The 236280-nt window shown below is 49.5% G+C and overlaps 77 protein-coding genes across 77 annotated transcripts; 43 read left to right on the top strand and 34 right to left on the bottom strand.

The window, feature by feature from the left end:
- Positions 1 to 4978: 4978 nt before the first annotated feature.
- Positions 4979 to 6884, bottom strand: HO133_006511 (uncharacterized protein; the record flags this gene model as incomplete). Its single annotated transcript, XM_037297409.1, has 3 exons — positions 4979 to 5392; positions 5451 to 6641; positions 6705 to 6884. The coding sequence occupies 3 exons, from the start codon at positions 6882 to 6884 to the stop codon at positions 4979 to 4981; spliced, it is 1785 nt and encodes a 594-aa protein (XP_037147119.1).
- Positions 6885 to 8423: 1539 nt separating this feature from the next.
- HO133_006512 (uncharacterized protein) lies at positions 8424 to 8837 on the bottom strand (the record flags this gene model as incomplete). Its single annotated transcript, XM_037297410.1, has 2 exons — positions 8424 to 8733; positions 8809 to 8837. The coding sequence occupies 2 exons, from the start codon at positions 8835 to 8837 to the stop codon at positions 8424 to 8426; spliced, it is 339 nt and encodes a 112-aa protein (XP_037147120.1).
- Positions 8838 to 9745: 908 nt separating this feature from the next.
- On the top strand, positions 9746 to 10399 carry HO133_006513 (uncharacterized protein; the record flags this gene model as incomplete). The annotated part of the gene is made up of 2 exons (XM_037297411.1): positions 9746 to 9824; positions 9993 to 10399. The coding sequence occupies 2 exons, from the start codon at positions 9746 to 9748 to the stop codon at positions 10397 to 10399; spliced, it is 486 nt and encodes a 161-aa protein (XP_037147121.1).
- Positions 10400 to 12019: 1620 nt separating this feature from the next.
- HO133_006514 (uncharacterized protein) lies at positions 12020 to 14852 on the bottom strand (the record flags this gene model as incomplete). Its single annotated transcript, XM_037297412.1, has 4 exons — positions 12020 to 12889; positions 12955 to 13808; positions 14032 to 14043; positions 14807 to 14852. 4 exons carry the CDS (start codon positions 14850 to 14852, stop codon positions 12020 to 12022), a joined length of 1782 nt encoding a protein of 593 aa, XP_037147122.1.
- A 3827-nt stretch (positions 14853 to 18679) lies between these two features.
- Positions 18680 to 19873, bottom strand: HO133_006515 (uncharacterized protein; the record flags this gene model as incomplete). The annotated part of the gene is made up of 2 exons (XM_037297413.1): positions 18680 to 19283; positions 19350 to 19873. 2 exons carry the CDS (start codon positions 19871 to 19873, stop codon positions 18680 to 18682), a joined length of 1128 nt encoding a protein of 375 aa, XP_037147123.1.
- A 3649-nt stretch (positions 19874 to 23522) lies between these two features.
- HO133_006516 (uncharacterized protein) lies at positions 23523 to 24311 on the top strand (the record flags this gene model as incomplete). The annotated part of the gene is made up of 1 exon (XM_037297414.1): positions 23523 to 24311. The coding sequence occupies one exon, from the start codon at positions 23523 to 23525 to the stop codon at positions 24309 to 24311; it is 789 nt and encodes a 262-aa protein (XP_037147124.1).
- A 1224-nt stretch (positions 24312 to 25535) lies between these two features.
- On the top strand, positions 25536 to 25913 carry HO133_006517 (uncharacterized protein; the record flags this gene model as incomplete). The annotated part of the gene is made up of 1 exon (XM_037297415.1): positions 25536 to 25913. One exon carries the CDS (start codon positions 25536 to 25538, stop codon positions 25911 to 25913), a length of 378 nt encoding a protein of 125 aa, XP_037147125.1.
- A 745-nt stretch (positions 25914 to 26658) lies between these two features.
- Positions 26659 to 27788, bottom strand: HO133_006518 (uncharacterized protein; the record flags this gene model as incomplete). Its single annotated transcript, XM_037297416.1, has 3 exons — positions 26659 to 27204; positions 27262 to 27394; positions 27463 to 27788. The coding sequence occupies 3 exons, from the start codon at positions 27786 to 27788 to the stop codon at positions 26659 to 26661; spliced, it is 1005 nt and encodes a 334-aa protein (XP_037147126.1).
- Positions 27789 to 28707: 919 nt separating this feature from the next.
- Positions 28708 to 29520, bottom strand: HO133_006519 (uncharacterized protein; the record flags this gene model as incomplete). Its single annotated transcript, XM_037297417.1, has 2 exons — positions 28708 to 29306; positions 29367 to 29520. The coding sequence occupies 2 exons, from the start codon at positions 29518 to 29520 to the stop codon at positions 28708 to 28710; spliced, it is 753 nt and encodes a 250-aa protein (XP_037147127.1).
- An 858-nt stretch (positions 29521 to 30378) lies between these two features.
- On the bottom strand, positions 30379 to 31909 carry HO133_006520 (uncharacterized protein; the record flags this gene model as incomplete). Its single annotated transcript, XM_037297418.1, has 3 exons — positions 30379 to 30564; positions 31076 to 31246; positions 31580 to 31909. 3 exons carry the CDS (start codon positions 31907 to 31909, stop codon positions 30379 to 30381), a joined length of 687 nt encoding a protein of 228 aa, XP_037147128.1.
- Positions 31910 to 32001: 92 nt separating this feature from the next.
- Positions 32002 to 32866, bottom strand: HO133_006521 (uncharacterized protein; the record flags this gene model as incomplete). Its single annotated transcript, XM_037297419.1, has 3 exons — positions 32002 to 32418; positions 32485 to 32609; positions 32665 to 32866. 3 exons carry the CDS (start codon positions 32864 to 32866, stop codon positions 32002 to 32004), a joined length of 744 nt encoding a protein of 247 aa, XP_037147129.1.
- A 2564-nt stretch (positions 32867 to 35430) lies between these two features.
- On the top strand, positions 35431 to 37286 carry HO133_006522 (uncharacterized protein; the record flags this gene model as incomplete). The annotated part of the gene is made up of 5 exons (XM_037297420.1): positions 35431 to 35641; positions 35693 to 35945; positions 35996 to 36025; positions 36084 to 36310; positions 36370 to 37286. 5 exons carry the CDS (start codon positions 35431 to 35433, stop codon positions 37284 to 37286), a joined length of 1638 nt encoding a protein of 545 aa, XP_037147130.1.
- Positions 37287 to 38923: 1637 nt separating this feature from the next.
- On the bottom strand, positions 38924 to 41092 carry HO133_006523 (uncharacterized protein; the record flags this gene model as incomplete). Its single annotated transcript, XM_037297421.1, has 3 exons — positions 38924 to 39911; positions 39997 to 40869; positions 40959 to 41092. 3 exons carry the CDS (start codon positions 41090 to 41092, stop codon positions 38924 to 38926), a joined length of 1995 nt encoding a protein of 664 aa, XP_037147131.1.
- A 3097-nt stretch (positions 41093 to 44189) lies between these two features.
- On the bottom strand, positions 44190 to 46496 carry HO133_006524 (uncharacterized protein; the record flags this gene model as incomplete). Its single annotated transcript, XM_037297422.1, has 1 exon — positions 44190 to 46496. The coding sequence occupies one exon, from the start codon at positions 46494 to 46496 to the stop codon at positions 44190 to 44192; it is 2307 nt and encodes a 768-aa protein (XP_037147132.1).
- Positions 46497 to 47840: 1344 nt separating this feature from the next.
- On the top strand, positions 47841 to 49105 carry HO133_006525 (uncharacterized protein; the record flags this gene model as incomplete). Its single annotated transcript, XM_037297423.1, has 4 exons — positions 47841 to 48055; positions 48106 to 48257; positions 48335 to 48676; positions 48735 to 49105. 4 exons carry the CDS (start codon positions 47841 to 47843, stop codon positions 49103 to 49105), a joined length of 1080 nt encoding a protein of 359 aa, XP_037147133.1.
- A 1558-nt stretch (positions 49106 to 50663) lies between these two features.
- Positions 50664 to 51464, bottom strand: HO133_006526 (uncharacterized protein; the record flags this gene model as incomplete). The annotated part of the gene is made up of 1 exon (XM_037297424.1): positions 50664 to 51464. One exon carries the CDS (start codon positions 51462 to 51464, stop codon positions 50664 to 50666), a length of 801 nt encoding a protein of 266 aa, XP_037147134.1.
- A 529-nt stretch (positions 51465 to 51993) lies between these two features.
- HO133_006527 (uncharacterized protein) lies at positions 51994 to 52986 on the bottom strand (the record flags this gene model as incomplete). The annotated part of the gene is made up of 1 exon (XM_037297425.1): positions 51994 to 52986. The coding sequence occupies one exon, from the start codon at positions 52984 to 52986 to the stop codon at positions 51994 to 51996; it is 993 nt and encodes a 330-aa protein (XP_037147135.1).
- A 1396-nt stretch (positions 52987 to 54382) lies between these two features.
- On the top strand, positions 54383 to 55054 carry HO133_006528 (uncharacterized protein; the record flags this gene model as incomplete). Its single annotated transcript, XM_037297426.1, has 2 exons — positions 54383 to 54513; positions 54601 to 55054. 2 exons carry the CDS (start codon positions 54383 to 54385, stop codon positions 55052 to 55054), a joined length of 585 nt encoding a protein of 194 aa, XP_037147136.1.
- An 827-nt stretch (positions 55055 to 55881) lies between these two features.
- HO133_006529 (uncharacterized protein) lies at positions 55882 to 56866 on the top strand (the record flags this gene model as incomplete). The annotated part of the gene is made up of 2 exons (XM_037297427.1): positions 55882 to 56067; positions 56231 to 56866. 2 exons carry the CDS (start codon positions 55882 to 55884, stop codon positions 56864 to 56866), a joined length of 822 nt encoding a protein of 273 aa, XP_037147137.1.
- Positions 56867 to 57450: 584 nt separating this feature from the next.
- On the top strand, positions 57451 to 58977 carry HO133_006530 (uncharacterized protein; the record flags this gene model as incomplete). Its single annotated transcript, XM_037297428.1, has 3 exons — positions 57451 to 57822; positions 57970 to 58699; positions 58760 to 58977. The coding sequence occupies 3 exons, from the start codon at positions 57451 to 57453 to the stop codon at positions 58975 to 58977; spliced, it is 1320 nt and encodes a 439-aa protein (XP_037147138.1).
- A 275-nt stretch (positions 58978 to 59252) lies between these two features.
- Positions 59253 to 59873, top strand: HO133_006531 (uncharacterized protein; the record flags this gene model as incomplete). Its single annotated transcript, XM_037297429.1, has 2 exons — positions 59253 to 59468; positions 59526 to 59873. 2 exons carry the CDS (start codon positions 59253 to 59255, stop codon positions 59871 to 59873), a joined length of 564 nt encoding a protein of 187 aa, XP_037147139.1.
- A 1448-nt stretch (positions 59874 to 61321) lies between these two features.
- Positions 61322 to 62664, top strand: HO133_006532 (uncharacterized protein; the record flags this gene model as incomplete). The annotated part of the gene is made up of 3 exons (XM_037297430.1): positions 61322 to 61422; positions 61517 to 62117; positions 62275 to 62664. 3 exons carry the CDS (start codon positions 61322 to 61324, stop codon positions 62662 to 62664), a joined length of 1092 nt encoding a protein of 363 aa, XP_037147140.1.
- A 1491-nt stretch (positions 62665 to 64155) lies between these two features.
- On the bottom strand, positions 64156 to 64584 carry HO133_006533 (uncharacterized protein; the record flags this gene model as incomplete). The annotated part of the gene is made up of 2 exons (XM_037297431.1): positions 64156 to 64352; positions 64500 to 64584. 2 exons carry the CDS (start codon positions 64582 to 64584, stop codon positions 64156 to 64158), a joined length of 282 nt encoding a protein of 93 aa, XP_037147141.1.
- A 1710-nt stretch (positions 64585 to 66294) lies between these two features.
- HO133_006534 (uncharacterized protein) lies at positions 66295 to 67638 on the top strand (the record flags this gene model as incomplete). The annotated part of the gene is made up of 5 exons (XM_037297432.1): positions 66295 to 66475; positions 66525 to 66676; positions 66728 to 67409; positions 67464 to 67542; positions 67593 to 67638. The coding sequence occupies 5 exons, from the start codon at positions 66295 to 66297 to the stop codon at positions 67636 to 67638; spliced, it is 1140 nt and encodes a 379-aa protein (XP_037147142.1).
- Positions 67639 to 68181: 543 nt separating this feature from the next.
- HO133_006535 (uncharacterized protein) lies at positions 68182 to 68597 on the bottom strand (the record flags this gene model as incomplete). The annotated part of the gene is made up of 2 exons (XM_037297433.1): positions 68182 to 68375; positions 68435 to 68597. 2 exons carry the CDS (start codon positions 68595 to 68597, stop codon positions 68182 to 68184), a joined length of 357 nt encoding a protein of 118 aa, XP_037147143.1.
- A 1533-nt stretch (positions 68598 to 70130) lies between these two features.
- HO133_006536 (uncharacterized protein) lies at positions 70131 to 70535 on the bottom strand (the record flags this gene model as incomplete). Its single annotated transcript, XM_037297434.1, has 2 exons — positions 70131 to 70318; positions 70379 to 70535. The coding sequence occupies 2 exons, from the start codon at positions 70533 to 70535 to the stop codon at positions 70131 to 70133; spliced, it is 345 nt and encodes a 114-aa protein (XP_037147144.1).
- A 1362-nt stretch (positions 70536 to 71897) lies between these two features.
- On the top strand, positions 71898 to 72701 carry HO133_006537 (uncharacterized protein; the record flags this gene model as incomplete). The annotated part of the gene is made up of 1 exon (XM_037297435.1): positions 71898 to 72701. The coding sequence occupies one exon, from the start codon at positions 71898 to 71900 to the stop codon at positions 72699 to 72701; it is 804 nt and encodes a 267-aa protein (XP_037147145.1).
- A 3220-nt stretch (positions 72702 to 75921) lies between these two features.
- On the top strand, positions 75922 to 77578 carry HO133_006538 (uncharacterized protein; the record flags this gene model as incomplete). The annotated part of the gene is made up of 2 exons (XM_037297436.1): positions 75922 to 77041; positions 77097 to 77578. The coding sequence occupies 2 exons, from the start codon at positions 75922 to 75924 to the stop codon at positions 77576 to 77578; spliced, it is 1602 nt and encodes a 533-aa protein (XP_037147146.1).
- Positions 77579 to 78288: 710 nt separating this feature from the next.
- HO133_006539 (uncharacterized protein) lies at positions 78289 to 79330 on the bottom strand (the record flags this gene model as incomplete). The annotated part of the gene is made up of 2 exons (XM_037297437.1): positions 78289 to 79059; positions 79220 to 79330. The coding sequence occupies 2 exons, from the start codon at positions 79328 to 79330 to the stop codon at positions 78289 to 78291; spliced, it is 882 nt and encodes a 293-aa protein (XP_037147147.1).
- A 290-nt stretch (positions 79331 to 79620) lies between these two features.
- Positions 79621 to 80681, top strand: HO133_006540 (uncharacterized protein; the record flags this gene model as incomplete). Its single annotated transcript, XM_037297438.1, has 2 exons — positions 79621 to 80147; positions 80198 to 80681. The coding sequence occupies 2 exons, from the start codon at positions 79621 to 79623 to the stop codon at positions 80679 to 80681; spliced, it is 1011 nt and encodes a 336-aa protein (XP_037147148.1).
- Positions 80682 to 81745: 1064 nt separating this feature from the next.
- On the bottom strand, positions 81746 to 82294 carry HO133_006541 (uncharacterized protein; the record flags this gene model as incomplete). The annotated part of the gene is made up of 2 exons (XM_037297439.1): positions 81746 to 81861; positions 81922 to 82294. 2 exons carry the CDS (start codon positions 82292 to 82294, stop codon positions 81746 to 81748), a joined length of 489 nt encoding a protein of 162 aa, XP_037147149.1.
- A 562-nt stretch (positions 82295 to 82856) lies between these two features.
- Positions 82857 to 83357, top strand: HO133_006542 (uncharacterized protein; the record flags this gene model as incomplete). The annotated part of the gene is made up of 2 exons (XM_037297440.1): positions 82857 to 82986; positions 83161 to 83357. 2 exons carry the CDS (start codon positions 82857 to 82859, stop codon positions 83355 to 83357), a joined length of 327 nt encoding a protein of 108 aa, XP_037147150.1.
- A 1444-nt stretch (positions 83358 to 84801) lies between these two features.
- Positions 84802 to 86202, top strand: HO133_006543 (uncharacterized protein; the record flags this gene model as incomplete). Its single annotated transcript, XM_037297441.1, has 1 exon — positions 84802 to 86202. The coding sequence occupies one exon, from the start codon at positions 84802 to 84804 to the stop codon at positions 86200 to 86202; it is 1401 nt and encodes a 466-aa protein (XP_037147151.1).
- A 545-nt stretch (positions 86203 to 86747) lies between these two features.
- HO133_006544 (uncharacterized protein) lies at positions 86748 to 87850 on the top strand (the record flags this gene model as incomplete). Its single annotated transcript, XM_037297442.1, has 3 exons — positions 86748 to 87337; positions 87400 to 87666; positions 87739 to 87850. The coding sequence occupies 3 exons, from the start codon at positions 86748 to 86750 to the stop codon at positions 87848 to 87850; spliced, it is 969 nt and encodes a 322-aa protein (XP_037147152.1).
- A 4154-nt stretch (positions 87851 to 92004) lies between these two features.
- Positions 92005 to 93006, top strand: HO133_006545 (uncharacterized protein; the record flags this gene model as incomplete). Its single annotated transcript, XM_037297443.1, has 1 exon — positions 92005 to 93006. The coding sequence occupies one exon, from the start codon at positions 92005 to 92007 to the stop codon at positions 93004 to 93006; it is 1002 nt and encodes a 333-aa protein (XP_037147153.1).
- A 717-nt stretch (positions 93007 to 93723) lies between these two features.
- HO133_006546 (uncharacterized protein) lies at positions 93724 to 94284 on the bottom strand (the record flags this gene model as incomplete). The annotated part of the gene is made up of 1 exon (XM_037297444.1): positions 93724 to 94284. The coding sequence occupies one exon, from the start codon at positions 94282 to 94284 to the stop codon at positions 93724 to 93726; it is 561 nt and encodes a 186-aa protein (XP_037147154.1).
- An 877-nt stretch (positions 94285 to 95161) lies between these two features.
- Positions 95162 to 97759, top strand: HO133_006547 (uncharacterized protein; the record flags this gene model as incomplete). Its single annotated transcript, XM_037297445.1, has 2 exons — positions 95162 to 96536; positions 97266 to 97759. 2 exons carry the CDS (start codon positions 95162 to 95164, stop codon positions 97757 to 97759), a joined length of 1869 nt encoding a protein of 622 aa, XP_037147155.1.
- A 1467-nt stretch (positions 97760 to 99226) lies between these two features.
- On the bottom strand, positions 99227 to 102909 carry HO133_006548 (uncharacterized protein; the record flags this gene model as incomplete). Its single annotated transcript, XM_037297446.1, has 6 exons — positions 99227 to 101408; positions 101457 to 101914; positions 101969 to 102319; positions 102488 to 102719; positions 102748 to 102845; positions 102904 to 102909. 6 exons carry the CDS (start codon positions 102907 to 102909, stop codon positions 99227 to 99229), a joined length of 3327 nt encoding a protein of 1108 aa, XP_037147156.1.
- Positions 102910 to 110996: 8087 nt separating this feature from the next.
- On the top strand, positions 110997 to 111344 carry HO133_006549 (uncharacterized protein; the record flags this gene model as incomplete). The annotated part of the gene is made up of 1 exon (XM_037297447.1): positions 110997 to 111344. One exon carries the CDS (start codon positions 110997 to 110999, stop codon positions 111342 to 111344), a length of 348 nt encoding a protein of 115 aa, XP_037147157.1.
- A 597-nt stretch (positions 111345 to 111941) lies between these two features.
- On the top strand, positions 111942 to 112497 carry HO133_006550 (uncharacterized protein; the record flags this gene model as incomplete). Its single annotated transcript, XM_037297448.1, has 2 exons — positions 111942 to 112182; positions 112406 to 112497. 2 exons carry the CDS (start codon positions 111942 to 111944, stop codon positions 112495 to 112497), a joined length of 333 nt encoding a protein of 110 aa, XP_037147158.1.
- A 213-nt stretch (positions 112498 to 112710) lies between these two features.
- On the bottom strand, positions 112711 to 113304 carry HO133_006551 (uncharacterized protein; the record flags this gene model as incomplete). Its single annotated transcript, XM_037297449.1, has 1 exon — positions 112711 to 113304. One exon carries the CDS (start codon positions 113302 to 113304, stop codon positions 112711 to 112713), a length of 594 nt encoding a protein of 197 aa, XP_037147159.1.
- Positions 113305 to 115027: 1723 nt separating this feature from the next.
- Positions 115028 to 116562, bottom strand: HO133_006552 (uncharacterized protein; the record flags this gene model as incomplete). Its single annotated transcript, XM_037297450.1, has 4 exons — positions 115028 to 115411; positions 115597 to 115784; positions 115991 to 116198; positions 116374 to 116562. 4 exons carry the CDS (start codon positions 116560 to 116562, stop codon positions 115028 to 115030), a joined length of 969 nt encoding a protein of 322 aa, XP_037147160.1.
- A 617-nt stretch (positions 116563 to 117179) lies between these two features.
- On the top strand, positions 117180 to 118299 carry HO133_006553 (uncharacterized protein; the record flags this gene model as incomplete). Its single annotated transcript, XM_037297451.1, has 3 exons — positions 117180 to 117296; positions 117405 to 118109; positions 118165 to 118299. 3 exons carry the CDS (start codon positions 117180 to 117182, stop codon positions 118297 to 118299), a joined length of 957 nt encoding a protein of 318 aa, XP_037147161.1.
- A 189-nt stretch (positions 118300 to 118488) lies between these two features.
- HO133_006554 (uncharacterized protein) lies at positions 118489 to 119592 on the top strand (the record flags this gene model as incomplete). Its single annotated transcript, XM_037297452.1, has 3 exons — positions 118489 to 118759; positions 118803 to 119333; positions 119531 to 119592. 3 exons carry the CDS (start codon positions 118489 to 118491, stop codon positions 119590 to 119592), a joined length of 864 nt encoding a protein of 287 aa, XP_037147162.1.
- Positions 119593 to 121026: 1434 nt separating this feature from the next.
- HO133_006555 (uncharacterized protein) lies at positions 121027 to 122357 on the top strand (the record flags this gene model as incomplete). Its single annotated transcript, XM_037297453.1, has 2 exons — positions 121027 to 121145; positions 121373 to 122357. 2 exons carry the CDS (start codon positions 121027 to 121029, stop codon positions 122355 to 122357), a joined length of 1104 nt encoding a protein of 367 aa, XP_037147163.1.
- A 1328-nt stretch (positions 122358 to 123685) lies between these two features.
- On the top strand, positions 123686 to 125105 carry HO133_006556 (uncharacterized protein; the record flags this gene model as incomplete). Its single annotated transcript, XM_037297454.1, has 2 exons — positions 123686 to 124939; positions 125040 to 125105. The coding sequence occupies 2 exons, from the start codon at positions 123686 to 123688 to the stop codon at positions 125103 to 125105; spliced, it is 1320 nt and encodes a 439-aa protein (XP_037147164.1).
- A 420-nt stretch (positions 125106 to 125525) lies between these two features.
- On the top strand, positions 125526 to 126925 carry HO133_006557 (uncharacterized protein; the record flags this gene model as incomplete). Its single annotated transcript, XM_037297455.1, has 2 exons — positions 125526 to 125708; positions 125798 to 126925. The coding sequence occupies 2 exons, from the start codon at positions 125526 to 125528 to the stop codon at positions 126923 to 126925; spliced, it is 1311 nt and encodes a 436-aa protein (XP_037147165.1).
- Positions 126926 to 131601: 4676 nt separating this feature from the next.
- Positions 131602 to 132258, bottom strand: HO133_006558 (uncharacterized protein; the record flags this gene model as incomplete). Its single annotated transcript, XM_037297456.1, has 1 exon — positions 131602 to 132258. One exon carries the CDS (start codon positions 132256 to 132258, stop codon positions 131602 to 131604), a length of 657 nt encoding a protein of 218 aa, XP_037147166.1.
- A 3808-nt stretch (positions 132259 to 136066) lies between these two features.
- HO133_006559 (uncharacterized protein) lies at positions 136067 to 136834 on the top strand (the record flags this gene model as incomplete). Its single annotated transcript, XM_037297457.1, has 3 exons — positions 136067 to 136242; positions 136303 to 136350; positions 136396 to 136834. The coding sequence occupies 3 exons, from the start codon at positions 136067 to 136069 to the stop codon at positions 136832 to 136834; spliced, it is 663 nt and encodes a 220-aa protein (XP_037147167.1).
- Positions 136835 to 137607: 773 nt separating this feature from the next.
- HO133_006560 (uncharacterized protein) lies at positions 137608 to 138399 on the top strand (the record flags this gene model as incomplete). Its single annotated transcript, XM_037297458.1, has 2 exons — positions 137608 to 137954; positions 137988 to 138399. 2 exons carry the CDS (start codon positions 137608 to 137610, stop codon positions 138397 to 138399), a joined length of 759 nt encoding a protein of 252 aa, XP_037147168.1.
- A 1972-nt stretch (positions 138400 to 140371) lies between these two features.
- On the top strand, positions 140372 to 141230 carry HO133_006561 (uncharacterized protein; the record flags this gene model as incomplete). Its single annotated transcript, XM_037297459.1, has 6 exons — positions 140372 to 140413; positions 140484 to 140511; positions 140569 to 140603; positions 140648 to 140787; positions 140858 to 140976; positions 141085 to 141230. The coding sequence occupies 6 exons, from the start codon at positions 140372 to 140374 to the stop codon at positions 141228 to 141230; spliced, it is 510 nt and encodes a 169-aa protein (XP_037147169.1).
- A 1022-nt stretch (positions 141231 to 142252) lies between these two features.
- Positions 142253 to 142532, bottom strand: HO133_006562 (uncharacterized protein; the record flags this gene model as incomplete). The annotated part of the gene is made up of 2 exons (XM_037297460.1): positions 142253 to 142437; positions 142490 to 142532. The coding sequence occupies 2 exons, from the start codon at positions 142530 to 142532 to the stop codon at positions 142253 to 142255; spliced, it is 228 nt and encodes a 75-aa protein (XP_037147170.1).
- Positions 142533 to 143231: 699 nt separating this feature from the next.
- On the top strand, positions 143232 to 144128 carry HO133_006563 (uncharacterized protein; the record flags this gene model as incomplete). Its single annotated transcript, XM_037297461.1, has 2 exons — positions 143232 to 143745; positions 143923 to 144128. 2 exons carry the CDS (start codon positions 143232 to 143234, stop codon positions 144126 to 144128), a joined length of 720 nt encoding a protein of 239 aa, XP_037147171.1.
- A 5059-nt stretch (positions 144129 to 149187) lies between these two features.
- Positions 149188 to 150606, top strand: HO133_006564 (uncharacterized protein; the record flags this gene model as incomplete). The annotated part of the gene is made up of 2 exons (XM_037297462.1): positions 149188 to 149425; positions 149579 to 150606. The coding sequence occupies 2 exons, from the start codon at positions 149188 to 149190 to the stop codon at positions 150604 to 150606; spliced, it is 1266 nt and encodes a 421-aa protein (XP_037147172.1).
- Positions 150607 to 151221: 615 nt separating this feature from the next.
- HO133_006565 (uncharacterized protein) lies at positions 151222 to 153412 on the bottom strand (the record flags this gene model as incomplete). Its single annotated transcript, XM_037297463.1, has 2 exons — positions 151222 to 153176; positions 153247 to 153412. 2 exons carry the CDS (start codon positions 153410 to 153412, stop codon positions 151222 to 151224), a joined length of 2121 nt encoding a protein of 706 aa, XP_037147173.1.
- A 1906-nt stretch (positions 153413 to 155318) lies between these two features.
- HO133_006566 (uncharacterized protein) lies at positions 155319 to 156715 on the top strand (the record flags this gene model as incomplete). Its single annotated transcript, XM_037297464.1, has 4 exons — positions 155319 to 155497; positions 155555 to 155798; positions 155849 to 156291; positions 156361 to 156715. The coding sequence occupies 4 exons, from the start codon at positions 155319 to 155321 to the stop codon at positions 156713 to 156715; spliced, it is 1221 nt and encodes a 406-aa protein (XP_037147174.1).
- A 1531-nt stretch (positions 156716 to 158246) lies between these two features.
- Positions 158247 to 161713, bottom strand: HO133_006567 (uncharacterized protein; the record flags this gene model as incomplete). Its single annotated transcript, XM_037297465.1, has 19 exons — positions 158247 to 158369; positions 158460 to 158522; positions 158577 to 158682; positions 158850 to 158898; positions 158969 to 159014; positions 159075 to 159284; positions 159368 to 159638; positions 159719 to 159898; positions 159946 to 159981; positions 160029 to 160368; positions 160423 to 160561; positions 160641 to 160668; positions 160743 to 160774; positions 160929 to 161055; positions 161132 to 161224; positions 161275 to 161325; positions 161375 to 161448; positions 161510 to 161639; positions 161691 to 161713. The coding sequence occupies 19 exons, from the start codon at positions 161711 to 161713 to the stop codon at positions 158247 to 158249; spliced, it is 2121 nt and encodes a 706-aa protein (XP_037147175.1).
- A 1419-nt stretch (positions 161714 to 163132) lies between these two features.
- HO133_006568 (uncharacterized protein) lies at positions 163133 to 164914 on the top strand (the record flags this gene model as incomplete). Its single annotated transcript, XM_037297466.1, has 3 exons — positions 163133 to 163211; positions 163309 to 163585; positions 163606 to 164914. 3 exons carry the CDS (start codon positions 163133 to 163135, stop codon positions 164912 to 164914), a joined length of 1665 nt encoding a protein of 554 aa, XP_037147176.1.
- A 3381-nt stretch (positions 164915 to 168295) lies between these two features.
- Positions 168296 to 169056, bottom strand: HO133_006569 (uncharacterized protein; the record flags this gene model as incomplete). The annotated part of the gene is made up of 2 exons (XM_037297467.1): positions 168296 to 168642; positions 168762 to 169056. 2 exons carry the CDS (start codon positions 169054 to 169056, stop codon positions 168296 to 168298), a joined length of 642 nt encoding a protein of 213 aa, XP_037147177.1.
- A 699-nt stretch (positions 169057 to 169755) lies between these two features.
- Positions 169756 to 170841, bottom strand: HO133_006570 (uncharacterized protein; the record flags this gene model as incomplete). The annotated part of the gene is made up of 3 exons (XM_037297468.1): positions 169756 to 170034; positions 170132 to 170703; positions 170808 to 170841. 3 exons carry the CDS (start codon positions 170839 to 170841, stop codon positions 169756 to 169758), a joined length of 885 nt encoding a protein of 294 aa, XP_037147178.1.
- Positions 170842 to 175368: 4527 nt separating this feature from the next.
- Positions 175369 to 178032, bottom strand: HO133_006571 (uncharacterized protein; the record flags this gene model as incomplete). Its single annotated transcript, XM_037297469.1, has 6 exons — positions 175369 to 176348; positions 176419 to 176579; positions 176634 to 176719; positions 176799 to 176815; positions 176864 to 177441; positions 177608 to 178032. 6 exons carry the CDS (start codon positions 178030 to 178032, stop codon positions 175369 to 175371), a joined length of 2247 nt encoding a protein of 748 aa, XP_037147179.1.
- A 1631-nt stretch (positions 178033 to 179663) lies between these two features.
- On the top strand, positions 179664 to 180250 carry HO133_006572 (uncharacterized protein; the record flags this gene model as incomplete). The annotated part of the gene is made up of 3 exons (XM_037297470.1): positions 179664 to 179699; positions 179761 to 180151; positions 180198 to 180250. The coding sequence occupies 3 exons, from the start codon at positions 179664 to 179666 to the stop codon at positions 180248 to 180250; spliced, it is 480 nt and encodes a 159-aa protein (XP_037147180.1).
- Positions 180251 to 181560: 1310 nt separating this feature from the next.
- HO133_006573 (uncharacterized protein) lies at positions 181561 to 183972 on the bottom strand (the record flags this gene model as incomplete). The annotated part of the gene is made up of 1 exon (XM_037297471.1): positions 181561 to 183972. The coding sequence occupies one exon, from the start codon at positions 183970 to 183972 to the stop codon at positions 181561 to 181563; it is 2412 nt and encodes an 803-aa protein (XP_037147181.1).
- Positions 183973 to 185994: 2022 nt separating this feature from the next.
- Positions 185995 to 190492, top strand: HO133_006574 (uncharacterized protein; the record flags this gene model as incomplete). The annotated part of the gene is given in 6 exon segments (XM_037297472.1): positions 185995 to 186786; positions 186848 to 187254; positions 187311 to 187547; positions 187596 to 188502; positions 189375 to 189884; positions 189899 to 190492. The coding sequence occupies 6 exon segments, from the start codon at positions 185995 to 185997 to the stop codon at positions 190490 to 190492; spliced, it is 3447 nt and encodes a 1148-aa protein (XP_037147182.1).
- Positions 190493 to 190803: 311 nt separating this feature from the next.
- On the bottom strand, positions 190804 to 191337 carry HO133_006575 (uncharacterized protein; the record flags this gene model as incomplete). Its single annotated transcript, XM_037297473.1, has 2 exons — positions 190804 to 190809; positions 191101 to 191337. 2 exons carry the CDS (start codon positions 191335 to 191337, stop codon positions 190804 to 190806), a joined length of 243 nt encoding a protein of 80 aa, XP_037147183.1.
- Positions 191338 to 196930: 5593 nt separating this feature from the next.
- Positions 196931 to 197282, top strand: HO133_006576 (uncharacterized protein; the record flags this gene model as incomplete). The annotated part of the gene is made up of 2 exons (XM_037297474.1): positions 196931 to 196954; positions 196983 to 197282. The coding sequence occupies 2 exons, from the start codon at positions 196931 to 196933 to the stop codon at positions 197280 to 197282; spliced, it is 324 nt and encodes a 107-aa protein (XP_037147184.1).
- Positions 197283 to 199061: 1779 nt separating this feature from the next.
- HO133_006577 (uncharacterized protein) lies at positions 199062 to 200453 on the top strand (the record flags this gene model as incomplete). The annotated part of the gene is made up of 2 exons (XM_037297475.1): positions 199062 to 199742; positions 199863 to 200453. The coding sequence occupies 2 exons, from the start codon at positions 199062 to 199064 to the stop codon at positions 200451 to 200453; spliced, it is 1272 nt and encodes a 423-aa protein (XP_037147185.1).
- Positions 200454 to 201192: 739 nt separating this feature from the next.
- On the top strand, positions 201193 to 202503 carry HO133_006578 (uncharacterized protein; the record flags this gene model as incomplete). Its single annotated transcript, XM_037297476.1, has 1 exon — positions 201193 to 202503. The coding sequence occupies one exon, from the start codon at positions 201193 to 201195 to the stop codon at positions 202501 to 202503; it is 1311 nt and encodes a 436-aa protein (XP_037147186.1).
- A 1085-nt stretch (positions 202504 to 203588) lies between these two features.
- On the top strand, positions 203589 to 205047 carry HO133_006579 (uncharacterized protein; the record flags this gene model as incomplete). Its single annotated transcript, XM_037297477.1, has 2 exons — positions 203589 to 204320; positions 204538 to 205047. The coding sequence occupies 2 exons, from the start codon at positions 203589 to 203591 to the stop codon at positions 205045 to 205047; spliced, it is 1242 nt and encodes a 413-aa protein (XP_037147187.1).
- A 5588-nt stretch (positions 205048 to 210635) lies between these two features.
- HO133_006580 (uncharacterized protein) lies at positions 210636 to 212444 on the top strand (the record flags this gene model as incomplete). The annotated part of the gene is made up of 4 exons (XM_037297478.1): positions 210636 to 210865; positions 210923 to 211084; positions 211246 to 211624; positions 211674 to 212444. 4 exons carry the CDS (start codon positions 210636 to 210638, stop codon positions 212442 to 212444), a joined length of 1542 nt encoding a protein of 513 aa, XP_037147188.1.
- Positions 212445 to 214359: 1915 nt separating this feature from the next.
- On the bottom strand, positions 214360 to 215460 carry HO133_006581 (uncharacterized protein; the record flags this gene model as incomplete). The annotated part of the gene is made up of 1 exon (XM_037297479.1): positions 214360 to 215460. One exon carries the CDS (start codon positions 215458 to 215460, stop codon positions 214360 to 214362), a length of 1101 nt encoding a protein of 366 aa, XP_037147189.1.
- A 3582-nt stretch (positions 215461 to 219042) lies between these two features.
- HO133_006582 (uncharacterized protein) lies at positions 219043 to 220089 on the top strand (the record flags this gene model as incomplete). The annotated part of the gene is made up of 1 exon (XM_037297480.1): positions 219043 to 220089. One exon carries the CDS (start codon positions 219043 to 219045, stop codon positions 220087 to 220089), a length of 1047 nt encoding a protein of 348 aa, XP_037147190.1.
- A 3850-nt stretch (positions 220090 to 223939) lies between these two features.
- On the top strand, positions 223940 to 225281 carry HO133_006583 (uncharacterized protein; the record flags this gene model as incomplete). The annotated part of the gene is made up of 2 exons (XM_037297481.1): positions 223940 to 224339; positions 224395 to 225281. The coding sequence occupies 2 exons, from the start codon at positions 223940 to 223942 to the stop codon at positions 225279 to 225281; spliced, it is 1287 nt and encodes a 428-aa protein (XP_037147191.1).
- A 118-nt stretch (positions 225282 to 225399) lies between these two features.
- HO133_006584 (uncharacterized protein) lies at positions 225400 to 226166 on the bottom strand (the record flags this gene model as incomplete). Its single annotated transcript, XM_037297482.1, has 2 exons — positions 225400 to 225528; positions 225666 to 226166. The coding sequence occupies 2 exons, from the start codon at positions 226164 to 226166 to the stop codon at positions 225400 to 225402; spliced, it is 630 nt and encodes a 209-aa protein (XP_037147192.1).
- Positions 226167 to 227916: 1750 nt separating this feature from the next.
- HO133_006585 (uncharacterized protein) lies at positions 227917 to 228234 on the bottom strand (the record flags this gene model as incomplete). Its single annotated transcript, XM_037297483.1, has 1 exon — positions 227917 to 228234. The coding sequence occupies one exon, from the start codon at positions 228232 to 228234 to the stop codon at positions 227917 to 227919; it is 318 nt and encodes a 105-aa protein (XP_037147193.1).
- Positions 228235 to 229099: 865 nt separating this feature from the next.
- On the top strand, positions 229100 to 229960 carry HO133_006586 (uncharacterized protein; the record flags this gene model as incomplete). Its single annotated transcript, XM_037297484.1, has 1 exon — positions 229100 to 229960. The coding sequence occupies one exon, from the start codon at positions 229100 to 229102 to the stop codon at positions 229958 to 229960; it is 861 nt and encodes a 286-aa protein (XP_037147194.1).
- A 1293-nt stretch (positions 229961 to 231253) lies between these two features.
- On the bottom strand, positions 231254 to 232512 carry HO133_006587 (uncharacterized protein; the record flags this gene model as incomplete). The annotated part of the gene is made up of 3 exons (XM_037297485.1): positions 231254 to 231817; positions 231879 to 232199; positions 232261 to 232512. 3 exons carry the CDS (start codon positions 232510 to 232512, stop codon positions 231254 to 231256), a joined length of 1137 nt encoding a protein of 378 aa, XP_037147195.1.
- Positions 232513 to 236280: the final 3768 nt, after the last annotated feature.

Genomic DNA, 236280 nt, shown 5'->3' on the forward strand with positions numbered 1-236280 from the left:
ATTATTACTATACTTATAATAATAATCTTATATATTCTATATTTTAATTAACTTAAATTTTTTAATAACTAATTATTTTTTAATATTAAGCTTTAAAAATTAATAACGTTAAATTTAAATTAAGTTTATAAGATAAGAATCTTTATTTATAAATAGAGAGTTATTAGATATAACGCTTCGATAATTATTATTTCTATTAATAATATTATTAGAATTTTTATCGATATTAAAATTAATATTATAATCGCTTAATTATATAATAGATATATTTTAATAAAAGTTATTTACTAAGTTAGAGATATCGCTAATTAATCGTAATAAGACGTTTTTATTTTATAAATTAATAGAATTAATTTTATAAATTAATAGAATTAATTTACGAGTTATTTATTATAATTAAATTAAATAACTTTATATAAATGAAATTATTAGAATTATAAAATAATAAGATTTCTTTTAATAAAATTATATAATAGTTATATAATTCTAAGATTTAAATATATAATTAATAGAATAAATAGATTAATTATTAAATAAACTAATAATTAAAAAAGAAAGAAAGAAAAAGAAAACTTATAAGTATTTAAGACTTTATTAAATATATTAGATACTCGCTTTAGCTATATAGCTTATAGTCTAATAAATAATATAAGCGAGTCTATTAATTCGCTTCGAGTACTTTTACTCTTATAAAAGATAATATATTATTAATACGCTTTTTATTAATAAAATTAAAATTAGAAATTAATAAATTTTTAATATAAACGCTATAAATAAAAAATAAAAATAAAAATTATATATATTAAGATTTTTAATTCTTAATAATTAAATAATAACGAAAAAAATAAATAAGATATTAAAAATTATTAAAAAAATTTAAATTTAAATTTAAATTTAAATAGTAGATATTAATCGAAAAGATATAGTATAATATATAATATTAATCTACTATATTATACTCTAATATAATATAAAATATTAATATTTATATAATCTTATATCTAATATAATTATTAAGAATAATCTTTAATAAGATCTCGATAAGTATATATTCTATTAATATATATAATAAAGATATAGAATATAATATAGTCTATTAATAGATATATACGTAGTATTAAATTATTAATATCTTAATAAGAAATTTATAATAATATCTATTAAGAAGAAGAAAAAGTAATATTCTCGCTATATTTATTAGAGATAATAAAGATATATTATATATAATAGTTTTATTTCTTTAACTCTTTCTCTACTATAATAGAATCGAAAGTATATTTAATATATTAATTAATAGATATATATTATACGATATAACTAATATAATATAACTATTAAATAAAATTATAAATAGACGTATTCTATAATAATAGTTATTAGAGATTATAGAATATAACGTAATTAATAGAGCTATATTTAATATACGATAGATATAATAGTAGCTAATAATCGATAGAAAGTCGTAGCTTTATAAAAGCTACTATATCGATAACTTAGTAAAGAGATTAAGGCTCGACGTAGTTTATAGAACTATAGTTATAAAGTTTATATAGATACTAGACTAAAACGAGATAAGTATCTAAAAGAGATTAAAGATACTATACTTAATAGAAGTAATATTCTCTATAGATTTCTTCGATAATAGATATTAGTACTATAATATATATAAAGAAAGATATTAATAAAGTTCGTATAGGTGCTAGATAAAGGCGAGATAAGCGAATATAATAAGAAGACTACCCTGATTAAAACTAGAATATTACTATTATTATTAAGAACGATCTTTAACGAGATCTCGATAAGTATATATTCTATTAATATATATAATAAAGATATAGAATATAATATAATCTACTAGTAGATATATACGTAGTATTAAGTTACTAGTATCTTAATAAGAAATTCGTAATAATAATATAAGATCTTAATAAAATATATTACGATATAATATATCTATAATATTATACTATAAAATAATATATATATGAGATATCTCGTTAAGATTTCTATATTTAGAAGTATAAGTAGCTATTCTAGTTATTATTCTAATTAATTATAGCTAATACTATTATAACTAATACTATTATAACTAATACTATTATAGCTAATACTATTATAATTAATACTATTATAACTAATACTATTATAGCTAATATTATTATAATTAATATTATTATAACTAATACTATTATAACTAATACTATTATAACTAGTATTATTATAGCTAATACTATTATAGCTAATATTATTATAACTAATATTATTATAACTAATACTATTATAGCTAATACTATTATAGCTAATACTACTATAGCTAATACTATTATAACTAATACTATTATAACTATTATTATTATAACTATTACTATTATAACTATTACTATTATAGCTATTATATAATAATAGATTATTTAAATAATAAATAGTAATAGTTATAGTAGTAATAGCTATTAAAATATTAGATATATAATATATAGAACGAACGAATTAATTCTTTAAAATCTCTTCGAGATTAGATTTTAAATATAGTATAAAATTAAATAACTAAAGAATACGATAACTAAAATACGCGAGAGCTATATTTCGATAGTAGCTATAGTAGTAATAGTTATAATAATAAGTAATAGTTATAATAATAATAGCTATAATAGTAGTAGTTATAGTAGTATTAGCTATAATAGTAATAGTTATAATAGTAATAGCTATAATAGTAATAGTTATAATAGTAATAGTTATAATAGTATATCGAATAAGAATAGATACGATTAGTCGTTAACTAGAATAATAATTAGAATAGCTACTTTATACTTCTAAATATAGAAATCTTAACGAGATATCTTATATATATACTATTTTATAATATAATATTATAGATATATTATATCGTAATATATCTCGCTAAGATTTCGAATTTATATTAGAAAAATGAAATAATATTTAACTCTATTTATATTATATTCGAATACGATATAATATTACTTAATATAAAATATTTTATAAGATATATTATATCTTTTCGACTAGTAATAGTAGATAAGAATATAATTAAATAAAATAAGAAAGTAAAATAAAATAATAATATAAAAAATAAATCTTTAAAATAACGATCTTTAAGAACTAATAACGAAGATTTTTTTTATAAATATATTTATTTAAATCTAATAAGTAATATAAATATAGCTTATTTATATTTAATAGTAATTATAATAATTATAAAAAATAAAAAAAAAAAAAAAAAAAAAATTCTTATATAGTTTTTAAAAGTTATTTTATTATTAAGAATATTTTAGAATATATTTATATTAATATTAATAAGAAAGATAATTAAAATTAAAGAGTTATAAGAAAAATAATTAAAATCTTTTATTTATTATAAATATACGCTAAATAAATATTTTATAGTAAATTTCTATATAAAAGTTATTCTTTAATATTAAATTATAATTATAAAATTAATAATATAATAAAATATATCTTAAAATCTCGCTTTAAATTAAGGCGAGATCGAGATTTCGAGAAAACTTAAAATTTTAATTCGAAACCCTATCTCGATCTTAACTCTCTTTAAAATCTTATTAAGATTTCTCGCTTTATTACGTAGCGTAAGTAAGATAGTTTTAAATTTTATTAAAATTATTATTACTCGACTATCTAAGCTTATATAAAATAATATTTTTAATAGAGTAAATAAGTTTTTAATAAGCGATATTTAAATTCTCTATCTTTAAGTATTTATAGAATTAAATTTAATAATTCTTTTTTTATTTAAAAGTCTATATTACGTTTACTTTATAATTTAAAAAAAGAATTAAAAAAATCTAATAGAAAATAAAAATATTATTTTAAAATTAAATAATATATACTTATTTTTTAATTAGAGTTATCGAGTAAACTTTAATAAGCGATATTTAATAAGCGATATTTAAGATTCTTATTCTTTAATAATTATGAGATTAAATTTTAGAAATTTTTACGTTATTAAAGAGCGTAATCTTCGCTCTATAATATAAAAAAATAATCTTAAAATTTTAATAGAAAATAGTAAAGTTATTAAAGGATTAAAAGTAGAGTAAGAGATTTTAATAATTACGAACGCTAATTTATTTACTCGTAATAAATTAATCGATCTAATTAAAAAGCTTAGTAACTTTAAATTTATAATTAATTATATCTATAAATTTAAGAATTTCTAACTTAGCTCTATTTTATTCTTTTATATATATTAATATATTAATATTAAAAATTAAGATTTTTATTTTTATTTAAATTATTAGATTTACGAGAAGAGTTTCTTTAATAAAAGCTTTCGAAAAGCTTTTAAAAAATTCTCGAAGGGTTAAAGAGATTTTAGAAAGTCTTTCTCTAAGTATATTAACTATTTTTCTTAATTCTTAGAGTTAAATTTTTTTAAAAAAAAAAATTTTAAATTCTTTAAAGCTTTTTAAAAATCTTTTAAAAGTTTCTATCGAAGAGATTATTAAATTAAAATTAAAATTAATTAGATATTATTAAAATAATTAAACTTTAAATTTACTTTAATGGTTTTTTTGATATAAACTTCTAAAGAGCTTTTAAAGAGCTTTCGAAGAATTCGAGGGGTTTTAGAGGGTCTCTCCAAGAATCATTTAGTTAAAAACCAATACTCGGCAAGCTTTTCACTACTGGGAAGCCCGCGCCCCAGCACCTATTAGTTTGATGGGGGACTCTCGGAGAGGGACTATCCGAACATAAGTTGATAGCGGTCGGGGATACCAAATTTTCTTCAGGCAATACGGATAGTCAATGCCCAGATTTTCATTTAACGTTGGAGAATAGGTCTCCTTATACCCCGAGACATAGTCGATACTACTAGAACAGCCGGAACATGACGGAAAACCTGTCAGAAGAAAACTTTGAGTTACAGTAGACCGCAGCGATGTTGTAGTAGTCTCTTCGGGAGTTGGACTGAGTTCCCAGCGGCCCTATCAGCCTAGATCTCTCACAGCGCACATTGCGTCCCATTTTGGGTACAGTAAACCATCTGCACTGGGCCGGCCCCAACTCCTCTCAGCACCATCCTCTCCCTCATCTCGCCCAACCTGGGGCTGGCCTCAACCTGGCTCCTATTCATGCCTTGCGCATCTTTGGCTCCACTCCACAGAACCTCTCCTGCCGCACATGCTCTCGGCCAGATCATGCTGTCCAGGATGACAGGGTCGGTTTGTTCACTCCACATGTGAATCTCACCGCCCAAAACGAGATGGGTAGAATTCGGCGGAATGTTGTAGAGAGGGTCATAGGAGTATATGAGGCGCCAATTCTTGGTTGGCGAGCAGTAATCCGTGAAAGGGTAGTATTCTTGGAAAGATGCGGGGTAGAAATCGAGGAATTGGCCTTTGCCGCAGTCGAGGTACTAAGATAAATCCAGCAGTGAGACTTGAGCTTGACTGTATGGAAGTAGATAGGGGTACCCAGTAATTGTAGTTTCCAAACAATGCTTTATGTCCCATGGCTACTGTGCGTGCGAGAGAATCATCGCTCATCCAAGTCTGAACCACGACATCAGATCCGAGCGTCAAATTCCACTGAAGAAGTTGCTCTTCCCAAACCATCGGTGTCAAAGCTGCAGCTCGTACATGTTCATGATTGAAATCGATGAGTTTCTGCAATAAAGGCTGAATTACGGATGATTTGTTCGACCGCACGCCCTCGTCAAGCAAATACACGTTCGCGTTGACCTCGTCGCCGCCGGTGTGATGATATGCAGTGTATGGAGACAACCGAGGCAGTAGATCAGACCATAAGGTGCCAAGGAACTCGTATACCGCGGAGGAGTTGAGCTTCAGTTGCCCTGTAGGCGGTTCCGCAGAGTAGGTCGCCCAGTCGGGCTGCACATTGAAAGCTGCAATAAGGTCGGGGTACGCTAATGCGATGGACGACGTGTGTCCTGGCATATCTGTCTCGATTGATACTTGTATCCCACGGTACGCACCGTACTCTTGTATCCCAGCCAAAACGGCCGGGCTGTAGGAAAGACCGTTCATATATGCACTATCCTTCGCCAGCTCAGGCAGGGCCGGTATCTCAAGAGGCCACGATTGGGAGTCGCTGGCGTGTAGATGAAGACGGTTGAATTTATTCCACGCTAGAGCGTCAATAGTCCGCATAATGTCAGAGGGAGCGTAGTAAGCTCGAGAAACATCCAAGTTAAGGCCTCGGTGGGCGAACCTGGGAGCATCCGTAATGCTTACTGGCGCATTTGGGATATAGATTCCTCCGCTGCTAGATTGATAGAATAGCTGGGTTAGGGTCTCGAGCGCGTGGAGGATTCCCAAACTTGTCAAGGAAGTGATAGTGATTTGGCCATCTTGAGTGATGGCCATATTGTAGGATTCGTCCAGTTCCCCATCTAAAGCCTTGAAGACATTGGTCGGATCTGATGCATTCTGCACCAAAGCTATTTCGCTTATGTATGACTTAAGGGCATTCGCGGGGGGTTCGAAGTTAGAGTTGCGCGGGTGGAATTTCCAAGGTATGAATTTATCGTTGAATAGGCGATATTTGGTGCGGGCAATGGCAGCATCAACAACCAACTTGGTGCTCAATGCGGAGGCGGGCTGACTCTCATTTGTAGTCTGACTACCGTAGGTGATATTTTTCGTCTGGGTAGGGAGGAGTCATCAGCATTGAAAGCCTGGAGATTAACAAGTTGAGTGAACCATTACTGTGTTGTTGATTGTCTCATATGTGAATTGCACGTTTTCTGCAATCCATAGCGGCTGGGTGCCAGATGAGTACTGAGAGGGTAAAGGCCACACGGATATGCCTATTGTGGCAGTGGCGTAAAGAGACCCAACCAGCAAAAGGAACATGGGCGGGCCTGTCTTTTTGAAGTAACTTTGCATAGCTATGTAGTGATTGCGCAAGCCAATAGATGGACAAACGAGGAACAGTGTTGGGAATGGCGGCGCCTATGAATGACCTTTTTCTGCAAGCGAAGATATTGCGTAAGAAGCAAAGACTGCTCTCGGAGAATGCCTGATTATCAGAGAATGTAGACTCATGAGTTTGGAGGCCCTGGAGTAGTCGTGCGACCTTGTATTAATCTTCGTGGCAGAACACTTACAAAAAGGACACCAATCGATAAGCGTCGATCGTGACCAATATCACATGGGTACCCTGTGGATCAGTGGGGCTATTCGTGCCGGCTTGCCGAGAAGACAGACGTTTGGGTCCAATGAGCCCAGTATGTATGTATCTTTATGTTCACGTTAAGCCTCAGATTATTGATATCTTTTCGCCAGTCTTTCATAGTTTGATCTTAAGTTTTCGTGCAAGAGGTGTTTCACTTCCCTCGAAGCTAGCGGCAACCTTGTAGCGCAACATACAATGATATTTTCTGTACAAAGGTATGTGAGTGGTAGAAGGAGTGACATCCATAAGTTCCATAGCGCCAAGACGCTAGTATCCTTCCCCAACAGCTTCAGAGCTATGAGCCGATCGCGAACATCTGGTTTTTTTGACAATGAAGCTCATAAAGAAGCCCAAAGATTTCCACCATGCCATATTTACGAACACACTTGCCTATTTTGATCGCTCTGCGGAACTCATCCCGGCACTTTTCATGAGCAGAAGATGCTAGGTCCTGGGAGGTACTTTCGATTTTGTTGAATCCGACTGCGAGTTAGAAGCGCTAGCAGCGGCATCTCCAGCCGAATCTGTGATCCTACCGAGGCTCAGAGGACAAGCTCTGGTTACATGCCTCATATTATGAGCTATCATCATTCACACTCTTTTCAACCTACAGATCATTCACTCCCTTTAGCAAAATTGCATCCACCTTTGTACAGATACTTCCCAACTCTTACGAAATACCATGAAGCTAGGCGGACTCCCTTCGATACCTTCTCTCCTCCTGCCACCAATGATGGTCAACGGTCTGTGGCCGAGCCAGCCATTCAACAAGAGTTGCTGCTCATGAATGGACTATCTTGGTCACCAGCATCCAAAGCCTACAAGATCCGAGGAGATAGCTGCATATCGGACGCAGATGAAGTCAATCATCTCCCAACATTCATGCCATCGTATGTATTCCTGCTGGCTTTCTGTATCATCATATCGGCTATTACGACCAATTGAAACTTTCTGGATCGATCAATTATAACGGGTGAACCTGGGAGCATAGACAAAGATTGCGGAAGCGTAAGACAGCTCATTGGGGAACTTACGGTGCTGACGGACAAGCTGCCAGAGCCCTCTATTGGGTGCGCTGCTAGACGGTAGACTTAATGTCTTGTGTGAATTGGAGAAAACGAATCGACATGAGGTGAGGGCGGAGAAACAATATTTCACTTCCACCCCGAAAACCATTGCTGATCATGTTTGAATTTCCCGTGCACGACGCATCGAATCTTTGGTTTTGGAAACCTTGGTACAATCTACTCTCATGATGTATACATTGCGTGCGCCAGAGAATCTGCAGTCAACCTCACCGATCCTTCCGCAAATGGCCAATTGTTGTCTTCGTAGAACAGCCTGAACGTACACATCCTAACTTGGTCATTTTTGGATCCCGAATCCCAGACTGTTGTGTACTTCATCAATCCCAGAAGCGCGATCTCGACTTCTTCGTATGTTAAAGCCTCATTATCGGTGCCTACAAACTCGAACTTGAGCATCTTCTCAGGCTGAAGTGCGTGCCCAGGAGCCCGCGAATTCGAAGCGACTGTCAGGGAGAGGATCTTCTGGATCAGCCTGAACCATCACTTTCAGCGCTTGAACATTCTGGGTTGCGACATTGACTGCAGCTCGCCAATTTCTTGTGCTCACGCCTGGGTTGTTGTGACTGGCACGACCATATATATATATGACTTTGTAGGGGACGTCTCTGTATTGGAACAACGTAGGTATGCTGAATAGAGCGTTAATATAGAAGCCTACAGTTGTGGAAGCTGATACCTGAATTGAAGTGTACCTTAAGAGGGTCCTGTTATGGGCTGCTAAATGGGGAAGGTCCGGGATTTCAGCGGTAGGAAACCATGAGGCACTTGAAGGCGCCAAGCAACGTGTCGCATGAAGAGCTGTCAGAGCGTAGGAAAGGTAGATCATGGTCAATGTCGCGAGCGATAAAAGTGTCCTAGTGGACAGCTCAGGGAGTATCTCAACAAGTACGACGTAAGCTGATAGCCTAGTGCCGCAAGAAGTTTGCGCAGACTACGGACAAGTCTTGAACACTAACAGTAGTCAAGTAATCTATACTGACATGATAGAACCACGGCCGTCGCTTGCAGGCGTTGTGACAAGATATGCGATGAAGCGACATGCGAACAGCCCCATAAGCGCGTGTTCCAACATAAGGCATCTTAGGATTGAGCAAGAGTCTTCGAACACTCGCCTAGTAAATCTCAGACTACCTATTACACCCGGCAGCAAAATGAAGCAGTTGAGTGCTATGATGATGTTGTTGTTAGGCATTGTAATGGATCCACCACTGTCTTGACCGCTGCCTTTGCTTTTTAGCTGCAGAATAGAAAAGCGGAGGAAATATGACCGCATTTAAGCAAAAGCGCAGATTACAAGCCGTCACAGAGAGAGTCTAATCGTAGTGGATGGTACCCTTCCTCTTTAGATCAACAAGTCGCCTGCTAGAGCAAGTATCTTACAGGCGCGGAACGGTCAAAGAGCTAGGTGCGAGTAAAGAACGTAGAGAGCCGCAGCAGTATAATAAGGACCTTTTGGAACGGGGCCTGCTCACGATCACGCGAAGATGACAGCACGAGTTACATCCTACCTCGCTATAGGATTATTCTTCCACATATCTGCCACAGCCGCAGCACCAGCACTTAGTCCGTCATTCTTGGCTGCGCCCATTATTCCAAGCTTGAGCCTGACCAGTCCTCTCTCAAGCAGCATAAATGTCACGAAGCAAGTCACATTGCCTGATAGACTCACATCTTAAGTGAAGCCCCAACATGCAATAACGTTCTACTAATACCTTCTTAGATTTCCACCAGGACCCCCTCCCAATCCCTTCTATTATGCCATCCCAGACTCAGACGCGACCCTCGAGCTGTCTCCGTTAGGCCTGATACGCGGTCGGGACGAAAACGTGGTAGAACAGGTCCTAAACAAAGCCACCCAAGCCAGCTTAGATCCATATCGACCTCTGGTAGCAATGTCCGAGGACGGGTACCAATTGCAGGATGAAGGCTTTCTTTTAGGAGTGACGCCATCCGCAGAGATACCTGGAGAAGAGCATTTAACGTGGGGTAGATGGACTGATGCGCTTGCGGGTATACATGGCTATGTAGAGGCGTATCCTGGGTACGACCTCACTTTTGATATCTGGGTGACGCCAGAAGTTGGACAGAGCAAGGGGTACGTGGTTGGTACTGGTTTTGCCATAACACGAAGACGATGAGAGAAAGAAAGATAAGGAAAGTAGAAATGAGATGTACGGTATCTTCGTACATAGTATGGACAGCAAAGTAGATAGCCTCGTCCCAATTCGCGTACCTCTTAGTTCTTTGGGCTTACATCCTTTAACCATTTCACTCAACTGGACCGGCCGGATCAATAGACTCGAATTCTAGCAGCCTAAAGGTCGGTGGCCCAGCGATATGAAAGCGAAGTTCGGCTTTGAGGACCGTAATCATGTACCTTTCGGTTTGAGGCCCTTTTGGACTTGGTTTTGGCTGCATATATGGTCAGAAGGTTCCTCATTGGCTAAAAGTGCGAATGGGCCCAGGTGGCTACTCAGAAGCGTCATTGATAGCAATGCATGCAGCAAATCTTGAACGATTACAGATTATGATTGGACCATTGCCGGTAGGAACAGACCTTGATTTCATAGCTTCCAAACATTTTGCTAAATTCAACGGCAACTACTTGAAGAACAGCGCTATCCATCTGGAGGGCTTGCAATACTGTAGTCGACGGCGCTTGGAGCGCTACTTTTGCCAAGTTGCTCGCAAGTTCGGCCATGATGGTGACATAGAGCCTCGGTGTGGAGTGCCCAAGAATATGACTCCGTGGGTCATTTGATAGATCCGCTGTTGCTCCGGCCGAAATTTTGCTCCAGGGATAGACGCTGTGCCTGGATTTTCAAGTACTGATCTCAGTCACTTCCACGAGTACGAAACACCCCTGCGTTGTGACCCATCTCTTTTACAAAAATCCCGCCAGAGCTATATTCCATACGAAAACGGTGGGCCTAGATGAGTCCTGGACATGTATGCCATGAGAACACCAACGAAAATGTACTAGCGATAGGTTCTGAGCATGCAGCATAATGTTGTTCTGGCTAACGGCATGAAAAGTAGCAAGCACATCGGAGGAATACGCGAAGGTGAGGAGTCTGGCATGCCGCATATCAGCAGCCAATAGGTCTTTAGGCAAGCAAACGCTTTCCATTGACCGGTGCCTTATCACGTTTAGAGATTGCAAATCCGACACTCGACTTGGAACTCAGCGATGAGCTGAGAGACTGAATACAGACAGGGGAGGGTCGACAAGGCACTGTCTCGGTGCTGAACTGGCTTGCTTTCCAGCCGGGCAAGAAGGAGCAGTACCTGAAGTATAGCAAGACATTCGCACAGTCGGCATGGCGAAGCTCGTAGGCAAATTGGTACCAAACAGCTGCTCTGACGGATGTAGCGAGTGGGAAGAGGTGTGTATGCTAAGCTTTCAAGTCGTCGTGAGCAATAGGCTGACTAAATCCACTCGTACAGCTTGCTCAGGCTCACTACCCTAGTCGTGACCACTTTGCAGACATGATCGCCAGCGAGGATTATCAACAAGCGAACAAGACGTCGAGGCTACCAAATCTCATGAACACTTGCATCTTATACACAGGTGAACTAGATTTCGGAAGCATAGAGGGTAAGTCGAGGCTCTGACAGCTATAGTCTAGTCTTCAGTATCCAGCGCAGAATGCTGCATAAACGTAGTCGGGGAACCGCGCGGCGCTTACATTGTGCATATCTTTTGTCTCAAAATCTTCGAAGCGATACTCTCGAACAAACGCCAACCAAGCCACTTCTCAAGCAATCCTGCCTTCATCACGATAATCATCGATTCTTCTAAAAATCTCCTCAATATCTTCCCAGATCCTCTCTCGATTCTGTAATCCTTTCAGAGCTTCCCAGTTCACCTTGACCTCATAGAATACCCGGCACCAATTCGTCCCATCTTTCGGCAATACCATCGCCTCCTTCAATCCCTCATTCCCACACACCGCATATGACATACCTGTTTCTCTCGGGTTCTCAATTGCCCAAGTCTCCACGAGTTCAGGCATCTCCTGTTGAATGACACTACGAGCGGCAAGCCACTGCCTCTCCAATTCTTCTTTTCTCTTTGTCTCAGCAGAGAGCGCTGAAACAGTAGATGTTGCCCAGAAGGACGGCAAAGTGGTGTCCCAGACTTCCCACAGCCAAGGCATGTGCTCTTTCAACAGCGGATACCAACTCTCAATAGATAGGAACCTTGCGCAACCTGCAAGGCGCAATGCAGCGACTTCTACAGGACTCAACAGCTCTAGTATGGCATCTGCGATCTCGCGAGGGAACCTAGAGAATGGATCTTCCGAGCCTGGCCTTCCTTTCGCATGGTCTGTGGCAAATGCACTGCTTTCCTTCACAGCTAAGCGTAATACACCCGCCAGCCCCGGCACGACGACCGGATTTGCAGCAAGCCATTCATCCCCCGGCCGATGATGCCACTCTTCCTGGCCACATTCTTTCACAGTTTGGTGATGAGGAAAGGAGGCGTTGGTTTCGTATCCGGATTCCAGTTTGCGCCAACCTATAAGACCGACAACATCGATGCTAGCTGTGCGGGTGCGGGATACGCGTGTAAATATTTCAAAGCAGGTTGGGTGGAATGGCATGGCTGTATCAGACTCGTCGGCCTGTGGAGATTGGTGGCCCCGGGTCAGTTTGGGCGCGCATCGGCTTCGGTGAAGAAAGAACTTACCTCGTCATTGTTCCATTCTAACTTCCAGAACACCACATCCGCGTATAGATCTTTGGCACCATGACGCGGAGGTGTCATTGTGGGCCCGCCAATGTCGCGAGACGGCATTTGGCCGCAGAGACCTGACAGGAAGTATTTGCCATTCAACTCAAACTCCTGATCATCGGGCTCCGAAGTCCATTCTGGGGTCTTCACCACAAGACATTGCAGCGTAGTACAACCTCGCATCTCTTCAGCGTTGATGCTGAAGCCACAGTAGCCGCTGGAGTGTTTACAGCGTGGTCCAGCCAGATGTTCGAGCTTCTGGCAATCATTCCAATCTGTCCAATCTGTTGATTCGAAACTACTGCTATCAGAAGTGCTATCGATTTCGGCCACCGGAGACGGGAGATGAGAGCCATCAAAATTTAGCATGCTCTGCTGATGCTCCGTGCCACTCTTAGACTCATCATCCATCTCATTTGTGAGAGAAGAATCGCCCTTTTGGTGCTTTTTCGCGCACTTCTCAGATGCGGTACTGAGCTGGGTTGTAAAGGGTTCTGGCGATTCACTCGCGGAGGCGTCTGCTTCTCCCGCATCCAGCTCTTCCAGAGAGGAGACCTCCGAGGTGTATTCCAGAGGTTCGTTATCTTCTTCGGACTCGTACATGTAATCGTCGTCATCATCTTCATATTTTAGACGAAATTCGTCGCTGGCTCTTCTATCCTTGGGATTTGACACGACCTCTCTGTCGGAGTCTTGACACCCTGTAGACGGATCACACCGTCGGCCCTTGAAATAGTCTTTCCTGACGAAGTTCTCCTCAACTCGGCTCCCGTTCCAGTCCGCAGGAAGCGCCGCTGGTTCCCCACAACCTGGACTCCACCCAGCGTGGTAGGGTTCGTCTGGCCGTCGGACCCGGCCAATGTTAAAACTAACACCGCATAACTTGCATGGTACCTAATCCGACGCATTTAGCATCGTGCAATTCCTTGGGTACAAATAGCGGCCGATTAGGCTGACCTCTGAGTAACCTGGGGTGGCACATTACCATGCTGTAAAAGTGACATTAAGGATGCGTGGGATGACGTGACTTACCCATCTCGACAACTGTTCAGACTTAAGCAGTATCAAACTCAACGTCAATAAGCAAGACTATTGGTGCTCATTCACTATTATTTTCAGTGTTTCGTGCCGAAGAAACCATCATCGCCTTGGCCGAAATCCGGGAAATGAAAGGGTCAAAAAGATGAAATTCCCAGCTTGTACAGGAACTTGCTGAGTCAGCAAATCGGTCAAACGTTTTCCCGGGTCAGATATCGCGCTGCAAGCCCTGGAGGCCTTTGTTACCACTATCAATCTGTACGCTGTATTTCCGGATTCAAATGTGAATAGTTACAGAAAGAACTCTGTTTTGATTCGGAAACAAGGACCGATTTTAGAGTTGGTCGTGAGGCTTGTGTATGTTAGGCCTGTATATTTGTCCCCTGAGGTTCCGTAAGCCTAGGAGCAAATTGCGTCAATCAGATTGTCGCTTGCAAGATAAAAAGTGGAGGAGCAGAAGGTGTAGGATGCTGGTGACTTTATCCCACCGTGGCACCTGAGTAATGACCATTATGGAAGCGGATTGATGCAGGGTCGCAGGCGTGAAGAGTATCATGGCGAATGGCATGCACTGTCGTACCGCTGGTATAGAGTGGGTATCTTGCGAAACGAGAGCAGCATGGGAGCGCTGTATTTTTGATCCTGGACACCAGCGGCTACTTAGCTGCCGGAGTAGACATCCACCAGGCTGGCAAGGAGATATCAATTGTCAAACAAAGTGGCATTTAGGAAGGCTGTGAGTTCAAATCCACGAAGGTGGCGAAAACACGCCTCTTCTTGTCTGCAACCGTCGCAGCATACTCGATGGTATTCATAATGTGCGGATGGGCGAAATAGAGGAAGATGAATGATACGAATAGTCTTAGGAGTTGGGTTTGGATAGGATGCGGGGGCATGGGAGAAAGGTGGGCATTCACCTACTTACAAGGCCTGCCGACATCGATCTTCTCACCGATGCTAGCGGTCTAATTATGGTGATTTTTTAGGAAGGTAATAGTACACCAACACTCTCACATGCATTAGCGAACTTTGGTGTATACGGCTAATGTTACGGCTTAGCAATGGTTACATGCGACGCGGGCCCTTATTCTACTACTATTGCACTACCTCCGACCCATTTATGACGTACCCTAAGCACCACGTCGTCGCTCTGAAGGATCACTTCAAAATCAATGAAGTGGGAGGAATTCATCTGAACTTGAAGTCTCTCACAATCGGATGAACAGGGCTGGCGCAACCCCTCACCAAAATTAGGTGGGGCCGAAAGCTTAACGTGTAGATCGTGCGCGGGAGGCTTTTTTAGTTTGACGGGGGACTATCGGAGGGGGACTGTCCGAAGATAAGTTGTCTCGACTTCACGTCAAACTTGGGTATCAACCCGCAACAATGTGTGGTCGTAACTCGTCTGGTACAAAAAAAGCGTGGAACAGCGCAAAAATCCCATCGCTGATGATGCTTCGGTCGGAATGTTGCGGATCTGAGCCTTTGAATGCTACTATTACTGGCATCTACCTTGAGGCATCTGCCTTAAATTTCCCGCACCATCAAAACTTTTGGACTTCATCCCAGCATATCAGGGCGGAAACAGTTGAAGCCCAGTCTCCTTTTTCACCTGCGCCAGGCCGAAGGCTACACTTGTTCACTTTCTCCAGGTATCCCTCTTGCATCGGCGTCAAGATGTCGCCCGCTGCTCCGACATAGAATTGTGCTCCAAGACCCCGCTGTCCAAACCAAGACGCTTTAGGTCCGCCCTCGACTTCGAATGATTTGATAACGGTGTAGATGTGGTAAATGTAATCATAATCGCTCGAGTCCGCTGGAGTGTCGAGGCTGTTTGGGGGCAACGCGTGCTGTGAGTAGGGCGCATCTGCTGCATAGATGTATGTGCGTCCAGAAAATTACGTTAGCTGAACAAAAGATCCGAGTTAAGGCTCTGTCATACCATACTAGCTCCCAAAACAATCCACCTCGGTCCCATTCAGCAGTTTCATGTTTCCCAAGATTGGTTGACCAGCATCGTTGAGCTGGAATCCTTTCTGTGGTGGGTACACGTAGTCTCCATCTTCGCCAGTCCAGGGCCTGAGAAAGTCTCCTAGAGTCTGACCGCTAAAGCGGTCATAGTCGGACACGGAACTGAGTTATGGCAAATGTATGAAACTCCCGAACTCCCAATGTCGTTCGTGCCTGTGCAGTTACAAGTGTAGAATGCATTCCAGAGAGATAGCTGGGGAGAGCCGAGCTCGTTATTCAAAATCGAGGTTAAAAGAGCGGCATTGAGGACCTTATCTCTTACTTAAAAAGCCCCACAGTGTTAGTACTTACGATACTTACACAAATGGGATACTGCGGGCGCATTCTGAGGAGTTTTCCGTGTCACAAGATTTGGATAACACAAGCTAGGAGAATTGATTGCACCGCTATCCGCGAAAATCGGCTCGTTCCTCTTCTCCGCGGGGAAAGACGCTTACCATGCAGCGCTGTGTCGGGAGGTTCATAAGAGTCCACCCGAGACGATATATTCCGTACTACACCTGGTGCGAGGAAACGGAATGGGTTGGTATCAACTCCGAGGGGTAAGAGCAAGCTCCGCTCAACAATTGCCCGTTCCGTCCGATATCTTTCCTAATGCAGCATCACTGGAGCATCTGCATTTTTGACCCTATGAGCAAAATAGCCATGGCTTCGCTCTAGTGGACCAGTGGTGTATGAATGCCTATCGCGTCAATACTTCTGAAACGCCTATTTTATGTATCACTCGAGTTGATACGCTAATCTATTAGGTCTCGGTGAGTGGATTATCCAGATTCAAAGGTAGGATGCGGATCATGCGGCTTTCAAGGTTGTCGGGCCGCACGTACGCATGAATCATGTGGTTCGTTTGGCTGTCTTATATCTTGCAGCTGCCCCTCCTGAAGCGTGCACAAACATCATTAACTCAGCCGGGGCGGCCGCAACCACGTTCTGACGTCCCATAATCAAAGGAATTGGAATTGCAGCTTTCGCGTGACTAAAACTTATCATTCCGCGCAGAAGCGCGGCAGGTAAATCTGACTCCACTCAATGAAGTTACCTGTCTCCGCTCTCACGTCCCGATCCTTCAACGCCTGAACCCTCTTCATACGATCGCGCATTCGACAGCCGGCATGTGTCTCCCAAGATCCGCGGTCCATGTCCCTGCCCGCGCCGCTGTTAATTTCAGAGGCAGACTTCGTTTTGTCGGAGCATGGAACCTAGTAAAGCTCTTGTTCAAGTCTGGGGGTGAAGGTTCCATCCCGCGTCGACGATCGAGCATCCCACGAGAGCCAAGCTGAGCTGGGGGAGGTTAGATGTGCTTGAGACAATGTGACAGCGCCAGGCGAGTCGACAGTCATGACTTTGCCCTGGCTGTTTGGTGACGACCTCTGAAAAAGGTTCGAGCGTATGCAGATATGTGATGTGAGGTGTGAAGGAATCCATACGTTTGATAGGAGACTAGGCTGAGAAGTGCTGGAGATGATCCGCCTACAAAATGTTCCTTTTGTCTCAGCATCTTAAAGATCTACGAGCGTCAGACGATTGGGAACATCTATTCGTTTATCAGGAAGCACAGCGCTGTGTCTCGTGACGAGAAAGAGCTATCGCACTTGCAACCAAGTGCCGCCGGGCTTACTTGTTCAAGATGACCAACTTTGCTGGGGACACGAGAAGCTCATTCTGGTTCTGCGACTCACAGAGCCCATCCTCTACGTAACAATCGTTCTGATAGACTTACTCTCTTTCGTCGGGAACGGAACACACAAGTCAAATGCGATGTCCACATCTCGCTCTCTAGTCGTCTCGAAGAGAGCTATATTTGCCCTCTCCTGCTTGGCCGCTCTATTGGAGAGATCATGTTCTACAGATGCCTGCAGAATGACGGGTGCGCAAATCCCACGACTGCAAGCCCCGCTCCACGGGACTGAGCGTCGAGCAGGAAGAGGCGCTGTTCTTGGAGATTGAGAGACGAGGAGCTTTTGACCGGGTTTGTTGCTTCTATTGGGCATATCTGCAGGGCAACAATCGTGAGAGGTGGTAGCTGCATCGCGAGAGGCATGGTCAGGTTTGGAACCCTAGTGAAAAGGACAAGGTCTAGCTTTCCTGGTAAAACGTGAGTACTACGACTGCAGAGTCCGGTCGTAGAGGGATTTAATGCGTGTTTGTCTGCTGCTATGTTCAATCCTTCCTGAATGTTTTTGCTTGCGTTTCGACCAGAAATCATAGTACAGCCAGCGAGGATGTTCAACGTGCATACTACCATCAACCTGGCACAACTTACCCATCGAGATATGTAAAGCACTGTGACTTTCTCGCACTCGGATAACAGACATGCAGCGAATGAAAATACTCGACACATCTTCGATCTGATAACGTCAATATATCACTTATCTGACAGTCATCGGAGAGGATTAGTACGCTCAGTTGGCGGTGGTGTTCTTGATATCGATGGCGCTATCGAGGACTTATATCTTAACGTTATGGGAATTACAGAGCAGGGATTCAGATTGCAATTTCATCTTTTGGGTATCATTATTAGCTGGTGACGAGAATTCTGCTACTCTCCAGCCGCATATCACCATCTGGATGTTCTTTCGCAAAAATGAAAGCTAAGCCGCAACCGGAGGCCTTAATATTCGCCACGATGTTGCTCCGCCCACACAACATTCATAGTCTCATCTCTGACACGACTACCATGTTCCGTTCGCTTACTCCAATTCCGAGCGTTCTGATCCTTGATACTGTCATTGAAATCCACAGGATCATTTCCCTGACTAGGTGGATTAACACCTGTGTTGCTAGGTGTGCCCGGCTCGCCAAAGTCCCATTTTCCAGAAGTGGTAATATCGGTCGCTATTCTGACTTCCCTGCGATCTGCGTCTGGTTTCGATAGAAGCGGTTGGGTATGACTTGTTTGGGCTCTTGGCGGAGGGGGAGATGTTGGGGGACTTGGAGATCTCGGTACGCCGAGCCGTGGAGAAGAGCCACTTGATGATGCAGATGAGTTGGTCGAGGAGCCAGGGCGTGTTACTGGTTGTCCGTCTCGCTCTTGATAGGATTGCCTAGCATGCTCTTCAAGCTGCTCTGTAGCGAGGATACAGGCCTTAGTGGCCACTCTCGCGTTGACAGAGCTTTGTTCTCGTCCTTGGATATGATATGCAATGTTGCTGGATGCTATGATGGCGCCTTTTACGGTACTTCTCTCGTTGCGAAGCTGAGATTTGAGCAATTTCCTACAGATCCTGTTAATAGTGTCCCTTTTCACCTCTCGAACTCCAAAAGAGTACATTTCTGCTTACACTTGGTGTCGAAGCTCACTAATATGTGCCTTGTCCTTCTTCTGTATCTTTGCCGCCGCGAGTTGTTCAATTTCGATCCTCAAATGAATCATAGTGATATACAAAGTAATAGTCGATTTTGACGATTCCAGCTTTGACCTCAACAGCAAGAGGTCCGTCCTCTGGAACAACCATCTCAACCGCGCAACCGCCTTTGCAATCAGATTGGCATTTCCTGGGTCGCGAAGTGGTCCGATATCTTCTAGAAACTTTTCGAATTCCCTCACATTCTCGTCCGCCTGACGGACGAGGTCCTTACAAATCTTCAAGACATCGAGTACTTCAGACACTAAAGGTATCAAACGTTGAATTGTAGCCCAGAGAGAACGCAGGAGTGTCGAAAACATGCTCATCTCCTTCGCAACGGCATTGACCTCCCTTCCCGCATGCGCTAGCGTTCTGGCGCAACACCTGAGCTTGTGACTGACTGTGTAAAGCGCGCCTGCAACTGCGATGATAGACGCTGCAACGGAGAGCGGATCCATTTTATTTTCATACCGTTCCTAAGTGACCGAAATTATGATGATGCTCAATCGCAGCGTTACGTCCCTCCTCAGGTCAGAAGGTGGGGCAACAAGGCTGAGATGTTCACAGCTCGCTCGTTCCTGGTTCGCCAATGCAGGTCGACGTTCTTGTCACGTCAGGGTCTATAAGGTTGTGCGATTGAATGATACCCAGAGCATCAATGAGCATGCAATTGTTCGATTTCAGCGTCAGATATTCGAACTAGCTCTCGTGCATTGCCTACCCTCTTGAACAGTCATCATCTATATCAAACAAACTTTTTCGCCTCACAGCATGTCCTGAAACCTTTTCGGTCAATACATCTTGAACCCTGGACCCCCAAGATTTTTTGAGATCCTGGGAATCTGACCTTCAGAGCAGGCCCAAAAAACTTCCGATAGCGTTTAGCGCGATGAAGCTCCAGCACCGTGCCCCGAGCCGTGAGCCATTGACAGATAAAGACCGAAAAGCAGGTTTGTTTCGGCTTGACGGACATGTACTCGAACTCTTTCAAGTTGTGAACAAGACTGTAGATCCACCATGCCTTGCTAGGCAACCGGTTTTCGACTCTCTGAAGGCCTGTTTTTCGCGCGCTCGCCCAACCAGTGCAATGTGCGAAGCGATTCCTCATCTGCACCGCAAGGAAACGGTAACATGCGCTTGTCCGCAGCTGCGTAGCTGCTTCTTGAGTACTTCACCCATGCCTTCGATTGAGCTCTAGAACTAGAAATCTCCACCAGCGATTGGAATTCATGTCGTTATTCGATTTTGGAGGATGAGTGTGTCTCTCTCACACAGACAGTCAATAGTCTTTGCTTTCATACCCACAGCAGATTCGTCACGAATTCCTGGGAACGGACGGACTATACTCCACAAGAGCGAAAACTGCCGACTCTATCAATTCAACCGCTTTCCACCTCCAACATCATTAGCTTCTGTGACAACAATCATACCGTCGTCGAAATCACGCCTGGCAATTCTATCCTAATCCTCTGCAACTCCTTTCTATATGGCGGCGAAGTGACCCCCTCGGGCTCTGTCAGTGCGCTATACTACAATTTTACAGGCAATGTGCAAAAGGGATGGGGTGCCCAAGCAGACTTCCTCCTGTGGGCGCCATCTACGTTGCGATTCCGATTGATCTTTTTGGCAGCCGGTATTCTCCGTCTGTCAATCCCTCGCATAAGAGTACCTTACATTCACGCCACTTTCGTTGCATATGCTTCTTTGCTGCACATGCTGTTCTCGTACGCGAAATGACGGCCGACTCGATCACGTAGAAGACGCAATCTGTGCCATCATACCCTACGTGAGAAGCACGAATTCCATGGAGGTCGCTCATGAGAGTGCGCAGAATGTGTTAGATGCCGCTGGCGCTGTCATGCAAATATGTATAAAACGAAACCGCCATGGGGAGGTAGATAGTTTGGGTATACCTTCTGGCACTGTCAGGTAGTAGGAAGCTGACGCAATGCTAGGTAGGGATAATATGCTAAAAGAGACGTGTTCCGGGCGCGAAATGGTGTGGTGGTGGTGTGGTGCACTACGAGTATGCCCGCTAGTGTTCCACAGAGTGTGATGTAGTACGAGGTCGGTATCACAGCACGTGGTGTAGTGTCCCCTCGAGGAGGGTAACATTCAAAGCTCAAGGCTGATCAATGGACCGCAAACGAGGACTAGTTTTTGTACTCTCGTCTCATAGCAACGAGTGCTTGAAAATTTGCTTCATAGACATCTGGGCCATGGAAAATCCGAAAGGTGATACTCGACACTGGAGGAGAAGCCTCTGAGAAACCTTTACCCAATTGACGGCAAGTTGCGCTGGCGGTGTTTACTCCATTCATGTAAAATTGTGTGACTGAGTTGACGCTCTTCCTTCTCGTTGCATCATTGTACCGACATTGTTTCAAGCCACTCGGCCGGACCTTGATGAAATTCAATGATGAAATCCTTGAAAACTTGTAGATTCATGAAACGAACACATAGAAACTTATGGCAGTGTCTCAGACTGTAGGAAACAGAATACTAGGTCGCCCTTTCGAGTCGTGAGGGCTTCAATAGACACCATGATTTGTTTGGTACCACATTCAGGGGAAGGGGGCTAGGCTTGGCATTGCTCGGGTGATCTTTTATGATGACTAAGTACAATTGCGTACGCGCGTCGCCGATCTTCATTTCCGACCATCCGCCACTCATCAGGCTAAAGACTTTATCCTTATCCTATGACTGCTATCAGATACTTCTCATTTTGCATCATTTTGCATCATCTTTATTACCTATTCATAAGACTTCATACATGTTATACTACTGTAGATGTTTTCCTCGCCTGACATCCTGCATCCGAAGCATGCCTCTATCTACCTTAGCCAGATAAAGGCTCAATGCCACACAGCTGCCGAACACGTCAGCCTCCCACGTTCCGGCCCGATGGTGGGGCCCCTTTTATGCATCTCCTCCACGACTAGGATTCTTAGGAGTTAGGATGGTGCTAAAAGGGAAATTAATCATTGTTTAGTACAGTACTACAGTACTACTACTACTACAGTACTACTACCAATGGCGGTACTCGCATAGTCTAGTCAAGCTATTTTACAGCCCGCGGGAGATCCGAGCGAGAAAAGAAAATCAGGAAGCGTGAACCGGGGATTCAAGAAGCACGCGGCCATGCCCATCCAACCAAACGAACTGCAACACACCGCTTTCAAACATTTACGTCGGCTGAGTCCTACGCTGTGCACAGCGTGAAAATACCAATCAATCCCTTTTTGGGGGGGATGTCATCCGGGACAGCTTTTTGCCCAAAACTTCGGCCCCCATCGCTCAACGAAATCCCGGGTGGAGAGGCGGACAAACGCAATGGTCATCGTGCAAGTATGCATCCGTGAAAGAACCCAATTTCGTCATGTTGTGTCAACACAAAATATATTTACTCAACAAGGATCCGTCTCCAGTGGTTCTCACGGCTAGGATGAAGCGTGAGACGAGAAGTACTCGAGAAAGGCTCAGCTGAGACTCTCTTGCCCCTCCAGAGGAGGTAGGAAGACCAGCCCGAAGACACTCGATACACTGCCTCAAGATATGTTTCACGTCGCGAGTCTTTATGCGCACACGCCACACCACTTCGGTTGATGGAACAAAGAAATCGTCCCGTTTGCTTTCCCACCATCGCATCGAGATGATGCTGACAAGAGCTGTGAGGCGGTGATGATGTGGACCCATTCTTCAAAAATGACTCGCCGCATCCCGTTGGTGGAAATTTGGGAAGTTGGGAAGCGGTAAAAGGAACAAAGTCTATCCTCTCGCCGAACTCGCGCTAGGTCAACCAACATACGGTAATAATAATCCCAAATCTTACATTCCTTAGTACTAAAAAGATCAACATGCCCACCTCTCCCGCGCTCTTTTTTTCCCCTCTGCTTCTTCTTCGAATCTTCTTCCTCCCTCTTGCATTGTTGAATTGCAAACCCACATTCATTGTTACCGACTTACCAACATTCACTCCTTTACAATTGCAATCAACTCGTGAGGCTAGCCCTCCGCTTAGCTCATTTCCGAATTCAGCTCCCAGCCACCGCTTTCAGCAAATCCATCAGAATCAGCAAATCCGTCAAAGCCAACAAACAAATCAAAATGCGATCCGTATACTCGACCCTCCTTTTCCTCGCGGCCGCCACCCCATTGCTCGCCAACGAAAAGTCCGACTGCCTGGCTCAAGCATCCCCCACCAATGGAGTCATCTACTGGACCGGCCTTGAAGTACCTCTCGACAAGGCCGATAGCTACGGCAACATAATGCCCGGCAGCAACAGCACCACCAAAGGCTGCATGCAGATAGGACAATGGGACGGACAGATTCGCATAGGCAAGCAACCCCACCCGGTAAAAGACACCAGAACCATTCTCGAAACGAACCCCGTCGGCCAATGGGCCAGCTACGACGTCAGCTACATCCCCGGCTTCTCCTACGCCCTCGCCTGCCTAGACACTGTTCAACAGACGCTCACCGGCGACAACACGGACCTCTTCGACGTGGCGGGCGCCTCGTGCGAAGACAAGAACGGATACACTTGCGTCGGCCCCGTGGGTGCATGGGGAGTTCGCGCTAGCGAAATGAGCGAAACCTCCTGCTGGAACTGCAACCCGCCCAACGCATTCTTCGCGCCTGTAGCAGGCGCAGCATATGTCTTCCCCGACGACAACGGGTCCGTCATCGCCGCCAGCTCTAATGCCATCCACTGCTGCGTCGGTAAGCATTGCCCATGGAAGAACCCCAAGGCCGGCACGACCAAACAGGGTACCTGCAGCTGCAACTCCGGCGCCGACAAGCGTGATGCGACGCCCGAGACCAAGCCCAACACCAAGCGACATCTCCACAGCCATGGCAAACACAAGGTTCGAGGCCTCGGTGAGATTGTCTAAGCAAATCTTGCGGCGCGATTGCTGGCCGTCTGCCGCTGTCGCCTTTCCATTCTGTATAATTGCATTTTAAGAATCTCGAGAGGACCCATCCCATCTTCAAAGATGTGGATTCATCATGGATTGGATATCTGGGCAAGGGTGTAGAGGCATCACGTGTCTCTTGGTGCATGAGCGAGGCTGACTACCAACGCCCAATGTAAAAAATCGGCCACATCAACACTCATCGCCTACGGTCGCTAACATTGTGGATATTTCAAATCATACCAATCAATCAATCTAGATGAGCAATTTCCTAGTGTACGAAATCAAACCTATCTCTATCAGACACCAACATCGTCCACGAACGTCCCCGCGCTCTCTAATTTGCCAACCTCGTATCCGTGCCCCCCATCACCCCCCCATGCCATCGCACCTCATCAAACTCGTAACCTCCACCACCTCCTTCCCCCCCTCACACCTTCACAAAAACCCCTTCCCACCGCGCGCATCCAACCATCGCTCTCCCAACGCAACCACGGCTGCAGTCCACACAAAGTTGTTTCGTTCCATCTAGCTCCCACCCCACCCCGACAACAAAAATCGAGCAAAACAACGCGAGCCTCCTGAAACCGGGTCTCCTGATCTTGGCACCGTTTGGCGCGCCGAGATCCAACTTACTGGAGTAACAATCAATCAATCTGCGCCATTGCTGGCGGCTATCCGTTACGACTGTTGTCTATTGTTGTTGTTGAAGGGTATGAATGGAAGGAAAGACGGTGCCTTGCGTCGTGCGTACGGAGATCAGTTACGAGGGGTAGAGAGCCTGCGATGCTTTCCGGGTCGACGGCCCAGGATACGATAGCGGCGTGTCTAAGAAGCCCGAGACCGAGTGCAGGCGGCCTTTACTCGTATTGGAGTAGAGAGAGAGAAAGGCAAAGGAGTAGTCTGCCATCCCACACATATGTACATTTTATTTTTCCACCTGTGCCATGTCAAGCAAGGAATCGCATCAGGCGTATCAGAGATTCAAATGGTTCGTTTATCATCACGGCGTGAGTCAAGCACAGTACTCTACAGTGTGGCAAAGCCTTTTCCTGCCCACAATTTCCTTTGAACTCTTCGCCGAAATCTCCCCCCCCCACCCAACCCTCATACGATCCTCAACCCGACATAAATCCCCAACGACCCCGCCACATCCCACCACCCCTGATCATAAACCCCCGCGTAGCCCCTCCTCGAAACCCTATGCATGAGCGCCGCGAAGTCGCGCACGAATTCCCAACTGATGGCCTCGGTCGCGCCGTCGTGAACGACGAAGCTGAGCTGGAAGGGGCCCCAGCGGACGACGAGGTCGGGCTGCGGGGGCGGGAGGTTGGGCATCCAGGAGGTGATGCAGCGGACGTGGATGTCGGCGTAGAAGTCGGACAGGAGGGCGGCGGCGGTGGCGGTGGGGATGAGCATGGTGAGGTGGGCGGTGCGTTCGAGGTAGAGGCCGTGGAGGGAGAAGGGGGGGCGGCGCTTTTGGAGGGCTGGGTCGGTGGTGGTGAGGGCGGAGGTGGTGGAGATTGGGGTGGCGGTGCATGGGGTGAGGAGGCTGGAGAGGAGGAGGATCAGGGTGGTTAGCCCGTGCAGTGGACATAGGATGCGCATCGTTGCGGATGATTTGGAGACGCCGGCTTCGATGGCTGTTCTCTATCGTTTATTTCAAAATATACAAACGGTCGTCATCCTCCGGCTCTCCGAAATGCTTTTCCCTTTGCGCTCAGCCCTGCAGACTGTTTCCAGAAGACGGATAAGCAGTGCTCTTCTATGCCTGGCCAAAAGTGCGCAGAAGGCTCGGGCATTGTTGCTTCTCGATCTGATCGCAGAGCAGGTGTCAACCTCCTTCCGCGCTTGCAAGAATCGCTCGTGCGTGTGCTAATTAAGGATTAAAACCACTTTTGCCATTTGCGCTCGTGCGTCCCCGCAGCATTTGTATGCAGGTGCGCACGGGGACTAGCTATTTGCCGCATTTCAGTCTCCATACACGAAACTGTTGAGGTAGTATGATGAAGAAGTCATCTCTTCCGAGGGGCAGCATAGTGATCGTGTTACAATGTCTTGCGTAAAGGAGTGACGAGCTTTGAGTTGACGTGGCGCTTTAAAGAAGAGAATGATCATTGTAAGAAGCGACATCGATCTGAGGGGCTCTGAAGAAGCGATTGATGCAGCACTGTCAGGTTTTGTCCCAGGGTGCTAAAGCGTTTGCAACAGTACTGACGATGGGGACGAATCATGGATGGGACTCATCCAAGCCAAAACACAGAGCAACTTTTGTAGCTAAGTCATTCTCAAATCGGTCCGTTACTTCGTGAATGTTTCACACCTTTCAAGCATCCTCCAGACCCTGATAAAGAGGCACGCCCCATCCACCACTGGGATTGTTGAACCTCTTCTGGTACTTCTTCCCTAGCCTCTCAATCGTAGTATAATCCTCCTCTTCCAGCTTGCACTTCGCCGACCCAAAGTTTTCCTTGATTCTGTCCGCATGCTGGCTCTTGGGTATGACACTACAGCCCCTGTCCATGCCCCAAGCCAAAGCCACCTGTGCATTTGTACATCCACGCTCTTTGGCAATCTCCGTGATGTCCTCATTCACCAGCAGCGATGGCGGCGTATCCTTGCTTTCACCGGGTGAGCCGTATATAGGGTTTAAGTTTGCGAGGGGGGAGTAGGCGGTGACGTCGATGCCGTTATCTTTGTGCCATTGTACGAAGTCAACTTGCTGGAGATACGGATGGAGCTCGAATTGGTGGACGGCGGGCTTAATGGTCGTTTGTTCGAGGAGCTGGTGCAGTTGGTGGGGAGAGAAGTTGGAGACTCCGATGTGTCGGACTTTGCGGGTGTCAAGAAGCTTTTCCATGGCCATCCAGGTCTGCATGAGTTAGTCTCAGCACTGTGTGTGGAGGCTTGCGAGGGCGCTGGGACCCACGTCAACGTAGTCAATGTAGTTCTTTCCGTCAGAAGACGCCACAGGCCAGTGCATTAGGTAGAGGTCGAGATATTCCAGGCCCAAGTCGCTCAGCGTATTGTCGAGGCCTTGCTCAACCTGATCAGTCTGGTGGCTACACCAGTACAACGCGTCAGAGTCGGTGTATGCTAGGAAGCCACGCAGTAGACTTTGGGAGCGTACTGATCATTCCACAACTTGGATGTAATCCAGACACTGGATCGATCCAGCCCCATCGTTTCCAATCCATCTTTGATACCATTGCCCACCTCTTTCTCGTTGCCGTAAATTGCTGCACAGTCCAAATGTCTGTATCCAGTCTGAAGTGCAATAGAGACTGCCTCTGAGGCATTGGATTTGTCGAGGTTCCATGTTCCGAAGCCCAGTAAGGGGATGGAAGCGATAGAGGGAGGATTGCTGGGGCTGAATGGAATTTGCTCCTGGGCACGGGACAGCCCGAACAGCGCCAGCGCAAGAGAGGAGAGCTTCGCAATGGATACCATTGCCATGATCATTTGTTCAAGGTCCGTCAACTGAAAAAGAGTTGATGGAGCTGTATTCGTAGATGCTGGACTCCATTATAGCAATGAGATTGATACATCTCCGCATTTTGGTGATGTCATCTTCATGCGGGTCTAGGTACAGCGCCGGCCATCCGCAACGGAGGACTTGCACAATATTATCTCGTAGTCCTCAAGCCGGCTACATTTGTAAACGGCTGTCAGGAATCAAATGGTTGCAAAGCTCGAATAAGTGGATGATGAATTAAGAGGACTTGGCCAAGGAGCACCCCAGGCAACGCCGAACGCCTACCACCAGCCCTTAATCCCCTCCAAGTCTCAGGCTTTCTCTCGGCCTCTCTCACCGTACCTGAGGGTACTGTCAGCGAAAGCTCCATGACAAGTATCAAGCGTGTTGGGTTCTATCGTGGATGGCGTCATTTTCGCTACACCAGATCGTAGCAAGGATGCACGCCCTTTCAGCGCTATGTACCGAAGGCCTACAAAGTGCAGGATAAGCAAAAGAAGCGAATGTCTGTCAGAAAGTTGAAATATGCAGGATGGCACATACAGCCGATGGAGCTACACTCGCCTCACCGGATTGCACGGAGGATGTATGTTCGTGCAAGGCTACACGCAATGGGCGCCCAAGATCACGAGGCGCAATGCAAGAGCTGGCACCTGGGACCCTCGCAATGAGAATACATACTCAATGACCGCCTGACCAGGTCAAGCTATTTCTCCGAGGATACTCCCGCTCAAATACGGCACGATCAATGGACCTTCCCCTCTTTCCGCTCTCCAGAAATTCGAGCAACGAATCGTCTCATTATCTACCAACCACGCCCAGTTGGTCACGAATGCCTGCGATATCTCCCACGCTGCACAACACAACATCAGCTATGCCGCGATTAGAGGGAAAGAAATACTACATACCGAGTGCATTCCACGGCTGAGAGCCCCAAATCGTGAAGGAGCCACGATGCATCTCATAGCAGAGCCGATCCTCCTGCTCATCGGTCATGACAGAAAGAAGGACATTATCCCTCAGCGATGGAGGAGTAATCATATCGAGGTATGGATGATGCGGCGTCGACAATTGCAGTGGCGTTGGGCTAAGATCATCCGGCGCAAATCCTGGATACGGATTCGATGTTGTCCATGGCGAGAGGGCATAGTCATCTGCGAGGAGAACTGGGTCTATGGCCAGCAAATTTGCATTCTGGAAGAAAGCTCGAAGCACAGAGTATTCCATGAGGCTGATGTAACGATGCTCGGCAAGCCCGGGGGTTGCGAAAATCCCTTGAATCGTCTTGTCAACATCATCTTGAAAAGGTGGAGAGTTGCTGGACGATGCGACCCAGCGTTCTTTCAGGACTTGGCTTGGCGTATCTGTCGTATCTCTCCAAAGGCTTTCGCTCTCGCTCCTGGTAGCCGCCTCCTCCGAGATTGCCGCTATTTCACATGTCTCTTTTGAGTGTTTAGGCCCATGCCTTTTCTTTGTCTTGTCCTTGGGTCCATGCGTTCCTGATTGGAGAGTCAACTACAAACTGGGGGAAAAACAAAACGTCATGCGACGAAACATACGGCTCTTCCTCTTCGCTAGCCTGTCCTGTATCCTCTTCCTAAGTGCCTTGTCTTCTACTTTAGTCCAATCATCTTTCTCGCTTTTGCTGTACTTTAGTCTGACCTGCAGATCCGTCGTTCCATTTGCGTCTCCATTTCCCGGAATGGTGGTCATAGTCGCTATGGCTTTTGCAAGAAGAATTACGGTAAGTGGGCAAGCCACAATGCTCTTAGAGATGTCAGAGATGTCAGAAATTAGCGTCCACCCCTGCCAAGACTCCCAGACCGAGTCCAAACAAAGCACCAGACATACGTACATACGTTCTCGTGTTGGCAGATGCTATGACTTTCTGACATTGGTATCTACTTTGATACGTCCGACTCTGATTTTTTGATAATAGCCTTGCTCATAGTGGGGGGTTTCGAGATTTCTGCCGCCTATTGGTAGAATATATAGCCTCTACATTACCCTGGGATGCTCACATTACCTTGTCATCAATTTCCACCGTGCCAGCATCTGAAATCTATCAAGATTGGTTGTACTTCATTCCTTACGCTTCCTTATATCAACATGTCTTCTGAGAAGTCCAGTTCATACCATGCTCGAGACTTTCCCAATCTATGCGGCTACGTTGCTATTGTCACGGGAGTTGCGCCGTTCTTTTAGGAGCCCTCAAGCATAGTCCCTAACGACAAGTGCTCACCCTTAAAACTGCAGGTAATTCAGGGATCGGATACAAAACCGCACTCCAGCTCGCTCTCCATGGCGCCCGAGTCTACATAGCCGGCCGCTCGCCCGACAGAGTTGAAAAGGCCATAGACCAGATGAAAGCATCCAGCGCGAAGCCACTCGACCTTCATATGCTCGAGATGGATCTGCAAAGCCAGGGGAGCGTGAGGGCAGGGGCAGAAGCTTTCAGAAGCAAGAGACGCGACTGGATCTTTTGATCAATAATGCTGGCGTACGCAAACTTTGACTCCTGTCAAGGCCTTCCTCGGGTCACAAGATGTCCGAGCCTGCTGACAACCTCGCCTAATGCAGATTATGGCAGTCCCCTTCCAACTCACGACCGACGGCTTCGAAAGACAATGGCAAACCAATCACCTTGCCCCCTTCTTGCTTACCAAAACACTGCTCCCGATCCTCGGGTCCACGGCCGCCTCTAGCAGTCCCAAGAACCGTGTCCGCATCATCAACGTCGCATGTGACGCAGCGCTGCTACCACCTGCTCCCAAGCTACTGGACCTGGCACGTCCAAACCTGGAATAGGATTCCCGTGCGATGAACGGATGGTACGTCACGCATCTCTCTCAACACCCAAAAATCAGGAAGAAATCAAGTGCCCAGACCATGCCATCACCCCTCTAACTCTTCACCAGGAAACGTTACGGCCACTCCAAAATCGCCTCCATCACCCACGCGCGCGCCCTACACGACCGCCTTGCCGGCAAGGGCATATCGGTCCACCCCGGCATCGTGGCGACGAACTTGCAGAGCGCGGACCCCAACCTCTTCGGCAATTTCGTGCGGCATATGGTACGCTGGTACGTAAACCCTTGCCTGCCTTTCCTTTCCCGACTCGTTTCCTACACCACAGCCGCCAGAAGCTCTGGGGGGAACAAACCATTCTCTCCGTCATCGTTATCATCAACCTTTATGTCTCTTCCTAGACCCAACCCATCTCATATCTCGGCGTGAATAAAGAAAAGAAGAACGGAAGAAAGCTGACTCGGGAACCCGCGTCTAGGGGTCTCATGCCGGGCACGCTCTCCGTAGCCGACGGGGCGACGTCGACGCTGTTCTGCGCTACCGGTGAGGAGGTGGGGGATATGTTGCGCCGTTCGGGAAGCTGGACAAGAGGGCCGATCGGTGGAATCAGGATGAGGGGCTTGTGGAGGAGCTGTGGGTGGAGAGCGAGAGGATGATCAAGGGGGCTGGGTTCTGATAGTGTGTGAAGTATTATAGTAAGCGGCATGCATCGTTTGAGGAATAGCGAGATTGTTTCAAGTGCCTCGTTGTTGTACCATTACATTAAACAGACCCAACACTACCTACGACATACACTAACCACATGCGATCCAAAACGCATAATATCCCCTCCCTCCATCCCCGCCCCCCTAATCCTCCCTCACCACCTAACCCATCGACGACCCCCTCTTCACCTCCTCCACCCACTCCACTGCAAATGCTCCTCCACCTTCTCCCTCGCCCCCTCATCGCTACAATGACTAACCAGCTGCCTCATCCCCACCTCCCCCTCCCCATCACTCCCACTCCTCAACAGATAACTCTCGTTCCACGCCCTGGGCGCTCTCCAACTGCTCCTCGGCAGCGGGGCCCGCGGCGCACCCCCGGCCCGGGGCGTGCCGTCCGGCGACGGGCGCAGGTAGAGGCTCCACGTGCGGGCCAGCTTGGGCGAGACGTGGTTGACGAAGGCGGCGGTGGCGGGCATGCAGCCGCAGAGGATGGCGGAGGCGAGTTCGCCGGCGGACCAGAGGGCCGGGGGTTGGAGGTAGTACGTCTTGTCCGGGTTGCCGGTGTGGAAGGAGACGACGAAGCGCATGATGGAGGCGATGCAGGTGCTGGTGCGCGGGCGAATTCATGTTAGCTGGCTGGCTGGCTGGCTGCATGTGCTCGCGACGTGTTCCTACAGGATCAGGACGTGGGGTGGGAGAGGAGGGGTGCGTACAATAAGCCGACGGCAAAGATGGCCAAGACGCCGATTTTGCGCCTGGTTGGGAGTTTGAGTTTTGAGATGCGGTAGAGTGGGAGGAGGAGGATTGAGAAGTCGGAGACGACGTTGATCGCGGAAGCGGCGATGAAGGCGGCTTGCAGGTTGACACAGCCGCCTTTGAGGGTGGGATTCCAGATGCGAGCGCGGGGTACGCATTGGAAGATGCTGGCGAAGAGGTAGGGGAAGTAGAAAGCGAGGTTGGCCCAGATGAGGATGTGGATGAGATGGTGGGTTTTGCCGGTGCCGGCTGTGTCGAAGAGGCGGCGATACATGAGGAGGATGGAAAGTTTGGCGAGGAAGATGGCAGGGCTGTAGAGGATTTCGGTTGTGTTTGCTAGCTAAAGTGGCTCTTGAGTACGGCTTCGCAGCATGTAATGTGCATCACGAGAGTGGCGAAAATTTACCTTTGCGAATTCTAAAACACGACCCAATGGTACATCCCATTGATGGACTCCGCCGCCATACTCGGCGGTGAAGTACATAGATGTACAGTACCCCACCAGGAATGCCCACGCCGTCGCGGAGGCATCTATGAAGGGTAAGCTACTCGCATAATTGATTTGCCATTCTAGATCTGTACGTACAGTCCGCCCATCCATGCGACTTGAGAATGAAGAACACTGTGCACAGTCTTATCCAGACGAATGGTGTGCTCACAGCCAAACAAATTGGCAATGTGATGTACACCCAGCGAACTTGGGAGGGTGGATCCGTGAGGTTGGGGATCACTCCGGGTGGAGGTTGCAAGCCTGGCCCTTGGAGCAGAGCCTCTGCTGCCGCTGCCATTGCTTGCGCTGTAGCATTGGAACTTTGCGCCATGGTGATTCCGCGCACGATATTGCAGCGCCTGTAGGTGACAGGCGGGTCGGTAAGTGACCGTGGTTGGGCCAGTCATTCTTATAAGCGATTTGAAGGGCCAAGCCGGTCTCGTGCGGCGTATTCAGATCTCAGACGGTAGAGGACCTGCATGGCGTGTTGTGGAGAACGGTTAGTCCCCGATGCAGACATGTGTTAAAAAAAACACCATCCAATGAAAAGCATTCGACGCTGGCCTGTGCGCTGCATATGTGGAGCAAGCGTTCAAGCATTTCCAGTCGAAATACCAAGCCTCGAAAATGCATGAGGCTCATGGACTCCTAAGAGCTTGGATGTGTCTTCTGACTTGCATCCTGCATGCGAGATGCAAGCTATGGAACTAGGGCGATCGTTTTAGAAGTTAGATGAGGCGTAGAACATCGCGATAGGTCGAACGGGCTTGAGCTTCTGTCAAGAAACGGCCAAGCGTTCTTGACCCGGGGTGCTTCAGTCTCTGCGTGCATCCGTGGCCAGGTTACCGGTGTCATGATGCCGAGCTGTAGACGGCTGACATGCAAGGGCCCTGTTCATGCCGTCCGTCTTGTTTCAAGGACACGGCCGAATAAGACCGTACCACCGTCGACTCAGCGGGTAAGGTGTACGTCATGAAATGACAGATTCGAACGTCTTTGGCGCAGATGTAGGCGCTCCAATCACCTGCACTCATTGCGTATGGATGGCTTAGCGGTGCTTCTTCTAGAATCGAAAGATTAGTGCAACCTCGAAGATTCTTGTCAGAAAGGAACGCACGTAAAAAAGCAGAGTCGATCACTCGGTAACGAGTCAGTCTGACAATAGGAGCATGCAAGTCAATGCCACGGAACGACTGGAAAAGGATTGCTTCGACAGTGATGATGAGCACATGCGAATAAAAGCTGTGCTCTTGTATGATTCGGTCTTCTGGAAATACGAGTCAGATGCGCAGCTGTTGACATTAATCTGTTCGCAGAATATTTGATTCATCGTGTTCAACAAGAGACTTGCTGAACCGATCTATTTCTCCAGTGACTCCGCCAGAACACACAGCCAGCTTGTACCTTTGCACATGTCGCGATAGACCACATCGTACGCTCTCTTATACACATCGAGAGAATCACCTTCAGAGGTCGAGCGCAAACGATAGTACCAAAGAGAGGATATTTTACCAAAGCCAGAAAATGTGGAAAATACGCGAAGCACGACGGACTGCGTGCTTCCTCTTTCCTCTTCTCCAGGGCGAAAGTAGACGCAGGCAGGCGCCTCAGCGCTATTTCCCAATCAGATTCAGCGGATGGATACGATGAAGACTATTGATCACCAAGCTTATACGAGCATGAATGAAGGTGGAAAGGTGAGGACGGGAAGAGCAAGCATCTCCGAAGAAGGCCTTGCCAGCTACCGTACTCTACCTCTACGTATGTAACAATCTTTTTCAGATCTAAGATGGAAAGAAAAGCCGAGAGATCATCCGCTAATAGTGCCAAGCCTCACTAGTCGCCCGGCTAGATCAGCCTCCAAGATACCTTTAAGGTACATACGGTAAGTACCTAAGGTAGCCTGGAGGACATTTACCCCGCAATCGAATTTTTCCTTTTTTTTCTCCTTTGAAACCGGAAGCCTCGGTCATTTATTATTATTATTGTTTCCATTTTGTTATTATTTCCAAGGAATTGGAGCAAGGATCAAAACCAGATTTCTATACGGGATACTTGGATGGCTGGGAAATCAATATTGTGTCTCCCAGCTCAATCCTGGTTGCTGTATCTCCCATTTCCCAATGTTCATGCTTCCCAGTAAAATATTCCAACCGCTTTGACGCTTATATCCACCAGTCCTAGAACCCGGTAGCACCATCACCGTTAGAGGAATCCTGCTTCCCCCTTACTATGACATTATTATTGAACCATTTAGGAAGGTGTGAGGCCTTTGTGATCTACTCTGCAGCCATATTCTGCACGCATCTGCAACTCCCCGAATTTCTTTCTCTTCGGCCGTTGGTAGCGAGCGTTATCGGACGTTTTTTGTCATCGTCTACAGGCCTTACACCAATACAAGCCTTATCTCAGCACCTACTCCATGACTAACCCATCAAGTCATCTTTTTCAACCTTGCCATGCAGCTAAAGCCCACCCACTGAGACTCGAATGCTTCAACCGGATTTCTACCTGCTCCTTTAGTAATTGGCATCGGCGACAACATGTGAACGGTCCGGATTGCTCGTCCAGAACCGAGAAACCAGGATGAAACCAGGATGATTCTGGAAGGTATCTATGCATCTCCCCTCACACCGCTGCAAATCCCTCGTGGTAAGGCTGCCTTGATGGAGACCTGCATGAGAATATGTGAGGGGCAATGCACCTCTCAATGCACACCTACGTCTGGGGAGCTTTAAAGAGCTCACAGTCTCTCCGAGTCTCCTCCTTTTCTTCCCTCACAAGTCTGCTTCTCTCTAGGCTCTGTTCTTACACACAGCTCTTTCCTCAAACCTTGGACAGCTATTCAAGCAGTCAGCCAAGATGCGGGGACTCTTTTCAGCTCTCGCAGTGTGCGCCCTGATCCTCGACGTCTCTGCCGCCGTAAAGCACTCACATCTTCGCGACGTATCGCGCAGAGGCCAAGAAAAGGCCAAGAAGGCGGTGCGTGAGGCTACATATGAGAAATTGAGCGCACGTCAAACAAACACTTCCACGCCTGCCACTTCTCAATTCCTCACCAGCACTACAGCCAGTCAGTCCATGTCCTTTCGTCACAACTGACACATGACTCACAATTTCGCAGAGTACAAGGTCGACTCGCTGCCCGATGTCAACTTTGACATTGGTGAGATGTACTCCGGATTGATCCCAATCGATGAGAAGAACGCCTCTAGAGCGCTGTTCTTCATGTTCAATCCAACCATTGGAAAACCCGTCGACGAAATTACCATTTGGTTGAATGGTGGACCCGGTTGCAGTTCCCTGGAGGGCTTTTTCCAAGAAAACGGCAGGTTCTTGTGGCAGCCGGGAACATTTGCGCCTGTGGAGAACCCATAGTATGATGTGTTCATCCTTTACACTCACGGATGGGACTAACATGGTCTAGCTCATGGGTGAACTTGACAAACATGCTATGGTATGTCTTACCGTCGCTTGAACCGATGTATTAGCGCAATGACTAACGTGGGATTTAGGGTTGAGCAACCCGTCGGCACAGGCTTTTCAATTGGCGAAGTCACCGCCACGACCGAGGAGGAGATTGCCCAAGACTTTATCAAGTTCTTCAAGAACTGGGAGAAGACCTTTGGGATCAAGAACTACAAGATATACGTGACTGGCGAAAGCTATGCGGGCCGCTACGTTCCATACATTTCTGCAGCGATGTTGGACCAGAAGGACAAGGAGTACTATGACCTCTCGGGTGAGTCGCCCTCCGCGGCCCATAGCAGTCTCCTACTTTGATCTCACGCGCGTCTACAGGAGCTCTAGTCTACGACCCTTGCATCGGCCAATTCGACTACACACAGGAGGAGGTCGCTGCCGTACCCTTCGTCATGGAGAACCAAGCCCTCTTTCAGTTCAATGCCTCGTTCCTCGCCCAACTCGAAAGTCTCGACAAGTCCTGCGGATACGCCGACCTCCGAGAAAAGTACCTCACATTCCCACCTCCCGGAAACCAGCCACCCGTATTCTTCAACACCACCAGCGAAGCCAACTGCGATGTTTTCGACATGATCGATGATGCCGCCTTGACAAACAACCCCTGCTTCGACATCTACGAAGTCAACCAGCAATGCCCCCTCCTCTGGGACGTCCTCTCCTTCCCCACCCAACTCGTCTACACCCCCGAAGGCGCTTCCACCTACTTCAATCGCTCGGACGTCAAAGCCGCCATCCACGCGCCCGCGTACGTTGACTGGGCCGAATGCGCCGTCAACCCCGTCATCGTTGGTGGTGCCGAAGTCAACGGCTACTACACCGGCGGTCCCGAAAGCGAAGGCGACCTCTCGGCCGATCCAATCCAGCACGTCCTCCCCCAGGTGATCGAAGCCACGAATCGCGTGCTCGTCGCGAATGGAGACTTCGACATGATCATCATCACGAACGGCACCCTCATGTCCATTCAGAACATGACCTGGAATGGCAAGCTGGGCTTCCAAAGCCAGCCAGCTACACCAATCGTCATCACGGAGCCGGATTTGCAATACGAGGCTGTGTTCGCGGCAAATGGGGCCGCGGGCCTTGATGGGCCACAGGGAACAATGGGTGTGCAGCATTACGAGCGTGGGTTGATGTGGGCGGAGACCTTTTTGAGTGGGCATATGCAGCCAGAGTTCCAGCCGAGAGTGACGTATCGGCATCTGGAATGGGTGTTGGGAAGGATAAATGCGCTTTGAGACTTGTTTCGGTGGCCGATGTAGATACATCCGAATATGAAGATAAAAGCCAACTGCTGTAGATAGAAATACCTTCTCACCTGAAGTCAGATGATTCCTCTTGACTTTGTGTTTTTCGACCTCTTTTTCTGTCTTACAACATCCCCAATCTACCTGTGAACAACCCTCCCAAAAAAAATCAAAAGAGTGCACGGAGAGACGATGACCTCATAAGGCAACCAACCCGACTTCTATCCGCTACTGCAACCAAACACCCTACAAAAAAGCCCCCAAGCCTTCCCCTCCCAAGTCTCCAACAAAGCACCCTCCGCCAAACTCAGACCTAATAACCAGACACAATACTCCCATTTCGTCTGCAGAAGGAGTACATAACGCACCACTGAAAAAATATTACTCCCCAACACACGAGCAAGGAAAATCCACACCCAACCTACCATCCGAACGGCCGACGCGACGCACCCATCGACCTAAAGCCCGCTCTGGAGTGGGCAGTCGATGAATCCATACCTGGCACCGACGTGGCCGGGTTTCGATCCCTGCTTGAGCGCATCAGCTACAGATTCATACGCTCACGCCTTCCCATCCGATCCTCTATTTTCAATGCGGGGCTCCTCACCACTGGCAGCGCTTTCCACCGTAGAGCCCAGAAATGCCGAACGGCCGCACCGACGACCGGATCTCCGTTACGCGGCGCCGTCCCGTTTCCTCAGGAAGAAAGCATCCAAGTCGGCCGTAGGGTCGAGTGACGGATTGCGGATGTTGGTCAAGGGTGAGAGACACATCAATCGCCTGGGTTCCAATAGTAGGCGCCGCAAACACTATGTATTCCCATCGTACCCAGCGCCGCAGCTGGCGATGTTCCAATTCGGGTCGGATGCGTTCGTCATGACGGCATCGATGTGGGTATCGATGGCACGGGCAATGACCTGTTCATTAGCCTGCAGACACATACGTGTTGAGCGCCGGCAGGAAGTGATCCGACTAGGCCAGAGCTGTCGGCAACGGGGTGACGGAGAAGTAGCCCGAGGCCGTGAAGGCCAGGAAGGTCGTCGGAGATCGCCGAGGTCACGTTGTTTGTTTTGCAAATAGGTGGTGACGGTGCCCATGACGTTTGAGATCTGATCGAGATGTGTGATTTTGGGAGTCGGGAGTGCCCGAGGGGGAAGAGAGATTTGCCGACGGCGATGGCCTGCTGGGCGCCGTTGAGCACGGTGTCGATGTGCTGGGGAAGCGATCGGGTCTGGAGAGCTTGGTGAAAGATTCACTCCCACTCCCACTGAGATTGCAAGAACCACTGAGCATTTGTGCGATTCCGGTGCTGAAATCAATGCGTCCGACAGCATTGGGGAGACTCCCCAACATACTGCCGCTGGACGTGGAGACTTGGTTGTTATGAAAATCCTATGCGATTGGGGTGCAAATCTTGAATTTGCCATAGAAGAATATAACCTTCTTGATATGGGTGCCCCTTTACCACCGGTAGAGTCTAATACTTTTGCTCACTAGGCCCAAGATTCACGTTGCACAGACTCGGCGATCTGGAGCTGTCAAAATACGTCAATACTCTTTTTGTCCAGATTTCGCCGATAGGAAGCACCTGCTAACAGACATCACGGACATGCCAAGCACGCCAAGCTTCACGCAAGCAATTCATCAGTACTATCCATCAACGGATCCCTCAGACCCTGAGAAGGCTGACGAGGATTCGTCCACACTCTATTGATCGGCGCTTCCCATGTCCAAAGAGACCCCCTATAGTTTTCTGCCACCATTGTCTCGGGGATTCCATCCATCTGAGAAGCTCCCGAGGTATCTCCAGCAGTCGTTGCGAACTCGAACGTCTCTTCAGGCCAACTCAGCTCAGTCTCCTCGGGGTTAGCGGTCACATCTTTCCTCTCAGGTGGCCAGTTTGTTTCCGCCGGGAAGGGGAAACTGGCGCGTTTGATGCTCAGGGAGAGCCCAACTACTGATGGCGGGTTTTGAGTAGGCTGATCAAGGCGTATGGCAGTCCAGGCAGTGAGACCGCGTGGTGCATGAAGGCAGCTATTTGGGATATCGTGTTGTTGGGCTGCAAGGTCGAATGTCATTGACCACGCATCTGTTCCGAGTGGAATAGTAGCACTACTACATTTGTGAAAGTCTGGGTTCTGGATTACCCACTGCGCGGCACCGATAGTAATGATGACGCTACTACCGGCATCTGGCTTTCCGAAAGCCTTGGTCTTGCCTGCAAACTTGATAGTGAGGACGCAGGCATCATATTCGCTGAGTAGGACATTGAGCGGTGTCAAGAATATTGCGCTACGATCCACCCTTCCGGTAGCATTCCTCAAGTAAACATCTTTCGAGTCGAAATGGTGACGACTAAATACAGCTTGATATCTCCCACCAGTTCGTAATTCTTTATTCGTCCCAAGATCGCCAGGACATAAGTTCGTGGCATCCTTGATCAGTGGGCTGTCTCTTGGCTTTCCCGTCAGCGTACGCAGGAATTTTGGATGAATCCTATAGAAATTGTTGTTGGGTTCTTGTTTCTCTAGGAGGGCGTTGACTTCAGCAGCGATAATGTAATTCCTAGAGTGTTTGGCAAACTCATCCGCCCAACATTCTACGGCAAATGCATCACTTTCAAAAACAGCGTCTTGAGTCGAAGAGGTATGGCCAACGACTAAGCCAGTGTTGGCATGGAAAACTGGACCACCTGAATTACCTTCGGAGACAGATCAGTAGGAACTCAGAGAAAGATTTTATAGACTTGCCTTCGAATTGATCCATGTCCGTTGTATATGTTCCATAGCCAGCAATGACGTGCGAGAAAGGATCGCCATCGTTGCCCACAAGCGAATGCCGCAGCACGTGGCCCCTTCCAGAGACTTTTAACTGCGTGCCCAAAGGGCTGCCGATGTTGTAGACTGGACTGCCAAAGCTCGGAGGTTTCGTTGATAGCCTTGCTTTCTTTAGGAGAGATAGCTGATTTGGTGTCCCTCTCAACTTAAGAACTGCAGAGTCCCATCTTCGCGCCCAACGAGCAGTCTCGACCGGGTCTGTTGGGGCGGGGGCAGGTCCGTGTGTGTCACAGAGTACAACTCTTTCGATATTAAAGACCTGTGAGTCTGTAAATGTCTTCTTACTCACGACATCGCCAAGCCAATTGAAAACCACTCTCAGCTCGTCCAATTGACTGTCAAGTAAGGCCTTGTCCAAGCAATGCCCCGCCGTTCCCACATACCCATGACCAAGATGATAAGCTGAGCAGAATCTTGGACCGATGATGTACTGACCGGCTGGTGCAAAGCGGCTGACGAACTCAGTCGTACCGCTCGGCCACTCTAAAGCATCTATTTTGCCGGATAGAGCTTCGGCTTCAGACCCGACATAGGCTGTAGCTGGATTTGTAGCACTATTACAGAAACAGTGCCTCAAAAACTCCTTGTCGTATTGCACGCAATCTGCGAGGTTGTTTCGCCATATCGAGTTCAAGTCGGTTTGTTTGCGAGAAGGGTCGTACACCCAAGAGTGCCCCACTTGAGTCCAGCCAAATTCGGGCTTCAGGACCGTAATGATACAGGTAGCTTTCACGTTGCTGAATCAAGTCAGTCGTGGAGTAAATGGGAATACAGTCTTCAGGCTGATTTCTGCTTAGAAGAGGCAGGATAAGCAATGAGGACTCACTTCTCAACATTAGCAAGCCCGGTTCCAGAGATCGCCGCGTCAGCCTCAATCCTGTGATCAAACTCAAGCGTGTGTGGGTCATCGAAAGACCTATCGGTGACGTCCCAATCATTGTAGCGCTCAACCAGAGGCATGAGGAGAGCAAGTAGCCCCTATTAAAGTATATTTAAGCCAATAGCAGACACTTCGGTCTCTGCGATGTTCGTTTTGGGAGAAAGGAAGACGCTGTAGCGCAGAGCTGATGATTTAGTCAACCAATCTATGGTCGCTGCACCGTTCCCTCTCGGAACCTGATACGCCGTGAAGGTGGTTACAACGATTGTGGGAAGCAAGGTGAACAGATGCACCGATGAAAAGGTATCATGCCGCATTATCACCACGTAGTTCGCACGCAAAATCCTGGGCGCCAAGACTCCTGGCCCAAGATCTCGAATAGCGACCTGCCTGAAGGGCTGCCTGGACAATACATGAGATCTGCTTCGGAAGTCCGCTTAACCTGAGCTCACTCTCGGGTCCATTGTCACTATCAGGCGCGACTGAGGTAAATTTCTGAAAATACATCTATGCGCTCCTAGAAAATAGTTTTAGGGTCCTCGGTTACAGGTACTAGTACAGGGTCGCCTTCCGACGGTAGGGTTAGGGCTGCTACTAGCGCTGTCCGATTCTGCCACGTGCCTTTTGTTAACAAACTCCCTCGTGGATTAATCATTCACTCTCAATCTATCCATCATCCATTTGCGGGTATTGTATCGCTCCACAGCACCGTGGGCTCTACGCAACATAACAAGGGTTGTGCTTGATACGCGTTCTTTACTCGTCTTGAGCACGCCGGGCCTCACCCGTTTCATCGACTAACAGGACCTTAAGGCGCTCCAAGGTTCGCCATGGCCTCTCGTGCAACAGATCGAGTAACTACTCCGCCGATGCCTGCCGAGTTCCTCCAGCAGCTCTGTAGGAACCTCGATCAGCCTAATCTCAAGAGATGTCGCCTTGTCTGCAAAAACTTCAGCTACGCTGCTGAGAATTCCCTGTTTCGCCAGGTTCTGTTGAAGCGCAAACTTGTGAAGGCCATGTGTTATAGCGGGATAATGCTCTGGAATGACCATCTCTGCATGGACTTCAAGAGTTGGTCCAAGTATTTCGTTGGGCAAGGTTTTCACTTACGTGATAAGACCACGATAAGTAAATTTGCGAAGAGTCTCACATCGGGAGAAGTTGAGATGCACTTTCAAAAAATTTGCGCTCACCATCACAGCGAACAGCTTATGCGGAAATTTGACATCGAGACTCAAGATGTGACTAGCGATCTCGCCAAGCTACCACAACTTGAAGAGGTTCGCTTCGCCCGCGGCGAAGATTTGCTTCACTGAGTGATGGGCTAGTCTATGATCAACTGAGCTCCATCGCGCGAGAGACTTTGGTAGAGCCCAGTCGGTTGGTGGATGTGAATTCCACGCAGGACAATTCACTGCCCTATTGACAGCCGCTCATACAGTCCAGAAACCGTTAAAAACGGTCAAAGCGCTTGGTATCCCTTGGAGTGTTTTACAGCAGTCCAAAGAAGTGGCAGATGTCATGGCTACAGCCACAAAAGCTTTTCAGTATCTTGCAGTCGAGATAAAATCTAACCAAGACAAGGAGAATGAAGGAGCAAATCTCGCAAAAATGATTTCGAGCTCTCCATCCCTCCATACATTCGAGATATCCTTTAACTTCCTACCATTCCAAGATATAGAATAAACCATGAAACTGTCCGAGCGTTTTGAAGCTGGAGGTCACTGGCCGAGTCTTAAGCAGCTCAAGCTCCGGGCCTTGCAGGCAACGGATATCAGCCTGATAAAGTTATTGACGACTCATGCCACGACTTTACGATCTCTGGAGCTTGCTCATATCGGCCTCGAACACTATCAACTGGACGGAAAGGAATGTCATGGCTCCTGGGTCGAGATTATTTTAATCCTGCAAAGTCACCTGTGTCTCCAAACCGTTCGTCTAGACGGTAACCTAAGCAACGGATGGAATGAAGCATGGTCAGCAGTCGACCCCAATAAATCAGACGATTGGCGTCTTGTGGGCGAGCGTCCGGAAGAAGTTCCATGTCTCAAGCATCGTGTTGAACGATATGTTGTGGAGGGCGGCACCTGTCCACTTCCTCTGCCACATCATGCTGAAGAATCAGGCGGCTGGGAATGCATAGATTCTGGTGAAGATTCGTCTTGGAGGTTTTGTTCGTAGCTCTTGCGATGAGCAGTGACCACGCCAGAGAGATATTGTAATCCCATGGATTGGCGCCTTCCGTGCAAAGTGGCTTGACAGAACTTCAAAAATGGTATACTTTGCAACGTATTGACTTTTGAACAACGCCGTTACAATAAACTCTGGCTGCAAACGGTTAAGAATGCCCAAGAAGAGCAAACGCGATACTAAACAATATTTGTAGGTGTTTCCGCTGTTGAGTTGCGGTGGATTGCAAACAGAGACTTTTTGATGTTCGGTTGGAACGCCTGAATTTTACACCCTGCCGATCTATGTAAGAGCAATCATCATGCCAGAGATATGGCACAACCAGTGCATCCGTCACTCTGCTGGTAAGGTATGCATGCCTTGTAACAGTATTTCGACAGAAGGCCCACCGTCGTCGGCTGCGTCTGTACACGGAGAATGCAAAATGGTGAAATTTCTTTTCCATTCATACAGTCTTGAGCCGCATTTCTCTACACAACCATCAATACTACGGTAGTGAAGGTGTCTGTTTTTTCGAAACGTACAAATATTGTGAGTCTCCTTTCACTTCCGCGTTCAGGTTTTCGACCAAACTCAGGCTTGTTTCTGTCTTTTGAAAGTATCCATCTCTGTAATCCGATGACTTTTCCTCCTAAGGTAATCGCTCTTTGAGACTCAAGCTCCCACCGCCAATAATTGTCAACAATAACAGCCTAAGCAGCGAAATGGCCACCTTCCTCTTTTCTAACCCAACATTTCCGAAACTCACAAATCCCGTTCTCCATTCACCAAGCCCCCTTTCATCAAACACCTCGCCAAACCTCACTCCATCCCTGCATCACCATCATCTCCTGCTTCGACGAGCTCGCCGAACTACGAAAGTTCTTTTTGTTCAGACAAGGGATGCTTTGACAATCAGCGATGCCGGTACTTGTTCGGGGAGTCTCTACCCGTGTACCGCAGTTGATCGCGGACAAGGCGCCCAAAAATCCCGAATAGACGTCTGGATTAGTCCAGGTTTCCTCCATGTAAACTGGACGGACCATCGAGCGCATCAATTGTTAATGGAGGTGACCTGCGACGGACACGCGCGGCTCCCTGCCGTAAGAGTGGGAGTAGGGTGGCTTCCATCATTACAGTTGCACGTGCTGGTAGCCTGCTCGCCATCTTTTCCCATTTCGATGTGGTTGACACTGTACATGATTGAATCATTAGCTCATGGTTCTTCTTCAATTGAATTGTCCCTCCGTTCTTGATAGGAAAGAATTTGGAGACATACATCAGAATACATATATAGATAGGCCCAAGACTTATGGGTCTCGGGGGAGCTGTGGGAGCCGGATCAGTTGAAGGAGGCCGTGTAGAGGACGGTGGTGTGGGTGATGAGTACCCTGCGGTAACGATAGGAGTCCAGCCCGAGGACGGCATTGTGGTGTAGCTGCAGTCGCTCACTATGGTGCCGCTAACAGTATTGACAAGCATAGGCGCCTTGATGCCGTCGCAAAAGCAATAGTTCTCTGTGCCGGGCGCATAACCCTGTTCATCGGACAGATACTCAGCGCATGGTGAGAGGCCACCTTGCCCAGGAATCACGACGGGAGCGCTACTGGAGACCATTGCTGAGGTGCTGTTGGCTAGTGTAGAGGTCGTGAAGCCTGATACTCCGCCACCGAGGACTGACAGGAGAATGTCGCCCACAAAGCCCAGCACGACTTCGGCAGCGCCATTGTCAATGCTGTATCCGGACGGTAGGGCCTGTGGTATATTGGTGTCGCATGGAGGGTCCGTCATAATCCCTGATGACACTGCACTTGACGAAACGCTTGATGAAACGCTCGACAAAATGGCTGATGAGCTGAGTATAGAACTTTCTACCGAAATACTTGGCGTTCTTGAGCTCTGCTGCGTCTTTTGTGCTTGTGATTCACTCTGAGTCGTTTCCTCCTCTTCCTCTTCCTCTTCCTCTTCTTCCTCTTGGGCCATTTCAGCGACATTAGCTATGACTTCTTCTATATCAGTCAACGCTGGGCCTGGATTGGTTTTATCGATACCCTCGATGCCAAGCTTGATCTTATCCAAACCGCTGCTTATACATCCCACCAATTCAAGCAGGCCCGTAAGGCCGCCTCCTGTGCAAGCCGAGTCGTAGGAGGGTGGGTTGTCGCCACCTATCTGTCTGAGAAAATTGTCCCACTTTGATTCTACTGCTTGAATTTTGAGGACATATGACGAGCTAGAGGCCGAGTTGGTTACAATGTTTGACAAGGTCTGGGCTTCTTGCGAAATACCGAGTATCAGTCCTCCCAGGGAAATTCCAGCCGCACTTGCGACCGAACCAGTCGGTTCGACCGTTATGATCGGCATGGAGATGGTTGGGCCTGATGTAATAGAAGCGGGCATCAATGATGCTATACTTGAAGAAGCAACAGTCATTGGAGAAACCGTTTTTGATAATCCAAGGGCTGTGATTGCTGTGGCTAAACTTGAACTCAACAATCGAGTCGATGGAGAGCCAAGGACAAATAATGTACCGTTCGAGGACAGAGAAGTTACTCCAGTTGCAGATGCAGCTAGTCCAGTGCTTTTGTTGCTTTGGACGAAGGTATCTGAGCCTGTGGGTGACACATTGGTTCCTGCACGTGAACCGGAGCCTGCGACTGAAGCGACTCTGGATGACTGCAATGCTGAACTGGCGGTCACATTTTCATTCGGTGCGATGGATGATGCCGAGCTTGCCGTGTTATTATGCAAGGTTAAACCTGTGGAGACTAGCCAATGAATAACAGAATTGCTATGATTCGAGCCTGTAGGAGTGGACGTTGCTGGCACAGAGATCTTGCTATGTTGGCTCAAAATTGTAGGGAACGAACCCAGCGCTGACGAAGCAGACATTGACCCCGATCCAATGCTGGTTAATTGAGACCCTGGGCTGCCTGAGCCACTGCTGCTGCCGTTCACGCCGCTCATGACAGAATTAGAAAATGCAGTAGTGTTGGCGGAAGCGACAATACTGGTAAAACTTGCAGTCGCATATCCGGTCAGAACCTCGACGCCATGAATGAAAAGATCTTTGGCGGGATCTGCTGAGACAGTTTGCCCATCAATGAAGACTGCAGCAGAGCCAGGAGCTATTGTGGTGCTATCGAGAATGTATTCTGCCGGATTGACGATAAATTGTGCAGATGCGATGGTGATGGTCACGTCTTGGGCGAGGACTACCTTGGCCATGGACATTACGATGAGGGCCAATTTCACCAATGAACGAAAACTTGAAGCATCCTCAAGAATGAAATGGGCTGACTTCGAAAGAGGCATGACGGATGAAAGTAGAAAAGATGAAGCAAGACGGTGGTGTGCTTTAATCGATAGCTATGAAAGAAAGGCCTAACCATTAGTAACAAACTCACGTCCAACGAAGATCATGTCGCCTTGTATTTCCGACATCTGCCATCGCTATTCATCTCACTTCAAGGCCAGGTGAAGGAACTCGCATATCAGACGGGCAAATCTTACCACATTGATTGTTTAAAATTAGTCTAGGTTTCAGAACGCGGGCCATTGGCGGTCGTTCAACCAAAATCTACCTTTCCTTGCTATCGTTGTTGTTTCATAGGTCAGAGGGGCAGTCGTAATATGAAACCCTGGAACCTGGACCAGTCTGCTTGTTCAAAACCCTTCTTTACATAATAATAGGGAGTTTCAGACCACTTTTTTTAAGCGTGGATTTTTCAGGTCGTGGGAATTTCAGCGATTTGCCACCAATGTTGGTGGCAAATCGCTCATTTTCCTATGACCTAAAAAATCCACGCCATCCATCAATGCTACCCTGAGGTAGCATTGGTGAAGAAAATCGGCCTCTTTGATAGATTTCTCGTATCGATATTCTCTATCTCTTAGCAAATCTATCCAATTAGAAGACCTTTCTTCTTACTACTACTACTATTACCTCTTATTGCTATTACCTTCTATATATGTTTATCTTTCCTACCATCCTTTCTACAGTCCTTTCTATTACGCCGTTGTAGACCTCTTTGCCTCCCTCTTAACATAAGGAAGAGATTGAATAGCTTACGTCTATGTACTTTCTTTTCCGATAAACGAGGTATAATCGTATAAGAAATTAGGGTAGGAAGGATTAGGTACGAGGAAGATTATACGGTTTTCTCGGAGTGGGGGTGTTTAGACCAATCCATTTTGTCATAGCTGAAAGTCTGAATATTCCACGATTCCACAGCAAAAAAAAAAGTGGTCTGAAACTCCCTAATCGTATGGGATACACGCTACACTTAAGCGTGTATCCCATACGATATTTTGTCTGATGTGATAGATTCGCTCGTCTAGTAGTGTTCAGTTCGTTCGGCACAACAATCCACGGCCAAGAGGCCACTCTTGAATGATGGCTTCCTGGACCGACGTCATATTCACTGTATCTCTATTTTATTTCACTTCCCTTCTCCAGTTACAAGATCTCACTCACGTCTTTCAATGAAAGTCTTTCCCTCAGTAATAGGCCAGGTGCCGTTGCGATTTCTCGTTGTCCTGACACTTCTCTCTTCCATATCGGCTCAAATCACTTGGACCCAGTTTTCCAAAAGCTTCCGCCTCTACCCTGCGACTGGCCGAGGGGGTTGCGACAGGAACGCCCCTAATGGAGTAGACATGAAGGATTATGTGCTCACCTCCCTCAATGACGCTTGGACAGCTTCGAACACGGTCTCAGAGGATCTCCCAACATCTTCTTTTTCATTCAAGAGAGATATCAGAGGACTGCTTTTCCTGCTTTTTGGGATTACCTGGACCACCCACTACGAACCCAATCCCGATGATGGCTCAGACACGAAGTACAACTCTATTCTGGGTAGATTTGGAAAGCCGTATGATGTCCGTTTCTCGTGTCGCTGATGATTGCAGATACTTTTACTAGCATCAACAAACTAAAGACCGATCCCGACATTTATGGATTAGCGCGATTCAGATGTCTAGAAGACTACGCTACCTACTATCAACATATGCCCGGTAACGACGGGCTAGAAAATAAAACAGCTGCGTTAGCTGCTGAGCACTACAATGTCAGAAGTATGTACCTTAAATTCCTACCGAATCAGTTTGGAAGATAGTTTAACGAACCCAGTACTGACAGCAACACTCACCAGTGTCCAACGGAAACTACTTCCCTGGTCTGATGTACATTAACAACGAGGCGATAACATCATTCCAAGATTCATCCCAAGCCTTCTACCCCACTGGGGAAGGAAACCCTCCCGACGGCGGGTGTGGCATGGTGGGTCGATACCCGGCGATGGCCTTCACCCTCGCTGGCGGCGCCATGAAAGCCACCTATGGGATTACACTCTGTCCCAGCTATTTCACCACGCCCACCACATCAAGTCTCGGCTCGCCCGCCGCCAATGGAGGAACAGCGGAGATCGATAGATTCAAGGAGACGGGAGGAATGATCGCACTGCACGAATTCGTGCACTTGGTTACACTCAACGGTAAGGAGCCTCGGTCAGTGCCCTCTGAAGGCACACTCTACTGATTTCAGCCACATAGACGTCGGAGATCAACTTGCCGCCTACCCACCCGACGGCGTGACCTGGACGAACCGGAACTGGGCAAGTTGGGTCTTGAACACGGCAGTATCGTCGTATGGGTACACACCTGCCGCCTATCTTGGCCTCGCTATGCCCGCTTTGGCAATGAAAAATGCAGATAATTACGCGATACTCGCGACGTGCATGCAATATGACGATCTAGACTGTCTGGGGACGTTTCAAAATGACATTATCTCGAAACGAGAACTACCGTTTCAAGTGTCTTCACGCACGGTGGAGAAAATCAGATCTGGGGAATTGGATCTTAAAAAGGATGATATACCCACTGATGTGTCTGAAGCTTCGAAGATCTCTACCAGAGTGAAGTAGGGGGGGCTGGCAGCTTGGAACCGCCGCATTCGGTTGGACAGAGCGGGAAGCGCCCTAGTCGCTTTCAGTTGTTCTGAAACGTCTTGTGGTTTTCAGTATTCTTGTATACATATTCACACCTTTCGATCTCTCATTAGAGTAGGATCAGGAATGGAAGCGACTTGTGCTTCTGTCGAGGCGGCTGCTGCGAGCCTTGGCAGCACGAGACTGGGCGCTGGAATTGTACAAGCGCTTTTGCCGGTTTCCACTTTCCAATTCCCATCAACCAACATGCTGTTTCTTGAGACAATGCCATATGGCAACAATGGCGGTGCTGGATCATGCTCACGAATTCAGAAGACTCTTGGTAGCCTTTCGGTTCCTGTCTGAGAAGCCAAAGCCGTCGCAGTTGGCGGGCGTCTTTGGCCAGGACGGCTTAGAGAGTTCTTTACCGAACACAGTGCCTTCACAGCCTTCCAAGACCACAAAGATGTAACAACCAATACCTCTCATAGCTCTGTCTGCCGAGCCTCTACATCTCAATTGTAAGCATATGCTTTGGTCACGTCTCAACGTCATGCGACGTGTTTAGAGAGATCACAACAGCGCTGCCGAACCACATCTATTTCCCGAGATCCTTCTAGTTCGTAGCTGGGTAAGTGATTGCAGAATCCGACAGAACTTTGAGCACCCCAGATTAAGCAAGCAAGTCAGGGCAATATCGTACAGTGGAAAAATGTGCGGACCGCTAGAGCAGTGCATAGAGTATGAATATTGGCGTGAGCATGGCATCGGACACGATTTGGGGCCCAGGACAAGAAATTTGTGAAGACTATCAAAAGGCAAAATCGGAAACGGCTACGACTCTGTCACTAACGATTCTGTGACCACCTGCGCGCTAAAACTTTCCTGCAAAAGAATGGCATCGAAGGCCCAGATCCCATAAGCGCTTGCAAGAAACTACCCTCAAAATGATCGATCGCCAAGCCTACTGGCCAAACCAAACCTCAAGCATCTGAAATTGAAAGATCTCACTGCCGGCCAAGCCGAGATTGAAGAGCTATTCTCAGCTCATTCATCTTCGTTACGCTCTAATGGATGGTTCCATTGGCTAATATCTGCAATAGGCGATATTGGAGAGGAAATTCTTCCATGATTTGACACCAACAGCATACCCGAACTTTGCTTGCCCATTTCAATTTATCAATTTATCAAATCAGTGCTTTCCAGTTTGCAATCTTGCCACGGTGGCAGGATGACAAGCCCTTGCCGTTTCTCCCTTCCGACACCGTCTCGCCTCTTCACCCTCATACATCCTATTCTTTCGCCCGTGCCGCGGATTTGTGCACCACTTGGCGCTTCATGATCTCTTCCGATCCATTTCTGAGTGACCGACCCCTTTCACTCATCATCGCCGCAGCTGAGCAGATGATTTTGCCTTCCTGGTTCTGGCTTAGGCCAAGAACCAGAAGTCAATGCAAGCCTTCGGTCCAGTAGCGTTGAACAACGAGCGTTAAGGATGATCCCGCGCAAATAGCTGCCGAGCGTAAAGAGCTGACGATTGGTACATGGCACGGGCTCATACACCGCACTGAGCCAGCCAGATTGGGTCATCTGGCGTCTCCACCGCGCCCAAATACCTCCTTGTCTTCACGCGGCACGTCTCATCATTCCCCTCACTCCTCGCAAGAATCGTAATCTCGGTATCGCAACAATCACACCCAGTCAAAATCTCCCGTCCCAACGACCTTTTGACGAAGCCATAGATGGCATTGACAATATCAGAATCATTGATCCGTTTATGCGGACAAAGCCAGATGCCATCCGCATTCAAGAACTGCTGAAGCTCTGCTGCAGTTTCCACCTGGGCCCTGACACCATCGAGCCATCCCAGATCCCATTGGAAGGAAAGCATGATACCCGGAGCGCGTGCAGGTTCCTTGCCAACATGGGAGGCATAAGTGCCGAAGCCTCGTAATGAGCTAGGAGATGATACGCAGACGTGTTTGGGATCCACAGCGGCAAGGTCGAATTGGCTACGGGGCTCATGACAACCCAGTGTTAACGCGTCAATGATCTCGCCGTTGTTCTTAATCGCGGTAGAACTGATTGTGTTCTTCAGATCCTCAAACGATAGCGCCTCGTGTGGACAGATTTGGAGGCAAGGGCCTGCAAATGGTGGAGGAAGGATATCTTTTTCGTCCTGAAAGTGGGTCTTTGCCTCTGGCGAATCAGTGTATGGAGGTGGCACGTCTTCAACGGCGGATGTTGCCCAGTCGCCGAAGACGCCGTTGATCGTATGAAACGAGTTTGCCTTTTCTTGCTCTGTCGATTGCTGGTAGAAGAGAGAGCGCATCTTTTTGAAGAATTGAGAAGCCATGTTGGATGAGTTTGGAATAGGGAGGCAACTGGAGGACATTTGCAGTGGGAGTACGGACTGAGCAACTTTTACACGACCAGAAATTAATCCCCAGCAGAGAGATATACGAAGACAAACTACTCGTTCTGTGTACGCGTAAAAACGATCACCAACAAGGGACGGGACACATCTCTGGGACAGAGGGGCTCAAGTGCAATATTGCGCAAATTGCGTATCCATACTTTTCAGCGAGGCACGACATGAGGCAAGATAATTGATGATATAAGGCATGCGCTCTTAACCCGTGATACCAACATGATGCAGCTGAAGCCAATCATTCATTGACCAGGCAGAAAGAGAGAGATTGCAGCTCAACTTCAACAGTTGACCCAGAGGGTCGAGGCCGCGAATACTTTCCTCCAAGCTCGCCAAGGCTGACAGATGACTAAGCCATCCAATCGGATCTGGCATCAAATCTCATTCCCCCGTTTTCTCCGCTTTCTCCAACAATCTCGAACCAACCAACGCAACCACAGCCTCAAAGTCAAGCTTATGCCTGCAACTCATTCAACAAGCTTCCAGCCAACCAGCTCTCATCTTGACCAAGTGCCCGTTTCATCAGCTCGCACCCGACCTTCACAATCTCCTTTGTCTCCGTCTCCGTCCCCCAGCTGACCCGCGTGGGCCAGAACGCAAGGTGAACGCCCATGTGAATGGCGACACGCTTGAGGAACCTATTGTCCAGTTCTCCAGTCCACCGATACCCTTCTAGAAACGTCGTGCGCAATCCCTTGCCTCCTCGAAAACGATCCAGCAAATGCGCTTCCGCTGCGAACTGTCCCACGTCCGTGGCTCCGCACCCTCTGCGCACCATCTCCCAATCTACAATACTCAACCTCCCTTGATCGTTGATGAGGACATTGCCGGGCCAGAAGTCTCCGTGGCATACACACTCGTCGTCAGTCTGGAGGAGAGAGCCATACTGGGCATCGATCTGCTCAGCAAGAGAAGGGTCTTGATCATACTTTTGCAGGGCGACGGCAAGATGGGTATACGCGAAACGATACATGGACTTGGCTGCCTGGTTGTCGCCGATCGCCGTATGTTTGGTCCGTTGATGTAATCCTGCGAGCCATCGACCCAGCGCTTTGCCGAAGGTGGGGGTGTCAAGCGTGGGGTCTGCATAGGCTTCCTTCAACGTGCGCGCACCGCCATCTTCGATCATGAGGACATGGCTAAGGGAGTCGTATTGGTATACCTCTGGCACAGCGACCACAGAGCTCGGACTGAGCAGCGGCGGCACAGACGTCATAGCCCTGTGCTCGAAGTCCATGCGATCGACTGAGAAGGACAGACCTGGCGCTGTCTTGAGGTACGGTTCTGCATGCTTGATAATGATTCTTTTCCCAGATCTCTCAAGCAAGCGCCACACGAAATTCGCGGTGCCACCTGCGAGCAGCTGCAAAGATGTCAAATCGATCTTGGCATTGCCAAGCTTGCCTAGGTAAGCCTTCAGCTGCTCTGTGTTCGTGATTTCTGTCATTGGGTCTGCTGTTTAGCAATTCTCTTTGTTTTAACCAAGATCTCGATTCTTTTACTGGGAAATGCATCAAGTTCCAGCGTCCGTCTGCGCGTTCTTGTACATGGAGGATGTTTCCTTCTGCTGCACCTGTGAGTCACAATGCCAAGACCTTCGTGGATGTAACCTTTTAGCTCACACTCCTGTTTGCGAAGGTACCAATCTTCTCCATGTAGCAAGATGGGTAAGAGATGTAAATCACACCGCCCGCGAAGCCCTGACAGGATTGACTCATCGTTCATTGATGCCTCCAAATGCATCTTCATCTCAGCGTTATTAAGTGTCATGTTCATACGTCTTACTCGTAGTTTATCCAAGTCACCGCGTGGACATACATTTGGATGTCCGTATTGCCTACTGGTGACTTTCGACAATCTAACCAATTTGACCTGAATTTATGACTCGTCGTTAAGACTTCGAGGCTAGCGACGGTTTGCGTACACTTTCATCCATCTTATCCCATTCGTGACAGTCACAAAGTAACATCACGGGCCAAGAATTCGACGGCCAATAATCGACAGGTCTCGTGCTGCGTCGAGCCTATGCCGGTCTCCTTATCAAAGTCGCTTAAAGCGCAAGGAGGGAAGCCTTGATAAGCGCCAGCAACGGCTCATTGTTTGGTTGGTTCCATCTTCTGCGAGATAAGCTCGCAGGTGGATGTCGGCAAACCCCAAAGTGTAATGAGTCTAAGCTCTGGGCCGCCGCGCAAGGCCATCTGGCTTCGGAGCTTAACCCAGCTTCATTGATTGAGCGATCGTTCCTGCGTCCTTGGTCGCACGCCCTAGCTTTGGTCGGCCCCGGCCAGCGGATAAGATACGATGTTCCTTGGAGCGTCTCGTCATCAGAAACGCTTGCGCAATCAAAACTTTGCCTTATCTTCAACGGCTGACATTCAATGCTGAGGCCAACGATCCATCACGTCTCATCCGGTATCACCTGATCTTTACCGGTTGTGTGTATATGCACGAGGGAAGGGAAGTCTCCTAAGACCTTTGGTTTCTCACTCGAGCAATGACCAAATGTAGTATGGTCAGTAAGCTGCATCGTCTCATCTTGCGCATGATGGCGGCTGAGAGTCTAGGCGTTGCGCTCAGACCTCTTTTACCCCGGACTCTCCAGCGTCTGTATGCGCAATGACTTCAAGTCGCGTGCTTAATTCTCCCCAGATATAGCAGAAACCATATCAATTGTACTTTGAGGGTTTTGATAAGAGACGATCATCGTCTTGAAACCCGTTGACGCCCGCGTCTCCTTCGCGATGCCAAAGCTGCGCATATGTGTAGCACTCAAAAGGTAAAGAACTCGCGTGCCATCTTTGCATTCTCATTTGTTAAGTTTCTACTGAATGTTGTTCCTGAAGATGCGGCTTTTGCCTGCGTTTTGCTTCGTCGAGTTCATCTTTCTCTACAGCCTCGCGGACGCGCTAGCTTTGCCTCTCCTCAATGCTACGACCACGGCACCACCTCCTTCTACCAAGGTCAACATCACAGTGTTCGTATAGCCCAATCTTAGATTCTTCACATTCAGCAGTACTTTCACATATATTAACACAGAAATACTCGCTAATGTTGTCTCTAGTGACGAAGGACACCACTACCCAATCCCTGGCACGCCGCTGACCCTCCACCTTACACTTTTTCCTACCAGAATCCCCCTCCCCGCCGAGAATACCCTTCACTGCCTCCACAACTTTGCCAAAGTCCTCGCATCGGAGCCTCAGTCAGACTTCCTAGACCGCAGGCGCGAACAGACGGCATACAATGTGGAAGCTATCATAGCACCCGTGAACTGTCCAGGATGTGGACTCACCTATGGAGAATCGACCAAGGTATTGGCCGGGCTGTGGTATTATACCAGCAGGGAGAAGCTTTTGTACGTGCAGCGCTACGGAGTTTTTGAGAGCAGGACTGGGAGGATGGTGGCGTGGGGAAAGTTGCTGACGGCGCCACCAGCGCCTGGGCCTGGGCCTGGGATGTTAGGGGGGATGGAGATGATTTCGACGTTACCTTCGGGGTTGGCAGAGACGAGTTGAGTGGGCGGATGCTCGGCTCCGAATCTATGGGCTTGATGGTGAATGTTGAAGGTCTGACACGCCCAACCGCTTACTTCGACAACAGCAAGATATAGCAGACGGTGAGCGCCGATGCCGATGTTGTTTACGCAAGCGCTAGGATATGCGATATTTCGGTGCTTGAGAATACAAATTTCTCGGGCATGCCGACCCAAAGACGCATCGAACCTTCGCTTACGTGACCGTATATTAACAGGCTTAGCAACCTCTTTTCGTTTACATCTAGGCAATCACTTTCCCTGACCTGTCGAGATGTGCCGGCTCGCCACTTTCCGCTGAAAAAGACGTCGCGCGAGATTTGGAAATCCAGGTGGTTTTGAGGCTGGGAGGCGTCTTCGTTCGAAGTTCAACATCAATTTGTCTGAGAAGGCACTCAAGAAAATTCTCTCGAGTGCCGAAAGGATGCTCGGAATTTCAATTACTGCAGTACCGGATCCATGATCTGTTGGCCACTGTGCCGCGTACTGGTCTCCCGAGGATCTGAACCCTGCACAAGCAACGTGCTCGGCGTTGTGAGGCTTTACCACCGTTGGCGTGACGCGCCGAATCATGAATATATCCTCGCAGTCAAACGCTATCAAGCTCCTGCATCGCCAGGGATCTAAGCCGCAGGCTGAAGATATTTGGTCGAGCGACACCCTTTCAACGATATTGCCTCGCGCTGTTGTCGTCTCGAACATTGTTTCTCTTTCTTCACGACATTCTTCGCTTTACCGCTTTGTTTCTTGACAGATTTCGGTAGTTTTGTCATTTGTTCCAGAGTTGGTTTTTTTTCAGATACTTCAAACATGCTTCATCTGCTCTCATTATGCCTCCTCGCCTGGCTCGCACACACTTCCCCAGCGCCGCCTGCCATCACGCCTTCGCCCAAGTCCTTGCCTGAGCTTCTCAAACAGGCAAATAACGTCTGCGGATCGTGGATTGATATCAGCTCTACCAGTATGCTTCCTATCCCTCGTACATACGCTCGGAACGTATACTAACCTAAACAAACACACGACATCAACTGCAATACGACCGTACAATGTATGATCGCGATGACCCTGACACCGCAAAACATGTACTGCTCCAATTTTGGATCGCCAGTAACGACTGCATTCGATTACGACGATTGGCCAGTCGATGGCTGCGGCGTAGGTCAATTATGCTGGTAGCTATCCCCCAACCTTCGGCCCCGCCAGCATTCATAGGATCGAGAGACAATCGCTGATCGTGCTCAGTCCCTCTACCGCGCCCTATAAAACGCGATACGACTACGACGAAACAAACGTATCCGCAGTCCAGATAGTCTGCGGCGTCGGAACCGCAACCCTCATCAACGCCTACGACGCGCTCTTCACCTTAGAGCAAACCGAAGCCCAGACCTTCGGCGGTGTCAACACGGCCGCAGTATCGGATCTTCAACCCGCAATCACTGTATCGGCGGTCACAGTGACACAGCCCGCCTCGTCCGGATTGACCACCACACCTCCCCCATCAAGCACCAGCAGCGGCTCCGGCTCAGCACCTGCGGCCACGACCAGTGACGCGGCAAGTGATGGTGGAGGGTTAGCGGTAGGTGCGGAGATAGGGTCGATTGTTGGGGCGATATGCGGGGCGATTGCATCGGGGGTGTCGATATTCTTCGGACGGAGAGGACTGGAGAAACGGCACGAGAATACGGAAAAGAAGCTGGCGGCGAAGGAGGAGGAGGAGGCGGAGAAGGCAGCGCAGGAACAGCCTATGATATCGTCACCTAGCCATTGGATTCGACCGGGACGTTCACTCATTTGATTGGCTTTGCTGATCATTAAATTGCTACTGGCGTATTCAGGTCGCTAGTGGGGTATATGTTGCGGAATACTCGGCTAGGTACGAGCATTGTTCCATGAGATGAGTGATACGACACTATGAATGACCGTACTGCCCACGGCTAAACATATCTATGAATGAGATGCAACATGTCAGGCGGGCTATCAGAATAAGTGGCAGTTCCGCCAAGAAGGGCAACGAGAACATTAAAGCCTAAGTCAATAATGAAAGGATTTGTAAACTTACCTCTGCTTTGTAGGAATATAGGTAATACTAATCGTAGCAACTTTGTAATTGAAATAATCTTCTTGAAACCTCTTCTTGTCCAAGACTGCCACTTATTCTGATGGTCGCCTGCATGTGTGGCGCAGAGACCTGCTTAGTCACTCATTTCTTGGCATGGCTTGGCAGTCCGCAGCTTCGCCTGAATTTTGGCGGGGCGGAGGGCGCAGAGCAATCTTCAACCATCTCTGCTTATCCATCCAGTAAAATATCTATGCATACAGGATCAACAGAATTTGCGATGAATTGAATTTTGCCAATTGACTTCCCCACAAGGTGCCATCATGGATCCAATTTCAGCGGCCGCCTCTATTATTGGCCTGCTTGGGGCTGCAGCCAAAGTCTCCGACGTCCTCCTCAAATTCATCGGAAGTGTGAAAGGAGCACCCAAACTAGCACAAAATGTTCTGATGGAGATTTCCGATGTCAGTGCTTGTCTAAACCAATTGCAAAGATATCTGCAGGGGGCTCTCTCAACTTCCAATTCGCAAGAGCAGCTTCTTATGGTAGAGCAACTGGTCGTTACTTTGTCCAATTGCGTCTTGATCTTTTCGGAACTTGAGGAGGCGGTAGACTCTTTGAAGCCAGCAGAACCCATGCAATCTTGGAGACTGGCTCAATGGCTTTTCAAGGAACAGGCTATATGTGCACTCATGGTCCGAATGCAGCAGTCTAAGCTATCTTTGAGCCTGATGCTGACAACTCTGACGTGGTAAGAACACATGATATGAAGCGATGCATGGCGATGCTGACCTTTCGACGTCAGCACCTCTATTGGGCAAGCTCAATCATCTGCGGGTCAGCTTACGACTCTGATCCAGCAGGTCTTAGAGAGCAACCTCGAGATGTCTCAACGGATGGCAAATCTAGAGATGCGGACTTTTGGACTTTCTCGAAGCGCGGCTCCAACCTTGGCAGCCCTGAATACAAGCAGGGACGATGACAGCATCAAAACCATGAGAGCCGCAAACGACGTCCAAGAAAAGGTACTCGGCGAACATTTCGAGACTATTGAAGAGACCAATCAAAAGGCCGACAAAGAGTCAACCAATGATCAAGGGCCCACTTTTAGCTTCACTTTTGATCAAGACCTGAACAGTTCTCGTCCTTACACGCGAGCTATGAAGAGGAACTCCGTGTGGTCCACAGCTCCATCTACGGTCCATACAATGAGCTGGTCCTGCCTGTCCGGCTTGAGCCTCGCGGACGTGTCCGAAATCTCAGTCATAGGCTTACCGATATCACCACAAGAGTTGTGGAATGGTCATCATTATATCCTCGCAAATTCTGACATGAATGACGTTCCAGAAAAGCCTTTAGCACCAAACAGAGACGACCTAGCTTACAGACCAGATGAAAGCTTTTATGAGGACGAGTCAGAACCTCTGGAGACTCGCAAAGGACTCTTTCCCTACGATAACGCGCAGTCAGTGGGCGGCAGCTTGGATTTGCGTTCAGTTGATGGACAGGGCAGGAAGATTCCTATTGCTGCTGGTGGAAGGCTTCTGGAACCTAAAAAGATTATCCTACTAGGTGCGGTTCCAATCAGCTTACGTTGGACCTAGAATAGGACTGACAGGAGATTTGTCCCAGGAGCAACGATGGCTGGAAAGACTACAACATATCACCGTCTACAAATGACACATGGCAATGACTTCACTGACTCAGACCGTCGAAGAGCGCGAGAGTCCGTTATACATGGCCTTGTTGACGTCTTCAAGAAAGCAAGGGGGCAGTACCAAGATCCAATATCGATTGAAGACATTGAGGTCTGTTCTCGGATGAATATCCCCATCATCTGCAAAGCTTAGAAGAGTTGCATTGACACAACCAGCAATTCGAGACTTTGGCATACGCTACACGAGACCAGACACTCAACGGGATCTGGACTCTTAGATGCTATCATGCTCTGATAGCTCTCTGGTCGAAACCGGAAATCCGAAGAACGATAGAGAACGGGAGAGACGCAGCATTGAATGAGACTGTCCCATAGTAAGGCTCTGGTCCTGAAAGTCTATATATGGAAGAAGTTGCTGAATTTACTAGCCTAATGGAGAATATCGATTTTCTGTTCTATGAAAGAACCATGCCGGACGAACTCTTACTGAGAGGCTGCTACAGGACTACAGGCATTCACGATACCAAACTCGACATCGAAGGTCGCTCATGTCACCTCTACGACGTCGATGGTAGGAGATCAGAGCGCAAGAAGTGGCTAAATTACTTTCAAGATGTCGACACTATTATCTTCGTAGTTTCTCTAACCGGCTACTGCCAGGCTCTCCCGGAGAACGTGAACGCGGTAAGCGTTGACCGCAAATGTTTTGGTCCTTTTGAGAGACTGACCGCTTTATTGCAGAATCAAATGCTGGAGTCTCTAGCGCTGTTTGAATCTATAATCAAGCTCGAGGGTTTTGGGACTGTTCCAATAATTCTCATGCTCAACAAGTTCGACCTTCTAGAGCACCGGATGAGGAATAACCCGATAGTGGACTACTATCCTGAATACTCTGGAGACTCGAATCCTTTGCATGCTTGCCGGTTCATTGCGACTAAGTTCTCACAGCTCGACCACCGCCCACACGGAAGCCTAAGGATGATGGTGACCAGTGTGGTAGAAGACGATGATTTCAAATCTACCATTGATGAGCTGTGGCCCGATCTGTTTCGACAGGGATTGGCGATTATCCCTGAGGCACCCAAGTAGTCAGCGTCGATGGAATATCCTCCTTCGGCCCTGGCTAAATTCAGTAGCGAGAGAGGGGCTTTCAATGCACCCTAGGCTAACCTGATGAGACTACAAACTCCGTAGCAAATGTGGCCGACGCACAGTGGCAGATGCATGAAGGACATCGTCGTTAGCTGCGGTTATATCGCCAACTTCTATGATCTGAAGCATGTATCTCACGCGAATTTCAAGCCAAGTCGTTGCTGCTGGTAGTCGCCTGACGCGCTACGGACGCGGCGTTGACGGTATCGCACCAATATATCGGCTCTACAGCCACACGCTGGGGAAGCTTATAACAAACAGTCTGTGCGCAGCGCAAGACTTCATGTCTACAGCAAATCTATGGTAAAATGCTCGAATCTCAGTACCCTCATCAGTAGCAGCTGTCTGCTGAACGACCCTGACTCTTGGAGTAGCTTTGCTATGTTGTATTTACTGGAGTGTTCGGAAGCTCGTTGGACCTCCGCTTTGGTTCCACTTTTGGCGGCTACTAATGGGGCCGCTCGACCTTCCTCTTCCGGAGCTGCGTATCCATGATTGAACGCCAGAGACTAGCATCGGAAGAAGGCACTGGGGCGTTTGTGAACTTGCAAGATTGCTCGTGACCGAAGTCACTGGCTTTGTTCATGGAAATCAATCTACACTAAGCGAGATAAATCGCGGTGTTTCTACAGATTGAGATAGCTTATTCTTTACGAGGAACCAACTCGATCTGCGCTTCTGCACATATGCAAATATTACTCTCTTAATGTCTTGTTGCGAAGGAGAGAAAGGATACAAAACTTCAAGTTTCGCCACTCCTCGGTCAGACTAGACTCCACCGTTGGCCTTGCCACAACAGGGACTGTCTACTTGCCGCTTACGATAACGGCCAACATCGTGGCTTGACTAAAGTACCAGCTATATGCATGCTATTGGCAACTCCCACTCCAACAAACCATCGCTCCGAATTAGCTAAGCCTGGCAGATATCCAGCATCTTTGTCATGGGCCACTTTTACTGTGCTAGTCGCCTGCTTTGTTCGACTCGCGGCGTCAGATTGTATTCAAAGAACAAGCCGCGTGCACAATTGCGAGCCAACAAGGAACAAAGGCGAAGAAAGCAGCCTACAATGTTGAAAGGAACCAGAGTACAATGGAATGGAATTCGACTTGTGGCGTTGAATGTTACTCGAAGAACAATCCGCGACTTGCGATTTCACGAGTAACAAAGGTGGAGAAAGCAGCCCACAATGTCGAAAGATACCATACAATGAAATGACAAAGCTTTTCTGCTGATCATCTACTCATTTATATAAACTGCCAAGTCAAATAATTTTCTTTTTCTCTTCACGCAACTTTTCGAGTACTTACAACCTTTCGTTCAACAAGCACATCACAATTCGAATATTTCGCCGACCGCATTGAGAGGCCGTCAGACCGCTTCCAATGGCAGAGCAATTCCTCCACCAGCTTCTCCGCAAGGAGAATAGCGTGCAATCAGACGAGAGTCAGCAATGTCATATTTGTCTGTCGGAATTTGGCACATTGTAAGTCATCGTCCCTCGTTTTTTACCCCTCATACACATGTCCCAAGGCGCATCTCATCCCAATGGGAAGAAAGCTGACTCTACCATCGTTTAGATCCTCGGACACTGGTGTCATCGAGTGCCAAATTCGTCTCCCTTGCAACCATACACTTGGCTCTGCATGCATCGCAACATGGTTAAAATCCAACAACACTTGCCCTGTCTGCCGACATGTCTTGTTTCCGCGGCCAGCAGATGACGATGATGATGACGTTGACGATGACGACGACGAGAGCCAGATTGTACGATCGGGTAGAACTTCACCTGTCTATATTGACACGGACGATGAGGAATATGATGAACACCTGAGCACTCGGGTGGCTAGAGCTGCCCGTATCTCAGAACTTACCTTTAGCTACTCCGCCGCCCTCCACCTCAATGCATCGATCACTATATGTTCCCACGGCATTGCGGAGAAATGTGGCAGCCTTAACTCACTTCCTGGTCGCTCCGAAGCTTCTATTGCGGCAGCCTCCGTTTACATGGCCTCTCACATTGGGCTTCAACCCAAAACTCTGAGAGAGATTTCTCAGCTGGCGGACAACACTGAAGGCACTATCCAGACGGTCTATCGACGCATCTACGCCTACTTTCACACTATGCCTGAAGGAACGTGGACACAGATCTGTCGCGGTCTACCTTGGCATTCTGACGACGTAAGTAGTATTTCTGCATTAATCTTGCAATTTCCCTACCCCATTCTTGAGCCGCTAGACATTTCAGGGGGTACAAGGAGAAGTCGAACTACCCAAAAATATCCTAGCACTCAGCGCTGTGTCTAAGAGAAGAAACGCTGACTTTGAATTCATGTAGTGGCCTCCTCTTGAGCACGAATTCGTGGACGGTGAAACCGGTGAGGATGAAGAATACATGGAAGACATCTGGTCCCATTTCTCCACTGAGCTTCATCTCCAGCCCACCGTCGTCACAATAGCAAAACGAATGGCGATCAAATTGGAAGCTTGGCCTGCACTCGCATCTTACGAACCGATATCTCTCGCGGCCATATGCATCTATATCGCTTCATACATGGCCGGGTCCCCCGAATCTCACGTCGAGGTGGCCAGAGTGGCAGGAGATAGTTTGTCCTTCCTGCTATCAGCATACGAGCAGGTATACGCAGATCGCGAACAACTTCTCGACAGCACCATGACTACCGTTGATCTGCCTTGCCCTCCTAGCAACGGGAATCCTCCATTTTGATAGCACCGTTGATGGCGGAGAGTAGTCTGCCTCGGGACAGTTCCCCTCCTACAGCAGCCCTTCAGCCTCCGATCTTTACCAATCTTGCGGCAGTAATGATTGAGATTTTTTGTGCGGCATTGAATATGTTCCCGATAAATAGACTACTATTTTGTATCGCGAAAATATAATTACTGAACTTCTTGTTGAATCCTTGCAGTGTTTTCCGTACATGTGACGCAAATCATTACACAAAAGTGTGCGAGTCCCTTGGCCAGTAATGCTTACTTCACCCTCATCATATATGCATTGAAATACCAATCATTTTTCAAGAAACCTTTCGATAGAAAATTATAAATCCTACTGAGGATTCATAAACATGTCTCGAGATGTTCGATTGAGGCCCTTTCGTCTCAGCTCTCCCTGTACCATCACGATCACTCTCACCAATCTCTTTGCAGCCTTTGATCGAGCGAAACATCAAACCGAAAGATCGACAAGTCCGAGCACAAACCCGCCAGCAGCATCGAAAAAACAAGAGAAAATCCAGTGGCTCCAACTGCAGAATGGTGCGCCGACTGCTTCGACCCCGCATAACTAGCTACATCTTTACACCGCACGAATTATCCACCACTGTGCAGGAAATGCCAGTTAATACCCATACCCCGAGCTTTCAAACACACCAAAGACAGAACCCAGCTCGCGAGCGCTACGGGGACAGGAAGGGATGTGAACCATCCATGCGCCCCTCGTATGCTCGATTAAACAGCCCAACATGTCAACCCTCCAAAAGCCGACGCACCGCAACTTACCAAGAAATTTATTATATAGATCCCTCAACGCTTCCCAAACCCATACAGATCCAACAACAAGAACCGACAGCAGAGCTCAGCATGGCCACCCCGTATCCAGCTCCTGTGAGATACAGATACGAGTGCCCTTGTAGGCACTTCGTTGCTCGGCGTTATATCGTAAATGCAATGGTTGTGATAATCCGCCCCTGGCTCCGTCGATGCCGTAGCGCTATGATGCAACATGTGCCAGTCTCGTTATCGAGAGACCACAGCCAGGGAGTCTACTCGCGGTTCAAGAGGAAGTTGCCAACCAATGAGGGATGGCTGAGAAGCCACGGAGTACGGAGTGGGGGGGGGTTTAGATCAGGCTTGCGGCTCGGATGGACGGGGGGCGGTGGGGGCTATGCTACACGGACGTAAGCAATGCTATAAGGGGGGGTGTTCTGTCGCCTGCGTTACCAGAGTACCGTTCGAGAGGGCTATTTGCTGGCTTACGGGCTGCTGGGTAGGTCTCGGGTCTCTGTTGACATGTTGAGGCGAGTAGATGGAGATGGGTGGGTAGACATAGGGGGGTTGAGAGCTGGATGCATAGGAGGAGATGAGGTCACATGAGGTGGCATGTTATGAGCGAGGAGGCTCCGGAGAGTGTGTTTGTGAGGATGGAGATTCTTGTTAAGGTGTCTTATGCTTCAGAGATGCAGACATTCATTTATTTCCCTTACTCAGATAGCTTCAAACGTTTCAACGATTCTTCTGCCATAGGATCTCCCTCGTTGGCCTTCTTCTCCGCTTCCTCCTTCTCCGCTGCCTCCTTCTCCGCTGCCTCCTTCTCCGCTGCCTCCTTCTCCGCTGCCTCCTTCTCCGCTGCCTCCTTCTCCGCTGCCTTCTTCTGCTGACTCATGGCCTCACATACATCTAAAACGAAATGAGTGACTCATCGATCTTTGAGATTGGTTTGGAGGAACACACTGCAATTGAATCTATTGTTCTGCTTGCGACTGCAGATTGCTAGTGTTAGTCCTCAGACCCCACCAAAGAAGCCTGGGAGGCTCGGTGGCTTACCGGGTATTAGGATTTGAGCAATCCTGGCCTCTGGAAAACACTCAGCACGCGAATTAAGCTGGAGAGACACAAACACATACTGCATGACAGGGATACACGGATCGCGGGATCCTGGAGCGGTGCAGCCGCAATCCCACTCAGTCTCTTGGTGTAGATTCAGACACATCTTGTACTGAGAGCATGTCAATCCTAGGGCAACGAGGTGTATGTAACAGTGTACTCTACCTTGCGAGCTGGAAGGTGTGCGTGTTTGTGTGAATCGGTCTTTGCGTCCTGAATTGCTTGGTGCGTTGGAGGGCGTGAAGGTTAAGTGATAGAGGCCTATGATGTATGTGATTGTAAAATAGTGTGTGTGATCGTGTTGAAGAGACTGAGGTCCTGGGGAATGTGGCGGTTGATCTGATATACTGATGCCAGGGGTAGAGATGCTCTTTACATAGACTGCGCACTTGCTGCCTGCTCCGATGTCATGCTATTCTTCGTTTGAGATGTGAATCATCTGGTTTCCAGCGGGCGGCGACATTGTTTCAGCAGCGCCACACATTTTACGCAAAGTGCCAAACGACCGGATGATACATTCGCTCGCTTCTTGACAGCCGGCCCTGATGTTTGGGAATTGTGGGTACGACATGGCTATTGGTGTTCTTGCCACGAACGTCTCGGTTTCTTACTTGCTGAAAGGCTGCCTGGGGGGCTAGCAAGTACCAAGCACGGTTTTAACAACGGATGCAGGAACACTGATACCAACGTCATACACAACTTGGGCTGTTGAGCTTCAGAAAGGCGTCGCTGAAGGGTACGGCGCTTAAGAGCCGAGTCTTCCGGACTTCTCCCTGTATCAGAATTCGCGCGCTTTCAGTTTCAGTTGAGGAGAGATGTCAAAGCGACGTCCCGAGAGAATCAACAATATGCTCAGCCTCAGTCTTGGCTTTGCGTTTCAGTCTTTAGGGTCGGGCGAAGATGGTCATACTGAGACCAAGTTTTGGAGTTCGCGCGCATCCAGGCAGGTGGTCAAGGGCAGGGAGTCAGGTCATTCAGTTGGTCGAACCCTTTGCTGCATGGGAGTTGCTACATGGGATCCTTCAAACGTTGTTACCCAAACTTGTGCGATACCTGAATCATCAGGACCACTCATGCAAGTGGTTGAGGTAGGGCAAGCCAGATTTTCTTGGTTGCGGGAGTCCACAAGTGACGCCTCTCATACTCTCACTGAAACCATATCTGGAGCCTGTAGACCACGGAAACAGGGTGTCAAGGGCTGAGCAGCCAGGACAAGGAGTCATCTGAGAGTCTGTCTCGCATCTGTTCCATGCATCGACATCCGTATTGATGCCAAACTCACCGTAAATGGGGAGAAAAAGGTGGGAGAAGAGACGGCAAAGGTATGAAACGCCAGGATGCCGCCCCCTCAGCTCCTCGACTTGATATGGTCGGTTAATGCGGAAGCCAAGAGAAAGCTGACTAAGCGGCGGGGATCTTCGGAAGTCCACGTCGAATGTCTTTTCCTCCCTTCACCCGAAGAGGCAAGATCAACAACATTACGGTAAACCATTCCTTGACCAGCATGTACCTCCTCGTCCAAAGATGGCAGCAGACGTTCATGCGGGGACCCCATCTCCGGCATCACGGCAATCTCGAGTCTAGACCTCCCTAAATGACCCCACGTACCCTAACCATGGGCCCCTCATCTTCATCCAACCACAGATACATCTTCTACCCTTCCGACCATCCTTTCAAACTTCCCTTGTTTCCCTGGCAGCATTAAGCAAGAAGCCGCCCAGCTCAACGTTACAGTATGGACATTTCAAACAAAGGCGAAGACCAGGCCGCCATGGCCAACAGGAAGTACATTCATTGGCAGGACGAGGGCGTTGAGAAGATTCCCCCGAACGAAGCAGAGGATATCCAAGCAGTGGCGGACCAGATCAATGCCATGCAGAAGGCACAATACAATAGCCATCGCCATTGTTACACAGGCGAGTGAGGTCCACTGTTACCAACGGGCTTTGCTGACAGGGCGTGCAGGAACACATGCTAGGACCCAAGGCATCGTCAAAGGCATGCTCATCGTCAAAGATGACCTGCCAAAGCATCTGAAGCAAAGCATGTTTGAGCATGGAGGGCAACATGCAGTAGTATGCCGCTACAGTAGCGAGCCCGGAGACCCAGGTTTGGATGTACGCCCGCGCCCCTACCTCTTCTCAAGGACACGTGCTAAAACATGCTAGGATCGCATCCCCCAACCCCGCGGCTTCGCCATGAAAGTTTTTAATGTTCCTGGCGAGAAGTTCGATCCTACAAAGACCGCCCAAGACATCGAGTTCAACTCCACTCCCGCCCTCGACCTCGCAGATGCCAAGACCACCAGAGAGATCATAGATCTGCGCATCAAATACGGCGGCGACAAGCCTGAGTTATATAAGAAGCTGGAAGCACGCCCAGACACCGATCTACAAAAGTTCCGCGACTCCGTGCGCAACACACACTTGGAGTCCACGCGCCAATACTCGCAGACTGCGTACCGCTTCGGTGACTATGTGGCGAAGTACTGCCTGGTCCCTTCCAGCGAGACGCAAAAGAAGCTGTACGAAGAAACGGTCAAGCCCGATGAACACGAGCCAGACATTCTCAGCCAGTGGCTCCAGAACTTCCACGAAGCGCATGACGCCGAATACCTGCTACAGTTCCAGCTGTGCGAGAACCTCGAAGACCAGCCTGTCGAATATGCAGGTAAGGTGTGGGACCCGGAGAAATACCCTTGGCAGACGGTGGCTACACTAGTGATACCAAAGCAGGACTCATTCAACTACGAGTTGAAGTCTTTCTGGGAGGATCACATGAGGATTGATCCTTGGCTAGGGTTGAAGAGTCTGCAACCATTGGGATCGCCGAATAGGCTAAGGCGTGTTGGTGCGTTAGATCTAGACTTTTCAAAGTGATCTGAATGCTAACAGAATGGTGCAGTCTACCCTGCGAGTAGCAAGCTGCGGCGAATGATGAATGGTAAGAAGGAAGTTCATGTCCACGAAATGGACCAGATTCCGTAGGCCCGCATCCGATCACATCCTCTTGATTTAGCTGACTTGTTTACAGTGGCCCTTCGCCTGCTGTGGGCGGCAACTTCTTGAAGGTCAATTAAGCAGGATATTGCCTGACCCGGTTAGGCCTTGGTGGTATGATGTTTCCATTCATTCATTCACTCAGCTTCTTGATATTCCTCGTGTATTTGAGCTTGCTTTTGTTTTAGTATGACCTTGTGGGCTAAAATTTTACACAGCTTCCCAGAACGTACCATTTAGGTGCACGATCCGGATCGCCCCGGGGAGGGGTGCATACTAGCCCATGAGGCGATACACTGCATTGCGGATATTGCACCCGTTTTTCCAAAGTAATTTCATTGATCATTGATCGAGCAAGCATTGTCTACAGTGGTCGCTTCATCGTCTCCCGTCTTATACATGCTATCGCTTACAGTCACACAGAAGGGTCCTCCAGTCCTTTATCCCGTCCCATTTCCTTTGCTCCGTCCTAGTCCCAAGTCATGAAGGTATCCGGTCAGAGATTCTCACCCTGCCTAATGACAGCATTTATGTCCAGCCAATCCTCCAGATTCTGCTCCAGTCCCTCTTTTGCTCCATCCTCAAACGCAACCCATGACAGGATCCTTCTGACAATCCATTCGTCAATCCAACTGACGAGGCGAGACTGGGCGTCGCGGCGACCTTGGTTGCGGGCTATATATTGGCGGCGGCAAAGTGATCTCAAGCGTCTCGTTGATGCCACCCACAGGCTCTGAACTGAGCGCCGCTGCATCCCCTAGCGCTCCCAGGGCGAGAGCCTCGACGTCAATCCCAATCGCGTCCTCTGCTCCAGCCTCTGAATGCGCTTAGTCAAGATGTCCTTCCAACAGCAATGTGCCGGCGCGCGAGACTTACCAGCAGCACCCGCGTTAGCACCGGCTGATCTCATTCTCTGAAAAAGCTGACAGACACTTCTGATGAGAAAGGTCAATCCGAGGGCCATGAGGACGCGTGTTGTGCTGACGACATAGATGTTGTTGTCCCAGTTGTCCTGCTGGGGAGCGTTGACTGTGTTCATTGCTGCTGCTAGTTATGAGGGGAGATATAGGGTAAGGCTGCGTTTGGAGGAGTGGGTTGGGATTGAAGGAAGAAAAACGGGGGGGACGTCGAGATGGACATATAATGGGCGGAGCCTGAGCAGAGGGAAATAGGTGGGGGGTTTAAATGACATAGTAGAGTCGCAGACCTACATCAAATGCAGGCGTAGAGTGAGGATCGTGAGGTAGTGAGGCCAAAACGGCTGATGCATTCATTGATCATTGATGGATCCCAAGCCGTTTGGACGCGTATATCGCATAACAGTATTGAGACTAACGATAAAATACACAGTTGGCACCGCCAAGAAAAGGCTTTGGCCGTTGCTGGGCATCGGCCAAAGTACACTTAGACCGTAGCCGTTATATTTCCCTCTACGTAAGGTAGAAGACCTGGAGTCTAAGTATAAGAAAACGCTAAAAAACAAGGCGCGAGTGGGTGGGAAAAGACCAAAAACCTCTTCTTGCGACGAGAGGAACAAGAATGAAGAGCAAGAAAGGGGGGGACACCGCCTATTCAAGGCTCTTCCAACATGGCAATCTCGGCTATCCTGCCATAAGTGTGTGCTGTGCCTCTCCCTCACTAGCCCCCAGTCAAGCTGTGGCGAGATGACGAATGGAAACCCGTCTTGAATAAACCTTCGTTAGGCACGTCTCGACACCATCCGACTGGCTGACAAGTGATTGTGTGCGTCAGCAATCAGGGTCAATCCACCACACCGCCGATGGCTGTACTGCTGTGTTTCGCCCCTCGTCGTCTGCCAGCTCATGATCACTCAGGCGTACTCAGCTTGACACGCTTTTGCTCCTCGAAAGAAAAAAGCGCAGGACTCTCGTGCATTAGCGCCCGCGACCTCTTCCACTCATCGACGTTCGCTTCAAAGTGGCGTCCGCGGCCCTCCTTCCTCCTTCCCATCCCCGCCCCTCATTATCTACCCTGGGATTTGTGGCTTGAAAACTTCAGCGTGCACGTTTTGTTCACCGGTTGGTACAAGGGAGGCAGAGACAGAGACAAGAAAAGCCTCTGGGCGGCTTGTGTACCGCCTGTCTGGTCTGCAGGACCTTGGAGGTCTTGGGACCCATCTTCCGGTTCTTATCGCCACAAAAGAAAGCATTCTGCTCACATGGATGGACCGCATGTACCGAGATCGGGGGAGAGAAATTGCACCCGGAGCCTTAAGGCTGCGGCGAGGACAAGATTAGTGGCAGCATTTTTCGCGAGAGCGTTGAGCTATGAGATCCTCTATTCCCCGATCTAAAGAAAGAGCCCGCTAAGATTGTGTGATAGATTTCCCTCCTGTCGATACATTATATCTCTGAGCGACGCTTTTCCATGCACTTTTCCTTCTTATTATAGTATCTTACCTGAATCCTAACTTAGCATCCTCCTTCTCTGACCTTTATTTGTACCTCTCTTCGCTTTCACAATAATTTTCCTTATGACTTCAACCATAGCCTCGCTGCCAAGTCCATGCTATTTCACTCGAGAAGCCATCAAATACGTCCTAAAATCCAGACTACTCATCAGGTAGGCCGGGCGACCCTGGTCGGCGAACGTCAGGCCTGTATATAGGCTGCGGTAGGTGGACCTCGACTACCTCGTCGACGCTAGTCATGGCTTCTAGACTAGACTCGGCTAGGTCTTGAGAGAAGAGACCTTCGAGGTTGAGCTCGAGGCCCACGGTCCCTTCCTCTGCTTCGATCACTGGGTTTGGTCAGCAATTGGTTATTCCTCATAACGAAAACACGACGAATGAAGACACACTCCTTTCTAGAACGTCTAGACTGCCAATGAATGTCCCAAGTCTCTGGTAGAGCTTGTAGGAGCTTTTGATCAGGTATGCCAGTCCAAACACAACAAGAATTCGTGTCGTGGTGAGGACATAGAGATTGTTCTCCCAATGAAAGTGTTGAGAAGTCATTATCAGAAAGCTTTTCAGAATGTCAGAGGATCAGACTGAGTCGCATTTGAAAGTGCAGAGGAAGAGAATGGGGGATACTGAGATCAACGATCAACCACTCGTTCAGCGCGCCGAGTATCGCTAGAAAGTGCTCACACGCTAAAACCAACCAGCATCACTTCAAAAGTCTGCAAGGACCCACCCTCCTTTGCATCGTGGGGCCAGCTTCTGCGGACGGTTAGCGTCTCTGCCTAGTCCTCCTCATTAGCAGAGACCGACGGAAACAGAGCGGCGAGGAACGCAAAAGTCATCAAGACTGGAGCAGCGACAGGAACATACTGCTCCCATTAAACTATCGTGCAACTGTAGCCCGACATTGAAAAAAAGTGATAGGCCGATGCGACCTGCGGGAAGCCTAAAACAAGCTGGTCGCGGCTGTGCATGACAAGCACCTGTCAGTCCCTATGCAGCCCGCCATCTCCGTTCAGCCTAGCTTCCTTTCCTCACCAGCGATTCGCTCATTCTTCCAATCTTTGAGCGTGTACATCCACGAGTGACACGCACCATCGCATCTGATTTAGCGGTGTATACGCATGGCTTCTCTGCGTGGATTGCAGCAGCGGCGATCTGCGAAAGACTAAGAAACAACAGTTACGGGCTCTGGTTGCCGGGGGCCTTACTCCGCAGTATGGAGGTTGCAAAGTCACGTGATGTGGAAGTATCAGGGTTCACATTTGATGCGATCTCCTCATTTATTAGACCCTCGAGATACTTGATCGATGCACTCTCACGTTCAGCCCCGCAATGAAGTTCTGTTTCTGGACATTGTCAGGGGGAGACCCTCCTGGAACCCCTTTCCTTGTAAAGTGCTCTTCTTTCGAACATTTCTCCAAGGAGAAGAGACATGGATCCTTAGCGTCAATATCCTCGAGATCGTAGGATTCACATTTCCACACTACTTCATGCTTTTGAGTATCTCAACTCTTGGGCAGTGAGAAAGTAACCCTTTCAACAAGGACAATAGAACAATCATCTTTACCCCGGGATGGTAATTTCTCCTTACTCAAACCCACCTTCCCACGCTGCCTCTTCTTCAAACGTGCCCATTGTAGAGACAGCCAAACAAAAATCCCTTGGATCCTTGGACAAGCTTGTGATGGTAAAAATGCGCAAGACAAGATGAGAAATCGGAGCGAAGGAGAAAAAAACCCCCCCATTCGGAACCAATCAGATCTACAGCATTTCCAGCAACACCCTCAGCGCCCCGGCATCGAAAGTCGTCGACTTTCAAACAATGACCCCGCCCCAGCGTCCCACGCACCACGGTCCTGTCCCGAGCCTATACATGCGGATCGTATGGGCAGAAGAACGCGATTCCCAAAGATGGGTGAATCGAGCAAATATCACCGTAGGCTGATTGTCCAAGAGAATCGACAAGACCCGGCACGAACCGAGCCTCGGAGAGTGCAAGCGCTAGAAAGAAGAGGGCCGCGGGGACACGCATCAGGCAGGGAGGGGCGAACGAAGGGGGTGCATTTGGTGGCTTGGGAGGGATTGCCAGTCTGGGCCAGTCTGGGGTTCGAGGCGCTGGAACGGAGATCGAGAGGGAGAAGAGGTGGGGTGAGAGGACGGTGGAGGAGAAGGGGAAGGGGAAGGGGGAATGGGGCATCGGCGGGTGATGTGGCGGAGACATCTGTTAATCAGGGGGGAAAATGGGTCGAGGCTGAGGATGCGGGTCTAGAAGACGACGACGGCGACGACGTTGCGGGCGCTAGGGGCAGTGGGACCATCGGCGAAGAGGACGATAGCGCTTTCGGGACCTGGAGGGCGAATGCAAAAAGAAAGAGGGCAAGAAGCCGAAGAAAGAGAGAACGCCGCGAGCAATTCCCAGAGCCGACACCTCGACTCGCAGGATCCGTGTACGGGCACGTTGGAACGGGGAGATGGCCTCGAAGTGGCCAAAAGGGGCCGGAAAAATCGGCGGGTCTACGGGCAACGGTCGAGCGTGGGGCGGACAAAGTGTGCGGATCCCGCGGGGCTAAAGGCAAGGGGGGTCTCCGTCTTCGCAATTGGAAGTGTCGAGCAAGGGAGCATGATCATGTGCGAGGAAGGATTGCGCCAACCGCCAAAGGACGCATCTCTAGAGGGTTCATGCGGCGACCGGACATTATACATGGAGCCGGGTGATGGGGTGACTTTAGGTCGGCAAGCGGCGTGGAAGAACGCAATCGACACAACGATCCGCACGGTCGGCGCGCGTTAATGGTGCTGGGATCTTTACAGCTCGGGACTGTTCAAAATCCTCGCGATGCGGCAGATTAAGGGGTTCAAGGTTGGTGGAGGTGGCGATGCGGTCTTCCGGGGTATTTCGCGGATCATTCGTTCCTGCTTCCTAATGCGCATCTCCATTGGAATGAGATATTGGGGAGAATGGTGGTACATGTGACGAGGGATGTTGTGGCAGGCGAGGAGATTATAGCAAAGTATCTTAATGATGTCGAGGCGTGCTTGGACCGTGAAGCGTGGAGTCAGAAGTCTGAAAATGGGTGAACATAACGGCGTTCAGTATTGCGAGCGAGAGAAGAAGGGTCGATGCAGCTCGCCCCGTGGAGAAGTTTCAGAATATGCAAGAGCAGGTGGAGGCGATGGAGAATGCATTATGAAAAATGAATAATCCAGATACCGCGGTGGTCTCAGGTGGTATCCAGCATAGAGGAGAAAGATTGGATCAGAAGCGGCTAAATATGTTCGATGTTGTGCGGGGGCCGGCGGGTTTGCTTGAAGAGCAAGGGCTGCTGAGTAGTGAACTTGTTCGGAAGTCTGTTACCCCAGTCTTCTTTCGGAAACCTTCACTTCAATCTGATAGAGCTGACGGCGATACACGCAGTTACCGGGAAATCGCAACGCTAGCTGCTGAGACTGGAAATCTTGGGGAAGCACGTGAATGGATTGAGTCAGCTGCTCCGTTGGCGTTGATATGTGGACAGATGGATTATGAGATATTTCCAATTAGCGAACAGGAGTTCCAGTGGTACACGAACTGTGAGTGGCCGAGAAACTTGTGCGGCAGGAAGCGGAAGACGCCAAGATGTGTGGGCGTATGGAAAAGAAAGGGGTTCTTCCCCAAACTCACTCGTGAGTACCCTTCGTCCCACCACGGAAGAGGAGCTGGCCAAGAAGAAGGAGAAGAGGCTTGCCAAAGAGAAGGAAGAGAGACTCGCCAATGACACGGAAGGGCAAGAGATGGCGCAAGATGATGGCCGGCAAAGTGGACCTTGGGCATTTGTTGGTAAGAGTGAATCTTGGGCATTCGCTGGCATTTCCATGCAATCTCAGAGCGGAGGGTGGACTCACGTACCCCAAGCCGTAAGCTGCTGGTATGGTAAAAGTGGCTATCGTAGCTCAGGACTAGTCTCGACACTCGATAATCACCCGGTCCGTCTGCACACTCAACGCTCGTGGCCTTTTCCTCCTCATTATGTCAATAACATTGATTGACGAGCGCAATCGGAGAGGAGGACAACGTGGGCTTGTAGCCAGGTATTTCGAGATGGCATATTCACCAACGTGGCTTCTCGTGGGTAGTGCAAGACCTTTCAAAGCTCCCCGTCAATATACACCGAAATAGAGGCCGGAGCTTTCTCCACTATCCCAAGAACGCCGCGCCACTTCACCTGCCTCTGCAGAACACATGATGTTGGAGCCCCAAGATATTGCCTTTGTACTGAATATTTATTTCTTCCACGAATCATTCCTGACAGTCTGTCGCCCGGTCATGTGCAGCGCACGGAGAGTAGTGGCCTATCTGTGGGCGGCACTCCCATCCCTTCCGGGATTTCCCCTTCTGAAGTAGGAGAATGATTCAGTATGGATTGTTGAACAGGCCAAGATCTGGTCGCAGATGTGCAAGGTGTAGTTCCTTCCGCTCCTTTGTTTGTCCACTGTCAGGATGATTACTCTCTCGTAGCGGTTTTCCAGGTGGAGATTCTAGGTAATGGCGTCCAATCTTTCATACCCGTCGACGCACTCTGGGCTATGGACTTGGCAGCGTCCATGTCATCATCACTCCACGCTATGAAGCTCATAAGGGACAAAGAGAATTCCAAATCATTGACTATTATAATCAATCATAATAATAACATTGATAATACGAAGAGAAGATATTGGAGAAGAGACCGAGTAATAATAGACCTCAAGGCTGAGACCATACTAGTCTCAAAGAGGGAACGCCCAACATCACCGACCGAAGCTTGCCTTATCTTTGTCCGCTCCTTATCAGTTGGCTGCGCCGCGTCTTCCCTGTTTCCTTTTTCCTTTTCCTTATTTTCTATTTACCCCCTGCCACCCTTCACCTTGTATGGCCATCTTCTCAATCCTTTAGGCTTCACGCTTCCTTCATATCTCATCTCACAGTAATTCCAGCTGGAATACTCCAACACAAGTCTGACACGAGACGGACATCTCGCCCTTCGACCCGGCACAGATGCGGTACCGTATGAGATCCAGCAAAGCTAGAGGCTAAACTTTCCCCAGATCTCCCTATCAGCCTTTCTTCATCTTCCCACTGTATCTTACTTTATATACTTTCGACTATGCCCGGTCTCCCCCGCAGAAATCTAGACCAATCCATTTCGTCATGAGAAGCGAGACATGCATGCGGCGTTTAACGCTTATCATCTCACGCTGATTGGACGCCCCCCCCCCAACCCGCTGAGACCGTTCTCGCCGTTGATCCCAGGCCACACACTCATGTTACTGCGTAATATATAACCATGATATAAACCCTGATAAGACACCAAGATCCTATTGGCCCATTTAATCACTTGCACAAGACCAATTACCCCGAACAATGACACCAAGAGGAATACGATAAATGATTCATCCCGTATCATTATTGACCCGTCGAGAATGCCATAGCATGATATCGGTCCTTTGTCATTGAGCCATGTGGTCATGTATTTCCCCGGGATTGATCCTCCTCCCTTCCTACCATTGATTTTGATGCCGGCCATGGGACTGCGCTAAAAGGCTGCTTATCTGTAAGGTACAGTCAAAGGTGTGATGCATGCCTTGAGCCCACCTTATCAAGCTCTCCCCCCCACCGGCCCCAAATCTGCATGATGCATCTCCGTGAAGCTCTATCCAGCTAAGCTAATCTAGACCAAAGCTCGTACCACCGAAGTGCAGCCTCACGCCAGCTGCTTAGTCTATTTACCTACATGACTGACATTACTTTTCGCGTCGAGATCCGCGGTGACATGGAGCTCAGATCAATATATAGATCTGCTCCCCCCGGTCTCGGAGTCTTCCTTCTCTCATCTCTCCATTCCACCTTTGCTTCACCCATTATTGGCCTTCCTGGCCAAGGATTCCTCGCCTTCTCCCATTCTCACCGCCCACCGCCAAGATGACGTCCACCTCCGCCTCGGTAGTAGCTGGGGCAGCCATCAAAACCGCTCAGGCAACTGCCGCAATCGCGAGCGCATCATCCTCGAGCAATCCAGTAGCACCACCATGGCTGGATCCAGGTCACAATGCTTGGCAAATCACCGCGGGCACTTTGGTCGCGCTTCAATCAATTCCCGGTCTCGTCGTCCTCTACGCGGGATGGGTCAAGCACAAATGGTCCATTAACTCCGCCTTTATGGCTTTCTACGCCTTCGCCGCCGTTCTCATTTGCTGGGTCATTTGGGGGTATCAGATGTCTTTTGGCACTCAAATGTTACCACTGGTTGGTTATCCAGCAATATCGGTGGACCTGGGCTTCGAACTCGAGGATTCCAATCTGCCCACGGCCGATCTGACCCAGCAATTCCCCCAAGCGTCCATGGTGTACTTCCAATTTGTCTTCGCGGCCATTACACTCGTGCTGATTGCGGGATCATATCTTTGCCGGATGAATTTCGTGGCATGGATGATCTTCGTCCCGCTGTGGCTGACATTCTCCTACACTATCGGCGCTTTCAGCATTTGGGGCGGAGGATTCCTCTTCAAATACGGCGTTATCGACTACTCCGGTGGATATGTCATCCACTTATCATCCGGAACGGCTGGCTTTGTAGGAGCCTGGTGGATAGGACCTCGTTTAGCTTCGGACCGTGTGGACGCCAAGCCCAGCAACGTCACACTCATGTTGGTCGGAGCAGGTATTCTATGGACGGGATGGAACGGCTTCAACGGAGGAGATCCGTATGCCGCCAGCCCCGACGCTGGTGTTGCCGTGCTCAATACCAACATCTGTACCGCGATGAGCCTTCTGACTTGGGTTATTATGGATATCATTTTCTTCAAGAAGCCGTCCGTAATAGGCGCTGTGCAAGGCATGATTACAGGCTTGGTCGCCATCACTCCTGCAGCTGGTGTGGTCGCTGGATGGGGTGCTATACTTCTTGGCCTGGGCTCAGGAACCGTTCCCTGGATTTCCATGAACATTCTCGGCAGAACGAAGATCATGCGCAAAGTCGATGATACCCTAGAGGTCTTCCACACGCATTTCGTAGGCGCCATTGTCGGCGGCGTCGGCACCGGTAAGTCAATCTCCGGCATCCCTCACCACTCCTCGTACTGACCCTCATCGTCCAGGACTCTGGGCAACCAAGAAAGGCTGCGCCGCCTTCGGACTCACGAACCCCGGCGGGGCCGTCGCCGGCAACGGCCGCCAAATCGGCCTGCAAATCGTCGGCGCCCTCTTCATCATCGGCTGGAACATCGTCTGGACCTCGCTCATCATGTGCTTCATCAAATACGTCTGCCGCGTCCCCCTCCGCATGACGGACGAGATGTGCGAAATCGGCGACTACGCCATCCACGGCGAGGAACCCTACACCTTTGAATACTACAACCGGAACTACCGGCGGCTCGCCGGCTTCGAGCACCAGGGGCCCACGGACGCGGAGAAGGCGATCCGGGAGGTGCGGAAGAGTCACGACATCGAGCGGCAGCACGATTTCGGCATGGGCAATGGTGCGGGGGACGGCGTCGTCATCAAGGGGACGGATCCGGATGCCTCGAGGAACAGTACGAGCGAGGAGATTACGCCGACGAAGGAGAGCAAGCAGGAGTGAGGCGGGGAGAATGTGTGTGTGTTGCGGGTGCGAAGTGTGATTTAGGTAGCTTGGGTTGGCGAGCCGATCCGATCTTGGGGAATCCGGTCGCTAAAGCTGTTTGCATAGAGTGCTGTGATATCCCGTGGGTTGTATGTTTACCGACTCATGGGTCGAGTGATGGTTCGTGTACAATGTCAAGATTTATTACCGTCACGTTTTCGGCCCGCCGTCCATTCCCGAATCCAGGACCAATTTCTCAGCCTATCCCATTCGCCATGGCGCTTTCATTGATCCACGACATATCCGGTGTATGCGAACCTAATCCTCTTCTTGCGGGACAAATATTCATATTCCAAGAGGTATCGACATCTGAAGACCGTTTGATCCCTCTCATCCATCTGCCTTATTTAAATCCCATCGTCGACCTTATTTCTGTTCATCTCATACCCAATCAACACCCTCCACAGTTCAGTCCAGAGCAAACCAAAGCAAACCAGACCAGACCAAACCAGACCAAACCGGACCGGACCAAACCAGACCAGACCAGACCAGACCAGACCAGACCAGACCAGACCAGACCAGACCAGACCAAACCAAACCAAACCAAACCAAACCAAACCAAATCAGACCAGACCAACCCAACCCAATCCAATCCAATCCAAACCAAACCACACCAAACCAAACCAAACCCCCCTCCCCTCCCCTCCCCTCCCCTCCCCAACCCCCATCTACGCCTTCCCCGTACTCCCCAACATATCCATACACTCCTCAATCGCCTCCTGCATAACCCTCGTCCCCCTCTCCATCGTCTCACTGACCCCCAACCCCCCCTCCCGCTGCACCTCCAAATAGCGCCGATTCAACACGCCATTGATATTCACCTTCGTGATCCCCGCCTCGACGCACTCCCTGTAGATCCCGCCATCGAACCCGTCCGTACCATGCAGCACCAACCTGACCTCCCCCCCCACCGCCTCCCTCACCGCCCGCAAGCGTTCATACTCGAGCCGGATCCCCCTACGGCCGTAACTCCCATGCACGTTCCCAAACGCCGGCGCGAGCCAATCGATACCCGTGTCGACGAACCGCCTCGCCTCGGCCGCACTCGTCATGACGGCCTCCAGATCGACCGTGTCCGCCACCCCGTCCTCGCCGCCCATGATGCGGCCCGGTTCGGCCTCGCACGCGATGCCCCTGGCGTGGCAGTACCGCACCAGCTCCGCCGTCCGGGCCAGGTTCTCCGCTTTGTCGTAGTGGCTCATGTCGAGCATGATGGAGTCGTAGCAGGCGGTGTCGGCGGCGGCGTGGACGGCGGCGGGGGACTGCGCGTGGTCCAGGTGCAGGGTGATGGGGACCGGGGCGGCGCGGGCGGCGGCGGCGGCGGCTTGGGCGAGGAGGGCGCCCGAGTAGGTTTGCGCCCAGGGGAAGAGGAGGAGCATGGCCGGGGAGCGTTTGGCGGTGGCGGCGCGGACGGTGGCGAGGATGCCTTCGAGGTTGTACTGGGGGGGTTTGGTTGGTCAGTTGTTCGCTGAGGGAGGGTGTTGGAGGCTCCGTGGGGTGATGGGGATGAGCAATGGCTGCAGAGGGCTGGGTTGGAGGTGGTATGTAGGTATGGAAGGAAGGCTCATGGGCAGGAATGCGAAGGAGATACAAACTCACGACGCAGACGCCAGCGATGCCGTATTTGCCCTCGGCGGCCTTTCGCAGCATGACATTGGCTTTGTTGTGGGACAGGTCGAGTTTGGGCTTCTCGGCTTCTGGTTCTGCCATTGCGGAGTCCGGAGTCGGAGATGCTGATACTGCGTGAAGGGATGGCAATGCTGGTATCAGTGATTTGGCGAGGCTTCAATCAGATCAATGTCGACATGTACTATGTAGCGAGTTCTTGATTACGGAAGAGTGTGTCGCTGTACGCATCTTGTTTGTTGCGGAGATAATGACGATGGCTTGGCATTCCATTTGCCGAAGTGGTGCCGAGATTTTCTGATCGGCGGCCTCAGCACCTCCCGTTTACCCTTTCTCTGCCGGCCTTACTTTCGAAAATCGAGATACAACTCGCAATGGATCAGGCTGTCTCATTCGACAATGGAGCCATCACACTCGAGCATCTCAAGGATTGTGACCTAAAACATCTACCTTTCGAGACCCCAGCGGAAATAGAGCGGTACTGGACCCTTGCTGCGGAATGCATCAAGTCGGACTTCGTTATTGAGGGCGGAACACCTCGTGTGGATATTGACATGGAAGATAATCCGACCTGCAAACTCCCAGCGGAGATTATCCAGATGGAACAGGCAAGTTGCGCGGGAGACGTCGCAGCCGCTGAAGATGTCTACCACGAATGGCTTGCCAAGCCACAGGACAGCGAACGAGCTCACATCAACCATTTCGCAAGCTCCTTTGCGATTGCCATGGCACACGGCCATGTATCCATTGCTTCATACCTCTTAAGAGTCGGAGTACCCATGAATTACCGGCACTTCGAACTAGCGATAGAACACAAGTCTTATGCATTCCTACAACTGTACTTAGACTACGGCTATAACATCAACGAATCACCCGACTGGGCCACTCCACCGCCGCTCTTGTAAGTAGTCAATTGTCTGCCAAAGCTTATTTGTACTAAGTCTCTCTCAGCCAAGCCTTCCAAGATGATGCACTTACGCGATGGCTACTTGACCATGACGCAGATCCAAATGCCCAATGTGTCTTGGATCTGACTCCACTTTCCATAGCGATGTGTTACGCACCATTCCCAACCATCGAAATGCTCTTCCGTTACGGCGGATCTATCGAGCATGGGCAGCTTCTACATCATGCCGTGCGGCGGGTTCTTGCCGATCGCGTCAAGGTAGTCAATTATATCCTCGATATGGGTCCCCCAATCAACGATATCATGTACCAAAACCAGCCGTATAATTACAGCCTACAAGAAGATTTCGGTATTGGGACTGCATTACACGGAGCCGCTGAGCACGGCTACTTGGACGTAGTCGAGCTGTTGTTAGCCAGAGGCGCAGACCCCTTGGCTAAAGATGCAAAAGGAAAACTCCCGATTGAAAGGGCTCGGCGCGAAGGTCGGAAAGAGATTGTAAATTTTCTCCTTCCTCTCTCTTCTTAGTTGTTGTTTGCCTCTCTGGGTTCCGGACAAGCGGTGCACCGCTAGGTCTTGGAATACTTGCGCGGATCGGCCTTTTTACTGTAAGTCCCAGGTGGAGCAGGCTTCAATTACACATTCTATCTACGATCATTCCCCACACTCGGTCCTCGACAGCATCGTCGTGCGCACCCACCGTTACAGCGGCAGTGCACCATCTCGGCTGGCAAAGCGGCGCAGGTACGGCGTAAAAACGTCAAGCTGTCGAGCTACTATAAGATCCTCCGCCGAGAGCTTGCGGCGAAAGGGCGGATTTCTCCAACGCAGACTGATAACGTCAAGGGAACCGCAACATCATTCCTCAAGAAGTCGAATACGTCAGTCACACGTTTCCTGGCCCTCCACAATTGCCCAAGAGGCTCATGAGATACAATCAGAGCTTGGTCTGAGTTTTACGAATCGCCCATCCCAGTACACTATTGCGAAGTATCCGTCATCATTACCGTGGCTGTGTCATGTGGCTGGGTATCCTGGAATTTGATAAAGATGGTCCGTACCTGTTCACTGCCTACCATGAGTATCTGGTGCTGCGGCAGAATTGTAGGAGCATCGCCTCCGTCGCTCTCAAAGAGCGTGCCAGAGCAGAACTGAGAGTGCTGACAAACAAATGCCTACATTGAACCTCGTACGTATTGGCAGACTAAAGCGTATATTCGATAGGGTACCACGTGCAAATGCCTTCGTATCGGACTCGACTAGAACATAGAATTCATGTCAAAGACATCGGTAAGGAGTTTCTCATGTATTATGAGCGTCAACCTCCATATCCATAGCACTGAGGATCCAGCTGAACACACAGAGGGAGCCTTGGACCGTTTATAGCGCAGTACGGAACCGCAATCATATGACCAGTCCCTCCACATGATACCGTAACCACGAATGGTTGTGTCATTTTCACATAGCTTAGTTTACAACGCGCCTTGTTTTCAAAGACTCTTACCTCTCTCTCTCTCTCTTCCTTTTTTCAAAGTTTCAAAAACGAAAACAAAACAGAAGATCAGATCCAACTAGCAGTATACTGGGTTACTTCAATATTTCCTCGGAGTAGGAGGACTACCGCCCACACCGGCAACCTTGTTCGGGAAGAACCCAATTCTCAGGCAAAGAGTATCTGAGTAGCCTCCGATGCCATGATTACCAGTACCTAAATAGACATCAGCCAACGATACCTAGACATCGGTTCAAGCGACAATAAACGACTCACAGTCGTTATAGGTCTGCCATAGGATATCCCTTGTTGCAATGGACTGATCGCTCGCGATAGGATTAGCGGGGTCTTGTGAGTTTACCGCAACACATCCGGGAATCCAGCCAATATTCATAAAGTAATTCAACCCCTTCACCGTCACGACCTCAGTGCTATTCGGAGTCAGCGGCGTCATTGGCCCATTCGGAAGTTGGGTTCCAATCATCGCATCGGCGGTCGAATTGACTGTATTGGGGTCGATGGCGGTCCAGCAGTGGCTATAGCTGGTCTGGTATGTGTTGCAGATCATCGGTCCAACGGTAGCCGACGCGGCTGCTGTAGTGCTAGTTGTGAAAGTCGGACTTGCCTGTCCTAGGCTGTATTCCGCCATCGAGCTTCACTGTCCATAACATCTATGCTGGGGGCTGAGCTCCAGTACTAGCATCATCATTGTAAACCAAATTGTCTTTTCATCTATTCAAGAGTTTCGAGTTTTCTCTAGTCTTGTTTTCAATTATTGCGAGAAAAGAGGGAGGCTCGGAAAAGGCAGCAAGCATGCATAGATCGTCACCAAGACAAAATATTATACCAAGTATTTAGAAATGATATTTTCTCCATCGCTATTAGCAAAAGCACCCGGCGTGCAAGAACTTCGCATCCATATTACCTTCCCACTCCAGTACGATCGTTTTCTCCCTAAACTTATCGACGCCTGTCTAGCTGTTCTCTTCTCCGAGTGTAGCAATCAAAATGCTAAACAGCTTCTCCAGCAATCCTGCTTCTTCTCTCTTCCTTTTGTCCCTCTGCATCTTCCAATGCAACACTTTTCTAATCCACACGCTATCTGCCCAGTGTAAGCCCTCTAGACTCGTCCACGAGTGCTGAGTATCGAGGCTGACCTTCTGCTAGCATATATGACCCGCCTGCAAGATGCGTTGACTGCAACCAAAGACATGGCCGAGATAGGCGCCACCGGATCCTCCTCAGTCGATGGCCCAAGCCCGATCGTCTTGCCCTCCCAGTACCTCACAAATGTGCAGGACTGGATGTTTGGCGTCTCCGATACCACCAACAATGTCAAACGTGTGTCCCTGCCTTGGCTTTTCCTTCCACGTCGGTTCCTCATTCCTTTTTCCAAATTGCGAATGCGACGCACCTCTGTTGTGTCATACATGAGCCGGAGTCTCCTCAAGAATGCTGATCCCTAGATTCTGATTATAGAGGGACTGCATGGCTTAGTAGACAATGTAAACTGAGCGATGGATACCGACCCTGAGAGTCAAGACCTTATCATGATTACCATCGGAGCGGACTACTTGCAGCAAAAAGTGGGTCACGATGGCGTACTGCGCTGGTACGATCCTTGGTACGACATATACGAAAGCGCGGCCGACGACACCGAACATCCACTCTTCAAAAGCGTCTCAAAGTGGATCGTCGCTGTCAATAGATGAGCCGCCAGCCTCGCCACCAGCCTGACGGGAAAGCCCGTCTCTCCATATCTTCCCTGGTAAGAGACGCTCCGGTCCTCGGGACGATTGTCTCCAAACCGGCGCCCGGGGAGCGAATGTGGCTACGCTTGCACCGCAGAGGCTTTTCGGGACCTGCAAATCTGTCGATACTGCCGCTCTTCATGGAAGTTGTATCTAGGATCTCCTGAAAGAACGCTCTTTCGAGGCGGCTTTTCCGGATATCGCGCTGGGGACGAGGTTTGCGGAGGCGGTACGCGTCGTTGCTTTATTCAGCCTTGGCAATGCGACGTTCGAGCTCAACGCATTTCTTGCGGTAGGCCTCTTCTACCGCCGGACGTAGAGCAAGCGAAAACTGTCCCGGTTAATCCTCATCTGTGTACGACACTACTCTCCCAAAGACCTCCCCAAGACCGCTGGGAAAGATGATAAAGGTGGTGAAGTAGTAGTAAATCGAAAGTCCTGAGACGCTTGACCTCGTACAAGTAAGAAAGCACAGCTATGAACGAAAACGCAATGTTGACGTGTCGGCTGTCAGGTCAAATGATCTTTAACATCGCTGCGTCTGAAGAAGGCAACTCAGAGTAAGGCTACAAGGCTGACTGCAGGAGCGCGAACTGTTCCCCCAGCCAAGCCTTGGCGCCAACACTCCTCACGTGACTAGATGATATGAAGTCCTTTTTCAAAGAGGACGGTGCCAAAATTCCATTTTCTCGTGGCTGCAGAGAGAGCTCGGGCCGTTCTACTATAGGTCAAGTCATCGAGACGCTGCGGCGGATTATCACCTCATGAAGGTGTACCGCACGGTGCAAAGGGATCAAGGACTGCAGGCAAAGAGACTAGCGGGAGGTCAGAACCACTTGACTATCCGAGAGCAAAGAGTGACGCTCACCTTAGGCCTGATACCCCTGGCATGGTCACCAAGAAATGTACGGAACATGGTTCTTGTGGGTAGAAGGGATGATTAGTCTATGGAGAAGCCTGCTGCAAGATCTTATCTATCCCACCAAGCCACCATACTACATATGGCCTAGCTGTAGGAGACTGGCCACTGATACTTTGAAGTATTCCTTCCGTCTTGGCGGTTCTTTTGCCGAAGAGGTGCCGAGTAATCTACCGAGCTCTGTCCACTTTCACGCATGAACTCTCATGCATCTAATATGCACGAGTCGAAGATCCTCATTATACTCTGAAGCAGTAGCTTCCTGCTATTATATCTTAGCGATCTCTTTATAAAGATTCATCTGGAGGCTGATGAGCTTAGAGAGGTCCGCTTAAATGGTCATCCTGATCCTAAGACACAGCCCTCTGCAGCAGCGTTTCTGACAATCCCAGTCTGTTAAGTCCAGAAAATGTATCATCCACTTCACTCATCTGAGGCGTAGGTCAGTTGAATGTCTGGTTGACGTCTGATCAAGTAACCCTCATGATGTCTTGGTCACTTCAAATCGATATACCACAGCCTAGATACAAAGCCGGCGACACCGTGTCTGGGTCCGTTTATCTCGTCAGCCAGCTTACTAAGGGTCAATATGTAGATGTTGGGTCTGTCACGATTGAACTTACAGGCAGTAGCACGACTGCGAAGCTGTGGCCTCGCATTCCCAATCCTATACGACTGTTCACCTTTAAAAAGACCCTGTTCACTGGCCCAAAAAGGCTTTATGCTCCATACGGCCAAACAGGAAATAATGACCGAAACAAATGGCCTATCAGCTTTACCCTCCCGCTCGATTGCAGCGCGTCTCAGGGGGAACCGTTTACTTCATCGACATACTTCAACACTGATCCCAACCAACCTCTTCCCATCTCTTTTGTGGATGACAACGTCCAAGGTGGATCTTGTTCGGTTGTTTATGAGCTACAAGCCACACTCATGTCGCCGCCCAAGGACGGCTACTACACGAACGAAGGCTGCGTCAAAAAAGTAGAGATATCCGTCTACAGGCCCAGGAGCGTAGAGCAGCCGAACTTCAATTTCAACACTAAGAGCATAAGATTCACACACCGAAGCTTACTCCTTCTACCCATAGAGGAACGCAAGCTCGCCCACCGCCCTCTTACCCTGAAGGAAAAATTGAAGCTGAAACCACCATCAACCGAGCACTTGCCCAGAGCGGTCTTCGAGATAAGGGTGCAAACACCATCAACTGCTGTTATTGGCCAAGCATTACCGCTAATGCTTCACGTTGATTACGATTCGGACGCTTCTACGGTGCCACCACCCATCTTCCATCTGAAGAAAGTGACCATCCATCTGAAGAAAGTGACCATCCATCTTTGCGAAGAAACATCCATCTGGGGCTCCAAACGCGCTGGTGGACATGAGTCCACGCGATGGACCAAGGAAATCACACTTCAGGAAAAGGAATTCGATACCAGGAAACCTCGAGTGGAGGAGCATCTAGATTTGAAGAAAGTGATGAACACCGTTGTCCATAATGACTTGACACCTACTTTCAAAACTTTTAACATTGCGCGCACCTATTCATTGAAGGTATTTGTCAGGCTGGAATGCGCCGGAAAGGAGCATTTTGTCTTTGGCGATTACAAGCGTTGCACACTGTTGGCGGAACAGTATGACCCACAAACGGTAGCATACAACGAGCCAGCGCCTGTCATGGATGGCGAAGATACTGACCCTCCACCTCCGTACCATTTCGCCACACAGGAAGCGGTGCCGGAGTATTCGACTCAGGCTCATTGTACGGGGCACCATGGACAAAGTCATGCTGGACAGAACGGAGCCGCAGTGTTAGATATAGCTGAATCCTCCACGGCTGCCGCCTTAAACTCTGCGGCCCCGGCATCCTCTGCTGCCACTCCTTAGCTCAAATAGCGGCAGTGGAACTGGAGGTGGTGGTGATTGCCAAAGTCGATCTCTCGATGCACCACCGCATTCGGCCCAATATCTTGCTGTTCTGTCAACCTGGAGCCTGGACAGCCAACCGTGCCACGCACTTAGCTCGTTCCTTGCAAATGATCGCCGTCAACTGACCCGAGACGTGGTCGATATGAATTCCTATGCTCGTTAGTTCATCGAGGTACAATCTTCGGTAAATTCCGAAGCGGACGGCTTTATCCTTAATGTCCGAGCGGCAAAGGGGTTAAGGTAACTGCGGGATAAAATGACATCATGAAAATCCTACTTTACTGTTCCCCAACAAGCGAGCAAGTCGGACATGGATAATTATTATTGTTATCATTGATGCCGGCACATTGCTGCACTTTCCTTCATCCACCTTTCATTCTTCCAATTCTTATATAATCCAGCTCCCCGAGGTTGTAAATATACGGAGGCAGATCCATCCACCAAAAGACATTTACCCTCACAAGCAAACTTTTCATTCTATCGCTAAGACCACCACCGCAACCATGGCCGGTCTCTTGAACTTCTTCTACACGCAACTTTTCGTGAAGCTGCCATATCCTACCCACTCCTTCTCTGGCCAAACCATAATCGTCACCGGGTCCAACACGGGTCTCGGCCTCGAAGCAGCGCGACATTTCACGCGCCTCGGTGCCGCCAAAGTGATCCTCGCAGTCCGCTCCCTCTCCAAAGGCGAGGCTGCCAAAGAGTCAATCGAAAATTCCACCGACCGAAAGGGCGTTGTGGAGGTATGGCACCTCGATCTCGGAAACTACGAGTCTGTGAAGGAGTTTGCGAAGAAAGCGGAGGGCCTAGCTAGGTTAGATATTCTGGTTGAGAATGCCGGGATTGCGCGAGAGGTGTGGTCTGTTTTGGAGGACAACGAGGCGACCATCACGACCAATGTGGTCAGCACCTTCCTGCTGGGCCTGCTGCTGCTGCCGAAGCTGCGGGAGAGTGGGCAGAAGTTCGATGTCACGCCTCGTGTGGTTGTTACCTGCTCCGAGGTTCATGCTTGGTCATCTTTCACCGAGAGAAAAAGCGAGAATATATTCGACGCTCTGAACGACAAAGAGAGTGCGAACATGGCCGATAGGTAATTTTGCTTGCCCGTTTTCCATCGGATTCCAACGGAGAAATCCAGCTAATTAGCCGCAGATATCAGGTTTCGAAACTTCTCCAGGTCTACCCTTGCCGCGAACTCGCCACTCGCGCCAGAAAAAGCGGCAAGTCCGACGTCATTATCAACTACCTCAACCCTGGCCTCTGCCATTCTGAGCTAGCTCGGGATTCCGGCTTCGGGCTTGCCGTTTTGAAGTTCTTGTTTGCAAGAAGCACGGAGCATGGGAGTCGCAGTCTGGTCAATGCGGCGGAGGCGGGCGAGGAGACGAATGGGGAGTATTTGAGTGATTGTCACATCGCGCAGTACGTTTGATCATTCCAATCGTCTTGTGCGACGAATCTGCAGGGTTGAGATGGCTGATTGTGCTGCTACAGGCCAGGGCCGTTGGTGACGAGCGAGGAGGGACCCGAGATTCAGAAGAAAGTGTGGGATGAGCTTTCGGCGAAATTGGAGAAGATACAGCCTGGGATTATGGGTAATGTGTGATTATGTTCAGCGAATACCCATGGTTCCGACGTCTGGGGAAAGAAGTCTTCCGCGTACGCTCACTCATGAGTGTAAAACGGAGAAAGGCGGGCTTATTCTGCACGAGGAATAGCGCTCACTAGGGCCGAAGGAATCACAGCCGAGTCAGGAATGAAATAATGATTCCTGCGCAAACCGAGATAAGGTAGATACAACGCTGTAATGGAATCAAATTCTCACCTCCCTCTTCCAACTAGCACGCACCTCATCCCTCCCATGCCCATCAAGTCCTAAACTCAACAGAACCCATCTCCTCATCCAAACATTCCCAACTCTGAATCGCCAATGAACAGCATGCCGTAAACCCTTAACCGCCAACACCCCAACAACCGCACCGATCTCCAGTCCCAACCCAATCCAACCCAACCCAACCCAACCCCTTCCACTCCAATCCAACCATTCCCACCCAACGACCCGGTAGCGCCAACCCCAAACCCCCCTTCGACCCCAGCGAGGCGGATCGAACCCCAAAGACCCAACCGAACAGAGGCGTACAACAACTGACAGCCGACGCGCGCAGCACAGCAGCGCATGGCCCCTTGGCCGACCGAGTGACGAAAGCGCGGGTCCGACAGCGATTCGTACGGCTACTAACAAGTGCAGAGACGGACAAAGCGCGCAGGCAGGTGCGGGATGCGGAGGATGGAAAGGAAGGTGGCGCCGGGGCTGGTCACGAAATCAGTGCCAATGATGAATACGTCATCAGATGCAGCTCAGGCGTCAAAAGACGACGGCGTGCCGTAGCTGGTCTTCACGAGATCCGGTCCAGCTTGGTCGGCAAATTCGGTGGTTGGGTGCCTGATCGTGCGGTGCGGGTGCCGCTGCTTGGGGGGTGTTGTGGTGGTTATGATGGAAGGTGGAGGTAATGGGACATGTGGAGTCTATGGGAGATGTAGTTTGATCAAGTCGCATTCATTTGAGAGATGATTATGGTGAAGGTTTGAAGGGGCGTAGAAGGTGAATTCCTCGCAGGGTTCATCTTGTCATAAAGGGGGAGAAGAAGTTTGCGAGGACGCGGTCTTCTGGTGGACTCGGGAGTCGAAGAGCTAATGAGGTCCTCAAAGGACGCAAATACCATCCAGGTTATACAAACCCCGGTGCTAAATCTACATGTCCTGGTCCTAGGAGAGGCTTGTCTATCCTCCTTTCCGACTGCAGACAGCAATGCTCCCTTGCAGTATGACCGGACGGTTTCCGGTGTGAAGGGTTTTTCGCCACGGTAGCGCGACTGTTACGATATTGCATCAGCAACGTCTCTTAGCCAAACTCTATCGACTGTTGAGACTTTGAGTATCGGGCCAAAAAGATAATTGAAGCTCTGTATAGGATAAGTTGGACATGTGAAGACTTATATCTGTGGCATTTGCGCCGTCTCAACTATGTCGGTTGGCTAGGTTGCCTGGATCCCAAAGACAGGTGGTGATAATGAGCAGAGGGCGGTCTCGGTCACGCTATCCAACCAATGCTGCGCGGAAGTGCATGGCACATTTTCTTCCGTATCAACCACTCCCCCATACCCAAAACGCGCAACATGGCCTGTGTTCTATGCAAGATCGATGACCTTCACGCTCCTTTTCCCCTCGTTCGGCCGACTCTCCTCGCTTTCCTGTGGAATCCACTCCCCTCTTATTACCGACGGTATCATGACCTAAACCTCGAATGTGTCAGCCTACGGCAAAGCCAGTCCCTGTGCACGCCGGATGTTCCGAAGCATCTCCAGCGCTTCCTTACAGAACAAATCTTCAAAAGCCGTCTTGCTTAATTCGACTTTTTCTTCATCTCGGGCAGTCACCGCAGTGTTCAGTTGTCTTGACGCTCGTTTAGCTGCCGCGCATCGTGTTACTGAGCCGTTGCAGAGCCGTCCGAAACAAACATAGGATGGCCACGATCTTTGGTACGTAGATCGAGATTCCATGCAGCCAGTATGGAACATCGTAGATGACATTCAACATGCCCACGTATATGTTGCATCTCATTAATAAAACCCACCTCTCATGGATGATAAACTGGTGCATGGGGAGGACAGTCGTTCATGGTACCATGTCACTCATCTGATGGAACAAGTCTCCATTAATAGCACATACCAGCCATGAATAACGCCGTCACCCATGAATACTATACCTTATTGATAGGTATAGTAAACCAATTGCTGTTGGAAGGTTATACCTCCAGTATAGATATAGGCTGAACGAGAATAATTGAATATAACTTCGAATATTGCTACACTGATGCTGTGCTACTATATCAAAGATGGGTTCCATAGCCGACGAAGTCATACATGGACGACACATGCTGTTGACGAAGATTTGTTCCTTAAGATAAGCGATACGGTTTTACAACCACACGATTGACGATTGTACTCGCCAAGTGAAAGGATATACTGCCAATGACAAACAACAAATACAAGCACCAAAAGAGCTGTGCGAAAAACTGCTGGCTTTCGGAGTATGCTGTGTGGGCTGTCAGTTCAACGACTCGTGCTCGGCACATCGGACAGCTATTTCTACCTCCGTTGTCGGATAATGGCAAAATCCATTTCAAAATGCACCCTTCGCCAAAATGTGGCCGCAGGGGAGCATCACTGGCCGCTCGGGGTGGCTGCCCGAAAGAAGGGTTCACGACAGATATGACACTCTGCGGTGCCCGGAGTTTAGCAGAAGGTGTATGTCGTATGCTTTGATGAAGGCGGTCGATCAGCGTATCTATCGGTAGCAACGGAGTCCTAATAACGGCCATGGTAAGTCGCTGTTTATGCGTTCTCAAGAGTATAGCGGTGATTTCGCTACGGTGCGATGGTGTAGGATGCTGAATTTCCACAATGCTGATATGGAAACAGTATGGCAATGAGTGCAAGAAAAGTGGAACCTAAATCGATGGCTCTGGCAAAGAGACAAAGAGCGGCTGAGACAATCAGCTTTGTTCAATCTTAAAATGACAAAAACACAACCGAGACATCATCTGCCGTGTGTCGTGCACACATGGAAGAGAATTCTTTGTCCACTCTAACTTCAGTGTCTCCGTGGATAGAATTATGTGTTCGAGATTCGGGGCAAGTGCTTCACTGAGAAATTGCTCTGATGGAAGGGAATACAGATCACTGCGCCATCTTGGGCCGTTGCAAGCGGACCATATCCATCGATTTCTGGTTCGGAGCGCTCTCATAGAAGCCAGAACCACGCTACAAGAAGTAACCAGCCCAGTACCTCTCCAACTTCGACACGTTTTCATGGGACCGCTGGAATTGTTTGCACCGGGAAATGGAAACCCAACTAGCACATAGATCAGACACGCCTCGTATGGCTGCACTTTCAAGACTCCACGATGGGAGTTGGTGAGAATTGCATCCCTACGCGACTCTGGTCAGGAACGTCGGGAAAAACAACTCTTATCAAAGTCTGGTGTAGGGAGAATTGATCGAGATCGCAGCCGATTCGAGTTTCATGGTCAACGCAGTGATGCGGGCATATCCTGACAATCTCCGGCTCTCAACCTATCGATGCGGATCTGGCGCATCTGGTGCAGGCTCATAGACTACATGACGTTTGCGTCACGGGCCAGTTGGTCAGTGACAATGGGCAATGTTGAATTCACGCCGTGATAAAACCTGTGAAGCTATTAGGGTTCAGGCCTACTCCAATCGTGGCTTTCAAGGCAAAAGACTTGCTCACGCTGCGACTCTATCTGTGGGTCGCATACATTCCCATCAGCGGCAGGGTTGTTGGCATTCGAGACTTTATGGCGGAGATCCAAATCTCGACCCTATTGCAGATGCCGAGGTTAGATCCGATCGACATCGTTGTTCTCGTCAATGCTAGATGCTTTTCGATTCATCGAGAGCGTCTGGTACAAAGAATCCGGACTCTCTATACCTTTGCTTGATAAGACTTGAACAATGGCATTGTTCTAGGTCTGCGGAAACACAAAGATAACTTCTCAGTCGGGTTTCAACACGTTCTGCTCTTTGGGTGTCAAGAGGAACAATCAAACATGATACATAATTTGCTCCATCGCCATCTAAACCCTTATTCCAGCTCCCGCATAACTCTTCGAAACCGTCATTCACCAAAGAATATAAAACATCCTTTAATCATACTACAGCCTATACCGTTGACAGTATGGCGCGTACAAGCCGATCGAGAAGTCCGAATGCCCGTAACACGACCTTAGCCATACGTACTCGAGATCCCCTGAGACAAATCGACATCACCACACCAGACGCACGTAAGTTCATCTCAACCCAAGCCGACCGGTGCCCATTTCCCGGCTACAGGAACAGCTCCCCTCACCAACACTCCACAGCTAAGGGTAAAATAGCCCCATCGGTCGAAACATTCCGCGAAGCAGGCGCAGCTATCCGGGAGCGGTGGACACAGGAGCAGAGACGTCGAATAGCCGAGAATGAAGCAGCGTTGCGTCAGCTTGCTGAGGTCGAGCAGAAAGTAGGTAGTCTTTCGATCAAGACGCATCTGCCGCGTGGAAATGACCTGACGGTTCCGGAGCAGATCGCCATCATCCACGGCGGAGGGACACCAGCGCAGCGCGCGAATGTTCGCGGGACGCTCTTGGAGCGACAACGTCAGAATACCGTGGACAACAAGAGTCTCATCCCCCCAGTCTCCCCGGCTCGCCCGGGCGTTTCACAGAACAATGATGAATTCCGAACTCAAACAGAGCAGACACATAGCATCCGGTACGATGACTTTCCCGAGCTCGATGCTAGGTACGGATCCCCGCCTAAAGCTAAGGCCTCCGAAACCCTGAATCTGACGATCAAATCACCACCGAAGTCCCCTGCCGAAGCCTCCAGCGACAACGGCAAGAGCACAGGTCTCGCGCGCGGTATCACCAACGAACCCCTTTCACGATACCGGAACACAGACTTCCTCAACACCAATCCGCAATGCACAGGTCCCTGCCCAATCCAATTTCCGCACAACCAGGGCGCGTATCTGCAGCAGGGTCAGATACCACGTGTGTGGAATGCGCGATGGGGCTATTCAGACCCACCGAGGGGTATCTGGGAGGCGTGGGTGAGGATCGAGCAGGGACGTGGTAGGAGTTGGGATCACGTGGAAGTGGACGGGTTTGCGCAGTCTCATAGGTGGGCTGGACCGTAGCGGCGAGATGGTGGGGATGATGGGTTCTGAGCGGAAGAATGATGGGAAAAGACAAGGGATGGTGGGTTGGTGAATGGTTTGCACAGCGTTGCCGTGCTCCCTGAGACTTATCTAGAGTAGGGGGGATCTTGGAGCTGGTGTTAGATATTGGATAGATTCGTTCAGGATCATCGACCGCACAGTCTAACGTTCTCGTTCTACATCTCCTATAGGCCATGATCACGAAAAGGAGACATCTTTCGGTAGACAATGTCAACAGCGTCTCTTTGAAAGAATAAATCACAAACTTGCCATATTTCATTCCTGTTGCTCTTCGTCGGAGAAAGGGCAGCGATGGTGATAGTGGCGTTGGACTATGTATCTTGACAGTACGCAAGGATCAACGAACGTGCGCTGTTTGCAATACAAGGGATTCTGGAGGGGGAATGATATCTTTTAGAGCTGAAGACACAATCTCAACAAAAATGGTTGCAAAATAGAAGCTCATTATCGCATTTGATAGAGATGTTATATCAGCACTAAGCTAGGAGAGACTAGAGAGAAGAGACTGTCCCACTCACAGATAACTTCACAGTTGCTCGGATGCAGGTTCGAGTCCTACTATGACACTGGCATGGAAGAACCCAGCAATCAAACCACCAAACCCACCCACCGAGAATGATGAATGACCGCCTCTTTGATTCCAGCCTCCTTTTCGTATCCAAGTTTGCCGTCTCCCTACTGTATTAGCTGCGATGTGACGTCCTCGATCTCAGCAGTGAGTTCCTCGTACTCGTTCCACATTTCTTCGGCCCGGTCGCGATGATCCTTGGTCTCTCTCTCATTAAAGTCATACAGACACTTACTCTTTCTTACTTCCTCTTTCATCCTCTCCATCTGATCCAACCTTTTGTCCAGCTCCTCGGTCTCGCTAGAAAGCTGGACCACCAGAGCGAAGCGTTGCGCCCACCAGCCATGACTGGGAAATGTCCCTGTTCGAGGCTCGCTCATATCCATGATCTGGCGAGAGAGAGAAATGACAAGCATGCGTTGAACGGCATATCTGTCGGTCGCCCAGGTCATACCGGTTTTGGCTCGGTGATAATGGTCTCTCGACTCCTCGCATCGTTTGAGATGGTCGTGATGCTCGTTTTGAGCTTCGATGAGAGCGTTTTGGAAATACTTGAGAGAGCCCCGGAGATGGTCGGCTTCGGTTTCATGGCATTCCGATGGTCTTTTTTGGAGAGACTTTCGGAGGTAGTTGGCGTCTTGACGGACCATATTGCCGGCAGGAGACATTGTGGTGTGTTTCGCTAACTGTTGGAGTTGTAGGTGTGGAAAAGGTTGACAGAGTGTCTAAGAGCTTTGCAAAGTCTGGAGACTGTGAAGGCGTTCAAGCGAGTGGAAGAAAATGGTTTCAATTATATCGACACTGGAGCCCGGCCATGCACAACAAAGCCATCACAATGACTTTGTTGCCAGATTTGAATAAAGGAACAGCCTACAAATTTGGCAGGTTGTCTAACAATGGCAGATAGACAACAAAGAAACATTGAGCAAATCCGGTACAAGATTGTGTTTGTATATCGGCAGAACACTTCGCTGGCTGCGATGTTGCTAAACAGAGAGACGTCCGTTGAGTGTACTGGGAAGGCATTAGTATTGAGACACGGGATATGGTAGCAACTCTGTCTTACAGAATCACCAGTCGAGACTGTCTTAAGAAAAGGATATCCTGCCGCCTCATTTCTCCTGGAAGATTCCTGTGAAACGTGTATTGCAGGCTCACAGAAACCCCAACAACGTGAGAGATTGTTCATGAAATGATGACGATGTGCCGATGCCCCTGCAAAAGCCGTGATTTATGATGCGAGAATTTGGAGCAGCCATCTGCCATTAGACGGCTACCTGAAGGCCTTTAGAAGATTCCCGACAGAGCAGATAGTAGCATACAACAGACAATCTTTGAGGTTATTAGTTTAGGCATTCCTAAAAATAGCAGCCATCTCATTTGATTGGTCGAAGTCAGTCTTGGCAGCTGGTATGCTTGGCGCTCGTATTCCAGTGGGGCGGAGCCTTCGTACTCCATGGAGTACGGATCCCTACCTATATAAGATGAACCGCTGAAACCCCCTCCAATCTTGTTCGTGGACGTCCTGCGTCTGCGACCTGCGAAATGGCAGACTACGAGGTCATGGGTAAGAACAAGCAAGGTCGGAAAATCTACAGCGACATCAACCCGTCGTTACCAATCCACGACAGCCGTGAGAGCGAAGGAGATTATTGCGAGTCGCCCGATCTCCTCAGCAAGCAGCGACTCCTTGGACCTATTCCCAAGGGTAGGAAGCACATCATCTTCGCACCTTGGACTTTCGTGTCTATAGTCATCATATGCGCCGTCACTGCATACGCCCTTTTCGTCCTCAATCTCAGGCATCAAGATCAACGTTGGAAAATGCAATCGTCAGCTGGAACGGACACCTCGATATTCAATTTCGGTCCTTCGCCTCCAATATCTGGACTCAACTTTCCACAAGAATACCCCAAACTTGACATCGATCATTCCACGCTGGATTGCAGGAACGCGTGGCACAGACTCGTTTCTGTTCCCTGCCATGAGCAGATTTGGACCAGAAGTTGGGACTATGGCAATTACGATTTCCGTGAACCTGACCTGAACCGCTTCCTTCCGTTGATCTGTAAAGAAGATTGCACCACCGCCCTCAACGAGGCTCAAAACAGGATCAGCAATTCATGCAGTGCGCAAGATCATTTCAAACTTCTTGGCTATGAGGGCAGGTTCAATACTACTCTCTTGGAGCCAAATCCAGTGGCTGTGATGGACATGTTGGTGGCACGTCAGACTCACGACTGCCGGACGAGCCCAATTGGTGACGCGGAGCGTGGATATTGCATGACCGATCTGCAGGAGCGATGGTCTATCCTTGATGGGTTGATGGTTGAACCTCTGCACGGCATCGACCAATTCTTACTTGAGACCAATCGATACAGGATCGAGTCCGGAAAGCGGATGGCTGGCATTTTTGGCGGAAGAGACTGGCTCGACGAATACAATTACATGCGCGAGGAAAGGAGATTTGGGCCTGGGCGAGGTGAAACATTGTGCAGCTATTGTACACTGGACTGGCTCGGCAGGAAAATGAAAAGTTGGAAGCCAGACTTGATTTACGACGAAGATGGGTTACCTATGGAGCTGCCAGTTTACGTGGCGAGGATATCAAAGGCAGGCCGGAGGTGTGCAGGCGAGAACTTCACGATGATGTGGGCAGACGCCGTAGATCATTACGAGGAGCAAGGCTTACTTGATCGTGAGGGCCAATGGTTACGTAAGCCGTCAGGCAACAAGTTGTATCTCTTCCAGCATGGTCCTTCTGCTGGAGATACTCCTCTTCCGGAAATCCGAGACTACCTCGAGGAGATGGGAGACTGGCAAAGTAGCCATCCATATCTATCCGACAACGAAGGTGAGGAGCTTGACAATCATACTTCGTGCCTTCAAGGGTTGCACGAAGAAATACTCTCGATGACATGTTACCCTTTCTTATCGATCGAAGATCTTGCGTCTAACATCCTGGACAAGCCCGAACATTTCCGCAGCAGCTGCACAAGCCATTGCCAGGCTTCGATTCAGAGACTAAGACTTATGACATTCAAGGCATGTCCGGAGTTGGTAGCAGACCAGGAACGCGTTCGGACACTCAAGGGGGGTATTCCTTTCTCACTGTACGAATGGAGAGAACTTATCTTCTCGGACACTGGGTCTCTTGCGTTGGCCGAAAATGCTTGTGGTTGGTACTAGAGGAACACGGCTTGCGGTCTGGTCTTTGCGTATTTCAAAACCCCATCCTAAGTACATCAAGGCGAAGAGCACAAAGAAGGCCAACGACCGTATACCGATCCGCGCGGTAGATTGGGCTAGATACTGTTACAATGGTCTTTTATATTCCATGCAGCCCCCGGTGCTGCCTAGTCCTTTGTCACAATTGTGGTTATCTAGCCACAGATCTGCACATTTTAGTAGCCACGTATCGCACTCTTCACTTCCGTTCCGCAAGAGTCCGGCTACTATATATATACAAGAATGACAATAGTGGAATCCAGGCCCTTTAGTGGCTTACGATCGCAACACATCGAGTGTTGATGACGAGGGGAGGAGCCACCTGCTGGAGTGAAGAACAAAGCGAGAACACAATGTGCTCATCACTTTGACTAGTTGAAAGTCACAACACTCTCTGCACACACTTCTTCGACTATATAAGCCCAGCGAACTGCTCTCCTAACCTCAACAACTCCACATCCTCTCACCATTCTTCAAATCATCAAAATTCTCTACAAAGTCCAACAACTCGAAATAAAGCCACCACAACAGAATACCATGCCTTCTCTTTTCAAGATCATGATCGCCGTCGTGTTTTACCTCCTCTGCACCGTCGCCGCTCTATCGCCAACACTCGAGCCCCACATGCGCGACCTCAGCATCGGATACCACGCTCTTATCACGAATCTCCGCCATCACGAGTCCCAGACAACAGGACCTTATACCAAGGCCCTACTGGAGCAGATGGTAGACGTCAAAACACAAATCAGTCACATGGTTCGTGAGATGGGATGTCTCGACGAGATGAAGCCTGCCCTGTTGTGTATGGTGATGGCAGTGGAGGTCAAGCGATTGGAAGCCGAGATCGTGACCAAGGCGCTGGAATGGTACGATTTTGAGAAGGAAAAGGACGCAAAGGCAAAAGCAAAGGCTTAGAAGGGGAAAGGAGGGGGGTGGGTTGTTGTCAAGGAGGCAGACGTGGAGGATGATGGGCCCGTTCTCTTATCAGTAATAAAATCATTAGCCTTGCACATCTTTTACAAAGTTGCGTTATAGACGCTTGACCTCACCATCTTCTTGAATACATACCCTATGATCTCATCGAGTTCTCATAATCATCAATAGGATATTCAGACAGTCAGTCGTTTTAGTCTACTCGTTTTCATCATGACGTTCGAAAAAACATTTGACCTCTGCTTAGACTTAATCGTACCGACGTATTCATCTAATTGACCAAGAGGAATCCTCTGCCTATCCCAAACAACCAAGACCAAGCTAAGATGATCTTTCAGGAAGAATGCATTCAGAAGCAGGGACAACGATGCCAGACTTATGCCACTAAATGCCGCCCTTCTATTATGCGTTTCGGTCGTGAACACTTCAAACAAGCTTCTGCCTTGCTGCCTTAATCCCCGTATTCTATAGTCGAAAAGTAACATACAAATTTTGGTTAGCTATATAACAAACTCACTCGCAGAGCAGTCGGGGCGCCAGAGGGAAAATGAGGAAAATGAGTGCATAGCTCGAAGTAAGCACGGGAATGGCAAGAGGAGGCGCTGTGAAGGAGATATGAGACTGAAGGGTGTTGACTAGGATCAGACAGATGGGATAGCGCAGAGGGTGCTGCAATAAAACATTTCTATTGTAAGAAGGATAAACCCGAGTAGTAGAGGAGAAACGAAACGTCAAAAGTCAACCTTATGCTATGGAAGAGAGCCTTGGATTTTATCAAAGATACAGAAGCACAGGATTTATTTGCCGCTGAGAACCCTATTTGGCTTGTGCCTTGCTCATCATGCAAAGCACTGCGTCGACGCTCCATTCGACTCACTTACGAGGGCCTCGTAATGTTTCCATATCGACCTCCCACACCACAACTCAGTGCAATCTTCGACACACTTTCCTGCTCTCCCCATTTCAATGAACCGGCAGACATTATCATTCTCACTAACATACCCAATCTCACTCTCGAGCATCTGAGCCAGAATCAGCTTCGCATACACCGTAGCTCTTGGGACGACTCTGAATCTTAGGCAACACCGTAGAAGAGTTCAACTAGAAGTTCATAATGGGTGGGGCGAGGGAGTGATTGAACAAATAGCGGAGAGGCTTGGAAGAGACTTCGGGCGCATCGGGAAACAGAAGCGGAAAAGGAGGCTCTGGGGTTACGGTAGATGAGATACTGTTCTAGACAATTTGGAGAGTACATTCTATCCACAGTGATTGGTGGAAGTATCACCGTCGCCGCACATGGATTTCTCGTGTCTTTGTGATCTTCCCACGCCGTTCGAATGACAACAAGCAGCAGAAATTGACACATTCTTTCCAAGATTTCCATTTCCCGTCCCAGCCCTTCTCCAACTCCGTTGAAGTGGTGACACAAGAGGCGCAAACATCCGCCTATCAACTCGCCTCCTCCCGATTCCGATCTCTAATGATGTAACCAATCAGTTCCGCATTCCAATCAGCAAACCCAGACTCTTGTCCTGGCCGATTCCGTGCGACATTCTCGATCGACCTGGCAAGCTGAAGCGCTTGCTCGTAGTTCCCGGCATCGTGGTGACAGGCAGCGAGAACATAAACGGAGTTCACACGATCCACGTGGTCTTTGCTTAGCGTTCTTACCTCTATTTCCACCACGGGTTCTAGCAGGGCTATGGCTTTAGCTGTTTGTCCTATATCCAGATATGCTCCAGCAAGTGAATGTTGTGACACCAAAAGATCTAGATGCTCTGGTCCTAGCGTTCTTGCCCTTATTTCCACCACTGATTCTAGCAGAGCTATGGCTTTAGCTGTTTCTTCTACCTTCAGATATGCTCTAGCAAGTACGTGTTGTGACGCCAAACGATTTGAATGCTCTGGTCTTAGCGTTCTTGCCTCTATCTCCACCACTAGCTCTAGTAAAGCCATGGCTTTAGCTGTTTCTCCTACCCGAAAATATGCTCTAGCAAGTTCGTGCTGTGACGCTAAACGATGTGGATGCTCTGGTCTTAGCGTTCTTGCCCCTATTTCCTCCACTGGTTCTAGCAGAGCTATGGCTTTAGCTGTTTCTCCTACCTCCAGATATGCTATAGCAAGTATATGTTGTGATGCTAAATTATTGCTATGCTCTGGGCCCAAAGTTTCATTCTCAACATGAGCTATCCGCTCGAACAACTCTATTGCTTTGGTTGTTTCTTCTGTTTTGAGGTACGCGCTTGCGAGTGCGTGTTGCGAACATGAGAACATCGGGTCTTCTGCAGCGAGAGTCTGTTCCTGTGCTTCACTCAATTTTTCTAGCAGAACCACCGCCTTACCGGCGTCACCATATCCGAGCATTGAAATACCATGAAGATAATGAATCTCTTGGCCATTTTCAGTTCTGATCCAAGTTTCATCTGCCTGGATTGGGATCATCTGGAGCAGTTCAAAGAGCGCCGAGCTAGAGCTCGAAAGGTACATAGCATAGCTAAGTCGGCATATGGACTGCTGGAAATGGAAGTTGCATTTTTGCGAGTCCCACTCACTCAGACTGTATGCAATGGACTCTATATGAGGCTGAAGCTGGCTCACCAATACGCCTATGTCGGTAGCGCGAGGATATTCGATGGACAGCGAAAGCACAGAAAGACCGTTCAGCCTAGCGGTCATGGAGTCCTCCGGCATTTGCAGCCGGTCTCTGGACCAAAAGTGGCTCACAGGATGCATGCGCGTCGTACCTCTGGCCGGGTCAAAGTCCACGAGAGAAAGAGATGTGAGCAGCGACCTGGCTTTGCGAAGGCGCATCTTGTCCAAGTTGATGTCATTCAGATTCGGTCGCAGAAACGTTGGAAGGTGAGAGACGTGCCACGGAGCAAGTCTCCAGATGTCCTCTTCATCATCCGAATTCAAGCAAGAGGAAACTACATCTTCATCCATCGAATTCTTCCAGGCCTCCTCGAAAGCTGCTTCCGGAAAGTCTGTGAAATGCATGAAAGCATAGAAGTTGAGTAGCTGAAGCGCATCATTGGCGATCTGATCATCGCGGTCTTTGAGGTAAGTGGCGGACACTTCGAAGGTGGCATAAACCCCTCCATACTCTGACCTTTCTTGTTTCGGAAAGCATTCGAAAAGCGCTCGTCGCTGGCGCACAAAGGTATCCCCGTACTCCACCAGACCACACAAGTTTTGAGAGATGGCTGCTCCGGCTTGTATGATAGCAAGGGCATGGCAGCCTAAAAGTTCAGCAACTGCGCGAGCATTGTCTTCATGAGCCCTTCGCGAGCTCATTTCAATGCCGCAAGCTTTGAGAAGAAGCTCGATAGCCGTTTCCTGACCCAGTCCCTCATAATTGTCCTGTCCTACTGTTTGATGCTTTCTACACTCAAGGAGGCGTGTAGTGATTAAGATACTTCCGTTTTTTCCGGCTGGGAGAAACTGGGCGTAATCTAGGTCCTTATTGTCCGCGTTGTCTAGGATAAGCAGCCAGGAGTGAGATGTGTTCTGAAGCCAAGACATTACACCTTCAAGGCTTTCATCGTGATGGCCACAGCTTCGGGCGGTAGTCGCAAAGCCTGTTTTGATCGAGCTCTCACTCCGCCCATCTATCCAAAAAATTCCCCAGAATCTGAAGTATGTCAGTCAGAGTGTATGCGTCGTGCATGTTTATTCCTACTTTAGCCGGTTGTCATGTGCAAGTTTCAGAGCAACCTCGCTTTTGCCAGCGCCGCCCATGCCAACTATAACATATATCTTCGGTATTGCGGTGTGTGCTTTTGTCGAGAGTGAAGTGCATAACGCTTGCTCGAGTTCTCCAAGTTCTTTCTCTCGGCCAGTGAACAAAGTGTTCGGTCTACGAGGGACCATGAAATGTTCACTGTGAAGGTGGAGTGCTAGGTGAATGTAAGCATTACCCCAGCATATACTCGGGTCTTTTGCTAGCGAAGACCAATAAATACCTTCTCCCCGTCCGACAGCGATTGTCTTTGCTTCCTCCACCATCTTTTTAATAGCACTAGTGACAAGAACAAAGCTTGCATCATTAGGGCCAGAGAATTTGCTCATCATGGAGTGAGGTGCATCGAGCATCGTCTTTGGGTGTCCAAACAGGCACGCAGAGTCTTCTTCCACTAACTGTATCGCGAGTCTTGATTAGCCCCAAGTCGCAGCTATGAAATGATGGCTTACAATCATCTCAACGCTGCGGCGAAGCGACAAGGTCCATGCTGGAAGTACGCCTTTAAGGACTTGGGTTTTCTTTGATTCCCAGAAGCACATCGTCATTGTCTGTATCGGAAGGGTCGTCACCATTGTGACAAACTTTTCCGAGCTTTCTCTCAGTGCCCTGGTACTACCATCGAGGCCTTGAAGAAGTGTCTTAGAGGGTGCTTTATTGAGAATGCCGCCTAGCATAGCGTGCCATTGTGCAGCTTTGCTAGCCTTGGTGCCTTGTAACGGAGATCCAAGAAAGACAACGCCGGAGTTAGCAACGACCAAGTTTCGGTACTGACTACCATGTATGTTTGCAATTTCTAGTGCCTTCAAAAGACTTTAGTACGCTCTCGTATATTCTCGATAGGACCACAGCCTCACCTTTGTGACAACAAGACCACCAAAGCACGAAGCCACAAAGATTAGAGGCCTTGATTGCATATCGTCCTTCAATTGAAATCAGAGCGTGCGTGGGCATTACTGTTGGGGTTTCACCTTATCACGCTGGCTTTGGAGGTTGCTCAACAACACCCCTGCGACACTGTCTATACGTGCAACAGACGCGTCCGCATAGTACTTTGCATTCCAGCTGAACGTGTAGATGCTCGCAGAGGGTACAATGTTCGGCAGCATATCCGGGTCACTGAGCCAGTTGACGGTTTTCGTCTTCGTGTTATACTCCCAGGTGTGAGGAGTCGTAGTTCCCAGGCCATGTATCGCAATGACACTGAATTTTTGTTAAATACCATCCATACGAATCGGAGTATTCTGCGTACTCGACGGATGTGTCATCTTTAGCGCCTTCCGGGGGATACACCTTGAGCAAGCGACCTTCGGGAGGGTTTGTAGAGTCCTGGATCGCAAGTATGAGAAAGGGTATGAAGCTCGCTAGTGTGATTTTCTGTGCTTACTTCCATGACGTCTAAAGGTGCAATGGCACAGGCCTATCGCAAGTATGGAATCTTGTGCTCGGAATCCTGAGTGCGAAAATGAAGGCTGGGCAGCAAATGAGGCTTCGACCCCGCAACTCGGCGGCTGTGCACCAAGGTTTTTGATACGCCAAGTGTTCGAAGCGATGGCCAGGAGGAGAACACTATTTGCTATTCAGATATGAGATGAGAATAGATGAGTATGATAAGATTCAGGATGGCAACTAGCTTTGCAAACGTCTTACGCTGTCGCCTAGAGCAGGTCTCTGTCTCGACGAGGCTGACAATCCGACGTCTCGGCCAATGCTAATTTTAGGTGCGCGGCGGCTTAGAGAACTGGGAAGGAATAGACTATCTCAGCTACCAAAATAGCTTGTCTTGTGGAAGAAGTGGGTCAGCAGGTATTGTGCATGCAGGGGCGCTGTTTCTGGGAGATGGTTGGCCAGAAGGGATCCTTGGCATGATGAAATTGTGCATTGGATCCGCCTCGCTGATCTCAGCTCTTGAAACAAGGCACACTCACAACAAAAGAAGATGCACGCTGCTTCGGGACATGTTCCGATCCAAGCGATGACACATGTACTCAGAAGAGGGCGCGGTCCGTCGATGAGATGCGAAGGATGCAGGCAATACGGATGAGAGGAGGCGACAGGTACAATCAAGGTACATCCATCTTTTACCACCGCCTCGCACACGGGCATAGGATTATATGTTTAATCGCTTTCCCAATGTACCACTTGTCCAGATCCATTTACTTTGGTCTAGATAGTCTGCTCAGAGCGTAACGGTATATCTGGCGCCTGAACAGGAGGCGGGTTCAGACCCGCTATCCAGTCGACGTGGTAGTAGGTATATGTAGCAATGTAAAATGTACAACCTATCATGGCCTTGACATTCACTCTACAAGATAGAGTAAGACAAAGGGCAAAAGTAATTGGATTGGGTCAATGAACATTATAATAAACAAATACGAGTACAGTGAAAAGTTGTTTTCCTCGATCGTAATGATAAGATTCTTTTCTCTCTGTAGATACAAAAAAAGAACGTGTAAAAGTTTTCGGGTATACAAAGAATTTCAGCAAAGAACAGATTTTCTTATGTCTCGTCAGATGCGCTCCTTTCTGTCCTCATACTATTTTGCCAAGCACCGTCCTCAGAGTCACATCTTTAAAACTGTCAAGGTTACCCTCCTCAACCCTCAGCACTGCACTGGGCTCATAGCGCTACTAGCGGCCGAAATCGGCGACCTTTGCAACCTTTACATCGATGACGCAAAGCGAAACATGCAGTACAACGCGCGTTAGATACAAGTCCATACGAATGCAGACTTCGACCCCGCGACGAAGGAGCCCCACAAATTTGCAGAAACGTCAGTCGCAGCTAGCTGGCAGAGCAGGCCAGTGTGGACACAGGATGACCTAAAGGTTTTCCAGAGTCAAAAAAGGCGTCGGTGGTCGTAGCTGGTCGAAGGCTGTTCAAAAAGAGTATATAAAGTAGAGAGATGCTTGAGCGGGGAATAGAAGCCAATGCTATGAGGGACGGGGAGAGGTTCGGTATCTTGGTGAAAAGGACGATGGGGTGCATGGGACAAGTCTCGAGGCTGCTTGCTTACGTAGCATTTCAAAGACATGACGTAAACTTTCTCTCATGGTGGTCTGGTAGGAGGAAGACATTATCCATTTCTCTCACCAAATGCGAAACCAAATTCCAAGGTTTTCTCTGTTTCGCTAGCGTATCAGCGGTGTTCGATAACAGAAAGGTGAGAGTCTGCGCGTAGACCATCACCAATGTTGTTGGAGAAAGACCGAATGTAATTCTCTAAAGGTTGTTCAGACGTGTATTGTTGACAGCACATAGGCTATCCCGCTAACACTCGGCTCAACAGTATCGCAAACATGGCCTAAAGGGTTGTAGTCTAGACCTACCTTAATTGTTCCCGCAAGCCTAAAAAGCACCGCAACACCATTGTACCAGCGCCATTAGGAATCGAACCTAATACGAACTAAATACCTCCAACCACACGACCACAACCAACAGGTGTCCGCCCCCGGACTATAACTAACGGGGAACATTTCGCTTCACAAATCAATGCGTCGCACGGGTTTCGAACCTAAGCCCTCGCCAACACCGCTCGACGGAACTTTAAAACCTGTGGCTAATGGCGCTGCCAGAAATAAAAAGCACCGCAACACCATTGTACCAGCGCCATTAGGAATCGAACCTAATACGAACTAAATACCTCCAACCACAGTCTAGACCTACCTTACAACAGTAATTGTTCCCGCAAGCCTAGCCTAATTAGTGTGTTTCGGATTAGCGGTAAGATGATTTTCTTAGGGCGACACCTCCCGCGAACTTCAAATCTGGAGTCCCGCGCAGAAAATAAAAAGCACCGCAACACCATAGTACCAGCGCCATTAGGAATCGAACCTAATACGAACTAAATACCTCTAACAACACCGCGTTCAGAGGGTATTTAGTTCGTAATAGGTTCGATTCCTATTGGCGCTGGTACAACGGTGTTGCGGTGCTTTTTCTTTTCTTCCCGTGAAGCTTGAGTTGAATAAACCCTTGCTATCATTATGGGTTCTCATTGCAGCACAACGTTTGCACTCATTGGCCATTCGATTCACGGCTGGACGTAGTCGTATGCGCTCAGACCAACGATGAGGCGCAAGAATGTACCAGGTTTCACTAAGCACTCCGTGCCATCGTTCCTTCTGACACCCCATTATCCTTGCACAAGCACATGGTATTTGGTAGGACCGAGTTCTTATTGAAATCCTGCAGCGTTGCGGCAACTAGTCATTCTGTGCAGAACGGAGCCAATTTGCAAGCTTTCCCGAAACATGGGGATTTGATCCCTGTTTGGTGGGATCTACTATCTTCGGCTCTTCTTTTGATGAGACCAGTAAGTTCGTTCCTTGGAGATATTTCCAGCACCCTTGTAGGATGATCACGAGAACAGTCAGAGCAAGCCATGGACGTATAGTGAACTATCTAGATCCTGATCAAAACCGCGGCTTTAAGTATCTCATCTTTGTACCGATCCAAGATAAGAAGAGTTCAACCAGACCGGTTCAGTTCTGTTCGCTCTTTTCGTTTTGGCTTTCTTGGTCTTTGTGCGAGTCTGAAAATTCAACCGTGGAACGAAAGCGATTCAGTAATTGCGGCGGTCTTTTCCTGGCCATGGCACTCCTCCACATGCTGGCCTGAGGTGATACCTTCGCTATTGGTGCGATCAATACTAACACCTGAGGGCGGCAAAATAGCTCCGTCACGATACTCTGGAGAATCAATTCCGAGCACGACGATTACTGGATGCCTGATCTACCATATGCCTCCTCCACTTCCTGAAACCACCATCAGGCGAATTCTTGGTAAGCCTCATATCCAAAAAAAAACCACTACCCACTGGAACACCCCTCCTTTCAAGACCGTAATCTTCAAAGTCGATCTCAACATGGTGAAGTTCTGATGCCAGATCCCGTCTCCATCTTCGCCTCCTCCTGACCCAACGATCAGATCAGGCGGACTCGATGTTAGCCTTTGAGTGGAGAGCATCACTGGGGATGACAGCACCACTCCTTCAAAACTAAGCCTCAAATATGGCCCCTACGATGACGTGCGTTTTGCGCTAGACGTCGGTATGACCTTTTTGTTGCTCCTGAAACTTTGCATCGATGGACTTCTTCGTTTCACGACCTCACGGCTGACCCCAAATATCACGAGTTCTTGGTCTTAGCTATTCCCCTTTCCCCTTCCATCCTGCTGAAACGATGATCAGGCTGGGGCGCTGTGAGCCTTGCCATGCGATGGCGGAGTTGTAATGAGAAAGCGTCACCACGAGTCAATGATGAGAAGATTGTGATTGTACACAGTCATAAAGTGATGGGACTCCTGACACACGACGGACTGGGAGTCAGGCCTCGTTCCTCAATTCAGAAGGACAACGGCAGGCGCCCGGGTATAAAAAGCGGTGTTTCCCACCCTCAGTCCTGCTCTGCACGCAACCTCCTCTTTATTCTCCTTGGTCGAAGCTCAAGTGGACGCTGCGCGACCTATTCTCCGAACAATTTCTGTCTTGAGGTCTTCTCAGTCTTGAACTTGTCTTCTTTTTCTGGCGTTCAGAAGCTTCTCCAGAGTGTACTCCGCCTTACATTCCCAATAATCTGCCCATTGTTCGGTCAACCCAAGGACATCAAACATATACACGATCCTTGCCTCTTCTACGTTGACCACTCATTCAGCAACACAATATCCAACATGCGTTGCACCGCAGCAGCATTGCTCCTGGCCCTGAGCATCTTCACCCCAGCCCTAGCGGCAGACAACACAACCTAAACCGTGACCTTCTACAAATCCTCCGGCTGCAACGACCAAGGCGCCGGGCCCTTCACCAACCCCATCGAAGACGTTCTCTGCGTCAACGTGCCCAACGCTGTCAGCGTGTACATGGACTTCACCAAAAACTACGGCAACGGCGTCGGAGAGTTAATCCCGCTCGAAGACGACACGACCTGTCAGTCCTCGCTTCCGAGCTACGACGGTACTCAGTGCAGGGCCCCGTCCGCTACGGGGTGCTACGGCATCGACAAGAATGATTACTGGGTGTTTACCGGTGGGGAGTTGGAGGGTTCTTGCCTGACGCCCAGCGGACCGAGTCCCGGTCCGTTGCCCGGTGGGAGCGGCGGAGGGGACAAGTTGAAGAGGAGCCTGAAGAGGGGAATCCGATTTGGATGATCTTTTGCTGACCATCCGGCGCGCAAGGACTTGGTCCACAAGCTGAGGTGGAGGTAGCAGGAGTAGCAAGTAATAGAGGAATGTTTGCCTCATGTCATTGCGATCTGGAATGAGAGGAGGGGGAAACCGGCAGGAGAACGAGTGTTTTTTTTCTTTCTTTCTTCCTTTTCAGTATTCCATTTTAGCTTTTGTCATTTTCGTGTCGGGACCTAATAGCGTATGCAGAAAATGTTACAAATTTTGGCACTGAGAGAGTCCCACACACCCTAACCAGATCCACAAATATATATTTTGCTAAGGAATACTGTACTTATAGACTTGTAGTATCGACATTATGATATTAACGCAGCTAAAATGTCTTGAAACACCCCGTATTGATGGTAATATAAAGGGTTCAAGGACTGAAGCGGAGATTTTTATAGCGGAGATTCTTATATTCTGTGTAAATCAATAACCTTCCAACACCCAGCTGAGTTATACTTTCGATTACTTCTGCTGCAACACCTCGTTACTTCATCTTTCATCTTGAATATATGGTTGGTCGCTGGGTCGAAGCAGGAAACGAGAATGGAGAGTAGCATGGACAGCTCTCTCTTGCGTCACCTGTCGAAATGAGGATCCCAGCCACTTGTTCGAACAACCACCTAATTTGCATGGGGTACAAATACTTGCCCAGGGGAGTCCGCAGATAGAACAAATGATGCAACCTACACATCACATACCTGAATTTTGACATCACCTGAGTCCTCGTGAGCTTGCTCTACGCCTCCGGCACGCGTCTAAGGAGCAATCCGCAAAGAGGGTCTCAACCCAGCTACTCGAGGCCATCAAGCAGGAACTCTGCCACCAACGGTCTTTGATAGTTTTCTGACCTCCGGCGACTCGCCATGTCCATTGAAGGACGCGCTCTGGCAACGACATTCTAAGCACGTCAGATACGCGGCCATTCGGCGATTTGGCAAAGACTTGAAGAGTAGGGATTCGGAAGATGCTTGGCAAGAAGTTGGTGGCACGGACGAATGGTTGCAGAGAATGCTGTAGTGGCAGTAAAATCGGGTCTCGCGCTAGACCGCAAACACGTTGATTAGATAAGATTGAAGGTCATTAGCTTGCCAAGCTTGACAGAACTCGGGCACCGGAGCAGTAGTGGAATACTCACATCCATCGCTCTGCGCAACCTTCTTCTCTTCCCTCCAACCTCCCTGGGAAGTCTCAGGCATATGGTATCACCCGGGGCACATCATCTCCGCGACTACCTTAGAGTAAGTACGCCGTGCATGATACTTGAGCCAAAAGGTTTGTGCACTCATGGCCATGGCTGCTGACGCTGATGATCTCGACCCTAGTGGCGTCAATTTCATTCCACACTCTATGCATATGGCGTTCAAGAAGCGAAACCCGGTCACTATGAAGCGATGGCTGCTCTGGATTAGACATACTTGAGATACCTTTTTGATCTTGTTGAGTCTAGGGTACGCACGCCTCTCCACTAACTGTGCGAGCCGCAAGCCGATCGTCCACTGGAACGAGAGACTGATTTTGGCAAGAAGTGGGAGAATGGGCGATGTAACATATGCAAGGCGTGAAGGATTTAACGGGGTTGAAAACGGTCTCGTACACTGTCTACGTGAACAGCTAGCGAGAAGGTGCAGTCGTCAAGAAACAAGTAACAAGAGACGAGGGCGTGCTCCGTGCGCAGAGATCATTGGAGGAGGCCATACGTCTCACGTCAGCCAGGTTTTGCGGCATCCGGATTGAGCAAAAGGATTGCGGGGATCGCGGGAGCGTAGACCCTCGACCTGCATTAAAATTTGTCATAGTATACCATGAAAGACGAGATGACCAATCATAGGACCTCAGCCTGTGGAAACATCATAGCGCTGAAAACGGAGATTTTATGCGATTTCTGTCGAAAACCTATATCTAGTTGCAGCGGTAAGGGGGGGGGTTTTGGCTATTGTTTTGTTCTCAAAAAGCACGAATCGATCCTGCCTACTTCATCTTCCTGAGGAAAAACACAAGAAACAACAAGCTCGAACCCCAACTCCCGCTTTTCAGGATGTACAAGTTGTCCAAGACTTGCCTGGCCTTGAAGTATGCTCGACATCCCAACTCTGCAACCAAGATCGCATTCAACCATCCAGCCAGCCTGAAGGCTCAATGGCTAATTTATTGACATTCCAGCCTGCTCGCTCTGCTCTCAGGTACAACCGCCCTCTTCACAACCTCCCTTGCCACCTGCACGCCCACACCAACAACCTACACCACCACCAGCCTCAGCACCATCACCACCGTCAGCACCGTAGAAATCACTACAACCACATCAGCGCAACCATACTGTCCGACAATAACCTCCACTAAATCGCAAAACTGCCCTCCAGCACCATCCACCTGCATCGTGCCGGACTGTATCATCCAAACCATGACGACGCTGTCTTGTCCTGCGGCGTGCTGCCCCGCAGTGACGGCGACGACCGTGGTGAAGGAGAGCTGCGTGACGACGTAAGTTGAGCTTTCTCCTCTAAAGATGCATTGCTGACTTTGAGAGCTGCAGGTGTCAGCAGGGGTGTGGGGTTCGTACTTTGACTGTGACGCAATCATGTTGATTGCATCAGCCGAGTTGGTTTACCAAGGAGATCGAAATTTGATGCGTCTCTGGTATTATTGACAGATGGACCTGTGTCCTCCACCCATTTTCTAGTTGAAGCCTTGTTTCCTTAGTACCATGCTTCGCCGCTGTGTTTCTATTTCTTGAAAAAGCAATATCCATCCTGTCTTCTCCAATTGAAATCATTCTACTCCTTCGCAGCTCTTCCGTTACGCAAAGTCCGACAACGCGGCAGATCTCCCCATCAACGTCTCACGAAAGTACCAAAGACTATGTAATTGATGCCATTGAGATGAACGCATGCCCTCCTAAGCCGTAACAAGGCCATGGCGCGGAGAGGAGAACAGCTTCGCATTTGTAATTGTGATGCCAAGTCGTTCGATGCGCCTTCTGTCTCTAAATCCGTATGTAAAAGTATATGCCCCCTCGGCCACTTAATGAACAGCATTGACAGATTAAGATCATATGGTGTGACTGTGTTGAGATGGAAAATAGACTGAACACCAGCTGAAGCCACCAACACTCCATGCCTTCGACAATTCTGTCACTCTGCTCCCAACCAAGGTCAAAACTCTACACTTGCACTTTCCCATTCACACCCACCAAAATCCCACATCATTTATCCGCAAGGGGAAGGTACGGTCAGACCAACGAGCCAAATCTTCACACCAACTAACAACCGCCAGAACCCACACATCACTTTCGCAGAACCCACCTCCCAGCCATGTCGCGTACCAAACCCCACTCCACACACTGCACGCACCATCCCGTCCTCCTACGACACCAAGCCGTCTACCTCATCAGCCTGCTCATAAAACACGCCCAACAAATCCAGTTTGACATCACACGACACAATATAAACGACTGGAACAGAGTCACCGATGAATTCAACGCGAGATTCGAGGGGAAACCGTGCACCACTGGCAGTGGAGAAGCGCAGATGAAGAAAACGGTCGCGATGCTGTACTGTGCGCTTATGGAGAACGAGGAAGAGTATAAAAGACTGTTCGCTGAAGCGGAGCAAGCGTTCCGGGCGGAGAAGAGGGGGGCGAAGAAAGCGAGAGTGGGTTGAGAGGCTGTAGATAGGGAGTGGGTAGGTTGCTGGGGGAAGCGGTCGGAGGTGAGTGGTGGTGGATGTTACAGCATGCTTGTGTGACTAGGGCAGGAAGCAGAGTGGCAAGATCAGATATCTTCAAACTCAATCACTGGAATTACTGATGCTAGAAAGTGTTCCTGCATGCATTTCCATAATTGTCGCCATCTCTGCTAATAACATTCCCTCATCCTGGGCAGACAAGCAGTAAAGTAGAAGGCATTGTTGAGAAGAAGGGGATTGCAGACAAAGCCACAATTACCAGAGTTAGTATATGACCAAGTTTCTGGTCGGGCAACCCATTCAACAGGCCTGAGCTTTTCGAGTTCGCAGAGATGTAAGCGATCGTACGCGAGCAGCAGTGTGTGCTGGCAGCACATCAGTGTTGCGCAGATCTCCGTTACCAGATCAATCGAACATCAAGCCCAAGAATCAATCCTCAGCCCTTTTCTTTCAAACCACCCAGTCCGCAATCCCAATTTCCAAGTCTCAAGCTCGGTCAAAGTTAATTCAGATCTCCTCCAACAGCCCACCCAACACCAACTGAGAGGGACACAGGACTGCCTCTCTACAGCCATGGCTCCTTCAACCCCTAACCGAAAGGCACACTGCGCCGACCACCCAATTCCCTCACAGCGCGAAATCGACCGCATCATCAAGTCCGTGATAAAAGCCGCCAAACGACACAAGTTCGATGCCACCAAAGACTGGAGGAGGCGTTTTTACAAAGCGATTGGGAAAAAGGAGGACGCAGAGTTTGCTCGTCGACCTGAGCTTACATTTTGGATGGCCTGCTGTGCTATGAATTACGATGAGGGTATGGGAGTGGCATTATTGATGAGTGTGAGAAAGAGAAGATGGGAAAGCCTGAGGGGCAGAAAGAGCATAAAGTGCGTAACAAGTTGGAGGGTAATACTCCGGAGACGGATGAGAGCTCTTAAGGAAACGGAGAAAAGAATATGGTGGGACTACGAAGAAAAGGGATTTCAGGGCTAGCATCAAAGGTCACAAATGATTGTTTCCGAGCTGGTCTTTTAAAGACCCGGGTAGTCGTAGGCACTGGTCTCTTTCCGTTACTGCACTGCCACAGATCATACATAAGCAGTTGGCTATTCATGACCAGAAAGACTAAACAGAGTGGTTGATGGAGACAAACATGCTTCTTGGTGCCGGAGTTCTCGCATTGCAATTTCGAGAGCCGTATTCTCACAACCAAGACCGCTATCTGATAAGCCACTTTTGGTAACACGTTCTTCCATTTACTCACAAGACCTTGAAAGTCATGCACCTGTACTTATCCCCAAAGCAGTAGTTCCATCCCCCCACTCGTCCAAAGCCATGTCCGTCACGGTCTTCCGTGAATAAGGCAATGCTCAAGCTGCTCAGCCGTCAACGACCCATAGATCCCGGCGTTGTCTGCCCCTTCATGCGCCTCCCGGCATCGCTCACGCAAGAGGGCAATCCTGACTTTCTGGTAGTTCCCCCGCATTGCGCACTTCAGAACCGTCACTTTCCGCGGCTCGCATCTCCGAGCCATGTCATCCGCCGAAAATCTCGCGTTGAACTTATCCGCAACGTCATCCCAGTCGAGATGAGAGTAGCCTTTATAGCGCTCTCGGCCACCCTGTGCTTTTGCAACAGAGGCCAAGAGATTGACGAGGTAGTCCATCTCGACGGGCAGGAGGGCCGGCTGCTGAACACAGTGATTACGGACATATTCCCAGGGAGACTTTGCTTTGCCAACATTAGCGAAGTGGTCACAGACACGTTGTATTTGCTCTTCTGACATGCACCATGGGTTTGGCTGAGTCCCCGATCCCTGGTAGCCGTTGGAGTTACTTCCCTTGGGCGTTCCAAGCTTGATGTTTCGATGGCTATCCCTGACTTTTGGAATTGTAGCGACATTCTGGAGCGCCATCGATCGTGTTTTCGGAGCCATATCCACTTCGCGGAGGTCTGTCCTGATGTGGAAGATGGAAGTGGTATGTAAATCTGCTACGGCGAGGCAGGAATTCCTTTGAACTTAAGGACTTTTCGGAGTCAGAGTGAGCTAGCGAGAAGTGTTGAGAAGAAGGAATAAGTGTTGAGTGCTTTCCACATCACCTAAGGCTGTGATCACAAAATACACCAGAGGATACGTGCACGCATCCTTCCCCTTCCGTGAGGCTGCCGAGTGCCCTTCTTTCTCGAACAAATCTACCTGGCTACTACATTCTTCGAGATCACTGCTACCACTCGCTAGAGAAATTAGAAAACGCAAAACTAGATGTTGGAGAATGACTAACAAATGAAGATTTCTTGCACTAACGTGTTGATCTTGAAGAGGTGTTGAGCACTAGCAACACGAAGTCTTTGACGACAGACAGTTGAACACGTTGTAGTCCAGGTCCCGCAGCCAGATCATGATTGCATTTCACTCTCAAAAACCCTCGTGATCAGGTCTTCCGGCGGTACGCAAAACATCAGACTACGCAGGCCTCATGAGGCTGATATACCAAGAACACCAACCTAACTCGCCGAGCTGTTAGGGGCGCTGAGACGATCTCCAGCTGGCAGTCTACAACCGTCCTCAGTCGCCATCCATCGGCCATATCTTAAAAATGTGTTAAACGGACTGCGAAGTTTAATGCTTGCGATGTTAAAAACCTCGATCCGATTTAGTGTTTGTGGAAGAAAGTGTTAAAGAAACGAGACGTACAAATCATTGTGGATTTGACACGGTGCTTTAAGATAAATGTGTTAAATAAAAACACGACTTTCAACCTTGACATGGCTCAACCCGCGAAGGGAAATGTATTCAATATTCCAAGAGTCAATCTGATTACGAGCATAGAGGGAGATGGGATGAAAGGAAACACGAAGTTCAAAGGCGACGGTGCTCAAAACCGACTGTGTTGAGAATGTCAAGGTGATTTTGTGTCAACGAAAAAATTTGATCGGAAGGTGAAGATGCTTGAGCGCCAGAAACCAAAGATGAGGTGAAAGGAAAACTTGAAAAAAGAGTTAAAAAAGTGATTAGCGATTTTGAATGAGGTGAAAGGAAAACACGGAGTTCAAGAGTGGCGGTGCTTCAAGACCGAAAAAGCCCCGATTGGGCTTCATGCTCGACGAGAAAAGTGTTAAGGAATCCACGTGTGAGCAGAGCAACACATCTGCTCTCGGGGACCCCACCAGGCAGACTTCGACCCGCCTCAAAGAACATCTTCAAGGGTCAGACGTGGCTAAAGGGGGAACTTTGAAATTTCAAAATCCCTTGTGTTGAGTTAAAAGTGCATTCAACACCCTGATGCGGTCAATACTCAATACTTCTGCCATCTTCTCTGCCATCTTCTCAGCAAAACACTTCACCTAACACCAAGCTCTCGACACCCAATCTACCAAATCTATCTTCCAACACAACCTAAGATGTAAACAGTACACCTACACATCAACTCAATCGGCCGACTCACCTCTTCTCACGCCCCACGAGCAAGATCAAAGACAAACTTACCACAAAAAAAGGTCGACAGCAGCATCCCCCCTAAACCCCCCCGTTAGCAACAACCTCACCAAAAGCCAGAAAAAGGACACCACCCCACACCACCCATCACCCCCCCACAAGCACCAAGCCAGCAAGCACCGACCTGCGACGATGCCAGCTCGCAAAGCGCGCACACTGCGCCCTACCCCTGCTCGCACTCCGAGAACGGGACCTGCTCGTGGACGTGATACTCGACGTCGTCACACGGAACGGGTCCATATACGATAGGCACTTCGTGGCGCGGAAGTACTGGAACGAGATCAGAGCGCGGTTCGACGCGCAGGTGGCGGGGGATGTGGTGCACACGATGGGGATGCTGGAGTGCGCGTTTGACGAGAACGTCGAGGGGATCGTTTGTGCGGTTTCGGATGAGAGGGGGAGGCTTGATGGTCTGGGGTCGCAGACGTGAGGGGTGGACGGGATGAGGAGTTCGTTGAGGAGGACTGGGTAGTGTTGAGGAGAATTGGGCGTATGGACTTCCTAGGATGGCTGGGATTGCACTATTGTCAACTTCACTTGGACCTAGCTCTTATTTCAAGCTATGGTAACATTGTCTGCGCTGTGTCAAAGCTGCTTGAAAGTTTGTAATATTACACGTCATTTCCGGAACCGTCTTATACAACCCTCTTGACCTATGATTACTCACACGTCAGCCTATGTTCTTCGTTTTCTTCCAGCGCCTCGTCTCCGGCAAGATCAGTATACACATACCTCAAAGAACCTCTTCAGCCACCAGACTTGAAATATGCCCTCCCCAATCAAAACTCCCAGCTGAAATATGCTCCACCACTTGACCCTGCCGTTTGTACTTTCGGCTGTATTGCGGTGTGTTCGCTCGCGGACAACGATGTAGGATTGTTCGTCTTTGACTTGGTTTAGGAGCTCGGTGAGTTGTTTGACTGTGATTCAAGCCACCGAAGTCAGCAAAGGCTGTCTTCAAAGCCGGACCCGTCGTCCAGCCATTCCCACCAGATTGGCCTCCCCGACAGAAGCACCCAGGCTCCGGTAGACCCATGGCTATCCCCGCTTCCTTCCTCCTGCACCAGATACCACCTCCTTCACATATCTCTATACCCTGAGCCGGCGTGAAATAAGTAGAACGCACCTTCAGCCTCCAACGGATCGCTCGGCGCCTCGCTCTCGGGCACATAGACAATCCCATGCACATTGAAGCTGACCTCCTTCGTGCTCGCAGACCAAGCTTCATTGCTGAAGCAGTATAAGTGCTTGCCATCGTCCCTCGCGTCGAAAGAATAATCGCCGGAGGAGACGGCTTTTTGGTTGGCTACGTATTCGTTCGTTGGGCCGACGATCTAGACAGCACGCGGGGACGTGTCAGCACGAGCGCGCAGGAAACTACATTACACAGGCCTGTAGCAATATGATGGGAGAGAGTCCACAGAGCTTTGAAATGGCGTCGTATGTCTTTTCCTTGGACAATGCGGTCTCCGCTTCGCCGCCTAAAGCACGCGACAGGGGAGCACCCACCCAGAAGTCAATCTCCAGATTCCCCGCACCGCCAAATTCTCTGTCTCCAACCTGAAATGTGACTGTCATCTTATCATCCTTATGCAGGACCTCGTGGAAGCATTCTCGTTGATGCGCGCCCATTTGGATGTTGTGCGCGAGGGAGGTGGTGAGGAAGCCCAGGAGGGCGGCAAAGAACGGGAGGCGCATCGTCAGCGATAGAGAAGATGGAGGGGGTCTGGAGGATGTATCTGGTGTCGCGCTGGGTGTATCAATTACGTGGATAGGATGTGTATAGGTGGGAGATAAGTAAAGGGAGAGGGAAACATTTTGAAAGCTGGCATCGGCATGTCGCGGTTTCCAAAAGTTGATACGGCTATGACGCGTTGGTAAATCCATGACAAGGCCAATCTTGAGCAGCACCAGCAGATAAAGATCTGAGTAGGTCCACGTCAGCGAGCATACACATATACATTGTATTGGATACTGTCCGATGAACATTAATAATCAAAGCTCTATGCTATGGTCTATCGGGGCGCTACTTTGCTTTTTTAAGCAAAGCCAAATGCATATACGAAGGACCTAATGTAGACAATGTCTACTCCAACTTAGTAGGTACGCACGGTACGGAAAATTCATTCACGCAATATGACCGAAAAAGACCACAAAATAAATCCATCTGCAGTAGCGGCGGGCTAGACCGTGATTCCGTGGTTTCCCTCGGAAGTCTTAATCACATCAACACTATCAAACACCCACCGTCAGGCCCACCGTTGACCGCTTCAGCCAACACCCAGAACCATTCAGTCATCCATATCTCCGCCAGCATGCCACCCCTCTTCGATGCAAACGGTCAGCCGGTCAAGTTGAGCTTTTTCGACCTCTTCTTACATAGCACAACATCTCGTAGCGGCAAAGGAACCCCGGTAATTGAAAGGAAGAAGGTGAGCAAGACCCTGATCTTACATCCCACTCTGCCATTGTATCCATCATCCATTTGAAGACTTTGAATGCCTGGTCCCGAAGTGAAATATTCTCTGACTCGAGAGTAGCCCCAAAAAGCAGAGTCTCCCTCCACCGAGACCTCTCCCAAATCAACCCAGACCACCGAGTCTGGATCTGCAGAATGGACGAAAATCGAAGAGATGGGGCTTCTCGGAATGAAGGCTCTGAACAAGAGCTGGAAGGAAATTAGTGAAGTGCTGGCTGGCAAGGATGAGGACGACATTAAGAAGAAGTACAGAGAGCTGTATGTTGATGCGCCTGCAAGTATCAAACCGAAGAAGGCAGAGGCCAAGAAAAAAGAGGCAAAAAAGGAGACTGAGGACAAGAAGGAGGAGAAAAAAGAGGAGGAAAAGGAGGAGAAAAAAGAGGAGAAAAAAGAGGAGGAAAAGGAGGAGGAGAAAGAGGAGAAAAAGGATGAGGCGAAAGAGGAGAAAAAGGATGAGGCGAAAAATGACGAAGCAAAGGCCGGAGACGAACGCAAGAAGATAACCGAAGGTGGCAAGAAAGGTGGTAAAGAGGGAAAGCAGGGCAAGAAGGGTCAGAGGGGTCAGAAGGGCCAGCAGGGCAAAGAGAAAGCCGAAGAGGCAAAGCCGGAAGAGGTAAAAGTGGAAGAAGTCAAACCCGAGGAGAACGACGGGATCTTGAAGGCGAAGGTGACGGCAGGAGAAAAGGGTAAGGGGGGAGAGCTGAAGTCGATCAATGGGCATCCGGTCATTTTCGTGGACGACGATGAAGAGCTGGAGTTCGAAGAGGTGAGCATGAGAGTGAAACAGCCTTCGGTGGGGTTGAGGCTAATGTTTGCGATAGCTGCTGTATCTCTATGGCCTCAACGCGCGCTTTGATGAGCAAAAGTGGATCACGGTGGACTCGAAATTCTTCGACAGGTTTGGAAAAAGGGTCGGAGCTGAGAAGTTGAAGGAGAAGCTGGCGGGTAGTTGGTAGAGGCTTGGACCATGAATTGCTTTGTTTGCTGGTCGCGCAGCCATCAACAACATGCGGTGACAGGTTGATTTCTCACGATCACAATGATAGCTTACTTACTGGTCTACTATCACGTTTCAAGTCACAGCACATCTGCTAAGATACCCCTTTCTTACCAAACACCGGCCGCAGACCCTATGATAGCTCACCATGTCGGACAGAACAGCGGACCAGGTAATCCGTATTGAGGACTCACAAGAGCACAGTCAGCAAGTGATTATGATACCTGGCACGGATGAACAGACCAGTGGGTCTTCAGACAGCGAGGAATTTATTCAGGAGTCCAACACCGAAGAAGCGATCATCATGAGCCCGGAGAGCGAGGAAAAGATGCACGGCGCAGGCCGCGACGAGAAAGTTGTCATGATTCCAGACGGTGAGGAAGAGGTGGACAGTATACGAGAGGCCATCGTTGACTTCGGTAGAGACTCAGAAGGCAGAGTGTCTACATCTAGCCCCGAAAGCACGATGGCTGATTACATCCTCAAGACGTCCCAACTCCAAAGCCCACTCCATCTTCGACTACCCTTGGCTCGGCCCACCTACCAACAATGTATGGCGCCCATGGGAAGACCAGTCCCGAATCAATTCAACCCTCGGAGGCATTCCCCATGCAGTGACAGCCGCCTACCTCGGCGAGCGGCAAGTCAAAAGAAGCAAGACAGACTGCCGCCATCGGGTCAGGCTCCACACTGATCGCGCAGCTGGAGGTAAGATACTTCCAACATGCTGGACAGGTCATGGAAGAAAGATCAGCCTGAAGGATCTTGGAGGTGATGAGTGGGACGAGTTGGCGTTATTCAGATGGAATCAACGTGGTTTGAGCCCACGAGTGTTCTGTGATGAGAGGACTTCGTGGGGGTTGGAGGATTGTCTGAAGCAGATGGGTGCATTCGATCGAGACGTGCTCAAGTTTGCTGTTGAGAGGATCATGAAGAAGAGGGTTCAGCGGAAGAGGGAAGCGAAGGCGAGGATGAGGATGAGGCACAGTCAAGGTAGGGGCTCATTCCCTCTGTTGCTACGCCCGAGCATGATACTAATAGATCCAAGCGCATTCGGACGGCTCTACTCCCCTACTGTGATCGAAGAGTGTCGCGCACTGAAGGGGACATGGTAGTCCATAAGCGCCATTGGGAATGCACCACTGTCCCATGAAAGTTGAAGCCGACGTTCCCTTTCTCTGTTGGTCTAGGCTGGTACATAAGCGATGCTGGGGATCCTTCACCGCTCCTTTCTCCGGTAGCGAAACGGTGAGTCCTAGACATGAACTCTGCGTTAGCTAGATGAAAGTCAAACATATTGTGCCGTGATCTAATATAGGGAATTGATGATAGAGGCTGGGTGATGAGTTGTCAATATGGCAAAGTCGTAGAGTCAAGGCTCAGAGAAGATGATAAAAGTTGGCAAAAGGGATGTCGTTGGGGAAGAGAGACCACTGGCTAGGTTGTGGCCAGCGCCTAATCGTGCTACGGCACCTACCTTACCTTACTTTTAGCTCCTGGCTCGCTAAATTTCTTTAAGCCGCTAAGCGTACCAGGGAAAGCTGAGAAAGCCGTCACAGAAAGAAGGCCCGCGATTCGCTACCAAGGAAACTTGGTCCACAAGGCCTAACTCTATGCCCTATGGATTGACGCTTGCTTCAACTTGACATCCTACATCCTTCACATCCCGAATGACAGCAGACGATGAATCTCAATCCAATACTCTTCTTCAGGCATCGCTGCCGCACTTGGGCCCCTTTGTCCCCTAGCATTGGGCTCCGTCCCTTTGCCCTGGGAAACCTGCGGCAGGGATCTACCGGCTGCGAAATGAACGCTCCGTTTGACACGTATGCAAGCACCACAAGCTTCATGCAGGACCAACTCAATCGCTATCCCGCTACACCACTATGACCAGCATGAGCGCCTGCATAGATACCGTACAATGTTCAATCTCATGCGCATTGCATCGTTAGCAGTCCTGTTCCTTCCTTTTCCTTTGTCTTGTCCTTTTCCATTGCTCTTCAAGCTTCCTGTCGCTCATTGACCCATTTTCCCACTCCAAACGCTGCGAACTTCCAGATCCTGCAAAAGGCGGTCACCAAAGTCAATCGCGGCACGACGGCTCTGTCCGTCCTTCCATTGATGATCTCCGACTAGGGATCGCGAGACAAACGAGGCGCAATTGACCGCACAAAGATTTTTCTTCCTCGAGGAATCCAAGTCTCCAGACACCTCTTCCTCGACCAATTGAAGGCTCAATGCCTCTTCCCTTACCGACCTGTACAGCAACCATCATTGTGCGCGATGACGAGCTCCACGGCCAGTGTATGATAAGGAATTGAGGCCTGTGCTAAACTTCTTTTGTTGTGTTCTTGTAGGTCACCGCTCACCCCGAACGGTGCGTCCGCAGCTAACCTGGAAGTAGTGTGACATTTTAAAAGTAATTGCGCCGTTAATTAAAGCCCTCACACACTCCGCCGACTGTACAAAATAATCTGCAATCTGGGCAAGGGAAGGGAATACACATGCCAATCAGAGCTCTAGGAACATATAATTTCCTCATCTCGGAACATTCGCCAATCACTTAAGCAGAGCGGCTTGGTCGCCGCGAATCATACAAGTGAACATCCCTTCGAGCACGTGATAGGCGATACTTGGGGACGCTTCACCAGGGTTATATTCACTGCATTAACCCATAACGGAAATGATGAAGGACTTTGGCCAAGCACACATCTCAACAAACCTGGACATATCCTACCCAAGCCATCCATACGTCGAAAGCAAAAGAAGTGAGAAGATCTTCAATATTAGGGCACGTGGCAGAAGGTGAGCTTGCGTTGGTCGCGTGCTACCTGAATTCACATTCAAAGCTCATTCACTCTTGATACCCTATTGCGGTTGCAATAATCACTCTCGGCCGCAATTGGGTAACACAACACTGGGGGCAATTGCGGTGTCGCCAAACGAGTTCCCATCGCACTATTGCTGCTACGGTCCTTGCCATGAGCTCAAGCTGACCTAGTGACGCTCTTGCAGAACCCTCACATCCTCAGCTCCCACACGTTGATGGCCTCTTCGGAGGTCGATCAGAAGTTCCTAGGCAGGTTCGCCAAAGCTACCGACAGAAGCTACCCATACCTCTCTAGCAAGCTCTACAAAGTCCTGGGCCTCTCAGTCATCCTTTCCAAGAAGCTGGTCCGCGCCCGCCGACTTCGCCGACTGGATACCACCCGCGATACCAAGTCTCTACAACTCTATCATCACATCATCTTCCTCTCCCGCGAAGGTCTCTACATAATCGAAGAATATGTCCTACCGATGGTCGAAAATACCCGCACTCATGCATTAAAAGTGCTCTGCCACAAGCTTCGCGCTAGCTTCTATCACATCTACGTCCTCTTCCATAACGAGCCATCCATCACTCAGACCGCTATACCCAGCTACACCCCAAGCGCTGCGGAAAAAGGCAAAGCACCAGTCTACCGAAACTCAATGCGCCCCTCTCCTCCTCCCTTAGAAGGTGGACCCGTCCAGAACATCGGATCCCTCCCGCCCGGCCTCACCCCGGTCTCCATACCCAAACCTTCCGCTTCCTTCCTCTTGCCCGCGCTGAATTACATTCCACGGGCGTCCGAATGCTTCGAATACGCCTGCAAGCTCGCCAATACCAATCTCTCCGGCTCCCATCCGGTCCGTCTCTCAGTGAAGACGGAATACGCAGCCTATCTTTACGATTGCCTTCACGACGGTGAGGGAAGCAGAAGATTAGCGCAAGTAGCGATCAAGGACGTATACAACGCGCAAGAGGGCATGGACGATGACATGTTCGAGGACGCGGCGGAATTGGTGGGTATACTGGGGAAGATGATGAAGAGGGGGCTTGGAGCTGGGAGCCAGGGCAGTGGAAGTACTCCAAGGGCGGGCAACGAAAGTACCCCTAGCAGCACACCAAGACCTGGCAAGGTTGATAAGTTCGAGAAGGAGCTACCAGACCTGCCGAGCCCACAACAGGAGGAGATTGCAGGAGTCTGCGCATGATCTGAAGGCCGAGACCATCGCCTCCTTCAGACTTCTGGTGCGGGAAACACTCACGTAGGGCGTTCAGGCTGAGAGGGGCTTGTGCATTATTCTTATTCTACACTGTCCTGGTTATGGGCGGACAGCTTGATACCCTTGTCTTTGAGAGCGATTAGATAGACCAATTGCGTTGGACTACCAGTTATCTTCCTCAGTAACATCTAGTAACATTCCCGGCGCGTTGTCAGTAGCGGATGGATTGTAATCCGTGTGAGCATCCTACCTGTTGGCGGCTCCTCGGCTCGCTCACCCTTCAGCGATCCCTCCCCCATCTCCATCTTCGTAACAATCCTTCCCCCACCCCGCCCCAACACAGCTGGTAAAACATGGCCCTCCCCATCTTCACCCACCGGTATCGCACAGACGACGCGATACGTAGGCGGAAGAGACCAAACATCCCATCGAAGCAGCAAGCCCACACCCCACCCTGAGAGCCCTCACCCCACGTCTCCACAACGCGCCCCCAACCCTCCACAACCACAACACCAATCCATCTTCCCATCGTCTCGGCAGCCGCCTCTTCATCCCCAAACCAGCTCCCTCCTGCCAGCAGCCCTGCATCAAGAACCGCAGTCCCCAATGCCGACTCCACAGACCCCAACCGTATGCGCGCCGAATCCCACCCCGCATCCTCCATCCCCATCTCTCAAACCCTCCGAAACCACCAACCAACCAACCAACCAAAATAGGCCCATGCCACTCCGCCGCAACCCCCGCCTCCGCAAAACATACCAATACCATACAAAACCCCACCCCAAATCCTCAACCGCCCCATCGCCACCCACGCACCCAGCCTGCAGCAGGACGCATCATCAGATCTCAGCCTTCACAGTGATCAAAGCGCGCGCCGCCGCCGCGAGCGCATACAGTGCCGCAGCGGGTGCCAGTGCTACAAAGACGACGGTGGTCAAGAGTCGGGAAGTCGGCGACTGCGACGGAATTCGCACCACATGGTGTCTCGATCCATCACCCGGATACTGTGCCAGCTATTGTGCCATTGTTTCTGAAGTCTCCCGTTTTTACGCGAAGATGTCTCCTCTTGACTCTTGTTCGGCGCTGGCTGAGTTGGTGGCAAGTTCGGCGAGCTGGGACGGTCGGTGATGGGTGGGTTGATGGGGTGGGTGGGGTTTTAATCTAGGCTTGGTGGGGGGATGGGGTTCTTGTTGGGGGGAGCGGATTGAGGGGAATTTGTTGGATGTGTGGAAGGGGGGGTTGAGCGAGGAGGTGGTGGGGATGGTGAGGGGGGAGGCGTTGTAGGTCTGAGTTTTATCTGATGGAAGCATTTCCCTATGTCTCTGATGGCAAGATCATATTGGACTTCAGCATTGCCTCCAAGAAAGCTTCGACGAGAAGCTGGAATGTCAACAGTGACTACAATTCTGCGATCCTCTCCCTTTCCTTCCCGCACCTCAATCCTTCCACCCCCTCCTCCTCCCAATCTCCCGGACCACATACACCAGCCCCAAAAGCACCGGCACCTCGATCAACGGCCCCACCGTACTCGCGAGCGCCTGGTCGCTATCGGCCCCAAACGTCGCCACCGCCACCGCGATCGCCAGTTCGAAATTGTTGCTCGCGGCCGTGAAACTCTGCGTCGCCGACACCCTGTACCCGAAGCCCAGCCTGTGCATCACGAGCAGGGTGAAGAAGAACACGACGCCGAAATACACCACCAGCGGCGCGGCGACGCGGACCACGGAGACGATCTGGTGCACGACGCGATGGCCCTGGGACGCGAAGAGCACGAGGATGGTAAAGAGGAGACCGATCAGGGACCACGGGTTCAGATACTTCAGAAAGGTCCCATCGAACCAGTCCGGGCTGGCTCGCCTCCGGAGCGCCAACCTCGTCACGACGGCCGCGCCGAGCGGGATGCCCAGGAAGACGGCCACGCTCGTCGCGACCGTCGCGTACGACACCTTCTTCGCCTCGCCCGCCCCCCCGACGACGTCGACGAACAGCACGGCCAGCGGCGCATACAGCACCATCTGCAGCAGGGAATTGAGCGCCACGAGCAGGGCGCAGAACTCGGTGTCGCCGCCCGCGAGGCCCGTCCAGACGAGCACCATGGCGATGCAGCGCGCGAGCCCCACGAGCACCAGCCCCTGCCGCAGCCCCTGCTTGTCGGGCAGGAACGCCCACGCGAGCGCGAGCATGAGGAAGGGGGCGAGGATCCAGTTCAGGAGGACGGACACGGCGATCTGGGTCCAGATGGACCTGTCGGCGAAGGCGAGGTGGAGGGATTCGAAGCGCACTTTGCAGAGGATGGGGTACATCATGGCGAGGAGGCCGAGGGCGATGGGGAGGGAGACGCCGGCGAAGCTGCCCTTTTGGAGGGCGGGGCCCGTGCTGGGGACGAAGGTGCCGAGGAGGATGCCGGTGGTCATGGCGAGGAGGATCCAGAGGGCGAGGAAGCGGTCGAGGAGGCCGAGGGAGCGGAAGGCGGAGAGTTTGGGGGCGGTGGGCGCTGGTGGTTGGGGGGGTTGTTTTTCGAGGTCTGGGGGGGGGAGGTCGGGGTCGGCGGTGGGGAGGATGGGGATGGGGTGGGTGGTGCTGGTTGTGGTGTTGTTTTCCATCTTGGTCGAGCCGAGGCCTGTGGATTTCTGATCTTTGATGTTTTGCCTGAGGGCTTATATATTGCAGGAAAAGATCGCTCGGGTCAATATGTTGTCTGCGACCACGATTGAGGTAGCTAAGGATGGGAGTTGACGGTGAAATTTTCACAGACGTTTCTGGCTTTGACTGCAGTAAGCGGAAAGATGTATGTTAGCAATGAAATGTGTTTGATATATAAGAAGTAGAAAAGCATGTCATCTAAGCAGAATGTTTTAGACTGTGACATGCTTAGACATGGTGATTGGACGGCGTCAGAAAGAATGTATGATGCTGGTGGGTTCGCACCCAAACGCGGGAAACTGGTGGCAGCCAATCAGGTACAGGCAGTGACATATTCTTCGCTTAGTCATTACCCCACAAACTTTCTAGTCCGATGCGTCAAATCGAGCATAGGGATCTTGAGCGCGTATAAAACGGATGTTTCCCAGCAGCGTCATTTCCTTTTCATTGCTGCAAGGTGTGCATACTTGTAGAGCAAGTTTGTGAGGGAGTCCTTAATTTTCGAACACGAGGATGTCTGGCACCGCTGAGCTTGTCAATGACTCTTCGGAGCCAAAGATCCACGAGACACAGGCTATTGCGTTGCCATTGAGTGATTCAGACTTGGCGGTCGACCTTCCACCAGATGGTGGATATGGCTGGGTCTGCGTCGCGTCCGTCTTCATCATCAATGGCTTCACTTGGGGTGTTACTGCTGTAAGATCTCCTTTCAAAACCTTCTTGCCATCCTCTCCAAAATCGGGAGCATCAGATCGTGGCACATCTAAAATTGGGCGAATACACAGTCATACGGCGTCTACCTCGCCCATTACCTGTCCGCCAACATCTACCCAGACGCATCCAGCATCGACTTCGCTTTCATCGGCGGTCTCAATTTCTCCATGGCTATGCTTGTAGCTCCTGTCGTCACGATCCTTGCGAGGAGGTTCGGGACGCAGACACCCATGCTATTTGGAGCGGTGCTGCTAGCGGCCGGTTATATCTCTGCGTCCTTTGCTCATCGTATCTGGGAGCTTTTTCTTTCTCAAGGCGTGCTCGTCGGCTTTGGCGTTGGATTCGTATCCATCCCAAGTATTGCGATTCTATCGCAATGGTTTGAGAAGAAGCGCAGCCTAGCGAGCGGCATCGCTTCAGCTGGCTCAGGCATAGGAGGCCTGATTTTTTCATTCGCAACACAGGCTATGATCGAGAACATCTCTTTGGCATGGTCCCTCCGCATCACGGGGATCATCGCTGGCATGATGAACGTGGTAGCTGCGTTGATGATTCGAAATCGCAACAAGGCTATCAAGCCTCCCCAGCGTGGATTCGATACGAAGTTGCTGCGTAGGTACGATGTGTTCCTGTTGCTTTCCTGGGCATTCGTCAGCATGCTCGGCTATGTCACTATCCTGTTCTCGCTTTCGGATTTCGCACGCTCGATTGGGCTTTCAGCCAGCAAGGCAGCTGCTGTATCTGCGTTCCTCAACTTAGGCACTGCGGTTGGACGGCCGTTGGTTGGAGTAGCCAGCGATTACTTTGGTCGCATGGAGACAGCTGGAGTGCTGACGCTGATTTGCGGTTTCACGTGCTTCGCTATCTGGCTGCCTGCAACATCGTACGGGGTGACTATACTCTTCGTCATTGTTAGCGGAGCCTTCTTTGGCGTCTTTTGGATGACCATCGGACCCATCTGCGTCGAAGTTGCTGGTTTAGTGGAACTGGCTTCTTTGCTCTCTCTATCATGGATGTCGGTCGTATTACCCACGACTTTCGCAGAAGTCATCGCACTTGAGCTTCGTCGTCCCGGGTCCAGGCGTGATTATCTCTATCCTCAGATCTTTGCTGGTTTGGCGTATATTGTGGCCAGTGGGTGTATGTATGAGCTGCGACGGTTCAAGCAGAAGCAGAAGTGGCGGGAAGCCTGCACGTGATAGCGTGTTCGTTTCGCGTAAATAGATTCCCGAGCAATATTTCGCCATCTGTTAATCCTCTGCCACTCTTCCAACCTCTGCGTCACACTCGCAACGCGTGCTGAATCACTGCCTTGCAACAAGTACATATGTGAATAACCGCAGCAATGCCGGACGCTCCGAGAGAGATAAAAGCAAACGTGCCTTTCAAAGATTTGAACGCGGATGAACCCAAAATGCTCCACACAACCTTCGATGTACGATGAATAGTGGTGGCACGTTCGCGACTTCTGGTATATATGCCGAAGCACCCTTGCCCGGGTTGTCGTTGACCCGATTTGGAGAAATACCTCTACCTCTCACAGAACGCGACACCTGCGCCATCATCAAAAAGCAAGCACAATGTTTTCTCCAACAGGGCGATAAAGTTCATATGCTATGCCGAATACATTGTTTTGCCAGGGCAACGGCTGTTTTTGCTACGAGAACGAAAGATCGACAGGGAACCACAATGATTGTGGATGAGAAATGGTTGATGATCAAACGCAAAAGGATAGAGAAGCGAGACTAAGCTGGGTTTGTTATACCCAAGAGATATGTCGCAAAGCTAGGCCGTTGTACGTCATGGTTGGCATACTTTACTTGGAGCAACGTGATTTACGGACGTCCTGTAGGATTGAGAAAATAATGTTTGATTCCAAGGATTGAAGTTGTACGAGATTGAAAGCGACGACTGTTCCGGTGCCTTGACGTTAAACCTCAAAATCTCAGCCAGGCCAGTGCTATAATTTGTACACTTCCAGCTTTTCACTGGGCTTCTTCTCCGACGTAGTATAAAAGTTGCTGGCCTGATCCCAGAGCTACAAGGCGAAGGGCTGTCGGAAGACTAGCGCCTTTCTCGACCACAAAACCAGCGACAGGAGCTCATAGAGGTTAATGGGTCGGTTTATCATCGGTTGTCAACTTGGTTACAGCGGCTGCACATCCTGTTGTGTTTCTGATCGTCCTGCATTTCTGCACACGAAGTGATGTGCAGGCATTCGGCGCAAGGATGGACTTGGCTTGAATTCGAAGGACCTTTGCAATGGCAGATCCTGATGAGCGCTTCACCCTCTGCGATAGCGGCGTTGACGGCGTCGGCTGTCGTATCCAGGGTTTCCAAGCTTCGAGCATGTTCTCAGACGACATCGATATCTGTATGATGGCATTGAATACCGGCAATACGTGGACTTGATTGGTAGGTTTGGCGCTGACACTGGGTAAGAAACCTAAAGTGTCATGCTCAATGGAGCCCTTTTTACCCTTGGCGGCACCAGCGGGGTTCTCCACAGCCTGAAAAGTCGTGGTACCGCTCTCAACGATAAGTAGGTACAAGCGCTCCTGGTGTCAAAGACCTCGTCGTACATCTACGCCCAGGAAACTTCTGCAAGGCAATGATCGCACACATCCAGTATAAATGGGATAGGGGGTCTTTCTCTTCGAAGACAAAGGGCTTATCCTCAGCTGATCGAGGGTCTCCGCCTTATGTTTCTCCTACCTTTAGTTGCCAGTCTCGCTGCCACGATCATCAGATTGGTCCGTTCGCGCCGACTCCGCGCTCGCGGAAGAAGACCCGCATCCTCCGTCCAATAGGCACGCTTGCGCAGGGTCTGGGCGCTCGTGAGCTCGGCCACGCCTGCTTCTTCCACGATAGCCTTTGCATCCGCCTGGCATTCCGTCCACGTGGGTATATGATTATTCCGGCGGCTAGAAGTGCGATTTCGAGAGGATACTGAGGCAATGGTGAGGATATTCCAAGTGGGTAGTCCTCCGATTTCATTATGGGTCAATGCTCCCAATATGCCGCCCACAATTTCTGGACTATTAGTCGGACTGTTTATGGACTACTTTATAGTGGACTGGTCTATGGGTGGACGGACTATATATGGATCAGTCCAGATGTCTGGACGGACTAGTTCCACTATTAGTCCAGATATAAATTTGTGTAGGTGAATTTGGTTTTTAGTAGTAATAGGCTTATAATTTCAGATCAAAGAGCTAGTCTTGAGACCGAGATTATAAAGCTATTGAAGTGTCTGAATTTATGGTTTTAGTTGGGTCTCTTTACGGAGGAAGATCTATATGCTGTTGTCGGTACTTTGGGGGAAGATGCTTTGGAAGCCACGGCGAAGTAGTCAGATCAGTCTATGGACTATTTAAAACTACTGGGACGGTCAAGCATTTGGACGGATTGTGGACTGTGTAGACTTTTTGCGCTCGATCGAAGGCTAGTCCCACAGATTAAACCCAGCTCTCACAAGGCCTTCGACTTCCGATTCAATAGTCAGGTCGCGCTCGGCTGCGCCGCCAACGGAGGGAGATCCATACCAGCAGCGGAGATTCATCAAGAAGAACTTGATGCGAACGCCGAGGCACTCTGCGTGTGGAAACGGTGAGCGTGCTTTTTGATTTTTAGATCTCGAAAGGGTCACCTACCATCGTGCCAACTCAGCTATTTGGATGAAGTGTATTTGGTCCCACAAGGAACCCTTCGAGCCTTTTAAGTCACAACGCATGATGAATCCCTTTCGAACTCTTTCCGTTCCCGGTTCGTCATGTCTAGCCAGTACATCCACAGTTTCAGACCCTCGATCACCGTGACAAAGATTCCCACTCCTTGGCGGTCGTGATGTGTCACCGACATAACGTCGCTTTGACCGGGTGCATCAACATTATGACAACCACTACCGTCTGTGTCGGACTGTGCATGTATACAAGTGTGCTAGTGGTGTTTTGAGCGCGTAAGAGTGCTGCGTCTCGTGTTTGAAGGATGCCGAACCTTACCTTCGCTGAGCAAAGAGAGCACAACTACCCTTTTCCGGGATCCGCTGCCTGTTTAACTTTGAAAAGAGCCATCACGATGGTGAAATGCTGGTCAGTGTGGGCCGCATTTTTGGCTGAGAGTTGATCCCATTTTTCTTTTCACGGCTCTCCGACTGATACCTGTAGTTCTGCCGTATCTTTTCTCACCCATGCTTTTCCAAGGAAAATACAGTCCTCACCAAAAACCTCGGCAAGATGTTGGCTCTCCGATGCATCATGCACACTGGAGTTTTGATACTTAGACGGCATAGCATGAGTATCTTCACTGGCTCGATTAAGCTCTTTGGTCTCCTTCAATGTATACATCATCTCTGGCGAAGCTTTCCTCTTTAGCTCTGGATCTTGATTTCTATCTCGTGTTTCTGTGAAGAATGATACTGATGATGAAGGACATATGGTCAGTTCATGAACCCAATTTTCTGTGACCGGAGACGTTGATGATGATGAGTGATGAAGTGGAGGGGGGTTGACTACGAGCAAAAAGTCCAATACAGAAATAGAAGAAGAATCGCGTGCTTGATCCGTGAAGTTTCCGGGTGGAACGGATTGATAGAAGCAAATTTCTACTGATGAGAAACGTGTTTTGAGGCCACTGATCCGTGTCTAGAAGTTATTAGTATGTGTTGAAGTCATTGATAAGAACCTATACTGACTTTGTGATTTTCAGATTGTTCCTCCACCCGCCTTCGAAGTACTTATTGTTGTACTTGCGAAAAGCGGCAGAGCTGGCATGGCAGCTGTGGGTACATAAGTCACATCCACTGAGCTTGATGTTCTTAGTCGCCTTCGAAACTTTAACTCCTGTGTAGTAGACTCCAATACTCTCTCTCTCCTCGTACCTCCGTAAAAGCTTCGCGAACCTGTTGTCTCCACTCTTCCAGATTGGGCAACTCAAAAGCTCTTCTGGAGGTAGCAGAGGTATTTCGGGTAGCTGTAGGGTTGACACATGAGTAAGCCCGGGTAGAGATCAAGTATAAAAACACATCACAACGTGCAGCTGTCCGAACGCGCCTCTCAGGGAAAACGCCACCGTTAAAGAGCAGCCATTTTTTCGTTCATACGAAATTTGGCAATGTTAGAGGCGAATCTCCGGGCCGGAGATTCCGTGCAAGCCAATCCTTTAGAATGTGAGCCAAAACATTGGCCCGTACTTGGCTCGTCATCAGGTAGGTTCAGGCGATCGGTTGCCGTCATGATGGCCCCGATGTCCCGTTGTATCAGCGGAAGATGGTGGGCGAAATTGGACCATAGAGAGAAATTCTTTCACGCTTTTTGGTCCGTGCCGGACTAGGAAGTGAAACATCAGCAAGGAGCAGTGATTTCATTGGGGAAGGCTAAGGGCTTTTCAAGAAGCGCCTGCTCAATCAGAGGTTTTTGAAGCGATTGATAAGAGACCAGCAGGTTAGCTCATCGTCTAGAGCGCCCTGAGCACAGGACAATGATTTTTCTCCGTAGTAAAGACGTCCATCTTCTCGGGGACCTTGATGGCGGTAGTTAATCCAGAACCCGCTATGGTATTGCTAGTATATTAGGAACTTATTTGAGAGGTTGATTGTAGAAATGGATTAACAAACTGAGGAGAGAATCCAACATTTTAGGAACCGAGCGCTTTTAAGACTTTCCGATTGATGAATCCAGCCCGAAATCATTTCCATGAGTTCTCAAGAGGTAGATGAAGGACTTCTCGTTAATCTTTTCTGGATGTACTAAGAATTGCTCGCGCACATATTACAGAAAAAGGTTGAAGATTCGTAAACATTGATGTTGAACATACTCGCAGACTTGCGTGATCGGAGAAGACCCCATCACCTTGGGCATCAAAGATAAGCCTGAGATTAATTCGAATATGTATGACGGGTAGTGAGGTCTGTACTTGATGATGACTGATGGTATTCAGTTGATGGATGTGATCGCAAGGAGAGACGAGGAAATGAGGTCCGAACCAGAGTTGAAGCTGCCATCTGCTTCCCGGTTTGCGAATCTGTCTCGAGTTCGAAATTATTTTGTTCCTCAATCCAGTCGAAATCTGGTAGTCCGCCTGGACCGTGACTGATATGCCAGTGGGCCCCGTCAGCGTTTTCGTAGATCGTTCGCTGAAAGCTGTGGAGATCGACGTGGTCAAAGGCGGTACCAGATTTCGCTTGTATTGCTTCCCTGGAATACTCGGAGTCCTGGTCCGTGCTTAGGACAACGGCAGGCGGTGCCTTGTGCCGTAGCTCCAGATAGTTGTTGGGGTCCGAAAACGAAAAATCCTTGTTTCCGTTCCACAGGCCAACGTTACTCAAAGATAAACTCCGGCTGAGATGTCCGATTGCATTCGGATTTGTAAATTGGTGACCGTGGTGATAGCGTCTCCAGTGCTTGCCATGCAGTCCTGGCGTTATCCCCATTACCTCAATGATTGAGAGCCAGCTGAGACCACTGGATTTAGTCTTTGCATCATCTTCCCTATCGAGAGCTAGGAGAATGGTCTTCGCAGGGAGGTCGGGCATTGGATTTTGTACCAACAGTTCCATCTCGTACCAACACGGAGCTAGCACAAGGCATCTGTTACCTCACCAGCTTGCTCGCGCGTCTGACACACGCAAGGACGTTGATGAATGTTGAGATCAACCCTATGTCAAGGGACTTTTGAACATGAGGATCGGTTGGGTCAGATTTGTTTCCCAATAATTCTCTTGCCACATACTTGATGTGCGCTTCCGATGTAGAATAGGCGTGGCTGTCACCTTGAGTTCGTATTTATCCTTTGCAATTGAAATATCAGCAACGTCCGAAAGCTTGCTGCTCAATACTCATGAATACGAACCTTGGGAATTCAAACATCATCTTCTGACCCAAATGCTTGATCCTGACCTTATCGTTCGCTACTGGCTCACTTTGTCGGCCTGCTCCTTCCAGACAAATTTTCAACAGCTCAGTGGGCTTCACTACAGTGGATCCACAAAAACTTGCGCATTCAGCGTGAATCGACGTGTAACGCGAAGTCGATCATGTATGTCGTAGTATTGTAGGTCCTCTCATCTCTGATCGTTGTCTGCTCTTACCCAGCCTAGGAAAAGCTTGACAAGGTAGTCATCAGTACCTAAAGAGACCACGTAGGCAGCCATTTTTGAGATCAGTCCTATGTATATAGAAGGTAAGGTTTTGCATTCGTGAAGTGTAAGACATTCGACAGAGGCTGTGTTCCGGATTACCACTGACGGAAAACAATCGAGGATACTGGTATCGTGAGAAACCATGCGCAAGAGCGAGGCAAGTAGATAGAATGTAGAATGTAGAGGATGTCTAGGAGAGTCACTGTTGCAGGTGAGCTGTCGCCAGTGAATGAAGCCTTTCCATTCTTCTGGAACGAACGAGGTCCTGTGAATAATCCTTTCTGCTGATCAAGAGCCTCGTAACCCAGCCTCTGTTCACCAAGAGAAGAGAAGACTCGAATTATCTGCTTTGATTGATCCTCTACCAAGTGATCTAAAATTGTTGTTGGTGATTCTTGAGGGACATGAGAATGACCAAGGCAGAAATATGAATGGTGGTGCGGAACTTCTTGCCGTCACTCTTGATGCTTGTGGATCTTGGTATGACGATAAGAAGAAAGAAGGTTGGGCTGTGTCGGGACTCAAATGCTCGACTGAGCTGAAGTATAAATCTGCAAGCTTTAGAGGTTTGAGAACGAATATTTGGTATGTGAACTACATCAAACAGAGTACCCCCGAACGTAGGTTTTGGGCTATGTGCAGCCACCTTGGGTTAAACATTAATAGTCAAGGAGCCATAGATACCAAGTGTCCGCTTCAAAGCCCTCACTATGCCTCGCATCTGCAGAAGTGTTGAAAGGTCTCAGAGAACGCTTGTGATAGGTGTAGAATTCGGAGAGGGACACGTGGGATATCAGGGAATAGATGACTGCTAGGGATATCGGGTAGGTAGCTCAGAGGCATAGATGAAGCGGAGAAATTTGACACAGATTTCCCATTCTGTAGCGCTGGCTCCTCGTGATAGACCTCGTGCTGAAGTTGAACCCTGGAAGCTTTGACGAAAGAAATTTTGCCCGTGTCACTGTGACCGCGATAGAAAATCTGAATATGGCAGGAGAGATTCATGGATAGGACTTCTTCGGGTCATCATCAAGGCAGTCCAAAAGAAATGGCAGAGCGTCTGATCAGGGTAATTCACTGAATGAGCCTGAACTCAAAGCAGCTCTTCTGCTTTACGAACAACTTCGTGTTACTGGACCGCAGCATCCTTGAAGGGCAAGGGCTGCTGACGCCTGGCATGAGGCTTGAGTGGATGTTCAGGTTGCAGTCGATGAGTCATGAAAGATCGTGACGACCCATAGCCTACATTGGTTCGAACTCGCTGCTTCCTCGCAACAGCTAGCGATGAGATCAAGCACCACCCTTTCTTCCACCAAAGCAATGAAGGAAAGGATGTGGCACGAGCATATGGACGTCCAAGCCAACACTCTCCGCAGGTATCAATCCTGCGTTGACATTTGTGGGCTCCTCTAGATAAGGTTCCTTCAGTGAGAGCGAGGTCACTTTGTGCTCGAGGCTGTTTTCTCAAAGAGCGATCAGTACCGGTCTCACACAAGTTTTGGCAGGATCAGTGCCCTATAACTTGTCGCTACTTTTAAGCGCTGCCATCATCCCATCTGCATGAGCTTCCAGAGGTACCGACACATGAGAATTGCAAACTTGCCGTCCAGATCGCAAAGGCATGTAAAATGCTTGATCGAGGTTGTTTCTCGGTAGGGGCAAATAAGGTGCACGCGATTCTTGTTTCGACATGATTATTCGAAGAGCGTGTAGACATTGATGAGATGAAAGATTTTAGGGGCAGAGACCAGACATCAATGGTGACACGACGTACGAGTACGTAGATTACTCAGTGAACGGTTCTTTTTTGGTAATGTAAAGGCCTGGTGAGGTGTTACCACACAGCAGCGCGCTAACTTTGTTGAAGTGCATCAGGGGCGTCTTAAAGCACACAGCTTTGCCGAAATCCACGTTCACCAATGTCAGGTATGCTACGTCTTTGCGAGAAGTCTTTCGCTAGCTGAAAACTGATGCGGGAAAGATCTGTGTCACGCTGTTGACTCGGTCAATTTGGTTGGGGGTTTATTGAGTAGACCAAGTGTTGCGCAGGATAAGCTTCTACAATCTGCTCAAAATCCGCAAACCCAAACCGGTGAATTGAACTGCTTCCTTCATTAAACTGTGATACCGCCCGCCGATATACGCCTATCTCGTTTGTACAGAACTCTAGCCTTCGGATGCGATCAGATTTCCATGGTTATCGTGCGCCATTCGTAGTTCAGGAAGTCTATCAGACTAGCGTCACAACAATTCATTCGATGTCCTGAAGGTGTGCGCAAGAAGTCTTCGGCCTTAACATCCAAATGATTTCGAAGGAAAACGGATCGGAGGGCATAATGTCGTTGTTCGATCTGAACGCGGACACTCAGCAGAGCAGAGTTTCTCACACATCTAGATGGCCACGAGCATGGCGCCCATACGCGGCACTGGTGTCGGGGTTTTTTGGAATGGCGAACTGCTGGTATCTTTCCTGACATTCCCGCGGGATCATCTGCGCTGAGAACGGTTTATGCTGACCGCCGTGTTCGCAGGGGCCTGATTATGAGCTTTGGTACCTTTTTCAGGTACTATGACGAGCATCTTCTATCGGGGGCGACAGACACGAGCATCGGCCTGATCGGCGGCGTTCAAGCATTTATGGTGTTGCTGCTCTCGTTCATTGTGGGCCGGCTTCTCGACGCCAAATTCCATAGAATTATTGTGGGAGTTGGAGGGGTTTTGACATGGCTGGGGTATTTCTGTTTGAGCTTCAACAGTCCGCAAGGACCGGAGAGTCAGGGAAGTTATGGATTGATCATCTTGACTCAGAGTATTATAGCTGGGGCTGGCATGAGTTGTTTCTTTACTCACAGTTCCCATTGTGCTATTCAGGTGAGGAAACAGTCAGCTCAAACCCGTACTTTGGAGGCTGACATCCTTGTTGAGTGGTTTCCACAGCATAAATACTTCGCTGTTGGTATCACCTCCGCTGGAGCTGCCGCTGGTATGATGAAAACATCTCCAGTCGCATGCTTTGTCCACTTACCGTTTGGCAGGAGGTCTTGCTTATCCACTGGCGACCACCTATCTCATCACCGAACACGGTTTTCCTGCCGGCATCAGGCTTGTCTCCGCAATCATTGGTGGCGTCTCCGCCATATGCTTCATCTTCGGTGCTTCCAATCCAGCAGCGAAGAGGCGGCCTTTAAAATTAGTAATCAGAATGTCCACCTGGATCGACTTTGAAGCATTCAAGAATCTTCTGTTCCTAGCCTACTCTGTAGGCGTAGGCTTCATGTTCTTGGCTTTCTATCCACTCTTGTTTCATATCACCGAGTGGGCTGAACGTGAGAGATTCAAAGGTATAAAGACCGTGTGGTTCTTGACCATGGTGAACGGGTAGGTCATGAAGCCGAGAGTATCGGCGTGGAAGTTCTGTTCTTACCTGACATTCTACAGATGCAGTGTTATTGGGCGCTTGAGCAGTGCAGCGGTCGCGAGTGCAAGGTATGACTCTCTTTTACCAGGAAAAGAAATATTGATGTATCCCAGGTGGTCCAATCCTGCCATGGTACACGCTATTAGCTGCTTCGCCGCCGCTCTAGTAGTCTTTCTACTATGGCCACTCGCTCAACAAGAAAGCCACGCCATTGCATTCTGCGTCCTATTCGGAGTTCTTGGCGGTTCTTTGTTCGGCTTGCCAGCATCTGGTGTTACTTTCATCATTCCAAAAAAACTTGGTGGCTCACTGGGGGCCTGGACGGGGATTATGTGGGCCTTGAGTTCGGCATTTGCTTTGATTGGGCCACCTATCGTGGGACAACTTGTCAAACGTTATTCCATTGAGTCCGTTGGGTACTGGACAGGGGTGAACCTGCTTGTGGCTGGGATGCTGATATCGATGGCAATATGGATGAAACATTCAGAGGATAAGCGAGAGAGATCCAAAAATGCGGAGCTGAATATGAACACCGATGGCAGTGTTATCTAGCATATTAATCGTTCCTGCGGAGGAGCTCAACATCGGAGAAAATATCATCTCCCTTGCCTTGGACTCTTAGCCCGCAGTCGAGATGCGGAGTTTGATTGAGAGTGAGATGGACGCTACCTGAATCAAGATGGAGCTGTTGTTTCATAGAGGTCTTATTCAAGAAGTTTGTAACGATGAGAAAAGAAAACGCTTTTCCTAGATAGATTAATAGCCCCTTATTAAGAACCGTCCTGAGTAGAGGGGTTTCTGTATTGCATAAGGTAAGGTACGTCTTTAAATCTTAATTCTCCATCTCGGAGGATTAGTGGAGAGCGGCGCGCGGCTAGCTTGGATTGGCGTTCATTAGCGTCGGACATCCTAATGGGGCCCCAAATTCATTGATTGAAATTCATTATTGAACACCAAAACCGATTCTTACAGTGGGATGGATCTGGACCTGTGATCTCACGAGCTTTGAAGAAACTACAACACATCTGCACGTAAGCTCCACGTTGTGAGTATCGTCCTTGCGTTTGCCTAGAAAGAACATTCTTCTGAGACTGTCACTCCTGCCAACACAGGACTCATACCGTTCACACGACTGACGGAAAGCCAATTCTCTTTGAACGGAGAACTATCTCAGCCTCATTTCTTCTTCTAGAGTGAACGGTTCTTTGATTCGAGTGAACAGCATCTGACGCAGATAACAGTTGCGGTTCTTCCGCGACTCCAAACAATTGGCATTAATTCCACCAGCATACAAAACCCTTATCACCTTACACGACACCTAAACCATGGCATTTAAAGGCTCAAGCCGCACCCCTCTGGACGACTCGGAACATGGAGGTGCGCTCTTCACCCTTCCTCGTGAAATTCGAGACGAAATCTATCGACTTCTCGTCAAAGGGCGTCACTGCGTTTTTCTTCCTTCGGAACCTGTACACGGGGATACTTTTACAGACGGGATTGACAAGTTCGACAAACATGACTTGGTCATCCTTCGAATTTCAAAAGCCATCAGCCGCGAAGCACACGAAATACTTTACTCAGAAAGCATCTTCCGGTACGGCATAAACTTCTGGGCGAGCAAGGCACTGGAACCCCCGATTCGGGCAGTAAATGGCATGCAGAAAATGAAGATGTGAGTTGGCGGTCTAGCGCCGTTAAGTGGCAGCTTACCCTCAGACCAGGAGACGCACCCTACATACGAACGTCGTATGGCAGTGATCTGTGAGGCTACCATTGACGGTTTCACGGGAACCCAAATTCTTCACGACACTCTTCACATCCAATCCGGCTTTTTCGAACTGGACATGATTGGACCATTACGAAACTACATTCTCCCAAACATGAGGGCGTTCAACGGATTTCGTAGAATAGTTGTGGAAGTCTTTCTTGAAGATGAATATGACACTGGTATGCAGGAGGTCATAGCAGGGTTCGAGCGGGTCAAACAGGAAATAAAAGACGCAATGGAACCCACCTTGGGTCTGCTACGACTCGCAACATCGAATACCAAATTTACCTTGATGTCCATCCACGCGAGCACGTGCCAGCAATTCTCAGAGCCCAGGCTCAGAAATTGATGCTGGACGCTGACCGGCTGGAGCGAGGCGGTTGAGCGAAGGACACAGGCCGATGGAGTATGCGATGCGGGCGGGTCATCCCTGGCAGTATTCACAAAGAGATTTTCTAGATAGGGATTCTCAAGCCAGGCTTTCGACCAGAATAGCAAATGTAGCTCTGCCACCATGGAGCCTTTCTACCACAAACAGCAGTTGATCGAGAAAGCCATTCGAGACTCGGCCTGCATGATGGAGAACTCGCCGGCCATTTGCCTGAGACGTGAAGTAGACTGAGTAGTAAATACCATTAGGAAGTGGTGCATCGCTCCTCCAAAGAAGAGTTTCACCAATCTCGCTGCCAAGACCGGCTACCAGATTTCTGTACCCGATTGGTGTCAGTTGGACTCGGCAACCAATTTTCTCGCCTATCTTACATATCCCTATTACTTCACATATCCCGTCATGGAAGATCCATCTTTTCATCATCCAATTACTATTCTTTACACTCAAGGGAATATATTGAAGTTTCGGCTGGGTGGATCTCATAGATACACTGCTGTTTGCACTAGGAATGCTGCTTTCGCTTGCAATCGTTTGTCGTTTTGTCACGAATGACGGAAGAATGCCTCTTCGAGGTTCTTGGAAGCCCAGAATCAGCAGAATCAGCTCGACTTGATGGCGCGCCATCGAGCAAAGCTCTACTCAGCCAGCCGGTAAAGGCAGCAGACTGTATTAACTAAATCGGTGAGGATGACGAAGATCTTCGAATTATGGACTTGGGAGAGGCTTTTCTTCAAGAGGCAGTGATCAAAGAGCTCGCCAGGCCTGGCTCCTTGCAAGCGCCAGAGACAGATTTCCCAAGCACTTTTGACCATCGTCTTGATCAATGACGTGCAGGTATAGTGGTGAGAAAGCTCTGCTTAGATTGTTAGAGGAAAATACTAACATATAGCCCTGGCAGATTTATTCGCTCACTCGCGGGGATCAACTTTCAGTACCTGTGATATCTATATGTCCTGATGTAGCAAGACAATCAATTCTCAATGGAGTTAATATTTTCAGAGCTTCGATGTAAGCATAGCACTCAATGCAAAGCTAGACAGTAGAATCTTTCGTAGGGGGAAGAAGACATGTAAACAAGATTACAAGCCTTATAAAGGAGACTTCTCACTGATTGATGGTTTGAATCAAGAGTGTCTGGCAGTACGAGCTGTGTAAAAGACTGCGAATTTCAAAGTGTAGTGTGGAAAAGGGTCTTCGCGGACTCGGGGTCGTGAAATCCGCATCTAGAATCTGGCCCTGATCAAAAACAATTTTAATATAATTATGTATAGGGTAACTTTTCAAATCCAAAGACGCTTTGGCCGAGTGGTTAAGGCGATTGACTAGAATGATCCAAGACTCTAATTGGTGTTTCTGTTATCAATTCCGGTACGTGCGCTTCTTCTCACCGACGCGAATGAAAATTGACAGTGTATCCAATAGTTCGCGGGCGTAGGTTCGAGTCCTACAGGCGTCGACATCATTTATTTTTTGCGCCTTCACTTCACTATTCTTCTTGACACCAGAACTCTTAGTAATTCACATATCTAGTGCAGAATACCAGACAGCCTCTCAATGTTGTCGACAAGCATATGCAACTCCAAGCGAGTGACAAGACATCATCATTTTGTCCAGCTTTTCTACTCAAGAACAAGAAAAGTATAGATACCTGAGTTGGTATGGTCAATGCACCTACGGCTCCGATAACGACTTGCTTGACCAATAGACAAGTTGACCCAAGCACGATCTGAACCACAGCTTGGCGAGGGGTAGAGGATAATGCGGGGAAGCTTTACTTTGGCTCCGCAGGTGCGAACGAGCAGCATATTTGCACATGAATGCAGCTCTATTTCTTTTGGCAGTAGAGATCTAGATATAGGCAGAAAACACCAAGGTCTGCGCAAGCCCGCTACTTCTGAGTTTCCCAAAGAGCGCTCCAATATCTGCCAATATGTCCAATTTCCCATCCCTTCAGCCGGCGATGACCGTCCTCGTATATCTCCGTTTCACATCATCTTCCACACCCTGCTCTGTACAGAACCCCATTTAATGACAGTATCCAGGTTACCCTAGGCGACATCTCCCCAGTCGGTCTGTCTAGATCCTTGTCGATTCACCCCACGCTCTTCAACTAACATTCATGTCCAGGTTCGGCCTCTAGGGGCACCCCTCTAGCCATCGCTGTACGTCCCACTCCTCTCAATTTTGCTATTCTTAACAGCCCCAGGCGATGGTCGATGGCTCCGTCAAGTCCGAGCCCGGCTTTACCCCAGCCATTGATGCCGCTTGGGTCGGCCAAGGTGCAGATTATATCCATAACGACCCCAGCGGGAAACAGATGCGGTTGAACGCGCATGCTGTTGTCAAGTAAGGCTCCAAGTCTCTTTTCAGGAAGGACTGCCTCATCCTGATAAGCTCCGTTGCTGATGTGTCCCAGAGACAAGAGCGGTGCTCTGGTATATCTTTCTTACAGCGGCGTCGTAGATATAACGCCTGAGGTAGGATTGGTATTGGGTGGTAGCCCGGACGCGAAGACGACAGCGTTTGGTAACTCTTGTAAGTGTTGGATAAGCCCTGCACCCTAGCCATTCCCTTCTCCTAGCTTCGCCCCCTTGGTGTTGAGTTCTTTCCAATTCCAACTGAATAACCTGATCGTCAACCTAGTCATCGAGATGAAATTCGAGACCGGAGACGAGAATCTGAAAGGTCTTGAGACCGGAGTCTTTGTAGGGGCGGGCCGCTTTGTCGCTGAGAAGGGAAAGCCAATTGTAGTGGAGTACAAGATTAGTAAGGCTATAAAGGGTAATTGATGGCGATCCAAGTTGTGGATTTGGCGCAGACGATGTCCATATTCCATTCGCCAACGTCATAGATTGATGCGGTTCGAACATTTTCGTATGAATACAACCGAGACAGGCGGCGGTTCATCCAACTCGTTCGTCCACGATCTTCTGTTATCTGCCCCATCCTGCAAGGATATTCTTGAACGTCCCTCGTCTCCGCCCTCTTACCCACTGCATAATCCGTTCAGACCTCGCCCTGCTGCTCCTCGCCCATCGTCTCCACCGTGTGCTGCTCCATCCCCAAAATCTTGCAAACCCCCATCCAGCACATATCAATAACGCCGTTCCCAGCACCGCGACTACCACGCTGAGGAACGTCCTCGTACTGACTTTGCATCCCAGCTCATTCCCTCTCAGCTCCCATCTTTCATCATTCAGCGAGCAGATATCCGGATCATAGATAGGCGTGAGTAGAGGCCAGGTCGCAGGGTTGGGAACGCAGGTAGAGGACTAATTATCGAAAAACACCATTAGAAGACGCAACCAGAGTGTATTGGCAGACGTACGATAGCACACCAGCTGCAATGGTACTGCGAATGGAGGCAGGAATAGCAATCCTGAAGCCGCCAGCAGTAGGGGAGGAGATAAGCTGGATCGCGCTCTCGATCGTGGGGTATGGCGGTCTCATTCAAGATGAGGAGGGTCTTCTGGTCATCGACTGGCGTATTCATGACATGACGAACGATACGTACCTCCAGATCAGAGAAAAAGAATGCCCCGTATCCCACGCTCGAGTGAATTTGAAGGCCGCCAAGTGAGGAAGGTCAGCCGAGCGACGCCCTTCTCCCCTCCACCTCCAGTCTCTCAGCCATCAGACGTTTGTCGAAAGAAAGCCTCTCTACCTATGGACCAAGTACACGTATCAGTTGCCGTGACCCTGTTCTCGCATTTTTTTGCGATTTTCGGAAAATCCTCCTGATCGTCTGGGCGCTGCTGCAAGTGCTGCACTCACCAACACAAAGGCAGCTCCGAAAACGCACCCACCATTGTTACTGCAACTGCCCCACGAAGTCTGCCTCCGAATCTACCTCTACCTGGTCTATGCTCGCTATAGCATGTACCACTGGCACTGCGGGTTTCCGCTTTGACCAAGCAGACTCCGCCTCGTTTGTCACCAGATAGCCTTTGAAGTCGACACCTTCGCCCTGGCCCAAGAAATTGATGACTGACAGGGCTGCGAAGCCATGTTAAGAGGCAGGTTGAACATTCAGCATCACGCCACTTACTGGTCTCTTCACGAGGCTTGACCGGAAGAGCTTGTTGTACCATACTCAAGAAGGATGAAGTAATCACCCCAAAGCTCTCCGAGAGCCTATTCTATGTGGAGTACTAGATCATATGGCTACAAATATGGGGTGGTTGGGACCCCACTCTCGCTCCGGTGTTATCTGCACGATGTGCTGAGCGACTAGAAAGGAGGGGGAAGAATAGCCCATGGATACTTCGAAGCCAAATCATACTGTAAGAGGCGGATCAATTTGCGGATTCTACTATACAAGGAATGGCCCATGACATCGAAGGAGGGGAAGGCGCTCTATGAGCGGCAGGAAAGACAATGGTGAAGAGTTGTGGAAGGCTTCTCGACGAGGTTGCAATATTCACGGCCTTCGTCACACTCAACCTCCTTGTCTAATCTGCGACGTTATTCGATCTTCAGCTGTTCTCTCCTCCACTTGAATCGTTAGCACCTGGTCCTCTTGGTTCCCTTGCTGCGAGCTGCTTGGACCTGCTATCTCCCAACTACGTGTAGGTTGAAGCGCATCGTATAGCAGGCGCCATCCGACTTGCGACCCGGTCTCTGTCAACCTTTGTAAGTTTCTGACCGCTGGACCCTTATGCTCTCAAGCGCAGGGTCGCGTCGTGGGTTTTTTGACCGCATGATGTCTGCATCTAGAGTTGCATTTCTTTTTTTGCGTTGTTCATCCCTAAGAATTATTAGAAACCAAGAACATGCATGAGACGCAAAGCATGATTTCTCGTCTCCTTTCCTCCTTCGCGGTTGTATCTTCCATCTCGGCATTCGTATTGGACAACCCGCTACAGCTCCTGCAGGCATCAGCCGGTGTTAACAATACAACCATCATCACCACCACCAACAATAAGAACATCCTCCCACTCTTCTCCCTCCCTCCAAGTCCAAATCCAAGCTCGAATTTTCCCATCACCAGCCTCGTCTCCTACGTCTGCAACGGCGACGCCTTCGGCCACGACCTTAACGTCGACTCCTGCACCGACGCCATCCGTTTCCTCGGCGTCAATACAACCCAGCTCAGCTTCGGCATGCGCAATACAGGCGCCTTCGACATCGGCCTGCCGCAGAGGTACATCAGCTCAGATGGGAAATGCGCGATAGAACCGACACTGGAACCAGATAAGGAGCTTGCGAGGGCCAGCGCGGAGGATGTGGCCGTGGCGGCGTTTGTGGTGGTGAGGAATTGTGCGGCGAAGCAGGGGGGAAAAGGGGGGATTGCGAAGGATATTGGTGCGTCGGGTCTGTTTCCGTGGCTTGTTTTTTCCCTGTCTTCTGTCCTTCTCCCTCCTCCCTCCTTCCACTTCCATACATACCGTATATCTGCGACAGCAGTCTTGCAACGTGATGTGATGCGATGTGACGCCAATAGCATACTTCCGTCCACTCTCTGACACCCGAAAGCTCCAGGCGGCGACGACAACCTGCGCATCGTGGTGTCCAAATACGATCCCGCCCACGTGCGCTGCTACGGCAAGATGCGCCGACCACAGGTGCAGGTGTCGTGTCAGGGGATATTGGATTCGATGCGGACGAGTAACGAGAATGTCTATTTCGGTCCGCGGGGTGATCCGTTGACGAATGTGGGGTTGCCGTTTTCGTTGTTTTCGGGTTAGTGAGATGGCTGTTCATTTTCTGACTTCATCTTTATTCTGTTTTCATTGAGGGAGAGCCACAAACATAGAAGTCTGAACACCAACCCACCTACATCGAACAACCATCCCATCACTTATTCATTGAAGGAAGGAAGGGGGGAGGAAGGGAGTACGCACCGCTTCGCTGACACATATCCCGTGACGGCTCCAGACGACCACAAATGCAAAATGACCATCCGCACCACGGGCGAGGGCGCCGGGTTCACCGACACGTGGTCTTGGGGCAAGTTCTGGGAGGTCGGGGTCGCGTTGGCGGGCATATGTGTCAGGGAGAGCAAGGAGGGCGTGCAGACTCAACTTGGTGAGTCACGTACTCTGTGTGTGGAGTGGGGGTGTGCCGCGGGGAGGGGTTTGCATGTGTAAAATGCAGGGCTAATGCTAATTTGTCATGTGGATAGGCGATAGTGGGTATTTGTACATGGAAGTAGGAGGACCGCAGGGCGGGTTGGAGGGGAATGGGAGAGGGAGTTGAGAGCGTGACTACGCGTGTGTAGTGTTTGTGTGTGGAAGTAGCAGGAGCTGAAAGGGGGGGGGGTGTGATGTTTCGAGGCACAAGCATGCGCCATCCATTGACAGCTAGCTAGACGTACGTCTTGAAAGGAGAAAAGAGAAGGGTAAGAAGAAAGAAAGCATGCTCGAACAGCACCAATACCAATGCCCCTAAGACGAGACAATCGAGGTGTACATGCATACATACAACCTACCTACTCACCTACCAGATGTTCAACATTACATACCTACATACACACCTTCCTTCCCTTCCATCAATCGCAACAATGAAACCTCGACTCTTCACCAAGTTCAATCACACAGCGTTCCAACCCATATACATAATGCACAACATCCCCAACGCGCACCATCCATCCATCCATCCATCAACCGTCTCGCTAGTAAACATGAAAAGTGAGTGAGTAAGTAAGAGAGTGAGAGAGTGAGTAAGTAAGAAAGTGAGTGAGCAGGGGGATTCTTGAGAATCTCGAGACGAGACGGATGGACGTGTGTGGTTGGTTGCGTATGTGCACTGAACCGGACTGGACTGGGGCTACGTATGTTGCGGACGCTGGAGGCCATTGATGCTTTGGTGTTGGATGGGGATGTGATGTGATGTGATGGGATGGATGGAGGCGATTTTGGGGTGGGGAGGGGGGGGGGGTCTAGGGCTGTATTTTATGATACATAGAAGGGAGAGAGACGGAAGTGGAGAAAGGAAAGAAAGAAAGATCCGCCTAAGGTATCCCAACCACCCAACTCCCTAGTCTTTCCATCCAAACTCAAGCCTCCTTTCCAAAACGCATCCCTCACCTACTCTACTCTCCGACGCCCACTCTTCCGCAGCCCGACAACGTGAACCGCCTCCACATCTTCGAACCATCCGTGCTACATCGCCTCCCCAGGGATCCTACCGACGAATATCAGAGCTCACGACACTCACCTCTTCCGCGCCGCCCTACGATCAAGACCGATGGCGGAGCGTTGCTGCGATAAAGACAGCGATGATGATCCCATCTGCAAGTGTGTGAGAGGCGAAGGGGAGCACGTGCAGAGCTGTGGGAGCGTGACCGACGGGCTCCGGAGTTGGGGGACTGGGGAGGCAGGCGTTGTTCTGAGACGAGTGCGGCGGTGGCGCGTGCATGTTGTAGATGGGGTGGCTTTTTGCAGTAGGCGGCATTTTAGCGTGTTCATGATTCCTTTCGAATGCTTGGCGTTAGAGATGTCCAGCGCACCCCCATAGATTCGAATTATCGATTTCAGAACCACAGGTCGGATTTTGATAAATCTAGCGACGTTGGAGTCGTAAGAATGTTAAATACAATTGATGTGTATGAAATTTCTAGATTTGAACTACTACTTTGTAAGTATCTAGAAATTAAGAAAAAAGAGACATCATCGGTTACGCTGCTCGAGAAATCTTCATTTTGTCCTTGACTCTATAGATTTTATCTACATCAACGGCGTTAAGGTCGCCGCGATAAGAAGTCTGACTATTTGATAGAAAGTTTCACAATCCAGTTATGGCTGTGAAGTTGGTAATCTGAATCCATGTGGTGCGTAGGAATTTCTGATGCCAAGCATTCGAAAGGATTATGGATACGCTAAGGTTGTTGTGTTACATTTCTCTCCTTTCGATGGCAGTATGTACGGAAAAGCTTGAAAGTGGTGTTGTCGTGAGGCTTGCGTCAGGGTATCATATCACGTGTGACCTAACGGCCTTTGGTATCTGAATGGGGGAAGACATGGACGCTTTCTGCGCGGATGGAGGGGAGGAACTTCGGATGGGGCGAGTTGGGGAACTGTCTTCGATTCAAGGTGCGACAAAGCTCCCGCCTACTCACTTACCGTCCTATCGTCCCCATAGCCTCAAGGCTACTTTTAATATCATGAAGCTTCGACCTACCTCAAGATTCTCCTTTTTCAACCTCGGCGCTAAGACCCTCGCGGTTCCGGTCGTGTTTGGCGAGATAGATCAAATCGTACTCGCAGACAATGGCATGGGACGAAAGTGTTTTTCGAGAGACGACCGAGACTGCCGTTGTGGGCTTTTCTTACAGATGCCGAGGTGTGCAGCGAAGGAATGCAACCGCCAGAGACTTGGAGATAGAAAGGGGAAGGAAAGATTTTGTGGAGAAGGTGATTCTTGAATGGCGACGTCGCTCATCTGGCACAACGCTACGAATAGTAGAGGGTGCGGCAACGAGAGATGGGGCCAGGAAGCGGAATCATGTGATCAGAGAAGCTGAAGCCGGAGAGCGATTCTTGCTGAAGGGGAAAAATGTGGCTTGAAGTCATCGGTTTCGAACGCCAGCAATAGCATCACTTATTCCTGGTTTCTCAAACTCCCAATGTATCACAAGCCGCCTTGATATCAAGCCGTATGAACTCATGAACTCGGTAAGATAGCTAGACCCTCCAGATCAAGTAATGACGTTGGTAAGAATCTCGAGGGTGTACTCGTAGCTAAAAATGCCAGAATGACATCGTGTTCGAAGTATTCCAAGATGACAGCGTCTGCACGCAGCCAAGCAAATACATTTGATAGGAATGTGCAGGGTCGTTATTGGATGTATCTTTAACTTCTTGGCACCCTGTGTCTTTTGTTCGATGTATACCTTATTATCGTTGTCCTCTAAGGAGGCAGAATCTGAAACGGTATCAAAGGCGGCGCGTACTTTAAATACCCGTTTCCACCACCTTAGCGCCTGCACTAAGCCCCAATGCAGCCATGGCTGCCAACCGGCGCTGCCAATCCGTGTCGCACCTGTTGGAGCGAGTCTTTGTTGCCGGCATATGAGTGGGTGCTGCGGAGTCGAAAGGAGTGGATTCTTACGGCATGGGCATGACAATGACGGTTTCAGATGATGCCTGCAGCGGGTTAGGATTGCGAGAGAGTCATGGACGAACGCGGGCTTGGAGTTGGGTTCGTGCCACCACCAACGTGAGGAGCAGCAGTGGGTACAACTACAAGTTGGATGGACCTGCTGTGCCCATTTTGCCCCGCAAGTCATTATCACTTCTTCTGCTGGCCTGTTCCTCCGTCCTCGTTCTGATCTTGCGTCGTCAATTGCGTCCTCGGTACGGATTCACGGAGTTTCAAGCATTGCCAATATAATCCAGAATCGCAGGACGATACAACCATCACTGCCAAACCCACCCAGTCACTCATATAATATCCTCACCAGCACGACGACAGACACCCTGACCGTCACCATCACCCTCACTCTCAATCGAAGACCCCACCCAACAAACAAGCAAACAATCAACCAACCATGCGCACCGCACTCCTCACCTCCCTCCTCCTTACCCTCCTCGCACCGCTCCTCATCCTCGCCGCCCCCGCTCCCGTCGCCATCCCCGAACCCAACGACGTCCTCGTCCCCAAAGGCGCCACGCTCAACGCAAGGAGCATTCCCGAACTGCTGGCGCTCAAACGGGCGAATGAGAGGAGGCGGCTGAGTAGCAAGGAGATGGCAGGGGAGTTTCGGAGAGCGGAGACGTAATCCGTGGCGGTGGAGGGAAGGGGGGACAAGGGAGAGGGATGGGAAGGATGGGTGGAGAGCTAGTGGGGCTGGGCCGGGATGTGGTGATGAGGAGGAGATGATGTTGACGAGGTGGTGGTGGGATAAGGGACCTTGATATGATTTGGGTAATGATATATCGTTCTTTTACGGTGGAAGGTGTTTGGGGCTGGATATAACAGGTGCTTTGTATCTCTTTCTTCGGGGCGTCAAGGGTAGAGGTCAGTCGCTTGATAATGTATAAGCCGTGGCACTCTCTTAAGCAACAATCCATTGGAAGGAGAAGAAGATTTCAAAGCAAATACCGCTCGTCTGTGCTTGGATTTCCGCTGCTTGTCTGCCACTATCAAATACGCATGCGCACTCGAGACCTCGTCATAACTCTGACTTTACTCACAGCCTTCCCCATATTCGAGATAACGCCCCCCGCTCTCGGCTTCTCGAGTCGTACGCATCCATACTCTCATCAAACGTCGTGAGCAAAGAAAGTCGCCCCGTCTCGTTGACTCGTCAACGGGATCGGTACATACACATCTACAGTGCCTGCGATAATCGGGAACAAGCATCGCCAGCAACATCGGCTCCGATTAGCTTCGCCCGTCGTGGATTGCGAAAGATTGCGCTTTGAGACAGAGTACCTTTTGCCTTTGCCATTGCTACGGCTAAGAAAAGAAGCTTGGCTACGACCCAGGTGAGAGAGTTTGAGCACGTCAAACCGGAGCAGCTGGGACTGTTCCCCACAGAATGGGAGAATATATATATATATATATATATATCAAAGGGTCTGTATAGAATATTGCAAATTTCCAAATCCTTCCTATGTGACCGCTCAACCTCCTTCGTCTTCAAAACAAAACTATTTTACAATGACACTCCACATCCACATCCTCATCTCCCCCCATCGCACAACCATCCAATTCGCCTGGGACTGAACCCATCACCCGCATCATTCACACCCTACTCCCAAACCTCGGGATCCCAGCAGAAAACCAAATCCCCCATCCACGATGGACGCACCCTCGCGCCCCGCCTCCGGCAGAACCAAGCACGTACTCCTCCCCGAAGAAGAAGAAGACATAGAAGCGCAGCCCGCAGCCTCCCCCAACGACCGCTACCGTTACGGCCTCTTGGGCTTCCTGCAACGAAGGAGAGGGGGCGGTAGCGGAGGCGAGGAAGGAAGCAGACGGTCATCCTCCGGGTTCTCCCGTCCCCCGCTCGCTCCGTCCGGGTCTTCTTCGAATTCCGGTACGTAACACGAGTCGGAAAAGTCCAGCGGCCGAAGTCGCACGGCCAAGGTCACAATCTCCTCCGTCGTCTTCGTCTCCGTCGCGCAATCCCGCGGCCTTGGAGCAGCGAAGCTAAACCCCCCGAGAACCTCAATCGCTGACTCGTCTTCAGGAACGCCATCATGGTCCCGGAAGGAACCCGCGGCGCCCAAATCCGGGTCGGGGACAGGAGGCAAGACACCCAGCAAACCGCAATCGCCAGCTCCTCCCAAAGCGCCAAAGTCACCCAAGCCCCCCAAGTCCAACCCCGGACCGAAGCCACCGAAAGGTACGCCACCCCACCAAAACCCCGCCGGCCATGTCCCCCACACCGGCGGCGACCACTCCCACCCCGCCCCCACCCTCCCCTGCACCCACCCGCACGGTCTAAACCGCCTCCGGTGCGAAAAAGCCGACGCGGTCATCGGGACCCTCTTCGCCATCATCGGGCTCATGCTATCCCCCCTCCTGCTCTACCTCCTCATCACGAAGTGCCGACAACAACGACGACGACGGCGGCGAAGTAAACGGAGCGGTCACGACAACGACGCCGAAGACGGGCTGGAATTAACCCGCGACCCCACCGCGGCACGAACGCCGGACTCGTCTCCCGCCCTCGCTCCGTCCGACACCGCCCGCCCATCCCCACCCCCACCGGCCTACGGGCCCCGGTCCCGGAGCCCGGGCCGCGGGGGCAAGGCATCGCGTTCGACACGGAGCGCGAGGAGGAGCCTGTCGTCGGGTGGGGTGCGGACGGCGGTGCCGGGGCAGATGCTGCGGGATCGTGTCGCGGTTGTTGATGTGTCCGCGGGGTCGGGGTCGGGGTCGGGGTCGGGGATGGAGGGTTCTGAATCTGAATGTGAGCGGTGGTACGAGGCTGAGGAGGGAATGTCATCATCATCTGATTGTGACGCTCGTGGCGATGATGGGGATGGGGAAGGGGGAGGGGGGTACTGTATCCACAACGATGATGATGACGATGATGATGAGGGAGAGGGGGACAGCAGCACGCGTGATCAAGATCTCGACCAACAATCCTCCAACCCAACCCCTCCCCAAACCGCCTCTCCACCCCCACCCGCATCTCAAGATCCCAGCCCCGTCTCCAGCGCATCCGCTCCCACACCCAGCGACGAGGCCGACGACTACTCACACAGTTAGCCGATCCAGCCCCCCGGTATGTGACTGCGGAGTCTGAAACGGGATTGGTTGAACGGTGGCTATACATTGGCTGAAAGCCAAGCAAGCAGGGACTGGATGGAGCGAGGTCTGGCGACGAAAAAGAAAGAGAAAGGAACGCGCGATAAGGATGGATGGATGGATGGATATGCAGCGGTTTCTGCGAGGGAAGGGTTGGAGGTATCTTGACGGGAAGGGGATCGTGGGGGTTAGAGTGAATGCAATGCAATGCAATGGGAAGAATTCAGTGGTGTTTCAGAGAGATGATCGAATCGATGAGAAATTGACCGAAAAGCACCGGATGCGAGACTCTGAGAATTTCTGCGGGACGCGCAGTAGTTGGTGTCCCATCATGGAATGTCGGACGCGTGTCTCTGATGCCTTGCACTCTGAAGCACCACAGGACCGTGATTTTGAGTATCTTGCCAACCTTCTGACTTCTCTAAGAGGTTTGAAAAGCTTCCACCCATCTCGGAACGCCTACCATTATATGAACGCCGTTTCCAATGCTTGGACGATGACCCCCATGCTTTCGTCCTATGACGCCTCCTTGTATCCGACGCCAAACTCTCGCAATTGACCCTGCCATTTCATTTCCTATACCTCCTGTCCAAACTGATCATGGAGCTCGTCATCATCCCGTGTGCCAATAAAAGCACGGTTGACAAAGGTGAACCAAACCTTGTTGATGGCCTTCCGGTGCTTGTGTTTCTTGCCGTGCTTCTTATGCTTTTTCTTCGATGCAGCGAGCTCATGGTCGCCGCAAGCTACCATGTCCACGTCGGCATCCGTGGCATCTGAGTCTTCACCATCGATATCTTCAATACGATCGCTCTTTGGGGGCTTGTACTGCCCGATCCGTCCCGCCAGATTAACGTAACTCCTCACGGTCAGATCCTTCAATCCGAAGACTGAGTCATTCCGGGTATCATATTCGATCTCGTACTTGAACTTGTTGTGATGTCTCAACTTGTCCTTATGCGGTATTTTCCCACGGTGTTTGCCATTATGCCATCCTTCCTCGCCGACAACCTGATCTTGCCCAAAGTCGTCGTTGATGCGGGTGAGGTTCGCAAAGTACTGCTTGTAACCAAGCAACGATAGGGTTTGAGGGGAGTATGCAGGTCCAGGAGGCGCCGACTTGGAGGGTGGTTTGGGGATGGTGAGTTTAGGCTTCCTCGTCTTCTTTTTCTTGCCTCTTTCCTTATCGCTTTTCTTTTTCTCGATCTCTATTGAGTCCTCCTCGGCTTCATCTTCTATGAAGCAGTGAGCTTCCTCAGCTTCCTGCAGGGTCATCTTCTCATGGCAGTTTGCGCGCGCGACTGGAAGGTTCTCGAGGCCCGAAATATTATATTCAATAACCCTCAACGTAGGAAAGTAATTTGGGACAACACTCGGCGAGACTAAACTGACGCTGTAGCGTTCAGCCCACTGTCCGCCAATCTTCTCCAGATATTTCTCTTCCTTCGTCATCTTGTGCTTCTTCCTTTTGTTGATGCTTTCGAATAGGTCGTAGAAGTAGCCAGAGCCAGAGCTTGATTTTGATTTTGATTTTGATTTTGATTTTGATTTTGATCTTGATTTCGTCTTTGGGGCGTCTGGTATCTGGGACCACCCCGCGCGCAGCTCCGTCAAGTAATCGGTATTTGATTGAACAGTCAGTTCGTCATCAAGAGCGGTTCGTGAAATAGATTCCCTCTTTCCTCTCAACGCTTTGTTGCTGATGTCCTTGTAGTCCTGAAGCAAGAAGTGATCGATGTTCATGTGCCCATATAGTGACCCGACGATCACATCTCGGTATTGCTGTAGCCAAAGGGTGTATTTCTGCCAGCAAGTCTCGTCCCACAGCAGCTTTGCTTCTGTCCTTGCTGGCGGTACGTGTCCCATCAGAAGAGCCTTCATGCCTCTGTTGCGCACGAATTGTAGCTGGATCCTGAGCCACTCCATCTGCTGGTAACCTGGCTCAGATCTATCGGCGCATCCGTCCACTGCAGTGTTGTGTTCAAATAAGTACATGGTGTTGAGGCTGAAGACCGCAAGATGGTTGGGTATGACTTCGACGGAAAACCATCCTCCAGTTGAGAAACCATGTCTTTGCTCTTCTGGTATGAACTTCCTCCACACACTCAGATACTTCTGCGTCCACTTGTTGGGCCCAGGCTGCATGATGTTGTGGGGCATAATGTCGTTGTTCCCAAAGTTCGGAACGATCGGTATAGTGAGGTCGTTCTTAGGGTCCGTATCATCCTCCTTGCCAAAGACTTCCTCGAACTTGTTTACCAGCAGCTTGTTCGTTGATATAATCTCCTGCTCTGTTCTCGGTATTTCCTCGTCCGAATCATGGCGTGAAGAGTCTCCCGTCCAAATGACGAAGTCGATCGTGTCTTTCAGGTGGTCGTTTATCCATTTGAAAGTAGCGTTGACTAGGGTTGTGGGGGAGTCGCAGTCTGTAGTCTCGGCGCCGAAGACTCCAGCAGGTCCATTGCCTCGATGGCAGGCTGCGTCTGCCTCGGTGGAGGAGTGGATTTCGTAGAATGGATCCGGGTGGAAGTCTAGGCACACATCAGTACCCCGATACCTGCAGTAGACCGGACGCCGTTCTGATTTAGGAAGCTCTTGTACCTGTGATGTGTAGAAATCTTCCGTGCAGGCCCTTCTCCTTGACCAAGTCTTGCGAGGGCGCCCTTGGTATTTCGTCCAGAGACTCCGCTATCAAAGGTTGTTGTTCCGTAGGAAGTGCGATGCCATATCTCAGAAAGAGTGCAAATGCCAGCCAGTGAAGAAACATTTTAAGGAATGAAGAGCCGATTGCTCGGCGAATTGCAACTATTAAAGGAGAGACAAAGGTGGCACCATCAGAGCAGACCTATAGCCTCAGCGACACAACGGCCGTCACAGCCTCCGGCCGACGGACGAAGGATTGTGGATGACTGCTGCTGCTGACTGCTGAGTAGCAGCTAAAATCCGGACTGCTATTCTTGTAGAGTCGTAAGTCGAGGACAGACCTATTGGAGGGAGGACAGCAGGGATGATGGCGGGGAAGCAGGCTCGGCAGGTACGATTGTCCTCTGGTTCGACTTGGATCTTTTCTTCAAATGTGACGGCGAAGGAATGTTGAAGATACTCCAAAGAGAGCGAAGAAGTTATTTCGTCTGTATATCATCAGATGGAAGAGCACGCGATCAGACCTTTCCCCTTCCACGGTGACCATATTCATAAGGCTTGAAGGCATCAGCAGGCCTTTCGACCAATGCTTTCGTCCGTTCGGGCACGTGTAACCAACTTAGAAGCACAAGGCAGCATTGGCGCACCATCTACGGCTCCAACATCCAACATGGACCGAACGCATCCGAAAGTTATGCAAGAAGAAAAGTGCCATTCTACTTTAGTGATGCAGACACGCGCCTAGAGCCTGTCCACCATGTCTTGCTTTTTTCTTATACTGCTGTTCTTTCAAAGAACACCACCGGCAGCGCGACTCCTTGATACAGCGCAAACGTCATTGGGAGGTCTTTAGCGAGGAACCTGGAGGCCTACTCAGCTGCACGCGAAAAGTAAATGGAACAAAGCATTCACCGTAAGAAACGGGCTGCATGACTGCACAGACAGCTTGTAGTTTAGGATTGGAGAAAATGTACGCCATCATGTGCTTCATGACAATCAAAAGGGCTTTCGGACTCTTCTCCTGGCTCTTGATAAACATGTTCTTTTTCTATGCTTCTATCCTCTCCATCTTGCCACGTGCCTTGGTTGAGCAATTCAAGTCACTCGGCTAGCCATCTAGTCTTATTTCCTGCCACCACTTCGCAGCTCTCAACATCACTTCCGATCCTCCTTTTCTCGTGTTCTTGAGTGGTTCCGAGGAGCTTGGCAATGGTACAGTGACACTTTTGCCTGCTCATCTAAATGCAAAAATGCCTAATCTTACTATTTCCGTCCCTTCCACCCTCAAGCGTTTAGCAAGGCCACCATTAGGTTCGTCCTTCATGCAGCCTGAGAGAGTGTACTCTGTCTAAAAGGGCTCCTTATCCTTCTAGAATTGCCAAGACCGTTGCAAGAACAGAACACGGTGCAGCATGAGCCGGGAGTTGAATGTTCGGAAAGAGATAATCTTAGGCAGCGGAGAAGAAGGTACAACAAATAGTATGGAGAAGTCCTCGTGATGGACTGCCTCTGGAATGCCTTGACCTAATTGAGATTATTCCCACTTATCCTGGGGTGGGCTGGGTATCTGTCCAGTGTATTCCTGATCCGGTGCGGCTTATAACTTGGTCTTTAAGCAATTTGCATGGGAAACCAGTCTCCTCGATAACTTCAATTCACATGTATCTGTAGAATTCACATGTATCTGTAGAAGTTCAGCTCGAGGTGCTTACCTAAAGAACATCTGAAATGAATATCGAACAGGGGCAGTAACCCTAATCTGCTATTTGATCGCCAAGAGATAATCTGATACCTTAACCGATCTCGGAAAGACCGATGCAGGGTCCAGACTAAATTTAGCTAGTGCAGTGAATTATCAAGGCTTCCTTCACTTCTGTAGAACCTTAAACACCTCAGTCAGCTGAGAAGGCGAAAATATATAACTTTGTAACCATCACCGGTGACCATGGTCGACAACATCACACACACTTTCTTCCTCCTCTAAAAGAATTCGCAAGAATCTCACGAGAACATCTCAGCTCTCCATCAAGATGCCTGCAAAGAGCGTGCACCAGAATGGCCTGGCCACGACGAATGGCAGCACAGTGCCCATCTTACCCCAGGTGAAAGAGGCCATCCTCCAGCGTGTCCCTGTACCCGAACCAACCTTACCTACACGCATATTGCGTGTTGTTATCCTGCTGGTCTACTTTTGGACATCTTCGATCATGTAAGGCTTATGTACAGAATTATCTTGGCTGTCACGGCCAATGTTGAATGTTTTCAGCATAGGAACCACCCAATACATCGGGACGCCGCTCTATCTGATCAACAAAGACCACTACTACCGCTTCATGGCCTTCACCAAACAGTGCATGACGCTCTTAGTCTTATCCATGACCCAGTGGTGGACTACAACCACAATCCATGTTAGTGGCGACGAGAGCGTGCAAGACCAGATCCACAGGCTTCCGGATGGCCACTTGCAATGCAACTTCGCTTCCCGCATGGTTCTCATCTCAAATCACCAGGTTATACATATTCTTCTGCTGCTCTGCGCGGACTGACATTCTGCTCTCAGCTTTACAACGACTGGATCTACCTCTGGTGGACCGCTTACATCAATCGCCCTTTCAACCACGGCCATGTCTATATCGTCCTCAAAGAATCTATCATGTACATTCCCCTCGTAGGTCTCGGTCTGCGCCTGGCCGGTTTCGTATTCATGTCTCGAAATATGAAGACTGACACCCCACGCCTCACCCGTCGACTGGGCCAATTGACGCGACGGAGTAACGGCGGTAAGGGAGCGTTGCAGCCAATGTGGCTGATGATGTTTCCCGAAGGCACTAATTTGAGTAAGAATGGGAGGGCGAATAGCGTCAAGTGGGCCGAGAGACAGGGCGAGAGGGATCTGAAGTACACGCTCATTCCGAGAAGTACAGGGACGTATTTTTGCCTGAAAGCGTTGAATGGGACGTTAGAGTGGGTGTATGACTGTACTTTGGCTTACGATGGCGTTCCGTAAGGCCAAACTCCTCCTAAGCCCCTTTCCCAAACTTTGCTTCGTGCCGGTATTGATTATTCCCACAGAGAAGGGCAATACGGCCAAGACATCTTCACGCTACGGTCCACGTACTTTGAGCGACATCCTCAAGCGCCTATCCATATGCATTGGCGACGTTTCAAGGTGTCCGAAATACCGCTGGAAACTCTCGAGGATTTCCATGCGTGGTTGATAGAGCGGTGGAATGAGAAGGAGACTCTATTACAAGAGCATGCGAAAACGGGTCAATTTCCGTCCTCGATCAATCAAGGCAAGTCCATCACCACCGAGGTAAAACTGGACCGATGGTGGGAGATCTGGCAGCTAGGCGCAGTGCTAGCACCATTACTCGCTGGAGTCTTTGCCGTCTCGAGAATTTTCGGCCAGGTAAGGTCTAGGTAAGTGTATCAAGGTTCCTCAAGATATATATAGAGATATCATTAGCATTTGCATAGGTCCGGCGTTTTGCTCAATCATGTGCACATGATGTCCTCTTTAGATCTTGGTTTCTCAGAGCGTCATGTGATAGACTAGAATGAAACATCGACTCTGATCCGTCTTGAACTTCTTCTTGCTTCAGACCTGCCTTTTGCAGCCTTCCGACTGAGTGGGTAAAAGTACACGTTTCTTCTTTCGTGACCCGTTGGACTGCTCGCAATAATACCGCACGAAAACAACAGAGACAGCTTTCGAAAACTTGCACGAGGTCACAATGGTTACCGACTGCAAGACGGAAGTCCGGCCTGTAGTGCTATCCACGGTCCAAACCCCCGCACGACTCAAGTCGGCTCCCGAAACATCCGCATCGCCCTGCATGTTCCACGCCTTCAAAGACCACAATGCCAGCATCAATATCGACCGTTTCGAAAGCGATATATATCCAAAGAGCCCCCCCCCTCCAAAGCAATGTCTTCCTCCTCACCCCTGATTCGCTGCCGAGATGCTATCCGCTTGCACAACAACACCTCACATCCCCAAAGATCTCGAGCCCAACAATCTCCGAGGTCATCCATCCCCACCCCAATGACGGAAAAGAATCGACTGATCTCCCTGAAAGCGATCATCGGAGAGCAGTGCGCATAGCCCCGTTTCACGCCATGACGCTATTTTTACCGTCTACGAACTATATACGCATCGAGTGCCGTGGGCGAGTATCGCGGGCCGGACGATATACATACCTGGCGGTCGGACACGGGCGTGCTTTATCGGGTGTGTGGGGGGGGAAAGGATTTATCAGGGAGATGGCGAGCGAAGGCGCATAGCAAAGTCGGGAATACGACGCCGAGACGCCTGCGCCATACATTGGGGAACGGGAAAGGGGGGGCTAGGATTGCCGAAGATGGCGCTCGGGATGGTACTAGTACAGAGGCGTCGCGGCTCGGTCTCCTACTTGAATGGTTTGTGGGCGGATCGAGGTTGCGACAACGTTTGTGGGCTTGGACGATGGTTTCAGGTTGCGAGTTTGAGTCGTACTAGTACGCAAGGAGGCATACGGGGCTGTCTCTGTGTCCGGATGAGGGTTTTGCTGGTGGGGATCACGTAAGCGAATGAAGCGAGTGAGGCAGCATCCATCCCCGGGACCGTGGTCCGTTGATGGGGGCGATCTGTTGAGATCCACGGTCTGGGCTGTCGAGTACACGACGCAGATTGGGATCTGGAGCAGATCATTGGCATTTTACGGTTCATTAAATGTTCGTTTTCGGTGAATATTGCAAACAAATGGTTTCGATTGGAGTCTTATCTACTTCGAGCTCCAAGCCTGACGGCACTCCCTATGCAAAGATACAGCACCTAGCTGACGAAATCCTCCATCGTTGGATATCATCAGGTGACTAACCCTTGAGACAAGTGCAAGTGCGACACTGTCGAGCTCTCCTGGCCGTCGTGACTGCATGGTCTCCACGATCGCCGTGGTCAGGGTGGCTATGCCACCTCATTCCGCTTCCATCTTTTCGACCGCGGCGTCGATCTTTTTCGCGGGCAAGCTATCGTACAGCGGAGGATAGACGAGGAATCTTTGATCGTGTCTGTGGTCTTCGGGCCCATAGCTTTCGGCCTAACGTACAATGTCAGCAACTATCTCTCTCTCAAGGTTGGAAGGCCTCCTGGTCGAAATTGCCAAGAGACCAGCCGAGGAAGCACGGACGTGATAAGAAGGTGTCAGTGTGCTCATTTTATGGCGATTCACGGCGTAGTAATGGAAGAAGCGCTGTCACGGGCATAATTAGCATGCTGCTCTCAGAAGACTGATAAGCGGACTTACCTTGACTTTCGTCGCCACTTCGCGCGGCGTCATGCCCTTATCGCGTGTCCATTCACGCACAAGTCTCTGAAACATTGAAAAGGGTCCCATCTTCTCAATTTTGCGACTAGTTCAAACAATCAAGCATTAGCTACCTGCAATGCGAGCCACTAGAGTGGAAAGCCCTGTGATGGCGGCGTCGCGGCTCTCCAAAAGAAGGGAGGACATAATTGGTCAGCGCCCAAATGCCCCATCAAGTGCGTAAGAGGTAAAGGAAGGATTCGAATCACATACAGCGATCCCATTACTTGCAAATCCGAATAAAGTAGTCCCATATCTGCTTCTTCTTGCAGTCAGTAAAAACCTTGCAGATATTCCGACTAGCGCTTAGCGGCTGAGAGCGGAGTACTTACCGTCAGACTGTACGTAACCGCCTTCCAGAGGCTCCAACTCTGCTGTCTACAAATCGCGCAGCGTCAGCTATCAAAGAGATTGAATGAAGAGTCAAGAAACACTCACTGGTGTTGCGGCAAGGAAGTCCTTGAGAATGGGAAGATCGAAATTCGTACACGCCCAGGCAATGAATCTTTTAAGATCAGTTTTACTAATTCCTCCGATTGGGTTCACGTCAGCGGAAGAGCAGTCGTAGCGCGTATAATAGCCTCGAAGAGCCTCGTCCGCATTTGCTGAACCGAGGACGAGGCAACTACCCCCTCCTTTTCGTTCTCGCTGTAGATGCGTTAGCGACCACTTCTGTCAAGGTTGCGGATCGACCTCCTAAAGCGTTAGGGAAGGCCGAGGACCTTACATACAATTGTAGGAAGCAGCTGACTAAATTCATATGCCGTCACCATTCTACTCCTTGCCTGGATGTTTTGCAGTGCCAAATTCTCCGCCATCGATCCCCCATGAACCTTGAATTTCGGCTCAAAGCCTGTGGCCTTTGTGAAGATGTTCTTCTGCGCATTGAAGACATCGTCGATGTCAAGATCGGTATGATACGAGCCAATTGCTTTCGACAATTCTTTAGCCCTGCTTCTCGTTTCCTTCGATGACTGCGTGGCCATGCCTAAATAAAGCGTGCTGAGTAGTTTAGATCAGTCATCAGGTCTTGCAGAGTTGCAGAGCATGCAAATCCTCTAGATGTCTAGAGATATACGTACTGGAACAAGTTCCTCGTTAGGGCCTCGGCGCTTTGTGGAAGCCAGTCCTCCTTCTCATAGGCACCTGCGATTCGTTGGACGTCGCTGATGACTTGTGCGTTGCCATTTCGGATCGCGTCGATCAGCAGGCGAGACATTGAGCTGACAATGACGGCCGTGGCGCATGAATCAATGCCTCCACTTTTTTCGTTAGACAAAGCGTAGTTACGTAAACTGTTGTGGCATACCTGAGTGGGAGTAGAAAGCCAGCGAGAGAAGAGCGGCTTCATTGCATTAGTTAGATTCGAGTTGATAGGAACTCGAATTCTACCGTAAATAGTCCCATAACCATAACGCTGGACCCAGCGCGATCTCTTCTTCTGGGGCATGAATCTTGATCGGGCATGAAGGACTAATTTTGGCGTCGAAGTCATCGCTTTCTGGTGACATACTGTATGCGGTGACATCGATCCGACGATACTGCTCCGTCGGCCTGACAGCCTGCAAACCACGGCTTGCGCTACAGCGATAAGCTCGGACTTCCTCTAAGTCCACGGTTGCCGTAACGACCTCAACATCGTCTAAAGAGAATTGGGACCCCTGGGCTTTGACGGTCCCATTGCACACGATCATGCTAGAGCCATCATAATACAGCCGATCACCACCACCGCCTGTAAGCTATCAGCGATTCAACGCTCTCAATGGAAGGATTCAAATTTACAGACCTTTCAAATTTGCGTAGATATAGATTCCACCGCTTTTTCGTGTAGCCTCTAGGATCAAAGCTAGACGCTTGTCAAGCTTCCTCAGCTCATGGTGAGAGGCAGAGCTATTCGTGAAGATCTCAACGCCCTGCAAACCCATCTATGATTTCTCGATGTTAGCTGCTTGTCTGTACATCTCGGAAGTATGTTGAAAGAAAGCAATGGAGCTTATGGCATACATGTATATGAGGTCCGTCAGGCGTGAACCTAAGTAGTATTCGAACGTCAGCTTCTTCCTGGCATTGTTATCGCCCAAGAGGAAAGCGCCGAAAGATACTCACAGTTCCTCACACGTTTCGGCACCGATGCAAGTCTATACAAATACGACTGTTAGCTGTTTCTCTGGGATATGTTTTGGGAATATGTGAAGAGTCTCGAAAGCCGTTTTTCATTTACGGTGAAGGTACCCCCTGAAACTCCTGGCGCTGGGACCAAAAAAGAAATTAGGCAGCAGGGATGGCCCGTACATCTGCAGTGGATAAAATCATATCACCTATGGGCACCCGCACAGCCCCTTGACGGCGTTGCATTGATCGGGGCAGAATGAAGTCTTCGCAGAGACCCTCGCGCCAAGGGGTGAAATACCGCATCTCCCTAAGAACAGATTTGAAGCTTAGCCCAAATTCCAGCATTTTTGGACTTGGCGATAGACGCCGAGGAAATTGCTAACCGATAATTACCGTCATTTGCCAGCCACAACTTGGGTCGAATGAGCAGAATCTTGCCATCAAGGGCAAGGATCCTGCAATTTAGTCTCAAATTTCTGTACTCCTTAGCAAATCTAGAAAAGCATATTTGAATTGGCAGTCCAACCTGTGCATCACTGGGGCTCCTATGTCAAGAAGGCAACCATAACATTCTTTGCTATATTTTATTAGTAACCCACGGAGAAGAAGGTGAAGCGCAATTGTACTCATCAAGGATACGGGCCAACATCTCCCATGAGAAGAGGTACGTTTCGTTCTCAAGGAAATGGTCCAAGCAGTCCTAGATTTTCGAGCATAAGCTACGGTTTTCTGAAGTGATGGAAGCTCCCAAACCAACTCACGTAGCCGGTAATCTCGAGCTCCCCACCGACACGCAGCTTCGCTCCGGCTTTCTTCGCGATTTTGATGGATTCGATAATGCGGTTCGTGTTGCCTTCCCAGTCTAGAGCCCACTGATTCAGGCTGCAAGCACTGAAAGGGGTAAGTACGCAATCGAACGAGGTCTCGAGATAGTGAACTTACGCCACCGTAGTGAGATGACCCATCTTGAAGTGATTGTTCGTATGATGAGAGAAGAGAACTCGAATGTTGAAAAGGCTCAGTCTGCATGAGGAGAGAAGCTCGCAGGAAACACGAACTTTGTTTTGTAAGGCTATGACAAGTTGAAGGTGGAATAGAGTTTTCGTTTAATTAATCCGCAGCCGAGATTCCCCCGCCACGCTCACCAAAATCGCACTTTCTTAATGAATTTATCACGATATCTTCAAAGATATTTGCACTTTGTAACAACGACGAATCAGGTTTGTAAAAATCGTGACTGAGAGCATTAATAACAAGTATCTAAAGACCCAAAGCCCTTAGTTTCATAGTGTTTCATTAAGTCATGATATGATGGTGTTGATTTCAATACCTTGATGGTAGAAATTCGACGGAAGTCCTGTTCAAAATTCCGAAGCGTCCTCCGGGGTAGATACGAGTAACCCGAAGGGGCTTAGCACCTTAGCACGCTTGAAGGGACTACAGACCGTGTCAAAATCCTCCAACAAAAGGATACCCATCACGACGCCGACACCGGTGCTTGTGTTCTACATGTGCGCCGATCAACACCTTTCGCATAATCGATGTCCTTTGCAAATTCAGCCTGCTGAGTCCTTTTCTTCTCTGCTCCACAATCCTCTCCGGGATCTTATCAGTTACTGCAAGTCCTTTCTCCTCGGTTGAAATGTGCTTTCTGAAGCTTTAGGCATGCTAGCCATGTGTAGTGTAGCTTCTTGGCTTCGGAGGAGTATCTTATTTGACGAAGCCTTTCTCCATAGAAAATCCACATCCTTCTACCAGAATTCGTTACTCCCCCTTACCCACCCTACCCACTCGACTTACTCTACGTATGGGCGATGTTGATCATGGCACTCCTCACGGATAGAACACTGTTCAAAAGCGTGCCGCGGATCCAGGAAGAGCCCAGATCTGCAATGGGATTTCCCAGACACTGCAGGGACTTGACTGATCACCTCATCGTGCTTGAAAATCCCCAATGAGTTCTTACCCGTGCTTACTTCGCTGTTGCCTAATCCTTCAATACGGAGTGCACGTATTTACGGGAGCCCACGTTGTTTTTACGACATCCCTCTTTCCTTGACCTCGTCTTTGATACTTGAGAGGAAAAGGATAGACACATTGACGATCTAAAAGATGAACAAACTGACTCTAGAGTACTAGATTTAATACATGTACAACCTGTGTTCAATCTCAGCTCTAACACCAAACACATAGCCTTCATATCTACACCCCGCCGTACGCCAGCAATTCCGAACGATAATGGCACACTCGCTTTGTACAGATTATCCACAAACTCCCTGGAACCCCACTCCGAAGGTAAAAAGATCCGAATTCTCGACCTACCTAGCCGGACATCAACCCTCTTCTAGGATGACGCCAAAAATAAGACGTCGCTTGGCTGCACAATGAGCAGGTACTATGGCTCAGAGAAGGTGAAAGGGGGATGCCGGGTGTGTGGTTTGGCGTTGCTGTTGGGGAAAAGAAGTAAGCCTTCATTCCGCTAAAAGCTCTTTCGTCTAGATTTCCGAATGAAACGCTCGAATTACCAATGCGTATCTCCTAACCACAATCGATGGCCCAGCTTTCAATCTGAGAACGAAAAGGCTCTCCAACAAGTCTTTCGCGGTTGCTGTTACCGGGCAAGCTTCGCCAGATGGAACGTTCTTTGATCCGGAGACGGCCGAGAAGCCTCGGTCGTCAGCTAGGGAGTATGACAGACTGCCCGTTCGGATCTGGGACCGCTACGTTACGGCAGAGAAGAACGCTATCTGGTACACAAGGCTCGAGAAGCATGGAAATCGCTATGGCGTTTCATCCGTTGGCTTTGTCAACGCTCTCCACGGTACAAGCACCACAGGGTTAGAACATCCAAATCCAGACCCGTTCTACGGCGGAGACTTCGATCTCTCGGCATCGGAATCCTTTTCACCGCCATTGACCCGGCCGCTAATCATTCCATCATTTTGAAAAACGAGCTCTACTACATCCCTGTTCAGACATACACCGAACATCCCGCATCGCCGCCTCACAAGGTCTCCATACCAAACTACGACGGCACCGCTTCATCGCCAACATTCTCACCGGATGGCACATCCGCCGCGTTCCTTCGAACCAAAGAGCCCGGCAGCGACTTCGATCGACCGCGCATCTTCCTAATTCGTGACACCGACGACGTAGAAGACATCACTGAGATCACTACTTCCGAATCCTGGTACTTGCAGCCCCTGTCCCTGACCTTCAGCAGCGACGCCGAAACCCTCTATGTCACCGCCAAAGAAGGTGGCAGAAGGAAACTCTTCCAGATCCCCGTCCCTCCCGCCTCCGACGAACAAGCCGGAGAAGAAGCGACGTTGGCCGCCGCTCCATCACCCCTCACATCCTGGGGTAGCGTTTCCTCCGTCCACGCCGTCTCCCCCGCTCTTCTCCTCCTCACCTTGTCCAGCCTGACCTCAAACAGCGTCTTCATCACCGCGCACGAACTCTCCCGCCACACCGACTACAGCTCCTCGCACTTCGCGCAGCGCTACCCTCAAGTCTCCGACATCCAAATCCCCGGCGCAGGCCCCTACGACGTCCACGCCTTCGTCGTGAAACCCTCTTCCTTGTCCGCGGACGACAAAATGCAGAAGGAGAAGAAGAAGAAAAGATACCCCCTCCTCTTCCGGATCCACGGCGGACCCCAGGACTCCTTCCTCGACGAACGGAGCACGCGCTGGAACCCGGCCGTCTTCGCCGAGTCGCGGCTACGTCGTCGTCCACCCGAACCCGACCGGCTCCACGGGCTTCGGGCAGGACTCCATCGACGGCGTCAAAGACGCCTGGACCGCGACCTCGTCCGATGCTTCAACCACGTCCGGGCGACGCTGGACTACGCGGACACGGACCGCGCCGTCGCCACGGGCTACAGCTACGGCGGATACACGGTGAACTGGATCGCGGGCCCGCCGGCGTTCGCGGCGCGGTCCAGAGCGCTCGTCCGCCACGCCCGCATCTTCGGCCTCACGACCCTGCTCTCGTCGAACGGGTCCGGCCGCCTCGCACCCCGGACCGCCGAGGGGGTGGGCGGACCGGGTCCCCTCGCGGCGCACGGCCGGGTGGACGACGCCGACGCTGGTCATCCACGGCGAACGGGCCGATCACGGAGGGCGTGGCGGCGTTGCGGGAGGGGTGGGGTTCGAGGTTTCTGAGTTGAGGGGACGAGGGGCTTTGGGTGTTGGGGCGGGAGGATGGTTGGAGGTGGCATTGTGATAAGCACCGCGGTGTGGAAGGGAGGGGGGGCGGGGGGTCATGGAGTTGGGGAATCCTTTTGTGAGGGGATAGATACTTAGGGGTGCTGAGAGGATATCGGCTCTGGTACTATATGTTCAAATCTCCCGGGAAACATTGTCCACCGACCGAAATACGTGAGATGATCATCTGAGAGGAGGAGCAGCTAGCCCGTGAGTCCAAACTCTGCACACATTCCATTCATCTGGACAGATAGAACGCTGTTTGTATACCCCTCCCATCGTCCCGTTTTTTATCTTTCTAGCCCCCTTCCCCATTTCCTATCTTTCTAGCCCTTTCCCCATTTCCTACCTTTCTCCCCCTCCCCATTTTCTACCTTTCCCCCCTCTAGCCCCTTCCCCTTTCCTACCTTTCTCCCCCTTCCCCATTCCCTACCCTTCCCCATTTCCTACCTTCCCCACTTCCTACCTTTCTAGCCCCCTCCCCCCTTCCCCCCTTCACCCCCTCCCCCGCCCCGGCAAAGTCTTCACATCCTCGAACACGCACCTACGCGGCAAAGTCTTCACATCCTCGAACACGCACCTACGCGGCAACACCGGCCTCGGGTCTTGTCAGTCGCCATGCGGACGGAAGGGGGCGTGGGCGGATTTAAGTCATGGGTTGTGGATGGATGGGTGGATGGATGGGTCGGGAGGAATGGGATGGCTTCGATAGCTGTGTAGTGGATGGATGGATGGATGCATGGATGGGATGGGGAGGGAGGGATGGCTTCGATAGCTGTATGGTGGATGATGGATGGATGGATGGGTGGATGGATGGATGGATGGATGGATGGATGGATGGATGGATGGATGGATGGATGATGGATGATGGATGATGGATGATGGATGATGGATGATGGATGGGGATAAATGGTGCAGGTAGGGATGTTTCTGGGGGAATGGTGCAGGTAGGGATGTTTCTGGGGGGAGAGGGGGAGAGGGGGAGAGGGGGAGAGGGAGAGAGAGAGAGATCAATCGCTGCGTACTATACCTACCCCATGAACCGATTTCTCGGCCACCTGAACGTACCGTAGACTAGCCGACGGTGTCAGAGCCGAGAGTCTTGATGGGAACTGCGACGATGACGTTCAGAGGACGTGAATAATTTTTCGTGTCGGCAAGGACGGGGTGTTTTATAGCTCTGTGACTTCGTCACTGTGGGCGCCGGCTTGCTGGGTTTGAAACAGAAAGGTAGAGCGAGTCTGGGGGGGTAATGATGAGAAGGTAAGGTAAGGGAAGTCACTCAGTCACTGCCTCAAACCCTTACGAGTTTAGAGCCACGGCGGTAATGTTAACTTGTTCACTGCCTCGGTCATGATGATCTGTCATGTGAGCTGTCCGTGGTGTCGCCGCCGTGACCTCTCTAAAGTTTCCTCTGAGGCAGTGAAGTCGCGTGGTGGATTCACATTTCTTGGAAGAAAGGGAGGGAGGGTTTCGGGACCGGATGAGCTCCGGTGGCACAGCCGCAGCCCATTTACGGCTACGTAAAGTAATGATCTGTCATATGAATAATCCTCGATATTGCCGCCGTGACTGTCTTGAATTGTATCCGAGGCAGTGCAGCCGCGTGGTGAAGTCGCTTTTTAGGTAGGTATTCACATGTCTTGGAAGAAGGGCAGGATGGAGGGAGGGTCTCGGGAGCGGAGGAGCTCCGGTGGCACAGCCGCTATGCGAGCGATCAATACTTTTCCCCAAGCTCACCGCCACACGGACAGCCAATCAGTATAACAATTGCTGCAGCCTATTATTATTATTATCCTGAAATATCACAAAGCAAGATGATCGCGACCACCCATCTCCGTTTTCCTTACTCGATGCGGGACGAGGCAGTTCGTTGAGTTCCCGGCGCCGGCCAGAAGTTGTTACCGGCGCATTTTCAATCACAGCTAGACGCAAGATCGAGTCTTTTCCCAATTTCTGAGACAGGGTTTGAAACCAAAGCATGCAGAGTGAGCGCCTCTGCGGTCTGCGGCCTGCAGCTCTCCGTCCATGTGCGTCTGACGTGAGGACGATTTGTCGATGTGAGAGGTTGTGAAAAGAAGAAGCATTTCGGAGCCGCCCCCCCTCGAGTGCGCAGTCTTCTTGCATGCAGACGGCAGGATGCAGGTGCCAAGTAGACGGAGGCAGAGCTGTGACTGTCTGGATTCCGGAAGCTTTGCGATAGGTTCGTCACACACCTTAACTTTTAACGTCTCTCGTTACTACCTTTTAAGGTCTTTCCTCCTTCTGTTTGGCGGGAGATATTTAGTTCGTATTAGGTTCGATCCCTAATGGCGCTGGTACATTGGTGTTGCGGTGCTTCGCATTTTCTCCTTCAGGCAAAGTCGGCGCTGTGTGGGACTGGGTTCCATTTCGGCGGAAAAATGAGCGAGGCTAGGCCAGGCTAAAGAAGCAGGGAATCGCTGATCATTACCAAATGATTGTCATTGTGAGTATTTGAGCCTCATAACTTCTGCGCCAATCGCTATCTCTGCCGCTAAAAAAGGATACTATCTTAGTGTATGTCTGCCTACCCGTGCTACCTATCGATAGGTACCCAGTTCATACCCCTAGCAAGAAATCTATTTAGGGAGCATGGGAAAGGTAATCTTCGTCATCGCGCCGACTGGGGCCGAGGTGTTTGGGTAGCTTACATGTAAAGTAAGGTAGCTAGCTGTACATGCAGCAGGATTTAGTGAATACTTAGAATACATCAATGCTTCATAATTAAGTATTGTAACAATGAAATACTCGCCTCAATCATCATGAGGGTATTGAGGATTCAATTGTACCTAGATGAGAGATTCATGGTGGGGAGGAAGCTAAGCTAAGCAACAGAGGGCGGGGTGGCAAACTAAAGATCCCTGCCACCAAAGCGCATGTCCAGCCCCCTAGCCCCCCCCGCCCCACCTTTTTCGTATTATTATTTTCACTCTAAACACAGACCAATACCAACCACCCCCCCGCCGCGTAATTCACAGTGTCATCGACTTCTACAATTGGATAAGTACCTGCACCCACCTCCCAAAGCTACAAATTTCTTCCTTTCTTATTTACTTCTTCTTCTCTCTAATCCATCACCATCATCATCATCATCCACAACATCTAATTCTTTGCATCATCCACCATACTCCAGTACATATCCTCACAACTCATACATTCGCTGCAAATTTACACTCGCTACATAGCTACATAGCTAAGCTAACAAGACTCATTCGCTACCTTGCCTTTGCTTGCATAGCTTAATATTCCCAAACCTCGCCTCACAAAAATTCTACCGCCATCATCTCCTATCATCCTCTTCACCTCTTCTTCAAAGCATCAGTCACCATGAAGTCCTTCACCGCCGTCACCCTTCTCGCCCTCCTGGCCTCCACCGTCTCCGCTCAAGGGTCCAGTGGCTGCGATGAAAATTACTCCGGCACCTTCGAGATCGCTCCCTACAACATCACCCAATCCATTCCCTCCCAAGGCGAAACCGTCTGCACCACCAACCCCATCGTCACCCTCAAAAATGGTGTCCTCACCGATCAGCAAGGCCGGACCGGTGAAGTCGTCGCCAACCACCAGTTCCAGTTCGACAACCCAGTCCAAGGGCCGACCACCTCGGGCTTCTCCGTCTGCACCAACGGTTCCCTGGCGCTGAATGGCAATGCTCTCTTCTTTGGCTGTCTAAGTGGCAGCTTTTCAAACCTGTATGATATCAGCATCGGTGCGCAGTGTCATCAAATCTACATTGTCACCTTCCCGTGCCAGGGCTCCGGCGCTACTCCCATTGCCAGCACACCTGGAACGACCTCAACGACCTCGTCTACTTCCAGCACCTCAAGTAGCACCAGCACCAGCACCACCTCAACTTTCTCTACCTCCACCACACCACTACCAGTGGCACCACCAGCGACCTCCACTACCGTCACGCCTGCTCCCTTCCCAGTCGGTAACTCCACCACAGTTCCGGCTACCGCTTCCATGGCATCAACTACATCCTCCTCATCCTCCTCCTCCTCCTCCTCCTCCACCTCTTCGACCTCTTCGACCACTGCACCAGCTACCACCTTCAAGGGTGCTGCAAGCACCGTCATTGTGGGTGGCAAGGTTATCGCAGTGGTTGCTGGTATCGCTGCATTCGCTCTGTTCTGAGTTGCCCACAGCACCAGTAGCCATGCAGCAGCGCTCGGAGGAGACGAGATCAAGCGACAGAGGGACACACGACAGGATGGCGACGCGGCGGAACGAAGGCACAAGAGCATGGTCAGCATTTACACCACGGAGTTTTGATTTTGCCGAAAAAAGAGGAGACATCGGCAGCATAATGGCGGAATCCCTGTCTTGAAATATCACGCGATGCATACGGTTCCAATGCGGTCACGATTGAACATCCCAAAAAGTCTGCATCTAGGCTCCGCGCCTACCTGACCTAATCCATAATCTCTACTGTCCATAGTCGAATGATCATTAGCGAGCATCAATCAAAGTTATCTAACTTCACTCCAAACTCTCCATCCCTTTTTCCCAAACATTCTCGTAGTTCAATCACAAGTCTCCTCTTATACATACTAATCAACAATAGTATCTACAAACACCCTCATCCCCATCCCCGAACGGAACATGCTCCTTCCCACCCTCATCCCAGACAGACCGGACGGAACACGCTCGCTCGCTCCCTCCTTCCCATCCTCCCACCTTGGTCAGCTCTCACTTACCATCCTCCCTCATACCATCCTCCCTCCACCATCATCCCATCCTCCCATCCTCCCATTCTTCCACCTTCGCCAGCTCCCTCATACCATCCTCCCACCTTCGCCAGCTCTCACATCCCATCCTCCCACATACCATCCTCCCTCCCCCATCCACCATCCTCCCATCCTCCCATCCTCCCTCCTCCTCCTCCCTCCTTCCCCTCCTCCCACCCTCGCCAGCTCCCACTTACCATCCTCCCATCCTCCCATCCTCCCATCCTCCCATTCCCCCTCCATCCTCCTCCTCCTCCCATCCTCCCTCCACCATCCTCCCTCCACCCACTCACCCGGCACCATCCTCCTCCTCCGCGCACCATCCTCCTCCGCGCACATCCTCCTCCCTCCGCGCACCCACTCACCCGGTACCACCCCACTCACCCACTCACTCGCTCACTCACCCACTCACTCGCTCACTCACCCACTCGAACGGCACCACCTCACACACGCATTCCCTTCCTCTCTTCCCAAAAGCATCCGCATCGGTATCCGCATCGGTATTCTCGCTCGCCCCGATTTTCTGTAAAACGGCCCTTTTCTTCTTCTTCTTCTTCTTCTTCTTCTTCGTCTTTTTTTCTTCTTCTTCTTCTTCTTCTTCGTCTTCGTCTTCTTCGTCTGCTTTTATTTCTTTTAGTTCTTCTACTCCTTTTTCTTTAACTTCTTCTTCGTCTTTTTCGTTTTTGTTATCTTCTTCTTTTACTTCTTCTTCTTCTTCTTCTTCTTCTTCTTCTTCTTCTTCTTCTTCTTCTTCTTTTTTTGTCTTCTTTTCTTCTTCTTCTTCTGCTTCTTCTTCTGCTTTTATTTCTTCTTCTTCTTCTTTTACTTTTACCTCTTCTACTTCTTTTTCTTTTTTAACTTCTTTTTTTTTTTTTTTCTTCTTCTTCTTCTTCTTCTTCTCTTCTTCTTCTTTTTTCTTCTTTTTTTTTCTTTTCTTCTTCTTTTCTTCTTCTTCTTCTTCTTCTTCTTCTACTCCTTCTACTTCCTCTACTTCCTCTACTTACTCTACTTCCTCTACTTCCTTTACTTCGTCGTCTTCTTCTTCTCCTTCTCTTCTTTCTTCTTTCTTCTTCCTACCCAGCCCCTCCCTACCTACGGACTGCACCTCGGTTCGGTTCTCCGTCTCGTGCGCATCGCACTCGTTGAGGTCCGTTTAGAGGAGGAGGAGGGGGGGGGGGGGTGCTCAGGCCCCCGGAAACATTCATTCATTCATGAGTCGGTGGTGGATGGATGGGTTGGAGGGAGGGGAGGGAGGAGGGAGGGAGGGGGGGGAGGGAGGGGATGACTTGGAGGTGGGGGTTGGTTGTTTTTTTGGAATCGGAGGGATGGGTTGGAGGGGGGAAGAAGGGGGCAAGGTAGATTGATAGATTGATTGATTGAACGAGATTTCGGATATGTACGCTAATTCTAGGACCGTGTATGTAGAGCATGCCGAGCCAGGAGGCCTAGATGGTAGTTGGTTGGTACAAGTACGATCGCGCTCCAATCCCAAGCATCCCGATTATCATCGTTGGGGCATTACGCACCACCACCGTTCTCTTTTACGCCGGGCTCGATCTCTGGATCTTTTGTTGTTTGTTGAAGAAAGGGGTCGGTGATGTGTATAAGTCTATCTATTACTGCCGCTGGGCATTGCTGGGATTCTCTTTTCTTTTGGCGTGGATGGATCGTTACGGGAAAAGGAAAGGAGAGAAGGAGAAAAGAAAAGACAACGAGATGGATTTTTTTTGGTCTCACGTCAGGTTCTTCGCCAACCGGGGCCGATTCGGAAACCGAAGACCGGTTCTCAACATCCTGGTCATCGCAGCTGGTGTGTAACCTTCCGCGACGACCTCAAATTTTGCTATGAGTTGGTTGTTATGGTGAAAGCCAGGTTTGTTCTATAGGACCGCTGGTAGCGAGCGCAAAGACTCAAGACGGTATCTCGCTACCGTTGCGATTTCTTCCACGATCCTTGCTCATACCTTCAAACGCACCGTCTTCGAACGACTCCCCTACCTCAATCGGCGCTCGCGCGACTGGTCTTTTGGCCACACGCCCCGTCTCGATTAACCCTCCGTGCCAGTTTGAACACGGCGGCATTCGACCCTGAGCGGATAACCAGCCGGAAAGACAAGGAACGCATTCTTCAATGGCGAAACGGCTGACGAGCTCGTTCGCATGCCGACGCCAGATGTGCATCGGTTGAAAAGGTCAGCGTTCAGAGCTCTGTTGGTAGAAAGGTTGGTGCAGGTCAGCGACTCATCGAGACTAGGCACTTGATGTTTTTCTGACGACGATACTCTTACCCACGACGCATGCTTTAGCGTGGCACAAAGGCTCAGCGCTGGTTTCCCACATCCCCGATGACAAGGAGGGTTCCACAGTCACAGCCACCTTCGACGACGACTCCAGTGCCACTGATAATCCGCTCGCCGGTGCAAAGTCCGCGAACACCTCCTTGGCCCAGCAAAAAGCAGCATTGCAGCCCCTTCCTATCACCGGCTGTCGCGCAACCCTGACATCCCCGGCGGATATCGCTGCACGAAAAGTAATCGCTGAACCGCACGGCCAGGTTAACTTTCAATCCGGCCCGAGTATGTGCTTTCGTCCCAAGCGAGTATGCATGCAATATCCCTCTTGGAGGTAAATACGTTGACGAGCGATGATACAGACCGCTCATGCTATACCGGACCACGAGCGGGCCGGAGACGTGGCAGTGGTGGCCGACGATGATTTTTTCGGCGAGAAGGCAGCGATTTCGTTGACACACGCAGCGTGGAACGGGAACGGCGAGCGGATGGCTGAACCTTTTCGTTCGGCTCGCCTGAGGATGCGGTCATCTGGTCCGAGAGGCTTTCTCAATGGCCGAGTGTTGAATGGGGACGACAAGCAAGGGGGTGTGACTTTGGCCGGGGGCCGCTGCGCATCCGATGACTTGTCCGAAGCAATATACGAGTCTACACGATATCGACTGTTTCCACCTCTTTTTGCATCTTTCTTTCTTTCCATAACACCGACCAAGATATTTTCGACAGAGCGCGGGCAAGGTCTTGATAACGCTATACACGACGCCGCTTACTAAGACCGCGCTCTTGAATGAATACTACGAGAAAGGCAAATCTGTTCTCGCATCGTACGAGGCCGACGTTGTCGCCGGGGCCGTCTTCTCTTCAGGTCAGGAATTCCGTCCTGTAGCACGACTGGGACGAACCCGCCGCTATTCCAACACGGAGCCGCCCCGTTGCGGAAGTGGACGCTCTGTATCTCACCGCACCGGTGCGGGCAGTAGACAGTAGTATTAGATTCCGGATCGCTAAGCCGTCGAGGAAGGAGGGAGGACATGGAGTGGAGTTGCTGGGGTAGTCGAGACTGTCGGTGGTGTTGTGTTTCCTCTATCGGCCTCGCTCTAGACCGGTTTGATGCGAGAAGACAATTTCAAAGGTCGTTGAAAACAGATATGAAATCATCCATGACAAGTCTCAATCGCAAGCGGTAATGAAACACCGCTTCCCACCCGCCCACCGTCCATCCGGCCTCAGGCTTCTTGCTCACCTCCCCCTCTGTCTCAAACCCTGACTCATTTCGCAGACTGCACACTGTGCCAAGTGTCCGATTAGCACGGACAGACAGACAGACAGACTGATAGACTGAACTGAATCCGATCCGATCACATCAGATCAGGCAAAGTCGTAACACAACTACACATGGTATGAAACCCCGTGACCCCAATCAACCAGCGGGTTCTTTCTTGCTCTCTCTTTAAGGAATCTCCCTCGAGCAGAGAAACGCATCTCTCCCTCTCTCTCTCTCTGCTTCATCCATTCACTCGTTCATTCTCTCACCTCCCGCCTAGGCCGGCCGTGATGCCGCTCAAAATATATTAGTAGATAGATAGATGGATTGTAGAGGCTCCCGTCGCGGATGGGAGGAAGGAAGAAGAGTGAGTGGGATGTAGAAGGTTTATTAGAAAGAAGGGGAGGTATGTATGGAAGATTGCAGAGGCGGGACATGATAGCGAGGCCTGTGAGGGAGGGAGGGTATGTGTGTAGGTAAAGAGGCAGGGAGATAAGTGAGTGAGTGAGTAAGTAAGTAAGTAAGTAAGTAAGTAAGTAAGTAAGTAAGTAAGTAAGTAAGTAAGTAAGTAAGTAAGTAAGTAAGTAAGTAAGTAAGTAAGTAAGTAAGTAAGTAAGTAAGTAAATAAGTGAGTGATTAGGTAAGTAAGTATGCCATCGCATGCTGGGCAAAAAGCAGACTCACTTGTACTCGCGCGAGAACGCTCAGATCCCCAGACCCGTCAACCGTGGCAACATCCCCGGTCCTCGGCCATCCATCCCTCGCGAATGGCTTTTCGATCGCTTTGGGGTTTCGCCAGTAGCCCTTGGCAACATTCGGACCGCGGATACGTAGCTCCCCCGTCGGTTCCACGGGGGCCCTCCTCTTCTCCGTTGGTATTGACAACCTTAGCGTCGATATTAGAAATCAGCAAAATTTTACCGTTCTTGTTGTCTATGCTCCGGATGGCTACTCCGCCTCCGAGCCTTGGGAATGTTAGCTCGGCTTGGAATTGGGGCGGGGCAAGCGTACTCCGTCATTCCATAGCTTTGAGAAGCAACTAAGTCTTTCCAGGTTTCTTACTCCACATTTCGGTGAACTCAATGCACTGTCCATAGTCGATGGGGGAGCCAATTAGCACCACGAATCTGAGGGAGGAGATCTCTTCAAGCCTCTCCCTCATCTCTGGTCTCTTGTTCATTGCGACGAGGAAGCTTGCGATGATGAGAAGACTTGTGACTTTGAGATCCGAGATGTTCTTGACCGCCGACGAAGAAATCACTGTGATTCGCTATGAAGAAGGGCAGATTCTGGAAAGGGTGGTTGATACATGCTCTAGATTGTTAGACCGCTTGCGATATCGACATGTGGCAGAGAGGTGCCGATGCGCCCTCGTGGTTTGGAGTACCGTGTGGCAGGACTGCGTTGCTGGCAGAGACTGTAGAATGGATGCGATGAGTTGATAGTGCGAGAGTCCCACTCCCTTGGGGAAGCCAGTACTGCCGGAAGAATCAATGAGCGACGCCATCCTCATTGTAGCGTCCTTAGAGTTCTGAATTTCTCCGTGTGCGGGGACGTTGAGAGGGATTGCCGTCCAAATTGAGAGCATGAGTGTGTAAATGCAGATGCGAAGTGAGCTCCGTGTACAGCGGTTTTTGGATTAGGGAACCTGAATGGATATTGTAGAGGTCCACAGAACAGTAAGACTTGGAATGGGTGCTGCGTGTGCGAATTGAAGGAAGGGAGGGGGTTAAGTTTGAGGAGGAGGAAGAGTGTCCGCTATTTCAATTTTTCGATTAGCCAACGCGGGAACGTCTTTGTAGAATGGGATCTATTGTTCCATGCGCCGACAGGGCTTGCGAATATGAGGAAAATGGAATCAACGGGGTGAGTCGGTCAAGAAGAGAACAAGCGTGAGGCTGAGTGAGATGGGTAGCCTCTCGGCTGTCGGATGCTATCATGACTTGTGGTTGCTCACTCCCAGTATGACCATACCTCCGCATCCTGTATAAAGACTACTTGCTGAATGTGCTGGGACACCCTGCTCCTCTTAACAATTTGCCTAGTGTATCCATTGTATTATCCATCTGCATCCAAGAAGCACACTCTCCCTAACCAATATGATGTCTATGAGTGGATGTGGTAAGGAGAGAATTCATCCTCTGACGACTCATCTCCAGAAGACGAGTACTCGTCCAACGAGGCATCATCGTCAGAGCCTATCGCGAAACGCCGTTTCCAGGGGAGTGGCGGCCTGCGAGTCCCAGTCTTCCTATAGTGAAGCCAACAGTCAACGCATATCACTTCGTTGGGGGCATACACGCAGTCCGATCGAATTGGTACCATCGCTGGGTACCCGTGGACATCTTCTTCCAGTTCCGATTCCGATTTCGAGTCCGATTCCGAGAAAAGCTCATTGGAATCAACAAGCAAGACGTTCCCAGTCATATCAGGCTCATGAGTCGGATCATCCGAGCTACTTGCGGTTTCTGCGATTTTCCTGACGTCTGTGTTCTCCTTTTCACCCACTTGTGAATCAGTCTGGCCCGGACCATCAGGGTCTATTCTTTGCTTGATCCTTTCAAGCATATGTCGCCAATGAGGCTGTACTGCGTTATAGGAAATAGGCTTGGTGCAATCGCTGCAAGTATAGCCTTCAACATCGAGGTCAGGTCGATGATGATATGCGAACAAGTCATGTAGAGTCTCCTTCTCCCAGCCAGTGTGCACCAAAGGGTTCCTCTTTAGTTCTTCATCTATGAATTCCTCAAACTTCACCTTAATAGTGACTAATCCACGCAGCCATTCCGTAAATGCCCACGACGAGTACATTGCAAGTGATGTCGGTGACTCTTCCTGCGGCGTGTAATCGTAGTCGAGGACACGCCGATGGAGATCTGGGCCTTTTGCAAGCACTGTGCTCACTGGATAAGCATATGCTACAAAGTCGTGAAGTATGGTATATCCATCTCTAAACTGAATGCCTGCATTGATAGTTTCTGCATCACCCAGGTTCAGAAGCAGGTCAGACGCTTCTTGTACGGCCGAGAACCTGGAAATAGGGTCCAGCTTAAGAGAGCTGCGAATTGTTCCGCGACAAAGTATGTCTTCAGTTCAAAGCTCGACTGCCTTAGCATCCAAAGCAGAAGGCTTTTCGTCAATCTCTCCAGCGTAAACCGCGGGCAGTGTCAAAAAGCGTCCGCAAGACTCCCCAGCCATCGCCATTTTCGTCTGAGAAATCCATCGAATCCGTTAGAAGGCGAAGAGTGTCAAAAACTTCTGATAGCGTGGCGTAGGTGGTATCCCATAAACCGTCTGCTGCGACTTCCATTGGGGTCCTGAGTGTTAAGTCAGTGATATTCGCTCTCTTGGGTTATACAAGGCTTGCTTACTCTGCATTGTGCGTGAGTGTACTTACGTCTGCTCCAGCACTCTTAAGGACTTTGCAAAGCTCTGGGTGGTAGTTCTGTGCAGCAAACTTGATGCATACGTTAGATGCTGCTTATTTTGAGAACGCCCGGTTGTAGTTCAGCTTTAGTCTCAAGCGAAAGACTCACATGAAGAGGTGTGTATCCTAGAGAATCAGTGTCTCTGACTGAAGCATGACCTGCTGACAACAAACTCCTGACCGCAGGTAAATTCCCCTGTCTGCAGAATTCAAAGATCACAGCGTCGTCAGGTACCGGGCAAAAGGCCTTCAGCGTGGTTTGCCACCCCTGAGTAGAGGAGGAGAGAAACTTGAGACGGAGGCCATAATGAACTCCCATACGAACCAACCATGTAGCCGGATAGATGGTATATGAGGTCTCATGCTCGCATTGATCTCGTTCGTAAGGCGTCAGACCATGCCTTTCTCTTGGTATCTGTAGTTGTATATTTGAATCTGCTCGGACGGTGCCTAGGAAGTATTCCATGGTGGACTTTTCCATTCTCCAAGTGCTTTTGACCCATGCCTGTCTTCGCCAAAATTCACCCGAAATAGAAGGGTCGTTTTGAGTAGGTTGTGAATCTGCCGCAAAAGACTTTGCGGCATCCCATTCTTCAGCACGAAATCCAGCAGAATTGGCATGAACGTCCGAGACCGCGCTTGGAAGTCTTCCCGCTGTTTCTGATTGCTGCTGTATACTCAAGCTGGAAACACTTTGAGTAATGTTCATCAAGCTCCGTTCTAGGGAGATATGACGGTTTCGACTCAAGCGACTAGGAGATATTTGGCGTGGTTAGCATCGAATTCACACTTTGGAGCACGGATGCGATGTAAAAGGATATAGAGGGCTCTATTTATATTTTTGGGGCTTCGTTGCGGTCACAGAGCAGGGGCAACGGCGCGCTGTCTTACATGCACATGAGATACATCAAGTCTTACCTGTACTGATATTGTTGCACCAGCAACAATGTGCCTTTCAGCCTCTCCAAGGCTGCCTGAAATTTCATCAACTGTCCATGTTTCAAGACGGCCCTAAAAGCAGTCCATTTGCGGACCCTTGACCTCGTTGAAGCAAAGCCCGGTTCTATCTCATTGAGGAGTGTAGTGAGTATTTTGACCTTGATCCAGCAACCATTCAGGGTGGCCACCAAGGTTGCGTCGGGCTCAACGTGTTGCGTCTCGTAGGCGATGCGGGTGAGAACGCTCGACAGGAGGTCCAAGTCGGTGGAAATCGCCTGGATATCTTCCGGGGCTTCTTTGATGGAGGTCCAGAAATCGCAGAGCGATTTGACGCTTTCGGCCAGCTGGACAGCGATGCTCAGTACAGCTATACCACTCGCGACGGTAGATAAGGGTTCTGCCATAGTTGGTACGCAGCCGCTTTTTACATCTCTGCAGTTTCAGGGGGGCTTCATAGGTCAAGAGTATAAACGTATCTGCTTTACGAGGAAGTGGAGAAGGTGGAGGGAACTTGAGTGCATGCAGACCTCTATTCAGGCTGGGTTCCTGGCACCGAGCGGAAACATCAACGGTATTATAGATTCCCACGGACGATCTCAGTCAGCACGCATGCACTCAGCCCGGCTCCATACGCTAGTGCACTGCATGACTAGACTCGTAGCACTTGCTACCTGCCATCGTTAGTACCATGAGTACCAAAGCGTTCCATTTTCTGTGCTGTTTAGTGTGGCGAAAATCAGCACCGCCCTAGTCAGACTGGGGGGCATATTCGAGCAGCTATTTGGTACGCGTGAAGATGAAGTCTGATGTTGACAGGACAAGGCTGAAGGGTGAGATTGGGTACTCGTGCATAATGCCGTCGGCTTCTCGGCCCAGACTGAACGCTCCGCCTTGCACTCTCTATCCAGTAGACTTTCCAGGAGATTTTTTGTCGCAAGTGCTATAGACCGCATCTGCGGTTTCGGGCTGAAGCGGTGCAGATGTTGTAGTCGCTATCCGTCAGACTCCACAAGCCGCAAGGCTTGGATCGTAAATTCTCTATTATTCTTCTTCTTCTACTTCCTATAATGCGCACTTCGTAGACGTGTACACCGACAGTGTGTTTCTTGTGAAAAACAATGCGTCTGGTGAGACCGGGAGACACGAGAGCAGAAGGTCAGGGGCCTGCAAGGCACGAAGAAAGGGTGCGAGGAATAAACTGCACCGAGGGTCTGCGAGTGAACTCGACACTAACAATGAAATTCTCCAGCAAAATTATGAGCGCACGCTGGACCATTAGAGAACTATCCGACTTCAAGTAACCCGCCTCAGTTCATTTCATTTGCCGCAGCCCAAGACTGCAAACGAGGGAGTATTTGGGTAGGACATGTCATATCCGCACAAGAAGGAGTCCTCTCTGGACAATGCTTCAAATCTTTACCTGTCACACTCTCCGCTCTGAAGGCCTCATCTGTGATATTCGAAATCTTAGCATTTCCATAGCGATGAATCAAGCAAGGTCTCCCGAAGAGTTGCAGCGACGCACTGCCGCCAGGATCAGAACTCTTCTACCCACAGACTGATACCGCTGTAGATCCACCAATCATCTGTCAAAATAAGGTTCCCAGCCTCCTCCCAGCCACCTGTGGGAACAACCACCTATTTTGTGAGGGGTACAAATACTGGCCCAGGGGAGTCCCGAGATAGAATAATTCATGCAATCTACACACTACTTATTCTACCATACCTGATATTCTGACATCATCCTCCCGACACAGCCTGGGAGCTGGAATGAAAGGCAGCGGCCGAGATTCTTTGGCATATATATTTGCATCAGCATGACCTCTATAAAATTCCGATCCATTCTCTGCTTCGCGCAGATTGTTATCAACCTTGGGTTATATAGTACCGTTCGTTGGTGTTTGAATTGCGTGTCTGATATTATTTAGCATTCCTAGTTCATCAATCTCTACTGCGATAATAACAATCACAACTGGTGAGGTGAAAAAGAACAATAAGAAGAAAGAAACACCGCATCTCGTCTCACGTTTCCAACATGCGCCTCCTTCTCACCCTGTTTCTGTTCCTTCGCGTCACACTGTCCATCGTCCCTTTTGTCCCACACGCGGTCTCCGACGCCGGAGGTGACGCAGGCTGAGCTAGAGAAGGAGGTGATGCATCCGGCCAAGACTCTCCAGAGCGACGACAACGATTCCGGCTGCGGTTCCTTGTGCCCGAGCGGGACGACGTACCCTGGCGAAACAACCGGCTCTTCTGGCGGCAGCGACTCTGACGAAAACGCAAACCAAGCCGCGGAAATAATCGAGCGGATCCACGACGTGTTCCACGCCATCGAAACCCTCGTCTCCCTCATCCTGACTTCCTCCTCCGACTCCAGCACTTACACCATCACAGTACCTGTGGCAGTAATGGTAATGACGGATCCAGCTTTACGGATCAAGCTGTCAGTCAGCAAGCGAGCTGTCTTTGCTATGAGCAGTGGGGCGGTGGTGCGAATAGGACTACGACATGGGCACTGGGGGTGTTTGATGGGTTCGTGAGTCAGTGTGATGCGTTTGTGGCAACGCAGACGGTGGTGAGGTCGAGTGCGAGTGCGAGCGTGGCGAGGCAGACGAGTTCTAGTACTGCGGCCGCGAGTCCGATACAGACCGCCACGATTGGGCTGGCGGCGAATGTGACGGGAATCGGCATGGGGAGTAGATGGATGTTTTTGGTGTTGGGGATCTGATGCGATCGACGTGAGTGAGGGCAAATGACAGGAGCAAGGGGGGATCTGAGCGCGTACGTACGCTAAGGGATCTGACTTCAGCAATGAGGAACCCCGTGGATGAAGACGAACACTGCTGCGGCGAGGCCGATTTGGAAGCCTGCTGAAGGTGCGTGTTGGTGAAAGGAGATGTATATGGACACATGTACTACTGGCACTTTGGCGTGGTTCTTGGGGAGTGTGGCAACCAGACGCAGTTCGGTGGAGAATGGAATGGCAATCTGGTACTTCATCGGGGTAGACAGCGGTACTATTGTTCCTCACGAAAGACTATGAAAAAGACACCCGCGGATAGAACGCGCGTACTTCATCGATTACAGCGACAGCAAGTGTTTTCGGTAAACGAACAAGCAATCGCAATAGGTAGGTCTTCTTCCATGAGATCAACATATAGATTGTGTCTTGAGGAAATTGTGCTGGCTATTTCTGGCTATTGTCTTACGATAGTCAGATGCGCCTTTCTTAGGCCGCGAGGATGGATTTATCAGTCACTTTGATCAAAATTGAGTGAAACGAGCGGAGCAAGTGGGTTTGCGGCGGCGAAGGGAAAGATGCAACGATGCATCACAAGCGTGATGCGCGTATGCGCTGTTTGAGATCCGGTTCCAATGGGAGAACGTAGCGGTAGAAAGGAAGCCATGGACCTATCCAACAAGGCTGTGACAAGATGAAACACTTTTGACTGCATATGCACGAACTGGGGACTTCCCAGGCTACCAAGCGGGCTCGGTCGTTACCTCGCAGAACCCATTTGGTTCTATTGGTTCAGCACGTGCGACAGGATAGACGATCGAAACAACTGTGGAAAGAAACGTGCCGTAAGAAAGGCTACGTGACTTGGCCGTTGCATCAGTACCGTGTAAGCATACCCTCGTTGACGTGATGATTTTAGAAGATTGAAAAGAGGGATCTGGCTACAGACACAACATGTCTTATCCACAATTCCGCCTTATTTGCGCTTGGGGGTGGTCTTGGGGAGTGTCATTGTGTCACATGGTGCAAAGCTTGGGAGAGAGCCGGTGAAGAAGAACTATTGGATGAAAAAGTAATTTAAATCAATGGTGTTTGGCATTGTAAAGCATAGAAAGGTATGCCATGGCTGCACGAATTCTCCTGCCTGTCTCTAAGCCTCTATCTACTATCTGGGCGTTTGCCACATTTTCCGCTAGTCCTCCCCCTTTGTGTAATTTTCCCAGAGAGGTTCTGTGAGAAGTTGGTCCATGCTCTTATACTCGCCATCAAGATCGAACAGCGGCCGCATGGTCCGATGCCACTCGTCATCATGGACAATGACCGCGGAGGGATCAGCGGTCGGTGTTGGTCTGGTGAATATACGGCGGGTGAACGGACAGATATCGTCCGCAAGTTTCAAGCAAGCCTCGTTCAGACACGGAATCGGCGGATCTTCACCCACTGGGCCGTAATGCTTGACGGTCCAACCTGTACCAGGGAGTGCACGATTGATGAAGGTCTGATCGTGATCCGGGTAGAGGGCTGTGGGCATGTAAAGGGCAAGTCGAGTCAGGCGTGGAAAGTCGACCGGGATACGTCGGAGAAGAAGGGCGGTGTATTCTGCCTCTCGCCACAGTCGGCCCCTCAAGTGCACTTTACACTTGTGCATGAGCATAGACCATTCGTCCCAGTCAGGGTTTGGGTGGCAGGACTCGGCGAACATTCTGGTGTAAACATAGGCAAAATTTCGGTGCCAAATTAAGCGAAGGTCATCTACCAGGTCTCCGATCTCGTTCAATCGCCAGACAGGATCAGGAATTTCAGTCTTGGCGTGGGTTGTGTTAGAGGCGGCTGGTCTGTTATAGGGTTCTGCATCGCTTTTAGCTGTGTTCTCAGCTTGCTTCTTGTCTTTGTAGTCACCGTAGCCGAGCTTGTATTCAGCTGCGGCAAGATCGACGGAGACCGTCCGGAAATTTTGGTCGTCAATTTTTGTGGGCATGCCGTAATACCGCCAAGGGTTCTTCGACGGGATCGTAGTCAAGACTCTCCACTGCACGAAATGCTGTTTGGGATGTCGTGCAAGATCGCGAGTTACTGGAACGATCGCTCCATTGCTTGGCAGAGGTTGGAAATATCCATCCAACACATTTTCGACATCATCACTTCCACCGTAGCGTTGATGCGAAACACCTTCATCCCACGGACCGGCAAAGAGAGAAGAAGCGCCAAGCGGCTCAAGCTCAACGGAGACGGGAATCCGTGCTTTGGTGAGTTCCTCGAAGAGTGCACGACATTTCCCGATATCCACGACTTCGACTGAAGGATGATTATGGCCTTCGACCCAATCCAAGCGGTCGTTCCAAGTCCAGACTGGAGTCCAAAGGTCATCGCGGGGTCCATGCACTACCTCTGTGTGGCAAAGACCATAGTAATCACTGAGCGTCGAATGATAAGTCTCTCCACGGTCACTAGACACGAGCGAGAATCTTCCTCGATCATTGATCTTCCTGACAGTCGAAAGATATTGTAGAACGGACGCTGTGTCGTGCTTGTAGTCTTCGGTTTGGCTGGACAAAATGGGAGCTATGATAAGATCGAAGCCATACTTGGGTTGCGAATCCCTCTGATACATGTCAAGATCGCGGTGGAGGGAAAGCTTGATGGTTCGCAATTTGGGGAAGATCGCTAGCGACCGCAAGAAGCTGTCGAGGTTCTCAATGGTGGACTCGGACTCGTATAAAGCAAGGGAGGTAAGTTCTCGGCTAACATTATCCAAGATCTCAGCAACAAGCTTGGCTGACGCATTCCGGCGGGTTTCTGGAGATGGATCTAGTGTCGGCTCTTGTTGGCAGGTAAGCTCTAGACTCTGGAGATGATCAGCCAGATGCAACAATTTAGGCAGGCACGCTGAATGTGTTTGCCGGTAGCTATCCGGACGGCTATACACCGTCTTCCAGCAGCCATAAGGGAGATGAACTGATCTGAGATTTCTGAATAGGGTAGGACAGCGGTCGAGCACTGGAGGCCAAGAGTCGATGTCTTCTTCTTCCTCGTCCTCGTCCTCGTCCTCGTCCTGTCCCACTGCATGAGATACAGATTCGAAGGTCTCCGTGAAGTCGAGGGCATGCAGGTTAGGACAGTGAGCGGTTAGGTAGTGTATGTCCTGCTCAGAGATCCATTCTGGTACTGCCAGGCGGCGCACCAGCGGGCCTGTAGATGCATTGATACCCCATGTAATCGGAGGACCCATCATCATTTTGGCATTCATTCCACCACTGGGCAATCTTCGATACCACGATTCGATCTCTGCAATGCTGATTGGCTCGTGGAATATTGCTTTCAAGACAACAGGATGCCGCATGAAAGTTTTGCATGTTTGCGAAAGTTGGAAAGCATCTCGCTTTGTCAATTGGTCAAGGAGGTGTTCAAGGATGTCTAGAGATATTGTAAAGAGGCGAGAAGGCAAAGATGGGTTTGGTCTGGTCTCTGTTCCCCAGAACATGATCATTCCTGGCAGCTTTGCATTCTTGCCGTGGTATCTGTCAAGATCCCAAGGCATGGTAACAGTACCTTGTAGGAGCCGTGGAGGCCACAGATTGACCGGTGAGTATTGACTCTCCACCATGGTGGTACAGTCGGCGGCGATGCGACCTCGATAGGTATTTTGAATGATGGTCTTTTTGCGTGTAGGCTGTGTTCAGCGTGGATGAAAAGGTCACTGGAAATCTCTTGCTCCAAAATTAAGGTGTCACGGCATATCCGATGAGGTAGGGTGGCGTCAGGTGCTCAAGAGAAAGAAAGGACTTTCTCAGGACAGCTCAGGGTAGGTGGGAGACCCTATTTAGCGATCTTGTTAGACAAGTTCATGACTGTTTAGTTGTTTCACGAAGACATGAGGTTGAAATTCTACACTGCTTTGTCTGAGACAGTGATTGTGAAAAGAAAGAGTATTTGTGTTGCGATACATGGCAACAAACGGGTCCAGCCTAGTGACTTTCTGAATGGAGGGGTACTCTTCCTGTTGGATGTTTTGCACCCTTAAGTGATTTCCGCTCTGGCTATGACTATGACTTGGTGTTGATAGCGGAGTGCCTCTCACTTCACAACCACTGTCTGAAGGCAGACTGTGTTGGACATGTCTGGTGCTCCCCTTGTCTTCCCGCCTATGATTGCTACTGTCCTTTGTTTCTTCGCTGCCTGTTCCCTGAATAGTCTGCTTGTAGCTCACATAGATCTGTGTGCTTCTCACTATCGCTGACTTTACTATTTAGAGGCTGTATCTATAGCCTGATGAAGGGTGCAACCGGCAGGACCTTGTGCGCTTTGTCGAACTGATGTAGAGTAACTCTGAAAACCTACTCACGCTTCATTTCCACTCTTCTAACAGAGGTCAGCCTTAGGCCAGTGTTGTGTGACCGGCAATGTTCCACCCATGCTCTGGCCATTTTGTAGACATCTCTCCATCTTGAATCGAGCCAATGACACAGATTACTGCCCAGGATTCTGTAAGCGCCTTGAAACCCTGCAAACTTCATACATAACTCTCACGACATATGGCATGTTCATGCTGAATGTCCCTTGTAGGGTTCCAGTAACACCTCTTTCCTCCACCCTTAGCTCTCCTTAGGACTGACCCATCATATCTTGCTTCAGAATAAACTTTGTAGCCGCGCGTTGATGATCTTGTCCTGAAGGTGTTTCAGTCAGGAGTAGAGGACGTATATCAGGGTTGTGGTAGAGAGCTGTGCCTTAGGGTTTTCGGAAGCCAGTATTTGTGAATAAAGGGCTGAAGGTGGTGAACATCCGACGTGAATGAGGAGGATAGCTGTAGAGCAATTTGGGGGTGAAGCTGCGGTAGAGACGCTGGGGGATATGGGGGTGCAACTGGGGCTGCAGAGGTAGATGTCAGTCAGCAGTAGCCACTTCTGTACAGAAATCTTCCATCAACAGGCATTTTGTGCTTCCTCTCGTACCGGTGTACCGCCTCAAGCTCTGCTCAGTTGTGATTGCTGACGCAACCAGCAATGTGATGGTGATTGGTGATTCTCATGTCACATGGTCAAGGTAAGGTACAAGTAGTGTAAAGAGACTTGGAGAACGCCTAGTTGTACGGCAGCCGGGACGGAACGAGAAGCCGATCCGGGTGCGGTCCTATAGGAAATACTTTTAGCTTTCTCAGTCCTCCACTCATAATAGCACTTTACCCTTGGCACAAATTAGCACAAATTGGCACAAAGAAAGACATCGGCTGGAAAAAGCCTCTATCAATGCATGCTCATCAATCCGAATCATCTCGTCCAGTAGAAGAAGAAGAAGAAGAAGAAGAAGAAGAAGAAAGAAAATACGTAGTTCACTAATTCACAAGAGGAGCACTTGAAAGCTTGATTAACGATTACTAATGCAAATTCACAACACACAGCGCATTTGAGTGACTTGCAGCGCCAACTCAGATCGCGCTAAGCGCCCTGTGTCTCTTCGCGATAAGTCGTCCTACCGCAAACACCGATCAACTTCTCATGTTTTGTCTCTTTGACCTGGACCAACCAAGCTCAATTTGTCTCTCCTTTCCCCTTCAAATTCAGCTACCATGTCCACACTAATGTACCCAAGGTATCCTAGCCGATAACAGACATAGATAACTGAACTCATGAAACAGTCGAAACTTCCAGGGGAGGAACCAGCCACGCTGCAAGAGTGGGGGTCCAAACCACAAGAAGAATTGCAGCTTCCGGTATTCGCAGGCCTCACTAATCTGCTCGCCATGAGCCACCAAGCAGGTGTGATGGACAACAGAGATGCTATCGATGGAGCAAAGACAACAAATGCCTTTGAAGCCAACATTGATATCACTAAGGTCGCGCAAGCAGCTATTGGCTATAGGCCAAAGAATCATCAAGCATCCGATATGGAAAGCATTAAGGCATTGCTACGAAATTTTCTAGATGATATCAAAGAACCCCAAACAGAGCGCTCTTCCTACTTCGATGGGCTTCTTTCACAGTGGCTCGAGATATGGCGGAAAGATCGAACTCACAGTCATCTAATCTACGTTCTGGGCGATCGCAGTGAGCAGTACGAAGGTCGGTTGCTCGACTACCACGACTTAGAGACTATTGACAAAATCAAGACACGCCTCCTTGAGCAACAATGCTTGCAACGGGGTGTTTGCCTTCACCTGGCGAAGATGACGAGTGCAGTCAACACGGATCCTGACGATGCCTTCGAGTTGAAGATGGCTATCAGTCTTCACGAGATACGTGATCTCAGTGGGGGACTACTTGGCAACAAGCCTGTTGCTGTGGGCAGGGAGAGTCTTCTCCAGAAAGGCATTTTGAAGCAGAGATACCACCAACGAATCGCACGTCAAAACCCTTATCCCAGTCCCACCGACGGAACCCCATCCGTCCAGACAGATACCGCGAAGAGCTTCCAGGATTGGGTAAGTCCGTCCCACATTCATCTGCGTTACTCCCGTCAAGATTTCGTCTCACACCTTACAGGTATTGTTGATCATGCCGGAAGGCTACCGATTTAAGTTCTTGACGGCCAACGCTGATCCTGAGGCGCTTCATGACTGGATCAAAACACAATCAGCAGACCTACCGCCATCGGAAACCGATCTAGCAGGGGCGGATCCAAACGCGCGTTGGGGCTTGGGATTGGCGTGCAAGACTCAGTTGAACAATATCGGCGCATGGCTTACCACTGGCTCGAGCCGTGGAATTGTTCGAGAACACAAAGAGCAATCTGCAATGCTAGAAGCCGTTTTTCGCGCCTCTATCAGACTTCGAGACTCAGACCTTTTCCAAAAGGCCGTCACTTTGAATCCAAGTATGCTATCCTTGGACATGTGGGAAGAATTGGGTAGCACAATGGAGCTAGCTCAGTTCTTCTCGTATCGGAGCTTGTGAGCAGTCAGATTTTTGTCAATGCTGCCAACGTTATCGCTGACTGGACGTCCAGTCTCAATCAAGCATTAACGAAGATCAACTCTTTTCAGGATCGCTACATCATCTTACAGAGCATTTGTGTGGGATGCGAGAAACAGAACGAGCCGCAAGAGATTATGAAGAATGTCCACAAATGGATTCCAGACCACATCGAGCAGGCATTGAATGAGATAGACCGAGTTGAGGAGAACGATGGGGCTATGCTCGTCCTGGTCGCCAAGAGATTCGCCAAGGAGATTCCCATGCATCGGTAAGGGCTGACACCATACTGCAGTAAATGCACGGCTGAAATTAGCAGGTTCATTTCCTTCGCAAAGAGACATAGCTCCAGTCATGCCTTTGCCATCGAGTTTGCTTTCTTTCTTTACGATGAGCTTGTTGAGGGTACAATGGACGCGGGATCTGCCAGATATGCTCTTGCCGAGATACTCTCCGCCTCAATCCCAGCCTTATGCGCGCGAGGCGCTTACAATTGGTCTCTTTACCAAGGATCCCGATACTCAACGTTTGCCAATGCCACGCCTCAAGAGCAGCAAAGGTTGCAAGCAGACCGCATGGCGCGTTTAGTGCGTTGCTGTCTTACAGTGGGTCTTTACAACGAAGAACATGCACTTCTCCGGTACATGTGGCTAGGCGCAAACGTAGCTGATGCCCCCACCTTACAATACGTCTTCCTACCATATCTCAAGGAGCTACTGGCGGTAATGCAAGACTATCTCATCCCGCTGATGACGCGAATCTACCAATGGCAGTTCCAACAAGTCATATCCCTCTTCATCACCCGCTACATAGGCAAAGAGCCGACACCGCTATCCATGGACCTCACCTGCCCGCCCCTCGGATGTGCGAATTCTACAAGGCCATACGGCTGTCCTACCTGCCTTGAGCTAGACGCTTTCCTAGTAGACCCACACCGGAGAACGGCAGATGTCACAGGCGGCATCGACGCACCGGAGCACGTGGCCGCCCAATTTCAAGGCACCGACTACCTGCAGATGACCGTCATGTCACACAGTGCCGTGAAGATGCTGTCTACGATACGGATTACGAAGAATCTGATCAAGTCCGAGGAGCCGGATGCGAGACACGATTTGTGGAAGGAGAGGGTGATCAAGGCGAATGATCTGATCCAGGCTGTTTGTGGAGATGATGAGTGGAAGATGCTGTTAGGGGAAAAGTATGAGGAGTGTATGGGGTTGAAGGCGGTGAGGGCAGGATGAAGAATGTCATTACCACATGTACTGAGGTGCGGTCCCGCAGTCGAAAGCATCATGAGCGACGGGGACGGACTATCCGAGGAGACTTGCATACGGGCCGATCTTTTTCCCCAAAAAATCGAGCACATACGAGAGCTGATATGGCATAGTTGCATTACTAGTCAGTTCCCACATAATCAACTTAAACCATAACCAGCTTCCAAATCTCGGAAGCAGGCAAATCCGAACCTTGAATTTGACCTCGTATTTTTCGGCAACCTGCATCTGTTTGCCATCTCGCATTTACATTGCTTTGATGCTAAGACGGCTTTGAGCGTCAGCGTCCCAGCCTCCTCCCCTCGATGCGGTCGCTTACGCGCACCAATCTCTCTAGCAATCAAGTCGGCTCTTCGTTTCGGATTGCGAATCCGTTGCTGGAAGTTTGTGTCAAATTTCTTGATGAAGCAGGAGCGGAATTCTACATCGCGCTCGTGTCGTAGGCTGATCAGTAGTTTTTATTAGACGTGCGCTCTATCGAAGTCCCTCGCTGAGAAGATATACATTGGGGCTCCGGGTCCGCTTTACTTCTTCATCTCCTTCGTCTCGTGTGCTACAATTTGGGGGCGTTTTGTTTCTCTTTCCGTCTGTCTAGCTCTTTCTTCTTTCTCTAGAACTTCTTCTCTTGGGTTTTTGAGGTTGGCTTTCGTTAGTCTGTTCTATTATATATATACACCACCCCCAAGACCGTTACCTCATCCTCCTTCTCGGCTTCCAGTCGTCCTCGGTTTGCAGCCGTATGCCGTCTCAGGTGAGTCGCTATCAGCATCCCGTTGCCAGAGCGGTCTCTAGGCTGGCTTTGATCCTTTCTGACAATTCTGCAGCATGGTACGATTGGCGTGCAATGGCGAAAGCTACCGTTCGCCACGCCTGATTTCGGCTCGTCGCCCGAGTTTGCGACTCACAACCCAATGCCTTCGGGGCATGGAGGATCGGCAGCATGTTACACCTGGGCCGCTAACGTCTGTGGACAAATCTTACCAACTGTCTACGAGAGAGACTCGCCGCTCATCTCGAACATGATAGCTGCCGCTAAGGTCTTCGGAATTAGCTTTGCTGCTTATGCCGCCAGCGCAAAATCTACCGAGTGCGACAAGCTCAACATGGCCAGAAATGCCACTGCAGCAGCCTTTGATGCCAGCAGCCGTCGTGTTCGGCTTTTGGAGGCTTCCTCTACCACTTTCAACTTCCTCCACAGCGACATACTCCAAGCATACTTTTGTGCATTGGCCAACTCCTTGGCTGCTTATGCAGCCAAAGCAAAGTCTGCCTACCGGGACTCTGAAAGGCCGTGGACCTCACAGTCTTCGCCCATGAGTGAGGCCTGGAACCGTGTTCTTTACCACAGGGGCAGAGCCTGTTGACTGGAAAATCAGCACCGCATCCTTTCCTGGAGCAACCAAAATTGCACATTGTCTGGTCATGCAATAGCGGCCCAGTCTCTTTGTCCGTCTCACGACGTTTCCTATCAGACAATGCGACCTCGAACAAGACCAGGTTATCCCGAAAAGCGAGAAGTACTCCGACGAGCGCTGTTGCGGTACACCAGGTACCGGACGCCGATGCCCAACACAACTGCAGCCAGGCAACAAACCTTGCGGATGCGGTCAGCCGCAATGTCCGCCTGGATTTTGGCTGTGACCATTCGCATGGTGATGGTGATCAAGGTGGCCAGATCATGTGTCAGGTGAGGCTAGACAAAGCGAGTGACGGCCAGCGCACGGCGACAAAGGGGTTCTGGACATTATTTGGGCTGTCACTGCCTGGATTATCGGCACCGCCTGGCTTCTTCTTGGGTCATGTTCTCACCACGGGTGGAGATTCCCACAGTACACACCCACCCATATCAATACCTGGCATGAACACCACACCGCCACGGACACAGCCGAAAACTGGCCGGCAGGAGATGACGATAGGCTCGCCAATTCCGGGGAACGTCTGAGTGTTGAACAAGTCCAGATACCAATCTCTACGTGTTATGAGCCTCGGGGTCATTCGGGTAAGTCAAGTCATACCATATCACTGCTTATCTCATCACTTCGAACTCAGTAATTGATAACGCCGTCTAGACATTAGAGATCCCTACAATATTTCCCATTCAGGAGAAACAACATCCCCTGCCCCTGCCTGGTAGCTCTAACCCATGTCTTCCCACCACAGCACCAGCAGCCATCACGCCTTCTACTGCCTCCAATGTCGGTCAACGGAACTGGCTCGCGCTCCCAGCGAATGGTACCCCATGTGCGCGCAATACTAGGCCTGGAAACGGTGATGAACCAAAATCTCACAAGGCCCTGATTGAATTAATCAGCCTAACACAGATCGTGATCACGGCAACCAGTATTCCGCCTGATACGTTTGTCATGCTTACTGAGGACATCTCCTAGGAGCATTAGCTCCCCGTTCGCCAAGGTCTTTGGGAAATCCGCCAAGTGGCAGGTCCTCAACACTGGATGGAGTTCTTTAAGCACGTGGGCAATAACCCTAACCCTAAGGCTTCTTCTTGGGGTCATACTCTACCCTTTTCGCTTCACCTTTCGCCTATCCTACCGCCTCTTCCACGGCCCCAATGGACCTCCACTGGGTCGGTCCCTGTCGTGCCCACTGCTCCTGATGAAGCAACACCGGCGCCAGCGCGACACCCTCGACGCCCTCGACCGCGCAGCCGCTCACGCGGGCGCCTTCGTCCGGAAAGTCGGGCCCTTCCTCCCCCGCACGGAACGCGAGTTGCTGGAGCTCGATGCGCGGTTTGGGCGCATCGCCGCGGGTGGTGCCGGGACGGTTCATAGTGTTGGAATCAGCCAATAGGAGGCCAGCATGGCTACACTGATAAGTTCCAATAGGTGTTATTACTACTCCTCATGGTGGCAATGACACAAGTGGCAAATCGCCTTAGCGTGGGCTTCACACCATGAACAGGTAGTCCACCTCCATCCTTCTTACATCCTTCATAGAACATCACAATAGAATACTTATTCTACATGCATATGAGACCACTAAATGCACACATTATCCAATACACAGGCGCGGAGGATGATTCGGATGAGCAGGGATTGGATGGGCTGGAGAATGGGGAAAGGTGGTGAAGGGTGGTAGACAAATTATGCATGGACGTGGAGCTTGTTGAAAATTAGGGACCGGCAGACGGGGAGCTAATGAGAGTGGGAAATCCCACAATATCCGCACATAGATGGGGCTATGTCACCCACCGCTTCCTCGTCCCCCTTCTCCTCATTTTCTGCATTGGTACTTTACTCGGGTCCTTTACAAGACCATATGCAGTCCTGGCAGTTGTATCTCATCAACCCCAGGCCCCAATATCTGGCCCTCCCACAACTCAAGATACAAGCGCTTACCATGTTACCAACCCCCCTCGATCTCCACGCGTACACAGCCATCGATCCCGTTTCAGATATGCTCTCGCCACATATCCCCAAAAACGACAGTCTCGATGCCCTAATCCTTAGCCACAAACCACCATCTTATCCGTGGATTGGCCATGTATCTTTGGCCATAATGTATCTCGCTCCTCGCCCAGACTCCTGCGAAGGCCATCAAGTCCCGCTCTGTGTTTCGAAGTTCGAGCCCTTCATGATCTACATTCAGCGTAGAGAGTTCAAGACTCCTCGCCTCTTGCTTCCAGTCCACTCCGAGCTCTCCTTTTCCCCGAATTGTAGTCCTCCAACCGGTTCTTCAAGCACTTGGGACGGAACTTCTGTCCTTGGTGCACACATTTCATTGTGGGCCCTTTTACAGTTCAATATGTGGAACAAAGTTCATCATCTAAGCGGCAATCTGTCTATTCACCTTTTGACCGAACTTGTCAGCGAAGTAGTTGATCGATAAGGCGCGATTGAAAAAAAACGGTGAAAACGAAGTTACACCATATCCGCATTCAGCACCTACGCCAGTGGACCACTACATAGAATCTTGGCACTCGACGTCTAGCACCTCAATGACGATGCCACCATTACTACTACATGGAATTGTGGTTCCGATGTACTGAAACTGAGAAGGTGCTTAACAAAAGACAATGATTTTACTAACAGATCAGGCCAAGCTGAAGGGCTCAGAAAGGATACCTCGTATCTCTGCAATCACTTCATGATTCAGTGAGTACATGCACACGCGGCCGTTGCTGGCTACTAATGATGACTTGGACCAGGCGCTTGAGTTTAGAGGTCCGTTACTTTATTCGTCACTCTTGGATTTTGCCTATGATTCACTCTTGCAATCAAATACCAAGAATTAGAGATCTTCGAAGTCGTAGCGTCGTGTCTGGGACCTGTCTCCAGATTGACTTCCAGATACAGGGCATGCTTGAGGAAGAGGCTCGCGCATTGAAGGACTTGCAGGCTCAAGGACAGCGTTAGTACGGATCAGCGAGGTATAAAATGAGGCAAAAGAATGACCATTGTCCAGTTCAGCACGTAGTGCTACCACTTGCCTCTAGCCGAGCACCTGGAAAACCCTTTCCAAGGAACAACTACGCTTTCAATCATGATTCGAGACACCGTTACTCCAAGGGGTTACTCCAAGGGCCGTTGGCGATACCCGCTGTTGTCCCACCAGAACCACAAGTTGACAGACGCCGAGGTTGAGCTTCTACCGTACTGCAAAGCACTGCTTGAAAATATCCGAAAACTCGCATTGGGCATTCGAGCCTACTACCGAGGTCTCATTTGGGTGAGTCGCCTTTGACTGCATCTGCTTCAATTGCCTGGTGGACTTCACAGACCGTTTCCCTGAACTTCATGTAGACAGGGAGATTCACTGCTGGCAGCTTCACAGGGGATGTGTTGACCTTCACCAGGACAATCAATGAAGCTTTTCCAGTTAAAGTCATCTATATACATATCCAGTCTCAATTGGAATCATCATATACACGGTGAGAATCGATGCGTCACTACAAAAAGAGGTGTAATACTAACAGGAGTTGACTAGACACAGACTTGGGAATACGTACAACAGTATAAATACCAGACCAACTTCGTCAGCCTTCTCTTCCACTTTCTCAGAAATCACTCCAAGCCTCTAAAAGTACTACCCAAGACATCAACAAAAGTGAGTGACACCAACCAATACCTGATTTGCTTCACAATCTCACAGTGTCATTCCACGCTGTGAATGACATGATGTGGAAGACCAAAGAACAGGGCACCGATACCCTTCAGCTCCGACAGCCCCTCGAAAGGGATTTCGTGCGCTGAACAATGGCAATTCAAATGGCCCTTGAAAGCCAATGCAAATGACTTATGCTGACAAACATCATGGAGTGCAACTTGTGGCAGGACTACATGAGCGTTGAGACCGAAGCTAGACCAAGTGGGAACTGAATTCTCACAACCCAATCCGAAATTCGCCTTTACAGCCAACCGTGCAGCATGCTCATGCTAATCTGTTACCACTGTTGACAAAATTCTGACTTTGGCTCTAATGTTGCTGGCTTTACAGCACCAACATGCGATTGCACGCAGGACCAAAGGAGATTGTTCTTGTACCGATGGAGACACTGGTCATGGAAGACTGAGGCGGCGACATAATCGACATAATCGAGATCTTCGAGAGGCAGGATCGAGATGAACATGAAGCGGGACGGGTTGTCACTTTTGCTTGTCACTTTGGCATCTCCTTGTGAAGACGTGAAGTCGCTGTAGTGTCTCGCTTGGCTTCTTCTACATCTTTCATCATAAACTCATGTCTAAAGCTCGTTTCAGGGAAGGCGGTATGGAGGAACATCCTTGATCTGCCTCTATCTCGAACTCTCATTGTTTGTCGCGAACGCACTTTGACAGCTGCTTCGAACCACAACTGCCATACTTCTTTACACTTCTGAAATTGATATAGTCCGTTGCGACTTTCAAGACCCAGTGTATCTACTTTGAGCTCTATGGTAAAAAACCAGCAGACGCTTCACATTACATTCACTCCCAGCATCCAGTCCACACCACATTCAGAAATCCCGGTATATAGGGTTCGACATCTACTCTGGTAGCCCTTACCGAGAACTTCTAGTGATCTCCATCGTTCTTGGCTGGGCGCATGCAAATCAACATCACGCTCCGTAATTGTTGTGGCAAACGCTGAGGAGCTGCAACAACATTTGCAACCAGTCGTCGACCCCAGGCAAACTTGTGGAGGAGTACTGCAACGATCACGAGTACAAGTGCCCTAATCACGCTGTGGCTTACTACCGTGGTGCTAGTGCCAAGGGTTGAGAGTCTGCAACCAGATGGGGGCTATTTACCCACATCGAAAGTCAATCAACACGTTGTCAACACTTAGCTCAGTCGTGGGAGATTGTTTACTCATTCATGATTACTATCATGCATTCTATGTGGCAGGAAATTCTCTTCCAACCTTCAATCATCTGGATTAGCCACCATTTGCCTGGTTGTTTCTCTCTGGTTATGGCCTCAATCTCCTTGCTTGTTCTCCTGGATGGTCACTCGCATGACTCCCTTTACAGTTTGCAATCTCCCAACTCTCTGGTCGTTTCACCTCTGCCACTACATATTCACCTCTGATCTGCTACTTGTGACCTTCAGCTCCTTGCTTGCTTGTCTCTGTCATCATTTGCCTAATTCGGCTTCTCTGCAGATGACCTTCGTCACTTGCTTGTTTCCCCATCTCTAGGTTTTCAACTTTGTACTTCTGCTTACAAAAGGGCAGCATTTTACACGTTTTGCTCTCATCCATAAGCTTGTTGGGAACACACAACCCACTGTACGATTGCTCCAAAATCCCTCACGGCTTAATCCATGTCTTTCTGACTGGTTCTTCTCGATAGTGGAAGCAGCGCGCTCCACGGTTTCACTGATCTTTACGAGAGCTGATAAACAGCCGGAGCCTAGGGGCAAATTACAAAATCATACCCCAAACTATGAGATTCTTACAAATTCATACCCCATCTTACATTTTCATACCCCTCACCAAAATCCGAAGAAGACTGGAGTAGAGGAAACGCCAGGCCAAAAGTATCAGAAACGACAGTCCGCACTTACCAGGAACCCGCGAGATGTTTTGGTGTTGGATGCTGATAAGATTTTTACGAGCGACCGATTGCTAGCAGGATACCTTGGTTTGGAATCGACTTCAGAGCTTACAACGTTTGCAGACAATGGAGCCAACGCGAAAGTTTTCACGGCATGGTGGAAGGGCAGGGAGAACGGGTTTGGGGTCAAAGGGAAGGGGAAGTCGACTTCATACGCGCAAGTGGACATTTTCACCGCCTTGCGTGGCGAGGATACATATTGGACAGGCCTGACTTCTCTCCCTTTGCCCAGCTTCTTAGGGTTAGGACACTTGATGAGGAGATCTAAATATTCCAGTCTAAGGAACCATTTACTTGCCATAGTGCAAGAGCGGTATCGTTCGAGACAAGCTACATTTCGCTATGGACATCAAAGATTCGGCAATGATACACAACAATACACATCTCATCCCCAACGTTGACTGCCAATCCGTGACATTCCATGAGGGATTGTATACCTCGACGAGCGCTTCGACGAGGGTTGACATGACACAGAAACAATGGAGACGTTTCTCGAACTTCTTGAAGGAAGACCTAACCTCATGCTACCCATTGACTACTCGCAGCAGGCTACACATATCGGCCTTCACGCCAATCGCACTTCGTCACAACGATGTGGCATGAACCCAACGCGAGTTGGGCAGTATCCTGGCGGGCTGCTGTTGGGGATACGTCATATGTCTTTCGTTTTCCCCCTTCAGCATATGCCTAGCTAGCTTCCTGCGTCGGTGTTGTGATACGGTGTTGAGACACCTGGTGAATGACGTGAGGAACTTAAGAGACCAACAGTATGGAGCAAAGATGCTGGGCTTACGTACTGCACTCGCGAATACAAATTGAGGCTTTGTGAAGCGAAAGTCGTCCTATTCTCTGGTGTCCCGAATCTTCTTAATTTTCTGGATCAGTGCCCTGAGGACTGCGGCGAAGAGATCCGCATTCCCATCGATGAGCGGTCTAAACGGCTGCGAGCATACCAAAGGCGAGACTGGTCAGGTTACCATCGCCATTCCACATCCGAAAGCCATTTTCTGACCCCGGCGACGAGTGATGGGTTCGGGATTGCTGGTTAACGCCGAAGCCTGTGCCCTTACTGAAGGCGGTAGGGCCGGTAGCCAGCGATCAGTGCAACGGGACCACTTTCGCGACGTCCAGCTCTGCTCTGGAGACAGGACGAGTTCTGCCGACAAAAGCTTCTAGTTTCACGGTGCCTGCCATCTCCCACCGGAACAAATGAAGATAGCCTCAAAGCTCCTCTTTTCAGCCATCATGAGACTCATGCCCGGGGACAACCACTGATCAAATGCCAAAGCCCAGACATTGGGCAAGCCTTTCACCAAATTCCACAGTATGGAGGGTCTTGCTTATATGAAGGTGCGGCTTTGCTAGAGGATCATGGTAGGAACCAATCGCAGGCTCGGATGCGGGAACAGAGGGGCATCTGATGCTGGGCAGGAGACGTGTTTGGAGCTCAGTCCATGGACAAGCTTCTCTCTCTGCCTATTTCCAAACCCGGCAAAGCTGCGTTCAGGCTAAAGAAGGCATAGTACGACTCAGAAGGTCCTCTGAAGACTATGAGAAACGCATAGAGCAGATGGCTGAGAATGATCTCTACGACAGCTACAAGCAAAAGCACGGTGCCGCTATAGAGAACAAGGCACAGAAGGATGTGGAGGAGGAGATGCGTCAAAATATCCGGTAGCAAGAGATTGGCCAATACAAGAAGTAGCTAGAGGCTAAAGTCAACAAGGAGTGGATGGAGAAGACTCGGCTGGAGATACGAACCAGCATCGAGGCTGAATACGAGCTGAAGCTTGAGCACTTCCTGGGATGATGAGTGGTTGGGTGCTAGGACTCTGGTGAATTGATGTCAGGATGCTTTGCTAGGATGTTGCTACCCCGACTTCTCATTTACATGGCTACATTGCTACAGGGCCTCCTAGGAAGGGCCGGCTAGGTGTCCGCTTGAAGGAGAGAAAGCTTTCTGATGCTCAGGCTTGGGATCTGAATGGTGAGGGTTGGTGCTAGGAGGTTGACTACGGATTTCCTTGGCTTTTCGTTTGCTACAGCCCGTTACGACTCAATGATTACTCTCTGCTTGATCGATCTAGGGTTTTGCTTGAGGATGAAGGAACCTATGGTGCTATAGGTCTGCCTGTTACGACACTTTTACACCTCGCGTGGTAGCTCGCCTTTACAAAATGGGGACGCCTGTAGGGGTTGCAATTGCCTCTGAAATTGCAGCCTCTAGGGCTATGCCACATATCGTTAGCTTAGCTATTTACATCTCCGGTAGCAAGTGATGTCTGGCTTGCATACATTGGCGACCTTATGGAAGAGAAGGTTATGGAGAGGGAAGGTATTGGTGACCATGGTACGTATTGCGATAGTGGAATGGACTGTCCTCGCTAACATCGGAATCTAGAGCACTGAGTTCTGGGTATGATACTGGTTTTGTAATCGGCATTCAACTGGCGAAGAGGGTGTCCAAGCAGGCAGCTGTAACGCTTGCTTTTCTAAATCTCTTTACTGAAGCAAATTTCTTGATGATCTATTTCAAGTGAATAGAGCTCAGAATGCGTACTTCTACCTACTTACGGTGGCGACTTTTTGAAGTCGACGTGATCGTTTCTCTGGCGCTTTGAGTGGATATCGATGCCAATTCTATCCTTAGGTTGGAGAAATAGAAGATCTCTCCCGCCTACATCATTATCTCTAAATATATCATCTACGTTATGGCACGGGCATCAAGAAAAGAAGCCACACTAGTAATACATCATTAATGCACTCTGTCATTGGGGGAGGTGTCAGTAGCTGGCGGTCTTGTCAGGTTGGAGCAGGTTCAATCGTTCGACGAGTATCAACCTCGTCGCTTGAAAGCCTCAGAATGAAGCGAAGATGGCTTTGTGCTCTGTGGTAGCAATTTCACTGTGGCGGTTAGGAAAAGTGCAGGCAGGCGAAAAAGCTGGAAGAGTAGGAGCTTACCCAACTCAACATTCTCAATTAAAAACAGACCATCAAGACCAACTGGAAGAGAATCCTACGAGAGATCAACGTAGGTAAGAAGCAGGTCGAAGCGGCAATAAGGAATTCAGATAGTCGAGTCCTGTCTCTGAAAGAGTGAACCTGGCCAACCCGGAACAACTGCCCTGGTGTTCGAGCCACAACTATTCAGCCGTTCAGTGCAGGGGACCCCTTGGAGGTGGATCCGGTATGACAAGGTCCGATAGGGCGTCCAGATGTGTTATGACGACAGTATTCCTATTGGAAAAGTGGGCCGCGGTTAAGCGAGTGGTTTCACACACTCCTATCCTAAGAAAATCCTGTATCTTACCCAAAGACACAACGTTCACTCGGACACACTCAACAAGACGCACCAAAAAGCTTCTTTCTTTCGAGCAGACAGCTTACCTATTTAACCCTACCTTGTCCTATCCTCGCGGCATCTTTTTCTCGATCCTCTCTGTCACCCTCATTTGCAATGAATTCCGCATTCAGAAGCAAATACGCAGCCCTCTTGAACGAGGACTGGGTCAAACTTGGGTACCAATCTGAACATGCTGAACATGGTCTAGGATTGACAAACCAAGTGCACCCTATCTTCCAGCGCACCCAAGCATTGAGGCCACGAGGTGCAGAGCACATCTGGCCCCAATACAAATCAGAGGGCGAATACGATGCAATGTGCGCTGAGATGGGTACCGTCTTTCAGCTGGCCTCCAAAATGCTCGAATCACCAAAGAGCTTGGAGTTCCTCTACCAAGTTGCCTACAGCCCTCGAAAAGTTTCGAACGTAGGCTTCGGCAACCAAGGACGCCCGTGCAAAGAGTTTGGGTGGACCGATCCGCCATTTACGGGGCGTCAAATGGCCAGGAATGCTCTTCGTCACCTCTCACGTTCCCTTACCTTCGAAATTGGGGATCCTGAAGCCGACCCTGAAGTCCAAGGCTCTTTTGCAGTGACCGCCGCAACCCTGGTGCATTTTGGGGCAGGGGTGGCGATAGACGATGTCTCAAGGAAAACGGGTATGGCGAGCAGGATCACTCTCAACGGGTCTTGGATCCTCAAGCTCAAGGAGCTTGATGCTCAAGAGGGAGACACCACATCTCAGAAGCTGAGCCTTCAAGTGAAGATGGCGATAACACTATGTCACGAAATCGCTGTAAGTACATTTCCTTGTTCTTCGAAGGCTATGAGAGGCAGCTCTTGAGTACCCACCAATGCTGCTGGTAGCTATCTCACCTACTCTCTATTATATACATGCTGACTTTAAGGTTTCTAGCATGCTCTTGCTTTTGCTGTGAATCGTGAGTATTTAGAGATGTCAATCAGACATTACAACGCCGCCGACCAGGCACACAAAGAGGGCAGAGCGTACGAGTACCCGGTCCAGGAGTTGCGTACCGACGAGCCATACTACAGAAAAGAAACAATGGCAGAGATTGGCAATAGCTGGGAGAACCAGGTCTTCGGTGGGAAGATCAACTGGTCCGGAAACTTAAGTGATCCTCTCTTCGTCAGCAAATGGCCTTCGTTCCTTACCAGCGACGACGACTACTGTCCAACACGTGGGAAGGAAAAGCGTACCGCGAGGAAATACGTCGTATCCCTCCACTTCATTCGAAACATGCACCGGCAGGGCTTCTGGGACAACGTGAGGTCTGAGCATACCAATGCTCTGTACATTAAGAAGACTGTCGGGATTGAATACGGTAATCCAGATACAGAGGCTATTTCAGTCAACTCCAGTGAGATCAACTGGCCTCATGACGAGGAGAATTCCAGCCGCGTGTCTAGGGAGAAGGATGGTCAGACAATTCCGGATCCGTCAGATTCGCGTGCGAATGAAACGGCGGAAGAACGGAGGGTATGAAGAATGACGATAGTGGATATGTGGCTGTCTTTGGCTGGAGGTAAAGCTCTCTTCCACGTCCACCCATGAGAGCGATTTCGCTGATTTTCCAAGGCCTCACAGAATGTGACCCCATACATATACATAATACCACAATGTCAAGTCTCCACGTCTATCCTTCTTTGAGTTGTATTCTCGCTACTTCGAAGCCTTGTGAGGCCGGCGCTTATTATCTTCATCCAGTGCATCTACACTGCTTCGAGTCGCATGCTATTGTCTTTATAGAGTCGTGTCAGGGAATGGTATCTGGACCAAGTCAAAACCTGTTGCTTTGAAATCTGAGTCACAGATAGTCCTGCCAATACGTCAGACCCCCAAAGCCAATTTATCAATGTAGAGCCCCTATAACGGAGCCGTGGCAGTTGCCCAAAGCGTTTATAAACCTAATCTTTCGAAGGACCCCGCACGCCGTTTAAGCGGGATATTTTCAGTCCTGCAGTGAAAGCTCGGAGAATTCTTCTGTCTTACCTTTCAAGACCTACATCTTGTCGTCCACTTCGACGCATCACATAAGACAGATTAGACTGCTTTAACTTCCACATCAGACTCTCCATCAAATAGCTCGTTCTGAGATAGATCTATCTTCTCGGTCTCCTTCTCCTCTTCGCGCCTTCCCTAAATCAGCGTCTGTCGCATTTTCCTTGTTTCGCGACGGATCTCTCCCTTCTTATCTCTTCTCGAGCCGAATCCAAGACTCGTAATGGATACCCAAGCCAGGAACAAGATAGGGGTGCTCAAGCCCGAGGACTGGAAGAAGCTGGGTTACTCCGATTCCACAACACCCAACGACGACACTGAGGGTCTGACCAACGAGATCGACCCAATCTTTCATTACACTCACCCATCGCTGAGCGTTCCAATATGGCATCCTCTCACTAATGCTGAATACGAAGACTACCTAGTGGACATAAGGCAGATGCTCCAGCTAGCATCGTTGTTTCTCCGGTCTCCGCCAAGCCTGAACGCCGACTACGACCTCTATTACAGCCCACGGGTATATCCGAAAAAGCGTGTGAACTTTGAGGGCCAGCCAGTGCTAGAGTTCCGTCATGTTGAAACGACAGAGGCCTATTGGCCGGAGCGAAGAGACCTGGCCAACGCTGCGCTCGACCGGCTTGCGGGTGTAGTAAGCTTTCGGGTTGTTTCAGAGAAGGAAAACCCCGACATGGCGGGTGTCATTGGTTTGAACACGCTCTTTCTTGGGGTACATCCACGCGGAGTGAACATCCAGGATGATACGGACTTGGCCAAAGGCATCGGCTCGACGGTCTGGATCCACGAAAGACTGATAACCGAACTCAGGCGGTTACGCAACGAAAAAGGTGTCGACAACACCCTCAAAGTTTGCAGCCTTACGGTAAAAGGAGCTGCAACAATCTGCCACGAGCTCTTCCACGCAAAGTATATGGCAACCGACTCGCCATTGCTCAGAGACACACTAGAGGAAACAAGCCTTCGCAGGCATGCGGCTATGACGAAGAGCGGACGTCAGAAGGAGGATGTACAGAGCAACGAGCCTTTGCATGAGGATGATACCGACGCAGAAGTGGGGTACGTCTGGGAGAAGTATGTTTTTGGTGGCCACATTCACTTCGAAGGGGACGTAGACAAGTGCCTCTTCTTTAGCAAGTGGCCATCCTACTGGGCCAGCAAAAACTACCACAGAAGGGGTCTGTGGCGCAAGATGATGACGAGGTATGTTGTGACGATGCACTACATCTTGAACCTTCTCAGGCAGGGATTTTGGGACGACATGAAAGAGGGGGATCTCACTGCCCTCCAAATCAAAAAATGGATCGGCATCAGAACGAGCTGCCCATATTCTGAACTTGAAGACCCTGATTGGAATATTAACGACTCAAGCGAGGGCGAGTATCCACTGGTTCGCCCCTCTTTACTAAGAATCTGCAGAGAAAAGGCTGGCGAGGAACTGCAAGTGTCGAGAGCGAACGAATCAAGGGAAGAGCGGATCGATCGACAGCTCTGGGAACAGACTGAGGCACGCAGCTAATATCTGGTCGATTCCCAAGGATCCTGGATAGCCAGATATCGTATCCACGGTATGCATTTTGTATTCTTGCCCTCCATGCCGCATGGCTTACATGACTGACACTCTCTTCCAGAGCCTCTCGCCGACAATCTTATTCCCTCCTGACATCTTCGTCCTGTGACCTACAATCAAATATCTCCACTTCCCTAGGAACGTGTCCACCCTCTTCAGCCAAAATCCTCTTCTACCGGCTAAGTGGCGCGGCGTGTATACGGCAATTCTTCCATCCTCATTGCAGAAGTTCTTCTGAACATACTCTTGACTGCACATGCTTCTCCTAAAATCGTTCATACTCCGATAATCACCGGCGATAATGCCAAAAGCATATGATACACTTTCCCATTTCAAGGCTCAGTTGAGCGCAGCGGGACTTCCACGATACATTGGCCAACATATGGAGGTTTCTGGCCGAAGCTGCAGCTGCTCTGAAGCTCTGAATCCCGCTGTATTTATCTTCCATTGCCTTGATAGCACTTTAATCATTCCATCACTTCGCTTTCGTGACCGCTACCAGATAGGCTCCTTCCTCGCGACCGTACTACTAAATTAGCTGAAAAGAATTTGGTACATACATATATAGCCATAAGTATAGTGGCTCTCCAAGAGATGCTTTTTTCTCCCCGGATATTGAGGGAATCCTTGTACTGTAAATTCCGAGGCAGGGCATAAGAGATATTCTCTCCTTTTACATTTTTGTCCTCAGTTCAGGGCAGCAATCTCTGCGAGCCTCGGAGTAGAGTTTGAAAAGGGGTTTTCGACAGGGGTCCAACTGTGTTACGGATAAACGTAGACCAACCGGAGGTTGAAATTGTAATTACCGAGCGCACACTTGGAGGTCAGAGAATTCTTTGTCTGACACAAGTACTCCAGAGACGCCTCCTTCACAGCTCCGCACCCTGCAAGACACAGCACCTGACTTTACTTCCTCTTACTCCTGTCAGCTTTATCGGTGATCCTTGGACTCGACCTCGTGCTTTTCAGAAGCCTTGTGTTGTTGAATAGTCAAACCTCAAGTTCCGGATCTGACCCTCAAGAAATCACTCGCAATGGCCAATGCTGCAGTCAGAGCAAGATACCCGGATGTCCTGAACAAAGACTGGGCGGCACTCGGATTTGTCAGGCTCCAAACTAGGCTTCTGGACGATCTAGGTCTAACGGAAGAGGTACACGATCTGCTCCCAGCTAGGCTTCCGGAAAACTTTGGTCTGACTGGAGAGATACACGACCTCTTCCAGTTTAACATCCCGGGACGACGCATGAGAATATGGCAAGATCAAACTTTTGAGCAGTACTGGGCGATCCGTGGGTCACTCGAACCGGTGTTCCGACTAGCAACAAACTTCCTCCTTTGCCCCGCAAGTCTGGACTGGTTTTATTACCTGATCTACGCCCCTCGTGAGCCTACAGACCCGGTGATCCTGCACAACGGAGATGCCGTTCATGAGTATCGGCGCGATGACACGCCGATGGAAACAAGACACCAAAAGGCAAGGGCCGCACTGCAGCGTCTCGCCATGACGCACACAATCTCGCTCGATGACTTCAAGGACGAGTACAATGATGAGGGACGTACAGTCCCTAGTATGAGGTACCATGAGAAAGGAGTCAACATCAAAGATGATGATCCCGAGGAAATAAGCGGCATCCGACCCCACATCGGCATCAGCCAGGACTTCGTTCGGTATCTCATGAATACGTACATGGAAGGGTCGCAGAGCAGGCCTCGCATGCTCAATATGTGGATCAAAATGGCTGTGACATGGGGACACGAGATTGCTGTAAGTGAAGTCCTGATTCCCTGCTGTGTTCATGCTGCCTACTCGGCATCGTCCTGTCAAGCGCAAGGCATCGATTTAAAGCATGTCTCTCTCGGCTTCTTTTCACTGACCGGATATCCTGGAGCTCACTTCTTTGTTGCGTATTGAGATGCTGACTCGAAACATTTAGCACGCAGCTTGGATGGCGTCTAATCGTAGACTGCTGAGAAACTGCCAGATAGAAACATCCCAGCGCGTTCATGCGACCGCGAACAAATTTCATCGCGACCAAAAGGAGGCGAACATAAACGAAGACTTGTTCGAGGACGAAAAGGTTGCTGAGCCAGGCTACTCGTGGGAGAATTTTGTCTTCGGAGGGACCATTGAACTCCACGATTTTAAAGCCAGCAATCCTCTTGTTTTTATCAAGTGGCCCAATTTTCTCAAGGGAGCTCAGGGTCTTAGAAGAGGAGCCTGGAAACCATCGGCGACAGAGTACTTCATTCCCATGCAGTACAGCCTCAGTATCAATTCGCAACAGTGGTGGGACAATGTCGACCCGGAGGATCCTACCGCTCTTTACATCAAGAAGATCGTTGGGATCAGGGTATACCATACCTTGGACATCGACGATGATTGGAGTTCTAGTCAATCAAGCGAGGGGATATGGCCCACCGATGAAGAACGCTCCCCAGACCAGTCACAATCGCACCGAGTCTCCAGGATTATACCAGACACGATTATCTAGGATCTTCTCACTTCAAGGGCGAACGATTTGGCAAAATAGCTCGCACCTCAAGCTGTATCACTGCCAACCACTCATCAAATGTTTGGAAGCTCCTCTCTGCGGCATGGTCATTACGCTTCCGTAAATGCACGCAATCAGCTGCACGATACAGTCTCCACCTTCGGTCTCGACCTCGCAAATCCGAGTCATACAATGGCGGAGGCTTGATAACACCATGTAGCGGCAGCTTCACACATTTTTCCCTTCTCACAAACGGTTTCCTCCCCAAGGACTAGACCTTTGGTCGGCTAACTGGAGACCTTTGCAATGTCAAAAATTCTCCTACACAGGTTAGACATTCTTGGATCATGGTTTCCCCCTCGTGATCCTGATTCGTCTATCACACCTAACATGCTTTGTTTTGGGCTTTTTTTCTATTAGCTACATCACGCTTCGCCCCCAGCAGGCTCGGAGGCTGATTCTCTTTTGTTTATGATGGACACTGCGGAACGAGCTCTTTATGTTGAACTTGGAGGATGCCAGAGTGGCTGGGGTTGCGAGGACTTAGAAGGAGCTGGTATGTGGCGAGCGAGATTCAAAAGGCAAGCGTAATGGTGAGGGCTGGTGGTCAGACGGACGCACGATAGAGCAGACTAGCATGAAGATTAAAAGCTATCTATGTCTTTATCACAAGGTTCTTCTGACTTACTGCCCCCAGCTCGTTTTCGCCTGTTATTCAGTACAACAGAGAACAAAATTCTTTGTTCCCCCTCGTCCACGGAGAGACTATTTTTAGTTTTTCTAGTCTCGCGCTAAGCCCAAAACTGCTTATCAGATAAGATCGAACTTTACCCACTGTAGAGAGCAATGCATTAGACTAAGACTCCCTCTGTTTCCATCAAGCTGTCCAAGATCTGGTACAGAAGCCTGAATGAGTCCTATTACCATCGTCTCAAATGATTCCATATGATCCCTAAACCCTGTTACCCTCGCCAAGGCTACGTCTTCAGCCGCTTAGAGATAAACGCCCATTTCCATCTGCACGAAGAATAACCTTTGACAGCGACCAGGTTACCTCTCCGTATGGCTGGCGACTAGAATATACAATACACGCTAGGTGACGAGTCGTCAACAATATCAATCACCAAGCTTCCAAGTCAGAAGTACCCTCCGCCTCGCTCTCGATACCATGGTAAGCATCCTTAGCATGTCCGCACCATTCCCAGCTGACATCTCTTGAGGTTTCAGATGTCATCAACGGTCTACAGGCAATCAGCTAGCTTCTTCAAACCGACGGCCACGTCATTTGATCTCTGAAAGTTGACGCTCACACGAAAGTCTTGCAAGGGAAAGAGCGCGTCGATTTTTTACATGTCCTGTTGCGGGCGATGGCTGGGTTGGAAATACATGAAGCAGTGGCGAAGATGAGTCATGAGGAAGCAGACCCAAAAATCTCATACATTATTCGCATACATTGCGAACGCGGCTGTTATGGTCTCGACCTCCCTTTCTTCACGTCGCAAGAAACCAATAAGAAGACCTCCAAGATTGCTATTCTGAAGAGGATCGACGGCAGGCTTGGTGCTACACAAAAAGCTACTACAGAGAAAATGGATGCAAGACGTGATATGTTGAGTCCGCTGTTCAGGAGAGAGACGGCAATTCCTCCACTTCACGTGCTAAGTTCTACTGAGCCTAGTTCTTAGCTCATGCTATGCTGTCTTCTGGATCTGTCTGCAGTGTTGAGGCTGGAAGGGGCTCTGGCTGGAGAGGCCCGCAATCTGGGCGGGATGATCCTAGCCTGGCCCTTAGAAAGGTACTTATCTTCTTTCAGCTACACACGTAGAACAATCAGAGAATAGTTGGCAGAGCTTACCAGCATAACCGTAGCAGCGATATACGGCACCTAGGATAGAAGGGTTAGGTAATTTATGCAAATTTTTCCTTATCCCTCAAGTTAGAAATCAACCGGTCTTACGGTAACACTTTCTACAAAAGTCTAGGGTTCTACTATTGGAACGGTGGTTTTCTTCTAGATATTGAATTGTGAGTCTGGGCAAAATAGCTTTCGTGGTCAGAGGCAAAACCTCAAGTCTGCAGGACGAATCTCAAGAACTCCACAGCTACACAGACAGTCGTTGAAACAACCAGGTTCATCATGTTCGAATACAAATGTTTGCAAGAATCTGCCTATCTCAAATCTTCATGGGGAACCTGGGATTCTCCAAAATCAAGTGGGTTGCAAGGGCTAGCGTCTCTTTCACCGCTCTACGCTCAAGCTTAGAGCAATTTCCCCTCATTTGAATGAATAAACTAACGCAAGGTGAAATTCTCTCATCGGGACACTGCAGGGTGGCGAAGAGAGCTTAGACCTCCAAGCTGCTAGTATGCAATCTCGCAGTCGCAGGATGCTTGTACTAAAGCCTAAAAGAGTGGCCCCACTGGCTATCAAAAATGTTACATCGCTAGTCTCTGTGCGGAACTTGGCAAACGATCAACCTTTGGGGTCTTGAAGGTCCCGATTCGCTGTCGAAAATGCTCACAGCATCGTTAGATTCTGAGAGATCCTGACGGCACTAAAATCACGTTTCCTTCTCAGACGTGTCCACACCGTCATTGAATTCCGTGGACCCTGTCATTTATTTCACTATGGAGTACTCCAGATGTTGGTACCTTTGCTGTCAAGAATTCTTGTTCGCATCCAGCACCTACAAGGACAGGCAAAAGACCTTGACCCTCTGCATTGCCGCCCATCTAGATCCACAAACCCCAACCTCAACAGCTTGCTCTCCTTCGACAAGCTCCTTGCCCACACTCTCATCCTCCTCAACCCCCGCCTTATCCTACGAAACAACAGTTGCAAAGCCGCTCACCACAGACCCTGTACTGAGCAAGCGTTTTGAGAAAGAAGAACCGTTCTTCAGAACGAAAGACTGAAAATCTAAGGGAAACACACATCCTCTCAGAGATGACCATGTTGGCACCAAGCTCATGAAAGACATAGTATTCGATGTTCAGCCGTGAGCTGGTCGAATGTCCTGCGAAACAATCGACCAAGGCAAGGTAGGGCGGACCAACGATATAAGAATACGAGCTCTTCGATTAAACCCTCCGCCTTGCCACCAAATGGCTCGAGAGGACTTCCAGCAGCGATGCCATTTGCTCCATCACCAATAGAGACCCGTACATCCCGCTAGAAAACCTTATGCACCAGGGTCTTTTGGTCCCTCGATGAAGGGACTTATGGACGCAAATCTCCGATCCTCTTCCAGTACCCAAAGGGGTTCACAAGAACCCACCGCCCAGAATGGAAAGGCCTCGTATCTACAGCAAGCGTTCAAAGTGAATACCGGATCACACCAAAGCAGTTGCACCTCGACCCCGAGAGAAGCACGTTCTAGATCCACAAGCTTTACTTCGAATTCGCTCTCACAGTTGGCCACGAGGTCATTCACGCAATGAATCTGCGATCGAATCCGAACTTCTCAAAACCTACATGGAGATGAGCGAGATGTTACAAGAAAGTCCTGCAATAAGCCCATCCACAACTGTCAACGTATGGCCGAACTAGGGATTTTCTGGAAGGACAAGGTCTTCAGGAGGAGACGCTTCTCAACAATCTGCAAACCCTGACACGACAGACTGTGACAACATTGATCACTGTGCATGGATATTGTTCGGCCTTCGAGAAGCCAATCGCAACAACGTGCAAGGCCTATTCTTCAACAAGGGCTTAGGGGAACGCCAGTTGCACAATCGAGTCTGGGCATTAGTCAAGCATGCGGAGCACGAACAGGCAACCTCCAGAAGAAAGGAGGATAGAGATGTTCTGCAGCAACCTTCAGCATTTACCCCAATCCTCTCACCTGCCTCTCCGCCTTTGGACCCAATTGCCAACGTCTGCAAACAGTCGGTGCCCAACCCGGAAAAATAAATCTTCGTTGCCGAGCGGCCCACCATTGTCGACCCTCGCCGAGGAATTACAATCCAGGAGAGCACCCACCAGAAACATATCGTTGAGGTACTGAGCATCAAAGGCCTACAACCCGAACAGCCAGACTCCGAAGTTCGGAGATGTAGACGAGCCCGAGCACTCGCAGAATCTTCTCGCTCTTCAGCTACAGAACATTGTGGGTATCGTTCGTTCCTATCCTAGCGACACCACTCAAAACCTGGCACGAAGCGACAAAGGATTCGGCCCGCCTTCACCACGATTGCAACTGCACCTAGGATCATATAACTCTCGAGAACCAAGCCAAGAGCCGTCGGAGATGTCTCTCCGGGTGCTAAGGGATAATGCGGACCCAGACGGTTCGCGAGAGAACAACAGCGGGGCTGGATGCTGAGCGGCAAGGCGCATGATCTGGGGTCTCGTACACGGGCCTAAGGTATCTAGAAGCCATCCTTCCAGGAGTCTGTATCCAACAAAAGCGGTTCAGCCAAGCTGTCAGTCTTCCTGCTGGGTCGTTGACTTGATCAGCTAGGTACGAACACTTGCCTTCGGATGTCCCCGTTCTACATCCCGCCTTCTGCCTCCTAAATCCTACCTCGACACTCTGTCGACGAGCTCCTTCCTATCCTCTCAGATATCCAGCTGTCTCGAGCACCCTCCTCTTCCTAGAGCTACCAACCATCGACCTGCGCGAATGCCTCGCGCCATGCATCTCTACATCGCCTACACTGATGGGTGTCTGTTTGAAGGCTTGGGGACCGAGTGGCTGGATTGTGTTAGCCATGCCTGCGGTGGAACTCTGTTTTGCAGGCATTCCTCTTTGAAATTGAAGGGTGGAAGGTCAGGGCGCCAGTAATCATCGTTTTGGCTACGCCGGTGTTTGAGTTATTGTTGTTCAGCAAGGCAGTCTGTGTTGCGCACCGTTGCCAAAACAGCCTCAATTGAAAGCTTTCCCTGTTATGTATACCAAGCATCGATGACTGATGTGTAATGCTACCCGAGACAAGTTCGCGAGGTGCCTACAGTAGATACAGCAGACAGACGTAGCCAATCTGAACGAGCAGGCACCATTTTGTCTCCGCGGCGCGCACTTGCAATTTCGCTGCAAGACATACTCGCAGCAGAAGATAGCTGCTGCTATGGTAGAAGCGGGAATCATTGACGGTGCAGAGCAGGGCAGCATCAAGATTCAATCTCTTCGTGTCAGCGACCGATCTGCTCGGCGCGGGAGTTGAAGTGCCAGCTTCGCGTCAAACAGCTTCCTTTGTCTTCGAGTAGCTTGGGAGGCTCAATGAAGGGAATGCGCTAGATGAAATCAGGGCCGAGGAATGCATCTAGCCTCATCCGACCCCCATGACCCTTCTGCGGGACTGACTATACAGAACCACGCACTCTCTCCAAAGACTATGATGAGCAGCAGGAAACCGCAAGCAGCCCAGATGTTCAATGAATCCCCGGCAGGGATGCCGCACCTTCACCTGGGACCGGAACCGGGACACAGCAGCCGAATGCTGGCCCTCGGTCATCGATGAATGCGGCACTGCTTTGTTAGACCACTCAGCAACATGACTACCTCAAGAGAGGCAGCATGGTTTTTTTGTTGCATACTCTACTGGCTCCAAGTCAGAACCTCCGATAGTCAGCACCAGAGTCCAATATGCCTCCCGGAAAATCGGCTGCTGAAAGGGCGCGTGCAGATGGACGTTCCAAGATCCCACCAAAGTGCAAAGTGCAGGAGAATTCAAAAGGAAAACGGATGCCTGGGCTGGCAGATATACCCATGGGCGGAACGGATACGGCAGCATCTGGGAAGGGCATGGCCCCGTCGCCAGTCTACGAGTACGATCCATTGCCATGTTTGGATGATGAGCCTGAAGGAGGTCTCAGGTGGGTCTACAATCCGGTCCCATGCGCGGAACATTTTTGGACTAACGAACCTTGAAGCAAAATTGGCAGGGCGGACTTCCGAATCGCAACGTTCAAAAAGATCATTGAGTGGCATGAACGCAACCATCCGGGTGGGGTGCCAACATGCAAAGCCAGCCTTGCGGATGCTATCGCTGCGCGCGAAGCTCTGAGTGATACTCCAGAAAACCATAGGGTTGGGTAAGTCGGATTCCCTTGCCCAAAGACATGGGCGTTCGCAGAGGCCCCCTCCTATGTTCATGATGGAATGGCAGATTCTAGCCTGAAACCGTGACATAGAGGATTTCCTGGGCTTGTTACTGTTAGAAGATGCCGTTGGAAGAGAGTCTAACGTCTGATAGTAACCCGGAAGCACCCAAGCTTATCGTTTTGGAGCGGGTCAAAGACCTCAAAGAAGCGCTCGCACACTCAGAATTTGAGCCGGAAAAGGTGAACATTAAAGCAGCCATCGACGCATATGAGTCCGGAGAGGTCGGATACAGCAAGGGCTACACACTGATCTGGGCTGGGCAAGTCGTCGATAGCGCCGCAACATATGGCGAATTCAGCGTCAATCGCGCGGAGCGACTAGACCGTTACGCGGAGAAGTACGGCCCACACTGGCTATGGTGGGAAAGTCCTCTGGATGTGCATCCTAATGATCAGCTCCAAGCCAAAGGATGCCAAGTCATCCCTAGACGGGCTCAACCAGGTGGACTAGGCCATTTCTGGATCCACCAGGTATAACAAGAGTTTCCAACTTACACAGTCTTCGCTAACCCTGAATCAGAGATACCAGAAACAATCAGGGTTCGTGATGAGGCTTCCAAACGAGGGTGGTGAGGGAGACTTAAAGCCTTTAAATGCCAGCGAAAGAAGCGCTTTCCAGACCGACGCCCATGGACGAGTAAACTGCGGCGATTTGGGCCCAATCTATGAGATGCCATCTATGCTTGACTCCGGTGCCTCCTGCGCTTCGCTGTACAGTTCAGACTTGAAGGAGCTTGGGATCGTCAAAAAGCATTACAGCGCACAGAGTTATGGGAGTTTCAATCTGGCGAATGGTGCTTTTCTAAAGCAAAAGATATTTGAGTTGCACGTTGAGGTTGGCGGCAACGAGGGTACCCCGATCATCGACCCCAAGAACCCAATAGTGCCGGGTCGACTCGCTATTGGAGGAATCTTCCCAGTGGTTGAGATTCCGCAACGAATTAAGAATCCCTTCGACGAAGGAAGCTACATAATCAACAATAGGCTGTCGGGTATTATGCCTTTTCTGTCTTCATACCTGAGCATTGTTCCGGGCAGTAATATTATGCTTCTGGGTGAGAACCGGAACGACATCATCGGACACTACAAGATGCCACCCTTCCGCGTGTGGGACTTCCATGGGTCCCAAGAAGCACACATAAACCCGCTTTTCAACTATATCGACAATCCACTGCTCTACTTCCACCATCAAGCCGAACAAATCACGGAACAAGACCATACGCCTTTAGCAGTTCAAACAACAAAGGATGGACAGACTTATATGGTGTTTCCCCAGAATGGACAGACCTGACAATGCAGAGTAATTTCAGATTAGGGGGCATCCGAGCGAGTGCGCCCCTCAGAATGGATTTCTTTAACCAGTTTGCGCAAAATTTCAGCGTCTGTGGGCAGGCTTCACTGCTGATGCGAAGGCTAGGTGGGGGTTGGAGTCAGGATCTCGGGGCTTTTATATTTTCAGTAGATGGAGTCACGACGCCTTTTTTGAACTCACGTCAGCGATTTTGAGCACAGTTAGCCGGCAATTGTAGTAGGCTTGTGTTGCGTTGACCAGCGTTAGCGAAAGCTGTTTGCAACAGCGGCATTCCGTTAGCCAAGTCGACGACCAAGACTTGAACCATTTATTCCAAGCGGATACTTCCGTAAAAGTAGAAGAATGCGTTTAGTTTTATAGCATCGCGGCGACGGCAGTCTCGATTCACATGTATGGCAAATGACGCAGATTGTGACTTTCCAGGAGAGATCTCGAAGTGTACCAGGCATTGGTGTCAGGCGGAGGTCCATACCTGTACTTCCCGTCTCAAGCACAAGCTTTATATCTTTGAGAAGACGATACTAGCGTTGGTCAGAGCTATGGTTTCCCGTATCGCTGTCGCGAAGAAGTGCAGATTGATGCTCCCAGCATGCAAGGTCTGCAGTTCGGTTTGTTGAGTTCTGTCTTGGAAATTCATGCTTGCCACGTCGTCTCCATGATCGTTCAGAAAGTTTGATTGCCGCCTTTGGGAACGTTTTGACATGGCCACAGTTAGGGGCTTCGAAATGGCGAAGTCCGGCTGTCTCGATGTAGGCCCAGTCAAAGCCCGACTATCCCAATCTTTGCATCAGCATGCCAGGTGCATACAGCCTCTTGAACGCGAGCTCTACAGGATCAAATTCACCCTCGATCGACATCCGTATGGTATGCAGTCTTGGGAAGCGTATTACTGCCTGACTGATCTTTCTCTCCCTGCTCATAACGGAGTTGCCTAAGACCTTCCCATCTCTCATCAAGATTTCGTCGGCTGATCCGTCCAGCGACTCTTGTACCGTGCCCCATGTCCTCTTCGATGCCGATAAACAATGAATCGGGAATTTTATAGCGCCTGTGGTAAGGTTGACGTGCCAACCAGCTCTCTGGCTGAATCTTCTTTTGACAGAGTCCACGATCAGGACATTATATCAGGCGATCGGTTTCATAGAGGAGACTGGTGACACGTTTGCTGGGTAAGGGGGGAGACAGATCTCTTCCAGTCGTTGGACGGATTGACTGGTATAGAGATTATGCATTTCTGGAAGCAGATGCTCAGAGCTTGTGCCATTTGGAATTTTGTTCAAAATATGGAAGCGTTTGATATCTAGTGGCTAAAGGAGTAGAAAACTTTGTACACAGGTTCGGGAGGAAATTGTCCCACTCTCCATCTTGACATGTTGAGCCGCGTGGGAGCACTCTCACTGTGTACAGGAATTGGTTGGATCAGCTTCAAGTTTTCTAGACATGGGTGTGGTCGCAAGCCATGGTGCACTGTGTATCCTCAGGTCAGTGATTTATGCATTGATGATGTATCGCAGAATTGGCATGAGCATTGCAGCTCTGTGAACTGTTCAAGGGTGAAAGGGAGCTGAAAGGTGAAATGGGCGCTCGTTGCCTCGGGGAAACTTCGGCGCTGGGTGAGGTCACGTGTCCTCGTGTCCACGCAAATCGTGCTGGCGAGATTGGCTTTGGTCTTGCGACAATCGCTGTGCCTGTCACTTAGGGCACTTGATTGTCTTCAAAAGCGGGAATAGGGTCGTGTCGCTAACAACATTGTGTCCGGAGACCTTTCAAATACTTGAATATCTATTCCAACCATCAGGCCAGTTCCCAAAGTCTCTCACTACTAATATACAGCATTATCGAAATCCATGTCTAAATATGGGTGAAGCCACGACTCATACACCCGAAAGCCCAGCTATGAAACCAGAGTCATACCTTGCGGAACTTTCACAGCCGCATTCGCGGCAATCCCAGGAGGTCTATAATAGCACAATCCCTCGCACTCGCTCTGACGGACATAGTTGACCGTCAAGATCCCCAAGGTCCTTGGGTCATTATCGTCGCTAAACGGCACGCTACCGCACCCCAGACAGTGATGCTCAATCATTTGCTGCATTTTCAACTGGATCAACGCACCGTCCACCCCCGCCGCCGGTATGTTCCCCTGCATGAAAATGCAGTAGAAGCCCCAGGTAATCCAAGGGTTCGGGTAGACATTGTGCTTCATGCAGGCGATATCTTGCCCAGCATAGTAACGGTACCCAGTTGGGATGGCGTACGTGTAGTCGCGCAGGGTGTGCATGACACCCATTTGGGCAGAGCCGATGCACATGATTACGCTGCCTTCGCAGTTCAAGCCCATGTCTATCTCTGAGACTGGAGAAGTCAGGTTTCTCACATTGATAAGATTGACACTGCCCGTGACATTGGATTTGGTCTGCAAGAGGTTCGGGGGTGTTGTGTATGTAGTAGTTACGGTCGTGCCGTCATTGGTGGTGCTGCTGCTGCCACTGTTAGAAATGTGGCCAGGAGGTATTTCTTCAGTGGGGATGACGTATACGGGCTCCGATGCAGATGCGATGGAGACGGAATTTCTTCTCCGCACCATGTCTCTGCGGTCGTTGAAAGTAGTAGTAACCGTTGTGCCGTCATTGACCGTGGTGCTGCCACCATTGGGAAAAGGTCGCTCTGGTGGCAGGTCTTCAATGGGGATAAAGTGTACGGGCTCGGACACAGAGACGATGGAGAGCGAGTCTCTCCTCTGCGCTAGGTTTCTGCGGTTTTTGAAAGAAGTAGTTACGGTTGTGCCGTCATTGACCATGGTGCTGCCACCATTAAGGGAAGATCGCTCTGGAGGGAGGTCTTCAGAGAGTATGATGTGTACGGGCTCGGATGCGCCGATGATGGAAACGTGGGAGCGGTCGGCGTTTGCGACTGGACTGGCTATGGAGGAGTTGATGCAGAGGAGGGCAATGACGATGGCGCTGGAAAGCCGTGGTTGGTGAGATCGAGACATCTTGATTGAAAGGCTTACAGACTCTGACCGAGGCGAGAACGGAGCCGAGAGAACTTTTTAAAGGAAACACAGTATTGCTTGAAATGGAATCGATAGAGACAGTGAGTCCGAAGAAGGATTGGAAAAAGGTATCAAGCGGCAACGGGGAAAAATGAGTCTGGCTGGGTACGTCAGCCTCTTACGTTGACCAGGTCAGGAAGCTCAGCTATGTATGATTATTTTCCATTGTGGATACACCAGGGGCTGAGTAGCGCTTCTAGAGCGCGTCGCTGTGATACGCGCGTATGGTGAGTGACGCAGGTACGGCATCCCAAGCCGTTCGAAGGCGTGTCGCATATTTCATATTGCCACCCAAATTTACCGGGCTTTGGGAAGAACCTTGCTTCGATTTGTGATCCGTGATTACTTCATTTCGCAACGGTAAATTGACTGTCGTCGTTTGTATATTTCGCAACAGCGTGAACGTGGGATTTCGTCATCCGGCATGTTTCGCTCAAGTCTTATGGGGGATAAGCATAGTGTGGTTTCAAGCAGGCGCATAGATCTCATCTAAAACATGTTTCGATGTCAGCATGCGCGTTTCAAAACCGCCAACCCACCGCATACCATGTGGCCGGAGACGTGCAAAGTTTCAAGCCGGACATATAGAGCAGGGGATGATACATGCGCCAATCGTTTTCGAATCCCAGATGACTGAAATGAAGATGCCTTGGTGGTTGACAAGCAGGACTGACGGATACAGAGTTACAAGATGATGAAAACCTCTCCAGATACCACCGCTTACTCATTAGCGCTCGAGAATCCTTGGTTTGGCATGTATGTTCTTCAAGACAACAACTCTTCACCGTCTTAATTCTCTCACGTCTTAGCGGGGAGGATTCTTGGGCGATACCGGAATGATTGAGGACATTGACAATAAAGGTCGAAGAAATTTGTAAAGATGGGACAATCAATCTGGTGATTTTCCCCCCCTTTCGCCCTTCCCTGTTGCATCATCATAGCCCGCATTCATGAGCTGACTCGCCACACTAGGTGTCCGGGCGTTACTTTACGGTGTCCTTGAGTGATTTCTTGTAGTGTTGTCAGACTCTAGCTCGTACCCCGCTTGAGCTAAGTGTATACCACAATTAAATCAGCGATGCACTCCTTTCTCTTTACCATCATGCTATCCCCGTCGACGTAGGCCGTGACTCCTCATACACTGTGTTGTAATGTCGGACCAAGATCCGGCCTAGCGCTACAAGAATGGTCGAAGATATCATGGTCACGAGGAAGACGCTTATTATCTTCTCAACGATGAAGCAGAAGTGGATAGATTAAGTTAAGGTTATCGTACATTCCACATAAGACATTATATTGAGAGGATGTGTCAGGTTCGCAGCATGAAGTCTGACGGATGAGTATGCACGGCAAGCTCTATATCTCGCCTATCACACCAGCTTCTGGGTGTCGAATCCTTGACGTCGGCACCGGAACAGGCATTTGGACCATCGAAATCGCGCATGCCAGTGCATATTCCAAGTCGATGGCATCGACCTGTCAACTATCCAACCCAAGACCTCGGTACCTGCCAACTGCCAATATCAAGTTGCAAATGCAGAGAATGACTGGACTTTCTCCAAGCCTTTTCACTTCATCCATTCGCGATTTTTCTATTCCGGCATGCATGATTGGCCAAGCCACTTCCGCCGCTGCTTTGACAGCCTGAAACCTGAAGCTGGGTATGGTCACAACAATGTAGTTACCCGTTGATTTTCGATGACGGTAGTGCAGGTCCAGACTCGGCGCTCATGAGATTTGGTAATCTCATACATGAAGCGATGGCAAAAGGTGGCAATGACACTGCGCCGGGTGACAAGTTCAAAGATTACATGTCAACCCAGGGATTCGCAAAGATGTCAGAGAAAGTCATGAGATTGCCGTGGGGGCCGTGGCCGGAAGACGAAGTTGGGAGAAGCTAAGAAGGCTGCAGAGACACAATATCGTGATGGGGCTGGAAGCTGCGAGCACGACGCTGCTCACTAAACACTAGGGATGGATGAAGTAGGAGGTCGAGGTGTTTGTAGGGGAAGTCCGCGAGGACCTTGACGGTTTGGGGAAGCATTTTTATGGTCGAGTGTAAGTCGATTGAGATTGGTCCTGAAGAAAATTTCCCGCTGACACTGAATCGATGGTAGAAATGTGCATTGTGCTCAAAAACCAGCCGAGACACAGCCTTAAGGCGAGGAACCTCAGCAATCAAGATCGATATGTACCTACGACCTGATTAGGTAGGCCTGATCAGTACCCATAGTCGTTACCCAGGGTTACAGGCAGCGCGCCTTTCAAATTTCCGTCAGTAGTGGTTCTTGGAAACCCGCACGGTCGCGGAACGCTTACAAAGTCGGATATGGAGGCATTTTCCCGGTTTCAGAGTTGAAAAAGAAGTGTGTTCTTCGGCTGTCGCATCATTGGAACAGTGTCTCGGAAATATACATGCTCCTTGAAGGTCTCGAGTATCCTGCAATAGCCCTGAAGGCTGTTGATCAAATCACAGCATCATCCCTCGGGCAGTCTTTTTCCAATCGTCTCTCGACCTATCGCTGCAATAGAAGTCTACACTCAGAGCATGGGCCTGTAATTTCGAACTCAAGCGAGACATGGAAGCTTCCACCAGAACCTGACCAGCCCTCATGGATTATGAAGGAGTCTATACTCGAGCCGGTTGAAGGAGGTTCTATCGGACTCCGATAAGGTAAAAAGTGTAGGTGACTGGCGCGGCTCTACTTGGGCCGATGTCCAGGATAGAAGGCCCTTGAAGTGGACACACAGATTTAGTCTGAGAGACTGCCTCAAGCAGAGCCCTGGTCAAAACCAGTGTTTCGGTTTCGGAAGCTGTAGACTCCAGCTGGTGGAGGTTCTCGAGCGACAAAGGCAGTTTCGAAGGGCGAAAAGCCTGCACTCGCGACACAGCGTCTCTTGCTTACTAGTCATGGCAGAAGCATGGGTTTGATGGCTGTCTACTTGTACCGTAAAGGAGGGAGGTGTTGCAACGTGTGGAGAAAGCCAGTAAACACACAGTGCCAAAGAGCTAGATGGCTCTATGTTTCTGACCGGAGCGCCGGCAGGGTCTGTAATCGATAGAACATCTGCGATATACTTATTGTTTGGTTTCCATGACTGTAAGCTCTTAGGCTCTTCTGCAAGCGCTGAGTGTACTGCGTTTGCTGATCTTGGCACTTGTTTAGTGATCATTTGACAAATCCATGCCCCGCCCACAGTAAGAACGCAATTATTGCCTGCGAAATCGGAATCTAGTCCTTGCAATTCGGGTACTCTACGCTACCAACCCGGTGTGCACAGGATGTGTCAGACATTGCCAAGACGAATTACAAATGCAATTCATCGTACCACTTCGCAGTTTGTAATAGCTGTTCTCGTTCCTAGTATCTATATAACAGATGCTCATTCCGTCTCGTCCCAATAACCCAAAAATCTTCATCTATATCCTCAGCAAACCTACCAAAATCTGACTTTTCCTCGCTAAGATTGTCCTACATACGCTTCCTCACAAACTTAAACCCTCACTCGATACCGCCAAACATGGCAGGAGACCTCATACTCGTGACAGGAGCCACAGGTCATCTAGGCTATCGAGCTGTAGTGCTCGCCTTGGAGGCTGGCTATCAAGTCCGCGCAGCAGTACGATCCCAGGCGAAAGCAGGAACTATACTTGCAACTCAGTCAATCAAAGCACTCGCCCCGGGTTCCAAGCTAGACTTCATCATAGTACCCGACATCATCGCCGACGGCGCCTACGATGACGCGGTCAAAGACGTAAAAGCCATCTTACACATCGCCTCTCCCCTCCCCGGCTCCACAGAAGACTTTGAGCGCGACATCATCACGCCCGCGATCAAAGGGACCACCAACATTCTCAAAGCGGCCGCGAAAGAACCCTCCGTCAGGCGCATCGTCATAACCTCTTCCGTCGTCGCGGTCATACCATGGGCAGAAGTCATGAATCCTAAAACCAACCACGTGTACACAGCCGACAAGAGCGTCCCAGACCCCTCAGGCCCGTACGAGCACAGCTTCGAAGCCTATGCCGCCGCCAAAACGAAAGCTTTGAACGCAACGAAGGAGTTTGTCAAGACCGAGAAGCCCACCTTCGACGTCATCAACGTGATGCCTGGATTCTTTGTTGGCAAGAACGAGCTCATCACTAACGCGAAGGACGTTTTGAGCGGGACGAACGCATTCGCTTTCGGCCCGGTCTTAGGTCGCGTATCGGCCCAACCCCTTTGGGGCAGCTTACAGCATGTTGACGATGTCGCCAAAGTCCATGTACTGTCGCTGAGCCCCAAGGTCGAGGGAAACCAAGACTTCGGCATACAGGCTGGGGGTACTGACGGCATCGTTTGGGATGACAGTATCGAGATTGTCAAAAGGCGTTTTCCAGAGGCTGTTCATGATGGCAGATTGCCGGCAAGCGGAACGCAGCCGACGAATAAAGTAGTCAAGTATGATACTACCAGGACGGAGAAGGTGCTTGGGATCAAGTTTCAGAGCTACGAGGATGCGCTCGTTAGCGTCACTGAGCATTATCTTGAGCTTCTTGAGAAGGAAAGTGGGAAGAGCGAGTTGTGAGGGGTCCTCAGTGAGCTAGCACCTTAACGAGAGTTTCCAGCATGTTGAGTAGAAAGACTTTGTTTGCGTCGCAATGAATGATTGAAACGTCCTGCGGCTTCTACGAGACGAGTCGTGAGACGGACATAGGCCAGTAGCATTTTTTCGGTTCGCAAGGATCTTCACATCAGACTGACGCAGCGTCTGTTGCCCTTATTGAGGGTACGGAGAGGACCAAATCACCGAGCGAGCCACCGGCAGTGAACGTGGCATACCACTCTTAATCTGTTCTTTGCATGATGACTTATGAACATCCGCACTCATCACCCACCAGCTCGATTGTGGAAAAGTGTGATTAGCCTCTATACGTCCACTTTCATCCATCCAAGTCTTGCTCTTGTCTCACTCAGAAAACTTTGTACATTGTTTCATCCCTCCAAGTCAACACCTTTCGGCCGTAGACAGCTACCCAGGCCTGTAACGCACAGTTATGGGGCTCTTGGCGTCGAACTGCCAATCACATATACTGATGATCCAAGTGTGCCTTATGCGAGTGTTTACATTGGGAGAGTGATAAATTATCACTCCAGCGCGGCTTCATTCAAGTAAGTGCAAGATGACCGGATCTTCGCAGGTAGAACGTCCACCGATTAACCGCAGTTCTGTAAAATCGCTGCTTTGTCACTAATATATGGGAACCTCTCTGGGCAGGGTTTCCGTGTCAGGGGCAAAAGTTGTAGGGACGCTTTAGGCGTCATTCACCCGATTTTGGGAGTCAGATCCCTGTACCTTAGGGGGTTAGGGCACAAGTCCCCATTTGCAACTCGTTATAAGTCAACAACGACAGAAGTTAGAGTCAGAGATTTTGTTGATTATTTCGGTCTGGAAAATTATCGCATTGCCAAGTCATGGGATAGCCCGTCATTCAGGTTTGAAACCATTGTAATAATTGCCCTCCCGCTGTTCCACTCCTTCCGCTGGCTTCAGCCATTTAACTCTCTTTCCTGTAAACTGCTCGATCCTCGGTTTCAACACAGTCTCATGCTTTTCAAAGTCATCAACCGCTCCAATCCTCAAAGCTGCCATTCCAGGAAAGCCGGACGAGGCCGATGAACCAGACTGCCGCAGACGCTGCAGAAGTAGGAGTCATGGTGTGACCGGTTGCGATGGTGTCTGTCTCGGCGACCTTGTGTCTTTGCCGCGGACGTAATTGAGAGTGTCATCTTTGAGAAGGAAATTCGAGGCGAACATGGAGCCGGTGATTTTTCGGTCGTCCGTGCTTTGCAGATGAATTTGGAAAAAGGTTTAGAACGGAAGGCAGTGCTGTGGGGAATAATTGGACGAACGGTGTCAACCAGATTGTCGCCTTCAACGGAATAGGATATTTGGACCGCGCCGCAGTAGCAGATTAATGTTGTTTTGGATATTTCGAAGAATCTGTATCAGGGAAGATACTTAACGGAAGCAAGATATCAAGAACCAACAGAAGTGAAGGGTCTTGAGAAGGGGAGATGAGGGGGAATGGAAGATCTGGAGAGGTCCTTTGGCCCATCCAAATTGACGGCTCGATGACATTTATGATTACTGGTGTCAAACATTACTGACAAGTGGAAGCAGCAGTCTGAGTTTTGTCGTCCAAGAGAATGGTTATAGATGTGCGTGTTACACAACTTACACAGTCATGCATGTGCGTGATGCAGCAATAACTAATCATTATGCTAGTGCGCTCGCGGTCAGTGCCAAGGCCATAGGGCTGCGGCTGTTTCGTCTTTCTCTCTTTCTTCCTCGTCAATCAAAAGTGTTTCCATATCACCGATACATGCGGCATACGATACAGTTCTTACTCAAGGACGTAAAGTGCCACATCTGAGAGCCTGTCTTCCTCGTTGCCGCCGAGCAGCGATTGCTGTTGAGAATTCCGATCCTGCTCGTTGGATCAACGTCCCATTGGCTCGACTTTGACCGAGCAACAATGAGAAAGCCATCTCCGATCACTGCCAAGGGGGGTATGTTGTCTTATCTTCTCTTCATCCCCCAAATCCAATCGTCGTGCTGTATTGCCTGCACAATCTCGACATATAGCGAGAGGATAGACTTTATCTAAATTGCATGTGTCATGAGACAATTGATATCAGACACGTGAACAGCACGAAATCTCGATTGAATCCTACGCAATATGGCTCGAATCGCTCATTTCACAACACCGTATGGCTTCCGCCACGGGACGAGAACTTGAGTGGGGGCCAAAATATTGAGTCCGTCCCACTCAGAATTTAGAGCCTCAGGCCCTGAGGCTCAGGGCAAGGATTAACGAATCTATCTTCAGAAAACCTTTGCGCAGCACATGCAATTTCCCGATCGTCCCTTGGCCTACATTAAGATCATTGCCGCGCCTATAAGCGACAATCCGCGGTCAGACAATGGATCTGCTCCAACACGTCTTATCATCCTGCTCGGACACGTTTATGTGTAATTCGATCAGTCTGATTATATAGATGGGCTCATCAACGTCCAGTCTATTGTGTGATTCACACCGCTCCAATCCAACCGCTTCGTCGATCTGGCGATCCATGACTTAGGATGCTGTTTTCATGTTTCGAAACATCAAGCCGCATAAAGCAGCTCGGCCGGGTCGCCTCGGTGCTGGAACATTTCCCGTCTACTCGTTTAGCTACCTATGGAAAAGGGGCAGCAGATAAGTTTTTGTGACTTCTCACCAGCCAGAGTCTATGATGCGATGACCTACCGCATGATGCAGCCACAATTGCGGAACAACAGCTCCTCGGAGTATCAAACACGACCCTGGTGTGCCACGGCTGTGAAAAGATCCAGTCGGAGAAATACTAAAGCCTTGAAGGATCGTCAGGACAATTTTCGCGGGGTGCTCTGCCGCTCGCATTAACTCGGCGGCCTCCGACTGGGAGGATCTGGATCATCTGGTGCAACGTTCTAACATTTCTACAAGCGCGCTAATCCCAAGCATAGCTACGATGAGCTCTCGTGGGGGTAAAAACACATTCGTCACTCAAGGTTCGATTCACCGCCCCTCCAACTCAAGTGACAATAAAACGTGATCCACTGGGTCGGCACACGTTGCTGATAACGAGCTGGCTGCTTGTTGTCCTTTGCACCGACCTACCTCATATGGATGCATTGCCGGTACTGTAAAATCTGTTATCGTGGATTCTGCAGAGGTCCGCATCATGGCGAACGACTGCAAGCTCTCTCCTCACTCCTACCACTCGGAATCCACGCATCCTTTAGCTCACTGTGTCTCACTCTAGAGTCAGCTGTTCTAATCCGTCGGCAAAATCATGCACTTGCCCATTCAGAGTATTGTCGTAGTACCAAGTGGCAGGCTTCCATTGAGACAAAGGATCGCCAGTCATGTACCGCACGACGACTTGAACATAATGTATTTGTGTACAAATGCTTAGCCTGGTACATCAGAGCAGGATTATGACGAAGACTCGGTGAGTGTGAGATTGTCTTTCTGTATGACTCTGGTACAGTGGCGACGTAAGGACACGATCGTCCTGATGGAGCTGTAGGATGGTTCCCGGTTCAGATTGGAGGCAATACAGGCCGTGAATGATCGAAGTCATGACTGACAACGGAACTGATTATCGCTCCCACAGGAGAGCTGCCTCGGAAGCGCGCGGGTCATGTTGGATCCATACAGCTCACGATTAGGTCGCAGGAAGACTGCGCCCTTTTCAAATCCCACCTGGCCCGTGCTAGATGTTCTATAAGGGTCATGACTTCCACGAGCACTCTAACTGCAACAGCCCCACTACACATCTTCAGCCCCCTAAACTTCCGACATCTCGTACCGACCGACCCGACAAACTTTTACACGGTCAAAAACATAATGAATAAGGCTGCTTACCTATCACTCGTCGCTATACTTGTCGCCGTCACTCTTGTCGCCCCTTCTTCCATCACAGTACATCCTCTTCAACGTCGCCAAGGCGTCAATTGCACTGATCCTAATGCCATTACTAGTGGATTATGCTGGGAAGAGCTTCACCTCGCCGAATACCTCACAGATTGGCATACAAACAGGCCTATCTGCTCGACGATCTATGGTACTCTCGAAGACGGCGCGAACTGCTGCGCGCCTAATGAAGTCTGGTCCACCTGTTTCATACGCCTCGCGATTGGAAATCATGGCTACAACTGTATCAACATAAACGAAGGCACATGCCCCAACTTTCAAGTCGGTGCAAGCATTGCTCCTCAAGTGCGCTACATCCTGGGAACCATGTACAGTGAGTCCTGCCAGAAATTGTCTTTCTCAAAAACTGTACTGAATCAACGTACTAGATATCAATAATTTCTTCAGTAACTGGAACGGAGCACTACCTTACGCAACCCTTTCAGCCTTACTCATCAATCAGCCCCTCGTCCTCGAGATCGATCCCATCCAAAAGACCAACCTCCTTTTCAGCGACCTCCTCTCCGCCCTAACAGCCGGCCTCTCATTCATAGCCGCACCCGAACTCTCAGGCCTAGCCGGCACAGCTGCTACTGCACTTATAAAAGGTTTACAAGCAGCACCCTCAGTGGCGAAAGCCATCTGGCCCACCGGAACAGCAGATTCCCAATCTGAGCAGCTCGCCAACCTTGACAGCTACCTCTCACAGATCGATCAAAACTTTACAACCCGAATCACCCAGGGTCTCTACACAATCATGAGTGACGTCCCCTCTTTCAACGGTTTTGCATCTTCTGGACAATTCTCAGGCCCCAACAACCTGTCGCTTCCGGCCGACTCTGACATCCTAGCCCTAGGTTTGCGCACCTTCATCCTATCCAGCGCCATGTCAGCCAACAAGTGGAGGGCCGTAACCCGCAGCGATCTGACCATGGCCGATGTCGCGGGCTCAGTCCCAGGATCCGGCGGCTCCGACTGCACGTTCGGCTCCAACAACATCTGTACCAATTCAAAAGACGAGACCACTGTCTTCTACAGCAATTCTACCGCCCGTGCATACGAGGTAGTCCTGAGTGGCGCGGGCCCCGACCCGACATCTTTCATGAATGAGATCGTGAACAAGGAGTGGTCCAATCTTGAACAGTTGTTCGACGGCGCATACAATTGCAGTTTCGCTCCGGGTGGTAGTGGCATCGGTAAGCCGCTCAGTTTGTTCAACGGGACTGCCGTCGACTTCGCGTGTATGAGTCAATTGTCGATCTCGGAAGGCAAGTAACGGGTGTTCAGGCCGTCGTCGCTGATTTTACATGGGATAGTGCGGGACGGAATCACTTTTTGGGTATGGGAATCTTTTGCAGGATCTGGCGTCACCGAGTGGGGGATATCATCACTGTCTAGGCGCTTGATGCGTCTTGTTGCAATGGTATTTTCAATAAACCTTTCTTGGACACACTCTCAATGATAGTATTCAATTTGATCCATATTGGCGCATCCAATACATAGTTCTGAGCATCCTTCAGCTGCTTGCCTCACCGCAAGGCTTAGCAGCGCTTTGTTCTCTAGTCTTACGATCCTTCCGCTCTTGGGAACTGCCGTTCCAATCAGCCTGTTTCATTTTTCAAACCTGACCGCCCTTAATTTCCCCGTCATGCCGACTTACAGTAACACCCGCTGCCTCATTCCCCTTCCCACTCCCCCTCTCCTGCCCATCTCCCCCTTGCACCCCCTCCCCCTTCCCCTTCCCCACAGACTGCCACACCCGCCTCCACTCCATCAACATCGCCACAACCCTCTCCACCTCCACCTTCCCCCTCAGCGCCTCCACAACCTCACCCACTCCTAGGCTCTCTCCCAACAACAAATGCGCATGGTCATTCTGCAGCTGCCCATCAGCCGGTTTGGACGGGCGGCGCTTGCGTAGTGGGGTGGTGGGTTCGATGACCGTGGAGCGTTGATTGGGAGTGTTGGTGGTGTGGGTTGTATTGACAGAGCTGTGATAGCGAGTGTCATTCGCAATGAGAGCTTGCATCGAAGGTTCGATAGATGACCACGTTGGCCATTCGTTCGAATTGAAAGATGAGGGCGGGAGGAATTCGGGGTGAGGTTCCAGTGGTGTGGCTGCGAGAGGGGAGGATTTGGTGGGCTCGAAGGGGTTGGGCATTCTTGGGTGTTTGGTGATGAAATGGTGAGAGTTGGTGTCTCGTGTGGATGAGATTGTGAGCTGAGGTGGCTTTGTTTGAGGGAAGAGTGAAGTGAAGATTTAGGTCCGCTGGTAGCAGGAGGGAGGGTTGTGTTGACCAACAAAGAACACCGCGACAAAGCGAAGCAGACCTATTTTTCTTTTTTTCTTTTTTTCTTGCTTTGCAAACTAGCTCCCTCGGATGCATAGGTCGATATCGAATATAAATTTGAGCTTTTGGTGAGGTTGCTGGGATTGTTTCTGCACCGGCCACGCTACACATTGTGTTTCGCAGCTTTGATTTTTTAAGTCATACGTTTGCCCCGTCTCTCTAGTCTCGCTGAAATTGATGATTCGATTGAGGGACGCGGCAAGTGAGTTTTCAAGAGTGGATTAATGGCTGCGCAAGCCTAGAACATGAGCACTACCAAGCCTAATAACAAGTATCCACAGACTCCTCTAAGAATACATCTTCCATTGCAGCGGATCGTAAGGCTCTTTGACACGATCACAGTACTCTTCACTCACTATTCTTGGTACGTCTCTGTGATTTCCGCAACGAGTACACAACCACCATCACTCTCTGATCAAGAAAGGTAGGCCTATGCGAACGTATAAAGCAAGCAGACCCACAGCGCTTACAACGTCGAAATATATGAGGCGGGCTGTCCAGTTTGAGATCTCAGGCCTATGCCACCAGTGAGCGGCGTGTGTTTGGGGGCTTCCGGGAATAGGAGTAGCTGGAGGTGTAGGGTCCATAGTGCGTTCTGGAAGAGCGTACGCGGTGGAAGAGAGCGTGGCGAGGACGCATACAAGGGCGGCAATTCTGATAGTGAGTGTGGAGAGACGCATGTTGGCGATGATGATGAAGTGCATAGTTGTAGACAAGATTGTTGATAAACTTGGATTTGAAAGGTGTTGGAGGTCGACAAGATGTTGTAAATTAAAGTATCGAAGTTAAAACAAGTGTTATCCATATGTCAAGTAAGACCTTGGACTCTCCACGCCAGCACAAAGCTCTCGCTAGTTGATCCATATGTTATATGCGACCTTTTTGCGTTGGGTCTCAAAATCGAGAACGAAATTTTACCCGATGGATGCGGTTTGTGGAAGATTCTTGGCGCTTCTCTTCTCCACGGTACAAAATGGAGTCATTCTGTGAGAGTCAAATTTATCTTTTAAAAAATGTATTGCTAGCTTTAAAGTATGAGTGAGGGAAAGGGAAAGGGGGGTTTGGCCTGTCTAACACGTCTTGCGGCTTTAAAAACAGCGCAGAGAAACATGTCGTCGGCCCTGAGACGCAAAACCTGATAGTCTCGGCCATCCTGACGCGTAACATGCAGCTATTAATTAAGTGGCACTCTACATGAAGGCGAATACTCGAATGCTCAAAATACCTCCTCTAGCTACTCTGACGAGCTTTGGGGATATCCAAGGATCAGATTCGCTTTTTCCACCAAGAAATGAAGGCAACGTTTTACAGATGCTGGGGACAAAAGCAACAGAAAGGATGTCAAGCAGGCTTTCTTGTCAATCAAACAAAGCATACATTTCAATGGACTTGAGGTCTGGGTTTTATCACGTAAAGCAGATACATCTTTCTTGGATTTGTTGCGGAGACTTTGATAATAGTCCTAGGGCATCTAATATTAGAATGATAGTGTACTCAAAATCCTCCCGGACGCAATCGCCCAACACCTACAGTTGCGGCGAAAATCAGCAAACACCACCATCACTCCTGGGTATACTTCTCGTATCCTCCGACCCTCTTCTTCTGCGAAAGATGCTTAGCCCGTTTCGACTCAGCCCCCTCGAAAGCAAGCGCAGATTGTCTGATGACACCACGTTGGACGTACGCCTCAAAGGTCTCTTTCGGCCTAGCTGCTTCTCCTGAACCGCGCGTGTCATGAATGCTCGAGTTCTCGGATACCACGTGGTTTGGTAGCGGATCTGAAAGGTAGCGCTGATCGGGAAGTTGGGTGTCGCTGCCATAAAGCTTGACACGCTTGGATTTGCGGGGAGCGGACTCTTTGGATGATGTGCAACCCATGGTGAATGAAGTTGGGTCTGATGGTTGTCAGCGGTAGATGGGTTGAAGACTTACTTAATGCGATGTTTGTGTGTAGGATTTGTTTGTCGGTGTGGAAGGGATATGAAGGAGGAAGAATTGGGGATGCAGGCGAGGTTATTTAAAGGCAAGGACTTGGTCTGTGCGTATCTCCGCCCCTCCGTTTTGTCATTGTTCGGTGTCATCGACAATGACCTTGTCTTACTTCAGGTCCAAGAGTCTGTTGTTTGCTAACAGAAAATGTGTCATCGCTTTGTTAGCCAGGAGCACATTGTTCATTGGCAGATGCAATACTCTGATAAAGGCTGAACGGCATTGTGTCATAGTCGCTGCTTCCGTAGATTGACATGCTTCATTTGATTTTTGCCTATCTGTTCGGCTTTGTCTTTGAGTACAACAAAACCAGGGAGCCGAATTGACTGAACCAATTATTGTCTCGCCTCCTTTCAGTCTACTTTATCATTTCAAATCTCTAACATTCATTACCGTTGTTTCCTGAATCCGCGATTGTTTACAACAAGCCCAAAAGAAGCAAATGCTATTGTATACCTATGTCAAACAAACGCATTCTAGGTAGACAATGCACCTTGTGCCTTCAATTGGCTCAAATACTCTCTACTCTTACCTACCTAAAGTCCTACTTATCATCAGTGCAATTCTAACTTCAAATAATTACAATATATACAACAACAGTCAAGCAGGATTCGACTAATCAAATACACTACTCCAACACCGCAGATACTTCCAGACACCTATAGATCCTTCTACCTTTTCGATCCAGGATTTCGTCAAAAATCTCCACCGTCTTCAACTCCGCTCCCTCACCTCATCAGAACTTGACGCAGCCATGACTTGCTACGAATGCTCGATGATCCCCTATGGCGCCATATGCACCAAGTGCCATCAGATCCAAACATCCAGAGCCATCGCTCTTGCAACTCCTCCCGCAGCCGCCTGGCCCGTCATAGACCGCCTCGGCGACTGGACGGGAACGAAGAAGTCAGAAGAGGAGCTGCTTCAAAATCTCGACATGGAACTATTTGAGCTAATCAACGTCCCCCACGAACTCGACGAGTGGGGACGTCGTGTCTATAACGACTGCGGACATCGTATTCTGTATTACCAAGACTCTGACGGAAACACCGTCATGGGATACGAGGCATGGTACCCCTGCTCTGTCACCGGCGAGTACGAAGAACCCGATGACTGGCGCACTGGTAGACAGAATCGCGATTCCGCAGTCGATAAGGATGCCCAGTATCCAGAATACGATGACTGCGGACGTCGTACCCTGTGTTCGGCCGAACCCGAGGGAGACACCGTCACTGGCGGCTACGAGGCTTGCTATCCAAACTCTGTGCCCGACGAGTACGAAGAGCCAGAAAACTGGCGCACTGGCACACAAGCCTATGTCCCCATGATTGACTTCGAACAGCAACGATTAGCGGAGTTCCTGGCTGCTCAAGAGGAGGAGCTACCGCAATTCCAGTCGGATAGGGAAAGAATTGCTGCCTGGATCGCTACTTCTTCCGTCGCTGATGACGAGGATGTATCTGTCTTGGACTGCGAGACAAAAGAGACAGTATTTCAATGGTACACTGGTCTCGAGGATTTTGAGCCTGCCTCTCCTTCACAGGTCGGAGTGCCTTCTTGCTCGGATGGTACGCCAGAGAAGGGGTACGTTTCGGTCCCGCTTTGTGCTCAGTAAGAGCTTAAAGGCCTAGGCTGGGGTCTGACGATGTAAGTGCGGAAGGAGTAATGGGTGTATGACTTTTGCTTTTGTCTGTAACGTTACGAGATATGAAGGAAATATGCTTTGCAAGACTTATAACATCTCAACCAGCTATGTTCCCACTGTGTCATTTCTCACCCACAAACTAAAGCGCAAAACCTGCAAATTAGTTGGCCATCACATCCCACATAGCCACGGCTCCTAGCGCGTAAACCTCAATGACCATACTCATCAAATTATAGCACCCCACCCCCACCATTGAAACCGCCGTACAATCCAACTCAGCGCACATATCCACCATATCTTGCGTTTGCCGAACAAGATGTTCAATCACCACAAAGCTCCTTTCCGGAGCACTCCTGACACCAGCTCAAAGAAGTCCTCACAGCACTGTTGCACCGAACAAAGTTTCTTTATTCCGAGCACACCACCCTTCGCAAACCTGTTGTTCCGGACAACGCAGAACAAGCAAGCACAACGGCCGCTTTGTTCCAACTTACCAAAGAGTGCAGACACGATCATTATGCCAAAGACGCAGTGCGCAGAAGATGTAGTGAAGACCTTAGCCACCTTCCGCAGAACATTTCTGACGAGGATTTTGAAAGCATACATGCGTGCATCTTGATCTTATCATAGCTATTAGAGTCGTGATTTACAAGTCCCCGACACAGCATAACGACACAGCGTCTGAACATCTCGACTCTACTCCCTCACATCATGCCCGAACAAACCGAAGGACCCGGTCAGTACGACGGTCCCACGGGGGCTGCATTACCCTCGCGCCCAGGTGCCGTGACATCGAAGCCTCTCCCTCCACTTCCACGTCCGAATTTGAACAAACCGCTTCCGCCGCTGCCCAAGGAGGAGGGTGACGCTACTTTGTTTTTATTGGGATTTCATAGAATCTCATGTTCTTTGCATATGGAATGAAGGTAGAAAATGAATACTGAACAGTAGCGATTGCAAATCGGGCAAGGCCGGTCTGAAACCCCTACAGAAATTTCCTCTGGCCGTCTTTTGCGGTCTCGAGGATCATCTTCAAGAAAGCTTGGAAACCCAGGGCAGCCAGGAAAATTTCGCAGTCGCTCCACCTGTGAGAGAGTGTCTTGGTTGATGGCCGGAAAGGATATGTGCGACCACATACTGGCCATAAAAAAATGTTTAGTGTATGTAATGTAAGTATGAAAAATAAGCAAACTTTTGGCTTAGCCATGGTTACAAGCATAAACACCTCCCAAAGTGTTCATCGTGAGCTTTCGCTCAGTATTATCAGCGACACGACGCAGGGTCCATCAACACTTGCTCGACATGTTCAAAAAACGCCGTCTGATTGATACCAAGAACATAATTCACCTCCCTCGTATGACTCGGCGCAAATTCCTTCGACCACAAATGCGTCCTGCCCAAATCCGGACAGTCGAAAGCCGTATTAACATCCATGTACGCCTTCACCTGACTCGTAACCAGATCCGGAAACGCCATGATGGCAGCCGCCGTCTCGTCCCATAGCGGCAATGCGATATCATAACCTTTCATCAGCTGCGCATAAGCATTGTCATTCGATGTGATGCGATCGAGCATGCTCTGAGACAAGTACTGCTTATTCGCCACGTTTCCAGCGATGGTGATGGAAGGGAAAGGCGCCGTGACGGCGATGTGGGCGGCTTCGGGGTCGATGAGGAAATTGATGTCGGAGCCGATGTCTTCGGCTTGGGCGGATTGGAGTTGGTAGAGGTTGAGGTCGACGTAGCCGCCCATGATGACGAGTTCTTTGGCGGTGCTGGCGAAGGTGCTGTCGAGGCGGATGGCGGTGGCGATGTTCGTCAACGAGCCCTGCAGCTGGTCAGTTGGCGTGATACTATTTGATTCGTCGGTTCTGGAGGCGACTGCTTACGGCACTATAAATCGACACCTGGCCGGGGTACTTATGCACTTGTTCCACCATAAATTGAGCAGCGCTGTATCCTTCGAGAGCGCTGATATTTGGATAACCCTCTATGAACGCGGATCTTGATATTTGAGATGGATCGTTGCCTGTGGGGTCATTGCCCAAAGACTGAGCGGTCAGGTTTTCCGGGGCAAACGCTCCTTGCCATTCTACACTCCCCCAAAGTTGTTGCCATAGCTGAAATCGTTGATATGTCTGTATCAGAGGATATGTCTCGCCTTTTACCACGGGAATGCAGGACAGGTTTCCTCTTTCGAGGATTGCAAGCTAGATTCTTTGTAAGATGCATCATTGTCGAGATACGGATTGGGCACCTCGGGAGGCTTACTCCGTGCAGAGTAGTCTGGTCGACCCAGGTATCAGCTGTACCACTGGCTAGACCCAGAACCTCCATCCCAGCTCCTAAAGCCAAAAGATATGGTATGAATGCCGTTGGACTCCAGTCATTATCAAGAATTGCATATCGGGTGAGATTGGACTGTAAAGACGCCGGAGAGTTCAGCGTGGTATTGTCGCGGGAGATCAGTTGAGCATTAGCGACGCAGAGCGTGGTTGCCAGGACGGTAAGAAAGGATTCCATTTTTGATGGTGTCTCGACTCCCGGGATAGCATTACTGTAATGCACAAGACTTTCTGAACTTTCTTTCGCTTCTCATGCACCTTATCGTCATCACTCCTTTATCTTCGGGGTGCATGCATGGACTTGCCCAGGCTTCGACAATGACGTGGGTTATGCGACTTTAATGCGTCCTTCCTACCTAGCCTCCAATCAAAGTCGATCTCGCAATCCTTTCTCTTGCCGCACCAATAGAATGCGACGTGATCTTGGTTGGAGCTTGGCGATGGAAGACATATTCTAATCCCAGCCGGCGTTTGGAGTTGGTGATTTTCCTCTTGCAGCAGAATAACGTGTTGTAAATGCTGGGGTTTTCAATGTAAATGCTCTTCTGCAAGCCACATTCTTTTTCGTTTGTCTTGGCTCAGTGTCAGATCTCGAAGTAGACTTGCTCGAGAATCGAAAGAGGCCAACAGGGTTATCCGCGTAGAGTGGTTGGGCACCAGCCAATGAGTGAAATTGGGAGCTCATGGAGGGAAAATAATAGTGAGTCCGGACCACCGTTGGTGGCCATCCCCTGGTATATTACTGAAGCAGCGACTAGGTGATAGGAGAGTTGATGACGATAACCTGGATGTGCTTGTGCGGGCCCGAGTGATGACACGGAGATTGCACGCAGTCTTTATGATAGCTCTTCGGAGCGGATGAGGAAAGCCTTTTTCATTCAATCTATGCCCTCGAGCCGATATGTCGAGCTAGAGCTGTAGTCGTGTCCCATCAGAAGTTACTTGAAACAGGTTAGCTAACCAAAATTCGCTTTGAGCCCAAGGAAACGGCGGTACGAAGACTTGATTGAATGGACTTTGCAGATTTCTACGTTTGATTTTCTGCAAAGCGGCTCTACTCGGGAAGTTCAGCTACTTCACTGATGTCTCCAGACTTGACAACACCCCATTCGCCCTCATGCTGGCATACTATCTTCTCTTTTGATGCTTCGAACGCAATCTCTTTTTTTCTTTTCCAATCCCTCGACCTCTCCCTCCGTGACACGTCGAACACCGGAAGGAGCGCCTCGTTTCGAGATGGGATGGGCTCTCAGCCTTGTCTGCAATTCAGCCAGCAGATTTCCATTCGCTCAGCCTCATCTGCATGTCAGTGCTGTGAAGTCCGCCTTACCAGTAGTAGTCAGCATACTTGGCAACAACTTATGGCTACTTTACCTATATATTCCTTTGTTCACCGGAGTGGCCAAATTCTCCTGAGGACCAACGAACCATTCCATCAGCGTACGACCACTAGCGCCTGGAACTTTCTTTCCTCTCATGTCACGCTGTACATCCGATGCTCATGCTCTTTCCTCTTCAATGACGGCGTCCCTCCCAAGTCTTTGTCTTTTTTTGGGTCGCTGCCTACTGTATTAGACAGGTTTAGCAATGTGATTCAAAAGAATGATTCAAAACGAAAAGGGTAATAATCCAATAGGCTAACCATATAGAGTAGTTATTAGCCTCATCAATTATTCACAAATTAAATCACTATTTTATATTATAAAATAATAATTTAATTATAAAGTTACTCTATACGGCGTTAGCGTAACTACTTATTTAGATATATAAAATTAAATAATTAGCTAGTAGACCTATTAAGCTTTTATTATATATATCTTCTATCTTCTAATAAGTAATAATTAAGCGAAAAGAGATTTCTAGTATTTATACGTTAAATATAAGATCTATAAAAAAGTTCTAATCTAGAAAAAACGATCTTATATCGTTCGAAGTCGCCTTTATTTTATTAGAAAATTCTACTTTATTAGTAAGTTAATAACTCTTTATAATATATAGATCTCTTAAAGCTATATTAAATTATTATCGCGCTACTTTCCTTTTCTATTCGTCTGAAATACGATCTATTATACTTTTAATTAACTTTAAGAAATCTCTAATATACTACTAATAAGATAAAGATCTTACGATTTTATAATATCTAACTACTTTCTCTTATAAGCGAAAAGAAAAGAAATAATATTATTCGAAAGCCTTTTAGAAGAAAAGAAAGAGTTTTTAAATTATATATAAGAGAAAGAATAAAAAGAAGAAATATATATCGTTAGCTGGGGAGAAAGATAATAATAATTTATCCCTATAAAATGATCTTAACGCTATAAGATTATATATAAATAAATAAAAGTAAATAATAAAGAATCTACGGAATTGAACTAATAGTAGTCGATTAATAAAGAACTCTTAAATCTTAGCTTCGGCTCTTATACTATATATATTAAGAAAACGTTATTATAGATAATAGCTAAATTAGCGTTTTATAGTAGAAAAGCGATTAATAGAGAATAATAAGGTTCTTATTATAGATATTACTTTTAAATATTAAGCGAGATATGAAGTAAACTCGATAAGGCGATTCTGGAAAAGAGTATAAGAGAAATTCGTAAAGGTTGCTAAGCGAGATTACGCGAGTGTTGAATATTGTATAAAGAAGTATCTTAATTATAGGTATGATTAGCTAAGATAGAATAAAAAAGTAGACTATAGTTATAAGGTATGAGAGGATATATAGACTTAGATGATAAATAATTAGAATATAGTAATTTAGATCTTTAAAAAGAAGAAGAATATTAATAAAGTAGCTAAAGAAAAGAAGCTTTAAGACTTAAAATATTATAATCGAGATCGCGAGCGTTTTAATGAGAGGATAGATAATAAGAAGAAGAATATTATTATTAATATATTCGACGGTGAAAATAATGAGATTACTATTTAAGACGATAATATTAATAATAGTATTAACGGCGAGAGTAGTATTAACGATATTCCTTCTACACCTTATCTTTTTATATCTCGTTATTTTATATCTCGTTATTCTATATCTTTATTCGTGATATTAATATAATTAATAGAATTAAGACGATTAAGTTCAACTCTTAATTCTTCTAATTATATATATACGTTAATTAATAATCTAAGTAGCGTAAGCGAGTTTTCTAAAAAATCACTTTTATAAAGAAAGAAGAAGAGAAATATCGCTAGTAAATAGTATAGAAAAAGAATATCTCGAGAAACTATATCTATCGAAGAAATAGCTAAATTAAAATTAACTATAACTTATTTTCTAAAATAGCTAATAAATTAATCTATAGTAAATAATTCGAAAGAACCTATAGTAAATAATTCGAAAGAATCTATAATAAATATTTCGAAAGAATATCTCGAGGTAATTTATAGTAAGATAAATCTCGTATAGTAAGTATTACTTTTTATTATTAGACGCGTGATTTAATTTAATAATAATTAGATCTATTTTAATAATAAGATTCGAGATATAAATGAGAAGATTTAGAGTATAATTAATTAAAATTTTATTATTTAAAGAAATTAGATCTTATATTTTTTAGTTAGAGAATATAAAAATATCGCTATTTAAACGGAGTTAAGAAATATTAGCGATATTATATAAAGTCGATTATATATTAATAGAGATCTTAAGATAAGCTTTTAAGATTATAATATAAGAGATATAAATATAAAGCGCCTCGAAATAGTTTTAAATTATATGCTTAAAGATAAATACGAAGTATAAGGCGATAGCGAGATATTAGAAAGAAACGCGTAAAACGATATTTCTAATATTAATAGCGATGACGAAGAGATATATAAATATCTTCTTAAGATTATAGATTATATATATTTATAATATATAGATTATATAGAAAGCTCTATCGAAAGCGTATAATTCGCCTAAATTCCGCCTAATTAGTAACTATGATCTGCTTTTCAT

The sequence above is a fragment of the Letharia lupina genome (genome assembly GCF_014066315.1).
Source record: "Letharia lupina isolate WasteWater1 chromosome Unknown contig_25, whole genome shotgun sequence".
Classification (NCBI taxonomy): domain Eukaryota; kingdom Fungi; phylum Ascomycota; class Lecanoromycetes; order Lecanorales; family Parmeliaceae; genus Letharia; species Letharia lupina.